Source organism: Macrobrachium rosenbergii, chromosome 14 (assembly GCF_040412425.1).
Source record: "Macrobrachium rosenbergii isolate ZJJX-2024 chromosome 14, ASM4041242v1, whole genome shotgun sequence".
Taxonomy (NCBI): domain Eukaryota; kingdom Metazoa; phylum Arthropoda; class Malacostraca; order Decapoda; family Palaemonidae; genus Macrobrachium; species Macrobrachium rosenbergii.
The window spans coordinates 40,168,961-40,457,318 of record NC_089754.1 but is presented as its reverse complement, the minus strand read 5'-3'; the positions used below and the strand labels follow the sequence as shown (position 1 = coordinate 40,457,318).

The following is a 288,358-nucleotide window of genomic DNA, read 5'->3' as shown; positions in this document are numbered from 1 at the left end:
TTTGTGGTTGGGGTTGTTAAAAATTTGCTTTCTTACGCTGTTGCTTTCGAGAAGTCATTCATATTGTTAGTTGTATACTTGATGAGATATCGCCAGCATTATTATTATCATTATTAACCTTTTTCCATATGAGGAAGACGTGTTTAATAATAATAGTGGCAGTGGTAATAATAAATACTATTATTATTACCATTATTGTGTCCTAAATCTTACCCTTATAAGAAAGTGAGGGACCCCTTACGTTATCACTTGACCTGAACATATATATGACCTTGACATGTTTTTCAAGGTCAGTGTCTATTTTATTGAAGATTACTAAAAAAATTTCCCGTTAATTAATAATTTATAAATTCGTTTGAAAACAACTTCCGCATCATTAATCCCCTACCTCATACTTCCCAACCCCCGTAACCCCCATTCCCGTCTTCCCTTGATTTTTTTTTTTTTTTTTTTTATACGACGTTCTCTTGGAAGGAGTGAATCCAGGTGCCAACCATTTGGTTCTTAACGAGTGTTTTGGGATGGGGTTGCTGACCCCAGGCTTTCTCATCTTTGGTTCCGACCGGCTACAGTCAATACTACTAAACACATACTTACTGCTTAAATCAATAGAGTCGTTATGGACTTTAATTGCATTTGCTTAAAGCGTTCCTAATCACTCGAGAGTCGAAACCGAAACATTTAGCCAGTTAGGAGAACTTCTTAACCATTGGACCATGGTATCCAATATAATTATCATTATTATCATTATTACTAATCAAAATGTACGGATCTTCGTCCGGAATAAGCCAAAATATGCCGTCTGTCAAATTACTAAGCCATTTTCCTGTTATGCAGAAAGCACTAGTGGAAAAAGGAGAAAAAATCTGAATTTCATGTGTGTGTGTGCGTGCACTTTTTATGTCCGAGTGCTTTCTGCATATTAGGAAAATGGTTTATCAGTTTGACAGACAGCGTTTTTTTTTTTGCTTGTTCCGCATGAAGATCTGCACATTTTAATCAATAATAATAATAATAATAATAATAATAATAATAATAATAATAATGGATGCTATGATAGCAGTCGACGGTGGTTGGTCGTAACTAATACTAAGAAAGACAGGGGTCAGCAACCTCATATGTGTGTGTGATTGTGAATGCGTTTGTGTGTATGTGTATGTGTGTGTGTGCACACAGACAGTGGTTGAGAAAAAATTGGAACGATCTATGCAAGGAATACATAAAGCTACATAATGGCCGTTCCTAATGATTGTGGTATAACAATACTGACCATTTTCTTTTTATTGTCTACATTTCCATAGAAAACAAACACATAATGGAGGTTTTATTTTCTCAGAAATTTGAATATACACGAAAGTATATCGATTATGTCAACAATAATGTGCGGATGTTATTGTTTAGTTAACAATGGAGTGAATTAAACCTGGTTACCGATCTCTTAATCGTATTGAGGGTAAGAGCTTTTATAGAATTACAAATTGTACATAGCGGTACTGATATTATTATTATTATTATTATTATTATTATTATTATTATTTCTTTAGTTGTTGCTGGTTTGTTGTCAATGATAATGATAAAGTTGTTACTATGACCATTTTAAAATTATCAGTAGTAGTATTTTTTTCATGGTAATGGTTCTGTTGCAACTTAATTTGAAAATTATTATCACCAACAGCATGCTAATAGTATCAGTAAGAATATTCTGAAAATAATAGTTGAAGAGAGGAAGGGAGGGGAAGAGAATAATAATTAGTGGTAATAGCATTAGTAGTAACAGTGGTAAATTAGAAAACAACAATAAATATCAGTCAGCTATGGAACTTGACCCAGAATTACAGCTTCTCTGTAAAACGACCATGATATTGACCTTTAACCGCAGGGAATAGGTTGAGGTCTGTCTCTCACTCTCTCTATTTCTGTGTGTGTGTGTGTGTGTGTGTGTGTGTGTGGGATACTTGAAATATTTGGTGATTAGTTCCAATTTTACTATATTTTGTCCAATAAAAAAACACTAATTTTTTGAAGATTTATTTCCATTTTTTCAATGGCATCTCCTTTTTCTATTATTTTATTTCTACTCTTTAACTATCCTCTGGGAAAAGAGATCCAGAAACCTAGCACGGCCAAATCCAGATGCCTGACTGTGTGTATGATAGCATGTATATACATGGACAGTGTGTGGGATCTTGTGTGTGTCCGTGTACCTAGGACATAAATATCACGATCGTCAACTTCGATCCTCTTCGGCTTTTCCTTTTAATGAAACTGACTGTTTTAAAAGCAAAGAACCCCAACTAAGCCCTCATGACATTTTGTGTTTTCAAGATAATAATAATAATAATAATAATAATAATAATTAGAAATTATCAAACTTAAAATTTTATGATAATCCTTGTCATCAACGTATGAATCCTGCAAACATTACTACCATAATAATTGTATACACATCAACAACCACTTCTGTAATAATATGATGCAATAATAATGATGATAATGACAATAAGTAAAACATGAAGAAAAAATTAGTAAATAAAACAAGAGGAAAATGAATTATTCGCAATCAAGGCCACAGAAGTAACCATGCGAAACATCATAGCGTGAACGATGATGCTCTGCTGCTTATTCCAGAAGTACGTGACCCTAATCGCCCGATTCCAGACGAGGAACAGCCTATAGTCCCCTTCAAAAAGAGGCAACAGACATGAGGTCCACCTGCCAGCACTGGGAGCGAACCCCACCCCTAATTGTGAAATACCGTCCCTTGAACTTCTCATTCTCTCCACCTACTCTTTTCTCCTCCTTTCTTCTTCTGTTTTTTCTCGCCTGAAGGAGGGACGACGACGTCGCTCTGGAACGGAGCCATGAATGCTTCGCCTCCCTCAGGCGTTGACACATCCTTGACTCGCTTATCAGCTCTGAGTTGAGCGGGTAGTGGTACTAGATAAGCTATATGCACCTAACCTCTCTATCTCTATCTCTCTATCTACGAAAACCTGTCAAAAACTCTTTATATTTCCATGTATCCCTCCGTCGACTCCTTCATTTCGACCTCCTTGCCCCGGCAAGGTGATGGAAATGAGGGGAACGGGGAGTAGAATGGCTTATTTCCTAATGAGGGTTAGAGCACAGTCACTTAAAAGGGGTAAAGGGGGGCTGAAATGAGAGCCGGAAGGGCTGCTGTTCCATTACTTACTCGGGAGTTCGACATTTCCAGTAGCCTACTTGATGAGGGCGTTGAGACTAGTGTGTGTCACACTGGTTAGCTCGTCCTGACATTTCTCTGGCGTTTATCGGTATGGAGGGATCGGTTGTTTACTTTTTTGGCAACTTTTCCTGCTTTCACGATGGTACAGAAGCACTAAAAAGCTAGGCACTGGGGCACTACACAACGAACAGACAGACCAGAGCACTGATTCACCTATATTTTGCACGTGCAGGGGCTAAGGCAGCCAAGCCAAGGCCCCGGTGTGAGAGACCTCCCAAACACTGATGCCTGCTCACCCAACAACAGCGACCCGCGCCATGTTCTGCCACTCTCTCTCTCTCTCTCTCTCTCTCTCTCTCTCTCTCTCTCTCTCTCTCTCTCTCTCTCTCTCTCTCTCACTTCCTCTTTCTCTCTTTCACTCTCCCTAACTCACTCTCACTCATTCCCCCTCCCACACCCTCCCATCATTTTAGCTCTCCCTCGCCCTATTCTTGCCCCTCTTAACTCTCTTCTCTTTCTCTCTAACGCGCTCTTTTTCTCATTCTTTTCCTTGTCTCTCTCTCTCTTTCTCTCTCTCTCACTCTCTCCCTCGCTCTCTCTCTCTTTCTCTCTCTCCTTCTATTGATTTCTTTCCCGCGCGCCACGGCTGACAAGTGAGGGGAGAGAAGCGCAAGGCAGAATTCCTCCATTTCTCCCCTCCCGCGACCCCTCCGCTCCCCTCCCTCCCACACATCGACTACGAAAACCCGTTCATCGGTCACACACGCCCTCAGGACCTCGGCAATCGAAAGCACAGGTACTCCGGCTCTTTAAAAGGAAGGTCATCACATGCTCCGGCACCCGCTGCTAACGACAGGAACCGGGGACGATCCTCAACAGCACGTTTGGGGTCTGTGAGCCTGTTGCGGATCGTTTCAGCTCCTGAACATCTAATTGAGCGATTTGCTCAATCCGTTTGAGATGAGGGCATGTGTTATTTCAGTATACCTTGATCGATGGCCTTTTTAGGGCATTATTAAGGGCATCAATCAGTATGCAAGTCGGGTTAATTTCACGTACCGAAATTATTGTTTTCGTTGTAATGGTAATCAATAGGAAATTACAGAATGTGAACATGAGTTTTGATATAATACAGTGTAAAGAACGTTACGCTGTCTTTGTAAACAATATTTGCATAAAGCTGGACGGTGTAATGCTACAAATTCGTTAAAGCTAAGAAATAAAAAAAAAATTCAAAGGAACGACAAAATCGAATAGTAAATAAAGAGAGAGAGAGAGAGAGAAGGTGGGATTAGACGAGAGAGAGAGAGAGAGAGAGAGAGAGAGGTGGGATTAGACGACGGAGAGAGAGAGAGAAGGTGGGATTAGACAGAGAGAGGAGAGAGAGAGGGAGGGGGAGAGAGAAACGTACAATCGACTTTTTTCCCCACCTTCCTTCTCTGGCTTCTTCGTTCCTGACATACCTGAAGTGTGAAACAAAGTCTCGTGACAGAACGGGATTTTTCTACAGCATTACTCCTTGATTCACAACTCTCTCTCTCTCTCTCTCTCTCTCTCTCTCTCTCTCTCTCTCTCTCTCTCTCTCTCTCTCTCTCTCTCTCTTTATATATACCTAAAGATATTTTGTAAATCCATTTCAAGGAAGAGTTTACAATTACACACGCACACATATATATACAGTATATGTGTGTGTGAGTGAGTGGGAGAGTGTACTAATATATACACTTCCCAGATGTCTCATTAGTGTCACATCGAGACCCTCCAACACATTTCACACTACTCACTTCGATCTTTCACAGTCTCTTGTTTCCTTAATGTTGAGGCCCCTCAATCCAAATACCTCTTTCATGTCATTTATCCATCCTTTCCTAAGTCTTCCTCGCCTCTTCCCTTTCCGTATTTCCAGATTGTACGTTCTTCGTCAACTATCATGTTCCATTCCTCCCACAAGAACAAAACACCTCAAAACACTCTGATTCATCCTTAAACTTACGTTACATTTACCTTTTATATCACGTCTGCGTTTCCCAACATTTCTGACCATCTCAATTCTTAAATATATCACACAAATAGTTCATCAATTGATCGTCAATATTTTCTTTATATGAATTCAATATTCACCCTCTATATCCATAAAGGAGAGTTGGCTCAACAACCCCTTCATACATTCCAACCTTTACTACCATAGACACTCCAAGTTTCTTCCAAATCTTTTGCGCACACCCTGCTACTTTCCTTGTTACACCCATCCCTGGACATACCTACTTTCTCATCCTATCGACATTCGAAATCTTTACTCCCAAATTCTTATATTAATCTGCTGTCTCCATTCTTTCACTATCCACACTAACATTCTTCCTGGTTTACAAATTTTGCCCTCCTAACCTAACTCTTGTAAAAAGTTAACGCTCAGCTTTGTCCTGTTGCAAGCACTTTCAGACCCACTGCCATTTCATGAAGTTTCTCTTCACTATCCTTATCAACATTATATTATTTGCAGTTATCTGACTGTCCTGACTTCTTACACGATCCATTTTCCTATCTCACAATATTCCATTTACTTCTATTACTTTTCCTCTCATGTCTCACTCCACTTATTCAGTCAAGATATTAAACAAACATGGTGACATAACAAACCCCTGTAGTCCCATTCTGACCCCAACCCAGTCACTCTCATTTGCTTCTTGTGTTCTGAGATCCATTTGCTCGTTAACCTTTCTCTCAGCATTCACCTCCTTGTAAAACAAGTTCTTATTCCCCATAAAGTCCTTGCTCACCTTCTCCCCTTTTATGATAACATGCTTTCTTTTCCCTCTCTCACTTTCCGCTTGACAGCCTTATCCATCCTCCCGTATTCCTGTACACGATCTTCCCTTCTATCTTATAATTGTGTCTCGTATAATATGTTTTTCTTTCAATAACCTCATTTTCTTCACTCCAACGCTCACTGTTTCGTTCCCTCTTCCCATCTTCCTAAAACCATGAACTCTCCCAGCCATATCTGTGGCCCCATCTCGGGATTTTTCACATCCTTCAAATACTTCTTTAATTTCCGTCTCCTTAACTCTATACCATTGTTCGTCCATTTTCTACCTGTTATGTTGTAGCTTCCTAGTTTTAAACCTCATTTGTCTTAATTACCCTTTCAGCCACGTTATCCTCACTTCTTTTCCATCTTAAACTTCCTTCTTCCTTCACTTTTGCTTTCACCAAATAATGATTAATTATATCAAAAGTCATCCTCGTCTCACTATGCTATCCATCAGTTTCCTCTTCCATTTAACCTGCACAAATGCAAAATGTAACTAACTCTTTTCCTGTAATTTTCTATTTCTCAAGCGTATTCCCAAATGATTGTCTTCGTATTTCCACTTTGTTTCGTTGAAAAGCGCATCAGTTCTACAATCTTATATTTTCTGTTTATTAGTTCGACAGCTTATATTTTCTGTTTGTTCTCTTTACGTTCCATAAGATTTGTACACTAGTATTTCATTTTTATTGAAACCAAGACGGGCAGAACAGGTTTCAAAACTAAAGAAGCACAGAGTTTGCTTTCTTTATGTGACGCCAGATCTCCCGCGCACTCAAAGAAGATTGAACTGGACATAACTTTAGGCCAAGGACATGAATACTTCCCGGACGAGTGTATTATTGGTGTACACCAATAATACTTATCTTCCTACTGCAGGTCTTTGTAATCTGCGCAGGTGGATTTTGATGTTATGGCTTGAGGGTTAGTCATTTATACCATACTGAGACTGAATGCTTTCAGGGTGGACCCTAGACGTTGAGAAATTCGACTTTTGCAGTAGAATCTTTGTAGAGAAGTTTTTTTTTTCATCTTATCACATGATATTCTAACTGGCAAGACCATGTAACCATATTTCAGACTGACAGCTACCTCTGGCGAGAGAATGACGCAGAACGAGAGAGAGAGAGAGAGAGAGAGTTAGGTCGACCATCGATAATATAATGGAATTATCCTTATCAGCAGTTTTGCAATAGTAACGTAATTATATCAATCATTGGCGACGCTGAACCAATTATCCCAACCCCTCTAGACGTCTGTTGTCTGCAAAACTTATTTAACATGGTGAGTTTTATATATATATATATATATATATATATATATATATATATATATATATATATATATATATATATATATATATATATATATATATATATATATATATATATATATATTTGTTGGATCACCTGTCTGTATTTGTAAGTTTCGTTTGTGTTTTATTTTTATTCTTTTCTTTTGTCGTGACCTTGTTAGCGAAGAGGGATTTTAAATATAAACCAAAAATAACTTCATATCATATCATTAACTTCTTATTATACAAATATAAGACAAAAAAAATTTTAGTTTATATACCTCGTCCATAACAAACACAACAAATTGATTCATTTTACCATTCAGAATCATTTTACAGAAAAGGTAAAATTGTCAGCCGCCTACTTTGTTCTTCCTTAACTATTCCATTGACCCTTTGACATTTTTCTTGAAACTCTGCTTAAATATACTGCATTGCCGTTTATTCTTCTCAGAAAATTAAATTTTCTCTATCACTCACTTACCTATTATGCTATTCAGTTTTAACGTACAATTATATACGCTTGAAACCTTTCTTCCTTAAAGAGGCAGGCTTCGTTTTCTTTGGGCCTAGACTACAAAAGTGCATTAGGTTTCCCGCCCCACTGGCCTTTGCCCTTGAAGAAATATGAAGAGGACTGCGTTTCGAGCGCCACTTTGCTTGAAAGTCGCTTAAACTTCTTTTTGCACCGCTTCGTTGAAAGGTCCCTGACAGCTTGGCGCTGTGAGAGAATAATTATGGTCGGTACCTCATGTATTTACTTTCTGCTGAATACTATTCGATGCTTCCAAACCGGTGATGAAAAGGGGCTTAACGCCGCTGCTTTGCTGCCTTGCAGAAGGAAAATATGAAACCTGAACCCTGTAGCAGACCTTAGAAGTCAGGTAGGGTCAAAATGGGTCTCCGAGAAACCCAGAGAGACGAACTTGGTGAGTGAGGAGGACCACAACCTCACGCATTCACAGAATACGCTCCGAATCGACGTCGCTGGACGTCTCCTCTTCAATGACTTGCGTTATGAGGTGGCCCAGTGCCCCCGTACTCGCAATGTACCTCATCCTTGAGGGTGGCAGATCGTGAACGTAGCTTTCATTAACGTGTGACAAGAGAGTTTGTCCCGTCTTTCTTTTGTCCTTTCGAGCGTTTTTGCTGTCTGTGACGTCTGTTGCTGCCGTCGCTCCTCTCGTCTCCGTCTCCCGTTCGTTACGTGAAGAAGATTCGTGTATTTTGCGGCGATCGAGAGCGATTGCAGCCACCATGGCGGACGACGAAACGATGGCTGATGGAGTCGCTAGAGACCTTGGGCACATTTTGTGACGAAGCTTTGACCTGTTCCTGGGGAGAGAATTTAAAATAGTTGTTATTGAAGCAGATAAGTTTGACACTTTAAATCTAAACATTATTTTAAGACGCGCGGACACACACACAAATAACCTTTCATTTCAGATTTAAAGGATATTTTTATAGATGTGCAGAGACACATACAGACGTACATTCAAGGAAAATGTCCTTTAATAAACGTAAAATTATCTTGAGGCCTTTACAGTGGAAAAGGTAGATTGGCATGCAGCTGGAATGCAGAGAGAGAGAGAGAGAGAGAGAGAGAGAGAGAGAGAATACTGACTAGGCGACTGACTGCCAGAAACTTTGGGTGAAAGATTAAAGGACAGACTTCTCATCTGTAATAAAAAAAATCCTGAATACTTATTCTTGCAAATGATTAATGAGAAACCCTTTCTTTTATTGAAACGTAATCGCCATACTGCATACAACTTTCAGCATCTAGATGAACAACAAACAGCGAACAGGAACTTAAGTTTTATCATCTAGCGGGCTGGGGACAGTGACTTCATTATTAATATTATGATTCAGACTTTGGGAGTGAATTTTTTCACCGTGACGGCCGCACGCGTATACACAATATAATCATTATAAAGCTTTCCTAGGAAGCCATTAACACAATGAGTACTTTAAAGAAGATAAGTAGAAGGTTTTTCTTATCACATTACAAGTAAGCTGCCAAAGGCTTCTTGACCTGATTACCCTGAAGGGTGGGATTAACAGCTTTACAAAACCTTTTGGAAAGACCTGTCAATTATAAAAGATTTCTATTGTTGTTTGTGTTATTATGCCTCTGAATGAAGGACAGGATAGATATCTCGGATTTAAAATTTAGGATTTTCTATTCTAAGCAGGGAGAGGGGTCATGCCCATTGGATAGACGCCAAATGTTGTCACACCATAAAAATCCATAGAAGAATCGATATGTCACCTTCACAATCTAGGTTTTATACTCTAAGTACGGACAGATGCCGCGCCCACTAGAGATGATGAAAATGCAAAATTGTAAGATCACAGAAATGCCTGGCAGTTTTCTTTCTGTAAACATCTGATAAGATCGCGTTCAGATGAGCTGTCTTTGTCCCAGAATGAATAATTAAACCTCTCGGACGAAATCATTGCAGTTCGTGAGCTCATCTCACGAAGATCTTTTCTAAACAGCGCGGATATCGGTTATGCATTTCCAGAATAAAAAGAAGTCTCGAAAAATTAATTAAAGCCTGGCCATAAAATTATCGTTATTGGCAAAAAACGAAATAGAGAAGAGCATTACGAAAAAATAGTAGACAGATAATCTAACTCAGTAGTCAAAACAGAAATTGGGGAAGGATATTCCCTACCCAAGAAATGCTTCCTGGTTGAGTGTTTGTTCATAAAGGCTAATTAGCACTTCTTTTGGATTCATTTCTAGCTTACCTTTCTTCACTAAGAAAAGTCTTCAGGATATACAAACTGTTAAGATACTGAAATGATGTTTTATAATGATCATCTTTGGAAAGAATGGACACAGCCTTTTTAAATTTACTTCATCCTTTAACCATTTCAAGCTATGGCAAACAAACAGCCAGCAATCATAACAATAATGAAAATGATAATAGCAACTCTGTTATGAGAGTTTGTGCACTCAGGCCGGACCCAAACCCGAATAAAAGTGGCAATGTGGGTTAATGAGGTCATAGAGCCAACTGAGTAACAACAACAACATTAATAATGATAATGACAATAAGAATTTTTCATAGTCAGTCCACTTCATGTGTCCCAGACGAATCTGAGGAGGAAGAATGTAGTTCACCGGGACGCGGCTCGCACAAAAGAACCCTCAGCGACTTCTCGAACGTAAGCGAAAACAACGGAAAAATTCATAATTAAAAACGCCTCTTAATTTAAACTCTGCAAGATCTCTCTCTCTCTCTCTCTCTCTCTCTCTCTCTCTCTCTCTCTCTCTCTTTGTATGTGTATCTCTCTCTCTCTCTCTCACACACAGACATCTTTATCTATCTCTCTATATATATATATATTGTATGTGTATTCTCTTTGAAATCACAAACATACTATATACACATAGATATAAATATATATATATATATATATATATATATATATATATATATATATATATATATATATATATTGTGTGTATATATATATATATCTACTATATTATATACAGTAAGTGCATATGGCCTGACACAAATTCGAATTTCTGCCTTTTAAGGTTAAGATATGAATGACAGTGACTTGTCCAATCACCCATCAAGAGATAAACAAGTTGATTTCGACTTTGGTGTACATATTACATTTGAATTCAGGTTCTTAATTAGAATACCTAGCCCCATCTTTACCATGATAACCAAGTGGTAAGTTTGTTAAAAGTGTCTGTTTGTGACAATTTTATAGTCTTAAATATAACACCACAAACACCTCTTCATATCTGTTTGCTGTTTCTTGGGATAGCTAACATCCGAAGAAAATTACGTACGACTGTTGCATCTGCCATGGTGAAGATAAGTCGATTTCTTTTCTAATTACAGAACCTAATTCGACGGGAATATGTACCGCAAAGTTTAAATCAATGAGTATCACTATCATCCAGATGTTAAACTCAAAAAGCATGAGTACGAATCCTATGTACATAAGTTTTTCCCAAAGTATAGTGGATTCGATATTAAGGGGGTATTTTGGGTCTAATATTTGAGCATACGAAAAAAGCTACGTGTGAATTAGTGACATAACAGTGAGTGAGTTAGTATGTATATAAATACTCAATAACTGCACATATACATAGAAGTTCAAACGTATGCAGTCATAATTTTCCGTTGTATTTGCCTATATATATATATATATATATATATATATATATATATATATATATATATATATATATATATATATATATGTGTGTGTGTGTGTGTGTGTGTGTGTGTATGTATGTATGTAGTATATATATTCATATATATATATACATACATATACATACTCTATCAGTATACGTTATGTTAATGTTTAAATATTTACACCTATAATTTCTCTGCCTGCCTGTGCGATTCTCTCTCTCTCACTCTCTCTCTCTCTCTCTCTCTCTCTCTCTCTCTCTCTCTCTCTCTCTCCTTACCTCAAGTTGGCCTCCAGATTCTGTCCATAAGCGGCACTTGTGGTCGACTTCATCGACCAGACGTAGCGCTGATGCCCTTGGCCCCTCATTAGCACGAACGGAGACTAAAAAAAAGATAAATAAAAAATAAAACAAAGAAAAATAAAAATAAAACAAATTTAAAATTCAATTCTCGTAATTGGACACCTAATGAGAACAACTTTTCTGTATGTTTTCAGCAAATTTTACTGTACTTTTTCTCAAACCAGTTCAGCCACGTTTTTAACAGCCTAGATTTTTATTTTAGTGAAATGCCTTTATCAGACCAAAATTCTAAAGCCATGTTTCATGACAGAAATCCTTGGAATGATGTATTTCCTGAGAGGAATTTTTTGGAACGGCACAATTCCAGACAGGAATTCTTGGGATACTGTATTTCTTGACAGAAGTGCTTAGTGGCATCCAGTACTTTATAAATTTTAACATGCTCCTGAAACAGATCTTTACCTTTTTATTGAAGAAGCAAGAGAAGGTGATCCTGAACGCTCTTCTGAACGTGTTATGCATCAAGCCATACACAATCGGGTTGAAAGCCGGGTTGACGTACAACAAGTATTGCGATATGGTTGTGAAAATATCATATGTCTGGAAAAGAGAAATTCCAAATCAGCTCATGCTACCCATCCGTTTTCAAATTGGGATGGTATTATTAGCCCACGCCCTGCCCATGCATGTTGAGGGAGCACATGTGCCTACGACGTTTCGCATTCACCCAAATACTGACGAAGTCTTACTTTACTCTAATTATAATTGAGGTCTGAAAACCGTAATAATATGATTTGATACTTTGCAGCTTCGTTTTGTTCCAAACATTATCCTAGCAAAATATGCTCTAGATCGATAAATGGCAATGCATATGGTCGTCATGGTTCTCGAAACGATGTGTATTGTCCAATAACTGAATTATGTAAGTTTTCCACTAAAATAAACTAATCTTCAAGATTTTTTATCAACTTTAGAGCCGCCGAAATTAGATCTAAAAGTTCATTGTATTTTCATTCAATAATTCTACACTTATCCGTTGTTTTATTTGTGTGTATATGAGCGTAAGTGTGTGAAGAAAATCCATGTTGCTATAAAGCATCTATCACAGTTTCTTTTAAACGTATGGAAGTCCTTTCATTTCTCTCAGAAATGAAAGGACGCATTATAAACAACTACCCCGACTAGTGATTAAGCGGGGAAGAAGAAATAGCGGGGACATTGCAGAATTTGAAAGTTCTTTCAAGAGTTTGTCTAACCAACAGAGGGATATATTATCTCCAAAATTGTAAACGCTGTATTTTGTGCCGTGTCCATAATTTAGCTGTAGTGAACGAAAAGCTGGCCCTCTCAGAGAAGAAAGGCAGTAAAAGGTTTTATCAAATACCTTGTGAATGTGCCTTAATCTATAGGACCAGCTTCTTCGGTTTTATGTAACATTCATCAGGCCACTGGAGGGACGAAAAAGGACAACAGAAGTAAGTGTGTGTGTGTGTGTGTGTATATATATATATATATATTCTATATGTAAACTGGTTACTTCTGTGTGTGTGTGTGTATATATATATGTTATATATATATATATATATATATATATATATATATATATATATATATATATATATATATATATATACTGTATATATAAAGGAGTGTTTTATGTATGTGACTTTAATTTGTTTGGTGGTGATTACTGTCATTATGTCATAACTTATCAGAGCTAGCCCTCTAAAATTATCATAGCTTATATCTGTAGTTTGAAAACTTTCAAAGAAGCAGAATATTTCCTGAAATGAGTTCTTCCTTAAGTTATTTATTCGACGAAGAACTTTGGTTGTTGTCAGACTCTTATAAGCCTTCTGATTCTATCTTAGGGCAGTCATAGAGAAAAAACATTGTGAGTAACGTTTAATCAAAACTCATTATCGAACTGCGGTGCCTATAACAAAAGCCCCAGCTCGGTAATTGGACGATAATTTGAGGTGATGGAATCGAAACTGTTCTTAAATTGTACATAAATTTCACGGCCTATAAATCTAGTTATATTCTGCATCGTTTTTCTCTAGTGTCAGCTATTTTGATCTTGGGGGAAACGTTGACTACGAACCTCCCTTTCCATATACCCGTGATAATAAAGTGCCAATAATATCCTAATTGGTGTTACGTTCAGTGGCGTCGCTATGGGGGGCCAGGGGGGCCCGGCCCCCCCAGTCCGATGCATGGCCCCCCACTGGCCCCCTCAGTTGAAATTCTCTTTGTAGCTAAACTTTAACCCATACAGTATTTGATACATTTGCATATAGTAAGAGTTGAAAATTAATTGAAAGTCGAGCTCTATAATTTCAAATACAAATTTACTAGTTACTCATATTATTATTTTCCTTCATTTGCATAGATAAATACATTCGAGAATAGTATATTTTACTAATTACAGAACTGGTACATCTTGTGTAATTTTCTTTGGCCCCCCCAAAAAAAATATCTTGGTTCCATCTAGGTCCCCCGTCACTGATGTAATGCTAGTAGCTATTAATGGTGAACTTTTCTCATAGCCTCACTTGTCCAATAGTCGGATCCTTGAAGCGCCCGTCTTTTATGTTGAGGAAATAGAAAATGCGGTTGGCCTGGAAGGGACCCCAGCAGGCGATGAATCCTACCACCACGACGAACATCATCCTTATCACGCGCTTCTTCAGGTGAATGATTGCAGGATGCTCTGAAGGAGATAAAAGCTAAGATACTTCTACTACTCTGGTTATTACTAACAAAAATATGTACACATTCATTTATCCACAAACAGCTTTGGTTCATGGATGTATGTGCGGGTGCATCGAACAAATAAATAAATAAATAAATATATATATATATATATATATATATATATATATATATATATATATATATATATATATATATATATATATATATATATATACATACACACATGCATATATGTGCGTCTGCGTTTGCAATATATTTAAGAGATTTCACACCGCATGTCGAACTCTAGGATTCTCCTTGTATTTTAATGATTTGCTTACATATTTATCTATTTATATATTAATTTGTTATTTTATTTTTTCTTTTTTAATAACTGATCTCTTCTTTCTGTATTTCCAATTACCCTCTGTTACTACTTTCCAGTGAACACCATATTCTTTGGAAGCTTGAATTTTCGGTCAATGGCCCATGTGGGCTTGTTCCATATCGATAAGGTTCATCTTCTGAATAATAAAAATAACAATAATAATTTGGTACCATCAATCACAGGAAGAGCTCACGATGAAGCGAAACATTAATTTCAAAGTGCAAATAAGGTTTGCTTTGGCGCTACAACCAAAATAGAAATCAGTTACCTTATTATTTTTGCTATTGTTGTTCAGGACCCCAGAATACCATCGCAATGAAACTAGCTTGATAAGGGGGTTAAATGCACAATTAGGGGACAGCAGAAGTACTTTGTTTTTGCAGCACCCAAATACCATTTACCAGTCTTGTGTCGAACGTCATTACATTAACGTACAACTAGTGCTGGATTTATCAATTTATGTATATCTTTCACTGCGCAGGAAGTTATTGCTTCATCTCTAGATCTTCTTGTTACTCCAAAGAGGAACACCGTGAGCAAATAAAAGCTTCCTCACCTGTACGCCTGGGCCTCCACTTCGAACATTTCAGAACCACCAGAATAGAGGAATAGGAAATGACCATAGCAGCCATGGGAATCCAGATGAGTACAAGCGGAGTGAATATCCACCATATGCCCATCGTGGAGTTTTCCCCGCAGTTGGTCTCCGTCAAGTCTTTCCAGATACGAACCTGGAAAAAAAAAAGGCCTGAGTATGCTGCAGACATCTATATTAAAGGTCTGTTTTCTAAGTATGCATGGCTTACCTCACATTTATTATATTATTTCATTTTATAGTAGAAATCACTGACGTGAAAGTGCAGGTTTGTTGTGCATAAAGGTAAACAATACTCTCATTTACGAAAATGCGGAAACTCTATGAAAAAAATTAGACAACGATTAAATAAAAAAAATGATGTGTCATCAACTGTCACGTGTGGACAGCCCCACCAAAAACTGATAGGCTGCCTTTAAGATTAGACTCGATAGAACAGATGATAATCAGTACTGAATTTGCGGGAGAAAAATCTCGAAAACAAACTATAGGCATACCAATGAAAGTCTCTCAGATATTTATCAGGTTTCATTTCAGTACTCAGATCAGATCTTATAGAAGCTTTCATGTTTACTTTGATCCCATAGCCTCAGTGGCTAAGGAGCAACGTTCTTGTTGTAAGCGTGAATATGGTCCCGATTTTAGTCACAAACTTAAATAGCATCTACGTTACACAAATACTGAATTTTTCTTCGAACAAGAAAGTCATGTTAGTGTTCTTATGGGTACTTTATCTTTGCGGATCTAAAGTACGCCATTTGTTGGTGAAATCGAGACATTTTTCATTACAATCGTTCCCTTAGAGCATTCCTAATACTTTATAGTTGGTATATGAATGAAAAACATGTATCGAGTTTGTCATGAATTGTAGATTTTAATTTAACAAGTACATTTCTTTACTTTCATGATTTCCATAGTTAAATTGCTTCTCCTGCTTGACTGTAGGTATTACTTACCGTGTATACTCTGTAGAACATGAAAGGTAAGGCGAAAGCAGCAGACAGAATCCAAATGAGAACGATAATGACGTCATAATGCCACATCTTCAGTTGCTTGTGGAAGGGACGGACGATTCCCAGCATCCGGTCGTAGCTGATCACAGTTAGGCTCAGTGTGCTCACTAACATCACCAAGACTGCCAACAGACAGGAGGACAGTAAAGAACCAATAGTGCCGTAAGTGTTCTTTTAAACGCAGGCCTGAACACGAAGTAAACTACGTGCTGAAATGCTGAACAATAAACAGATCGGAGAATAATAAAGTATGAAGATATACTAGTCACCCTTATTAACGTTGAAACTGTGAACCAGACCCAAGTAAATGGATTAACCAGAAAACAGTTAAACAGATAAATGAATAATAAATCAGGAAATATACTCAGATTTGACAACAGTTATGCGGTTTGAGAAAAATGGGAAACCAATTATTTACCTACGTATCAAATCATGGGAACTGTAGTTACAAAAGACTTTACATTCCAGTATCAATAGATATCATAGAAATATATTATCATCTAAAAAAAAAGAGGACACTGCGAAAATTATCATATTTTTTCTTAAAAGGATGCGGAGCTTCTAGGCATAATCAATTTATTATATCCAAGTTATTCAAGTTTCGTAATATTTGCAAGTAGATGAATCTTGAATACGTTTATTTTACGTGAGAAACAACTATATAGCTCAATGGCCAAGACAGTTATCGTTGTAAATAATGACACTCCGGGTTTTGCTCGCGATCTGTCAAGTAGATGGATCAAAAGTAAATGTACCGTAAAAACTATTTATTCGTTCTCTACATATACTAATAAAAAGGACTTTCAAAAGAAACAGAATTATTAACTTGCAAGGCTTCACTGTGGAACGTCCGTTTATATACGGTTGGGCCTACAAGAAATAACGAATGTGACTAAGCCGATGAAAAAGAATTCTTATTCATCTGCTTAGCTCCAGGCAATAACGAGCGTAATTAGATACCGGGTCACTTCAGATTCACCGTCTGCATTAATGATGTTAAAATCGATTTTAAGTCTGAACGCTAACATGGCAAATCAGGTATCTCTGACTCTAATAAAAGAAATATAAGAAATAAAAATATATGTGTGTGAGTGTGTGTGTGTGTGTGTGTACAAACACACACACATATATGTGTATGTATATATATATATATATATATATATATATATATATATATATATATATATATATATATATGTGTGTGTGTGTGTATATGTATATGTGTGTGTGTGCTGTAAATTTAGTAAATATTTCTTCAATCCTATTAATGTCGAGGCAATAAAAACACAAAGGCCTTTATTCCTCCATCCCATAGAGCCATAACAAACTCCTCTTTATCCTCTGTGCCATAGAGTTCAACAAGATTCTTCGTAGAATTATTACACATTGTTTTAGGGACTGCTCCTCCTGTATCTTATCTCGAAAACTCAGTAGCCTTTTGATAGAGTAAACGACCCAGAGATTATGGTGATAACATATGCATGTTCACCTTCGATGATCCCTCCGCGTTATTTACCAACTTATTCTGTGTTGAATATCGGTCACGTACCCTAATCAGCATCATTTCAGACAGTTTTAAGAGAATTGTACTTATTCCTTCGGTAAAGATTCTCAGTATTTTCGAGATTTAAAAAAAAATGAGTTCTTTAGTTTTTATTTACATGTAATATATTCTCTTAATTAAATTGATTCTTCATATGTAATGACCTACGGTCTATAGCACAGGTACACCCATGGCATTCCAAGTGAGAAGTTTTCGTCAGAACTTCAGAGCAATATTTTCTGACGACGTGGAAACTACTATAATCGATCAAGTTTTTCAGCAGGGAGAAAAGAATAGAATTTGCCACTGAATACTTTTGTTGATAAATTCACAAGAACATAGAAGGCACTTGAATTTATACTTTTCCTTAATTCTGACAGAGTAAATAACCCCGTATAAGTTTCTTTAAGCTACTGCTATTCATTTTTTCTACACTTTGATAAAGTAAAAGTCGTTGTTTGAATTTAGTTATTTCCATAAGGAAACAAACGGCAAGCATTGTCATGGGTAATTGTTGAACCGATATAAAATACGTTATATGGTCTATGCTCGTTGCCCTTTCAGTTGATTAAACAATAGATAAATTAATTTTTCAATTATCCATTTTGCAAACATATAACTGCTCATTCCAGACGCTGTGGATGATGGATTCCAAACACATCAGATTAGTACCATACACTCCTCAGTTAGCATTATCTTTTTGTGTAATGTATCAAGGATGCGGTATGACAGAGAAATCACATTGCTCAGCACACTTGCAGGTCAGAGTGGAATAAGTGCTAATAAAAGCCCAGGGGGTTTTTCCCCTGGCGATCGACCGATATTTAAATTAACAGAAACCCCAAGCCTGCCTACTTGTCTGATAAGACTACCTATGAATGTTATGGCCACTTTTTCGTTGAGCCATCTGAAGGGCAAAGTGTACGCTGATCAGCGCAGATCGCCAGGAGAGTCAGTAAACAACGTAACCCGAGAGATAAAAAAGATGCCACGCCGTACTCTTACCAGAGAGCTAGATAATTAGGCGGTTCATCTCCCAAACAGGGCTTATTTGAAGGTAACCTAAGAGCAAGCACTTCATGGTGTCTAAGTACAGGGAGAATTCTCAAGGTATCGTCATGATATTATTATACTAAAGATAACAGTTAGCTTTCTGCCGAAGTTTCTAAAAAGTTAATATTCTAGTAAAAATAATAAATTCTTGTATGAAGATGACTTAGCTCCTTCATTATGCACTGAGTAGGTTAAAAGAAAAGATTTATTTCAGTAGTTAGGTGCAAGGGGCAGTGGGTCTTAACTAGGCGTGAGAGTAGATAGCCATGAAGTGCCTCTTGAAAAAACTTTCAACAATTCCACTCTCATTTACCTCAGAAAATCTGTACCTGCTTACTCTCTGTCACCCTCTTGGTATTTAAATCACAACTTCCTGTTGCCACCCATCCCTAGCTCTGCACATTTCACCAATGCTAGAAGCAATCATTCTCTGTCCTTCCCAGTTCTTTATTCCCTACTCATTCACATCCGCCTGACTGCCATAACAGCTTTATCTTACCAAAAAATCAGTTATCATACCTCTTTTATCTGTGATGTATCAACGCCCATTCTGAACCTCGAGATTTGATATATTTTTTTATTTTTCTTCTGTTTTTTGCAACTTAAGTATAGGGTTTTCAGATATTATATATATATATATATATATATATATATATATATATATATATACATATACATATATATATATATATATATATATATATATATATATATATATATATATATATATATATATATATATATAAAGAAAGAGAGAGAGAGAGAGAGAGAGAGAGAGAGAGATAATTTCTCAGTACATATACTTACTTTGGATATACCCTTCCCAATGACACCACACTTCCCCCAAAATGTAGAACTGGTGAGTGTCTGAAATGGTGAACTGTACGGGTCCCAAGCAGGACAGCATGAAGTCGGCGAATGCCATGTTCATGATGAAGCGGTTCACAGGTGTCCTCAAAAGGAGCCTGTTCCTGAAGAGGATGATGATGATGGACAGGTTCCCGAAGAAGCCCAGGACCGTTATGACGACAGTGAACGCCCATCTCACTCCCAACTCCCACGAATCCGTGTGCGTGAGGTTGCACTTGTCCGTGAAGTTATAATCACTGAAACACATCACTTGACCGTCCCCCCAAGAACAGCAGGTTTCGTTGCACTCCATGCTGACCGTCATTTTGAGTTGTAAAGATCAATGGCTGTCGTTGGAAGCATCTTTCAGCCACTCAGAGACACTGATTCCCAGTCTCTCTAGAATGGGAGACTGTAAATCTCACTTTATCCTCCCATTTCACTTCACTTTCACGAACTCGCTTGATGACTGCACTTGTTCGAGGTAAGGGACTCCACCGATTCCTTGCTTTCTACTCCAAACGGTCAAGCTTATCTTCTTTAAGATAAACTTCCACCTAGAACCACAACTATTATCAGAAACGTTTGTGCGTCGAGCAACGAAACTTATTACACGTTTTAAAAAACTGTCGCCTATTTTTCACTTCCTTCTGCTGTTGAACTCGAGAACAACATTAGCTGGACGCTTCCCGTTCTATGTTTCGGCCCGAGTTTGTCTGACTGACGATGATCAGTGTGGAGGCTTAAGCTTAATCTAATCTATGATGACAGAGTCACGGGCAACAAATATCGTCATTGATAAAGGAACCTCTCGGATAATTATTATGGACTTTATTGCAGGTTCCTTTGATTATTCTTCACCTCTCTTTTCTTTACTCAATTTTCTTTTGAAGCGATCCTTCGTTGATGTGTAATGGCAGGGGCCTATATGATGTCAGTATCGTAACATACGAACTAGTAGTACTGGACTGCGCAAGTTATTGACATTTTTCACTTATCTCTCTCCTTGACCGTATCTCAAAAGCAAGTTTTCTAACACTATTCAGCATCTTGCGGCCAAAATCAGTGCCAGTGGCAACAATGAAATCACTCAAGTTCGTGTTCGTGTGACCTCGCTTTAACAAGCCTGGACGGCTTCAAATTTTTTTTTTTTTTTTTTTTTTTAGCGTTATGAAAAATATAAGAGCTTCTGGATGCAATATTTGATAACTAAATGCTAAAACAGGTCAGTTAACTTCCTCTGTGTCCCGTGTGTTGGTGCCGTAATGCTGGTATAGTGCCACTGGTGAGAACAGTTTTACAAGTAATATTAACACTCTCTCTCTCTCTCTCTCTCTCTCTCTCTCTCTCTCTCTCTCTCTCTCTCTCTCTCTCTGCTTTCTTATTCGTTCCTCTTAAAGATTTTACGGACAATCCTTAAAAAAAAAATTCCAAATATATACTCCAGTTTCAGAAACATGCTCATAAAGTGATGCAAATGTGGTCATGCGTGTGTGTGTTTGGAGTAGGGGCTTTAATATCCCGTCCTATATGAAAGAAGATAAAATATAGTAAACCAAAAAAAAACAGATAGATTAGAGCGATTCAATTCTGAGATAATTATGACGGAAGGAAATACCATAGATAAAACTTATTCCGATACCTTGCCTAGTCATTGATGACAAAGCTGAGTATGTTTTAGTTTCGAAAAACGTATCTTGGCCTTAAAGATAAAGAAGATAGAAACCGATCGCCTACATATCTGTAGAGTGAGTGACTGTATACCGGAAAGAGGATAAATGCCAATAACCACCAACCACTACAATAATAATGATGATAATGATAATAATAACTGTAACGTTTTAATAGCAGTAATAGGCAAGTGTTCACCACATGTTCCGTTTCTCTTGGAGTCTGTTACTTATCAGCATCATCTTGTTATCATCCTTAACTTCATCATCGCGATATGGAATATATAAAACTTTGGATTTTTTTACAATTGTGTATTTGTCCTGTTACTCTTAGTTTCACGACAGGAATAGAAAATTTCGTAAGGTTGAGCGAGTTATTGGTAGTTTGGTCTGAAAAAAAAATGGGTTTATTCTAACAGTAAGAAGGTAAATCATAGCGAATTCAGATTTTGTACTACATAATTAAAGGGTCTAGGGCTTGGCACTCTCGCTCTGCAAACACAAATGCGCGCTCACACACAAACGAATACTTTATATATATATATATATATATATATATATATATATATATATATATATATATATATATATATATATATATATATATACATACACATATATACATATATATATATATATATATATATATATATATATACGTACATAAATAGATATGTATATTTAAAATGTCTGTAAACATACATACGTAATTATTATATATATATATATATATATATATATATATATATATATATATATATATATATATATATATTATATATTATATTGACATATATGTGTGTGCGCATGTATGCATGTACATGTATGTAGGCTATGTATACAGTGGGCATCATATCTCCCTCGACTGGCTATAGTAGCATCAGCAATGTTCTCACTGAACCAAATAGCATTTCGCACAATTATAGAGCATGTCTTGGAGGACCAATCAGCTCGGGAAGATCTCGCACGGTGTGGTCAAGGGTCAAGTGCTGCTCGAAGCCCCAAGATCTGCAGCTTCTTGATAGTCCTTTTTTTTTTTGTCTTGATTTTGTCTGTTTATCTTTATTTCTCTTTATTTTTTCTGAATGATTTTTTTACCTAAACGATAACTATACATAGCAACAGTTATCATGACAACTTTACGCCCCCTATATTTCTTCTTATCATCATTATCATTCATAGTTTGTGCCCATTCTTAATCACTATTTTTATGCATTTGTTGCATTATATGATGTGATTGCACCATTTTCCTCACATATGAGAGAGAGAGAGAGAGAGAGAGAGAGCGTTTAGATACTCCGCAGTCAATATAATAAAAGAGAAGCCACGGATTAACCTCCCGCCAAGATACCTGAATGGGGAAATGAACTGATACAAAAGCTCCGTCTTCTGATCAATGAAGTTATGCAACTTCGGGTCTGGTTAGGTCTCGGAAGGGTGGCCGCCTATAAATGCCAGGCAATATCAGTGAAACATGCGGTTATGGCTACGACTTCAGACCTTAGGATCTGATGTGAGCTGCATGAGTCAGAATGAGGCTCAAGGGAAGGTCTGATGAATCATGAGATTTGTTTCGTAAGGTTGAAGTGTTCCGGCAGTAGCCTATAAGGTCATTATTCCCCAGAAGTAAAGTACCCAAGCACTTTAAATATCATGTGTAAATGCTCATGTTATCGTGCTGAAACGCTTGAGTTATCGTACTATATTACTCAAGTCATCATACTAAAATGCTTCAGTTATTGCACTGAAATATTCAAGCTATTTTTGCTAAAATGCTAAAGTTATTATACCATTATGTTCGAATGGTCGTGCTAAAAGCTCAAGTTATCATGCTGAAATAAATAATTTACTCTTCCAGATATGAAAGAAGTGAGGAGCAACAGTATCAATTGTACTGCAGCAGCACAGCAACAGAAATATTAGTTATCTCCAGAGGCAATTTGGAGTCCCTAAGAATATTAGAATCATGTCGTAAATCTCAAACAAATTGCAAATTGATCTTTCAACAGCATAGATTATTATTTTACTGTTTGCATCATTTTGATGCTTACGTTGCGTCCTAAGTCATCAGTTTCAAATCTTGCAAACTTGCTGAAGGATTTCATAGATGTTCCGCGTGAGCAGAAATTGGTTACGATATGATCCGAGTAGTCAACAAGCGAGCGATCTGAGCAAGGCCTATAGAATTCATTGGACGTCAAGGCATGGAGGTGCTTAGCCAGATTTCTTAAAGAAATCAACACATTTGAAGACCTTGGGTACATCAGTGCACATTAGCCACATCAGGTAGGCAGTGACGAAATGTAATTGTCCCCACAGGGACGTTTGTCTCAGCCTCTCTCTCTCTCTCTCTCTCTCTCTCTCTCTCTCTCTCTCTCTCTCTCTCTCTCTCTCTCTCTCTCTCTCTCTCTGCAGGCTACCTAAGAACATAATCTGAGATAGGATTGGGAAACTGATATGGAAGAAATTCTATGTTAGTTGTTTTTTCTTAAAGTGAAACGTAAAGTATTCTTGATAAGGGACAAGGACGAACTTTACTGGGACAACAGAGATTGTGAGAATTGCAAGGACTGAAGTTTTCTCACTGCTGTTAACATTTTTTGTTTCAATTGCTACTACTAATACTACTACGCAGAATCTTATTATTTCATCTGGTGTGATAGAGAGTTCCATCTGTCAGTCTAGCCCCATCATTTCATTAAGGGTAATCATGTGGACGTCATTTAACATGTTCGGCCTCTTATTTATTTAAAAAAGCCATTTTCATTTCAGATAAATCAATAATAAGATGTATATGAATCTGTACTGAAATCGGCAACATAAAAAAAAGAGAGGTATTCATTACGCAAAATAAGTTAGAGTTCATGGTTAAACATACTTTACAAAAGGTGAGGAAAGAAATAAAGACTTGCTGGGCTCCAGCGAACTCAAGACTGCAAACATCTTTAAAAAACAAAACAAAAAAAGTTTCGCATTTTTTTGTAAACAACAAAGAGCTGCAGGCGATAACAGACCTGTATCTGATATTCGTGAGATATTTGACAAATGATAAGCAGCCATTATGAAACTATTAACGTAACAATATACCTTTCTCGATAAACCCTTGAGTCGCACGGACGCTCAACTGGTTCTGGGTCACGAAACTGCTAACAAGATCGTTTCAGTCGGAAACTTCTTCGTAAAAAAACTAAAAAATTTGCAAGTAAATATCTCTTGTGGTGGAAAATATGTGAATGTCACGCAGTGAAGTTTTTAAAGGATAAGAAAACTTGATTATGAGATCGGAGACATCCCTATAGTGTCCGTGCCGTGTAAATGAGCGTCCTCAGATGCTGTAGAACTAAAGTAAATGGTGATTTACAGCGTGAAACTGGCAAGTTTCAAAAAGAACAAAACAATGAAAACAGACTAATTTAATATATTCAGTGTTATTTAGAATCGTTACATAGAAAAAAGAGAAAACATAAAACAGAAAAATGTATTTCATTAACAGGTGAAGTGTTCATGTCAGCCTCCCTCTCGGCCACCATCATGAAGCATCCCTCGCGATTATTACCAGTTGGAGCCACTTGCAACCACTCCTGCTGCTCTTATGGCGACGGTCAGGTCATCTGTTACAGCGACTACAACTTCACGGACAGGGCAAATCTCACGTACCACGAGCCCTGGGATCTGGGCGTCCGGTGGACGTACGCGGTCCTGGTGACCATCGTTGCCCTCTTGGGTAATCTGTCAGTCATCCTCGTCCTCTCCAGGAACCGGCTGCTGTTGAGAGCCTCCGTCAACCTCTTCATCCTGAACGTGTCCTGCGCAGATCTCGTCCTCACGCTCGCCGGGCCCATCTTATTTACGATCCGAGACACGAACATGTTTTACGTGCTGGGTGAAACGTGGTGTCATCTGGATGGGTTTATACAAAGTACGTTTTAACTAAGACGAATTTCCTTTAGAAATTATTGTGCTAGTTGTTACATCAAACCATTTTAATGAAGGCTTGGTTAATCAAATGTTTGTGCGAACACCGAGTAGAGCCGGATTGAGTATCCTTATTGTTTTAAGTATTGTATATTATATACAGTATTTAGATGACTGTAATCGGTCGCAACCAGGCTGAAGAATGACATGGGGCTACCAGCCTTCTCCGAAAAGATTTACTAAAAACTGGACTGCTAAAATCTTTTAGAGCTAAACCGCTAATGGCAAAAAAGATGACTGGCGAAAAACAAATATGTTACTAATCTGATATTCAAAACAAAATCCATCATAATTGGATTTCATCCAAGAGGAAAACATTCTGATTGTCTTGTGTGGATAATATTTATTTTACAATCATTGCATATATATATATATATATATATATATATATATATATATATATATATATATATATATATATATATAATCATCATATTTGTTCACCACACACCTTTTTCCCTTTAGAAGGTAATGACGCCAGAAGGTTGCAACCTTCCGGCTTCTAAGTAAGCCTTTACGTCCTCTTTCTTAATTCCATCAGTCGCGGTAAGTCTTTCACACTGAAGAAAAAAACTTGGGTTGCACTTAGATTACATAAAAATTTTAGAGATATTGCTATGAAGTTCGCTAAAATGATGTCATCGTGGTATAATTGTCCTAACCCAGTCATACCTGGTAATCATGAATGGTGCTGCCCTCGCCAAGAAAGGGTATATTACTGTACTTCTCGTTTGGGCAACTGTGAATCACAAAAACCCAGGTGCATTGGTCACGCATCCTCAGCTCTTCAAAGATGTCCTTAGCGCCACAAGACTAGCTTTCGACAGCCAGAGACAAACTATTAAAGATATGATTTAAAACTACCCTAACTAAGAACCGACAGCCAATGATTACCGTACAGACATTTTACAAATGCATATTGACCTCAGTGAGTAGATATTACCTAGCAAATTGTACTATATCAAGTAATAATGATGAAGGAAACAACGGATGAGAGGACACAAGAACAATCATGAAAGGAAGACAGTTTCAACATTACCAAATATTTTTATGCACACAGTTTCGGTTTATTGCATTGCTTGCTAAATGATGCTCTAGATAAATATCCTATTTTCCGTCAGTATGACCAGGATACAATGTTCGACAATGTTCTTGAGAACAAGCTGTGTGTTAACAAGGAACAAAATGAATCTGCCCACCTATTTGGAGTTGTGAACATTCCTGTCAGGGAGCAAGGGACGAAATCCCTTTTTACTGAAACAGCTTTAATTTCAGACTTAAATCCTATAGCAAATCAGTTACCCTTTTTATTCTCCATTGTAGTTATTATTGGCATGGTAACATTTCCCAAAAATTTCCTTGTGATCCTCAAAAATCTCACTGTGAGTTTCGTTGATATTGAAAATAACACTTGTCATCATATGTGCAAAAAATGTGTTCCCTTTATTGTAAATTTTGCTCTCTCTCTCTCTCTCTCTCTCTCTCTCTCTCTCTCTCTCTCTCTCTCTAATGAAGGATGGAAGGAATACCTATTAACGTAAAGAAGTCAGAGAAAGAAGAACATTCCCATAGATATTTAGTTCAACCTGGTGGAATAGTTGACCAATATAATCAGTTGTATTGTAGCCGTGTATAAGCAATTAATTAACTACAGGAATATGTGAATTAGAGGCTATATACGTGTATAACAAGTAAGAAACTAAGGAAACTTATTCAGTCTTCTCAATAACGTAACTTACTTTCTTACTCGCATGTCCTTCAGGCCTCATCAAGACCCATTTTCACTTGCACCAGGTGGCTTATGTTTCTGAAAAGTTTGGAATAAGTTTACTTTTCTTACAAGGCCTTTGCCGGGCTTGGGACCGGCATGCGTGTATGAACGATCATGGCAGATTTAAGAATGAGTAACCCCAAGAAAAATCATGAAAAAAAGACGACGTAACTAACCTCTTCCTTTCCTTCCATAGTCATGGTGATGTTGGTAAGCGTGACGTCACTGGCTGTCATCAGCTTCGACCGCATGTTGGGGATAGTGCGTCCCTTCCACGTCCATCTCAAGCAGTGGCAGTCGCTGGCGATCATCTTCGTCATTTGGGTCTATTCCTTCGTCATTGCTGCCCCCTTTGGTATTCACAGAGTTTACACGGTGAGAAATGTTAATGCAGTTTGGTTATGAGTGCTTAGCATTGGGTATCTAGCGAGGCGTTGGAGAACCGCTTTAGTTTGTCCTTTTACTTCACCTCTCCTCTGTCAATGTTCCTATCATTAGCAACAGCAGCTGCAGTAGCAGTCATAAAAAAGTTAATAATATGTTTGCTTCCACCCGCGTCCATGCGTGTTTGTTCGTAGGATATCTGAAGAACGTATGAACTTCTTTTAATGTCATTCCTTAATAAAACATGACAGATAGTCATTAGCTGATCTCGAAAATATTAAAGTTTTTGAAAAATCAGCTGATATGTGAGAATTTTGTTGCCAAGGAGTCGATCGCAGTCATATAAAATAAAAGAATGGTATGTTTCCATACATCTCTCTTATGCTCTCTCGGTGCCATTCTGCTGCTGTTTCATCTGACCTTAACCATACCGACTTGCTTTTGAGAAATGCGTCCACCGTAACCAACAATAAAACTTGCGAGCCTTCAAAAAAATTAATAAATAAACAAATAAAAAGGAAAAGCTGGCGGCCTTCCTTGTATTAACCAATTTCCAATTAAATAAAGATTGAAGCTTAGAAAGGTAAACTGGCTTGATTTAGCCATAAGAAAGATCTATATTTTTTTATATTAAGATAATTTAACAATGGGCTAGCTAAGATTTTTGCCGATAAAGGTCTTTATTCTTAACCGAAACGTATCTCTATCCTTTAACAGTGATTAGGTTTCACTTTACTAACTTAAATTTTTAACATAAAAAACAATACGCTTGTTATTTTGGGCTATTTAACAAGGAATGAATGTCAGTTCACCTACTTAACTTGAAAACTATAAAAACCTGGAGCTTGAATTGGCCTCCTTTTCAGCTTTTAAAAAGTTTGCATGTTTCGCTAATTTGGTCAAAGTTTCACTATTCTAAGTCAGCTTGCGACTAGTAAGGATTCAGATGCGCGTCAGTACGATTCTTTAGACAATAAGAAGGTTTCACTGTAAAGCTAAACTTTGGAACAAAGCAAATGTTTATAAATCATTTGAAACTTTTTAAAACACGGATGAGCTTCTCTGACAGATCCACATCTGGAATGACCTGACGGAGACGATGTGCGGAGAAGACCTAACTAAACTTCAAGTCTGGTGGAACGTCGTGGTAGCCGCGTTGACGTGGATCCCTCAAGGGGTCATGATCGTATCGTATGCGGTCATCATCTTCTCCTTCAAGAGGCCTTATAGGAAAGCCATTAAACCAGGTGAACTGTAACTGTCAAAGTAAGACGAAGATTCTGTTCTGGGTAGCTCTATTCATGAAATTCAAAAAAAGAAAAAAAATTGAAATTTTTTCTTTTTCATGTTTCCTTTTTCTTGTGGGGATCAAGATTAAGTTATGTATTGTTATCATTATTATTATTATTATTATTATTATTATTATTAGTAGTAGTAGTAGTAGTAGTAGTAGTAGTAGTAGTAGTAGTAAAAATTCTTAACTGTTTTTATAAGCCATATTAGAACTGGAAAATATTTTCATCTTCAAACTTCTGATAAATACAGATCTGAGCATTTATTGACGTTTGACATGTAAATACACGCTTTTAAATAGTACGCCACATTAACTATCATTATTAAGTCATTATTAATCTCTATTGCATTTCATTGCTGTCGGATGGAAGATAATTCACGAATACGTGTCTAGAATCACACCTTGGTTCCCATTGAGTACCTTGGTAACACTGATGAAGTTAGGTTACTAAGAGCTTAATTCCCTTGATGATAAATCTTTTACTAGGTTTACATAACAACTCAAAAGAGAGAGAGAGAGAGAGAGATGGGGGCGGGGGAGATATCAGCATTTCTTTTACCATTACCCCCCTTTCAGCTTGTTAACTAATCAGCACTTCAAAATCACAAAGACTTTTCGATATGAAAATCATCATGGGAAGGACGCCACTTTAAAAAATCTGCCATTATGAAAATATTCCTGATAATGTTTATTGAATTATTCACTCCCTTATCAAATTGGTGTAGCATATCTCTTTGCCGTGATGACTCAACCCTTTACAATGACAGATACAGATTTGTTGGAGTAAAAGCATGTTTCGTAATCGTATGAGGATTATGTAATTACGTTTTAGCAATTGTTTTCTCACAGCCGGCGTCGCAATTACCAAAGTCATCGGTACTGAATATAGAATTCTACCAGATATTATTTCCATGAAAAATTTCTTGGGTAAAGTCATCTCACATTGACATTTCTACATGAATCTGTTCCATTCAGCCTATAAAACCCACAGACAATTCTTCAATGACAAGATCCAGTCAAAGCATGCTAAAAATTTTAAACACGTCTAATATTTTGGCAGCGTATAGGCCGCAGTATTTTAAGCAGTTGGGTGACGTTATGTTCATAATCTCTCCTTTCCCATTACAGAGCACAGTAGGGCAAAATGTAAACAAGCAGAAGGCAGTAGATTAATATTTTCATTGATGATATATAATCTGCTGTTCACTTGTTATATATTAAAATGTGTTTCTTTCCATATGCCAGAGCACCCAGCCATAGTCCACCTGAAGAGACGAGTCATCAGAATGATGTTCATCGTCGTCCTGGGTCTCGCCCTCTGCTGGTTGCCACTCCAGGCTCTCAAGGTGTTCTCCGATCTATTCATCGACGATAGCGGGAGATATATCGAAAATCGTAAGCATGTGAGTTTTCCATATCACCTTCAAACGTATTACATGCGCTTCGGTCCGGAAAGTTACGCCTGATATCGCGACGAAGTTAGTTTTTTTTTTAACAAACATCATAGCAATCATTTTTTGTATATTTCACAAAAAAAAGTGAAGTGCACAGAATATCCGGATAAACTAACTTTTTAAAGAAAAATGCAGCACTTTACAAGCAGCTGGAACCGAAGTACCTGAAAAGCTTGAGGCGGGACTTTTCGGTCTATTGCTGTGCTTATTTCTGCTACGTGACCAATCTTCAAAAGGGCTAAGATGGCAAAGATATATTTCTTTAAATCTGCCACAATTCATCGAGACGTGTTGCTTTAGGCTTTGAATAGGCTAGGAAAAATAAAAAAGGAGTCCCCGATGAATGTCCAAGCTGACTAGGGCTTGTCATATTGACTTGTTACCTAACCTATGCTTTCAAGTTCAAAGGCAGCCCCATACCATCGAATGGTGCTCGGGACATGTTTATGCGTGCTAGAACGTGGAATTATGAATTAGGTTAGCCGACTCCCTTTCCGTAAGCCTTGACTACAGGTAAAGCTCTGATACTTATTTCCAGTTAGGTGGATGAAGTTAGCCTCAGTTAGGAATCGAACCCCCAGACCTCATTACCACAAAGCCACGTTGGCTCCAATTTTAGCCCTTATGCACATGAAGATGAGCTCACTCTTGTGTCTTGTCAACAGTCTTTTCACTCCCAACTGAGTTCTAAGTTCCTCCAAGAGCTTGGTTTAGCTTCAGCTTGTTAGCGTACTATTCCTTAAAACTTGATTTCTAATTACAACCTTCATCTCGCGCTTCTTTGTTTTTGATGGCTGTAATACAGTCCTATAAGCAAAAAAAAAAAAAAAAAAAAAAGCCTTTCCTTATTTAGTGACGTCATTTTTGTGTTCCAGCAATATGAAGCCTTATTTTCGTTGTCCCACTACATGATCTACACCAACTGCGCATTCAACCCCATCGTCTATGCCCTGATGCATCAGACTTACCGGAGGGCTTTCAGGATAACCTTCTCTTGTTTCTTCAGTCGTAAGGTTTGTGAGCATTGACTGCCTTCCAAATCATTGTTAGTAGTGCGCAAGGGCCGTCAAAAATAAATAAAACAAATTAAAGCAATTTTGTAGTTACATCATACTATAATACATGAAGTAAATTTACTATTTTCTTTAAGATTTAGTGTTAGTTAAACGTGAAATTCACTGCCCGTAGACTACCTGCATTCTTCGCCAAAACCCAGTTACAGTATAAGCAGAATTTACTATTTTCTTTTTATTACTGGTGAGTTGAAAGTCACAACCGCTTGCTCGTAAGTCTGAAATGAATCTGATGCAGCTGAGAATTTTTGAAAGTCTGCACAGCTACGATCGTGAAGTTTTATTTCCCCATTGAATATTATTATTATTATTATTATTATTATTATTATTATTATTATTATTATTATTATTATTATTCTCGATGCGAAAAAATTCACATGAACAAGTCTAAAAGTCCATTATATTCAAAAGCAAGCTTCCATAAAATAGAATATCATTATAAAAAAAAAAGACCATAAGTGAAGAAAAAATGAAACAAGTAAAGATCACTCAACAAACAGCATCACAAATAAGGAAATATAATGCAATATAGCATGGCGAATTAATGTATAACAATCTCTTAAACGCAGAGCGTCTAGTTAAACATTACATTATAAAACGAAAATCCTGCTCCAGAACAGAACAAAATATTTTAGACGAAAAAGACAGTGAAAAGGATATTCCATTACATGGGTTTCCTAATTCTGATAATTTCTCCTGTTAGTCTGCTTTCGTGCTAAGGCCCGGAGTTGGACATCGATCCTACATATGGTCGCTGAAGTCCGAAAAATGCTCCTGTCAATCCAACATTGCTCAACAGTCAAGGTAACTCGGGTATCATCTTCGTGTTAGATTGAATTTCTCAGAAGTAAGCGTTGACTCTTGACCCTTATACTTAAATAAATGTTCATGAGCTCCTCCTTTTCTCTGACAAAACTCAGGAGCCTCTCATTTCCTTTCGCGCAAAGATGATAAGTTTCCGTCGCTTTCATTTCATAATTTTTTTTGTAGGTCATCACGGATTACTCACCTCATCAAGCCCAAAAAGGAGTTGACGCCCTCAGCTGTTGTGTCATCATCTACCACCATAGTTGCCATTGCTCTCGACCCAGCCAAGCTTAAAACCTGTCCAAGTCCAGAGAGAACACAGAGAAAGTCTTGTTGTGACGAAAATGAGGATAAAGTGAAATGAAACGCTAGGAAATGCTGAAGAGTGGAAGATGCAAAAGCACTCGGGCCTCTTTCGTCAACACGGGAGATATGAACTATAGCAAATTCTTTATAAAGTTCACATCGTATGGCCGTCGTATCTTCAAAGCCTAACAGAAAAAAAAACAGTAAATCTATACGAGTGCTCGTATAGATTTACTCGTATGTTTGCAAGAGAGCATTGAAATTATCTTTTAAAGTGACTCAAAAAAATAATAAAACGAGAACTACGCTTTACTATAATAGAAGTGGAAAGAACAACAAGTGAGTGACTAAATCCAGTTTTCGATGTGAAAATAAAATGTAGACAAACAGCAAGCGAAAAAGAAAACCAGTGTAGTGGGGAACAATCTTCTTCCAAATTTAGACAAAGACATTTTTGTGACGAAGATTTAATTACAGTGAAATCTTACACAGCTGTCATTTTCGAAGGCAGTGTCTGAACAAATGCACTTGCCGCTCTATATTCTGCGAGATAAGCGACGTACCCCCTCCCTCACTCTGGACAGGGCTTCCGGACCTCATAGTGAGCCATGTCTGCTTACATCAGGATTGAGTGCACTTTTTCCCATGGCAGATATTACAAGGTAACCCGAAGAGAAGTGACTAAAATCTGGCTAAAACTCAAGAACTCTTGGAACTCGATGAGTACCCGAACTCACACGATAAATTCGTGATTGGAGGGCTACTGTGCCTCTAAAATTATAACTAGAAAGTGACGCCTATTTTATTCCCAAGATATGTAAAAATCAGGATATTTTTTACCAGAGTTTCTTGTTTTTAGAAATACTGAGTAGTCTTGAATCATTTCGTGCATGAACATTGATGACTTTATAGTACATTTCTCTGCAACAAGGTTCGAGAAAAGGTTATAACAAATGATGCCTATGATGGCCATCAGAATTATTATTAGCAGAGAGTATATTTTATTAACACGTATATGATATTATTATTATTATTATTATTATTATTATTATTATTATTATTATTATTATTATTATTATTATTAATTTCAAAAGGTAGATTTAGTTATCTAGGCATTTCATCAGAAATTCTTATCACAAAGAAAAAATCACAAACTGTTACCTCAACTCCAGGTACTAAATCACGTCTTCATCATTTTATCTATTTTCCCACCTCACTATCAACAAATAACTGACAATCTCTACACGTGCGGTATGAAAAAACTCTTTGTACTAATTTGATTATTGCGTTTATCAGCAATTTGTTTGTCACAGAGAATCAAAATAAGTATGAAATAGATTACAGTGAGAACTAAACAAATGGTACTGGGTGCGTCATGCAAAGGGTATGATAAAGAACCCACTCAGTAATTAATTTCGTTCGGGGGTATTAACGTTTGTGTTCACCTTATTTCAAGCATGACATGAAGCAAGAATTGACGTCCCGTTAAGGCTTTCCGAGACTCCAGTTTTTGGCAGTAGCGCACTGCAGACAGTACTAAAGGTACTGGAAGTTACATGAGCTCTACTGAAAACATTTGCCAGGTTTTTATCAACACAACGGCCATGCAATAAATGCTTCCAGTTTTCTGCAGGGTCCATTGTGCCCTCAGATGCACGAGCTTCTACCTTATGCCTTTCATTTGATCCTTTTCGTCCCTTCTCACTGAGCTGTCCAAATTTTAAACTTTTTCTTGCCCGAATGTTTCATTATTGTGACCAGCTGGTTTGCCTGAACTACTCTTTGAAAATATATTCCAGATTTTACTATTAACAAATATTGTAAGGACCCCACCTATTTCTTTCTCCTCTCTCGATCATCATAGTTTCAGCAAGTTTTAATGTCCAGAATCACCCATTCCTTTATCTTTTAAGATCATCACTTCTATGTCTTCGCAGTTTTATCGAAAATGACCCCAGAAAAGTGTGAAACATCAAAACAAGGAGTTTTAAATGTTTCTTATCCTGAGATTTATCGCATCATTTAATGTTTTATAAAGTCCGTTTATCTTTTGGAGTTTTTAAGTTGTTACATCTTAATTTTTCATATTTGGCATTGTGGTAAGCAGAATTATAGTGAAATTGCACTTACTAACATTCCCAGTTTTCGCTATTATCAACATTAGCACTAGATGATTACTCTTGACGTCATGGCTGCTAATAAAAGAAACGTGATTGTTAAAACTTCAGTGTCGCGTGTCGCTGTCCCTTGTGCGTTAGGGTATTTTAGAAATTGCAAAAGAAGATGCACTGGCCGTTTCTTGCTAAGCTTGTTGTGCTCTTCCCACCAGTGCCCTGAAGTGTACAGAAAGGTTGAGGTACTTAAGTTCCAGCTTAATCTCCATGGTAAACATTCACTTGTTTATGAAATGAATGCTGATTTATCACAAGGTTTTGAACTGTAACATGAACATTAGCGATGATTAAGTGTGATATGTTGTTACGGTTTGTCGCGTCGTTGTGTGTGCGCGTATGATTGCATAATCCACCTCAAGGATAAAGTGTTTTTTCATTCTCTGAAGAGGATACAGTTTGTGTTTCTTGAAAGGAATATATATTAATCGGCATTTCTTTCAAAAGATTACGGTTGGTATTTCTGGAAATGGATGTACTTTGCATTATTAGAAAAGACCAAGCAATGTGCTTATCTTATTCTGTTTAAAAGAGACTCGTTTTGCATTCCTGAGCTAGATAAAATTTGTTGTTTCTTGATTAACTTATTCATTTATTTAAAAAAGAATCCTAACACAATGAAAGGCAGAAGAATAAACCATCATATTATGAAATAGGTTTTTCGTTAAAATTAAAGTTGTCCTTATGCCAGCAGAGGGACTTGCCCAAAGTCATCCTGTAAATGTGGCATGAGGCTTGATGTGGATCTGTGGACTATGACCAACCAGCATATTTTTAAAGAATGGGAGGTTGTTCGTTGGTTTTGATTGAGCTGGCGTATACCAGTATACGCCATAGTCCAAAACCGTCCAGTTAGTGTGGTAAGGTGTAATGAGGAGTAAGATATTGTTGTGGACCAATTCATTCTGACTATCCAAAAAAAAAAAAAAAAAAAAAATGGGTATTTTGATAAATAAAACTTTGGTGGTTTTTTCTAAATTTGGAATCTTCGAAAGAAGAATATATATATATATATATATATATATATATATATATATATATATATATATATATATATATATATATATATATATGTATATATATATATATATATGATAACTTAGCATTAATTATAATTGTTACCATCATTAAGCCACAAATATCGTTTAATATCCAATTCACTACCTTGGCAATAACTTGCACCAAAGGGGAATTGTAATTGCTAAGCGCTGTGATACTAGTGAGATTCGAACCGTTGCCTGATTTAAGGAACGATGTACAGTGCCTTTTGACCACGGAGCTATTGGTTGCGAAGCACTTATCAATTATAACTTCCTTGGATGTAAGTTATTCCCGAGGTACACTGAACTGGATATTAGACAATATTTGAACTGATATTAGACAACACACACACACACACACAGTATTCACAATACACACACACACACATATATATACATATATATATATATATATAAATATCAAAGTTTCAGTTTCAGACAATATGGAGAGCCCTTCATATGACAGCCATTAAGTTCATCCTACTCAGTTTTTATAAAAAACAATTGATAAACTTAAATTTATCCCTCATAAAATACTGATAAATCAATCTCGGTATTAGATTTAAGCCTCGGTATTAGTTTTGAGTAAGGCTACTTCAAATTAGAAACCTATCTCACAAAAACGATTTTGCTGTCAAGTTCCGTAGTCCACCTCCGCTAGAGCGTTTGAAAGACCATTCGGGCAGGTTTTTCAAACAGTATTCCATAAAGCAGAAGAACATCCTCATAGTAAGAAATCCCTGTCTTCTTATTGGCTGTATCATTCTCAGATGTGATTGGCTGTGGCTCATTTACTACGGAAGACATTGTTTACGAATTGAGCTGTTGACGTCATGAAACAGTTGCATTTTAATCTTAAAACACATTAAAAAATCAAGTGACGTTCTTTGTGTATATTTGATATCATTGTATTTTATTTCATTTCAAAATGATCAATCATACACATAAAGTATTTGACACAGAACAAGGCAATATATAAAAGAAATAAAACATCATATGTAAAACAAGTTGGAATTTTTTAATGATATGTTTATTTTATGAATGAACAAACTTAGTCAGAGTGGTTAAACATCCATATGAGTCTCACCTGGATTATCAGTATTAAAATATAATTATGTATCTTAAGGAATTATAATAGAATTATATTAAATACAAAATAGCCACGGGATCTCCAAAGAGAACGTTAACTAAGTAAAATTCAATAGTTTCAGAGGAATGCTGAATTTCAGTTTGGCTACAATGCAAGACGTCGTCTGCATAACCAAGAATGAAAATATTAGCTAGCACCTTAGTCAAACAAAAATATGTGACAATCATAGATAAAAATGTGAATTTCTCAATACTTTTTTCCATTTTTTATTGTTAGAAACATATCCTAAGGTATTCTGATAGGAGAAACAGATAATGTAAAGCATCATATTAATATAACCCTGGATTAAATCGAGAGATTAAATCCGTTGTGTGTTAGTGTTTTGTGGCAACGAGTATGTGATGTAAGCAGTCACCCTAGTCAAGGTGGACAGGCCATAGTATGACGTCACCAGTGTCAGTGACCAATCAGAGGTGTAATTGCTATTTGAAGATTTTTCCCAAATCGCGACTTTTGTAGTTCCAAACGCTCTAGCTGTAAGGGATCGAAACGCGAAAATGTTTTTTGTCACCGTTTTGGTTCCCATCACTTATTAATTTTTTGTTTTGCACTGATTTGTTACATTTATTCTTAATTAAAACCCTTGTAGCATAGAACCATTGCAATGGTAATATTTATTTCCGTTCTACCTTAATATTAATACTCTCTCTCTACAGAAATAAGGAAAAAATAGCAAAAATAAAGTTAACGAGGCTCGTCGTAAAATAGTGGCCTTTTTATTTAGATAAAGCGGGCCATCTAATCATTGTTGAAAGGTGTGAGTGGAAGTGAAATGCCTATTGTGGTCCTCTGGACTCTTCAATAAAAAAACAAAAAAGATTGCGAGTTAATTCAGAAATAAAACTTTTGTGGATTATTCTCAATTTGAAAATTTCGATAGGAGACGAATACATAAAATAACTCTGGGTAATATCCCAGTTAAAAAAGGAAAAACATTAAGACAAGCAAGGTCCCTTGAAACGACGGCATGCAAATGCAGAAGAACTCCGTTCTCTCCTGTGGCGAAAGGACTTCGTCATTAAAGTTTTCATCCTACACAGTATTGTATATAAAACTTTAATAATTAATTAAATTTAATTTACTTAAACATAAAATATTGTTATCGGAATCCCTGCATTATCTGCAAGTGAGATACGCCAAATTAACCATGGAAAACTCTCTTTATGACGGAACGATTTTAGTGAAAAAATTTATTCTGCCTTTGCTGAGCTTTGATGCCATTCGGGTAGGTTCTCAAATAACATTCCATAAACCAGAGGAGTTGATGCCATTCGGGTCATTGGCTTCTCCAAATAACCATTGATATTTAACCATCAAAGACGTTGTTAAAAAAAAAAAAAGGTCGAGCTGTGACGTCATGAGTTGCATTCTACTCTTAAAAAATATTTTAAAAATCAGGCTATGTTCTTTGTTTAGGTATAATATCCTAGGATTTTATTTCACTTTATAATATTCAGTCATACAGATAAATTATCTGACACAGAACAAAGCAGTATAACCGAAATAAAACAACATACATAAAACGAGGTGGAATTCTTAAGGTTGTTTAAGTGAATGAACACAACTTAGTAAAAGGGGTTCAACATCCATGTAAGTCGTAATTGAATCATAGCTATCAAAATATAATTCTATATAATAATGGATTATGATTGAACTTTATATAATTTTAATTAGCTACTAGATGCAGAAAAAGAAAACTAATGAAATTAAATATAATAGTTTCAAAAGAATGCTAGAGCTTACTTTGGCTACAATGCAAGATGTCGGCTGCATAACCAAAACTAAAATAGTAAATGGCACTTTTTCAGTAAGAACGTGATAATCGCAGCTAACAAAGGATATTTCATTATTTTATTTTCATCATTTATTCTTATCAATAAGTCCTAAAGTCTTCTGACAAAAATGATGCAAGACATCATATTAAAATAAAACAGTTGTCATGTGGTAACACTCCTGTGACGTAAGCAGGAGTCTACAACCATTGTATGACGTCACCACAAACAACGACCGATTAGGAGTGTAGACGATTGTTACAGTGAAGGTGTTCCTCAGCTTTATGGCTTGCTGTATGGAGATTTTCTCAAATCGCGACTTTTGTGGTTCCAAGCGCTCTAGCTGTAGGGGGACAGATAGAGAGAGAGCTATTTTTTGTGGGCGCGTTGATTCCCAATTGTTTATTGCTTATTTTTTGTTCCACTTATTTCTTACTTTCTGAAAAAATCCTTTTTTCAAAGAAAAACGTTATTTAAAATAAAATAAAATATTCATTATATATATATATATATATATATATATATATATATATATATATATATATATATATATATAATATTTAGAAGTTTATTTCTGTTACCCATGTGATTGTGTGTTGGTTACTTCCATATATATATGTGTGCTTGCCGATGTGGAAAAAGAATCTGATTTAATTAATGAATTTAGGTTGTCCAGCTCACCACTGGAACACTGGAACTTGAAGAAAGCCACACAACTGCAACAAGAAGCAACAGTAAGAGAGGCCGGACAGCAAGATTGAATAGGGTACGGGGGATAGGGGTAAAGCAAAAAGGCTTGTCGGTGCGTTGATGGCACTATCTCACTGCAGGAAGAAATTATCTGTTGGCTTCATGGAACGAGATGACAAAGCACAACTACGGTCTAGAATCGATAAAGCTGGCCCATTACCAAATTATCCCTGATACTACCCAGCGTTTGCCTTCAAGGCAGGTTTTCCTTTTAACGCTAGATTTAGCGCTTTCTGAGAATTTTCTTCTGGTACGAAAAATTTAGCGATTCACGCTGTCTATAGCTAATGAATTATCACTTTTTTAATCAATTGGCTCCAAATCTAGAACGTTATCAATAGTCAATAATGATAACTAAATAGTTCATAGAATTTAAGTTGTAAATTCATATTTCAATTAATAAATTATAGCTATCGTGTTGCAGAATTGCAACGTTGCGCCTTCATAGATACAAGGAATGCTATTTTCTAGTAATTTCTGTTCCCTTCACTGTCGGAAATTTCTGTTAGCAAGAAAAATACCTATACTACTGAAGAAACTGTTGAAAACTTTCACTAATAAGAATGGAAAACTGAGAAATATAAATCAAAGTAAACCAATAATATCTTTGACTTTGGAATGGAGGGGGAAGATGATATGGACATTCCCGAATTTAGCAACAAAACAGTAGTAAGTACATCAAGACACTTAACATCATTTATTTGTCAGTCATCATGTTTTTAATCTTATCTGATAATTTAGATGTACAGTAGCAAAAATAATAATAATAATTTACTTTGTCAGGTATTCCAAAAGTATCTAGCGCTTTGTCGTCGCGTACTTAGAGTTTTATGGAAATTAAATTGGCAACTCTGTTCGCTTGCTTCCCTTGGTCCGGTGGCAACTGTCCTCTGTCAAAGAAGTCAAGAGAATCTGGCTGCTAGTCGGTTTTCCGTTGATTGTCAGTTCACTTCAGTTGTCTCCAAGCAAAATGGTGTCTGCCGTGCTTTTGTTGGCCGAGGGTGCCGAGGAAATGGAAGCTGTCATCACTATTGACACACTGAGGAGAGGCGGAGTAAGTTGACCTTCAGCTGTGTTACCTCGGGGAAATAAAAACCGGGTTGCGGAATCTACTCAAGTACCGGAGTAACAAGATTGTTGTCAGGCTCGTGCATAAGTTGTAAATTATACCTTATGGTGTAAGGAATGTCCTTTTTGGGGTAGTAGATATAAATTGCATTTACTTTAGGGATGAGCACCTAAATGTAAGCTTGCCGGTACCTCAGGACTTTGTCAAAGCAAGCCAAGTTTGGTAGCCACACAAGCAAAACAGTTTATTGTATTTGCCCAAGAACTATTTTTTCCGATAGTTTTGTCGCCATTTTTGGATAATTTTGGTCTGGTTAACATTGAAACCCGAGTTTTTGTTGTTTTTCTACTACTTTGGACCCTTCCCTGACCGCACAGAATTGAACACTAGCATTCATAGGGTAGTCCTAAGCTGTTGTGTTTCCGAGAAAAAATCCAGACAAAAATTGGTAAAATAGAGTCATATTACACCGGAGATACCTCTTATTTTAAACTTGCCAAGGGCATTTAGTCCTACTGTGGTTAAAATTCCCCCCCCCCTTACCTAAAGCTAGGCTACTCATGGGCCTACAGATAGCCTAGGTAGCTTACACTGAAGTAGTTCCAGTTATTTTAAATTATAAATTCCTCAGCGTTGAGAGTGTAATCATTTGAGAAGATGGTGACAAAACTTTAAAGGGTAATTCTACATATAAGCTTTGCGCCTGTTTTTACCTTGGAAACTGGATTTTTCTATAGTTTTAGGGCTTCTGATACTGGCGATACATTTGTTTGTTGTTGGCCAAATGGAATGTCCCTTTGCCGTGTTTAGTACTGGCCCAGGGGGCGGGGGCGGTACCCATAAGTTAACAAGTTACTGTATTGCACTTGCTGGACGGGATATGAACTGTTTGAAACAGATGTACCTGTGATTTGTCTCGTGAAGATCGCGTATGGAAACCCCCTGTTGGATGGACTTCAGGGGTTAATTACAGGTTAATTACATTCGTGCGACAAAAATTTAAGGTAAATCCATAATTAGCAACCAAAAAACTGTAGAAAAAGTCAGGTTAGAAGGAAATCGCTGCCGTGGAGCTACTACTAAGATCTATCCTTTAAAGTCTCAGATTTCTTGTAGCCTACCACAAAATTTAATCTATTGTACCAGCCTAGGTCCCAGTACAGGTGGATGTAGGTGTAGAGGCCTAAATAGTTTGGCCTGACCAAGCTACCTAAGGCACATTTGAGTTTGGTGACTTAGAATCTGTTCTTCTATAGGCCTAGGTGAAGTAACAAGATGTGAAAGTGATATATCACTTCAGCAATAAGTATAGCCTAGCTTTTGTAGAGGAGGGTAGCAGCTGTGGTAGTCTGATTACCCTTGGAAACAGCAGCTTTAAGTATACCACTACTACCATCACCACCTTAACCCAAAATGTATGTTATAGACTGACCCTGAAAACTTTTTAACCATTTTCTCTGTGTAGATGATTAAATGGTAGGCTAGGCTAATTTAGTATGCATGACATCCCAGGAAAAGGATTTTCTATAGAGATGGCAGGTTTTATCTTCAAAACAGCATCTGAAGCTTCAAGGCCTGGTACTTTTATTATGTAAAGAAACTGAGGAAAAGCTGATCGCAATTTTTTTTAAGATCTTATCAAATATGCTGTTGAACAACTAAGAAGTACAATTGAAAGTATTTTTTTTATAGTCAGTTTTACATTTGATGTTACTGAGTTTTCATTAAAGTACCAGGACCAGTACATGAACGCTCAACCAGTAACGCACCCTAGCACTTAATTTTTAAGTGGTGCTATAGGAATGCTGTGCAAGTGTGACAGTTGTTTTTTACTTGGCATGTGCTCTGAAACTTTGTAAGCTACACTATACTACCATTTAATGAAGCTTATGGAAACATGATACTTGGTTTTGTAGAAACAGTTTTTCAGCATTTCATTTGTCAATTTGTTATGAGGCACTAATAAAAATTGATGACACTAATTATCAAGCAACATTGTAAGGAGAGTTTTAAGCAGTAGCTTGTTTGTTTTTTCCTGTTTTCAGACTTCAGGGATTTTTGGGGGGGTGTGTAGCAGTTTTGTAACGGCTCCTCACGTGAACAAGTCACTTTGGGCACAGTTCAGCTGGATTCAAATTAGTATCCTATAATTGAAGATAATGTTTAATAATGTGGTTACATTTCAAAGCCTTTGTTTTTTGGTAAAATGGGCATCATTCATTCTGTACAACACTGCAGAACTGAGCATATACTTTGTGCCTGGTGTTATTTACGAGACCGTTTGGGCTCCAGTGAAGGAAAGTAGCCAGAAACAAGATTTTTTTCATTCTAGACTTGAAAACATCAGGGTTTTTTTTATTCCTGACAGTGATGTCATCAGTTACTAACAAATCACGACACACTTTTCTACATAATCGTCTAAGAAAAAAACAGCATTTTACCTGAGGGCCATAAGGCTAGAGGTTGAATAGTTGAGCAACTGGCTCTCTCCCTTCTTCTTTCTCTGTGGGACAGCAGTCAGGCAGATTCCATGTTGAACAGACCATGGCAACAGGTAGATGTGACAATTGGGCATCAGATGTAGAGCTTCTGCTGACGGTACAACTCTCTTTGATGAGTTACGGTGGCGGTAGTTAAACTGTTATCTGAACCTATCAGTTGCCTTCCGACCTATGCTAGCCTTCTTTAGGGAAACATTTGGTTCTCTAAAAATCCCAGAGTGAGAGTTCAGATACACCTTACTCTGTTTCAGTCTTGCATCCTAATGCCAGGAGGTTGCAGGAGTCATTGCTCTGCTCACAATGTTACCAGGATCATTTCATTTTGGGATGTAGATTTAATATGCCAGTCAATAGAGACACTCTTCCCTCCAAAGGAGTGAGTCACCTACATGAAAGGTGATGGTTCACAAAATTCTTTAAATAATTTGTATTTTTACCAGGTAAAATATTAAACATTTTAATGTGGTGGTTATTCATGAATCATTGCTGATTTTCTCTTACTGTATGTACAGCTTTCTGAATGAAAACATCTTCCAGTGTTGTGGTTTATCAATTTAGAAAGAAATAGAAATCTTACATTTTCCAGAATTAGTATATTTACACAAGTATTACTAGTAATTTTATGACAAGTTTTTCATGCATCACAATTCCTCAAAGGAAAGTGTTAGTATGTGTCAACTAAAACCATACCTGCTCAACTTTCAGATAACAGTGACAGTTGCTGGTGTAGGTGGTGATGGACCCATGAAATGTAGCAGGGATGTCTATGTTAAACCAGACATGTCCCTTACAGCTGCAGTTGCCAAAGGCCCATATGATGCTGTTGTTATTCCTGGTGGAATGCAAGGATCTGAAAATGTTGCTGCGGTAAGTGTAGCAGAGTTAATATTTTTAATTTGAATTATCTGTATGTTTCAATTTTGTGTTTCAGCTATCAGTCATTAGCATCTGTTGCATGCAGTAAGTGTGAAAGCTTTCCGTTCACCAACTTTTCTTGTTATAAATATCGATTTTATGAGTGTCAGGGAAGAAAATGTCTTTGTACAATGGAAGTGGTCTTATTTTTACAACTGCTCTTTGTTTAGGGTTAAGTAAACTTATGTAAAGTTTAACAATTTTATATGATTTTCTCAAAAGTTGTAAAGCAAAACTGAAATTTTACTTTACAAAATTTTAGTACACTAACATCAGTTTGCTCCTTGATCTATTCCCAAGTCCATTTTTGATAACCAACAATTGTGCAGGTATAATTACACTTGACACAAATGGGGATTAAATGAAGATTCTGGCTGGGTGCTATTCATGATAACAATGTGCATTTTGGCATTTGTAATGTTTAGTGAGAAGTGTGTGAAATATAGAACTGTGTACTGATTAGCCAGCAGATTTCCAAGGTGGGCAAGAGACATAGACACATTGAATTAGTCCACCTCATCATCTTGATTACTATGCTTGTTTAGAGACTGTCCGTTTCCAGTTAGTATTCTTCAGCAGTAGCTCTTTATATGGTTTTACCTTGATGGTGACCCTGCCTTCCAGGAGGGCAAGAGTATACAACAAGGCTTAAGCAAGGGTGCCCCTGTGTATGTATTCACACCAAGATTGACCTTCCCAAGATAAGATAATTATATGACAAGCCTCAGGCATAGAGTCAGAATGATGACAACAAGAACATTGTATCACAGACAGTCGGCGTTCAGTTCAGCCAAGATTTTATTCTCATCCTCGAAATTGGACCACCTTATCAAGCACTTATTCAAAGTCTTGGAAGTTCTCAGCTTTCTCAACTGGGCAGTAGGAGCTCTTGTTCATAAATTGAAGGATTGCCCTCATATCCCGTAAGACTTTTCTTTGGATTTTTGGGGAGTCATCTGTTGCCTAGATAAGGGTATTAGAGACCGCTCATTTGAATTATCTTCGCTATTTGCGATGGGAATCCTTAAGAAAAGGGAGCTTTTGTGTTCCTACACTTGATAAAAAACACCTTTTCCCTCAAGCAACTGTGCTGCAGATTGCTTCTGATCTGCAGAAGTCTACGCAGGACCTCCTCGCACAATCAGCGAGACAACCTAGAGTGTCTCCGGCCTTCTCCTCCAGGACAGTTTCTCCTGTTCAACCCCAGCCCTTTCAGGGTAGAGGCAGACAAAGAGGCTTCCCCAAACTTCATGGAAATGCCCGTTTCACCCCCAGAGCAATCAAGAGGTCCTCCAACAAATCACCCACACGTAAGTGAAGATCTAGTCCTCCGCACACCTGTGGGGGCAAGACTCTTCCACTTTTGGGAGCATTGGGAAGCGAGAGGAATGGAGAGTTGGATTGTTCAAGTACTGAGAGAAGGCTGTTCAATCCCATTTCTGAAGAAACCTCCCTTAAGCAACAAGCCTGTATTATTGTCAAACTTCGAGAAGTTTTCAGCCCTCTCCCTAGAAGTGACAGCTCTCCTTGAAAAAGAAGCAGTCGAACTAGTTGAGGATACCTCCTCTCCAGGGTTCTACAATCGGTTGTTTGTAGTCCCCAAAGCCTCGGGGGGCTGGAGGCCAGTTCTGGATGTAAGTCCCCAGAACTTGTACGTGCAGAAAACAAAATTCAAGATTGAGATGTCCCAGTCCGCCCCTGTATCCATTCATCTGGAAGATTGGATGGTCTCGATAGACATGAAAGATGCCTACTTCCATGACCCAATTCATTGGGACTCGAAGTTTTGAAGGTTTGTGTTCGAGCACAAAGTGTACCAGTTCAGAGCCCTTTGCTTCGGTCTGTTGAGGGCCCCACAGGTATTCATGCGTGTTCTAGCCCTATTGGCGAAATGGTTACATCTAATGGGGGTCAACATTTCGTTGTATCTCAACAATTGGCTTATTTGCTCCCTGTCAAAGGAAAAATGTGTGGAGGACCTTCACAAGACCCTTCTTCTCCCCTAGGATTTGGGCCTCTTGATAAATTTCTCAAAATCTCAACTGACTCCTCAGGAGATAGCTTATTTGGGGATGAGGATAAACTCTCGGAGTTTTCGGGTTTTTCCTTTCCCCCCAAAGGATAAACCCTGCCTTCAGAAGACAAACAAATTTCTCGGCCATCAGTCCTGTTCTGCGAACAGTTGGATGAGCATGTTGGGGACTCTCGTCCATAGAGCAGTTCATGTCCCTGGGAAGGCTACACATGAGAAACTTAGTTCTTTCTGAAAATCGACTGGAACAGAAAGAAAACACCTGGATTCTTTCGTTTTTCTGATAACGAGGGAAATAAGAGGATCTTGCTTGGTGGAATTTGAAAGACAAGCTCTCTCAAGGGAAGTCACTCCTCCCTCTGAACCCCGATCTAGTGTTTTATTCAGACGCATCAGACCTAGGTTGGGGCACCCTCCTGGGAGACAAAGAAGTTTCAGGCCTGTGGACTTCAGAACAGAGGAAGTGGCACATCAGTGTGAAAGAATTGACGGCACTTCACTGGGGATTGCAAGTGTTTGCATCGGAGGTGTCCGGGAAGACAGTGTCCGTCCACTCGGACAACACCAAGGCTCTGTCTTATATCAGAAAATAAGGGGGAACTCGTTCTTTTTCCCTTTGCCAAGCAGCAAGAGCCCTGCTCATTTGGGCAGATCAGAATCAAACCCATATCCTCACCAGATTTATTCAGGGAAAATTCAGCGTATTAGTAGACGAACTCCACTGTCAAAAACAAGTTCTCCCCACAGGGTGGACTCTCAACCCTCTCATTTGCATAGAGTTGTGGAAACTGTGGGGAAGGCCAGTTCTAGATCTGTTTGCGATAGCAAAGAACCATCGTTTCCCCCCATATTGTTTGCCAGCACTAGATCCACAAGCTTGGGCAACGGACGCAATGCTTTTAGATTGGTCAGACATGGACCTTTATGCCTTCCGTCCATTCAAGATGGTGAGAGAACTATTAAACAAGTTCCGGAATCATCAGAATGTAAAGATGACGTTAGTAGCCCCATTCTGGCCAGCCCGGGAATGGCTCCTGGACTTGCTGGAACTTCTCATGGATTTTCCAAGGCTATTGCCTCAAAAACCCAGTCTACTCAGACAACCACATTTCAGAAGGTTCCATCAAGGACTTGTCCACTCTGGCTCTAACCACATCCAGACTATCTACAGATTGGCTCAAGTGAAAGGATTTTCAAAGACAGTTGCAGACACTATTGCTTGTTGTAGACAACATTCCTCAAGTAAAGTTTACCAAGCCAAGTGGACAGTCTTCTGTAACTGGTGCAGGAGAAACAACATCTCGTCTTCTAAGACATCTGTAGCAGAAATAGGTGATTTCATACTATATTTGAAGTCTACCAGGAGCCTTTGTACCTCAACCAATAAAGGCTGCAGAGCAATGTTGAGCTCTGTATTTAGGCATAGGGGTTTAGATCTCTCCACTAATAGGATCTTTCTGATTTCATCAAGTTGTTCGACATGACCAAACAGAAAGGAGATAAGCTAGTAGCCTGGAATTTAGACGTAGTACTGAAGTGGCTGTTGCAACCACGTTTTGAACCTATGCAATCTATCTCCTTGAGGGACCTTACTAGGAAGACTCTGTTCCTAGTAGCGTTGGCGACTGCCAATAGAGTAAGTGAGCTTCAAGCTTTTGATAAAAAGATTGGATTCTCTCAAGATAATGCAATTTGCTCATTTACCTTAGGATTCTTAGCTAAGAGTGAGTCCCCTGCCAGTCCCTGGCCTTGCTCATTCATTATTAAAATTTAATAGATATTCTAGGTCCAGAGGATGTAGAGAGAACTCTTTGCCCCGTAAGGGCATTGAAATACTATTTACTGAGAACAGAAAAGATCCGTGGGCCATTGAGCAACCTTTGGTGCTCAGTAAAGGATCCTTCTTGCCCTCTTTCGAAAAATGCCTTGGCATTTTTTATAAGGATCTAATTCTAGAGGTGGACTCGCAAATTGACGAGGATACGTTGCCCTTAGTGAAAGTTAAAGCAAGTGAGGTGAGGGCAGTTGCCACGTCCCTGGCTTTTAGGCATATTTTGTCTATTTCCTCTATTATACAAACAATGTTTTGGAAATGCAAATTGGTGTTTGCAGCTCATTATTTGCGTGACATTGAAACTATGAAAATTGTAGTACCTTGGGTCCTATTTCGATTGCTGGTATGGTGTTGGGAGAAGAGTGTAGGAAGTCTTCCTTGATCTTTCCTGTTTTTTCGCCTTGATTCATGGTGTCGAGTTGTAGGGGAGCCTGACGGTACTTAGTATTTGGAGTGCTCACCAGTTTTTCTTTTATCCGTAAATGGTTGGTTAATGGTATGCTGTAATGTTTGGCTATAGGCAGTTGTGTTTTTTATTCTCTTGTTTTGTTTTTTGGTACTGTGCCCAAGGCAGGGGCAACTTTGTTATTCTTTGTGTGCAGTCGGACACTCCTTTGCAACAAAGGAATCCCGCTAATGAAGCAGGTGACTCCTGGCTACACCACCATGCTGCTGTGCGTTAAGATGAGCACCATCCAGAGGCAGTACTTTCCTGTAGAAGCTCTCTTAGCAGGTAAGGAACCAGCAAGCATTTTAACAAATGCCAGCAATTCTTCTATTTCTTTTACATTACTAATCTTGATGTATTAGGATAGATACTTCATGCGTCCCACATCCTATATTGTGGGATTCAGCTATGTAATTACTTGGTAAGTAGCTTATATAAAAATGACAATTTTATCATAAAATAGTTTATATACTCGTATACTGTACTTACCAAGTAATTACATGATCAAAGCCCTCCCTCCTCCCCTCGCATGTATGGAAGGCATAAACATATTGAGTTTAATTGAATTGAATTGAATATAGAATTTAGGCCAATGGCCAAGCACTGGGGCCTATGAGGTCATTCAGTGCTGAAACGGAAATTGACAGTAAAAGGTTTGAAAGGTGTAACAGGAGGAAAACCTCAAAGCAGTTGCACTATGAATCAGTTGTTAGGAGAGGGTGGAAAGTAAGATGGAAGAGATTATGAAAGGAGGTACAGTAAAAGGAATGAAAGGGCTTGCAGCTAGGGGCTGAAGGCATGCTGCAAAGAAAGAACCTTAAGTAATGCCTACAGTGCACTGCATGAGGTGCACTGATGGCACTAACCCCCTACAGGGATAAACATATCGAGATCATCTGCTAAGCTGGTTCCTCTCCTCCCCTGAAAGTGGGCGGTGTCACTCGCCTAGCCAAAACAAAAGTAGCGTTACCGCGAACTTCAAAATTCTAGCTGCCAGTAATAGAAACTAATAGCTATGTAATTATTTGGTAAGTACATATAAAACTTTATTTTATTATAAAAATGCCATTTTTAGATCCCTGGCTATAGATTAAGCTGAGAAGTCATTAGTGTCAAGAATACAGTCGCCCAATTCATTAAGGCAGCTATTTTACTAAAGCATGGCACCAAACAAAATGGTCGCAAGAGTTTTTCTTTTGTACTTTTACTTGGTCTGTTATTTCAGTATTTAAAATTACAGTAATTGGAAATTTAGTATCTCTGACACCCAGTTTTATATATATCATTGTATGTGCAGTTCACATTCCAATACAACACATTAGTGTATGAAAAAATTTTCAGTATAAGAGTGATACAGTATATAGAAGAGACATTCCTGAGGTATACTGTATTTGAAAGATTTTTGTCTGAGTAGTGAGGAAATATTTGTGACAATAAGTAGAATTTGTGTTTGAAAAGCATTTTGTTATTGGGAACAGTTTTTTAATGAAATAAAGGATTTTGACAAAGGAAAAATCTATTTCTGGGGAGGGGCCCGTGTCACCTGGTGAAATAATCCATTCAGGACTTATTTCTAGGTAATTCTGTTGCTAGATACCAGAGAAAAGCTAAATGTAAAGCTGGGGTTACTACTCCCAGAGCGAGCTCCAAGAAATGGAGTCGTATATGGTAAAGGGTGAGATTGTCACAATCACGGGACCCTGCCCTATAAAGATTCCCAATGTCAAAAGTCCCAACGAGAGGTGCCGATACAAGCCCATGCACTACTCATGGACTGTACACAAGGCAACACTAGTCGCATTCCATGTTAGCACCCACCCCACTAGAATGATGTTTACCATGGGAGGGAGAGAATGAAAAACAGGGGTGGGTCACCGGGTGACACGGGCCCCTCCCAGAAATAGATTTTTCCTTTGTCAAAATCCTTTTTCTGGATCGGGACCCGTGTCAGCCGGTGAAATAATAACAGAGAAATAAATATCATTCTTATGCTATTAAAGACTTTAAATAGAGACGTTGAAAACTAGGGAGAATTCCACCCTGAACATTAGTAAGGTCCTCGAAATTCATGTAATGAAAATAATGTAAGTGGCCACCGTCTAAGATCATGAGCTTTGGAATTGAACCTGAATAGGCTTGTATTAAGAAAATACTTGCTGCCTAATAGCAGACACAATCAGTACCCCCCCCCCCCTTTTCAAATAAAGAGAGGACCTGACCAAATTGCAGAGGTCCTGTCTAAAAAAGCCTGTAAGGAGAAAACTGGGCACAGAGACAGACCTTGTGAAAGGGGAGTACTTCCCAAGGTGACCACCGAAAATGAGGACCTTCAACTGTAGATAGAAAGTTAGGGTGAGGAATTCGCAACACTACCCCTGATGTGGGGAAACCAAAATGGTTGGTTCCGCTAGACAGGGCAGACAGTACAGGAAAACCAGCACTAGAAGCTAAGCTGATTAAAAATTTGGGTCTTCCCCAACAAGGAAAGGTAAGAACAAGATGATTGTTGGTTACTGAAGCTAACTCCGATACATTACTCAAAGACCAGGAAACCGAATGTGGACGGAGTACTGGTCTCAGACGAACACAGACCCTAGGGTTGAAAGTTAAGGGCCTGTGAGTCTGGTTCCAACAAAACACTTTCCTCGGGACCAATGCGGCTGCATCATTACTGAAGCTTCAAAAACTATGTGAAGAGTGCTAGTTACTTAACTGCAGAATCATACTGCAGTAGAGTAGGATCCCTTGACTGATTTTAGGAAAACAGTAATAACAGGACCAATATCAGTTTCCTCCTAAACTGTAAAATTCACAAAGACCACAAAGCCAGGGCACCAGAACTTTGAGGAGGCTGACGCAGGCTGAGTTTATACCAGGCGTGGCAGCTTGATAGCTTGTGGCTGAATTGGGTTGCAAACAGACCTACTTCTAGGTCCAGGAAAAGATCACAAGACTACCTGAATGACGCTTCGTCTAAGGACTATTACGACACCAGGGGGGAGGCCCTGGATAGGGAAAATGTAGTGACCTTTTGGACTCCTACGAGAAGGGTGGCAGACAGAGGCACTTGTGTCTGTTGGTTATGGAGAAGAATGAACCATAACCTGAATGATGCAACTCGAGTTCGAACCCACTTGTTTACGCAGCGCACTATTGCTGCTTTGTTCAGAACCAGCGTAAAATGAATCCTCTTGGGAGGAAGAAGTTTCCCAAGGACAGGAAGACTGCCACAGCCCTCCAAAGCATTGAAATGAAACTGCTAGAACATGACCGACTAAGTTCCATGTACTTCATGGGGCCAAAACTATCCACCCCACCCGCCCAGAGAGGTGACGGTGTGGAATATTGAGGCCGGAGGGGAAAGCTGGAGAGGAACTGACTTCGATAAGCTCTTGACAGTTGTTCAAGGCCGGAGGCCATTATTCAAATAGGAGGAATCAGGGAGACACGTCCCTGACTCCGCCATACCCCGGTTAAAAACTCCAGCTTTGACTTCAGAAGGAGAACCGTCACTGAAGCAAACTGGAGAGAGCCCAAGACCTTTTCTTGGGCACGGCGAGAGGTATGCTTGTGTTGATGAAATGTTTGGTTGCCCTTGCTATCTCTTTCCGCTTCCACTGGATTCACAACTACTGAAGGCTACCCTCCAGAATCAGTTGGGATTCCTTCCTGTGTACTTAGAAGCCCAGAGACTCTAGAAAACCGATTATAATGACCGGCACCCTCAGGCAATTCCCGACGCTGGGTGCCCAAATGAGCCAGGCAACTAGATATGCGGCTAGCATAACCTTCTAATACCAGAGCTGTTGAGCTACGGTATTGTTCAAACTGGCAAATATTCTGGGGGCTGCACTGAGGAGGGCATGAACCTGAAGGGGTACGCCTGCTCCCCAAGTCTGAATCCCAAGAAGGGATAGAACCTTCCTGCAACTAAGATGTGAAAGGAAGCGCCGGAAAGGTCTATAGAGGTGGTTACGGCTCCACGGAGCAGTAGGATCCGAACCTACAAGACTGTAAGCAACCGAGACTTGCGCATTGAATGAGGAAAATAAACAGGACACGCCGGAAAAATTTTCCAGTGGAAGGGAACTTCCTGGCAGACTGAAAAAGCCTGACAGGCCATTCACAAAGTCCTCCAGATCCCGGCCGGTAACTGACCGAACCTGATTGGGGAGGGGACAACAGTCCAGCTCCACCCCGGGCCTTGATAACTATACTCTGGGCCCAGGACTGAAGTTCCAGTGGCCCCGAAAATGGTACAGCCTCCCACCCACGTGAGAAATACTACTGGGAGGAGGCTTGATTGCCTCCCTGAAGCGTATGCCTTCCCAATTTCTCGGAGAGGAGCAGGATGCTTCCCTGCTCCTATGATAACCCGAGGTTCAGTGCCTCTGGTAGAATATCTAGTGAAAATTCCTTCCTTGGGTTTTCGTATGAAGCAAAGAAAACTCCGGCGGAGGCACATGGGGGAGGCAGAGACACACGGGGGAGTTACAAGGGGCTGATGTGTTGGCTGAACCCGCACACATCAAGGTGGAGGCTGGGAGTGAGTGTCCAGGGGCAGGAACCTGAAGAGCCTGCACCACCGCCTGAGCAGGGGGGCGCATGAACTACATGAACTTTTTGCCGGACTTGGGATAGGGCCCGGCAAGATCAGATTGTTTCCGCTCGTAAGGTAGACACCCACGAGAACGGAGGCTCTGATTAACATTAGTAGCCCCGGACAGACCGTAACAACGCCCACCTGGGGAAAAGATTAATTCTCCAGATGAAACTGTTCATAAGACTTTTCGGCTCAAGGCGGAACGTGGCTGGCGAAAAATGTGTTTTCAGCTGTCCATCCGGACTGATGAAATAAAGCGGGACCTGCAGAAAACCTGACAAGAGAGATTTTATCAGGACTGGAAACAATGAACCGCCATTATATACCACAGACATTGTTTCTGTTAAAGTCAAAGAGTTCCAGGACCTGGCAAGCCTGTCTTTACACCCTGTTTCAGCTTCCGAATTGACTCCGAAGCTTAGGAGCTGTACGCTGAATAAATTAGAAGCGCAGTCCGGGGTTAGAAGATTCATTGTGAACGTATCTGTGATATGTCTCCCGGAAATGCGTCAGCGGTTGATTTTCGAAACAAGCCTGTTGATAAGAGGGGCTACATTCGGAGCACAAGGGGTAGGAAGCAGGTCTCTCAAAGAGAGCACGGTAAGACCCCATAGCTGGCGTGAACTTGGAATCCTCCGCCTGCCACTCCGTTAGAATTCACAACGGAGACGATGTGCCCAGCCCCTAGGGAAGATGAGGGCTCCCTTAGGGATCTTGCCAGACAGATACCATGCTCCTTCTGCCAGTCTGGTAAAACCCAGATAAGGGGATACCAGGCCGGAAGGGAAGAAATGCAATTCCACCAACCTCCGTGTGCCCACACCCTCGATAGGAGGGTGCCTACATGCTGGGAAGCATAAAGGGTTAGGCGCCAAAGGTTCCCCAGACCGAAGGGGAAAAGAGGTGGAGGTGTCCGGAACGATAGAATTCCGGAACGGAGCAGGATTTTACAGGTGATCCATTGATAATGAGTCCTGAGATTAATCTCTTTGGGATTTAAGCTCCTGGGAAAGGGAAGGCACGGACCATGAGGTAGATAGATAGTTAGATAGTTTGATAGGTTGTCAATGACCCTCATATCGAGCTCCTTATAAGGAGACCCGTAAAAGAGTCTGCAACAAAGGAAGGAGGGGGTAACCGCCTTGCTTTGCTTGGGCCGTGTCCCTTTCCAGAAGACGAGGCCTAACTCGTAGACGGCACCGGACTAGAGATCCGAGACGTCCTCGAGGGGGCCCCGGAGCGGGTCTTCTTGGGTTAAAAAGAGTCTTTCTTGACTGATTTCACCTCAGGGACGGTAGACCAGGAACCGTCGAAAAGGGATGAGGAGCTAACGAATCCCCTAAAGGAAAAGTTTGCCTCACTTAATTTCGAGCTAAGCGGAAAAGGTTTGCCTCACTTATTCCCGCACCTACTTATCGCTCCGGGACGATGTTCACAGGCTCGAGAACGAGACTGAAGGCCGCAACGTCTTCAGAAAACTCTCCGTAAACAGTTAATTTATTTTAAGAGGACCGGGTCAACTCTTGGACTTCGGTAAACAAAGGGGCAGCAACTTCTTCAGCAACTGACATTGAGAACTGGGCGCCAAGGAAAGGAACATTACAAATGTCCACCGAAAGGACATAGGAATTTCCCGACTCTACGTTTCGCCCGAAGCTGCTGACCCCGGACTAGAGGGTGTGAAGCGAAGAGTTACGAGACTTGCGGCCGGCCTCCAGGAGGGGGAAAATTAGGACCCCAAACACTGGAGGAGCAACTATTAATAAGTCATATGAGACGGAGTTTGGCGAAGGAAAACCGATAGGTGTATATGAAACCTACCGATTCATCAATCTCGCCGAGACGGAGTTTGGCGGAGGGAAATCGATAGGTGTATATGAAACCTACCGATTCACCGAGAATCTCGCCCGGAGAGAGCCCAAACACCGAAAGAGCGACTATTAATAAGCCATATGAGGCGGAGTTTGACGGAGGTAAAACCGACAGGTGTATATGAAACCTACGGATTCATCAGGTAGCCTGCTCGGAGAGACCATAGCGTACAACGCAACCTGCCGGGTGCCAAACGACTAATAATAAGCCATATGAGGCGGCGTTTGGCGGAGATAAAACCGACAGGCGTAAATAAAACCTACGGATTCATCAAGTAGCCTGCTCGGAGAAAGCATAGCGTACTTCACAACCTTCCGAGCCAAAAATAAGCCATATGAGGCGGAGTTTGACGGAGATAAAACCGACAGGTGCATATAAAACCCACGGGCTCATCAAATAGTCTGCTCGGGGAGAGCATAGCGTACTTCACAACCTTCCGCGCCAAACTATAAATTCTCCAACACAGACTGCGCACCGGAATGGGAACTATAGACTCCGTGACCGCTGGCTTGTTGCAGGATAGCGGAGCATTCCTGCACTCGACAAAACCAGCTGAAAACGTATGAGAAATGGGCATGCTGGAACGGATGCCGGAGCAGAGAACCGTAGCAGCGACCCAGCCTAGTCAGACCAGGAAAACCCCTGGAGAAAACCGAAGAGAAAACCGGGCTAACAGGACAAATCTCATAGACACAAAAACAGAGCCAACGGAACATTCCAGAGCGACCATGTTTTAATAATATGTGACGGATACAAACATAGTGGGAAGGTTATGAACTGTTCGGAAGTGGGCGCACTCAGAGCCAAGAGAGGAAAACCCCCGGAGGAGGATATCCTGAACGAAGTGATAGCGGTGGGGGGAATAAACGCCGACCGCTAAACACTATAACCGCCGGAGCAGTAAGCAAGGAGAGCGCCCAACAAGATAATGAAACACCAAACAGGTAGTAGCAAAATGGAGGGGGAACGCCGAAAGTAAACAAAACAGAAGACAGTTAGGTGGAAAACGCTAACTGGCCTTGTATAAGATCCCAACAGTGAGGTGCGAACATGTAGGAAGCACCACGAAGGGAAACAGTCGACGTAAAAGGAAGGGGAGGGAAGGATAGGCCAGGAGGTTGGTAACCCAAAGTAGCGACCAGGGGTGGGACAGCACTCCCCGGGCGCCCAGAGATCCTCATAGATCCCCTCGCTATGTGAGCTGTGTTGCACGACAAGAGCGAGAGAAAAGGAGAGGAAGGGCAAAAACCTCTACGGCCAGGAGAGCAAAGAAAGGTAAAAGGAGTGTGAACAGGAGTGGGGAGAGCACTCCCGGTCACCTCCAGGCCCAGGAGGGGTGCCAACCGATAAGATCAGACACACCGAGGGACAACCAATCAATGCAGAGGGAGGGGATGTAGGCTACAGCACAAAACAAGGATAAATTGCTCTCAAGCCTTGGAAAGTTAACAAACCTTGAAAACGAACCAAGGGGAGAGAGAGCAAAGGGTAAAAGGGGGAGAAGGGGATTCCCGATACAACAAAATAATATATATAGTCGGTAAAAGGAGTGTGAACAGGAGTGGGGAGAGCACTCCCGGTCACCTTTGGTAAGCAACCCAAAGAAGGAATGAACTAGGATAGGCTACGCAGGTAAACCCTCGCTATTCCAGCTTAACCTATTAGGAACATTAGCCTAAGTGAAAAGCCGAAACAGGGAGAGGGTGGACGTAGGCAATTCATCCAAGCCAAAACCAAACAAAGGGAAGCACCAGACAAAACACATATGTACAGAACGAGATCACAGACATGAAACTCATACGTACAGATCGAGATCGCCCCTCCCTTAACGATTTTTCCCCGAAGGGAAAAAGTGCTATAGCCAACCCCTAGGCTAACCTAACTGAGGCGATGCAAAGGAAGGAAGCCTAGGAGAGGGATAAAGGCTAACTAATAACCCAAATAATGCATAATTAAACAAAAATTTTTTATAAGGTACATGTAGGAGGATAGGCAGGCCCAACATGACATGAACGTGAAGGGAAATGGCTGACCTCCAATTAAATGAAAGTACCCAAAATAATCAACAAAATTCAAAAGCATCCGAGCACAAGGTCAAAACTTAAATGTACCAATGAAAATCATGTTCCCACAAGCTTAGAGAAGTGAGAGTCTAAAATAAGGCAAAATAAAGCCAAAATAATAAGTGAATAGGCCCGAGGGGGAACCACGTAGCCTAAACAGCAAGACAGCACTTGACCAGCAAGGGAACACAAAATTCACAAAATAAACAAAATTGTAAAAACAAAGTAAAAAACCGTAACAGTACCAATGAAAATAAGATTCCCAAAAGCTAAGAGAAGTGAGGGACAAAATTAAGGCATAATGAAGCCATGAAAATAAGCGAATGGGCCCGAGGGGGTAGCTCGTAGCCTAAACGCTAAACATCACTTCTCGTAGTAAAGGGGTACAGAACAAACATAAAATTAATCAAACCCACTAAAGTTAGGAATCATTAATTGGGAATATATCCCAAACAAAAAAGTATACAAATAAATAACACAAAACAAACATGCCGACCCAAGACCAAGAGAGGTCATGAGACGTCGTGAGAGGAGATCGAGACGGGCGTTATAAATCCCTTTAATTATTAAACTAAAGGAAAATAAGGAGCCTCAATCGCCTAAAAAACAATAAAACACTGGTACTCAAGTTGTTGAAGAAGAACCTTGCGAGGATGCCATAAAAAAAGCCAAAAAGAGCACAAAATAAGGAGCACAACGAAATTACGTGAACGAAATCGCGTGCTAAAATGGAATGCGACTAGTGTTGCCTTGTGTACAGTCCGCGAGTAGTGCACGGGCTTGTATCGGCACCTCTCTCGTTGGGACTTTTGACATGGGGAATCTTTATAGGGCAGGGTCCTGTGATTGTGACAATCTCACCCTTTACCATATACGACTCCATTTCTTGGAGCTCGCTCTGGAGGTAGTAACCCCAGCTTTACATTTAGCTTTTCTCTGGTATCTAGCAACGGAATTACCTAGAAATAAGTGCTGAATGGATTATTTCACCGGCTGACACGGGTCCCCGATCCAGAAATATTGTAGTACAAATTTAGATCTTAAAGATTTGAACAAAAAGTATTTCATGTAATATTTTCTTCAGAGTGACGAAGCAAAGGCGCTCTTGATGGAGCAAGAGAAGGCTGGCAGAGTGATTGCAGCTATTTGTGCAGGTAAGTGTTAAATTTTCATGTTTGACATGAGAATTCTCAATTATTATATGGCTGTAATTGTTATACCTTATCCAGTAGCTTTGTCATGAGGTTTTAGATTAAATTGTGAAGTTAACCTGTGCTTTTGAATGGTTCTGGCAAGTGGCAAGTTTAACTCTTGAGAACAACTTAATTTTGTACAAAATTATCTTGAATTCAAAGTTTGACACCCATGAGTCCTTAGTAAATTTACTGTGTAGTGAGTTTATTTGAACTTGTAGATTTTCAGGACCTAACTAGCTAGGGTAACTGAACTAGTTTATGTAGCTTGTTATATTATGCTACCTCATCATTTGCCACTATTTCTGGCCCAGTGGCAGGTGATGACTATGAATACATGGAAGGATCAAGGAAAATATGTTATTTAGATCCTGATAACAAAGGTATCATTGGCATTTTAATTAGTTGTTTAATAAATATAGCTGTTGTAAACAGCATTAGTTTGCAGTATCAAATTTTCCTGTGAATTAAGGTCAGTGAAAATTTATGGGTTTAATGTGGAGTTTTTATAAAGGTTAAAATTTTGGAGGGAATGGAAATGTAATGTCAATTATAGATTGTAGTTTTGTTAGATATTAGTATCATTTCATGCAGCTCATAAGGAATTTAGAAGTACTAGATTATTATATTTCATGAAGTTTAATATTTTGTCATTTTACAGGACTTGTTTTCCATGTTAAATTTGTATTTTGTTTTTATTCAGCACCTGCAATTTGCCTCCCAGCACATGGAGTTGGAGAGGGAAAGAAAGTGACTTGCTATCCATCTTTGGAAAAGAAATTTCCTCCTGGAAAGTACACATTCCAACCAGACAAGGTGGTGATTGATGGTAAGTAGCATATCTTATTTCTAGTTCTATTATCTGAAACCTTTCAAGAGTTGCACATGGTCACAATACAGTATTGTCATTTTAGCAATGATTCAAGATTTAAAAAATGGCACAGTTGCTGTCATTTGCCATGAAACTGGGATTGAAATTCAGGTTGTATGTCATCAGTTTTTCTCCTCAGAGTTGAGAATACAGTTTTTTTGAGCCAGCTTTCCTTCAAAATACTTCCGTATACAGGAATTGCAAAGTGTGTTTCAGATGCAGTGTTTATCATCATTCTGTATGTATTACATTGTAGCTAAATATTTTTTTGGTTGTTGGTATAGGAGTTTTGTTATTTGTGGTTGCAGAAAAATTATGCGAATATTTCTCAGCACTAGGAATCTCTCAGTTTCAGAATATTTTTGACAGTCAAATTACTTTGGATATAGCCATGACTAACAAGGAGCTGTACAGTGCCAAGTTCACACTAAAAAACTCAGAGATACTCAGAGATGCTTCTTCAGATTGGTACTGCTCCAGGTGAAGACTCTTTCTATTAGGATATTAAAACACTTTCCTGGAAGTGCCAAAGAATTTTTATTAAAGATCAACATTGCAATCTGGAAAACATTCAGCCTCAGAATTGGAAGGCAGCTTTGTCTATCAGCAAACCAAATATAAGGCTTTTCAAATTGTTTTTGTACTTTGAAGAGGAAAATTATTGACTTGAGCTTTGCCAAGCAGTCATAGTTTGTATTTTTCGTAGCATTAAGACATACAACACTAGTAGAGGATTTGTCATTAACTTTTCTAAATAGGTGCTAGTCTGTAGTAAGTTCATTAAAGTATGAGTTTGGAATAACATTTTTAGACAAAGTTATCTCACTTTGTAGTATCTTATTTTGATACTGTTTCAGCATCAAAGTTGTTGACAACTTGGCTCAATACTGGATTGCACATAACTATACCCATATATGCTAATAATTACAGGACTAATGTGATCAGAAATAGATTTTAGACAATGGATATAAATGTGCTGCATGTTGAACAATTGTCCTCAAGTTCACTCGGAGAAAAGTGGAAATCTCATTCCTATTATAAAAAGATACAGAATTTCAGCATGAAAGTAATGAATTTTATGGACAACTTTTCAACAAGAAATCACAATGGCCACTGAAATTAAGTGCTGCTTAAATCTTTTAAAGGTACCATTGGTTTTAGCATAGGAGACTGAAGTACCATTGGTTTTAGCATGGGAGACAAGAAGTCTCTACTTGGAATTGGAAGTCATTGTTGCTGTCATGGTGGTCTTGCCTCCAAGATAACTTGATCAATATTTCCAGAACTTTCTTTATCTTCATTATCATTGAGAGAGTCCTCTGATGGGAGCACATCTAGATATGATATTATATCAGTCAGAGCAGAGTCACTTCCATGCAGACATCATGATAAGAAAACAATGAAAATGAAATCTAGGGAACAGAGGTATTGGAATTAACGCTATCACGAGTAAAGGCCAGAAATGGTCACTGAACAAGCTAGATTCAGTCTCTGAACGAAGTTAGATGTCATAGTATCTACCTGTCAAAGCCACCAAATTGTTCACATCCTGTAATTTGTTAATTAGGAGGATTTGGGGTGTAAACTTACATGGAAATGTAGGATGTTTAATTAGAGAGCCGATAGAAAATGATGCTTAGTCCCACAGAAGGAATCTTAACTGTTTCGAGAGGAATACGAACCTATGCTTTCATAGATGAACGCAGCACCATGACATGCTATGGCTGTCGGCTAACATGAAACAGACAAATGCCTATCAGGCATATTAACCTTTCACTTGAGATGTGGGTAGCTCATTCATTTTGCTCTTAGCCATATGGCTAGTTGGTTGCCTTTTGAATTTTCGTGATGTGTAGTTGAGAGTGTGTGTGTGTGTGTCACGTTTCTTTGCATGACCCAACCAAAGGAGCGACATCCTTCGTCTGAACATGTGTGCTCCTTGTGGCCCACCACACCATGTGTGTTTATGGCTATGATGGAGGATACAAAACCAGATTATTATTTTTGTAGAGGTAAAGTCAGTCAAGCCCGTGAGTTAATTTATGTCCCTGATTGCAGTAGAACTGCATTCTTCGTGTTTCATGTCAGGGACGTGAGTGCATAAGAGAAGTCACGTATGAAGTGTGTGTCGGTTGGCTTTCTCCCCAGGAGTGCACAAGAGAAGCCACATATGAAGAGTGTCGGTTGGCTTTCTCCCCAGTGGTCCCTCTAGGAGAAACATCATTGGAAGAAGGGTAATATGCCAAGAGAGCATACCCAGAGCCATCCACCCTGTCCTCCTGGACTTCCCACATCTCCTAGGCCTCCCCCAGGAGCAACTTGTATGGTAGCAGCTTCACCTATGCCCATGGCAGATGAAGGTCTTAAGAGCTTCCTAGGAAGGTCATGAACATCTGATTGAAAGGCTGAGTCCCCTTTCAGCAGGTGGTTTTCGGAAGGCCCCAATCACCATCTTCCAACATGTGGAAAACAATGCCCCTCCACAAACATCAGGTCTGTTTTCCGGTTCAAATGAGGTAGGCCCCCAAGAGGAAGCTGTGAGCAGATTCTGCTGGGCCCTCTCCTCACCTTAGTACCAGGGGCTGAGAATGATGCTAGTGGCGCCCCTGTGACCGCAGGTTGAGTAGTACATGGATCTACCCCATTTCCTAATAGATGCCCCAAGGCAGATCTCTGAAGCCCCCAACCTACTTGTTCAGGAACACAAAGGGAGGTACTATCAAGCACAAGGCTTCCTCTGGCTTCACAGCTGAAGGCTATCCAGCAACTTATGTAACAGAGCAGCTTTTCAGAATGGGTCAGCTAAAGCAATTGCCGATACATGACGACCCTCATCTGTGGGTGTCTACCAGGGAAAATGGACAGTCTTTTGCAGTTGGTGCCATGAAAAGGTCTACCATCCACTCAAGAGCTCTGTAAGTGAAGTGGGGAACTTCCTACTGTACCACTGGAAGGAGAAGAGCCTCTTGTCCCAGCAGTGAAAGGGTGGAGAGCAGCCCTAGCCCACGTTTCAAGGGCTAGGGGTATAGACATGTCAAATGCCTGGGAACTGTTCACCACCATCAAGCACTACAAGAAGAGATGCCCTCTGAAAGACTTGAGGATTCCTGAGTGAGATATAACCAAGGTACTAGCCTTCCTGAGATAGGGACCTAATGTGGAAGACCGTCTTCCTCCTTGCCTTAGCATCAGGGAAAAGGTTTGGAGAACTACAGGCTCTGTCGTACGAGTCTCACACAGAAGGCTGGCGCCTTGTCTCATTGAAATATACCTCTGACTTCGTGGCCAAGTCTCAGAACCCTGCAGTCCCTGATTTAAATACTTTGTATGGGGAGACAAGAGAGAGAGAGTTCTATTCCCTGTCAGGGCCTTGAGACAATATTTGGAAAGGATTTCTCCTCGCCAATTGGCTTCCGGAAGAATTTTCATAAGCACCGATCAGGAGAAAAGGGAGATCTTCAAGGATAGCACCTCCTGGTTATGTGAAGTAACTCAGGGTATACTCTGAAAGACAGGTGGGAGTACTGCCCTCAGCCAGGATCAAGGCCCACATCATCAGAGGTATAGGCCCATTGATGGTGTACAAAAAGAACCAGTTTGTTTTAGCCTCTTCTCCTCCCATCATGTTTCTGGTCTCTCCCAAGCATGAAGATGGTCAAACTGCTAATGGCTTGATTAAAAAATGGATGATCTACCCTAATCTCCAGACAAAGGTTAATATGCCTGATGGGCATTTGCTGTTTTTAACTCGGTAGATAGCCTCAGCACATCATGGTACTGACTACCCTATCTATGAAAGCGTAGGTTCGTATCCCAGGAAAAATACAAATTACTTTGAATTTGGTATATCTTTTAGGAGTCTTTGTAAAAATTATTTATAAATTTTTGTTTGCAGGTCAACTTGTAACATCCCAGGGACCAGGAACAGCATTTGACTTTGCCCTTGCTTTGGTGGAGAAGCTTGTATCTGCTGAGAAACGCAATACAGTTGCCAGTGGATTGCTTCTTTAAGAGAAAAATTATTAGTTTTGTTCATGTGATATTGTGCAGTACAGTATTTCCATTCATTAATTAGTTATTATATGATGTACTGTACTTGCTTGTGGTCAGTAAACCAAAACTAAAATTATCTTCTGTACCTGCTTCAAGATTGATGTGTTCCTTTAGAAAAACAAGCTTCCTTATATAATTCTTTAAGGATAACCATGGATGTGTAACAGCTACAATTACCCTCTTGATGGTAAATGTGATACATTTGTACTGTCTTAGGATATAATATTCTTATAACTTTGCATATTAATTGTTGGCTAGGTAAAGAGAGCAAACCTCTAAATAATTGCATTACTTTTCTAGTTAGCCTGATGAATGATATTTCACTTTTATTATGGAAATTGAATGTCCATTATTAAACATCAAAGCTTTCTATATTGATTAGCAACAAATAACCTTTGGTAAGCAATTTGATTAAATGGATGCATGATAAAATTAACTGTGACAACAGCCAACATATCTGTCAAGACTGAATAAATCAAGAATCCTTTTTGTTTGTTTTGATTACAAGTTAAGCCAGAAAGCAGTTGCATACATCAATTTGAGTAAGTAAGAAATGTTTCAAGTCAAAATGACAGGTCAAAATAAATTTAAAATGTCACTACAAAATCAGATCCTTTTATATAGGATTATTCCTCAATGCAAGCTGGAAATAGTTAATTGTTTCTGATGTTCACTATATTCTCTGTAAGCCTGAATTTCAAGTCAATGGCCCCCGTGGGCTTGTTCCATACGAATAAGGTTCATTCTCTTGAATAATAATGTTATAAAGTAGGTAGGTGAATGGAAGAAACTTCCACTCCCCTACAGATAAGGTAGCACAAATCGGAGGCAGCTAGTATCTGGGTCAATCACTGAGAAGTTTAGATGATAGCTTTACAACAACAACCCCCAAGAAAAGGGAGAGTGGAGGGAGTCACACCTTATAAGACAAAACCCTAAGAAAGAACTTACAATTGTGTAGCAGACCTGCATCATGGCTGATTGGGTACATGACCAGCCTGACTGGTGCCGAGCAGAGGTGCTTTAGACAATATGCATTTAGTGTGAGGAGCTTACGTGCCTACACAACCTGTTGAACACCAAATATTCCAAGCACTTGTGGGCAATGTTCCCATGGTAACAGGAGATGAAGGTAAGACTGGTACCACCATACGCATGCCCTTATTACATGTAACACATAAGTTTCTCCGAAATTAGAGACATGGCAATGTCCCTGGCTTTGTGAGCTCTCACTAGGAGTAGATGACTGTCCTCATTGCAGGGCAAACTGTATGGCTATTATTAAACTTAAAAAGAAGGAACCAAAAAATTCTCAAATCTTCTCAGAAATTGATGGGTTCTGCGTTTTATCCACAAACTCTCATGAACAAGAACGTGATGGATCGCCAGCCCTTTGAGTACCAACCAAGATGTGAAGCCAAGTCTTGGAGAGATGCAACCAAAAAACTTTCTAAACTGGTCAGAAACTGACAGATTTCATAAACTCATGAACAATGAGAACACGAGGGATCTTGATCTGAGTCTCTTCAAGGGTTCTACGCTACCTGAATTAGTCTGCAAAGGATATGTCGCATCCTACTTCAAAAGTCAAAGCTCCTGAAGTGAGGAAGACTAAGTTCCTATGACCCTTGACAAACAGTCCACTTCCCAGATATGTTAATTTAGACTACCTTAAAATATGTGACTCATGGGGAAGAGTAGTCAATGAGAGAGACCTAGTGAAAAAGGCTTGGTGAATCAGACTGACAGAAGGAAAAGGAAAAGATGTCCATGTTATCCCAGGGGGCTATTGGATGACACCCTTCACGGCAGCCGAAGGCTCTAGAACAGAGAAGCAAAACACTAGGACTTTTCCTGTATAACTGTACAGAGGTCCCCCAAAGCATGTCAATCCACAGGCTGACACTTCAGCATAAAAGGGACTAGCCTGTATCCGCTGGCATGTCACTGGCAGAAAAAAAAAAAGAGATGGCTTGTTAGCTGGAGAGCAGGGAACCTTCTGAACTGCAGATCACTGTTAACCTGATCGATGAAAACAAGCAAGCAACAACCACAGTAGTCAAAATGATTGTCTCACCCCTGGAGTACACCGTAGAGAACACTCGGAAGGAAAATATTGGTTGCTTCCCAGAGATCATTAAGTTGACTGGTCTCTTGAAATAACTGTTCCAACTGTGCCTGAAGGGGTTGTGAAGGTTAAGAACCTCTGTTCCTAACTTATTCCCAAAAGCATAAGTTGCATCCTCTCCCAAAACAGAAGTTGAGCACCCAACTCATCCACCTGCAGGTAACTCCAAATAAGCCAACATTGTTACCAGTTTCAATGACTGTTTTCATAGGAACAAATATCTGTAGCTATAAATACAAATAAATAAACAACGAAATCCACAGAGCAGCCATTAGTTAACTGTAAAACTGAATAAGTAAAATGAACACCTAGTGTCATAGGCTGTAGAAAGCCATGATACAGAGACTTAACTATGCAAGGATATATGATTACTGCCTTTAGAAGAATTACCTTATACGACACAGCAGCCACCAAAAATAGCAAAAATAAAGTTATCATTGTATTAAAATTTTCCTGTGAGTGCTTGCCATCTTCTCTCAAATCCAAGTAGAATGTCTGCATTATCACTCAGAGTTTGATGATGGTCAACTAGTGAAGTTCCAGCACTAAAGCCTCAACATTATTATTGGGCCATTGTCATACATATTCTACAGCTAGATGTCCTCAAGACCAAAGCTCTTCAGCATTTTCTAGCTGCACCACATTTTCACTGTGCTTGTCAGGTATTTCTTCAGCATGCACATTTACATAAGACTTGAATATACTCATGCAGTTGAGACTTGTTACAATTATCGTGGTATTCAAACAAACCTGAAAAAGACCCAAGCAAATTTTAACAGTTAAAGACTTGCATTCGTTCATACAGTCTTGGAACCTCTACCCTAGTTAGGTTCACAAAAAAAATTACTTGATTCAATATCCACCTCAAAGATTATATTTGCAAAGGCTTTAAACATGAAAACTTAAAGCTATTAAAAAATTAATTGATACAGCCTAGAGGTACAATAATACTGTAGTCACTGAAACAGGCCAATATTCATGAAAAGGCTTAATTAGTCACACCTGACAAATACAGATAACTATTTAAGTAAAAACTGACAAGCAAAATTGTTTCAAAATACAGTGTTTTTCTTTACAGCACAATGTCTATCATGGCAATTTGAGATATACGTACACTAGTACAAGATAGTTACTGGTGTTAGAAATATTTACTGTACTTTATATGGATACCCTTTCTATATTTTATACAGCACCAAACCTGCAACATCCCTGTCATAATATGACTATAAATAAAATTAATAAATGGTCTTCTAAATCGTGGCTTTGATTCTCTTTCAAGAAAATTAAAGCCATCCTTTTCAGTATGCATGGTGAAAAACATGAGTGCTGTAGTTGATTTATAAAGGTATTTGGGAGTAAATTTAATGCATGATGACAGGATGTGAGAAGAGGGATCACTGATTAAGTTAAGGGGATCAGCCGACCAAAAAATCTGAAAAAATTTGTGACTTTTCTGAAAAAAATCTTGTAGCTTTGTATGGCATTCACAAATCTCTATATACAGTATTTCACCAAAACTCAGTTTTATATTTTGGGGGTATCTCCTAACCTTAATTCAAATGTCCTGAACCAGATGCTTATTAGGTTAGTGAGGTAAATTGTTTATTACAGTACAATGAAGTATATTTCTTTAAAAATAAACCCCAGTATAAATATGAAGAATGGCAACTCTTGTCATCATGGCTCTCATGAGTGAGCTTCAGTGTGTAGCAATACTGACAAAGTTGGCACAGGGTCTTCAGCTGACTATCAAAAAGATATATCTTTGTATTCATCCTGCCTATCAATGTTTATAGCAAATTTTTACCATGCTATGGAGAACCAGGAAATAAGACCACTGCAAATCAAGCTTAGAATGGATTTTATATGAAGCAAGAGAAGGGGGTTCTCTAAGAAGGGAGGGGTTAATACTCACCAGAAATACAATCTAAGAATGTTTTGGTCTCTTCAAAGTGGTCTGTGTGCTGCAAAAACACATACACGCAATAATAAATATAGAATAAATTATTTATACAGTAATGAGTGTAAATTGCATACACACAACAACAATAAAAAAAACGAATTTTATCCATTACATTACATAGCCTTATGCTTTGTCTCAAAGCATAACACTCTGAAAATTCATGGATAAACAATCTCAAACTGAAAGATCAGTACAAAATAAGGGTTAAGATACACTATTAATCATACCTAATGCTGTATGCTGTGCACATTGTGTTTTCTTTCTTTCTTTAAATCTTTACCTGAAAACCCTTCTGGAAAGAGTCCACAGACCACAAACCCAAGAGGGCTCCAAAGGGAAATCAGCCACAGAGAGAGAGAGAGAGAGTTACAGGAAAAGGTGATATATAAATAAATACAGGGAATACAAAATAGAAGTGACACACCTGAAATTCAGGATACATTAGCAGAGAGCAAGAATGAGTTTGCTCCTCGCTTAAATATCTGGAATTAAGGTGACTGCACTAGGCAAACTATTCCATGCATGTTAGTTATAGCCAAGAGAAAAGCCCTAGCAAACTGAGTACTGCTGTATTAAACCAGATACTAGAAAATGGCATACTAAAGAGATGACAAAATAAACTTGACTGATAACATAACTATCCAAGAGCATCAGATCAGTCAGCAATGGAAGATCACACTGGAAAACAGTACTCTAAACAAGAAAAAAGAAAAGTTAAAACACTTAGATATAACAGCTTCATCCCAAAACATTATACTGTAAAACATTTCCACAAGATAACTTTTTGAGAAACAGAGGAAGTAATATCATGTATATGCTTTTCAATAGTCAATTTCTTATGAAAAGTTATCTTCTCAATAGTCAATTTATCAAAAGTTACACTTAAACTCTTAAGAAAGTCACTGACATTTAAAACAGTGCCATTTAAATGTAAAACAAGATGCAAAGGCAAAAGTGTCCTGCATCTAGTATCATACTCTGAGTTTTAGAAGGTGTAGGCTTTGGGGCCCAAAGCCTACACCACTCATGAACACATGCCAGATCTCTATTCAAGGATTCCGCAACCACATACCTAAGTGCAGAAAAAGTTAAAGTTAAGTTTACCTTAGTTTTACCAGACCACTGAGCTGATTAACAGCTCTCCTAGGGCTGGCCCGAAGGATTAGAATTATTTTATGTGGCTAAGAACCAATTGGTTACTTAGCAACGGGACCTACAGCTTATTGTGGAATCTGAACCACATTATAGCGAGACATGAATTTCTATCACCAGAAATAAATTCCTCTAACTCTTCATCAGCCGGCCGGGGAATTGAACTCCGGCCCATCGAGTGACAGTCCAGAGAAGGAACAACAGCTACAAGAGCAGCACCATTAGCATTTGCAATCAGTTTGTTCCCGAGGCCTTGCACCATAAAAGGAAATGGTGCTATAACTTCAACTGGAGTTTAGATTAATTTAGGGCATAGTTTGCTCTGTGATAAAAATTAAATGCAGAAAATTAAACAGTTCCTGTATCTAAGGATTATGAGATGTTCTAAACTTTATAAGAAATGTAACAAACTGGAATCGGCTGATCATCTACTCTATTATTCTAGCATTTTACTGGTGCTTCCTTATTCTGTTGATGATCTTACTTGAGCTGAGGAGGAATTCTCATCCCTCAGGGGATCAGGATCTTACTGCATGCTGATGTCCACTCTGAACCAAAGTAGAAGGCTATGTAAAGCATTCGTTGCACTTATAAAGCATTTTTTTTTTATCATAGCAGCTTTACCACCACACATTTGATATTCGTTTCTCCTTTAACTATCCAGTTCTTTTATTCTATTTGATGAAAATAGCATTACACATTATTTTTTGGAAAACTTTTGGGAATTAATGTTACTTCATACTTGTCTCGCAAAGATCACATACTTATGAAAAATCAAGTGCTATCTTTTGATATTTTTATATCTCTTTACATAATATTTATAACTGTTTGCTATACCCACAAAAATATTTCTCTTATATTTATTTGTCTATTATAACTCAACAAATTTATTTCTCTTATTATAACTCAACTAGCTGCTATACATATAAATTTGTGTTCCATATAGTATGTAGTACCAAGTTCAGTTCTTCCGAAATACATTGCTACCTATTTCTCCACCAACTCTCCATTAAATTCTTCAATTACATTTGATAAAAATCCCAGTAGGGGGGTAGTGCCGTCACTGTACCTCATGCGATACACTGCAGGTATTACTTAAGGTTCTTTGTAGCGTGCCTTGGCCCCTAGCTGCAACCCCTTTTGTTTCTTTTACTGTACCTCTTTTCATATTCTCTATCTTCTATCTTACTTTCCACCCTCTCCTAACAATTGATTGATAGTGCAACCGCAAGGTCTTCCTCCTGTTATACCTTTCAAACCTTTTACTGTCAATTTCTGTTTCACTGCTGAATGACCTCATAGGTCCCAGTGCTTGGCTTTGGCCTAAATTCTTCATTCAATTTGATGAAAATGTAACCCATCATCGATTTTTACACAAAACTTCATACACGCCCGGGAAGATCACACAGACCAAATGACTGACTCTGTAAAAATACTTTGTTTTGATATAGCTGTATCTCTTCCTTCCAGTTACTTAAGCTTTAAATTTCCCTTCTCTACCTATATGGCCCAGTTTAAAATACTGTCCTCAAATCCAAGTAATATCTTTGTTTCCTATTTAACCGGACTGAATAAATCAATCTGTTTGTTGCAAGAGGGCCTCAATTTCCCTTTTTTGTTTTCTTTACTTTGGACACTTTCAAGGGGCTATGAAAAAGTCCAAATCAGATAATTTCGTAATACTCACCAGGTACCACTTCAGCATTAGTGAGCCATAACTTCGTTCCCATATACTGCCATACACTTTTCCACCATTCCAACAATCATTCAACTTTCAAGATGCAGTTTTATCCTTTCTATCATGTTTAAGCCTTATTCTTTTCCACTTTCGCATGAATTTGGAGAGATTCCACTTTTTAGTTATTCATGCTACCAGCTGTGACATAAAGACGAAAACTTTCAGTAAATGCAAAATATGCCCCATTCAGTTCCTACAACTGTGTGATGTATTTACTTGAGCAACCATGGTGTAATAACAAAGCCTTACAATTAAACTCCTGAGTTTAAAGCGTGTTGCAGAGCTCAAGAAGACTTATTTGATCTACCACAAAAATGGAACAAACTGTATACAGTATACAAGAAAAAATTACAGAAGAGATTACCACCATTTTTCATAGAAAATCTGATTTTGTGATAAACCACAAACCAATAGATGATCCTTGATATTTTCAATCATTGGCGGCGGACCACAAACAAAAGTCTGTAAGCCCGATGTATCCAGTGTCTTTAATGATGACCTTAAAACATCCTGAGTGATATGACCATCTGGAATAAAAACAATACACTGTATCAAAAAAATCTGCTTATGAAAGATCAAGAAAATCTACACTAAGATCACAGGCAACTATGACCACTTCTAACATAATATTAGTTTTATTTCCTATTTATATTTAATCTTTATGTCACAACAAACTCACAATTAGCTCACATGTGGCATTGGAGGCATGAGGTGGTGGTTCTCGAGTGGTAAAATACTTGACCTCTATCTCTGGATGAAAGCTTGAAATGGCATCTAGAAGAGGCTGTAAAAGTGGCATTCCTTGTAGAACAATGCGCTTAAATTTTTTTCCATGATATTTATTTATAAGACATAATGATGTGACATACAAACCAGTAACAAAATACTGTATGTATATAAATATTTTATTACAATGTATTTTATATTTTGTAGATATAAAACCATCACTGGTACAAAGAAAACCATTTGTCCCTTTTCAAAAATCTTCTGTTAAGGGATGTGATCAGTCAAGTAAAGTATACCCAAAAATCTCTAGTTCCACCTACTAAGTTTGGAACTTTACTCTCATTAGTATATCAGTAAGCAGTCATGGGGAATGAGGGGCTACAACAATGTGATGGCTTATGTCTATGAAACAAAAAATTTGTCTATGTATTTGTAATAAGTAAAAAAATGCATTAGAACAAAAAATTTGTCTATGTATTTGTAATAAGTAAAAAAATGCATTACTAGAGTAAAATATCCACTTAACTGAAGTAGAAAGCACCTCACACAGGGATGATCTGATTAGGTAGGAAAGTGTCTATATCAATTAGCTACTCAAAGATGTAGTGGATAAGAAACTAGTTTTATGGTACGATTTCCAGCTAAAGGTAAGAGAACTGTCTATCTTGCTGAGGAGAATATGGTAAAAGTTAAGATCCAGACACCCAAAACGGAGAGCCATATACTTAGTTGGGTAGCAATCCACAATGCACAGATGAAGTGATGTCATGGAGATGGTGAAGCAACACTTGAGAGTTAAATGACCAACTGTCCTGCCAGAACACTGTACTAAGGTGTTTGGAGGATGTCTGTCCAATTTATAAAAGAGCTCTTGTTTACCTAAAGCTGCTAAGTGCAATTTTACTACACTTGATGATGAGATAAACCCAACTCAGCAAGGGTGTGATCTCTACTTCTCCCACCTACCAAACTGAATCACATGGTTTTATGTGTCAATCACAACACATGACCAAAGTCGTACAATAGCTTCTCAGTGCCTGTAACAGTATGGGGATACAATATTACACCCATTCTCTTTCTTGCTTTATATGAAAAATCCACTTTGGGATCTTTTATGAGAGTTAGTTGTATGCACTACACTACTGTAGGAGAATTGTCTTATTCTTTAGTAAATTTAAGTATATGGTTGACAACTCATAGCTAGAATAATGATACATCAAGCAATAGTGCTGTAAAAAACAAAATTTGCTTTAAATAAAAAAAAGCAGCTCTTCTATTCCCTTTCTTCTTTGCTCTTGCACTGATAAAAAAATCTATGCTTACATAAAATGAATGAAAAAAAAAACATTAAAACAAGCACAAATTACATTACAGAAATATGCTTCATTATATGTTCTCTAAATTTATCATCAAGACCCATACCTTATAAAGAATATCCTTGTAAGTTTTTGCTGAATATAGCAACAATATTTTTCCCGGGCAGTATTCTTCTTTATTTTCTAGATAAAGCTTATGTAAAGTCCTTGCGTGAAAATACATAGAAGCCAAAGGATTTACTCCAACCCCACCTGCTACTAGGAGGAGGTCAAAGGGATCATCGCCCACTTCAGGGGCATAATAAAAATCACCACCGACTCTGAGAGCTACAGTAGAACCCACTTCACACTGTAAAAGTTAATGATAATTACCATAAAAAATAAATACAGTATTCAGATTATACAGTATTGTAAACCATTCTTAAAATATTCAAATAAGAGTGTACAAAATCTATATATTCCATAAATATCAATACATAAGCACATGCAGAGTACAACCACACAATTTACACTGAAGCAAAAGCACCCCATCAGCTTAGCATTTTACCTATGGTAATCTTATCTTGATAAATAATTTCCTGCTTTAGTACACTACAGAAGATATTGGAATACAACCCAACCAAAGGGACTGAGGGTTAGTCATTTTATTCCTTGAAAATCCCACTCATTCTTCCTCAATCATATATTTAGAGATAATAATACAATTTTCTAGTGATATCAAGTATTAGCTTACATGTCCAGGAAGTTGCTGGTCAGACATACAAGGAATTTATGACACATCAAAACAAATGCTCATCAGACTAGTTTGCCATGTAGATGAAATCATTGCAGCTGATACTCATGTCATAAGGGCTGATTTCAGCCAACTGCCTATCTCTGAAAGCAGACCTGTCTTCAATACCTCTCGATGTAAAGGAGGTAAATTGGTCCTTCTTCACTCCAACAGGCATGACCATTCAACAGATTGACCTGACATGGCCCAACAGCAAGCTAAGCGATAAATCAGGGTAAAGCCTATACAGGATCCATGCGAAATCAAAGCAAAACTTAGTGGTCTGCCTTAACAACTTTATAATAATAATAATAATAATAATAATAATAATAAAACTGATTCTTTGAACACTGATGATTCATAATGCATCATTTATATGTATACAGTACTGTATACGTACCTGAGTATGAATCCAAAATGCAGGAGGCCACTTAGAAAACTTAATGCCAAGATCTATTGTCCCTGTTTCTATTAACTGGCTTGGGGCCGAGTACATTGAGAACCCTCCAACTGTTTCCATACCTGGTATAAACATATCAACCCTGAAAAGAAAAAAAAAACTATTTTATTACAGAAATCAAGAAAAAATGTGACTAGTAGGCCTGAATAGTTATTAAAAAGGTATAGTTAATTAGAACTGTAATGAAAGATGTGTCTCCTTTGCCCACCTGCTATCAAAACATTGCATTACTCTCATTAGGAGTTTCTGAAAAATAATCAAATACTAACACATGGCTGAAAAACAGTAAAACCAGTCTAATTTACAGCTACTTTAAAAAATCCCCAACAATACTGTTATAGTTAGTCTAAGAGGATAAAAAAAAAAAAAAAACGGTATTCTTAAACTTCCTGAATTACTTCTTTTTCTCTGTTTTGTTTACAGAAGTCTATCCTTTCTCAAATGAGAAGGGTTTCAAGTAGAGAGGAAATCTCCAATTGGGATGAAACCATCAAGCAAGAAATTTACTGCATCTAAATTAGTTCAGGATGTCAGTCTAACTGAGCATAAATAATTTTTCAGGTTATGTGAACAAACTTGGTACGTCTTTCATCCAGATAAGGATAGTATGATGAAACTTAAAATCTAAATGCCCACCCAGAAAGGCTACTGAATGTTCTGATGGATGATCTGTAATGTATGAAATGATAAGTGGCATGAAGGTGAAATGACATGGGATACAGAGGTACCCAAGTTACTCTAAAAACCAATACACCACCAGGCAAAAATAACATATGTCAAGAAACCTATGGGTAATATTTTTTTCAAATACCAGAGCATGACAAATGTAAGGGTAAGTCAATGAAAACAAGATGAATGCCAAGCAAGCACAATACTGTATAACAGCCAAGTGAAAGGAAACACACCTAAAAAAAGAAAAGGATCATTAATAAGAGATAAAGTGTAAATGTACTGTAAATGTAAACAAACTAGTTGCTTTTATAAACTGAGTACTAACCAAATGAGAAGCATCACTTCAGAATTAAGATTCTAAACTCACTGGTTACTTTCTAGGCATTCCTCACTATTCCAAAATTACAATTTAATTTTGAGAGCACAGGTTTGTATTCCTGTCGAAACGAATGTCAAATTAACTTTTGACAGTAAATGTTAAAAAAAAAATGAGAAAAAATAAACCTACCATTGACCTGCTTTAAAGTTAAACTGGGGGTTATCAATCTGTAAAGTAACTCCCCTAACTGAAGGCGACTCCAGTCTCACATCTGTAACCACTGCTTTAGCTATGACTGGAAGACGAGAATGCTTGGCAGTGAATTGCAAATGTTTCCCAGCTCCCACACCTCCATTATGCAATCCACTTTGTGCTTCAAGTTTAGGAGGTGCTGTAGAAAGAAACCTGAATCCAAAAATATGCATGGTTACAATAAAAAATATACTCTGTATTTTCTGTCAACAATTTATACAGTTTAGAACAATGGCTAGTCATTCACAAAAATTCCTTTATCTTACAAAACTCTCAGGATAGTTATAAGCCATAAAAGACAAAATACGCTAGTAAAACTAAACACACATGGGTAGAGGTGCTGAAGAAAGTGTTGCTATACTATCAACACAATAATGTTACCATAGCAACATCTTATATGGGTTTCTAAAGCAAAAAATACACATTATAATATTAATTTTAGACATTTTGTTCAGCAAATCAAACAAACAATATTCCCATTTTTATAAAAAAAAAACTCTCAAAATTAAATAATTAGCCTGCTGTATATCATAAGATGGAAAAGAGAAAACAAAATATAATGTGCTTATAAAAAATCCATCATATACTGTACGAAGATTTCATGCAGATCCTAAAATGCTGTACTGTACTTAGATAATCAAAATCTACAAAAAAACTGACAAAACAACACAATAACCATATAAGATATCTGTACGATAAAAAATAATGACACCAAACAATATGGTATGGTACTATAACCATTTACTCAATGTATGTGCTACAGGTACCGTATTAATAATATACTAACAAGTTAGGATATTAAACTGCCCAAAATACTATTCCAACAATGATATAACATGGAAGGGCAAAGAGTACAAAACATCAGTTAAATGAATACCTAAATATAAAAGACATGCTGTAATGCAATATCAGATATGTATATTGATGCCAACTATGCTAGATGATGATAATGAGTGTAGTACTGACCTGAACACTGCAAATGCAAAAGATGCTTAAACAACATTAACATAAAAAATATATATCATGAATTAATAATAATAATAATAATAATAATAATAATAATAATAATAATAATAATAATAAACAGTATTTGGGAAGAGATCTTTTCTGAGAGCAGTTTTACTGAATTTGATAAATGTTTTTATGGTATTCAACTAGTATAGTCTTTTTTTATGTGTTTTATAACATTCCTTTAATCAGTGTGTAGCCAATATGTTAGGCCTCCTACTGAGGAATACAGGAGTGAATGTGTCAAGGTACTATACAAGGTACACACATATTTATACCAGAGGTGTGGATTACAATTAGCAGATGGACTGGTGTACTAAATTCAGATTAGGTGCAAGTTGATGCTGCTGTGCCCCATACCAAGTGTTGTAATCTTCTTAGCCTAGTGTATGGGGCTGGCTAATGTGTCCCCATTGGTGTGGTTGTATGACAGTATGCTCAGGTCAGTGACTAAGTTAAGAAGATCAAATCGCCTTTGGAACTGGGCCAAACAGCATTAACATGCTGCCAATCAGAATTCAATACACCAATACATTAGCTAACTGCAATCCACTTGCCTGCTATAAATACCTGTATACCTTGTACCTTAATTCATTCACTTCTGTAACTCTCAGTAGATGACCATAAGAATTGCAAGCTGAGCCACAGAGGAAATAAAACCATTACCTGAGAACATTTTTATATGACCTTACAAAACCTAATACTGTATATCAGCTGCATGTTGATGGCAAAAATTTTATGTGACCCACTGAGAAGACTAACAACAGAATGACGTAGAAACAGCTATCATATTCAATAATAATCCCTGAAATTTCCCAAGGGAATTCAAAGCTGATATTACATATGTGTTTCATGTGATAACTGGTCTTTCTTAAGGAACAATCATTCTCAAACTAAAATTCAATTGAAAAGTTAAGGAAATTCTGATAAAATATACAAACTGTAGATTTGAAATTTGAAATTTTTATCAGCTACAAATATGAAGAAATAGTAATTATATGACATATTTTCAAACCAAACATTTTCTGACTACTCATCATGTATTTTACATGTATAGTATGCATTTTGTACTATCATTGTTTATGTTTTCCTTATCTGTATATCTAACAGACAACAGTAGAAAAGCAAGGTTTTTAGGAGGACGAAAACAAAAAAAACGAGTGAACTGCACCAATGGTAACAGAATATAAAATATGCAACACTGCAACATAAGACGATGGAAAAATATAGTCCGTGTAACATTCAGCAACATTCACATATAAGTAACATAGTAGAAAATTTTAATGTAAGTAGAGCAACACATACGAGTATAGCCTACAGTAAGACAATGGGTCCTACTTGGCCAGAGGGAACTTTGTCCCCTTTGTGTGGTAGGGGTATTTACAGGACTGAACCCTAACCTGACCTAACCTAACCTAGGTCAGAGAAAGGAGGAGCAGTTTATAGGACTTAGCCAAAAAGTGGCAGCAGAATTTACACCTAGGATGCCAGGGTCCCACCTGGTCGGACTTGACAACTCCTTGAAAATTGCATATCCTTAATATTTTAATCACATATTTGAGTTTTGTAGATCACAGGTGTGATTTATCAGTAGGAGGGTCTCTACTATCCTTCTACAAATAGACTGTTTCGGTGCATATGGTTTGAAACCTGCTTGGAGAAAGTACAGTAATGCAGATATTTCTTCCTCTTGTGCCTTTTCCAAAACAATTCCCCTGAACATAGTCACAAAAGAACACAGACGGGATGTTTTGCATTTTCAGAGACCTTCATTGAATGATAGATAAAAGGCCACTGTTTCACTAAGGTCAGGCCTTTTATATGTGACTGTGTAGTTATCTTGTATCAATAATTTGGCATAGACCGTCCATAAATAAAAAACATCACAACCATCACCATTTGACCATTATAAAACACATATCTGTGGTTAAAAAGACAAATTGAACACTCACATGAAGCAACTGTAAGTGCTGCCAAGATAGACCACTAATGAACTAAAACTAGCCAGTGCCTCCTCCTCCTCCTCCTCCTCCTCCTCCTCCTCCTCCTCCTCCTCCTCCTCCTCCTCCTCCTCCTCCTCCTCCTCCTCCTCCTCCTCCTCCTCCTCCTCCTCCTCCTCCTCCTCCTCCTCCTCCTCCTCCTCCTCCTCCTCCTCCTCCTCCTCCTCCTCCTCCTCCTCCCCTCCTCCTCCTCCTCCTCCTCCTCCTCCTCCTCCTCCTCCTCCTCCTCCTCCTCCTCCTCCTCCTCCTCCTCCTCCTCCTCCTCCTCCTCCTCCAACTCCTCCTCCTCCTCCTCCTCCTCCTCCTCCTCCTCCTCCTCCTCCTCCTCCTCCTCCTCCTCCTCCTCCTCCTCCTCCTCCTCCTCCTCCTCCTCCTCCTCCTCCTCCTCCTCCTCCTCCTCCTCCTCCTCCTCCTCCTCCTCCTCCTCCTCCTCCTCCTCCTCCTCCTCCTCCCCTCCTCCTCCTCCTCCTCCATGATTTATACATCAATGACTCACACAATCCCAAATCCATACAGGAGGCTGCCACTGTCGAACCAACCTGGATGACTCAGGCATGTCAGTCTGCTCAATCACATCTGATTCACTCTTCACCTCATCAACTTCACAACCCCCACCAAATTCCTCATCACTGTCATCAAGATTCTTATGTATGTCTAATACATGATGAGGTACATCATCAAAATCTACACTATATTCTCTGGCGTTACCTTTGTCACACGACCCCTTCCCCATTTAGAAGTGCACTTTGCATTAGGAGGCTTCACGAAAGCTTCATCATCAACTTGTATGGAAGACTCAGCCACTCTATCAAACTTGTTCTGCACCTCTGGCTGTCTCCAAGTATATAGTTAAATAATATGTTACATGGAGCGCTCTCAGCACTAACCATTTTTTTCTGAAAGGTTATACCAAAACACTATCACCAAAGGGCCCTCATTACTTAGTGCTGCTAAAAACTTTATAGTGAGATGGTGGCGTTCAACAATCCCATTACCAGAAGCTTGATATGCAGCTTGATTACGCCTCTCAATGTTCCACGCCATGCATAACTTTTCAAATTGATGAGCTCTGACCACAGTACTGTTATCTAGAAGAATTTCATCAAGAGACCCTCCCTCTCCTGACATATCTGAAAAAATTTGAACAAATATCTCTGGCATTTTCTAATCAAATCTCTCCAGACAGTAAATCTACTTGGCCCACAGTCCACTACAATATTGTCAAATTGCTCCTTCCTTTGTAATGTGTCACATCCATTGCTAATCTACACCAATTTTTCTCTACAATTAACTCATCAGGATCATGCTTAACAGGGGCTGGATTACTTGACCTGCACTGCAAACACACACGAGCACATTTCTCAACATCATCTCTCATCACTTCAGGATCAACTAACTGTGCTAAATAAAATGATCTATCAACACCAAAATAATGCCTGTCATGCAACTTGCTCAAACTCACTGCACACGTGGGCACCTGAAACTCACAACAAAGCCACTCCTACATCACTCTGGTTGGTCCATCAGATTTTTTCTGACAAGATTTTACCAATGTCACAGTGACATCCAACTTAAACTCATCAATTATATCTTTTATCACAGACAATGGGCATTTCACCAGCATCTCTGACATACCAGAAACCTTCACCCTAAAATCTCCAGTAAAGATTCCATGCAACCAACTCGGTACAGTTGCTGAAACTATTATTATCTCAACAAACTCAAGATCCCATTTCACTGCTAAATTTATTCCTTCAATGTGAGTGGCATTGGCTGGCTTACGAAGCCATGCCCCATCCTCAACAATCACTCCATTTATCTCCAAAGCCACACCTAAAGCTAGGCTACTAACATCACACCAAATTTTGCCAACCATAACATCAGGAACAGACCCATACCTGTAAACAGGGTCATCATCATACACCCTCTTAACCAATCCCTCCACCAACGACTGAGCCTTACCTCCAAACCAGTCATCCCAAGCTTAACCTTCACATATTCTCTTCATGTAACTAAATGCCACACAAAGCCATCCATGACTGGATAATGCTCCACTAGCTTACCACAAATAAAAAACAAATTTCTGCATGACAATTTCTCACTGTTCACTGGAGGGATCAGACTGCCAAGTCTAAACTTTAGTTTTCCACTACTACCACAAAAAAAGAGACAATCCCAGCACACGTCCACCATCCAGTGACTCTGGAATCTCTGTTTCTAACCAAACTTTTGCAGATGAGAAATCACCTATTCCACATAAATATTTTTATTTACAATAACATCATCATCATCTATATAACTATCTGTACTTTCTCATCTCTTGACAGGACCGCCTTCAAGATCTTCGACATTATTTTAGGTGCACAATTTAACCCAAAGCCTAGTCTTGTCAAGTAATATAGCTTACCCTTATATGACACCTACTGATATGGCCATAAACTACTGTCAACTCTGATCTAAAGATAAATAGACTTCAGATCAACTAGCCGTAATGGCTCTGGAATCCAGTGCCAACGACGCATAGTATCATCACAGACTGCAACATCAACACCTGGGTGACATTCCACGTAATCATTAAGTCCTTGGAAATCTAATACTGGTCACACTTTGTTCTTATTAACCTGCTCTATGGCCATTATGGTATCAGATCCCCATGGGTAGTGTTTTTAGCTAGGTTAAGCCACACTTTTTCCATCCAACTTTCAATATCTTAATCAAACTTCTCTCTGATTGTAGGCAACGTAGTACATAATTGCATAACAACTAACCTCAATTTATAATTCTGGTGGAATTCCATTTTTTCAGTGCCACATTACTGTCCAACACTCACCATCAAAGTTTGCTAAAAGGTCATTATCTTCAACAATCATTCATTTTGGCAATGCAGTAAACCTTCCAGCACTAGCGAGATTCCGTTCACTTGGCTTCAATGTCTCCATCTCTTCGTCACTCTTCAAAAGCATCACCTGACCCTGGGTCACCACTAAACTGCCTAACCTCTTAATGCATCTGTACCTTGCATGACACCCACACCAGCAAATGTGCTACCCAACACAACACAAATCAAGAACAACTCTTCACTATCCACATGCACTGACAAAACTGACTCTCATCTTTACACAACCTCACGACCATCAGCTGCAACTACCACATGCGGCCTACCACTCAACCTCAAACCCACAGAGCAACAACAGTTCTACAGCACCCGGTATCTACCAAAGCCATTCACCACTTGACCCTTCACATTCACATTAATAACAGGGAGCGCTGTTAATGCTGACATTTTGAACAATTTCTAGCAATGTGACCACCCTCACCACAACTATAACAGGCATTATTGTGCTCAGAACAAAACCTAACCAAATGTGGTCCACCACATCGAAAACACTTTAACTGCCAATTCACAAACATATTCATATTACTCACCACTTTCCCTTGAGGATTAGCTGTACTTTTAGCAACTGCTATTATTGGCTTTTCAACCAGTTCAGACATCAACATCCTTACATGATCAACAATGCTGTCAAGGTTCATTTTATCAACTCTTGAAACTGCACAAAGTTCGTGTGACACAACTGCTGGCAACCCAACTACAAACACCCTCAACAACAGCACATCAGAAGAAACACCTCCTAATCTTGCTAACCTTTGCAAATCAGTCATATACACATCAATGGTTCATCACACCACACACGCTTAGCAAATTGTTCATAAGCCTGAAATGGTTTTAAAGCAAAAGCTTCAATTAATATCGACTTGATTGACTCTGATGCTTTTTTCTTGTCATCAATTAATTCATTATATACAGAACAAACACTTCCTTCTAAGAATAAAGGTATTACAATTTGTAGTTCTTTAATTTCCTTAAGCCTAACAACCATTTCAAGTTTTTCAAACCATTCTCCACCATCACTGGTTCCACCAAATGGTTATAATATGTCTGTCTTTTTAACAGATACCCCTGCTGCCAACATCATTCTGCCAAATGCCTAAATAGCTTGTGGTTAAAAAGACAAACTGTACACTCACCGCAAGCCACTGTGACTGCTGCCAAGATAGACCACTAATTAAAACCTGAGAACTTAGTACAACTAAACAAACTGAAACTGGCCAGTGCAACCACCTAACTCAGCCAGAAAGACTTTTTTTTTTTTTTTAACCATCCTCTTAAATCTCAACAACAGTTCCTCACGCACTCCATCTTCCTCCTACCTCTTCACCTCCTCCTCCTCCTCCTCCTTCTACTACTACTACTTCTTTCTCCAATCACAATATCACAAAATGGGTAAAGTAAAAATACTGGAAATAGCCCAGACCACATATGCACTAGAGAGCCTAGTCTCACAAGAAGTTCTTGAGCAATTAACATCTGAACAATGGAGTTAATTTCACTGCGTGAAAAAAAAATTAGGGTGTCCTGTTATACACTACAGTAACTGAAGTTTGTCCCCAAAATTATGATATATATAGCCTAATGCATAGTATAAACTACAACCTGGTCAGCAGCCTACACTAGGCTAGGTTAGGTTAGTGAGGTGAGGGAGTACTATTGTATGTGATTACTGAAAACTAGACTGTTAGATAAGACAGGACCAGGTAGCATACCTGGTTAGGTCAGCCTATTAGGATCAGATTAAGATATATCGCTGTCTCATTCTTCTTTGTTTCTCCTTACCCAAGCCTGGCGCAGCCCAACACCGCAACCAAGATCCCTACTGCAGTCCCACATTAGGCTATATTACGATAAAAGAGAAACGAGGTTCTGCTTTAAACAGCTTTAGCAGTTGCGACAGAAATAGCCTAAGTGTCAAGTCGGTAGGCCTAATGAAACTGAACATTTCGGAGTTTTAGTTCATGATGAACAACTTCTAGGCTATCCTGCTTAGACTGTCAATGTAGGCCTAGGCTAGACTCCTTCCCCTTAGGCTAGTTCCCAGTTGTTCGCAGAGTCCACTAAGTTAAGTCTATCACCTTTGTAGACAATATAGGCCTAACTATACACATTAATAGGCAAAAGAACAAAAGGTACGTTTAACAAACGGAAGGATAACATCTACACTGCACAGAGTGTGGGGCACGGACGGGATTGCGCCTAGGCCTGTCCCTCATACGGGAACAACCTAACTGATTTGTCTACCAAAGAATTAACATATATCAATTATATGTTATGTCTACCGGTACCTGATAAGTCCCGCATGCTTTAGCCTGAGCCCTCTGAGAGCTAGTTTAATTCCTGGTCCACCTAAGGTCAAAATTTCCATAGCTTCGAAATCGCAGTTTATGAAGAGTTTATGGCACTATGTTGAACTAGTTCACTGTGTTACGTCATGCGATAGGCGTCTTTCATTGACAAGTTCACAGGCTAATTTCTGACATAATTAACACTGTACCTGTAGAATTTGGAATACATTTCACAGAATTATATAAGTTCAATCAAATTTCATTTACTGATAAAAATTATTTCAGTGTCACATTTATGAAGTCAGCAAAACCATCACAAAGATACCAACTCCTAACGAAAGACGCCGGGAAAAAAATTGGCAATAATTGTTGTAGTAGTATTGAGAGAAGTCTCATTTGTAACTGCTCTTTACCTTCCTTTAGTTTGCCAATGAATGAGCCGGCTTCAGTTTAATTTCCCTGGGGTAACCTATTTTCGGTAATTTCTTTCAAAAATCCTCGGAATTTAAATATTAGGTGGAATTAAAATACTATTAATTCATCCCTATCGCCCTGATATTGCTTCTGCATGAAGTAATCTGCTCCTGATTTAACACTACACTGGGCAATTGATATCACACACGTGATGAAAATGGCCTCTGCGAAATTCTGACACTCCTGTCTTCCTGGGCTTTATCTCCCACAAGTATCCAGTCATACTCGGTATCATTGCTGACAGATCTCATCCAAATAGATCTGGTCTTCCAGCACTATCATGTACTATACTACCAAGGGTTGTACAGAGGCATAACCATCTCCATTTTCTCATCTACATATGGAACTTCCGTATTTTTACCTATGGTATCCATTCTAACATTGTTTTGCCATCTAACACCTAATATTCTTCTTAAAGCTTTATCTCCAAATCAACAAAATTTACTGTCATACCATGATTCAGGTGTGTATAAAAATAAAATGTTGTAGACCTTTGCATAAAGTTCCCTTTTCATGGTTTTAAATTAATTTTCAAATCGCGTTCAGCTTCCCTGTCATTGATTTGCCCTTTTCAGTTATTTTATTAATTCCAACTTAAGAGACCATGTACTGGATATCCTTGTTCCTAAATGTTCAAAAGTTTTCTCAATCATTCTTTCTCCATCTAATATTTTTTCATCACTTTGTGGAAAAATTGTCATTACTTTTGTTTTCCTTAAATTTATTTTGAGCCCCATCCCTCTAGGCATATGATGCACTCTATTTTAGCAAGTGTAGTAAAACTTGTAGCCTTTTGCAGATGAAAACATCATCTACATGTTCAACATCTGGCAAGTTTCTATTTTCACCCTAGCCTAAATATAATACTGGGTCTTAGATCCACCAACTGCCGTCTCATGATCAGCATCAGCCATTTTTGTTGCCATCACTCTTATCAACTTTTGCATTCACTTCATAGTTAACAATTTCAATATATTCTGGTGTTTCATCTCTAAAATTTTGTATTTCTGTATAAATTTCATCTTTTATTTTCTAGAGTTCATTCATTGGTGTGCAGCACATGATAATACTCTCATTGTACTTTTAGGTCTTGTCAGCCTTAATCTATTGTTTTCTGCTGTTTTAGCATCAAGATAATAGATCATGCCTACTCATCCTCTTACCAATGTCATTGGCGGCTCCTGAATAAATATACACATTACCTCTTTGTAGTCTCTCTTTTCCCATTCCTTTGCACCTGGAGTCATAAACAACTAAGATGTCCAGTCCATATTTCTTGAATTCATTTTCTTCCTATTCCATCAAGCTTGATTCAGGGCTCTTACATTCCAGTTCCCCTTTTCAATTTTTACTATTTATAAACCAGGATATTCTTAATGACACCATATGCCTGAGACCATCTAAAGGTCTTTAAAGGTCCTCTACCAGGTGTCCAGAGCTGAAGCCAAAGAGACGACACAATGTATGCCTTAACCATATGCAATATCCTGCTGCTACTGATTTCTGATGTTCATCCTAAGCAAGTTCAATCGTCATTTTGGGTCTAGCCTTTACCTAAATAGGTGTCAATCTACAAAGCATGTGCTCATGCCTTGAGCTAGGGACAATAATCCTGGTGATAAAGTCAAGGGGAATCTATCACTCTAAGAGTTGGAATGGCTGATAAAATCATACATGCTGGGTCCCTGTGTGCTGCTGGTTAAATACAAACTTCTTGAAGATATGAAAAACTATCCTAAGCCATAGAATGCACAGAGAGAGGTTTGTAAACTTTACCATATCAAATTACTTTGCAACAATAAATTCAGGTGAAAACACAATGTGGTCTAGATCCTCCAGATGACCCCAATATGTAAAGGTTAATAAGATTAAAACAAGGAATTGCCATTGATTATTTCCTGTTAAGTGATTTTTTGGAACATTACAAAATTTAAAACAGTGGACTATGTAACTTACTGAAAAATAGTTATTACGACTTCTCCCGCAATTTAACACAACTGTGGTTCACTGAAATAACAAAGAAAAATATATAACTGTAGAAAGCTCCTTAAAATGAAAATTCATTTTAATATAATAAACTTGAAGTGGGAGTTACAGTCCTTTTAATCTGTTGCTTGTAAATGTGGATATATTTATATACATATACAGTAATTGTATATTAACTATGCTCTTAACAGCACCATATGATAATCATCTCTATAAATACCAGTAACTCATATAAAATTTTACTTATAAAAAGACATAAAAATACTGATAAATGCTAAATCACATTTAAGTTCAAAGGAATGTACTCAGCATTAAGAATAAAACATACAAACCTAAAAACAAACTAATTTACAAAAAAAAATTATTGGTCATGTACATCAAAGCTTCCAACTTCCTATTTCCAGAACTAGCAAGGAAACTTCAGATTACTCGACATGCAAATGGATAAACTTGTACAATTATAGGCATTAAGTTTTTCTGGTAAAACAGAAAATTCTAAGGGAGTCTCACAAGATCATGGTAAGGGAACAAGAATTCAAAAGGATTCAAGATTATCTTACAAACCCTTTTATATTCACCTTGAAGTTCAAAGGCAATATGAAAAGCTAAAAATATTACATGGCAGTGCAGGTACAGTATTTAAAACTTAAACTGAATGACCAATATCCTTATAAGGCCTACTCCTCAGCACCTACATCTCATCCAGCATTAGCATTTTCATTCCAACATCAACTACCTCTTGTTCTCCATCAGCAAGCTGCTCGCCTTCACCTCCCTCTTCCTCCTCATCACTAGCACCTGGATTACCGTCACAAGAACTAATACTTGAAGCGTCACCATCATCAACTTCAGACATTCCACTTATGGGAGTAGTAGAAAAGTTAGGAACAGAAGGTATTCCACATGGGGTTATGCTTTCCTTTAATTTTTCTAGTTGCTTAAGCATAGCACCATACTGAAATTTTCCTCGCACCTCTCTGCTAATTGGATCCTGCAAGAAGCATATTTAAGAAAAACTTTCCATCAGCAAAACAGTAAACAAAATCTTCAAAGTGCAAGAAATTTTACTTACATACAGCACATTTGTGTGCATTAAGGACTTTTATGACACGATTCACCAAATATGCATGGAACCGGCTGAGCTATAATCAGACTGAACACTGGAATTACAAATAACCTTTTATTCAACTCTTGTATGCTGGCCTGGAGGGTGTTACCTTAATGAACATACTAAATCTTATTCAATAAATAGCAACTTTTTGAAAATATAATAACTGGCTAAATGTAAGGACTCTGACAAAATTTCTTTTGAGAATTTGTTTCCGATAATCGACACATTACTGGCTAAAAATTGGACAATCACTAAAACTGTTTGACTGTAAAAGATGTCCTGCATTCAGGGACTGGGTTGTACTGTATAAGTTATTTACCAAATACCTAAAGGTCAGACAAGTGAAACCAATTCAAAGACAGTATAAAATTACTTTGCTGCAATGTTCTCTTTGGAATGAACACCAAAATTCAGCAATTAGTTTAATCTGTTTTAATTTTTCATTGTAGTTTGTTATATAAAACTTTAAAAATTTAATAAATGTTTCATTTAAATCTTTAAGTGTGTGTGCATGGCTTATTATAGACATATTACAACAATACTGTTATTTATTTGGTACAGTATACAAAAATTTACAAAATCTTTACATCATTGAAAATATATACTGTACTGATATGCACAATTAAAAAAATGTTATTAAAAAATACAAACTTTAACACAATTTGCCATAAAATAATGATCTTCAACACAAGAGAGAAAGAGAGAACCAGACTGACATACAGACAGTCATTCTCTTTTTGTTTACAGAAGCTCCAAAATACTCATGTTCTACTACAGCATGTTCAGCAAAAATGTTCATCAAAATTGGCAGAAAAGCAAAACCATGTAACAATCAGTCTTACCTCCATTACTGCTCCATCTTGATGTAAATTACTCTTGCAGATATCCAAATAGTGATCATAATATTCTAGAAAAGAGGCCTTCATGAATTCTATCATTTCTTCTGGAGCTGCCGGATGAGTACAGTTAAGTTGTTCCAACACAGACACCCTTATAGTTTCATGTTCAATTATGGTATTGTAAGTCTTGCTAGCTCCTGGTTTACGTTCCTTTAATGTTTTATGGAGGAAATAATAAAAGGATTACTATGTGAAAACATGTAATATTCTAGAAATAAAGTAGTTTTTTCATAAACAAATGTTATTTTACATTTGCCTAGCCTGTGGTAGCAGCAATCTCCAGACACATCCCACAAGTGTCCTTTTTAAGCCAAGTAACCATCAGGGTCTCAAAGTAACCCAGAGATGAAAAATGGTCATTCTCTTCTTTCAATACGTGTCCATGTCTGAGATTGCCACTACCCAAGATCTAGCTAACTTAATGAGTTTGTGTTGAAATGAACAGTCTACAGATTATTAGTCTACATGGGTGACATATTTTTCAGCACTGTGGATCACCACTGTGGAATGCATAAGGAAGTCTGCAGCCAACAGATGGATTTCTAAGAACATACCATTTCTTAAGAAAATGTTTGTTTTACTGGTACATCATAACCTACAAATACCTTCAGAGAAAGATCAACCACTGAACACTGCTGCCTGACAACTGAGCTATGAGTTAATCAAAGGATATGCAAGATTTCCTTGTATTAAATCTTTGCTCTGCTAATAGACGGTAATATACATCATTAACAGGACACTCTTGTGAAAAGTTTCTGTTCCTGTAAATCAAACCTCTATTTACTTTTACTTTAAAATGAAACATACCCAATTCTCCAACAAAATCTTATTACTATACTGTCAATAAAAAACCAACATTTCATACTTCATAAGATGAAGTATGAAAAACACAAGTGAAGTCTGAATAGAATAAAAATTATTATAAATTTTTATCATGAAGTATGAAAAACACAAGTGAAGTCTGACAGGCCTCTTATATCAACTCAACTGCTAAACAGCTACTTACTGGGAGGCAACACAGTTCTATGGTCATTTCTGTCTGACTGAATATCCATACAGTTGGTCATGTGTTGCTATAACTTTTATAGACATCCATTCTCCTTGGAGGTGGTAACTTGGCTCGAGTTTATAAGTACACATTGTCCATCCTTGAGTAGTTCTTCACTTCATACATCTTGAAATACCAGTCAGCAATGTGTATGTGTAACTTCATTAGATACTTAATACTTTATCTCCAAAGGATACCTGTCTCCTTGACAAGTGTCCTCATGACTAGTTGTTAAATGCATAAAACTGGTGCATACCACAAATTACGAGGAATGATGTTGAGCCCTGAAAAAACTCAAGTGTGGTTTTCTAGGACAATGGATCCTTCACACTGACCTTTCCTTTGATAAAGTTTCTTTAACTACATGACTGCAAATTCAAAATGGAGAAACATCTGGTTCATCTCTTCTTCAATAGCAATAGTTTGGCATAATGACAGAATCTTTCAAAATTTTAGGAGACCTGTCTATTCAGCAGAAATGTATTTATCTTTAATTCTGTCATGGTTTGAATACCGCTCCCATTTGGTATTCAGCAACTGACTTGCGCCTCAAATGTTTACATTTGAGATACATTAAATTTCTTATCACAGATTTTAGTATTGATCTCTGGCACTGTTGATCAATTAGATTATCATGTATGCTAATAAGTTTTCTCATAATTTTTTTCGTAATTTGCATTCACATCTTCCCAGATAATACTCTCAAACATAAAAAGCTAGATGTTTTGCCTTTTCTTTAGTGAGGCTGAATACCACACACCCTTCTATAAGTTTTGTTCCAGTTGTGACCAAACTATGGAATACTCTTTGATATCACGTAGTTATAATAGCTGGAACTTCTAAAAGTTTGAGCTGGACGCAAGTAATTTTGTCTTGACCAAACTCACATGGGTCATTCATACTTCTCTAACTTGTTTTTCGTTGTGATTTTTTCCCACAGTTTACTTTTCCAAGACTATTTATTTTCTGTACTGGGTTGCTTTCCCTATTGGAGCCCTTCAGCTTCTAAGTAAGTAACTGGGTGTTGTTTGGTATCATGAGTGCCTCAGTCAATGATGCCAAACAGAAAAATGACAAACTTTTAAAGTAATTTGTATTTTTCCTAACATACAAACCTGAGGTCTTTACATAGGGGATTAACTTTCAGCAAGCTGGAAAACCAGCTGTTAAACTTTTGCAATGTGGTTGTGGTAATAGCTACTGATGGTAAGGGTGGAAGCACAGCCCACAAGTTGGTGCGCATTCTATTCTACACAGTTCACCGTTTGGCCCAGGTAAGAGAATGAGGGGTGGTAAGAGGTAGGCCCTTTATGTAAAAACCTCACGTATGTATGTTAGGAAAATACATATTACTTTAAAAATTATTTGTTCTTACACAAATACAAACCCTCGGTCTTTACATATGGGAGACTTGCTTTTGATGGGAGAATTCTGAGTAAATCTCTGAACTGAATGGTAGTTCGCCTCACCTGGGTACTCTCTTCCTGGTCGTGAAAGAGCAAAGGAAGGAGACTGTACCTCTGATCTATTGAACAAGAGATATGTTCAAGTGCCAGATTTCCGTGCATTTCGAATTAATGGAATGTAATATCCTTCATTCAAAAAGGTTGGATGAACTCACAGTGTTAGAGACAACACTGGCTGAAAAAAAAATCGTGTCTATTCTCACAGGAACACATAAAAATGGAACCAAATTTCAAACTTATTTATTACAGTTACATACCTTGTCAAAACCAGGCTCATTGTGGTAGGGATGTTCATTCATAAGGCTCTGGACTGACAATAAAACGCTTGACAAATTGGACGCCGGACTCCAAGCTGGACCAGACCAAGTACTGTAAATGAAATCTATTAGTTCTTGAAACTAATTTTACTTGCAGGCTCTTACATAATCAAACAATCTCTCAAATATTCAAAGAGCCTGACCATTGTACATAAAGTTGGCAAAGACTTTCAAGGAATATAACTTGGAAGAAACTTGCACACAGATAATGAAAACATAGAACAAATAAAAAAAATTCCTGTGAAAAGATATGCTCTTAGCAAAATTCAGATTTTTAAATTTATAAAATTTAACCACCACAGTACAATACTTCAAGAAAATTTAGAACACCAAAAATGCGTTAGACAGCAATTCAAGTACACGAAACGAGGAATCATGACAACACAAACTGAGTGATTCTAATAATGATGCATTTATATTTAGAATATCATCAGATTCCCTGTGATGTGCAAACAATCTAAAACTATCCAGAGTTCAACCAGACTGCATTTTTACTAGAGAAAATGAAAGTGTAATATTTATTCTAAAAATTATCCAAGAAAGTGTAATATTCATTCCAAAAATTATCCAGACACTCTTAACCATACATTTGTTCAAGCCAATCTTATCAATTTACATCTGTTCCCTGGACTCACAAAAGTAAAAACCCTCATCACGTCAGGTATCCCTATGGGAAGCGATTATTGTCTAAGTGGTACTTGGGTCATCCCATGTGTGTCTGTAAAGCAAGCAAAAATATAATGCCTTTACTCCAAGAACTCTAAATTTTACACTCTTTATATTTTCATACATTATTTTGACCCATTTTCTGTATATATTTAAATCTTTATCCAGTTTTACTGGTTGTGGAGCTGGCACTTCATACTAATTTGGTGAAGTGTCTATTATATTTCACATGAATTTATATCTTCCCAGTGAGAGGTATATCTTCTAATTATAAGGTTACAGCTAATACATTTATCAGTTTCAGTTCATTAAGTTTGGTATTCCCCTTAAAATTAAATTACCTTTCCTCATTTTGCTAATTGTTTAAGGTGTTTGTTGACCTTATTCTGCAAGATTTAATAGTTCTTATATTAGGTTGCACAATATTACATGATTATCATCATCAACATCATTAGCAGTTTGTCAATGGCCTTATACTTTTTAGCAAGGATATTATATTGTGACTTTTGTCTTGCTTAGTACTGGTAATAGTCATATAAGTGTTATGGACACGCTACTTTAATGTTTTATATGCAATATTTTATACACTCCATAGGACCTGTACTGTCATTAGCGTTCATAACTTTATTCCAAAACTTACTGTGGTGGCTCTAGCAACTAATACTTAGGACTCATCGCTGTGAAAGCATATTTCTGCTAAAATGACATTTTTATTATAAAATAGTTCTATATATACTTAACCAGTAATTACTTAGCTAGAGTTTCTAACTCGACAGCAGCTTCAATTTTGAAAATCATGGTAGCAATAGTCTTTTGTTCATGTAGGTGACTAACCCCGCCCACTTTTGGGATAAGTGAGAGAGAGGAAAAACTCAGCCAAGAGCTTCACTTTTGTTTATGCTCTAATGTCCTTGCGAGGGGAGGAAGGCAGGCTCCATCCGTAATTACTGGGCAAGTATATATAAAACTTTTATCATAAAAATGTCATTTCTATATAAGTACCTTACCCAGTAATTACTTAGCTGAATCCACATTGACAGGAGAGGGGGATTCATTTCATTAATATATTAATGAAATGAGAGCAGAATAAATAGGCTTAGCATTGAAAACAATGCTCGTTGTTCCTTACCTGGTGAGAGAGCTGTGCAGGTAGAGGCTGCCTCTGGTTAGCGCTCATCTCAACCAAGTAGTGGCGTGGCGGTAAAGCCAGGATCACCTCTACTGAAGTGAGGGACTTCACAGCAGAGGAGTACTCATATCGCTAACAAAGTATGATATAAACTTTGCAACGAAAGAGACATCCGATCATTAACAAAGCCAACTGCCCAGGGTGCAGTACAATAAAAAAAAAAAAAAAAAAAAAAACACAAAACCAGAGAATGTAGTCACCTACACCACACATTAAAAAAACATAGTACATCCTCAACTTACGGCGCCACCAACTTACAGAGATTCAATCTTATGGCACATTTTCAGTGCTGTTAACGGCGTTTTACAGCGCCGTAACCTGATGTTGCATCAAGTTATGGCGCCGTAAGCGCCACTGATGGCGCTAGCAGCAAGAATAGGCATTAAATTAACAGCACTATAACTTGATGCAACATCAAGTTACGGTGCTGTTAAAGCGCCGATAACAGAGAAAAATCGACTTATGGTGGAAATCAACTTACAGTGCCGCACTGGAACGGACCCCGTGACGTAAGTCGAGGACTCACTGTATATATATATAAAAAACCACCCTACACAGAAAAACCTGGTGGGCAATCTAGGTACCTTGTACCCTCCAGGCCCCCCATCAACTCAGTGCCCTGTGCCAAGGTGAAGAGACAGAGGAATGGAAGTGTTGCTTCCTAGGTTCCCTTCCTGAACACTATGCCAGCCATGGACAACTCTCCTAGTGTACTGCCGTCTTCGTAAGTCATCTCCAAGTCTCATATATAATGTATAACAAAAACTGACTTACATTTCCAGAATGTAGTCTGTAAGATTGAAGCAAGGGAAACATTATGGTTAAAAGCCAACTGATGTAGCAACTGCTCTATGTCATGGGCTCTAACCTTTAGCACAGGTAGGATATCTTCTCAAATTTGAGTGTGTGCTTCCAGAATAAGGTCTTGTACGAAAAAAGACAGAGCATTCTTAGACAGGGGTCTGGAAGGGTTCTTAACCAAACACCAAAGATTCCTTGCTGGGCCTCTAATCTTTTCTGTCCTCTTAACCCTTAAACGCCTACTGGACGTATCATACATCGACTAAAATTGTCTGTTGGGTGCCAAGTGGGCGTACCGTACGTCGACTACAAAAAATTTCAACCTTCGGTCAACTTTGACTCGACCGAAACGGTCGAAAAACGCAATTGTAAGCTAAACCTCTTACATTCTAGTAATATTCAATCATGTACCTTCATTTTGCAACAAATTGGAAGTCTCTAGCACAATATTTCGATTTATGATGAATTTTTGAAAAAAACTTTTTTCTTACGCCCGCGCGGTAACTCGGCCGAAAATGTCAGAAATTCTTTCGTCATTTTGTTGTCATTTTTGCACTGTTCTATATTAGCTGTTACATAAAGTTTTATATATGAAAATGTGCGCAATTTCATGTACAATACAACAGAAAATAACTCATGGTTGTAGCTTTTATCAGTTTTGAAATATTTTCATATAAATCACAAACACTGCCAAAATTTCAACCTTCAGTCAACTTTGACTCGACAGAAATGGTAAAAAAAACACAATTGTAAGCTAAAACTCTTACATTCTAGTAATATTCAATCATTTACCTTCATTTTGCAACCAATTGAAAGTCTCTAGCACAATATTTCGATTTATGGTGAGTTTTGAAAAAACTTTTTCCTTAAATCCGCGCCAGAAATTCTTTCAAATCACGTTGTCGTAATGTTCGCACTGTTTTATATTAGTCGTTACATAAAGTTTTATATATGGAAATGTGCGCAATTTCATGTAGAATACAACAGAAAATAACTCATGGTTGTAGCTTTTATCAGTTTGGAAATATTTTCATATAAATCACGATAACTGCCAAAATGTCAAGCTTCGGTCAACTTTAACTCGACCAAAATGGTAAAAAAACACAATTATAAGCTAAAACTCTTACATTCTAGTAATATTCAATCATGTACCTTCATTCTGCAACAAACTGGAAGTCTCTAGCACAATATTTCGATTTATGGTGAATTTCTGAAAAAAAAAAAAAAAAAAACTTTTTCCTTACGTCTGCTTGTGGTAACACGGCGAACATCTCAGAAATTCTTTCGTCATGTTGTCGTACTGTTTTGCATCGTTTTACCTTAGTCGTTACATAAACTTTTATATATGAAAATGTGCGCAATTTCATGTAGAATACAACAGAAGATAGCTCATGGTTGTAGCTTTTATCAGTTTTGAAATATTTTCACATAAATTACGATAACTGCAAAATTTCAACCTTGGTCAATTTTAACTCGACCCGAAATGGTAAAAAAACGCAATTGTAAGCTAAAACTCTTACATTCTAGTAATATTCAATCGTTTACCTTCATTTTGCAATAAATTGGAAGTCTCTAGCACAATATTTCGATTTATGGTGAATTTTTGAAAAAACATTTTCCTTACATCTGCGTGGTAACTCTGCGAACATCTCAGAAATTCTTTCGTCGTTGTCGTAATATTTGCACCGTTTTATGTTAGTCGTTACATAAAGTTTTATATATGAAAATGTGCGCAATTTCATGTACAATACAACAGAAAATAACTCATGGTTGTAGCTTTCATCGGATTTGAAATATTTTCATATAAATCACGATAAATAGAAAAAATTCGACTTTCGGTCAACTTTAACTCGACCGAAATGGTCGAAAACTGTAATTGTAAGCTAAAACACTTACAGTCTAGTAATATTCAATCAATTAGCTTCATTTTTCAACAAACGGGAAGTCTCTAGCACAATATTTCGATTTATGGTGAATTTTTGAAAAAAACATTTTTTACGTTCTGCGGCGTTACAATTCATGCATCATTTTGTGATAATATTTTCTCTGTGTTGCTTTGATCATTTTACAATTTGTTATACACCAAAATCATCGCAATTTAGTGTACAATACAACTAAAAAAAATTAACTCATTAGCTTTAACCGTTGTGGTTACAGCGCGATTTGTATACAATTATATAAGTTTTTTTTTCGCTGTCATATATTCCAATATTTATATATGATAATGATATTTTTTCTCATTTCTGATGGTTGCATACTAAACTTCAGGCAATGACAAAAAAAGGAGCCAAAAATGAACTCTTAATCTTAAAAACTAAGCGTGCTGTGATTTTTTGAAAAAACTTTTTTTCCGCTTCGGCGCTAACTCACCGAACGCTGCCGGCATATGGGAGACGTTTCTGTAAATAGAGGCTCGGCGTTTAAGGGTAAATGTAATATCTAGGAGCTGTTACTGGACACAGGATTCTCTCCTCTTCCTCTAGACCTAGGATATCCATTAAGCTTTTATAGTAAAGGAAAGAGGCCATGGCTGTGAAGGATTCTCATTCTCTGCTAAGAAGCCCAGAGTAAGGGAACAGATAGCATCTCCCTGGGAAAAACCAATTTTTCTGGCTATTGCGTGGAGCTCACTCCCTCTCCTCACAGTGCTAGAGCAACCAGAAAAACAGTCTTTTTTGCAAGATTCCTCAGCGAGGACGAACGGATGGGTTCAAAATGTGAACTCGACAGCCACTTATGGACGTCTAAGGACCAAGGAGATGCTTCCTCCTTATTAACCTTGGACATGTTGAAAGACCTAATATGATCTGAGAGATCCCTGGCTGGATGAAATATCTAACCTTCTGTGCCTGAAGACGGGGCTAAGCGCAGCTCTGTATCCTTTTATCGTTGAAGAAGAAAGGTCCCTGGTGGATCTCAAGTAGAGAAAAAAGTCTGCCACTTGAGTTATACTGGTTTTAGAAGAAGAGATGTTATCCTTCTTACATCAAAGTCTAAAGACTGCCCACTTTGCCTGGTAGACTTTGTTAGTAGGATGTCGTCTACATTTAGAAATCACTTCCAACACAGTTCTTGAAAAGCCCTTTGCTCACGAGAGTCTGAAGACAGTCGAAACCCTGTCAGGGCCAGGGTGAATGTGTCCTGATAAAACTTCCTGTGGGGTTGTCTGAGTAGAACTGGGATTTCCAGAAGTTGTGGGAAGCCTACTAGTAGCTCGAGTAGCTCCGGGAACGATTCTTTCCTCAGCCAAAAGGGAGCTATCAACATCATCTTGGTGCTCTGCTACCCATCAGCCTTTTGCATATGGTGATTTCAACCATACCCTGTGTATTGTATGCATAAAACTGTGTTTATCATTTCCCCAATCCAGTACTGTCCCTCATAGGGATCTGCTGGTATGCAACTCATCATACTGGAAATCCTTCTGCTGCCAAGAGGAACCATATGGTAGACTACCCGCCAACAATTAATTACCTTGTTAACAAGTGCCAGTGAACATTTCCATCTCAAGATGGCAATACTCATAGGGTATATACAAGGCAATGGTTTGTACTGAGTGAAGCAATATGTAAAAAAGTATGAAATTATAAAGTCCTAAATACATCATATTCAAAATTTAATAACTCAGTTCTGATGGCCATGAAAATAACTATATTTGTTTTAGCATAGAAATTCTAACTTTTGTTTATTAATAGCAGATAAGAGAAAAATGGTGCCTATAGTCTAAATGCAAATGAAGCTTCCAGCAAATCCAAAAAACTTACCCTAAGATACTGAGACAGACTTTGCCATTTTTATAAAGATTTGGATTAAATCTAACTTTTCCATGTCCTGTTGTCATGAGGCGAACTCGAGGTGGATGAAGAGGATACTGTGGTCCAAACCGAACAACAAAATGAAAGAAACCACCTTCATAGGGAGTATCAAAGGGTCCAATAATCAAACAGTGAACTGTGTACAAGTTTTCTTCATCAGGTACAATGAAAATGCCAGGTAATGGATCATTGAAGATACTTTTTAAATCTCTGAAAATGAGAAAGAATTCTTATTGTACACACTGTTTAAACACAACACACATCATATACTAAGACATGCAAATTTTGCACACTCATGAGCACAATACTGCACCAAATAAAAATGTATACTTATGAAAACAAGATACAAAGGTTAGAATTGAACAGATTTCATTTTAGTTCACTGTAATTAACAAATGAATTTGGCAACAAACATTTCTGAAATTTTAAGTGAAGCATTTCCTAATTTTAGAATTTGCTCATAGCATTTGAATTTTCCCACTGCAAGCATGTCACTTTAGTACAATACAGCAAAATATAATTAGTACAATACATACTTCATTCGTTTTATAATTCTTGAATATGGAACATTAAATGAAATTCTTACTAAGCGAGCACCGCTAAGTTTGTAAACACGCAATGACTGAACTATGATCCTATGGAGAACCAGTCCATTAACAATTGTAAACAAGATAAATGTGATTGTCAGTTGTCAGCCAGGAGCCCAGCAATCCAATTATTTGCCAAATTCTGTGGTGTAGTAATAATTTTATGTAGTGAATTAGTCCAACCACTGAACATTTTAACCTGACTTGGTATGTATTATGCATAATACACTGGCCTACCATCATGAAGAGATCAAACTCACAACAAAGCATTGCTAGCTTTTTCACTAAAAAATACAAAAGAACCTGACAAATATGACAAATTCAACAATAATTTGTATTTTTCCTGACACAAACCCACAACTGTTCGGCCACCTGAGTGTTCTGTAATTGTGAAAAACGTTCAGGACCCCAATTTGCTCTAAGGAGCAACTGGATGTAATGGATACTCCATCAACATCAGGGTTAGTCAGCAAGAGCATAATCAAGTCTTTTGATCTCGAGGAACTTGTAGATGATTTTGCTTATCTGAAGAAACTTCTTCGCTACCCTTTGCTCTAGATGGGCTACAAAGGTCAAACCATTTACTGAATTATCATATCTACGATATTTTTTACATTTGAGCGAGATTAAATTACCATAATTACACTTTTTATTTAGATTATGATGCAATTATAATTTCATTTTATGAATCTTTTTGTAACTGACGTTTTTCTTTTTGTTTAAATCGTTTCATAACTAAATAAAGTTGGATCTATCATTAATCATTATTGTGTAGGTACTTACTATATATTTCTATATTATCATGCAATAACATATGTCAGGAGTAAGGCTGAAGTACACTATCAAACTATATTTTAATTAGCCTCTGTGAATGGCAGAATGGATCAATTGATGATGGTAATGTCAATACCCAAACTCACTAACCACTAGTATTTCCCATAAAAGTGGCTACTGTGAGTAATGGGTGGATGTCAGAAAATATCACAATGCGTACGCCTGTAAGAAATAAGACTGTAAAGACAGTCACAATGAAAGAATCTTAGGTTATAATTTTTCTCTATTTCAAATGTTCATATTCAATTAAGTTTAATGTTTTGTGGTATACATTCACTACACTGCAGTAATAGTAATAATAACAAATACCTTTACAACAAAGAGGACCTCGGTAACAAGATGTACTTATGTTTTCTTTACAAATAGACAGTATGAACAATAATGCTGAGCTGAAGATGAGAATGGCTAAAATGGTATGAGTGATTTATTTGAGTGCTAGCTGTAAGAATTTATAACTATGAATATATAACATGAAAATGGACACACATATTTCTTTTTTCCTGGAATTATAGAAGTTTTTGGATGATTAAATATATATATATATATACATATATATATATATGTATATATATATATATATATATATATATATATATATATATATATATATATATATATATATATATATATATATATATATATATATATATATATATATATATATATATATATATATATATATAAAATATATATATATATATATATATATATATATATATATATATATATATATATATATATATATATATATATATATATATATATATATATATATATATATATATATATATATATATATATATATATATATTATGTACCTTTCCTTTGTTATTGCATCATTTGTTTCATTTTCTAATAAAAAATAAATTGTACACTTTCTATCCCCTGGGTATTAGAACCAGACTTCCTCTTTACTCCTATATTGTCATTCCTATTTCTAGTTTTATGATATATATATATATATTATATATATATATATATATATATACAGTATATACATACATATATATATATATATGTATATATATATATATATATATATATATATATATATATATATATATATATATATATATATATATATATATATATATATATATATATATAACATATATATCTGTTCCAGCCAGTGATTTACTATTATATACCTCTAAATCCCATGACCCTTAGTAAATAGCAGACATAGAAATAGTGAATCTGACAATGCAAAATTGAAACATTAAACCAACTGTCAAATTGAGTGTTCTTTCTAAAAACAAAACACTAAACTGTAGTTGGCAACATTACCTCTCCTTTAAATTGGTCACATTCATCTAACCCAAAAGAGTAAATGAAACCCTCTATAGCCTATACTTAAATGTAAAGAATTCAGAACATCCTTGTTAGAATTAATAGTTACATTATTAATTCTAATGATTTCCAATAATCTAAATAACATCTTACATATTCAGAAAGAAAAACACTTTGAACCAGTCCAATGAGTGCAAAGAATGTTAACCCCATGGGCATACTGCTATAAACAAACAAGTAAAAATGTTTCTAATGATCCCCAGGTTACAAAAAATCATACTATAAAGTAAAATTCAACACTTACTTTTTAACTCTATGAGTACACAGGATTCCTGGTGGTCCTGCCATATCCCAGTCTGGAGAACTCAGAGGGTCAAACAGGTTATGTATTGAGGATTCAGGAGGAATGGTTGATGTTGAGTTACTAGATGATGTCATTGTTGTCCCTGATAATAGCTGAGTAAGAGGATCTGTGGTGGGAGACTGAGAATTTGATTGAGATGATGATGCTGATGACTGAGTAGGAGACATCATCGTTGGTGTGCTATTGGAGGATGAAGACAGGCCTTGCGATGACAAATATGGTGGATTGTAAACCAATGATTGAGCAGAGGTAACATGTGGATTTGAATGTTGTGGCGACACAACCGGAGAGGATTCAGCACCTGCCCCTGAGCACTCCAGTTCCATTTTAGCCTTCCCAGTATTCTTGCAGATTTCCCTAAAGGCAAAATAAACCACAACATGAAAGTTATGGCTTAAAGGAATATCTAAAATTTAAATAATCTATATGCTTTATGTATTTTGCCTGAGAATATTAATGGAATAGCTATTTACAACCCAGTATTTTGTTTACTCAAATTACCATGATGATGTTATGACCTGCAATGCTTAAAGGGGAGAAAATCTTAGCAGTGTTATACCACACTTAAATACTTCAAACATTAAAAATTTCAGACTAAAGGCAAAAGAGTAGAAACAATTTTTGGACAACAATTCAATTATTGTATTAATATATGAAAGCATATGCAACTTAATCAAGTCCCTATCTGCTCTTCTTTAATTCTCTGTAACAATAAAGGACTTAGTGCTGACTGCCAATGGTCACAATAGCCTCAAATTGTCTGATGGTTCTGGGGTCTGGCCGTATGATGAACAACAAACAACCTATATTGGAGCCTACACTTGAAGATACAAGATATCCCACAGCTAACAGTAATTTCACATAATGTATAGTCTTAATTCTTATCTACATTTACCATTCATTTAAAAGAAATATATCTGCAAAATGCAGCAAGTCTAAACTGGTAACCTAGGACAAACCCACAATCATAATGTAGATGATAAGCAGAGAAGTCTGATAAGTTGAGGTTTGATAAATAGAGGGGTTACTATACTAATATCTACCTCTTCTTCAGATAGCCTATACCTGCCAGTGTCTTTGCTCTAGAAGTTGTGTTATGGGGGAGTAACATACCCAGCCTAATGAGTATTTTCAATAGCCTTTGCCTCCACAGAGACTATCTAATTGCCTGCATTACTACTCTACCTAACGACTTCTGAAGATGAAACATATATAGCCTATATGGAGTACAATCTCTTCCTATTTACATGCTACTTCCCATGCAGACGTGGCTTTCTATGAAATACAGTACAAACTGACAACTGTCACTTTCACAATTTTTTCCTTCCTCTTTCTTCCGCACCTTCCCATAATGTGCATACCTTGTCCCTTGCATATTAATGTTGTTAAACACCTAACCCATTTGTTATTCCTGATAGTTCAGAAGCCTGTCAACTTTTCATCTTTTCAAAGGGTTCTTACGCTCCTCTGACATCACGTTTTGATCCATTTGTCACATCATCCTTTAATTTAAGCTCTTATCCTTTCATTCAATAGCTTTTCAAAGTGCAGTACTGCCATCAATGTTCCACTAGTATTCCTTCTTTCTAAACTTCAAATTCTCCACTCCTATCATTAATCAACTATACCTCCTTTACATTGTTTCATCTCCCTCATCAATTTTCTTAAACATTTTCTTCTTTCTCCAATGCTGAGACTGATCTCATTCCTCCTTAACCAGCTCTGCCTTTGACATTTGCCCAATAACCTCCTGTATCTTGTCCCTGTTCAGCTCTTTATCCACTTTCCTGCCTAATCTTTACAAAAGATTCTTGGCTCTCATCTCCTCCTCTAGCTATTGGTACAGCTTGATCCCCTCAACATCTCCCTCTCCCTCTCTCCATACCTTATGCTATTTGACATTACATACAGTAATTTTTTTCTTGCTATTTATATGCATTCTTTCTATGGCTTCTGCCTTCATATATTTTAGTCATTTGACATTTACTGAAGATAAAAATCTATCCAAGGGATGGATACATGCATAGGCAATATTACTGTCTACCTACTTATTAGAATAAATTTACTTTTTCCTTTCAGAGCCTAGGCTATGCTAGGACTCAGCTTAATACCCATAACATCAATACAGTCCATCTATCAATAACCTCAATCAGGATAGCCTGAACTTGGTCAGTACAAGAAAAGATAGTATAAACTGACAATATTCAAGGTACAAACTGGGGGGGGGGGTCTAAAGATAAAACTAAATCCAGCTAGCCTTTAGCACAGCCTTGGAAAAATAGAGAGACAGATTGATTGACTGATTATAGATTTTAGGCAGACATGCCAAACACTGGGGCAACTAAGGCCATTCAGCGCTGAAACAGAAATTGACGGTGAAAAAGTCTGAAAGGTGTAACAGGAGGAAAACCTCGCAGTTGCACTATGAATCAACTGTTAGGATAGAATGGACAGTAAGATGGAAGAAAGACAATATGAACAGAGACACAGTAAAAGGAATGAAAGAGGTTGCACCTAGGGGCTGAAGGGACGCTGCAAAGAACCTTAAGTAATGCCTACATTGCACCGCATGAGGTGCACTGATGGCACCACCCCCCTACGGGATAGAGAGAAACAGAGATTTATGGCAGGTCTGGCTATAGTCTTTAAAGCACTCTAAGATCACTAGGGTGGGGTGAGTAAGGAATTCCTGTGGTGTCAAACATCTCATTGTTATGTTTAAAATTTTTTGCATCGTTAGAGCCTGCTCAAACGAAATGAAAAAATCTTATTCATTTAAAGGTAACAACGAAAACATATTTGACTTCACATATTTTACGTGCAAACCCCATTTATTTTCATAAAAACAAAGAATTGTGGCATAATTCTTGGCCGCCACTGCCAAACCTCAATTTCGCTGACACGTGGTTAGCAAGGGCATTTAAAAGACTAGCTCAATCAAAAACAGCAATGGTGGTCACCTCAAGCAGCCACTGTGTTACTGGACAGTATGAATACACAGAGGGATAGCCAAAGTGGAACAAACCTCCTCACCACCAGCATCTTCTCTCTCAGAAACAACAAGGGGGCCATGTAATTCATGATGCATTATTTTTCTCTCCTAAATGAACAGTTTATTTACCCTGCAGAGGCACTGAAAAAATCTAATCACGTAACCAATAAATAACTGCTAAAATAGAAAATGGACAATAATCAAGTGGCTTGATTTTGTTATTCCTACCGAACCACCCTCACGTGTCAATGCATTAAACAAATTATGTTATTATTATAAGAACTAAGATTATTATTTTATAAAGCACACAAAGAAAATTCCTTATTAAGAACCAAAACTTACTCAACACTGTTTCTTTACAAAAAACAAAGAACAGTATATAACAGATCTCAGGTAAAGCCATAAACAAGGGATTAACCTCAAGGGTGAGATTAAAAGGGAAAAATAGATATGGCAGCGCTGTATTCTTTTCCCGTCCCCACTCTAGTGATCTTAGAATGTTGGAAAGGCTAGCGTATAGTTACGTTCACCAGCCCAATTTATTTTGAAAGCTTCAAAATAGGTTTAGGCCTAATGACATCTTAAGACAGGCTTAAGAATAAGAGAACCTTTACTAATGGCGGTAAGGTCTTAAATAGGTTCCTTTGAAAATAACCTATTGTCAATGGATAGGCCTTGTACAGTCTAAGCCTAATCCCACCAAAGACTAACGCGACCTACCACAACACCAAATAACTTAAGACTGACAACTTAGCCATTAGGCAAGCATAGGCCTATGTTTACAATTACGTCCTAACTATTAGCCCTTACATAGCGTATGCAAAATAGCCAAGTTTACCCTAATTACCCTATACACCCACATTAACATAATCCATGTATGGCAGAGTTCTAGTGGGTGGCTTACTAAGCATTATCCTTTGTTATCCTAGGCCTATGTAACATTACAGTACAACACTTGTTTTTGTCAATCAGTTTTAGGCCTCCGTCATGTTTGCTGGAGGCACTGACTCCTTTAAATACACATTACTCCATATATTTCCCACAAACCTGACCTAGTTCAAGTCTAATTGTAGTAACGAATATTAGGCCTAGGCTTAGACTTGGCCCAAGAGCAGATATTTCCCAGATCAGGGAGGTTACGGTAGTCTAGATAGGATTTACTCATTACATACCTGCTATAACTACAACTATAGGGCAATGCAAAACCAAGGGTGTAATCCAGTAGGGAGTAATCACATCATATTTGAATTCCGCCGTGATTTCCTAACGATTAAAACAAAAATAACGAGTGTCACTTAATAAAACAATAAAACACCATTCTCGGAGAAGGATCAAACAGCCAATGTTGACATATCATCAAGGTAACCAAGGCCAACACCACCTAGATGTCGTTCGCTGGCAGGAAAGTTGTCGTACAAAAGATTATTTGTACTTCTTGATGAATTCCAAAGCAACGACTGACCATTGTATTGCACATGATATATCAATGGTTTCATATTCCTCCACAGATACTGTTAATAATGCCGGGAAGTTACCTGAACACGTTTAAATACCTGTTAACATGTCGCAACGCAGTGGTGCCAAATGTACAACAATGAAATACCCCAAACCAGCTGTGAAAATCCGCTTTTTGACCCACAATCCGCTAGATTTCTCATTCGATAAATCGTTATATTTCTTAATATACATAAAATATGTTTTAATCGCCTATTTGGATTGTCTTAGGTGTGCGCTCAGAGGCCTAACCGAATTAATTTTTAAAAATCATATCATCATAATCGTACGTTTCTGTTCCCTATTCAGCTGGAGATAAAGCAATGCTGGTCTGCTTGCTTCGCCAACAGAGTATTCAGCATGATGTCATATTCTTCCTATTTCTGTCACATTCCTGGGATATCGTAGGTACGAGTATGCCATTCTATCTTTTAGGCATTTTAACAATGAAAAGAGAATTAACCAGTTTTACGATGTTTCTAAGTTTAGTTGTTACTTTATTGGGTTACCTAATAGGTCTCTTCGTCCTAGACATTTGAAAGAGATAATGAAGTTGAAGTACTCTGATTACAAGATCATGGAGTTCTTAGATGAATTAATGCTGTATTCGCCTCGGTATTTTCCCACTCAAAAATTACAATTTTACAAATATGGTAATGCAGTAAGATACTTTTGAGTTTGTAGTTTAACAAGAGTTTGCTATAGAACAAATATTTCAAACTTTCAGACGAAACTCACTAAAAAAAAAAATCTGCCAAAATCACTAAAAATCCCGCCAGATTACGTTGTCCTCAATGTTTGAAATCCGCCAAGGTCTTCGAATCCGCTAGAACTAGCAGTTTTAATAGCTAAGTTGGCAATACTGGATGACATGTTCTGCCGTGTCGTATCTGCAGTGTTTTCGAGAATTCCATTAGCGAGCTCTTCGATATTTCAGTCAGCAGTCAAAACTCATATTCTCTTTAAGCCATAATTAGATCATTTCAAGAAATCACAAAGTCGATTAGTTACAAAACCATAGACTTAGACGTGACTATTGTACGGGTACGAGTAGGCTATATGGGTTATTTCTCATTTATGATTGGGATGATGAATGCGTCACCTCATTTTTTTTTTCTTATCTCAAAACACCGAGAGGAAATTTTAAATACATGTCGTTGTTTGTCCAAATTATGTAATGAACTGCTTGACCAAGAAACTTTTAAAAACTTCATTGATAAAGAAACTGCGACGATCATACTGTTAAAATAAGCGTTCCTAATTATTATTAGTAGTTAGATTGTTGTTATTTGATCTACACTTGACTTTCCGAATATATCAGCCAGGGAAAATGCAAAATATTAATGAATAGCGTTCCAAGATTAATTAAAAGTCCATCACCTTATGAAAATGTAATTCCTGTACTCATGGAATACTTACAAGACTAATATACAAGAATGTAGACTGCCGTTTCAAGATATTAAGAATGGAAATCCAAGAGATATATGGAAACTGATAAAGAATTTTCAGCAAAAAAAAAAAAAAAGGGGCAAAGAGTGACCTATACAGGATGGAGGCAAGTTTATGCAACTTGGAAATCTAGCCCCCAAGATTATTCAAAAACTTACAAGAAGAAGCTGAGTCTAGCGACATTATTATCATAAAATATATATTTAAGAGGAGACTAAAAACATTCCTAGTTAGCGACTGTTACACCAGTGAAAACAGAATTTAATACGTACAGAATAAACTTAAGTAAGCAGTTTTCTTTCGAAGCGAAGTCTAGCAGTCTTTGATGGAGTGGACCAACAATAAACAACAAAGTGAGTCGAACATGACGCAATCATGTCTACAGCGTCACATCACGCAACATTCTCTCGCCATTTTCCTCTAACCTTCCCTTGCGAACGATCTGGAATATTTTAACATCTTTCACAACATCGCTTAATAAATCGATTACCTACAAATAGTAATGAATTTATAAGTGAAATTTTACCTCTCGAGGTCGGGACGATAGATAAATGGGAATTGTGCATTCGATTTCTTGTAGTAGTTTATTGTAAGGTTTTTCCCATTGTAGCTGCAGTAAGGAGGCACAGAGAACTCTTTGCACATCGTGCGACTGCACAGTGCAAGATATTACACAAATTTTTATCAAAAAAGAAAAAAGATGGTGGTCAATAGTAAGCAAAAACGCCGAACTACAGTAGGTAGTATTCAACAGTCTGCCACAAAAAGACAAGGAGGCTATATCCTTCGTTCGACAAGAACAAAAACATATAGAATAACATTTTTTAACTGAGTACAATAGTGGGGTAGATGGAAATATAACTAGTCGATCTTGGGACATTACTGTCAATTTGCACGTTATAGCAATATTTGAAATGTTCCAATGACTTGAGCAAACATTATAGTAAACATGATATTAAATATAATACAACAAAATACAAAGCTAAAGTACATATTTGCACATTAAAACCAGTTACTAGTATTATCAATGCTTTATGAAAATTGACGTTAGTAAATTTCAGGGCTAGATAAAATATGACCCCAAGCCCCTGTGCCATTCGACTCAAATCTTTGTTACGTCCTTGGTTACGCCTGCAATGCTCTTGCTCATTATCGCGTATTTACCCTTATCTCTTTACATAACAACGAATCTCTTCTACACTGACCAGATACGACCACTAAATGAGCGTGAGCCAGCATCACTTATTTCAAGGTTTCAGACGAGCTCATCATCTCTCCCCAGTTGTGGCCTCGGGATGTGAACGTTAGTACGCTTTTGCTAATCAGTGTTGAACAACAAAGGAGTCCTGATAACCCTTGTCATTGTATAGGCCTAGTTCCAGAGCGAGAATCTGCTTAACTGTAAGTCGAACAAACGTTCATGTGATTTTCCGTAACAGCGTCCTCTGATGTTTGTGGTATTCGTGGTGGAATAAGTTTCAGCGCATCATGCGTTGATTTATCATTAATCAACTGTCTTGTTACCAATGTCTCCTCAGGCTTACGTGGCTGATTTATGATCAGCGGCCCCGCTATTTAGATATTCTGATTTATCTTGCCGCTGAGGGAAGGCGTTCCACCTTAGACCTTGGTCTGGGTAGTCAATGTCAAGTTGTCAACTACTGATCTATCAGGCCTATCTTGTGAAGGCGTGTGTGTGTTGCCAGCTCGTCATAAGCAGCAATGCTAGATGGAGCCGTAGTATTTTTCACGTGAAAGTAATGGCATAATGAGTTGTAATTTTGGGTTTTCCCCTTATGATTCGAAAAATTCCTTAAAGTGTGAAAACCATAATGACAGCACTGTCTACAGGAGTAACAACTCGGCAGTATCGACAGCTAAAGGGATCTTGGCTACAAACTGAAGAAAACTACTTACAAGGTTGTTGTTTACAAGGCGACTACAACATTCGTTTATTTATTTATTTATGTATTTAGATGGAACGATTACATTCGCGAATCTGTAAATTCATGTTCTATCCGTTTTTCTTTCTTCATTTATTCGTAGCAAAAGACATCAAAATTTAAACAATTCACAACTTGCAGACAATGAAGATGCCAAGAAATAATGAGTCAATAAAACTTATGGAATAAAAAAGAAATATGGGAGTGGTTGGACTATCAATGAATTTAGATATCCAGAAAGCAAGCTGACATCCAGGAATGTGATGGGAAGGTTAGATTGACACCATCAATCTTAGTTACAGTTCGTGTTGCTTTCTCCATGGACCATATCCAAAGTCAGACGCAGGTCCTGCCACCTTTACATACTGTGTGTAAATGATAATGAGATAGGGTGAAAAAAGAGATATGGAAAGTGAGAATGAAATAGGCGTGCTGGTTGACTACTGAGAGAATCTTTTCCCCGTAAATTTTTGAAAGAAAAGTAGAAAATGGCCAGTTCTTGACCGAAATTGCTGAAGTAGATAATACCTGAATATTGATTTAATCATAAAAGAGGCTGTCCAGTAACGGCATTCCAGGGAGAAGCATAAAATAAGAAAAAAAAGCCAAATGTATGGTTGGGAATGAATACTAAAATACAGTGAACTGTCGATGATTTAAAAGAACGGCTGATTTCAGAATTTCACGAAGGTCAGACTGTAAAACAAATCTGAACGAATTCAGTAAAATTCACTGGTTTTAGTAAGTTTATATTAAGAGGGCTTAATATCAGGAAATATTGTACAAGCGATGTGCAAACGGGGCAGAAGGTGGGGAAAGGTTACCTGCTACTGTTGAAACTTCTTGTGTGGTTGTGACGGGTGGTCGACTGTCAGCAAATTCAGTAACTGATAATTTATCGTAAAAAGTTAATAGTATTTTTTGGCTTGTTCCAAGTGAATGAGTGCACTTTGTGAATAATAATAATAATAATAATAATAATAATAATAATAATAATAATAATAATAATAACCTGAAACTCTGACGATGCTCCATTGAGAAATAGATGCGATTTTGACAAATACATGGGCCTGCCGGATTGACCAAAATAACGGCCTTTGAAAATAAACCGATTGGTAATAATGATGCCTGACGTTTTCAGAGAGGCCATGGCTCTGAGGTGGGGCATCGTAGGAGCGGGCATGGTCAGCGAGGACTTCACCAACGCCCTCAATTTCCTGCCCTCTTCATCGCACGTCGTGGCTGCCATAGCATCCAGGAGTCTGACTTCCGCAAAAGACTTCGCCGACCGATTTGCGATTCCCGTTGCTTACGGCGGTTACCAGGAGCTCGCCCGAGACCCTGATGTTGGTGAGTTTGTAGATAGCTTTTTTTTTTTTTTTGTTTTTATGATTTATGAACAGTTTCATTAAGAACGGTTAAGTGATGCCTGATTTTTGCTACGTTCTTCTTCAGATTCCTTTCCTTGGTGCTGGTATTCATAAGGAAGATAAAACGAATAGTAAGATACGAATAACCTGATAAAAAGTGTATTAACCAATGCGGGGATTTTTAAGTGGTAAATTTCCACATGAAAATTACTAAAATCTAAAGTCTTACTATGTAAATAGAGCAAATTCACACAAAATAGACCAAGTATAGTATTTTATGATTTAGTATGTGGACATTATAATTTGTTTTTCATATACAGAGTATTTTTTTTATTAATTTTAAAATACCAGAGGATGAAAATGCCAAGTGTTACTGAATTAATGTTCTGCAGTATACAAGAACGGGCGGCGAACTCTTCTCGCATCCGAAGTGGGGCCGATACGAGTCAATAAATTAGCAGTGTAGTTCCTAGAGTTCTCTTTCATAAAACTAACCAAGCAAGGTTCGCATTTACACCTAACACCTGTTATCGAATACATACCACATTCCCCCCCTTTTTTTAATCTTGCTACAAAACTTATGTACCGTTTCGTTTTGTACTTTCGAGGAATGAACAGAAAAAGAGGTTGATGGTTATTGGTGAGAATTCTATATCAGTGTTGATATGGAGCTATTAATAACAAGGAGGGAAACCCTTTGTACTTCACTCTGTGAGTACAGTCGTTTAGAATAAATAAATAATTAAGAAAATACTAAACAAATTAATGTATGGTAATAGAGGATAGTTAAAAAAAAGATGCTAAATGATTAAACGAGCATTTAAAAATCGACAAGTAAAAAACAATGAATAAAGAATTAAAGAAATACAAGAAAATAAAAAAAAGATATTAGCTATAGTTTATTAAATATATAAACAAATACTATCTCAAATGTATTAAGTCGGTAAACGAGTAAGGAAATACATAATACTTTAATATAATAAGGTTATTCTCGTCATCTACAGATGTCGTTTACATAGGCGTCATCCCGCCCCCTCACCTGGAGGTGATCAGCCTGATGCTTCGTTCAGGTAAAGCTGTTCTCTGCGAAAAACCGCTTTGCATGAACGCCAAGGAGACCAGGCAGGTGATCAACTTGGCCCGAGAGAAGGGCGTCTTTCTGATGGAGGTTCGTACGGTTGATTTTTCCATTTTTAAAGATTTCTCAGATCTGGATTGCTATAATAAAAATGTCGAAATGCAAATTTTGCCTAATGTTCTCTGTTGCTTTTAATGAAAGTAGATCCTCTGCTTGTCTGAATAAGACGATAATAAAGGTTTTTTAGTAGGAGACGTAATGGACGCTACCTGTCCTAGGTATATTACCAGCAAGTTGTAGGTCAGGACAAATGAGAAAAATAAATAAATGTAGTTGCAAGTTGGTGGTAGGAGTGGAGAGACTGCCATTCAGCGCTGAATGAATTAAGATATATACCGTCTTCCCTAGGAACAGCAAGTTAAATAATGAAAACAAATAACGGAGCTTATGCACAGTAAATGTTAATAAAAAAAAAACCCTTGCAGGGCTGGAAATGAACGACCACGAATGAATGTTTATGAGACTGGAACATGTAAAACTGAAAAGCAGACTGCATTGACCCAATAGTTCAAGCAGCGAAAATCGCATCATACCTAGCCTCTCATATGGCCGCCCGAAGGATTAAAATTTTGTTATGAAGGGATGAAAGTGAGGCAAGATGAAGCTGAAGAGACTGAACAACAGTACAGGAAGAGGCTAGAAGGGGAAGATTAAAAATACATGCAAGGTTCAAGGGCTTGAGAGATGTGGACGAGGGCGTGTAGCCTATAGAAAAAAAGGAAACATGGATCACTGTTATGGCATTTGTTTAGAGTTTTGAAGCCAATCTAGAGTTAGGAAGGATTCTTTTTGGAGGCAGAGGATGTTTGGCTCTTAAGAAAACGTTCATTCCTAAAGGAAATCTTTGAAACCCTGTAGTAAGGAAAAATATCAGCTCGTGAACAGAAACTGTTGTTTTGCATTATTTTAAACCATCTTTACCGCTTGAACCTCAGAAAACCTTCTTAGTGATTCGTCATTAAAAGGATTGCACTTCTTTCATTAATATTTTGTCGATTATTCTACCGCTCTTTAAGAAAAGTGTGCTGGATATGAAAATACTCTTGAATATTATTCGTCATTACGACCAAGTTGAAGAGAACTTGTAATCCTACTTTCAATGTGCTCGTCGCCTGACCTATTTCGGGCCTATATCGCTGTTTAAATATGTAAATTTATATTTGTTTCTGTTTGAAATATCCTTTTTTGTTTGTCATCTGTTTTTCCTCTAGGCTTGTTTTTCACGTTCTTAGCATTCTGCTCTTCAAGAAGGCTTAAAGACTTGCCATTAATAATAATAATAATACTTTTCTTCTCGATCAGGGAATTCAAGGCAGGAGTGCCCCCGTGTACCATCAGCTTCGTCAGCGACTTCAGGAAGGTGAAATCGGCGACGTCCGTCAGGTCATCGTGAATCAGGGCTGGCCTGCCCAACACCTTCCCAAGATCTCGTGAGTTCTCAGGCGTCTTCTGTTTCCAGGATTTAAATTATCTTATCATATTTCCCTCTAATCAATCTGCTCTTTAAGATCTCGCGAGTGCTGGCTCTTCTTCCGTTTCCAGGGTTTAAATAAATTTTTTTATATCATATTTTCCTCTAATAGATCTGCTCTTTAGTTTCAGGAATATGGATTTTACATTTTACCTGGAAGTGTTGAAATTAGGCTTTTTCCAAGGAATCGGTTCTTTATTAGGTACTGAAAAAGATGTAGCACGATATGATTTACAGTAACACTAGAATCGTATTCTTAACGTTAAAACTGATTTCCATTCAATTAATCTCTACATGTTTTCATAATTAGAACCAGAACAGTAGACCATCAGTTAACTTTAAGTACATATTAGTATTATTTAGTTTCTTCTAACATGAAACGCGATAGAATAAAAAAGTACGGGATTTAGATACCCGTGACTCCGTGAGTTCGATCAAGCGACGGGATTGATACACCGGCAAAAAAAAAAAAATGCGCGGGGTAGGCCAAAAGTCTGGTTCCACTAATTTTTGTATAAATTAAACTAGTTCTACCAGATTTTTGCAACATTTTTTGTAACCCTTTTGTCAAAGGTAGTGAATAGCTGTTGTTTGGTTATATGCAGATTTCATAATATATCTATAGCGAATGTTGGTATATCATGCTACAAATATGCCAGCAAACATGGAGAGTCTGTTATGAAAACGAAGCTCTCATCAGTAAAGGCAGTTATATAACCCATTTTTCAATTCAATGATTACCAGATGATATATTGTTAGACTTTGATTCTTTCTCTCTTAGCGTTTGACTAAGCAGTACAGTATCCGGACATGGCGTTTCATTTCAAATGAAGATAACCGAGTATGATACAACACGATAAGCAGCTCAGACCATGCAATGAATCTCCTGAAATTATAAAAAGTATATAAAAGATCAATAACTTTCTTGTTCCTCCCCAGAGAGAAGGGTCAAGGAGGAGGAATCACCCTGAAATACGGAACTCTCTCGGTCCAGCTGGTCTCCTTCGTCATGAACGGAGATAAACCAACGACAATATCAGCTGCCGGAATCGTTAATCAGAACGTAGGTGCAGATATGTTTCTTTGTAAACGTCCTTTTTGTCATGCTCTTAGCCTTTCTTCTCTCCTTTCTCACCAGGCTTTGGGTTACGTGAAAAACCTAAGTAATCTACCAGCCACAAGATCCCTCTGCACCTTTGCTGGTTCTTATGTGACACTTCTTACTCAGTGTGAATTAGGGTATGGTTTCTCCTCCTCGTAGCACTAACTAAATGTTCCTTCCAACTCTTCATGAGTTGCCTTCCTCGCGCTCTACTTCAGAGCTTCTTTCCCGACATAAAAACACTTCAATCAGAAGACTTCACGTTTATCAAACAAAGGTCTGGGTCAGTGGTTCCGTCTTAGAGTGCAATGTCCCATGGTTCTTGCGTTCTGTAACATCTGCAGGAAATTCGTTGCTCTTTTCTTCTCTTACCTTATGTCAAGACTCATTGCATCGTAATAGATGGCATTGGTGACTGAATCGAATGCCTCATCGAGGCTCACTCTTTACATACTGTTTTGCAACTGATTTGTCAAAGAATTTTATGATTGAAACATTTTTAATTGGGGGATATAAGTACTACTTATTATTAATTTATTAAGACTTGAAGCCTGTTATAAATACAGAATTTCATATGGCTAATGTAATGAATATTATCAGCGGAAATCGACGGCTTAATGGCCTTTTTTTATCCTTTCCTCAGGGAGTTGACATGGCGACCGGAGTTACTTTAGTCTACCCGGGAGAACGAATGGCGACCATTTGCATGTCAGCGACCTGCAAGCTGCCCTGCGATGCCCTCGTCGTCGGCACAAAGGGAACCATAAAGGTGAGAATGCCCTTCGGTTGCTAGACCGGACACTTTCGAAATTTGTGCTTGGTTTACTTTTAGACTGAACTCGACAGATGGTTACGAAAATGTATATTGTATTCTCTTCTCTTTATAGATAATGTGTGTGTGTGTGTGTGTGTGTGGAAGAGACCACGACAGGCACAAAAGCCCAAGTCATTCTCGGTTATTACTACAAGAGTGTTAATATACTTTTCTGTTTATCAAAAATTACCTGTAGACTAAGGCATTAAACTGCAGAATTTTTCTAACATTTATTTAAAGATAAGTTTGCATGAAAACAGGCAAATACAATCATATTCTGATTTGAATGAAAATCAAAAACATCACACTCGCTTACGCCGCTTGCTTTCCGATCATCGGATGTCAGCAATGTTTGGTCTGGTTACTATTTGAGTGAGTGGTCATGTGATGCAGAATGTGAGGGATATTTTCTTTGACGATTGTCTTGACATTACTTTATTAAGGGGCAGGTCTTCCAGAAGGAAACCATTTCTAACAAAAGGGCAATTGCACTGAACATCTCCATCTCTTTTATCATTAACTGAAGTAAAGCATCATTATTTTTACAACCAGAGTGATAATCATCAGTAGTTGATGACGTCATTATACTTTATATCTGGATGGTAACGAGGTCAATAATCAAATGGGTCTGCACTGAGCAGTGATCAAGAAGCTCTGAATTTTTTTGTGGTAACGATAAATAGAACATAGTTTATTCTTTCAAGGCGTGGCTTCATTATATTTCAAAGACTGAGTTACCTGAGACCCATTTTTAACAAGAGATGGTCGTTTAGTGCACATTATGTCCCCATGGATACGAAAGGGACATCAAGACCGCGGAGAACCAGACGAAAGATGGATGAGGACAGTGTCAAGGGAGTTAAGTGGTATCAGGTGACGAGACTGGAAAGGTTATTGTTTTCGTTATATCGAGTTGGCCCTCTGGCAGCACAGGCTCTTGATCTTACCGGGATCCTGTGACTTTATACCTTTTGGTGAGAGACTTTGGTCCGTTACTGAAACTTGAACACGAAAATGACATCTGACAGGGAGAGTCTGATAGCAGTGATTCTTGAAGTAATTCTAGATATGCCAGGAAGAAAAATAATGAGAGGTATTAGGTGGTAGAAAACGTATATGCTTGACTGAATGTATTCATGTAAGCTCGAAGAAGTTTGCCTAAAAGGGAGATTTTGCTGACAGTTTAGTGGACGAAGGCTCGAAATGTGCGTAAACTCAGGGGCTGCTGTAATTCCACAGTTACAGAGATAGCCATACCTAAGTATGTGGATGGACTTAAATGAAACTGTATAAGAGAAGAGACAATCGACGTGAGTTCACTGAGGTCCTTTGTACCCGCTGGATTCCTTAGGATCGCTGATCATGATATTAAAGACGGTAGTAATATTCACAAGTATAGACATTAACACTTATTTTTGGGGATGTTATTATTCTTGTTCCTGAGTAAGGCGACATAACGGAATAAACTATAACCTATCGGCCGTGAAAACTGATGCTCTCTAGAGCCCAAGTGTCAATTTAGTGAATTTGTCTCATATATTTTTGTTATTACCTTAAAACGGTTCAAACTTACCAGTTAGGTGGAAAGAGCTTGAAGAGAGCAGTTGAAAAGTAAACGTCAGGTCACGTTACTTGGATCCGAAGACACACTGAAAAAGAAATAAACAAACAAATTACGTAAAAAACACATACCAAACCCCCCAATCTGTCATTCCTCTCCCGCCCCTACTTCACCTTCACCTCGCTATACAGTACAAAGCAGCCCAAATTGTTGGCGGTATATTCCTACAGGGGCTGTTTGAATATATACGATGTCGCTGTTAAAATGAACACGAAGGCCATGACTAAACTTTTCATCCTCTAATGTGACTTTTCTTCTTCATTAAGTATTCACAGTCTGTTACCTTCGATCATCAAAACTTTGGGTATAAAATAAGAGTCGCATGGCTATATTTCTCAGCTGTCGTATATTTTCGATGTCTTTTGATTTGCCTTTGTCTATTTTCTATTTTCATTTGTTTTCCTTTATCAAGGTAATATCCTCTTAGCTCTGTAGTTTTTCCAGACTTCACCTAGGGAATGAATTGATGAGCTTGTTATTGGAATTTTGGTATACTAGACTAGAAAAAAAACGAAGTGTCTCTATAGTATTCCATACACGCGGCTCAACCTCCTGTTATTTCCTTATAATTACAGGAATGAAAAATGTTCAGTACATTTCTCATACAGAGCACTGATATTTGGTCTTCTTTGGCTAATAATAGTATGTATGTATGTATGTATGTATGTATGTATGTATGTATGTATGTATGTATGTATGTATGTATGTATTATTAAATAATGATCACGAACTCGGAAAGCAAGATTCAGCAGGGTAAAGTATCCATATGTGAAAAAGATTAAAGTAGAACCAATAGAATAAAAGGCGGTATATGTAAAAACACTTGATTGTGTACATACATAAAGAGCGATATAAGTCAGAAAGAATGAGACAATGGAATATGAAACTAAGCAGTAATCTTGCAGCCTCTCCCAAACTTGTATGCAATTCCGTCTCACATCACCACCAGGAAATCTATTCCAATATTTTGCACTTAAATAAATGATATACCTCCAGCACCTGGCAGCGTAACACGATGGCAAAATGACCTAATTATAATTTTCTTGCTTCTGATGCAGGTCAACGCTCCCATGTGGGCCCCGAAGAGCATGGAGATGCCATCCGGAAAATTCGAGGTTCCATACCCCGACCATGGGAAGCCCCTGAATTTCACCGGCACCCAGGGATTTGTCTACGAGGCAGAGGAAGTTCGCAGATGTTTAAGGAATGGTAGGATGAATGGATTATTATTATTATTATTATTATTATTATTATTATTATTATTATTATTATTATTATTATTATTATTATTATTAAGTTGAACAAAGTAAAACTCATGGAATAGAACTGATGAATAACAAAAATTATTTATTTTAAAGTTAACTGCTGGAATAAATAAATAAATAAAGAAATCAATTAATTAGATGAAAAGGAAAACATGCTTTAGTGAACCCTCAAGCAAGCAAAGGCCATATTTCATTCCTCAAAATAAGAATCAATCATTTATCTGTAATTCAACACTACTGCAGTGCCACGATTGTCACTCAAACTGAAGTCCACATAACGTACTGGGAATAATTAATAATTCCGAACTATTTTATCACTGCATAAGGTACATCCAGATACAATAACATCTTGCGTGCCTCAAACAGTAGCCTTACTTACAATTCTCTGTAACATATATCCCTGAGACATATTAAAATTGAGTTGATGCTGTCCGTATTATTATTTGCATAACTGTCTCTGCTTCAGGGTTACTGGAGAGCCCGAATGTCCCCTGGCAGGAGAGCATTACCATCGCTGAAATCATGGAGGAGATTAGGATGCAACTGGGCGTGACCTACGACCAAGACTGAGCTCCTTCGTCGGAACCTGAGAATGTTAAAGTCTCTTAAAAAGTGTCGCCGGCGTTGAGGGCAATAATTTGTAAACTATCTCTCAATCTGATACTGTAAAAGGCTGGCAGTATGCGGGATCATAAGTTACAAGGGATAGGCGAAATTTATTTACTACGATTTGTAAAATGAAGCGACTTGAAATTATTAACCTTAAAAATAATGGCAGTTCTTGTTGGAGCAAGTCTCCACAAAATGTAGAATCTGTGAAAAGAGAGTAAATGGCTGAAAACATTGACATTAATGTGAGGGCAATGCCATGAAAAGTATTGGGTCCATCTCTAGATATACAGATTCGGTTGTTTAGATTATTTGGAATGAATAATGCTTTCTTTCTTGAATGGCAGGGACTTATAAAATTCAGTCTTTCCATTACCATTCAGAACCTCTGATATTTCCATGTATTTAGAGCTGGGAAATTTGAGTGCTCTGCTCAAGCAACTTGTGTGAGTATCTAGTGCAAAAAAAAAAAACATTTATTCATGTGATAGACACTAATGACTCTTCATGCCTCATTCCAATTTTGTTTTCTAAATGATAAGAATAATAAATAATTGAGAAGCTCTGCAATGTTTGAAGAATTAAAATCACTTATAGAGACTTTTCAAAGCAATAATGAAATTATTAAACGTATTGTAATCCATTCAATCATTTAATTTATAAAGCCAACAGTTGACTAAGTCGTCGTTAATTTAATATAATAAAAATTTTATATAAAATACATATATATATATATATATATATATATATATATATATATATATATATATATATATATATATACATATATATATAATTTATGTACTTTTAGGGCACAGAATTCTCTTATACAATTTTCGTTAGAAGCAATTGCTTTAGTGGCATCAATAAGTTTCTTGCAGGTATCTTCATACCGACGGAGTTTTTTCGATTTTCGTTCGTCAATTTCTGGTGAAAAATACGCAGACTTCCTCCTTCCATTTATTGATTTTTGTCGCGACAGCTGTTTAGCCTTAATGGCTATAAAATATTATTTATTCTTGTACCTTATTTTATGTATTTGCAAACTAACATGTAAGATTATACTAAATTTTAAGGAAACACTAGTGCTTGGTATTATATTTTGAATATTTATTTAACCACACGTTTAAACTTTCACTTTTGTTGTGCCCAAAACAACACCCTGAAATGGTTAAGCTGTTAATCCCTTGACCAACCAGTACCCAGACCTCAAGATCGTTCTCCCCACAAGATGATATAAATAGGCCTAAAGGCCAGATTGTAAGTCAGTAGTCGCTTGATAATGCCATTAAGGCGAAACAGCTGTCGCGACAAAAATCATTAAATGGAAGAAGGAAGTCTGTGCATTTTTCACCAGAAATTGACGAACGAAAATCGGAAAAAACTCCGTCAGTATGAAGATACCTGCAAGAAACTTATTGATGCCACTAAAGCAATTGCTTTTAATATATATAAAATATATATATATATATATATATATATATATATATATATATATATATATATATATATATATATATATATATATATATATATATATATATATATATATATATATATATATATATATATATATATATAATATATATGTGTGTACAGAGAGAGAGAGAGAGAGAGAGAGAGAGAGAGAGAGCAGAGAGGCATTTAAAAAAATATACAACATGAAAATTATACAGAATGCTGCAGGGAATTCTGCATTCTTCAACTGATTTGTATGATACACTTATTCCTTACTAAATTTGAATTTTATTTTCAAAAAATTCTTCCTATATGAAGGATCACGTCATAACTTTATTTAGCATATTTAGAAACAATATTGAGAAATTGGGTAAACGTCTGATGTGAGGGCTCGTTATCTAATTTCTGTCTTAAGAAAACCGAAATATCTGAAGTTATCTGTAAGCGATAATGAAGATAATATGTTCCTGGTTCTTGGATGCTTTCTCCACAGCCCCAAATCGGGGAACATTATCTATAGCCTACCTTGATATCACTTCCTTTGTTACTCTATATATCTCTGATTTCCTTCGCCTTCATTATGACACATGCTACTTCTTTAATATGGCTTTATTGATTCTTCACCCTAATTTTGGAATGTCCACTATCCAAGGCTTTTGCAATCATAGTGTATTCTCTTTAATCCTCTTCTCCCTCGCATAAGTCACAGCTCATATCTTAATTTTCCCCTTATAGTTGCACTTTAGTTCCCACGTGTTTAGTCTGGTCTTCATCATTATTACTGGGTCTCTTGTACTGTAACTAATTCATTTACATATTTCTTTCTATCCTCTCATAAGGGAACCTCAGCTCAGTCGTTTTCGTGTTGATATTTATAGTTCTTTCAACTTCCTTTCATTCCCTTGTTGAGCTTTATTTCTGTAAACTGTTTTATTACTTCTACATTAATTCCGTACTTCTTGCATACATTTATTACTTTCTCCCATGCAGTCTTCGCGAGGTTTTCTTATTATATTTTTCTATTTCGCAACAAGCAATTGGCCCCCAGTAAGGCGGAGGTGATGTGTTCCAGCGCTCTACGAAATCCTTCATTGCAATTTCCTTTATTTTTCCTCAGATTTCCACATTGGCAAAGACAGTAAGAATGATCAATGTATCATATATTTTTATTCAAGAATCATATTTCCCGCTGTATCATAATTTCATACGCAACGAATTCCATTTTTCCTCCCTTTTTTCGTAAGTTTAGTTTACGATCACCATTCTCAGTGTTCCATTTTCCCAAAGTACTTGCATTCTGTGGTATTACACCATTTCTTTCTCTAACTTTCGCGTGTTACTCTGTTATTTTCCGTAACTTCTGACTTCTCTGTCTTTGAGCTGAAGGTATTTTTTTTAAGCCTTGTGAGTTTTGTTTTTCCACTTCTGTTTATGCCTTGTCAAAGACTACTGAGTATAGGGTCCAGATATTGTGCATTATATAAATCATCCTTGTATTTCTATTTCTTCTGTTTTCCCTACTGGAGTATTGACGACTGCCCTTCCCTTAATAATTCCTCAGCTGAAGAATCATAAAATCTAATCTGTTGTTATAAAAATGACCGAGGTTAACAATAAATGACAATACGACGTCAGTCTATGATTAGGAATTAGGATCTACGAAGTCATCTACAGCAGATTGCTAAGCAACCATCCAAAGTAGTTCCTCCTGAGTACGATACGAAACCAAGTTTGCCTTAGATATCTGTAAACAAATTTGCTTCGTAGAATTATAAAGAACTGATATTGATCCTTGTGCGCGCTGTTCTTCAGGGGTTGGAAACCGGAGCAAGGTTTGCAATCGTCACCATTTGTGGTTTGATCTAGTCTCGAGTAAGACGGGACTCTAACATCAGGAAGGCACAGCGAACGGACCTTCTGACCATCTGCATTGCTTGTCTGTAAAGGTACTGTACGACTCACCTGTGTCTTTTAACCTACTGGAATTTCCTTGTTTACTAATTTTAAAGGAACCAGCAGAAGTTTGAAAGGTAAATTTTTCTTGATTAGGTGTCTTGATTCGAGGGATAACGCGGAGCTCCTTATCATGGACGCTAAAGATAAGTCATTTTAATTTCAGTATTAAATTCATGTATAAGTTTATTTCGATTAGAACAAGTAAGAAAGCGAGCGCTGGATAATACGAGTTGCTTGATAAACAGTTTTTTTAATCTCCTGCTGAGATTAAAGTAATCACTGCTTTTGTGCTACTTGGTAGTATCTTCCCGAAATAGCTCCTTAATCGTCTATATGACAGAGCATATGCAGTTTAATACAACATATAAAGCGTTCTTATCAGAATGTATTTTTTATTAAAAAAAGGTCCTGATATAACAGCTCACGAAGGTGCAAAAGTTACAAGTGTTTGAGGTGACAAGCACGCTGGAACGAATGAAAATGGGTTGCATAATGAGATAGCTTGCGAGGCGACGGAACTGAAATGGAAATCCTCGGCAATGGCACCCTCTGTGATTACTCGACCCGGTATTCTAAATTACCCGCCAAACCACCTCTTCCCACATGAACATTGAGGAAAGCTGCAATCCTCCGACTGAACAGTTCACAGACCGTTTCTTTTATTCTGCCGCCAAACTTTGGAATTTCCTTTCTTCTTCCGTTCATTCTGATCGGACGTTATAGAAACGTCTGAGTACTTAAAAAATAAAAGATATATATAAATATCGTTTGTCAGGCTTCCACGTTTCGTCATCTTAGACGCCCAAATATGAAATATATTTGACTCTTCATTGTTGCTGCTGTTGATCAAGGAGTAATCGATTGGTGAGTATGGGTAATGGATATTGACAGTTTGGTATCTTCCTTTCATGTGAATTGTATTTTTCTCATGAAATTTTTTAAAAGTATGTCAAATTATTATTATTATTTTCATTATACAGAATGTGCGTACAATTACATTCAATACTAAAGCCGGTTAGCTTGATAAGGAATTTATGAGAAAAGGACAGTAAATATAAGTTTAAGTGAATTATGAAAATGTTATTTATGAAAATTTATATATTCATCGTAATGTCAGAGACACATAAGGATGAAATAGAAGATTAACTTTACAAGTGGGTAACGCTTCCAAACCTCACATGACTGGTCAAAAGGACTATATAGGCGTTCTTAAGTGAAGGCTACAAGTTAGAGCTGGCGTTGACCCTTTGGTACTAAAGAGGCCATGGAATTTTAACTCATTGACGCAATGCACTTTTATCCAGACCTTACACTCAACAATATAATGCAACTTGTGACAACTGTTCCAGCGAAATAAAATGGAATGGAATGGAATATAAAATTTAGGCCAAGCGCTGGGATTTTGAGGTCATTCAGCGCTGAAAGGGAAATTGAGAGTAGCAAAGTTTTAAAGGTATAACGAGAAGAAAACCTCATAGTTGCACTATGGAACAATTGTTAGGAGGGGGTGGAAATCAAGATGAAAGACAGAGAATATGAATGGAGGTACAGTAAATGGAATGAAAGGGGTTGCAGCTAGGGGCCGAAGGGACGCTGCAATGAACATCAAGTAATGCCTTCAGTGCACCGCGTAAGGTGCACTGACGACACTAACCCCCCCTACGGGGTCAACGAAATTAAACTCTAAATCAGGAGAAGCATTCAAATTCCACCGCCAAATCTCTATTTCACCAACAGAAAGTGAAAATTACTATTGTCTTTCGTAACAGTTAGAATTAGCAAAAACGGTAAAAATGTTAAATGCAGTCTATCAGAAGAAAAAAAGTACAACTTTGAGAATAAGAATTTATCAGCTGATATTATCTCTCTCTCTCTCTCTCTCTGGAATATAATATATAAACCTGTCATAGTCTTTCTCTCGTATCAACGACCACTTGTTTTGCGTCTCCAGGGAACATTAATCGCTCATAGCATGTTCCTCTTCTGAAAGACAATACATTAAAAATGAATGGAAATCAATACAGACATACTGGACAAGGCTAAAGCCCCAAAAATCGGGGATGAAGCCATGTTAAATTACTTGAAAGTAACTACGTGAAGTACAAGCGAACGACCAGAGACCTAAAAATATTATGTTCTAATAAAGAAAAAAGGTGGGGATATGAGTCAGGTCGAAGAGTACAACACGCAAGTATGGTTTTTATGACATAAAAAAAAGGCACAGATTGCTGCTCTGAATGAATTCGCTATGAAGGACAGAAAGACTGAAAAGAAATGGCAATTCTACTAGATTCACCTCAATCGCCTCATACTTTGAATGGCGGCCAGTTTGTCTTACAATGGAATGAAGATTTAACAACAGGCATTACCCAATAAATGCAAAGATGTAGCACCTAAGGATTTTGAGGCACCCTCCCTGCCCATAAACTAGCAAAAGCTTGCAGAATATTCCTAAATAAACAAGTGTTTAAAAAGCAATAAAAGAGTTTAGTAACGATCACTTATCATACAGCCGTAGCTTATGTTGAACAGCTGTATACAAACTGACATATGATTGAAAGTCTGTTTCTAACCTCAAAGGTATAGAATGAATAGTTACTTCTGACATTGTTTTTATGCAAGGTTTTTTTTTTTATTCTATCCCATAACGTGACTCACATATATGTATATTTATCTACTGTCCTGAACCTTGATCGTTATCATGATTATTCAGAGTCAGTTGTCAGTTAATTTGTCACCACTACTTGCAGAAAGTTTACGAGGAAAAGAGAAACTGAATATGATGAATATTACGAAAAATTTTTCAACACAGACCAGTTTGCTTTCTAAACGCAGGGGGAATAAAAAATACGGGAAAATGTGAAAAATGGCTTCGTTATTTTCGCGCGTCTTCGTAGATCAGACCAGCGAACCTCACATTTTTTATTCCTCTCTTTAGCGTGCGGATGCGACTGACAGGCTTTCGAGAAATACACGAACCAATTTTTACAGGAAATTCCATCCTATCATGTCAGTCTTAAACGTAAAGTTATTCTTTGCACGGCTCTCTCACGGCCTTGACAGACTGAAGCTTTATTTTAAACGCTGCCTGAAATATATTCGGTATTTATTTTTGGACTAGAGCAACAGTGGTTGAAATATGTTAAAGGATTAATGCATGATGATAAAAGTAATTACAGACTCAAGGACGTGAAGGAATAGTACCTACCACTCCATTCCCATGACATTCATATGAAGCTTTCGGGTCCAGACACTAATTAGCATTTATGTGCTATCATGCACTGAAATGTCCAAGATCTTTTAAACATATCTTCTATAGAAGGTTCGTAGACGGAATAGATTTAATATTCAAGGAAAATTTACATAGCAGACAATTTCATAATGGACCAAATTCTCAACAAACCAAAATAAAATTCATAAAAGAGAATAAAAATATGATCGAGAATATTCTCAGAGTACGGTTAAACCAAAAGCCGTGTTAATATGCACAACCGGCTGTGTACATATTCACACCTTCTAGCTCTGCACAGGTCAGTTTTGTTTATACAACTGTACCTGTTATGCTTAGTTGTTTTCTCGAATATTTTAGCACAGCAGTGTGCGTTTTGATTTTGCCTTATTTGAATCTTAATTCCTTCGTTCTCTTATTGCTTTATCTTTACGTCTGTATTCCTCTATCTAGACTCATTTTATCACTTGGATTATGTTGGTTTATTTCTTCCCGTGACTTGAAGTCTGAAACTCATAGATGCATAATATTGAGAATATAATATCCTTTTTATTCGCTATTTATTTGTCGCTTCAGGGTGAGTAAGGTTTTCCCAAGAAGTAAGAAAATTCCAAAGTAATGGGTAAGAGGAATTATTGTCTATTGCTAAAAGGGGAAAATAGTTAAAAATGACTATAAGATTAAAGGAAAATAACATTACACAGTGAGCCAGAAAGGATATGGTAGTATTCTAGTAGACAGAATGATTAGGAAGATAAAAGAAGCCTAGATAAAAAAAATAAGTTTCCTTTAACTGGAAAATCAGGCATACACTGTCATCTAATATTTCCAAAATGTTTAAAACATGAAGATTTGAAAAAATCTTATATTTTCAGCCAACTAACATCCTTTCCTACTGTCTAGTTTGAAAACAGACCTATGCCTAGAATCTGCATGCGCCGTCCCTCGAAATGGCACTACCAGAGTCTACACCTGGGCTTTTGCCTACTATGGTTGGCAGCAATAACAGCAACTGTGACCTGTGGTACCTTTGCAAGTTCCCATTGGAGGGCTGGTCGTCTCAACAGTGACGTCATTAAAAATACCACGGCAGACCACGGACCAGTTTCCTGCATAATGGCTTGCCATGACCACAACAACATAGAAAGTGAAACATGCAAGGGATTTAATTTTAATGTGAGTAATCGGTTTTCTTTTAAGTTTTCTTAATCATTTTCAGATTAGACGATATGTTAGTATAAAGAAAGTACGATCACGATATGATTAATATAAAGAAGATACAATCAACATGAGAAGGTACAATCAGCATAGCACGGTGGAAGTGGTAAGCATAGTGCAAGATGAGATAAAGCAATCACTAAATCAAAACTCTGACTGTATTTAATCATGGCTTAAAAAAAATAAATATACGAATACACTAAAGCTCACGGACTGACTCGAGTTCTTTTCCAAACTTTATGGCACACATAAAAAAATATTAAATTACGTGCAATTTTTGAGCGAAGGGTGAAAAATTCACTATTTCTTCAGAAATGCATCACTTATAAAATGAACGCTCGTTCCAATCGTTCTAAGCTAATGTGAGGGTCTTGATTTTCTTTACAGAAACTGGAAAAATCGTGTGAACTCCTTTCATCTTCCATATGTGAAGAAAACGACACATTGCAGCTAAACAGAAATGACACATCATGGCGATACTATGAAGTTTTGGATCTGGTAAGTCACAAGAACATAATTAGGAAATCAGGGTAGAAACAGAAACGTTAACTTGAAGTACAGATAAGTTTGCTACATGTATCTTATAAGGATTCGGTAAAACAGGCTCTGATGAATTTAACAATGCATTTCATCAAAGTTGTTAAACCTGTATATCATTGTTCATGTATCTTATAATGAATAATAAATTTTGATAAGATCTTTACAACAATTGCTGTTGCTTGATGTAAAGCACATGTTTAATTACAAATAACATTACCTGTGCATAATTCAGAATTAAAGATAAGTTCTCAAAATTAAAGAATCAAATATCTAATTATGTCAACAGCAGGAGGATAACTCCATTTTTCTGGACAAGGCCTCGTGTACTCAGGAAGGGAAGTGCGCTGCTAATTGTGGTGAGTTGTCCTTTCGGGATTATTAAGATTAGCCACTGTATTTTTCTATTCTACTGAAAATATTTTTACTAAATATAAATATAAATTTCTACAACCTTCAGTGGACATATGAAGGGGTTATTTTTATTGTAGAGACGTTCCTTTAACTTTTTAATCATGACTGTGATTGATAGTCACTTTCCTAATTTCATTATAGTATTCTGTAAAACCCTTCTTTCCATATTTCGTGTGCTGATTACATTAAGCAGTCAGATAGAGTACTAGGTTTAGTGGTGGGCAACAAGAAATTAAAATGGGTTCTTTTTCACCCAGTCTGTTTTCATATCTTATTTCCCATTTCTTTATTTTTCACTCTCATTTGTCGTAGTCTTTTCCAGCAAACATAATTAGGCCAATAATCAGTAGAACACATATCTGAAAACATACCAGCAAACTATTTCTTCCTAGACGAGCCAAAGTTGAATGCTTGCATTTTCAAACTATACCTGAACACTGCATTTCTTTCTAGATAAGCCATCATACACTTTGAAGGTAAACATGGGTTTTAGATTAGGTTAGGATACGTAAAGTTCAGACAGGGATTTTAACATCTTGCCTGTTTTTTGTGTACTCAAAATGGAAACGTGATTAAAAATGATTCATTTAGGATTCCATTGTAATTTTCAAATAATAAATAAACGCGGCAGATAAGATCAATAGAAATGTTTTGGAAAATTACGGTAAAGTCTTGAGCGTATATGGGAATTCTCTGTCATGAGAATACTGTAATGTAACTTGCAAATTATTTTTTTATATATAAAATTCGTCTTCTTTTCTCTTTCAGCACGTTCTTTGAATGGAAGTTGTACGAACGATGATCAGTGTCAGGTGAATGTCGATTACAGTTACTGTACAGCAAGCTCTTCAGCGTCTCCAGGAATCTGTAGCTGTATCTACAACCAGTCTTGGGCCTATAACTCTACACTGTGCATTCACAAGACAAGTATGTTATGCCTTTTTTTTCTGCCATTGAATAAAAAAAAATTACTAAGATATCATATGTATAGTCTTTCAATGTAACAAATTTTGCAGTCTTTCATATCAGGGTTTCCCCACAAATTTTGCACATTTGTCATTTCAGAATGTTTTGGATAATCTAAAAAGTATGTATTGATAAATTACCATCAAATTTAAGACCTACTAATCTACACATGCAGACTCCATAAATTTAAATTTAAAATATCAAAATATTTGGAATTTTAGTGTCAGGGGTACATGGGAACAAAAAAAGCCCAAGGGGTACCGAGGAACAAAAGTTTGGGAACCTACTTTTGATGATCTAATAAATTTTACTTGCAGTATCTATTTGGACAAAAGTACATACTTTTTTAACAGATTTTCTCGCTGTCTTTGTCTTATTTATAAATATCATAATTATGGTAATGGAGGATATCGACTTGATTTTTTTTACTATTACTGTGACATATTTGCTAATGAGCTCAGATCTGGCACGTCAAGTTTTTCACAGGGTAATATTCTGGAATCCAGGTTATTCTTATTTCTTAGAAATAACACGATTGTTAGCCTAAAAAATACGAAGTAAGTTATGCAGGTGATTCAACTCTTATTGTAGTTATTTACTGTAGTTTCCTTTGATGCAAAGTGAAGTAGCTAATGGTAACAGATAATCAATAAGCAGCTTAACTAGCTGGGTACGAGGGTGAACTATGGTAAAGTAAAACTTTTTTTGAATGGCCGATCTTGCATCATGGATCTAGTCCATTATTAGTTGAAAAACTTTACTAAATGACTCTTGGTTCGAGCATCCGATTCACTCTTCATTGTTTTGTACAACTTATAAAACACATCACGTAAGCTAGGTATTGTTAGTAAGATTTCTCATATATTTAGTTCTGATTTTCATGATTCATGTCTTGGGTTTCGTTAATGTTGTAATGTTACCTACTTGTTCTAACATCAGTTGTATCAGACCTTTGTGTTCTAGACATTCATAAACTTTCTTCAAATTATGACTCTAAATTAAAGTCTGTAGAGTCTATGCTCCTTAAGATTTTGTATTCTTCTCATCTCATATTACGTTTGATTCCTTATTCTGTGAGGTGCCTCATTGTCTCACCGATCAGTACCAGAGTCTTTTGTCCCTTAAAGCGCTGAAATGTGGAATATTTTTCCCGGTAGTGGAGTAGATGCGCATGCTGATAATCTGCAGAAGTGTTCAGCAATATCTTACCGATTTATTTCCTATATTCGATGTAGAGAAAACAAGTGTTGGAAAATAGCGGCACTCGACTTTAATTCAAAAACCGTAGTTCTTCCTGAAGCCAAAACTATTTTTAGTCTGGCTCAGTCAACATGAAACGCTTGCATTTTCCATTTGAGATTTTGGAAGGCATGTGCACTGACCACGAGGATTATAGTACGCCAGGTAATTTTGGGCATAGATCTTCAGTCTCGCAGCTCTTTGTAAATATTTCTAAGCACAAACATGCCTAATATAAGCTATCTTGTGTGTAACTTAGTCACAACCATGGACCACAGATAAAGGTAATTTTCATCATGTTAACAGGTTTCAGTGGTTTTACATGGACTGCATTGTACAAGAGGATTGTCAATGAAATGTGCGAGGTTAACATTACGGTAAATTCGAATCCTGACCTTTACATAAACCTCATTGACACCAATGATCATCGGCCGACTATGGCTTATTACCAGTTCCGTAAGTGTTCAAGGTAACTTTCTTACTGCATTATCTACCTGAAGTAGATACAGATGAAATTCACATACAACCAATTTTTTTCCGTTCATAGGCATTAAACTCATTCACTTTATCGCTGTTTCTAATCTGAATATTTCATCACTTAGATATTTGTGTGCTGAGTAACTAAGAAATGGTGATAACAAATACAAAGATCATTAGTAACTCATTACACGCTCCCTGAGAGGCGTCATCTAATATTTTCGGATGTGAGTAGAACCAAACGAAAATATCACAAAGGGATAATCATAATCTCTTCCATTTTAGGAGTTGGACACACCTCAAATACAACGACTACTCTTAAAAAAAATGGAGACATACTTGAAACTATTTCTTCTCCTGGGATTATCAATGGCAACTTCCAGAACTTCTCACTTGGGTGGTGCAACGGAACTATAACGTTCGTATTGATCTTGCTTTGATGTGAAAAACAGTGATGCTTTGTTTCCTAGTTATAGTTATCTTATTACAGTATGAACATTTCAATGGAATAATCATTCACACTTAGATTAATCAGCCCTATCGTATCTTTTGCCTAGGAAAGACTGCTTCTGAACCCCACACCAGACAGTGTTATTTTAAACGCAACCAGTAACTTGCCCAAATGTAAACATGCTTCCAGTCCCTTTTAACGGTTATTTATCAAATGAACTGATTGCCAGTTACACCTGGAAATCTATTATATATTGTCTTACTAGGGTGCCAGTTAATTAAGGATTTTTATGTATTTCTATTTAATCAACAGTTCATAATGTTTTCATCATCAGTGAAAATCTGAAGCCGAGAGATCCTTCAGAGCTAAATTTCAGTCTCTGGTAGTCCTTATTATGACATTGTTAGATTTATTAACTGATTTGCAGTCTCTGGTAGTCCTTATTATGACATTGTTAGGTTTATTAACTGAATTGCAGTCTCTGGTAGTCATTATGACATTGTGAGATTTGTTAACTGATTTGCAGTCTCTGGTATTCCTTATTATGACACTGTTGAACTGATTAATTTCTTTGTTCAATTATTACTAGGTTTGGTCACCAAGGAGAAGATCCACTTATATTCTGGAATGATTCAGCTCCCATACAAGTCAGAGGAATAGGATTCTACGCTCCATCAAATCCAGATAAGAAGGCAAATCACCTCTTCATCCCACACAACATAGTTGATCCGTATTTCCCTACGACCATAGCAACTGGTGGTAAGTTTGGACTCCTTTTGCAAAAAACGTTATATACAGTATGTATATATATATATATATATATATATATATATATATATATATATATATATATATATATATATAACAGGCGGAGGTATAAAACCAGTAATGATGAAGCACACCAACAGGTTTTATTTTTATTCAGTTGCAACGTTTCAGGGCCAACCAGCAGGCATATTTTCAAGACTAATAATACCTAATTAGTACAATAAAATTAAGTATTAAAACAACGATCATTAAAAATATGAATCAACGGTTGGTCCTTATTCATATTTTTAACTTTGCCTGTTTTAATGTAATTTATATCGTGTATTTTAATATTTGTCACTTCAATCATTGTAGATGATTACTACAAAAATGATTTCATAAATTTCTTTCTTGACCTGACATTAGATGAAGCGGTTTTCATTTCAACGAAAGTGCAACGATCATTGTCACATTACTACTTAAAGTGTTCAATCATAGATGATACAATTTTCATAGATTTCCACGACATTAGCCATTTCATGCCTGCATACGTAAGGCTCATTAACAGCACGCTAAACTCCGCTACACCCGGTGCGTCATATTCCTCTCTCTCTCTCAGCTATTCGCGTGAATGGATTGGACTGGCACACGGTAAAGATCCTGCCCGACTGCAGTGTAGCATCAAACATCGAGTTCGTCTTCGAGTACAAGGGACCGAACCCCATGCAAGTGCTGTTCGCCAAGCTGGACGACCACAGTTTCAAATATCAATTAGGTAAGGGGCCTCCTGGTCGGTTTCTACAGTGATAGGAGGAGTCTGGATTCCTGTCATGCATGATAGGTGATTGCATGCATATGGAAACACTTTGAAAGGAGGTTCTCCCCCCCCAAAAAAAAAAGAGGAAACAATAGTAATATTACGTGAACAATATTTTCTACAGAATAAATTTAAATTGACGGCGTCTGTTGACTTCCTACGATTTGATGCTTTTCGAACCTTTGTTTATTGACCTCTATGATTTAACTGAAAGAGACAAGAATTGACTCTTCTTCAGACAAATGCGTGCTGACTTCTATCAAGTGCTGTCCAAAATGACAAGCGTGTTTTTTCAGTTCCTTAATGCAAACGGTGTGAGGATGACACTAATAACCGAAGTGTTCTTTGAAAACACTTGTTCCCATACCACACACCTTTCAAGACAAAACTATACGAGAGACAGACAGAGCTTAAAACGTTTCTTTAGCATCTTTTTGTTACAGTAGACCATTCTCATCATTACTTCCATTGCAACAGCTTTCGGCAGAGCGAGCAACAATGAGACAGCGGTTTACAACAAACGTTTAAACCAGTGGTTCAGCACCGTCTCTACACCGGCAATCGTTTCTGGCGCTGCATTCAAATCCTACTGGATTAAGATCAGTGGAGCGACGGTCACGTAAGATCACTTCCTTTTTTTTTTTTTTGTCCTTTCAATTCGGTTTAATCAAGGAATCAGTTTCTTTCATACAAATACATTTGTACAGATATCTCTGGCATATATACCTGTGTTAATATATATAACAACGAACATTAACTGCCATTATTTACACATATATGAAGAGGCACCGATTTGCACCGTTAGTTGCAAGGAGACCCAATTCACTTACTGTATAACCGCTTAAAAAATTCATATTCATCATCATCATCGCCATCATCCTCACTTATTTTTGTAGGCCCTATTATCGATCCTCATTATCTGCAACAGGGAAGTCAGTTTCTCTGTCAGTGAGTCTGCAGTTTTCTTGAATATTCCTTTTGCTCCATAACCATTTTAAACAGACTTGCTCCGCTGAATCGGCTGAGACACACCCCATTAACGAATGAAAAAAGGAAATATGTAACATATTAGCAGAAAGATATAAGAGTGAATTTACACCTAGAATTGACAATGAAGATAATGATACAGAAATAAGAGATGAAAATACTGAATACTTATCAGATATAGATATTACAGAAGCCGATATTGTGCAGGCTATTAATTTAAAAATGGATCAGCAGCAGGACCAGATGGAGTACCTGCCATATTGTTAAAGAAAGTGGTTCATTCAATCGCAAAGCCGCTAGCAATATTATTAAGGCAAAGTATAGATACAGGCAAGATTTATGATGAGCATAAATTAGCATATATTACTCCTACTTTCAAAAGTGGTTCAAGACTAGAGGCAAGTAATTATAGGCCTGTGAGTCTGACATCTCTCATATATGAAAGTATATGAAAGGGTAATGAAAAAAATATAATGAAACATTTAATGAAAAATAGATTGTTCAATATAGGACAACATGGTTTTGTACCGGAAAAAGTACACAAACCCAACTGTTAGTCCACCATGAAAGCATATATAAAAATATGATAAATGAAAAAGATACAGATGTGGTTTACCTAGACTTTGCAAAAGCTTTTGACAAGGTAGATCATAATATATTAGCGAAAAAATTAGAAAACATAACATTGTTGACAAAGTAGGAAGATGGATAAAAGAATTTTTGCAAAATAGAAAACAGATAGTGATTGCAAACGATGAGAAATCGGATGAAGCTCTAATATCCGGTGTACCACAACGGTACGGTGTTAGCTGCATTGCTGTTTGTGATTATGATTGCAGACATAGACAGTAATGTTAAGGACTCAGTAGTAAGAAGTTTCGCAGATGACACAAGAATAAGTAGAGAAATTGCTTGTGATGAAGATAGGAACAAAATATATAAATGGGCAGAGATAAATAGGATGGTATTTAACTCTGATAAATTTGAATCAATGAACTATGGTGATAAAGTAGGAATGCTATACGCATATAAAGGACCTAATAATGAGACAATCACAAACAAGGTGTGATGTTGAATAGGAATATGTTATGCAATGATCAAATAGCAATTCTATTGGCAAAATGCAAAGCAAAAATGGGAATGTTGTTCCGGCACTTCAAAACTAGAAAAGCTGAACACATGATTATGCTTTATAAAACGTACTACGTAGTCCACTTGAATATTGCAATATAATATGGTACCCACACTACAAAAGGATATTGCACAAATAGAGAGTGTACAAAGGTCATTTACAGCTAGAATAGAAGAAGTTAAGGACCTTGACTACTGGGAAAGACTACAATTCTAAATTTATATAGTCTTGAAAGGAGAAGAGAACGCTACATGGTAATTCAAGCATGGAAACAGATAGGGAATTACCGAAAACATCATGGAACTAAAATTCAAAAAGAGCAAGCAGAGGTAGATTAATAGTGCCAAAAACTATACCAGGAAAATTAAGGAAAGCACACAGGACATTAATCCACCAGCACCAGCATCGATAATGCAGCGTCTATTCAATGCGCTACCAGCTCATCTGAGGAACATAACAGGAGTGAGCGTAGATGTGTTTTAAGAATAAGCTATCTAAGATGCATCCCAGACCATCCAAGACTGGAAGATGCAAAATATACCGGAAGATGCGTTAGCAACTCTGTAGACATCAAAGGTGCCTCACACTGAGGGACCTGGGGCAACCTGAACGTAAGGTCTGTAAGGTCTGTAGGGTGAAACTAAAATTAGATTAAATTGTTTTTGTTATTCTAACTGAGAGAGAGAGAGAGAGAGAGAGAGAGAGAGAGAGAGAGAGAGAGAGAGAGATGGCGGTGGTGCTGATAAAGACATTTGTAGGAACGGCGAGGAGACGTTTGGTGCCATCACAAGCAGCAACGCTTAGTGAAGCCATGGTCATAGCACGGTCTAGGTGCCCTGGCAAACGCAGGAACGAGTGCATTACCTTCACATATACATTAAGAGAAAGATATCTCCTCAGGGCGGGAGTAGGCAACGACCCAGCGCCCCTGGTGAACTACGCGGACGCAGAGAGCACACCCGAGTTCACTCACGTCAGCGTCAACAGCTGCTGTGGGAATGTGGGATACTTCAAGGTACACAGTCATCGGCAGTTTCACGAGCATCCGAATGGAGCCTACGTTGTCCAGGGTTGCAACTGATTGATAGCAAAGGTCGAGTACATGCTGGCTCACTTGAAGATCATTTCTTTATGGATGGAATTGACAAGGCTTTCGTCTATTTGGTTTTAAATCTTGTGGAAACCCTAATTAAGCAAAATATATTGGTCTAGAAAGTCATATTAGCGTTTACTTGATATTCACGAACATTTAAAAATGCTGGGTGAAATCAGCTGATGAAAAATTTATTCGCTTAATGAAGCTTCTGAAATCCCACGTGACTGAAAGGAAAAGAAAATGTTTACTTATTAGATAAAAGGTCTCATCACAGTAAAACATTTGTTACGTGAACCGTACGTTTCTCAGGCTATCCAAACGACAAACTCTTGGCACCTAGTAGTAGAATAGCAGTAGTAGCAGACAGGATTTACCTTTGAAACGGCTTCATCGTGTTAGAACAGTGAGGTACTTGCTCCATAAGCGAATGATACACGATCAGAGTCTTGATATCGGGTCTAATGAAGAAGAGCGATTGGCCTCTCCCTCTTTATTTTTGTCCAGGGGGCAGTTCCATCGGTTTCTTAGGCCTTCCTTTCCAGCCTCCTTTTTTTGTGCTGATTTTTTGTTTGTTCTTGGCTGGATAAGGTCTATGGAGTATCCATCCGATAAAACAAACTTATATAATAACAGACCGAATTTTCACCAAATAACGAGGATTTATGATAAAAAAAATTTGATGCAAGACCAATGGAATTACACAATTAATCATCACGCTTTGTAACTGTCAAAATAAGGAGCTCAAAATTAAACATGAATGTATGAATTTATGACCTCATAAGAAACAAACTTACGTTAGGTATTATTAGCATATAGCATTTCTGTCGTATTAACGTTAACAGTTTATACACGTTAGCACAGAACAACAAAAGGCTAGTAACTTATAAAAAAAAAAAAGATAAAACAGAGCCAAGGGGAATATGGCAAATTGTAGATAATTATAAACAAACTAACCAATATTTATAGAAAAACAACAAAACCACTTTTTTCTTCACTCATTTCTACTGATAATCTTATCATCTCATCATTACAGGACGAAAATTGTGAGTATCTTCAGCAATTACCCGGCGAGAGAGAGAGAGAGAGAGAGAGAGAGAGAGAGAGAGAGAGAGAGAGAGAGAGAGAGAGAGCATTTCATTTCGTTATTTACAAAGGAACAATAAGAACAAAATGTCTGGGTTAATTTTAAAGAAAAACATCCTTGTTTTCGTAAAGAGAGAGAGAGAGAGAGAGAGAGAGAGAGAGAGAGAGAGAGAGAGAGAGAGAGAGAGAGAGCGGCCCGAGCGAAAAATTATGGCATGCCATTAACCAGACTTATATAAGGGTTTGATGGCGAAAGAGACACCAAGGCAGCAACAAGAGTGTCGGATGAGACTAAGATGACGTTTCCCCTCGTAAAAACGAAGAAAAGTTCAACCCTTGGAGACACGGCAAGCAACTTCATTTACTTTTTGGCTTGTTTATCCTCAGGACGCCCTGTTACAAACGAATCTGTCTATATATATATATATATATATATATATATATATATATATATATATATATATATATATATATATATATATATATATTTAGTCCTGGTTCGTGGCCCATACCACCTGAACTCTTAAAAGAGCATCAAATGAGATATTCCATCGTTATTTCATACTGATAAGGGCTCGATGCGCTAATGTCTTATTTCCCAGGAACTACAGATATTCCAAGGAAGGGTTTTTTTGGGGGGAGGGTGGGGAAAGGGGACAGTCACTGAGAAAAAGTTTCCTGGAGGTCTTCCCCTAAACTCATATATATAAGTACAATAGCTGTGTGAGTTTTGTGACAGGCTTGTTCCGACTTGGGGAACACAAATCTTTATGAGAGGAAAGGAATCGCTACTCCGCTAAATTAACAAGATTATTGCCTAATTACAAAAGAATAGCATTTGAGAGTGAGACTAGACTCGTATTACATTATCAGACTGCGTTGAACAGAAGCAGCTTTACAGTGAAAGGATTTGCATACATTGGCGAGCAGTCTTAGCACCTATCTGTCGCGATGGACGTAGTTAAGGTGGACTGGATATACTATTAAGAAAATCATAAAATAGATAAAACCGATGCATAGCAGTCTACAGTATACTGTATAAGAATGGTGCAGCCTGTGAGCTTTGATGAAAACCTAGTGGCAAAGTCTTGATATTTTATGGAAACAAAGGATGAAATTTGATGAGACTAAAGTTTTGTTCCTTCACCGCACGGAATAATAATAATAATAATAATTACGTGACTTTTCTCTATAAGTCAAGAGGTTTAACCTCCAATTTGTTAAAAATAAAAAGTGGTGATATAAAATAAAAAAGTGAAGGGCGTCACCAGCCTTCTAGAAGGAACTGAAAGAACAGCAACGTATTAACTAACTGGGCTGCATTTACGAATTATCCTAGGTGGAATATTTAACTTCTATTTACGTTCTGAGAACTTATCTTGAGGCGTCTGAGAGGGGAGGAATGACCTCGGAATATAAAATAATTCCAACTAATAATAGAATGGTAGGTGTATCAGTAAAAAAAATTGACAAAAATACAAAGATAGAAAGCCTGCATAATCATTCAGCAGTTGTTGACACGTATATGCACCTTATGCTTTTTTTATGACTTGCTTGTAAATAAATGTCGGAAACTGATAAATCACAAAGCGGCGGCCGCTCACAACTGATAATGGTAGAAAAAGGTAACGTGAGTGTTTGAGCATTTATCAGTTGCCACTTATGTTTCTTATCTCCTAATTTTTCTTCACTAATAATTTTTATCATCTTCCATTAACGCTTGATTCTCGTCAGACTTATGAAATATCATACAATGCATGCGCTTTTACCCGTAGAGTTACAATTCCTTAGTGTAGATCATTTCTCTCTCTCTCTCTAGCAGGACATTTTTGTTCTGTGTGACCCTTGACAACGGAAGCAGAAAGTGACATTATATCTGTCCCTAACTCTAGTTTGATCTCATTATGACCACATTTCAGTATACGAGTATAATGTTTATTGTTCCCAGCAGCTGGTTTATCAAGAAGACTTGAAATCTTGTTCCTAATGCTCTCGACCCTCTGCAAATCTTAAGATTCTGGCAGTCAGGTTGCTTATGTGATCTTCCTTTGAGCCCTCTCTCGATATATTATATATCATGATTTTGGGTGACAGCTTCTTCACATTTTTTTATGATACTTACGTTGTAGCCACTAACAATCTTGCGCAATGCATCAATCTCACTCTCCCTCACTCTCAAAAATCATAATATTTTCATCTTGAATTCCCCCAAAGCCTCAACTGTCTTTCTTTATTTTCATTTCTTTAACATTCCCTTCTTTACCTGCAGACTCAACAATCTTGAGATTCTTCTTAACACTACTCTTGACCGCATCAAGATGTGTCAGAACTGCATACCTCTTCAGTTCACCCAGTGAACCCACTTTTCTTCATCCGACTTTACAGTAGCAAGATCAACTGTCTACATTAACTTCTGCCTTCAATTCCTTTCCAAGAATTCTAATTCGTTTCTCAAATTACCCTTTTCTGTTTTAAGCCCTCTCCAGCCGTCATACACAATTACAGATCTAATCTACATTTTTGTAGGCTTTCACTTATCTCTCTATCAAGATTGGCTCATTCTTCGTAGAGCCTTGTATCACAGATTGCATCCAACTCAGGCTATGCCGTACCCTTTACAGTCATGACACGATTAGTAAACTGTTATCGTGAGACGGTATTCATAACAATGTCAAGTTGGCCTCATTTGCCAATAAGTCACCACATAGTAAGATATTCCAAGGATCAAATCAAAAGATGGCAAAGGCTGAACGCCATTCACGAGCACTCAAACACGCACTCAATAATTGTTGTCTGTTTCCAGAGGGTTCGTTGCTACCATTTCTAAACGAGAGAGAGAGAGAGAGAGAGAGAGAGAGAGAGAGAGAGAGAGAGAGAGAGAGAGAGAGAGAGAGAGGTTATATATTTAGGCTGGTACATAACGACAATGCTTCTTATTTAGGTGTTTTTAAATATATATTTTCACATCACATTTCTATAAATCAGACATACAATAATTGCTTTGAGAGATATATAACCCTAAAAATGCAACAGAGGCAAAGGATGTATGAAAAAGAAGAAAAAAAATGTGTAGCTTTTTTTAACAATGGCCATTCTCGACATAAATTGCTTGATCAACTGGCGAAGGCAAACGAAGCGAAAGCCCAAATGGTTTGGTTGCTTGTCAGTCGAGAGGACGCATAATCAAGCATTCCACGTGGACTTCAGAAAAATGACAATATTACTGTAACGTCTTCATGCAAGTTGGCCGTGATACTTGCCTCAAACATTCTCCATTGTGCTTGTGATCCGAAGTTTGACAAAGAATTAAAGAGTAGTAATTTTCATTGTTTCCTGTTATCTACAGTTTAATATCATTTTCATTTACTTGTTCTAATAAGCACAAATTTCTAGTGCCTAGTGTCTAATATATGAAGATATTCACTGTAAGACAAGAATGAAATTGAAGAAGTAACTATCTCCTAATAGTTTCTGTTCTGTTTTTGTTAAAACGGTTTCAGATTAAGGTACATAATATAAAAATCAATGTTTCCATTCATTTTCAACCTAACGGTACTACAGCTGTTGTCTCTTCTGGAAAATATGCTTTTTTGTCTGTTTGTTTTCCTCTAAAAAAAAAAAAAAAACTGGCGTCGCAGTTGGGCTTGTCAGTAAACTTCGTAATGAATCTCTCCTCAAGTATATAGGCCGCTAGTCCATAGAATTTTGACTGTTAACCTCACTCTTTAGTTTCTCGAAGACTCCTTCTTCCTAACACTGGCATTTATCTGACCACTTTAATCCATCTAACTATTACCCCACTGAATAGAATAGAATATAGAATTTAGGCCAACTGCCAAGCGCTGGGACCTATGAGGTCATTCAGCGCTGAAAGGGAAACTGAGAGTAAAGAAGATTTTAAAGGTGTAACAGGAGGGAAACCTCACAGTTGCACATTGAACCAATTGTTAGGAGAGTATGGAAAGTAAGATGGAGGAAAAGAGTATATGAACGGAGGTGCAGTAAAAGGAAGGAAAGGGGTTGCAGCTAGGGGCCGCAGGCACACTGCAAAGACCCTTAACTAACGCCTACAGTGCACCACATGAGGCACACTGACTGCGCTACCCTCCCTACGGGATATTATCCCGCTGTTCCTGACTCTGCAGTAGCTTATACTTACCCAAATGCCCATCCTCTGAAACACTAAGAATCACACCACCCTATCCCTGTGAGATGAGGTCATCTGGTTATCTATTACTCTTATCGAACTGATAAATTTGTGTAGTAGTTGATAGGGCTACCTATGTTTATCGATTTCCCCATTGCTAGTGGCATTTCTTCTGCTCCTTTCTATCTTGTCATTTTTCCTTTTTCATATATCAGCCCTCTTCAGCCTATCTCACTCGAGGGTGCACAATGATTTCATTGGACTAACGACATGAACTGGTTTTACAAATGCTGGCATCTATATTCGGAGACTTTAACTTTCCTTTTGTAGAATGGAAAGAACGAATAGGAGACTGTGGTTGTATTTATACATATAAAAAGGAGAGTAATAGTAGCGCAGAAGATAAGAGGCAATTTGAAAAGCTATTAGATATGCTATTAGAACATAACATTCAGCAAATAAATCACCTACCAACAAGAAACGATAATATTTTAGACCTAGTATTTGTGAACGAGGTGAACTATGTTAAAGAAATAATAGTGTATAATACGAAAATATCAGAAAGAGCAAGCAGAGGTAGATTAATAGTGCCTAAAACAATACCAGGAAAACTAAGGAAAGCACACAGGACATTAATCCACCACGCACCAGCATCGATAATGCAGCGTCTATTCAATGCGCTACCAGCTCATCTGAGAAACATATCAGGAGTGAGCGTAGATGTGTTTAAGAATAAGCTCGACAAATATCTAAGATGCATCCCAGACCATCCAAGACTGGAAGATGCAAAATATACCGGAAGATGCATTAGCAATTCTCTGGTAGACATCAGAGGTGCCTCACACTGAGGGACCTGGGGCAACCCGAACGAACTGTAAGGTAAAGGTAATGCACCCTCCGCCAGCACAATAATGTTTGTCAATATGGATTTCTCTACCATCTTTGGTATTCCTTTGTTTCATTATCTAATGTGTGAAGTCCACTGACAGCGTGCTTTTAAGGTAAGGTAGCAATGTCCTTCTTGGTTTCTACATCATAATAAACTAAGAAACACATACTCAGCGGTTGTTTGGTGCTAGCTAAACATGGGTTGTTGTATGTGCAATCACTTAGCGAAGAAATGTGTAAGACAGCTTATCTAAACTGACTTAATTCCGAATGGTGGCTGTCACTCAAGAAAGAGACAGACAGAGAGAGAGAGAGAGACTTCGAGGCTTTGTATTTAGATTTATTTTTTTTCTGGCATACGGGTTTCAGTTTATGTATTTCTAAATACTGAATCATCGCGGTGAATATTTAAACATTTTCTCTCAGTATCAGTATCTAGCATAAATTTGCTAATAAAAGTCAGTAAAACCAACAATTAACGATACAGGTTCAAAATCATTAACTCAGCAAACGGTCTCCAATCCGCCAGTCACAATCAGCTTGTAACATAGGTTGCATACATTGACCGTCACACCAAACGAACAGATCATAATGGATTCATCAACTGCATCATACAAATCCTGCTACGTGCGTGTTTTTCTCCCCTGAATCAGTATCTTCCAATGAAATAAGTTATGACTAAAAAAAAGCCTCCTCGAGTTAAATTGCTCAAAATGCAACGCTTTCTTCGGTTGTCCTTTCGAGAGGGTCAAGAGACTTAATGTAAGATGGCATCTCCTCGTCACTTTTCAACTTTTCCATTGTTAGAGCAATTGCCAGAAACTAACTTATACAAAATATATCTGCTTTCAACCAGCTTCGGTCGTGGAGATGCCACTTTAAGGTCACACTGGATTTCGTAAGGCTTCGAAGGTTCTAGATTTGAGTTGTCGGAAATACGAGACATATTGGACGCGAACACCACAAACAGCGACGGAGCAACAGCAAAGATAGATATGAATGTGTCAAGGGTCAAGAAGGCCTCAGTGTCTTTTGTTTTTCGTAAACCCAGCCCGCAATATTAGTGAACTAGGCTGCTGCGAAGAGCATCGAGGCTTGCCGAAGGTACCTTTGTCTCGTCAAAAACCTTTTTAGACTTACAACAATAGCTATAAGCCTGACAGTTATGCCGACGATGCTTTCTGGGGTTCCTTTGTCGTGTCAAGACCCTTATTAGAATTGTATCCAGAGATGTAAGTCTTACAGTTATACCAACGTAGCAAGAAAAGTGGAGTAGGGATATAAAGTTATAAGATGTTTCAAGAAAATAACAAAATGATTTATTGAAAACTGCTGAAAACCAACTTTTACGTTTTGTACTTCATTAGCAAACCAAATGAATACATAAGATAAAAAAAAACTTCACTAAAGTCATAAAAATGCAGGATTGATCTTCTATAATTTTAGTGTATAGATGAGTAATATTCCATACTTTTACACATTTATGAAGAGTGATTGTAAGGGTTTTCAATACTGCTCTAGTCTCAATGTTTGTGGGATCTCCCGTGCGATTATGTCCATCAGAAACTGTACTTATAAACCATTATCATTTCAGTCTCGGTCTTCTCCGTTAATCATTGTTCCTGCTTCTTTGCCTGTACCGTACAAGAATCCTTCAGGTAAAATGCATTGGTTTTTTCTAATGAAAACCCTTCCACCTGCCTAAGAAGGATGGTCGTTTAGACAAAGTGATTCCTATACAACCATTAAAAAAAATAGAAATCGGAAATTTACTTTTAAAACCAGCAAAGATAAAAGCCTACGTGAACAAATAAGCAGACCAAATGGAAGATGTTTATAACCAAATTCCTCTGTGTTACCAAAACGCAGTTAAAGTTTGCAAGAAAATTTGGTTGCATTCATACTTCGTAGAATTTCTGATCTACTTGGTCTTTTCATTCTCTCCCCACAAGGTCGCGGAAGACGCTCTTTAGAGCCTCAGATTGGGGTCAGTTCATGTTAGCCTATTCGGCATGTGATCATTGTTAGTTGACGAATGGCGTCACAGTTGACTGTTGATATAAAGCTGGATACAGCTGGTAAAACTGGCTAAACGAAGTATTGCACTGGCCACTACCTGAGGTTGCTTTCTTTATCACAAAAAGAAATGGAGATATTTCACTGAGATGTATGCATTCCCTAGCCTAGGGTGCTGGAAAGATTGGCTGATTTCAGGTTCTCCAGCACAATCTTTCCACAACATCAAATGCATAGTATATCCCTTTGAGCACAATATCTTATGCAAAAAATATCAGAAAAGACTAAGAGGACTTGAATTAATGAGAAAAATAAATCCAACACTATTAATAAAATATAAAATTATTCAACACTAGAGCTCAAGAATATATTTACAATGTGATTCAAACCGAGTCCAGAGGTTCCCACCATTACATCTCGTATCCTTGTACACCCTGCTACAAAAAATGCAAGTAGATAGATATCTGACAGGCATATAAAAATGCATATGATAAAATGCACAGAATGGGAAAAACAGTCACTAGTCACAACACGCCAAAACCAGTTTTATTCCAGTGTATATTCTTTCAGAGATTCTCAGACAACATTCAAAACAAACACGCGTTGAAACTCATCAGAGATTGTCAAGCTCTCTCCCTCTCTCTTTCTCTCTGAAGTCTGAACTGTTCTTTTGTTTATTACAGTGACCACCATTTAACAGGGACACTAGGAGTTGAAAATCTCAAATGTAAACACTTTGAATGACCTCGGCATAGTAATCTTATGAACGGACAAACAATAAATATCGCCAGAAATCCTATATTGATTATAACATCCTGAATACATACCATAGGTCGAGATACACACAAATGCACACATCACCGCGGGCTGATGTAAGTTACATTTTCTAATATGTGCTACGGGTCTCATTGTGATTGGCTAATTGTAGTGATTCGCTACTGTATTCGAGTTTTATGGTCGGTTATTTGGAAAAATTTCGCCGTAAACGAATGCCTGCGACGCTTAATTAGTGATAAGTGTGGATGGGGAGAGGAGAGGAGGAGGGGATGATTAGGGTGAGGGAAGGTAGCGACAGTGTCGGGTGTGGGGATGTTCAGATTTGGGAGAGGCGTCACTAGACTGGACGGAAGCATTTTATTATTACTCAGGCACCATCGAAGGCTCTCTTCTTTTTTTCACATTTAAAATAGTTACCATTACACATAGGCTAACCATCAACACACCCGACCGCTTTGGAGATGAGAAAATAACTATGATAAATTACCATATTTTATAGCTAGGAATAACAGGGTAATTAATGTATTTGGATCCAGCTGTCTGTCGTTCACAAAGCAAGCAGCTGGTACCACATCACTGTCAACGACTTTCAATCGTCAAATCCTATGAACTATCTGCTGTGTTATATTGAAAACGAAATAGCTCTTAACAATGATAGCCAATGCCTACAAAAACTCTGAAAACTTGGAAGAAAGATGTGAGAAGGTAAATCCGCCCACCTATCAAGAATATATACTAAAATCTATTCCCTCAGAGATGACAGTAATCGATATAGCGACCATCTACCAAAATCAGGCCACTCTTCATGAAATAACCGTTGAAACCAATGGCTGAAATTAGTCTCCCGACCTTTGTTTTCGAGGTGTCGTGGACCAACCAATTTTGCTAAATTCTACGGTAACCACATTAAACGTTACACCTTCATCTCATGGGATTTGTTGATTTTATCGTTCTTATTCTTTCAAACAGGTTTCGAACCTTTTAGAACTCATGCTTTTATGTTTCCGACCATTTTAGAACTCATGTTTTTATATTCTATTATTAAAATGCCGTTCAACCTCTGACACACTTCCACAGTCAGAAAGATTCTATTTTTAAGGAACAACAGGATGCAGACCTCAGCTGAGAAAGAGGTTGGGTGGATAAGGGTCGGAGAAATAGTCAAATATTTTGCTTCTTAGTTAGTCATTTTGTAAGACTTCTGAAAAGATTGTTTTAAAAGCGTAAAACTGGAAAATTACCACTATGATAAATTTAGTTTTAAATAATTTTTTATGCAAATAGATTTTTCAAAACAAATAGAAAACTTCCAATTGCAAAAAATTAGACTATGCAATTATTGCCAGTTGATCACAGCAAGACTGATCTCTTGTAGGGACGAGATAAAAAACATAATAAATTTGTGCTAAGACCATCTAAAGCTGAAATTACGTACTGATCTTGGACAATCGTACCTTAAACAAACTTACAATACACTAAATCTGCTGATAGATATACTGTACATGCAGTAACTTTTTTTAGAATGGAAGATTATTTTTTTCTTTTCTCATTTTTTCGTGTGTACTACTGTAGTGCAAAAAAAAAATAATCGGGTGTTTATGAATAATCAGATTGAAAATAATCTTGTTTATGAAGCATGACACTCTACGGAACAATTACTACACATGCCGCACAAAACCCATTCTTCAAGACGGAACTGACCAAGCAATTATCAAGAGGGAACGTGTACATAATTTTACGTAACTGTTCACTCTACTTTTATTCTCCGTGGCTTCTTCCAGTAGACCAGACGACCCATCAGAATTTTTTTTCCTAATTTCGACTTCTCATTGAAAGACAATCTTGTCGAAATTGCCCTATCGCAGTTTACGAATGAGGCCCCAAAGTCATAAAAAAAATTACCATAATAATAATAATAATAATAATAATAATAATAATAATAATAATAATAATAATAATAATAATAATAATAATGCAACTTCTTGCCCTTTACAATAACCTGAATGTCTTGTTATGGGCTGCTCTAACAACAAGAGCCTGTGCCAGCACACATCTGGCTTATTCTACAATAAAAATCTTGATTGGCGAGCTCGAACACCATATTTATAAATATTTTCTCTTCTGAAACATCATAGCCTTGTATTTCAAGGTCTATAACATGGCAAGCAAAGAACTAAGTATCATTCGTTAGAAAGACATTCCGATAATGAGCGAGAAAATTTACTTGTCAGTGGAACAAGCAACCTTGTAGAATCCGTTTATGCTTAGGAAACCGAGAAAAGAAAAGATGGGGCTCGTTTCTATGGCCAAATCAGGAATTTAAAAAGATGAAATAAGAGAAATTAAAGGGTAAGAAATGCTCGGATGACTTCATGTTGATTTGCGACTGGGGCATCTGGGCAGAAACTCGATAGCACATTGCCCACAGTTCTCTTGCGCTGTTGGTGCTACTGTGCGTGCCACTGCAAAAAAACCAACGGCGTACCCAGAGTTGAAAAAGTAAGAATCTGACTTCTTCGTCTGTTAGCTTGTCTGTTCTAAAACGTTCAACCAAATTCTAAATTTTATTTAGTGATTTATTTTCTTGTTTGTTTATTTATTTATTTATTTATTCATGCATGTGTGTATTTACTTATTCATTTATTCGGTGTGGGTACGTTTTCCACCGATTTAAAGGCCCGATGTATGCATTGTGCAAACCTGAAGTAAGGAACTTTGGGTATATGAATTAAAACATGTCGCTGATCTCAGCATTATTAGAAAGCTGTACGTAAACTTTAAGATTGGTTACTTACATATCACATTTACAGGTAATCTATACGATCACGTCAGTGTTAATATAATGAGTCAACTTTAATTTGAACTAACTATATGAAAGACAAAATATTTCAATCTACACGTCAGTCCTTATGAGTATATTGGGTACGTAGTAGAAGGGGGGTCATCAAACCCAGTGTCGTGTTTAATCATTTAAATCACTTTTCTGATTCACGATCATATGTTAAAGCGGGATTGGTGTGATCAGGTACATTACGAACAATATTTCGAACTCTCAGGAGGTCCTGAGAAATTAAAATAATTTTCTTATCACAGAAATCGGTTGTAATCTCAGTTGTTAGCCATAGATGGGATCCCGTATGAGGAACAACTGAGTAGATTGCATTTCTCTGTTGACTTTCGAGTTTCACTGTACCGCAATACCACTTGCACTAGGTTACCAAATTGCCAGCAAGTTTCATTAAAGGTTATCTATTTGTTTCGAGACAGAAGTATCCAGCTACGCTCAGCCCATCCCTTTTGACGAGTTGAGACCAAATGAATATATAAATTTTAACATTAGTTTGGTGAATGGGATTAATTTAAGAAATAAGTCAAAGCTATCTCAAAAATAATTTCGCAATCGGTTCCGCCTGCTGATTTGTCTTCCACCTGATGAAATACATGAAGTCACAGTAGCAAAATGATGTCCTGTGGATGGGACTCAATTCCTTTCACTGTGGACACAACTAGTAGAACCTCTGATTATTCAGTAAGTTGCCCAAGAGCTAAAAGGATGTAATAAATTGAATATGTTCAAGAAAAGAAAGGCGTATTTCAAAAAATAGGTTTGACATTGAAGAGCAAGTTATTCAATCGTTGCCTGACCAAATGAGGGTTGGAAGGGAGACCTAAAAGTACACCGGATTATACTGTACTCACATTACTATCACCCAACGATTCTAAAATAGTTTGCTACAGTGCAGTGTAAAGATTACAGACTGCTATCCCCAGGGATTATAAAGCTTACCCAGTAATTCTCTCTGGGAGCCTTGACTGCTGTTGCCAAGTGATGGACGTACTACAGTTGAGAAATGTGAATAAATTATCTTGCTAGCTTGGACTCAGTTACTTCCAGAGTAAAACTATCAGAGTTGGGACTAATAATAAATCGACGGAGATGTAATGTCACCGAGAAAGTTTCCAATTTGGCTAGGGAAACTATAGTAATCATTTGAAAACCAAACAACAAGAATTAACTGGGCTCTATCATTGATGGAACAATTACTACTCCTCTTTTATTGCTAGTTGATGGAAAACTTATAAGCAATATGAACGACTTATATAACTGAATAGTAACCGAATTCACTTGGCGAAGATGACAGGGTGAAACAGGAGGTGAGACGAATGGAAGGTAGCAGTTCTATGCAAAAGATTTGGGAAAAGAAAGCAGTGTATATGTGAAAGCCAAAGAAGAGGTGACTAACAAAATAGTTGAAGCAAAGACAGCAGGTTATGTGCAAAAGATTAGGAGTGGAAACTTGGAATCTCTATGAAAGCCAAGGCTAGAATGTATGAATGTTTGTTGTGCCAACTCTCCTCCATGAAAGTGAAGTGTGGATGATGAACGAGAAAGAAAGAGAAAAGTTTGACATGCAGCATATGAAGAACTGAAAGGGTGAGAAAGTGGAGATACAAAGAAGTGGTAAAAAAACAGCTTAGGTAAAATGATCGTTTAGTGTTTTCAGAAGATTCAGTCATGTGAAGAACGGAGGATGATAGGTCCGTGAGGAGAGTACACAATCTGCAAGTCATAGGGAGAAGAAGGGAGTGCCTACGAGCCGCTAGGTAGGTGGTATGAAAGAGGAAATAGAAACGAAGGGCTTCGACATTCAGGAAGCAGGTAAGAAGTGAGTGGTGCAGTGTGTGTGTAAGAAGTTCGATGCACTGATACTGAGTATTCTCTGTAGGTGCATGAAATAGCTGATGTGGAAGTCTCCTTCGTAGGAGGATCATCCGCGATTCAGTAATTGAAAGTGAATATGGCACTGTTTGTTGTTTTGTCTACCTTATGAGCCACTCGTTGTTAAGGAAACAGTTTAGTGCTTAAAACACACACACACACACACACACACACACACACACACACACACACATATATATATATATATATATATATATATATATATATATATATATATATATATATATATATATATATGACAGATGTCTAAAACTCATCCCCAAGCGAAAACGAGCAAACGTAAAGACCGGAGATCAAGACTACTGCTATAGAAGAATTCCTCTACAATTGAAAGGTAAGCAGAGACGAAGTTGTTGCCCTAATAAGATTACTTCTACAGTACTCATAGCATTTTTCTGCATCATTACACACTCGAATCCCCTTACTGAGTGCCAAGGGCTACATCGGGATGATGAGGTTGATGAATCCGCTGTTGAATAGAATGTCTGGGCTTTGGGCAAAAATCACATTTATACAACTGAAGTACAATAGTGAGTCTGTATTCCCACCCTGCTATTCTTATGTTAAAGCCACTTTGCAGGTACTACGTTCTAATTTTGCTCAAACCCTTTCTTCAACAAGGTCCGACAATATCTTTCAGTGTCATGTAACACCCGTTGGCAATAAGTATCTGCACATGTCTCGATCTACTTGCAACTAGTCTTATCTGGGTATTTCGAAATCATGAATCAGATTTTAGTGTTGATAAGACTTATATATCCAAGGGTTTACACTGTTTAGTGGGCTCCGACAATGGGCTACTTAAAGTGTGAACAAAAATCCAATTATTGAATTGCTTTCTATTACCTTTTTCGAATAAAATAAAAAAAAAAAGCCTTGAGGTAGCATATTCAAGCAGATTTACCGTCACAAAAGAAAAGAAAGATTGAAAATCTGATTCCCGTTCTGATTCAGGTCCAGAAAGTAAACAATGCGTAATGTCAACTTAAAGAGCAGTAATTTGGACCCCCGCCATATAGAGGACCCAACGCCACCCACCCACCATCCTCACAGCGAGTCCCACCAGGCCGGTCCATCGATACCCACGATCCCCAAGAGACCCAAATCATACAATCGTCAGGGGCTTGGAGTCGTATAAAACGATGGCAGCCTCGTGAAGGCGCGCTCACTTGCAAGGGGTGTCTGTACCTGGGGAGAACAATTCACGCTGCGTCAGTACAAAGAGATGTTTTCCGTCATCTTGTCGCCGAGGGCACGACAGGTAAGCGAGCGAAATGTCTGGTCTGGTCATCATCCAGCCTGAAGTGTCAGGGTGTGCACGTTTTCATGCCTTATATTTGTTCATCTATGTTTCATGAAATACAAGAGCTTGTAGATGACCTGCCTTGGCTGTTATACGTGAACTGGGCAGATTGAGGAAGGACAATTTTGATCGTTTGTAGCCCCCTCACACTTTATGTAAGTGTTATAGTGTACACAAGCACGAAAACACGAACTGACATTGGCTTCGTCCACACAAGGATACAATTAGAGGCAATTTTCTTCGTCAAACGACCCCACCTTTGCTTCTCTCTGTCCTCCTTCCTGCTAGTTGTACCACCCATCAAGACCCCTCTTCTCAAATTTACGTCGTATTAACCTGTAATCCTTGAATAGCACAGTTCAGTGGCGATTTCCTTCCCTCCACTGTGTTCTGAAGTCATGGCAAGCAACAGACTTTTGAATGGCCACTCCACTGGCCAGTGGCTTTTACATCTAATACTCATGTATATATATACTAATTATATATATATATATATATATATATATTTATATATATATATATATATATATATATATATATATATATATATATATATATATATATATATTTACATCTAATATATATGTATATATATACTGTTTTATATATATATATATATATATATATATATATATATATATATATATATATATATATATATATATATATATATATATATATATATATATATATATATACACTTTTGGAAGGGTTGGCATTAGAAGGATACAGCTTTCCGGTTATCAGCAAATTTTTAATTGCTAACCCAAACGCCCCTTTTCTGTACCTTGTATATATATATATATATATATATATATATATATATATATATATATATATATATATATATATATATATATATATATATATATATATATATGTGTGTGTGTGTCGTGCACACACACGTGTGTATTTCACGCACGCTTATCAACAATCTCACCGACCATATACAGTATACCAACATCGAATTTCCTGTATCCGTCAAAAACAGGTGGAAGTGTTGTGCATAAAAGGTTAGCAAATATTTTGAAACGTATAATCAACCTTCAGAGAAAATTGCCTCTTAGAAACAACAGTACGCTTTGTGATGACTGGGGCCTTGTTATGCCTAGGCTATTGTAAGCATACTATATGAATACTAATGTACCTTATTGCGTCTGTATTAGATTTATATTGTTTTGCTGAGACCTCCCTCCTTTACTTTTGCGTATGTTGTTTAATGGCCTAGTCTCCTATTGCATGGCTTCAAACACGTGTCACCTGTGATACAAGGGTGTTTATTTTATCTTTTGTGTTCATAGCTAAACTATTTCCAAGCTCTCGTTACTAAAGTTACGAGAAAGGTGCTTGACATTTCAAGCTTATACTCATGCCTTGCTACAAGTAAAAGTCAAGACCATCGTCCTTTCGGAATTAATTCACAAATTTAATCATTCACGAGGTAAAGTAAATGAATTCGAACTCAAAAGATGTTTATAGTATAAGGGGGCATGGGTACACCATTGTTCTATTTTTATGTTTTGAGGGGCATTTCTGCAGATGCCAAACTCTACCTTTCATGTAAATATTCGCGGAACGACAGTTTTCTTTCTCTTTAGAAAATACATCCTAGAATTGAAACTGTTCTTTTTCTAATGCTAATTGGCGGGGCGTGTTGGGTTACAGAATTTATATGCACTGTTGCCTAATTCATTCATGGGAACAGAGGAGACGTTAACAATTTTATTTGCTTTTGGTTAAATTTTGCCGTTTCTCTCTATTTAATTCATTCTTTTTGTTTTTCATAACCGATAATCTAAGAACAGAGAATTTTCCTATTTCTTAATACCCGTGTTCCATAAGACATATATGCTGAACAAGAAAATATAGACAAATTTCTTGTCTAGTGGTCTAGTGTCGTGTACCTCTAAGTAAGTCCACTGATTTGTACTAACTCTGTTTCAATCTGTGTCAACAGAATTTGGCCTCAGTCACTGTCGGGTTACTATCATCAGCAATGATGGCTACGTGGGGTTACCCAGCAGCAGCTCTTCCTCAGTGGGAAAGTGAGGACTCTGTCATTCATCTCACTACTGAACAGGCAAGCTGGTTTGGTAAGTAAAAAGTTCTCTGGCTCCAGTGTTGTTCTGCAGTGCTGGAGAGCTCTGAAAAGTTGATGAATTTTGTTGACTAGTACCAAACATCTATTTACAATGCAGAACTGATAGGAATACTGTCTGGTTGACTTGAATTTAGACTTACGTTCTAGACGAAAGTAATGGAGCCTAGGCTGGGTTAGATTAGATCAGTTCTTTTTAGCCAATACACACTTTAAAATATTCATATTTTTTTTGTCATAAAGTTCTTTACTGTCATACTGATGTAATAGCCTAAAGTCAATTATCACTGTGAATTATTTTTCTAGCCAGTGTTACGCTGATGATGTGCATTCCTGGTTCGCTAATCAGCGCCTCCATCTATGAATGGCTGGGCCCAAGAAAGACGATGTTGGCTTTCACTCCCATTCTTGGTCTTTTCTTTATGGCCATGGCATTAGCTTCATGGGAAACTGTACAAGAAGCAGGCATGGCAGAGACAATTCTCTTAACTAGCCGGGTTATTCAGGTGAGTTTGGTTGAAAATGAATTTAATAATGAGAGATGCAGATTTTGTCATTCCAGAGATAAGCTGTATTAAGAGTATTTCACTACATTTAATTAACGACAAAACGTTTCTCTTTTACAGAGCATAATTGTAGCCCTGCTGATCCCTCCCGCCTGGGTGTACACCTATGAAATTTGTGACCAGAGTGTCAGAGGCATGATGTCCAGCTTCTTTGAGATATGGTCTACAGTCGGTTACTTACTCTCCTACTTGGCGGGGTGTTTTCTTTCTTGGGATTTGATTGCATTACTTCTGCCAATAGTTATACTAGTCCCTGCTTTTACTGGGTTGCTGTTTTCACCAGAATCTCCTCTATGGTTAGCCAGAGTAAACAGAGAAAATGAAGCTAAGGAAATATTAGAACGAGTACGCTGTACAGAAAATGAAGTCACGGCAGATTTGGAAGCCGTCCGGAGCAGCCAGAATGGAAAGGCATCTAGTGCGTGTTCAGAATCTCTCTCTACATTTACAAAGAAAAGCCATCTTAAGGCAACAATTGCCTCGTCGCTCATTTTCACAGCGAATCAGCTTACCGGACTTGCAACCATTGCTATATACGTTGTTCATATTTTTAATGAATCTGGGGTAGGGCTGAGCCCAAGCTGGAGCTCGGTGGTGACAGGGGTATTCCGGCTTGTTTTTAGTGTAATCGCTTCTTTCCTATTGCGCGGACAATCTCGTAGACGTATGCTTTTCGTGGGAAACACTTTAACCGCATTTGCATCTGCTATTATGGGGACTTTCTTTTACCTTCAAAGCTTAGGTCAAGATGTTTCATGGTTGAGCTGGTTGCCACTTTCCGGCCTCGCTCTGTATATGGTGGGATATGCAGGAGCAGTTGGACCAACTTGCTGGACTGCTGCGCTTGAAGTACTGCCGGGACCTGTCCGCTCCGTAGGTTTTGCGATAGCCACCACCTGTTATTCTATCACTGGTTTTACCTTATCCAGATTCTTCTTGGACATGAAGGATACGATAGGCCTACATGGAGTGTTTTGGTTTTTCTCATGTGGCTCTCTCGTTTTCATCATAATGGTCTTGTTCTACATTCCAGAAACTTATGGAAAATCCACGAAGGAGGTCGCAGCTTACTGGGAAAACACAAGCAAGCCAGAAACTGATAAGAATGCAAATGTTTCAGAAGGGCATTTTCAGAGTAATACCTGCGAGTTACAATACTAACGTGAATATTTTGAAATGAAGTGGTGGGAGGATGTTTAAAGAAAAAAAAACATGATTAGTTTTGTGTGTGTCTGTGCATGTGTGTGTGTGTGTGCGCGCGAATTGCTGTCATGAATTAGTGCAGCAATGATATCGCGTTGTACGTCACTGAAGGGATATTTTTTTTTGCCTAGTTTTTTCAGTCAAATTATCAGCCCAACATTTGATATATAAACATCTTGCACTACACAGAACTATCAAATATTTCCCAGCCAGGTTCTGTGACGCTTTGCATAAGCTTTTCAAACCACTGGTTTGTTTGCTTGTAATGTTTTATGTATAATGGGAAAATCAGGCTGTCAGTTTTACAATGATCTAAGCTACTTGATATATAAATCTCAATATATATATATATATATATATATATATATATATATATATATATATATATATATATATACACAAATATCACTTAATAACAGTTTCACTTTACCTTAGGAATAACTTACGTCAAAGGAGACTTATTATTCACAAGTACAACTGCCTCGACCTGGATTCGAACTTGTGCTTTCTGGTCTAGATGTAGTGATAAAAAGTCGATTTATCTATTCATTTATTAAGAATATTAGGTGGTTTCGGCTCTGCTGTACATATTCCCGTCGAAGTCATGCTCTGTATTTAAAATCGAAACCAACCCAAGTTGAACTGAATTCAACAGGAAGTGATATTTGTATCATGATGTCAGTGAGTATAAAAATAAAGTCATGAGGGTATCAGCTACATAACTTCATAATTTGCCAAGTGTTACATACTGAACACCTATCATAGTGGAGATGGGGTGACGTCAGTTCTAAGTAGCCTATGATCAGTGGATTTTTTTTTTTTTAGAAGTTTAGATTTTGAGTCATCTTTCCATATAGTATTTTTCATATGCTTACACTAGAACAGCTTTGCCAGGGTACTGTCTCAATTTCAGTGTCCTTGGCCAAGCGTATTTCGTGTCTGTTTTATAACCGTGTTTGAATAACAGGTAAAGGTAATCCGTCTAATGATTTTTCAAGTTTTCTGGTGCATTGTAAATACATCCTTTTCAGCTTAAAAATTCTGATATCAGAAATATATGCCGGGTTGTAGTCCCTACTAATTTAACGTATAGACTGCAATATTGTTTATATTTTTATCAATATATTTTTTTATTTTTACAAATAAAGGGTACAGTACTTTCCAGTGTTTATTTTAAGTGCATACCTAATAGTAAACATAAATACTAAGAACAGGCACTATTATAAAAGCTGAGAGGCATCCAACACCATTAATATATATATATATATATATATATATATATATATATATATATATATATATATATATATATACATATATATATATATATATATATGTGTGTGTGTGTATTTATATATATATATATATATGTATGTATGTATATACAATGTATATATATATAATATATAAAATGGAATTATTAGTTTTCAGTTTTAACATGGAATAGAGCTACAGTATGTGGGCTGCTGTTTTTTTAGCCGTATTTAGAGAAAGCTAATAAATGTCCTGTAAGCATCACACTCAATCAATAAACTTAATTACGAAAATGTTATTATTAAGTATCTTGGGAAAAACGCCCACTCAAATTTAATGCTTCTTGAACTAAGAAAAAAGTTTACGCTATAAAACGATTCGACCCAATTGACAGCATAGCGCTGTCATTCACTTTTTTTTTTGTGGGGTGGGGGGACATTTTGTGATGATATTTCTGTAAGAATGTCACCAAATGGTGCTGCAATTGGCATACGGCCCGAATGGAAACGTCTATCTTTCTTTCCGCAACGGGTTATAATGCACCTTGGCGCAATGCGCTTAATGTAACCACTTCCATTCATATAAGCTGATCATTTGGAACTGTAACAGAGGCAGTTGCTAGTTTTCTGTAGATACAACTAGAACAGGCTAGTCTACATGCCATAGACCTAACATATTTCTAAAGGCCTATTTAATTCATTACAGGAAAAGGCTGGTTCCTAGCGTAAATTACTTATAAATAATATTCAAGATGAATCATATATATATATATATATATATATATATATATATTATATAATATATATATATATATAATATATATATATATAATATATATATATATATATATAATATATATATATATATATATATATATATATATATATATATATATATATATATATATATATATATATATATATATATATATATATATATATATACGCACTTCTATTTTGTTGCTCCAATTTGTATTGCCGATATTTCTCCCGCGTCAACGCTGACGCCAACCTGTAACTGCCAGACGACTAACAAGCAAAGCTTAAGTTTTCCACAAACACAATCCCCTTTACATAAACGTTCGCACCCGGAGGGCAAGATGCCAATGGATACCGGAAAATGTGATCGTGAAACTGTAATTTATTGAGGCGCTGTCACAAGGATAATTTACTATTCGAGCTCTTGTGATGTTGTGTAGCCAGTAATTACACCAAATTGGGCTGTTGCTTTCACATATATAGGCTTTTATTTTTTTTTTTATTACTTCAGCGACTAGTCTATATTCTAAGAAATGTACTTAATACCACAATGAAATAGGATAAGTTACCGCGCAGGCTACCGAGGTCAAGGTCCAATCTTGAGCATCGATGTCACTTCGTACCAGTATTGGCGCTTCAATGAAAAATACTGCTTTGAAATCTCTCTCTCTCTCTCTCTCTCTCTCTCTCTCTCTGTCTTACTTCAACCAAATGGATAACCCCTCCCTTGGCGCCCCCAAAATAATAGGCCTATCTCATACGCATGAAAGCAATGTTAATAAAATTGACTCTTGCTCTGTCATGTGTTGACTAGCATTTTTCCCTTTGCTGTTAGCCTAACAAACACATAGGCCTCCTTTCTACCTTAATTAATGCATAAGCCTACTTCCAGTCTTAACACATAGACCTACTTCCAATCTTAACGAATACAGGCCTAATTCCAATTTTAACCAATGCATCGGCCTACTTCCAATCTTAACTAACACTTGGGCCTCCTACTAACCTTAATCAGTAACACATAGCTTTCTTGCATTAAAAATCGAATGAAAAATATTTTATTCATGCTCTGTAATTGATAGAAGCATCCAAATAAGCCCATGGTTCATTCAGTTAGCCCCAATGCAATATGGAACAGGTAAACCAAACTAAGGAAATAAAATGTTAGAGGCAGCCTACCTGAATCAACGGTAGCGGTATTATGTAGATGTAGACACTGGTTTGGTATGGCATTTTCTATCAGATTTCTTCCTTTTGCAGGGTGTCATTAGCCTAATTCAGTCATGACAGATTTTCTTGCCAAATTCGTTGTGCTGGAAATAAACCGAACATACTCTTGAGTTTTTGAGGTCAATAACTCTTCAGCATAAGTTCACTCACTCCCCATAAAAATTTGGGATCCTTTTCATCACCGGCATAGTTCTTTTGCGAGTTGGAGCAACCATAAATCACGCATATCACTATCACACGGTCACGTAATAACCGTGAAAGCATCAACACCTACCACTTCCAAGACTGAAAACAATACTGACTGCGTCTGACTTCCCAGCTGATCGGGTGTGTACCTCATGACGCCATGTGCAAAAAAGATTGAAAACGAAACCTTTGCGTAACTCACATTATCTTATTCCATCTTGCTTAATACTATCCATTTATCAATAAGTTTACGTCTGAGAATATCCTCGGAGAAAAATTGCAATCCTTTCGGAGATTGGGTTTTAAAAGACTTTAGCATACATGCCATAAATCTAGTCTATGCTAAACGTCTCCAATCATTGTTTTATAACGGTAATTAAAAGAATAACTCGTTCCTAGGTTATAATAGACAGTATAGCCCAAATAGCACTTGACAGTTACACTTCTATTGTACTGATTCAAGTTATACTGTTGGCGGTTGGGAACGAATTGGATAGAATTCCCGCGCATACACACTGTAGGTGCCACTGTTTGGCTGCAATATCACCAATATTTATATTTACTCTTTCCGCCACTATTTGCTGCTTCGGGTCAGCTATGGCATTAAGAAGCGGAGAGATGGCAAGAAATGTGCCCATGTGTAGACTACCGCTTGGGTGGTAGGATATCCCATTATGCAAAAAAAAAAAAAAAAAAACTCGACCATACGGCAGTGCTATATGAACGGCAGAGTGAGACCAAGCTATGCGGTTTGTCAAAGGAGGAGAATTTCTCCATCATTTAATTGTGAGTATTAGTGACATTATAATATAAAATTGACGAAAAAATTAGGTTAATTAATAATGATGAATAAATAAACAAAACCGAAAGAGAGTTCACAAAGTTCTGATGAAAGCCCTTTTCGACCTAGTATAGTTTATTAGTCGTCTGCTGGCATTTCTTGCTAAATCTAACTGTAAATAGTTTTATTGAAACGAACGTGCGAGAAGAGTTGAATCCATTTTGTTTTAAATTTTACCAGCACTATTAACTCTAAGAAAAAAAAATTATATTATAAATCTTATACTTGAAAACTAAAAGAAAACGATTATAGATTAAAATCAAAAGTTATACCAAAAATTCACACATAATCTGATTTATAACATACTGGCGAAGAAATGGAGTTACAAAACTGGATATTTAATTAAGTGTTGGATGTCGGCTTGTGCATGAAACATTACGTAACGTATTGGGTTGTTACTGAGCGAGTACTGTTTACCTGGCACCATATCCCCAGTGCCAGCAATGCTGCTATTACGCAACCGATGCTTCCCCCTATACCCTTGTTGGTGGGAAAGACGGTATGACCGATCTTTTGGCAGCTAAAATAATTTTTTTAAACTTTTCCTCACAATGAATTTATATGAAGCTCAGGAAGTTAATTCTATTCAGATAAAAACTCATGAACTCATACACGTTACTTGCAAAAATGAAAACCGAATTTGGTCTATTTTGAAACTCGAAAGCAGCCCTTGAAAATGGGTTACTTATACTTGTGCAGACTCCGGGCTAAGACCAGGACGAGCTCTGGGCGCAACGCAACCTCACTGTTGTAGCTGACTGCGTTGGCGCTCGGCGACCCATCAAGTCACCCATTTGTCAGCCTTCTGTTGCAAGCTGGAGTCGGTCTCGCTAAGCAGTTCTTAAAAATGCTGAGCCCAAGAGTGCGGCAGGTGAGGATTTCAGTTATTAGTGGAAAGAATTATGACGATATTCCTCAACTTTCTCTTTTTGTGTGTGTAATTGCCTGAAAAGGAGATGAAGACAGTTTGGAAAACGAGACAAATTAGTCAGGACAGTTTACAATTAACTAGGAACGTGTTCATTCTTTCGATACAGTGATGACCTATAAATTAACCATTTTCTTAGGATGAAGAAAGAAAGAAGAAATTCCAACCAGATCTTTTCGATGTCTGACCAACACGCACACTCCCACCCACCCATATACACACGCACACAATATGTGTGTATGTGCGTTTATATACAATTAGTGTACATAAACATCGGTATAAGTGGGTCCTGATAAACATACACATTCATGCTTCAATGTCGGCAAAAACAAATACAAAAGCAAAAAAACGAAAAAGACGTTAACAATGAATTGTGTCAGCAATAGAAAACGGAACCGTCCTTCCTTTAAGAAAAAACTAGAAAATAATGAACCAGCGTAAATTTGTTAGTAACTCAGCAGAATCGCACACATTGATGGAACTCATGGGTTCAATCCCTCTTTAAGAATAGGAAAGTTTTTTTTATTTCACTCTCTTTTGTTAATTTACTGTAGATGTCGTATAGAAGGCGCCCTTGGCCTGACATCAAAACTTTTGTCGTCGAGTGGAAAAAAACATGGTTTATATTCACGCTCTTCGTACATGTATTCAAGCTTATCAAAATTACAACTGACTGTCCTCAAGTGACAAGGTCTCCAAAGACTACTAATTTCTCTTTTGATATATTTTTGTCTTGTTTTAATCTTTGAGGCTCGATTTTAAAATTAAATTCATGTTGCTAGGCCAACCGTGTATGCTCGCACCTGCTGTGTTAGGTTAAGGCTTGTGTGGCCCAGAGTCAATATAGATAGGGTATGTTCACGCGTCGGAGCTTAAACCTTGCCCCGCCTCTTGTGAAACGTCATCGCAGTTACATTCGGCCAGACTGCCGCGTGACTCCATCTCATTGCCATGAGCTACAACTTCCAGCCTCCAAGCACACTAATTATTATGAACGATGTCCTGTTATTGCGCTTTCTTCGGTTGCTACAATGTCAGAAGAAACACAATATGTAAAGAAATAAGATATTTCAACTCTGAATAGGCATGCAAAATCATTTAAATGTGAATCCGGTGTTGTGGTAGAAGTTATATCATTGTTACGATAAAAAAAGTGACACTTTAAAAGACGTTGAAAAAATTGCTGTCCTATCATTTGACGAAATAAGTATGGCAAGTGAATGGAGCTATGGTAAAGGGAGTGACACTGCACAAACCATACAACAATGCCCAGGTAATAATGCTAAGAATTAAGTCAGATTTACACAATAAGTTGCTGAATATAATAGCTGAAATTGAAAATGCAGGTTATATCATTGTTGCTGTTGTTCATGACTTAGGACCTACTAATATGAGAATCTGGAAGCATTTTGGTATAGACCCAACTAACTCAAATAGAATTTCCTTCAAAAACCCATGTGCAGATAGAGAAATATCCGTTTTTGCAGATGCACCTCATATGCTTTAGTTATTAAGAAACCATTTAATTGACTCAGGATTTGTTTTAGCCACTGGTAAGTATGTATCAGCACGGTATATTCAAGAAATAATACAGAAAACTGAAGATGAACTTAAAAGCTCATAAGATCTCAGAAATAAATTTTAATGTGTCAGGATCTCAAAGACAGCACGTGTGTCTAGCAGCTTGACTTTTACCAAAATCTTGCGCTGCTTCAATTAGTTATTGAGGTGAGAATGGTATGTTAGAAGGTGATGACTGGGCACGTACCTCAGACTATTTTACTCGTTAATGACTGGTTCGATACCATGAACTCGTATGGAAAATACGGAGATGTCGAGTCATGTAATGCATTTGGAGTTAAAACTGATGCACAAACTTGAATACTTGATAGGATGAGTGAAATGATGAAAACAATGAAAGTGAAAAATGAAAAAAAAAACGAGAAGTCTTTACCCATCCAAAAAGGGCTAATATTATCCTGCGAACATTAAAAGGGCTGTTTGAGATGTTGCAAAACTGTTCAAGACAGAATACATAATAACAAGGCGTCTCAATCAGGACTGTATTGAATATTTTTTTTGGCTGCATCAGGCAAATGGCTGGGAGTCATGATCACCCAGACCCCGTCCAATTTAAATATAGACTCAGGAAATATCTGCTTGCCAAGAATGTCTCTCTGATGAGTGAAAAGAGTAATTCTAATAGGATTGTAGAAAATACCGAATGTGTTTCAAGTGGTAGTATTTCAGGTAGGCCTAATCCATGTACGTCATGTGATAGTTTCCCTCACAATTCGTGCATTACATCAAGCTCAACAGGACTATCAAATGACTCCAATCTTGTACTCGAATTACGTTTAGCGTCTATGCTACTCAGGAAATTCCCGACAATATGTGCCCAAATTTTTATAACTCAGTGTCGGATATAGGTGATAATACTGAAGAAAATCTTTAAGATACACTGGGGGAAATATGGCAAGAAAATTCATCGCCAAATACCCATATCTAGGAACAAAAGATGGCACAACTACTGATAGCAACACATGGGTTAAGAGTGTCAGCCGAGGGAATTTGTACTTTCCATCTGAACACTTCTGTTCCCAGCTGTTTATTATGAGAAAATTATTCAAAGCCATAAACGGCGAGACACTACAGGAGTGCAAAGACTGCCTCGTGAATTTGGTTTCGCAGCTAAAGAAATCTGATAAATTATCCTTGCCTGAAACCAAATTGTTATGTTATAAAAATGGACTTGAAGAGAATGGACCAAACCAGTATATAGGTAAGCAAATGAATAACTAAGGAATAAACATAAAGAAAGCTGAATTAGCTATGTGTGTTGAATCTGCTGTTTTAGGTGAAAATAAAACAAGGCTTGGTGACTAAATGAGAGAATGGGTATTAGAAAAACATCATGCATGCAACCTATTTAAAAAAATTTATCAAACACACCATGCAATGGATTAAATGTATAAAAACTAAAGGTCTCTTAATTCAATGGGTAAGCTCGGAAGTGTAACGCTTGTGACGTCACAGTATTAGCTCCGCCCCACCGCCTGAGTTGAACAGACCCTATTATAATGACTCGGGTGTGATCAACGAAAAAGCCCCCCACCGTTGGTCTAAGCGGGAGGAGCCGGGTGTGAGAGGCACTGGCCAGAGAAGCCAACAAAATAATCGAATTTATTACGTTTTTAAAGTAGTGAGTAACTTCGGAATGTACAGTATGTGTCCGACCTCTTGTCAAAGCCAAAATAATTATCTGCGTCCTTCGTGAAAGAAGAGACCTCATAAACAATGGATTTAGTTTCCTTGTTATCTTATTCTGTGTTGTTTATATATGACATTTCCTTATTCATTCCCTTTCTTGTCTCGTAGATCTTTGTGTATCAGTCATTTTCTCTGTGCCGTCTCACTTTATCAAAGACATTGTGATGGATAATGATTTACACACACATGTATATATATATATATATATATATATATATATATATATATATATATATATATATATATATATATATATATATATATATATAGAAAATGTCAGGAATGATACGATGAAACACGGTGTTTTTTTTTTACATCAAAACAACAAGATAAACAATATGCAATATTCAACAAAATTTGGATAATATAGGACAGATAATTTCTCGCCAAGACGAAATGAAATAGAGGCGGTGGGTGAGAAATAATAATTGTTACTTTGCTCTTTGTTGAAAAGGGTGAACTATGAGGGTCGAGCTGTTGCCGAGCGGAGTATTTTTAGCAGAGTATTTAAGATTTTATGCCGAGTATTTAAGATCAGGATTTGTAGGTTGCTTCTGGGTTTCATTGCTTATTCGCCACACAGGTATTCAATGTGACTTCTGCCAATTAGGAGACGATGAAAGGAGAAATTCGTCTTTTAAACTAGCGCTCGAAAAAGGACTGACATCGCCAACTTTACGCTGGCTCTTCGTGCGAGCAGGAGCTCGTGCTGGTATAGTAAGGCCATCTTAATTTAACAGTAACAGAAATCGAGACTAGAAGTTTACCTAAATATAAACGTTCAGTATATATATAATGCAGGCAATAGCGAGATTTGAGGTGGAATTCTGGAGATAATTTTACATTTTTTATAAGACAGGTAATTTTTTGTAGTTGTAAAAGCATTTTACGCCTAAAACATTGTAATAAGGAGATACGTTATTATTATTATTATTATTATTATTATTATTATTATTATTATTATTATTATTATTATTATTATTATTATTATTATTATTATTATTCAGAAGATGAACCTTTGTTATTCCATGCGGAGATCGTGCAAGGAAGGTCCAAATAGGAATTACTAGGCCAAGCATTTCCAAGAATGTTTCCAAACATCTTCCAGTCAGGGAGGTAGCAACGGGCGGGGGAAGGAAAATGCGCTTCAGTGGTCTGTCATCAAGCGAGGGAACTGCAGTTTGAAAGACCAGTCCATGTGCAGAGGCTGCTAAACAGCCCAAGACTCGGGAATTTGATTAATGTCACCACTAAGTATAAAACACCAGATAATAAAGATGTCACGTGAGATAACTCGGCAGCCGCAAATATCACTCCAGTACTCTAGTCTATTGGGCAGAACACAGCTGAAACGAGGGAATGCCGAGTGCTACCAGTTACATAGCAAAAGATGGGGTATATTATCGCTACTGGAATCAGAAATGATAAAAGTTACTGAGAGAATAGCGTTTGAGAGTCATAAGTTACAAAGACCTCGAGATAGTATAGGCAGTCAAAGTGAGCAGGAACTCACAAGTTCAAATTTCAAGAGATGACTGCAAGATAAATGCTCTTCACTTGCAGATCCTAAAGGACAACTTTGTTGATGTCTCTAATTATTCCAGAGGGTGTCCCCAAAAACGTGCACTAAAGAAATTCTATAGTTTCGGCTTGAAATGTGAAAGAACACTTTAGCATGCATAACTCCGGAACGAAGAACCAAGTCATACAACGTAACATAAACAAAAGTACTATCCTGTGACTTGCCCAGCACAATGTGGACGAACTGGACTGTCTTTCTTCACCCATTCCTCTTGCTAAAGATCTTCCCAGCCGGTGTCATATCCCAAGTCATCTTTGATTATCCCTCTCCCATTCTTTTTCCTTGCCCCTTACTCCCATTTTATTCATAATTTTGCGTCCTTTCAGAACCAAATACTGCTTATCAGTTCCTTTTGATTTACCAGTTATCCCCTCTCCAGAAGTAACCGGTTACAGCTTTCGAGGTAAGACTAACACTGATAAGATAAAGTAACTTGAGTTGTGTCGTGTGACAAGGCTTGGCCGATAGTCTTTATCTAAAGTTAAGGCCATTTTTTCTATTCTTAATCCATTTTTCTTGGTTGATGGTATGCGCTGACTTTAGGCCGTTCACTCATCTGCTCTAAAATTTAGCCTTAAAATTTTTATGCATCTTGCGTAATCTTTATATTTTCACCTTAATGTTTATATCTGATAATGAGAAGGAATCTGAAACATTTGACAAAAGGGAGGTGTAATGGTTACTCTTAATTTTTGTATTAAAAGCGTAAAACTGCCAATTCCTTGCAAGTTATGAATCTTTCTTTCTCCTTTTTTTTTTATCAGACCTGGGTTTCTCCATTTATTTTCTCCGTCCTCGATGCGACTGAATCAAATGCACTACGCCTAATTGTTGTCACTGGCCTTACCTTATATCTACGATGTGCAGGGTACCTCCTCTGACTCTGGTCGGGTAGTACTTCTTCCTACATTTCCTTCTACTGCTAAAGATTTGGAACTCATTCAGCCTCCATTCAGTTAAACTCCTTGTTATACCCTTCTTAACATTTCCTGTAAATACTTTTTCTTGAAAGAAGCTTTCCCTGCTGAGTTCTACGTTCCTCTGTAAAGACTAGTTTTTTTTCCCCTCGTGTCTTGTCCATGCTGCTGCCTAGACCTTAAGCAATAGTTTTCTTTTAGCGATGTTTCAGTTACTCCTTACTTCAGTTCTCCCAGGAATAGGACCCTTCTGTAAAACAACGACGTATTTTTATATTTAGTATAATATGAAAGCATTTTTTTTTTTTACAGTTTGAAGTGCATATTTTTCTGTTTTATTTTTTGCATTTATTGAGGATAAGTCCCCGCTAACGCTTCTATTCCCTGACCTGCATTTTGACTAAGCGGTTTGCTGTAGTGAAATGTTTACTTGAATGGTTTTTGTTATGATTATATAAGTTCATAATGATACGTTTATTTGAGTTTCAGTTGTTTCCGTAACTCCAGATTTTCTAACCAAGCAATTAATTAACAGAGCCTTTGTGTAGATGGAAGCCTTTAGTTCCGCTTTCAGTTGGCCTCTGTTAAAACACGCAGACACACACACACACACACTTAACACGCAGAAAAGAGAATGCACTGCTTTGTCGATCTCTGACAACCTGAATCAAGTAGCCCAGATAAAAGGCTCTGTCCGTAGGCGTTCCGACCGAAGAGAATGCAACGTCATGGTGGAGTCTTTAAGCTCCTGGTCTCTCGAGTCTTCGAAGAGACTCAGAGTGCTAAGCGTTATGTAACTGCATTAGTGCATCGTAGTAACAGCGTTGTGCAACACTCCTTGACCTGAGTCATCCCTATCTTCGTTGGGTTCATAATTGCTGTTAAACTATGGTATATGTAATTCTTTTCTTCAGATATTTGGGAGACGGGTAAGATGGGGGTAGAGACGAACAGAGGAAAAGGCAAAGGGAAAACAATGGTATATATTACATATGTACATTTGTGTTGTATACTCGTATTGATATTCGTGGTGAACTGTGATGGGCTTGTGTCATCTTATTATTTCCTGGAACACTTGTAGTTGACTGGAAATGGTAGATGCCACATGTATATAAGCATTTACCGAGAGTTGCCTACGAGAAAGTCTGTCAAAAATCATATATATATATATATATATATATATATATATATATATATATATACTATTTATATATATACTAAATATATATATATATATATATATATATATATATATATATATATATATATATATATATATATATATATATATATATATATATATATATATATATATATATATATATATATATTGGGATATATATATATATATATATATATATATATATATATATATATATGCATTGTCCAGTCCCACTGGCTGTCGCCCTAAGAAACAGGAGATCAGCGCCTGCCCTATGAGCCTACAGAGGCCCAGGAGGACTTTGATATATATATTTGCTCATAATCACTCTTACACATGATTGGATATATCAAAAACAACAGGGAAGAAATGAAACATGGTTTTAGATCTTGGCTAAGAAAGCAATAGAGCCTACAGTACACCGGTCAGGATCTACAATCGTGTTTCATTTCTACCGTGTGGTGTTTGAGTATATCTGAGTTGATTAACAGCTCTCCTAGAGAGGGCTGGCCCGAAGGATTAGACTTATTTTACGTGGCTAAGAACCGACTGGTTACCTAGCAACGGGCCCTACAGCTTATTGTGGAATCCGAACCATATTATACCGAGAAATGAATTTTCTATCACCAGAAATAAAATTCCTCTAATTTTTCATTGGCCGGTCGGAGAATCGAACGCGGGCCCAGCACAGAGCTAGCCAAGAACGATATCGACCAGTCCTATGAGAAACTGTGGTGTTTGATATATATATATATATATATATATATATATATATATATATATATATATATATATATATATATATATATTACACACTTTTGGCAAAGAATAAAAATACTTTATCTGGGCGTTTTATAAAATACCCAGGTGCTCTGTGTAATACATGCATTGGCCCAATCAAAGTATAATTATATAAACGATTTACTTTAAAAATTAAATGATAATGAAAATCAAAGAACCAGCTTCCAAAGTATACTCGAATATATCCGAATATTATTTAGGTTAGAGTATATTAAAAAAGGTAAATTTCGGATAGAGAAAAGGCGACTGTATGTGAAGCTGCAACACTGTGTTGATTTTTGTCCTGTGTGACACATTTTGAAAGAGGGAATCGGTATTCTGTAGAATTCATAGTAATGTGTATACTATCACATATATTTGCTTTTGTGTTTATGGGGGGCATTCTTTAGAAGTCTCAGCTATTCTATACAGTACCTTACTTTTCCACAATGTCTGCAATAAATGAATATATAGATAAATACACACATCACACACACATACATACATATATTACACACACTATATATATATGTGTGTGTGCGTGTGAGTGTTTGTCATTGTTTACACACAAGTATGCATAAACACGAAAAGATAGCATAAAAAAAACACTCCTTTAGAAGGCTAACTCGCTCAAAATATTACATTCTCCCTGAAGACGATATCTTGATCTCAAAAGGAGCCATTGCAATTGCTCTTACGTAAGAACGGACCAACAACGCTCCCGTAGCAACGCTTTTTCGGGGGGGCCTCAGAAGAGGTCTCCATCTGACTTGCGGAGGATCTCCTCCAGTACCTTGTTGCTGAGAAGCATTACCAATTCATCATGTTGGGGAACGTCATAACACCTCGAAGCCGACAGGTAGGCCTATGCTACTATTTTGAACACTGGAACTGAATAATCGGCATATAAGGATACTTGCAAAATGCTTCGTTTCAAAGCTTTAAAAACAATATTTATGAAAAGCCGACAGGTAGGCCTACTGTACGCTCCCAATTTGAATACTTGAACTGATTAATCGGTAAACAGAAATATTTGCAAACTGCTTCGTTTCAAAGCTTTAAAAACAAAATACTTGCAATATTTATGAAAAGAGGCCATTCGAAAGATAACCACTTTCCCGACGGTCAGAAGTTCAAGTCTTTATATATTCGCAACAGTTCTAATGCAATGATAATCAGAAGATAAGGTGATGTAAACATTCTTAAATTTTAATGGCTGATAAACGGTGTGAGTCTTAACTCGAAAGTGGCAATAAGATAAAAAATTTGAATTTACGCTCAAGCAAAATCCAGACAAAAATGCGAAGTGAAAGGACCTCTTGTCGATGTGTGTGCTGAGAGAATCTTGATTTGTGGAAAACATGGTAAGGTGTCAAATGATGTATGCACGCATGCGAACATTTGCCGTGTTTGCTATAGGACCCTGTCTATAACAAGGGAGACATCCAGTGGCCGGGAGAGTATAGCAATCTCTTTTCCGTTTCCCATTCCTCCTAATAAACTGCAACTCGCCAAGAGGTTTGTTTTCCTTACGTTGATTTTCAGTCATATGTATATGCAGGACTACAGTGGACGCATTAACCCACACGGCAAAACTTATTATCAACTAAAAAAATTCCCTTCGGTAACGTATATGAAAATATATTATTTCCGAGGTAGTGCGAATTGGATATTAAAGGACGTTTGTAGCTCACTGATTGTATATGAATCACGGTGATGTGATAAAAGTCATATATATATATATATATATATATATATATATATATATATATATATATATATATATATATATATATATATATATATATATATATATATATATATATATATATATATATATATATACACTGTATATATATATGTATGTATGTATAGATATGTTGTACTTGACAAAAATGTTGCTATCACTCTCGTTATTTTTATTTACAGTTTTCTACTTATTTGCATGAGGGAATCCATAAGACAGACAGACAGAGCGATATGGGGGTCTTATTTTGTGTCCCCCGATTCTAGAATTTCTCATGTAGAGTCACTGAGATGAATATGAGCTCAAAACGTAAGATATCATTTCTCCAGGCGCTGTGTGCGATGATTAGCATAATCGATAAAGACGACGATTATCTATAATTCGGCAGGTTCTAACATATTACAAACCGCTAAGCATTATCTCAACTCTAAGTGATAACGAAATCACTGTAGTGCTGAATTTCTTACGAAAATTGTATTCATAGTGTCCTTCCTTCATATGGCAATATCCTCAATCTGAATATATATATATATATATATATATATATATATATATATATATATATATATATATATATATATATATATATATATATATATATATATATATATATTTTTTTTTTTTTTTTTTGCTTGGTAACTGCATTTTCTAACGCATCCCCAACGACACCTCTTTACTCCCAAAAAGGCGTATGTTCAATTTGTCTCAAATAGCATTCTACAGCTTCAACAGCGCCACCGACCTTTTTTTGGGGAATGTTTGCTCTACATCAAAGCACTTTTTTTGTGTGATGATTTCATAGACTTACTTATTAGAATTAGTGTAAAACATTGTTGCTTGTCTGAGAAATAAGAGAACAGACTGAGCTCGGAATCTCCTCAAGTCGTGGCGCGAGGAGAGAGAGAGAGAGAGAGAGAGAGAGAGAGAGAGAGAGAGAGAGAGAGAGAGAGAGAGAGAGAGAGAGAAAGACGACCACATCCAAGCGAGCTCTAATCTCTGGACCTTGGAATAAATCTGATTTAATCAACCGAAATATCTTTGCTATACGTGTTTCTATATCTATAAAAGCACAAATATTCTGAAATGTAAAAGATAAACTTTAAAAGTTTGTGGTGAATTTTAGTGAAGAAATCGATGACAAAAGGAACACCAAATAAGACGGAAGAAATGACTGATGGCAAGTACATGCAGTTTGTCTGATGTTCATAATATAATTTCCATTTAATTCCTTGTGATAGAGGACGCCACGTACGAAAATCGTAAGAATTTTTGTTCTTTTCTTAAAATTAACTCCTGCAGATTTATATTAAAGTCAATTTTTTAGTTCGGATTTGAAGAACAAGGAAATATTCGGGTAGCGCATACCCCCGCCAACGTTAAAGAAGGCCTTTTTTGGATACCAAATGTGTAACGACCCTTAGTTGCCCATAACCCATTCCCTCTACAGATCCTTTAAATAATAAATCAGAAAATCAATCACTCTTTATATTTGATGGAGAGACAAGTAAACAACAACAAAGAAACTGCATCAAACGTGAATGATGTTTCTTTTAAAACGATAATAATCCCCTAAGAGCTGTGTCGTTTATGCACCGCCACTCAATTTTGTCTGTAATAACCTTGTTTATGCCCATTCCGAGAATAGTTCAGATGACGACGTGAATCAAGAGATGTTCTTAAAATATCGCCGCAAAATTAAAATGTTTTGCTATCGACAGAGAGAGAGAGAGAGAGAGAGAGAGAGAGAGAGAGAGAGAGAGAAAGGATGTCACCGAGTTTTTGATGACTGAAAATGTCATGAAGGACATCAATTGTTATGCTTCGTATGACATCGTGTTTTGCAAAAGAATTATTCTTTAAAGTATCTTCCTCACCCCGCTCCGCCCCCTACCGTTGAGATTGGACTTCAAGATGAGTAAACCCTTCTTCCCGTAACAAACACAAGACGACGATTACATCAAAACGGTATCGCTTGCTTAGCTGTCATGACAATCTGCGTTTTGTTTATATTTACTACCTATTACCTGCGCCCCTCCCCAAAGCAGATACCCACACACGCACACACTCTTGCACACACACACACATAGTCACACACCTTTATCTTTTATTCACAGCCGCAATTTCTGGACTTGTTCGCCCCAAATCTAGCCATCTTTTCCCGGTCTCCCGGTCCTCCTTCAACAAGTTTTTCAAAGCTTACCGTCTCCCATTCCCTCCTCATTACTGAAAAAAAATTACTCTGGTCCATCTTTTCCATCTACTCCTACGTTAAACTTTTCCTGAAGTTTTGTATCATTATAGTCCTTATTTTTTAGCCTTTCTTATGCACCATAGATTATGCAGAGAATTCATCTCAGCAGCTTCTGGCCATGTTTCATATTTATATTCAACATCCAAACTTCACTACCATAAAGGAAAGTTGGCTCAGACGTCCCTTCACATATCTACCAAATATCTTCCATTCTTCCATATACATCTTGACATTCAATTTTTCCATCTTCCCATTCACTGCAGTATTCACTATTGGCGCATTATGATTAATAATAATAATAATATGACGAACATATTTAACCGTCTGATACGATGATATCCCAAAATTCATTTCCTTATTTATTTTCCTGTTCCTTCGAAGGTTTTCGCAACCTCCTCCGCAGGAATGATCCTGGTGGGAATGATGATCTCCTGGGGATTCCCTTCAGCGTCCCTGCCACAGATGGAACAGCCCGATTCCGATATACACTTCACCGCTGAAGCGGCCAGCTGGTTCGGTAGAGTATTTGAGTTCTTCTCTTCCATTCTTTTTAGTCTTTCAGAGCAAGTCTCAACAATTCCCATTTTATAAGACTTACGTCTCATCATCTGCTCAGGAAAAAAAATCATTATACCCCACAAAATCATACTTAGCATTTTTTTATAACCAAATTCAGTCTTTTTTACATTTTCCTTCACTCAAATGTAACATTTTCAAGACCGGAATAGTTGAAATTACTTTTTTTTAACAAGAATTCAATTCACTTCTCACTTTAGCTCATTCTGAAATAGCGAAGAGAGAACTTAATAGAGCTGTTCTAAAATTCATCATAAAAGAAATAAATCATTCTAAATTGTCACATGTGACAACACATATCAAAGATGACACGACTATATTAAAATGGTCATATTAAACTTCGTCATGTCGAGCAATCGTAAGTAAAAAGGCATCGAGAAATCTTGCATTGGCCTAGGCTAAGAATTTGTTTTCTCTCGAAAGCAACGGTCCCGTTCCTCATGCTGATCCCTGGGTCCTTTATCGGATCATCTGCCTACGAATGGGCCGGCCCTCGAAGGACGTTCCTCCTCTTAAGTCTGATCCTCTGCTGCTCCATCATGTCCATGTCTCTGACAGGCTGGACTTTGGTTCAAGAGGCTGGAATGGCTGAGATTCTGCTGTTAGCGAGCAGGGTCGTACAGGTAGGAAGTGGTGAGGTTGATGGTTGGTGCTTCGAGGTAGAGTTCATTGAAGATTGTCTTCCCTTCCTTAGGTTTTATGCTTTTACTGAAGGGAGGCAGTTTCAAGAGATAAAAAGCTCTTCCCGTTATCCACCTTTTTTTCTATATTACTCGAAATGGCTGTAATGATAATAGAAGTAAATCTTCCTTTGCATAGTTTTTTTTTTTTTTTTTTTTTTTTTTTTACAAATTGTAAGACCTAATAGTATATGACGTAAATTTCTCTTGTTTGCAGAACTTTTATGAATACTTGAGACAGGTACTTTTATAAGAAGAAAATTTCCCTCTTTGTCGCAATTTTTTCGTTTGTTATTAGCGAGAGTATCATAAGAAGTAAATATCTCAACGCTGAGCATGTCTTGAATCTGGAAACATGGATAGTTTTATACGTGGTAAACTTCTCTCTATAGTCATAGTCATATCTATTTTTGGACCTCACTCTCAACTTACTTTAAATTTATTGCACATTGCTTTTCACCTCCTTTTTTCTGTAAATTGGAGGGGGCCGACTATGCATTAATCTTTAATAACCTTAAGTTTTCGAGCCCAATATGTATAAATAATCAAGTGCCAAACAATTTAATGTCAGCTTAATTAAATAGGAAATACTGAACAGGAAAGGTGAAGATATCCCAAAAGTAGGCATTTTGTGATTATGGCCACATATAATCAAAGAAAGGTTATAGTGTTTAAATGCAGAAATCGTTTTGGATGTTAATAGATGCAGAGTGACTAGCTAACTTTTCCAAATTATAAATAAACCTTAATGGAAGTATGTGTACTACCTCTAATAATGTTAAACCTCTTTACTGAAATGCTTAATTATTAACTTCATCCAGGTAGCGTAAGGTTTACAGTATAGTCAGTTATTTGTTTCATGACAAGGTATGTTTAATGCCTAAAGGTTTTACTTGGTATGTAAAAATCAGAGTTGTTATGAACTCTGACCGGCTAAACACTAATTTGAAATCTGTCTACTTTCAGGGATCCGCGGTGGCCTTTCTCATCCCTTTTGTATCTGTCTACACCTACGAGATCAGCGACCAGTATCTGAGAGGGACACTGACCAGCGTTACAGAGGCCTTTGCCACCAGTGGTTTCGTACTCTGCTATCTCGCCGGATGCTTCCTCTCCTGGAGAACCTCAGCCATAGTCCTTCCTCTGGTGACCCTAGTACCTGGGTTCATAGGCATTTTCTTTTCGCATGAATCACCCCTTTGGCTTGCCAGAATAGGCAAAGAGGAAAAAGCATCGGAAATATTGAGCGTCATGCGTTGCACCGAAGAGGAAGCGGCATCCGATCTGAAAACAGCTCGACGAGATGTTGGTAGAGCATGCAAATGGTCAGAATCCCTTCAGATGTTATTGAAGAAGTCAAATGCTTTAGCAGTGGTGTTATCTAGTTCCCTTATGGTAATGAAAGAAATTTCTGGATTCGCGGTCTTATCGATATACGTCGTGCAGATTTTCCAAGAGGCTGGCGTTGGGTTGGACCCAAAATGGAGTTCTGTCGTTGTTGGTATGGCAAGGCTAGCCTGCAATGTCCTTGGTTCTTTCATGCTGCACAACTTTCGTCGCAGGTTGATTTTCGTCGTCGGAAATACACTAACTGGGCTAGCCACTGCGGCCATTGGGACGTTCTTCTATCTGCAAAGTAGAGGTTGGGATATTTCCCATCTCACGTGGCTTCCACTGGCTGCTCTAGTCGTGCACATGGTAGGTTACGCAGGTGGGGTCGGACCCTGCACTTGGACAGCATCGGTCGAGGTGCTTCCTGGACCTGTTAGGTCCATAGGGACAGGGATTTTCTCCACCAGTTACGCCACTGCCGCCTTTGTCATCTCGAAATCCTACCCAAATATCAGAGATATGATTGGACTTCATGGCGTCTTCTGGATGTTCAGTGGGGGCTGCATAGGCTATATTCTTCTGGCAATTTTCTTCCTCCCAGAGACCAAAGGGAAGTCTCTGCAGGACATAGAAGACTATTGGGAAAATGTAACTAAAAAAAGAAATGCGCGCGTTTATGTATAAGTTTTTGTATATGGCTGATTAGGTTAGTATATAATCGATTTTGCTTGTATATTTTTCCATTTTTATATTCAGTTTGTGCTTAGTTTGGTAAATGTTTTTGATTAATAAATATCAGATATCCTAGTGTCTTAATTATGAAATGAATGTTATTGAATTCAAATTTATCTATCCTAGGATATTAAGAATATTAACAAACACTTTAGTTAACGCAGAAAACCACGAACAACCATTAGCCTCAGTCAGAAATAACGTGACACGTGTAACCTCTATTTTTACTTAGGCACGTTACCCCCTTCCTTATAGATTTTTAATCAATTCCGTTTTTCAGCGCTCTGAGCTCCACGAATGTCTGTTTGAGAAAAAAAGTTGCTGAATACTGTATGGTAAAATAAGTACATTTTGCCTGGCATCCAGCACACTGCAAAGGTCTCCACATTCCATCGTAGAATGAATAGCCAAATTACTATGAGATAGTGTACTAGATGGGAGGCCCGAATTGACGCAGGTAAGCTTCCTATCCAGTGGCGTAGCTAAGGGTGGGCATGGGCGGGCACGTACCCAGCCACGAGTATCCTGTGCCCACCCACGGGCCCACTAAGGCATCTCTATTGACGAAATACTTTCAAATATAATAAATATTTTCCCTCAGCTTGCAATCAACATCATATGTATCCCAATGAGTAAACCAGAGAGCTAAAGCGACTTTCAGATACCCGATGGGCTTGCAGGTATGATGCTTGCAAAGTAATCAGAGATAGGTTGTCTGCTGTGGTACGTGTTCTGGAAGATTTAGCAGATGACTTCAATGCAGATAGGGCTATTGATGCAAGAGGACTGATATGCCAAATAAATGCTCATTTTGTTATGAAGTCAGTTATCATGACATATTCTCGTTAAGATAAATCAATTATCAAATTTGCTACAGTCAGCTAACCTTGACTTGGCAAAAGCTGTAGAATTAATTGAAACTGTAACAGTTCAGCTTGAAGAGATGCGTTCAGATCCATCTTCTTTTGATCCTTTGTGAGATGAGGTGGAGAAGAATTCAACAGCTCATGGTTTTGATACTTCAGAGTGTAGACCATCAAGGAAACGTAGAATTTCTACAAAATTGCAGGAGTTTGTTGTTGTTGATTCTACTGGAAAACAGTCGGGAAGCACACACTTTGGCCTCAGTGTTAAGGATTCAGCACGAATTCACTTTTTTTTTTTTTTTACCCTTTTGTAGACCACATGTTGTCAGAAATGAAAAGGCGGTTCAGTAATGAAACCTGCACACTTATGAAAGCATTACAGTCACTTAACCCACAAAGTACGGAATTCTTATCTTTCGAGAAAATGTGTGGACTTATTCATGCCTATAATGCTAACACTGAAGATCTCAAACATGAGCTGTACTCTGCAAAACGCATGTTAGAAAGACGCTACAAGGACGTAAGTGACACTGAAAGGCCTAAATCATTGTTAGACTTACTGAAAATTCTTAATCCATATGAGGAGGCATTTCCTGAACTCTGCAGACTAGTCAAAATTTCTGTAGTGTTACCTGTGCCGTCAGCTTCTGCAGAGAGAAGCTTCTCTGCTCTGAAATTGATTAAGACTACTCTCAGAAATGCAATGGGCAATGACAGATTAAGTAATCTTGCTGTGTTATCAATTGAAAGTATGCGAGTTAAAAGATTAGATTTAGAGGAATTTGTAGATAGGTTTGCAGAAAATCACAAGAACGGGAGAATATTGTTAAAATGAGTCATGTCGCAGTAGTCTGCTGCTTCATCACATATAATGTATAGCAAGCAATTTTTTTCAAATTTTGTTACTTTCAATATATTTATATATATATATATATATATATATATATATATATATATATATATATATATATATATATATATATATTATTTCGTTCATCCATTTAATTTTTGATCAAGAGTACCTATTACATAACAGACTTACTGTAGGCTATAGAAAGTCTATTTTTTTTTTTCTTGTATTTCCATGCTTATGTTTTACAATTTCTATACGCACAGGAATTAATGTGTTTTGCATAGCTCACTTTGTTTTTCAGTTTCATATCTGTAATTCCTATTATAATGTACCTGATTTCTGTAAATCTCTATTTTACTTGATACAATATAACAGAATCACAGATACCTGTATAATGCCTGAATATCCACCGCTGGTCTCAGAATGTGACCTAATACCCTTCTCATATGGCTTCAGAATGCCTCTGAAATTGGTCACATTTCAAAATTTTCTTGGGGCTTACAGCTCCCCCCCCAACCCCCCAGTTGTATAGGCTCGCTCCGCTTGCCTAGTGCTTGGAGGAATAATATTCCTCCAAGGCCCAGTGCCCCTATATTCAGCTGTGCCCCCTAGGTGCCCACGCACTGACAGACTCCTAGTTACGCCACTGTTCCTATCTCAGGGAGATAGTTTGAGCATAACAGCTAAAGTAGCAAGTGACATCCTAGACATTCTGTAAAAAGGGCCATGTGCAGAATTAGTATGTCAATGGAATGACATTCATTTTCATTTTAATGAAGCTCATTCAGTCAACATATATGAAAATAGTCGCTCTGGACACAGAACTTATCTCAATTCCCACTTTTTTTGGGGTGGGGTGAGGAGGAGTGGAACAACGTACCATTGGTACAGTGTAGACATCTTCAAGGCTTCTAAAATAACCAAGGTCTCTGGTATACCTGCGGAGTCTCCTGACAAAAGATCAGAGAAAGGCAACAATAATCGAATATAAAAGCCTCAGTAATTTATTGATTATTTTAACATTATCTGGTCTCACAACAAAATGCGTCAATTAATGTTTCATCTTCCTTTTTGTTGTAGCTCACATTATAATTATTATTTATTAGTTTACAGGTTATCGTACTGTAGTTTGTTTGGATTACTTCATAACAGGTTTGAAAAATTTGCTAGCGCAGAAGTATAAACAAATGATGTGTGAGATCTCTGGTCATCAGAGATATCATACACACATAGCTTAAATTACTATAGCCTGAATGTACCGTCACCAGGGCATATTTTCTTATATTATTTGGATTATTTGGCAGTTGCCTTCCGAATTTGCACAAACTGGCACCGTTAGGAAAACTAAAATTGCTCATCTTAATCTTGGATACGAGAAGAATTGTGGAGAAAGGGTTTCAGATACCTTCCCATGATTGACAAAAATACAGTCAACATACTGTTGTTATGTTTAACTTTAAGTAGTGGTATTATATTACTATTATGATCTAGGGACTATGTTTTAAAAACTTGCTCGGCCTAATGACATTTAGGCTACTTAAGCAACCGCCTTTGGAACAAAATGTTAAAAAAAATAAACATAAATTCGATATAAATTTTATTAAGTAAATTCTTGGCAAATTGCATGCAAGTTCTGCATTTTGGGAAAGAACGGTGCCAGTTTGCTATAGAAACGACTTTGCCTTTGACACCAAGACCACCATAAGGTGCCATTATTGGCGGCGCGGTTTAAACGGCACCAATAAAATCTTCAACTTTAAGCTTTCTTTATGATTATTTCCATGCCATTTTATGGAAATAGTATATCTAATATAATGAAAATGTGTATTTCAAATAACTAAAAGGTCTCAGCAGAGAGCAGCTACGGAATGAAAAGAAAATTATACTACAAAAGCAAACTCCTTGCTGTAGTACGAAGTCATCTCGTACAACGTACTACGTAACCATGCACAGTCAGGACCAGCCTGAATGGATTTTTCTGTAGTGTGCCGACTTGCGTTTAGCAAGCAAAACTTATATAATTACTGATATCTTAGTGATTTGTTCTATACCAATATGCTTTGGCTTGGGAATGGCGACAGGAATATGGATCATGGTTATGTATCCCTCTCCCACAGGCTACTAATTTCATGGGAGTCAGCTTTCCAGCACATCTTTTTCAACTGATCGACTTTGATTTACTTATCAATGTCATGTAATGTGCCACACTGTTTTATTGTAAGCAGTCTCAATCCACCAATCTGAAAAGTGTCCCAGCAATGAGCTCATGAAATTAATGAATACATAAGTGGTTGAAGTGGACCAAATATTGAATATTCCATGACCAATTGTATCAGAGGCCGCTGCGCACTGCCTGTTGAATTATTGTACATTGCTTACTGAAAGCAGCCGAGTAACGGTGACTGTGGCTTTCCATTTACTGGCCTCCGCGAGTCCGACCTTGAGCTTCGGTATCGACAACGTGGCTCCTTATAATCAATTTGAGACAAGTTTGAAAAGCTCAGGAGACAGGAAGCCAGTTACTCAGTTAGACGGTGCCTATCTAGCCTGGTTGATAGAAGAGTCCTGGTGTGTAACAACTCTGCGCTGTAAGCGATTCTTTTTTCAGTAAGAAAACATAGAGACAACTGACGTTCAGGCTACAATTTGGCAAAAAGGTAAACTATAAATTTGGCCTTCGATACTTTTGACAGTTGCCAATTTAGTGTTAGGTAAGCTAAGTCAATTTTATCAAGATTTCACCACACGGGACCGTCTTCTGACTAGCCTAAATCTAGCTTCTCGGTCGCGTAGTGTGATTGACCTGCATCAGGTATAGATCCGCCCGTTTCATATGCAATTCCTGTTCCTAAAAGGGGGAAGGGTGCTCGGAGCTGAACCTCCGCTCGTAGGGGTGGATAGTTTTAATGCAGGCCATCATAGAGTATTATAAAGGTTGATTTTCATCCGTTTATCAAAATTCATAGTGACATGCTGCATTTGCCGGTCCTTTAAGCCTGTGATCCAAACACCTGTTAGAATACTCGCACGGTATTAGCCTAAGTGTCTATGTGACACTGGTGGCATCAGTTACAGAATTGTGAACCTCATATAGGTTGTGCAGCAAGTTTGTATTAGTTGAAGACTATCGAAAGGGAGCCAGCCAGTGACGTAACTAGCGTGACTTAGATCAGCCTAGGCTCAAGTGCTGGCAACTCGTAGATGTGACAGAGGAAGCATTATTATAGTCAAGTTTTAACCGTATCTATGGTTGTAGAGGATTGTCTGCATTTTGAGGGGAAGGAATAAGTAATGTATTGATACTAAGGCTACCAGGATATTAGGCCTAGGCTATGTATCCAAACCCATCCTAAGCAACCAGATGCTTCATGTAAATATGTGGTACATAGCCCCCTAAACACATATCATGAGTTGCTGTAGCCTAATACTCTTAGCATGCCCTACAAAATGCAGTAAACATAGGATAGCTTAGTTGTGATCTAGCAAGAATTTATGGCCAAGGCTGGAAATTGCTAGATGGAGCACCAGCAAATGCCTCAGGAGCCAGTTGGGAACGGCAGTAAAAAAGGAAATTAAATTTTTGTAGGCTGGGCCAAAAATAGTTAATTTCAAAAGTGCTTTGAAGTTCTAGGCACTGCTGATTTTGTATTAGAGGTACCAATGATATTAGAAAATCTTATAAATCAACACTTTGATTTTGTTTGTATTTCAATACTTCAAAAAAACAATGAAAAATGTATTGCATGATGTAGGCAAGTTTTTGGCATTGTAGGTATTTGGCAACTCAAACTAGGCTAGTTTGCAGTTCTTTCATGTGTAACAGTTCATGTCTCAATACTGTAATGTACAATGAATTATGGCAACTGAATAGCTCTCCCATAATGTTGGCCAGCAGTACTTTAAATTTGAATACTAATGGAAGTATCTCAAAATGAGTTTTGTATAAAGTTTATGACTTTGTTGCATTTTACATTGTAAAATTCCTGCCTTTACAGCAAGACTGTTTGCACACTAGAGAAACATTATCAGAATGAGAGAATGTTTCATACTATATTCTGTGAGGTTTTAGCTTAGCCTTCAGCAAGACTTCTTGGACTGTCCAGGATCATCCCATGACCTGGACTTAATCCTGGTATCATCCAGCAATAGAGAACAACAGTATGTTGAGAGAGGATCTTGGCAGGGGTGAAGAAGCACATACACTCTTAACCAACCACTTCTTTCTTGTCTTCTATGGTGTACTAGAGGACTTACCCTCCCTGGTTCTGATCGGCTGGGAAGTTATTTAGAGATCGAGTGAGTCTCTGCACTCCTCATTCATCTTCCAGGACAGTGAGCAGTGAAGTATGTATACAGTCTCTTCTGTCCTGGTTGGTTAAACCCATACGGCAACTACTGGATTTTTCTCTTGAAAGGGGTAGGTGTCTTTCTAGAGCGCTACCAGTCATCTGTGGATGATGATATTGCAACTTACTGACCTTGATGCCCCAGTTTCTAAATAGGTCCCCAGAACCTTCTTGAGAGTTTAGTTAGAATGATACAACAATGGGGATAAGGCATTTTCTGTCTCAAATTAGTTGTGCCAGACTTTATAGGAGATTATTGTACAGTAGCCAGCCTTTTCCTGCTAATACAAATACAACAGAAAAATGGACATTTGCAGGTGATGTTTGACAGTTTTTCATATTTTTTGCCATAGGCACAGACTTTTATGGTTGTGGCAGAGGTTCATAACCTCATGGTCTGATCATTTTAGAAAATTGTCAGTCTTGTGCCAGGAGACAAACCTCACTCCTGAGAAGACAAAAGCGATTTGCTTTTCCTTTTTGTACAAACCTGGCATCTTTTATCAATCCCACCTTTAACCTTTAGGCATTTGTACTGTACTTGTTTGCCAAAGGAAAGGGTCGACAGTCGGGTGTCTGGGCATTACAGTCACCCCACACTTACCTGCCAGTGGATAACTACAGGCAGTCCCGGTTCTGACGTTCCGGCTACGGCGTTCGAGGTTCTGGCGCTTTTCAAATATATTCATCAGAAATTATTTCCAGCTTTTACGGCGCATGTTCGGGTTCTTTTACGCGTCGCTGCCGATCCGATATGGCCCCAAAATGGCAGAATAATCATAATTTGAAGGTTCTTTTGATGTAAACTCAATAATAATGCAGTTTACATCGTTTTCAATGCACCCAGAGCATTAAAAAGTAAGGTTTTCTTATGATTTTTGAAATTTTCAGTGTTCCGACTTCATTTTTGGTTCTGACGCAGCGCAAGAACGGAACCCCGTCGTAAACCGGGACTATGTTACTATGTTACTAAGCATCAGTGACCAAACCAGCTTTTACCAAAGGTATACAGCTATATTTGTATAAAATTCTTTAGGGTCTTACATCTAAGAAAATGTTATCTTAAAAAATACAGTTTGCAGCTTTGTAGGCAAATTTGAAAATATCAAATATGAAAGTGTCAGATTGCAATCAGTATGTATCATTTTGTATGGAATGGTTCACAGCATTACACAAAAATTTTAGAAAATTAGCATTGAACCACTTTGATGCCATGATTGAGTTTTCAGTCGGCATTTTTAGGAGTTTTCCATTTTAGAGTTTTAGGCATTTGGTTGCCATAAAAACCTGCTGAGTTTCATGTCACACAGTTTTAAACATAATGAACACCCCTGCATAAGTCCTGCTTTGCTACAGCAATCAATCACCCACCTTTATTGCCCATATTCCTTCTCCATCGCCATATCAGTGGTTTGTACTGGGATATGAAGAAAAGGCTCCTTTTGGCTTTTGGTTTCTGTATTTGCAAATATAGCCAGAGCCATAGCCAGAGCCCCAGACTTTTTTTATAGATAAGTGAATTCAAGTCATATAATGTTGTTACTATAGTATTGTGATTTTTTGCACACTGTCCTTGTAATTATTGTATTGCTAATATTAAAATTTTTGTTTATTTGATTGTGTAAAGGTCAGTACTACCCTAAGTCAGTACTACCCTAAGACAAAGTAGAGACAACTGATTGCAACCAAGCTCTTTGAGTAGAAATATTGCTGTAATTATCTAGCAGTAAGAATTGCAAACATAGAAGAATTCCTGGAGCCTATCACCTGTTATAATATGCTGTTCATTATTTGCAGTTACAGGTTTGTTTCTTTTAAAGAAAATTACTAAAGTTTTTCAAAGCATTTTTCTTTCAGACAAAAAACCTGGTAGTGTATACAAAGTAGGTTCCTCCGAGCTCAGCTTGCTGAGTTATTATCTTTGGATTTTGCACAAATGAGATGCAAAATAAGATCTGTGGCAATTGGACAGGGGCTCCCTCTAACAAAGATGACTGTACCTGCAGCACTACCATTTTTACTTATTTTGAAATATACTTAAAACCTGATCTCTGCCTGAACCAGCCATAAATGTCATTTACCCAGGGATTTTGGTTATTTGTAAGGTACAGTATTTAATTTATATAATATGAATCAATTTGTGTGCATATTCCACCATTTTTCACAACCTTATCTTTTGTTTCAGGTGATAGTCAACATGGCTGGACGTCGTATTGCTGTTGTAAGTATTTTTCCTTGTTCAGATTTTTACAACAGCTTATGAATAATAACTGGAAGCTGGTTTTCAAATATGGTTAATATACCTTAAGATTTTCATAGTATGACTCTCATATATTGCTGAACATCAGTCCGTTTCTTTTACAAATCACTAAGGTTCAGATGTGGTATTTAGAGGAAGTTTCCTATTAAGGCCAGCCTCCCTCCCCCCCCTTTTTTTTTTAATAATCAAAAGTATCTCCATAAGGATTGCAGTACCTATGAATGCTCTTAATCAGTCCCCATATACATGTAAACTTATGAGGTGTTGATTGACAACATTGGAGTGTCCTGACATGGGGAAAGCTTCTCAAGCAGCCACACATCCTGAGGTTCTACACCAACCCAGAGATCCTTCTTGCATGGTTACCCAAAAGGGTCACTAGGAGTAGGATTTTTGTAGAATCTAACCAGATCTCGACTGTATACTATTACTAGGTCAGGTGGAGTCAGTTCTCCACTGTTTTTAGGGGAATAGAAAAAGAAGTGTTTGTTGTCCATCATCAAGAGCCTCAACAATCATAGACACTAACATCTTTTCCCAGAATTTTGGTAGTGTATGAATCCCACCTTGCAATGCGGTTCTCAAAATGCACACCAGTTTTGTTTGCTACCTCCTGCTTAACACTCTTGTAGATTATAGTCTTTTTGCCACAGGTACTGACATTAGTGCCAATTAAAGGTACAGGGTATTTCAGCCTCATTTAACCAGTTAAAGTCAATTAATGTCAGCATACTAATGTCAGATAGCCTAATCTACTTGCTGCTTCCTCAGGGATGCCACTCAAATACTAACACATTACTGTATAGATAGATTCTTTGGTGGCAACCTTTTAAAGTAATCCAGTAAGTGTCTAATCCCACAGATTACTAGGTAGTGCCATCAGTGCACCTCACACGGTGCACTGTAAGCATTACTTAGGGTTCTTTGCAGCATCCCTTTGGCCCCTAGCTGCCTTTGTGGCCTACAACAAAGCAAAAAGGAGAGGGATTGACTTCTGCAAACCCAACATCAAATGCAGGGAGGTGGGGGAGTAGCTCTTGAATCCCATATGTAAAGACCTCAGGTTGGATGTTAGGAAAAATACAAATTACCTTAAAAATTTGTAATTTTTACTCTACCTCTGTTCATATCTTTCTTCTGTCTTACTTTCCACCCTTCCTTAACATGTTATTTTTACACATTGTATTGCAACTGCAAGGTTTTCCTCCTGTTTCAAATTTAATACCTCCTTTACTCCCAATTTCCCTTTCAGCACTGAATGACCTCATAGGCCCCAAAGCTTTGCCTTTGGCCTAAATTTTACATACAAATTCAAATTCCAGTTTACTCACCATCATCTTGCCTCCCTCATATTAGCCACTTGGACCTGTCAGAGGTCATCAGTCACTACCGAGTAAGGGCCCTCCACGTGGTTATTCTTAACCCAGCCATGCAAAAGGAGTGAAGCTAGAGAAATGATTGAAGTCCTTGGTTGATAAAATATTTAAAAGATTTTGTTGAATGTGGAGGATAGCTAAGAGACACAAGGAGCATATACTTAAGCAAGGAAACTCAACTCATAAACGCCACGTCTTGCTATTGAGTCTTTAGTGCCGTAAGAGTTTAAGAAAATTACCTATGCTATGTTGCCACCACCTGATAAAAGACAACTAAGTATGGCATTTTATTTACCCTGCAAACAACAGTCCCATACTTCAGTCAGCTAAGCTGAATGTCATTGAATGGTAAGATTGGGATGTTGAATCTCCCAACAGACAACAGCTTAAGTGAGTTGGTGCATGATAATCTGAGCCAGTGTAATGGATCCTCCTGTGGTTTCACCAGATCTCATTTGATTATTGATGAAATTGTCATCTCTGGATGAATAGTATTGTTAATCAAGGAAACAGCCTCTAAATGCCTAATTTGGATATAACTTCTCACCTCTAGGAACTTGACGAAATTTCAGAAAATCATTGTATAGGAGATGCTAATTATGGAATTGACCAATAAAATACCATCATGTGTTGATCTGTGAATCATTTCTTATATTAATTCAGTGCTGCTAGCATTTCAGTTATACATTTTTCTTACTAGGTTACTGGTGCCAATAAAGGAATTGGTTTTGGCATCATGAAGGAGTTGTGTGCTAAGTTTGATGGTATTGTCTACCTGACCTCCAGGGATGAAAGTCGAGGATTGGCTGCTGTCAAGAATTTGAGTGAGGTAAGGGAATGAGCAGGCTTGAGCTGACTACTGTACATAAGAAAAACTGAGTGCATTGGCCATTTAGGATGGCCTCTGTGTCAGTTGAGTAATATGTTCCAGTGTAAAAACCCCATTACTTTAACATAATCTACAGTAGTAGAAACCTCCAAATGCATCCTAGAAGAAATTGATCCCTTTCCACCTCTCTGAGTATTCATCTTTGTTCCTTAGCTCTTCTCATTGGTGGAAACTGGTAATTTTCTTCATGTACTGTATGATGTTTGAATTACACCTTCAGTCTTGTTTCCCATGAAAATTATGCTATAGTCTTCATAAGTATTATTGAATACATTTTTAATTTAATTATTTTGGAATAATTTATTTTTCCTTTACTATAACCCTTGCACTATTCTTTCTTTTTAATCATTTTGTAGTATAAGTTACTGATAATTCACATAATTTTGCCCTTTTCATGTGCAGCTTGGATGCTTTGTTGGTGCATTACTGTCAGCAAAATTGTTAAATACACAATATTTTTGAACACACTACAATTTTGATGTCTTAATGTCTTTTAGTTATGTGAACGAATTTATTGTCTCCGTTAATTACAGTTTTTAGGGATGGTGTGTGCTAGCTTAACTTTCGTTACCAGTTATGAATGCCTGGCAAGCTCTGTTACTTTTTACTTCCTCAATTGTTTTTTCAATATTTGTTTGTGTTTAGCTTAGTATTCTTGTCATCAACCTTAAACAAGTTTTTCATGTTGCCTAATTCTTAAATTTCATGTAAGCAACTTACCAAGTAATTATATAGCTGTAGTTTCATCTCGCATGGCAGCCTTTTTTATTTGTATTAAAAAATCACGGTAGCACTTAGATAGTTTAGTGCAAGTGACATGCCCCGCCCACTAATGGGAGTACTGGAAACGACTTAGCAGAGATCTCATTCTGTTTCTTTCGGCTCTCGAGTGACATTGGGGGTTTGCTGCAGCTTTTGTTTACTGATTTTTGGTTGTATGGCTGGATTTCGGTGAAGTGTATTATTGCTTATTTTTAGTAGCCTTCAAGCATTGATAGCTTTCAGGATCAGTTCCCAATTTTTTTTTTGGTATTCTGTCTGATTCAAGTTCATCTAGTTTTTGCTACTGTAGCAAAGGTTGCAAAGAGGAGGTGGCTACTCGTCCCTTCAGTTCTCCTAAACCTGGGAGAAGACATATTGAAAGTCCAATGGAGGCCAATGGGGTTAGCCCACGGGTAGCTGCCCCCTCAGTCGAACCTGTTGCACGTTCCCGGGTATTGGCAGACAGCTATTGGAAAGGCGTCTTGACAGGAGAAAGTATTATGCAAGTGGAGGAGGTGGCTTCTCATCCCGCTGGCTCTCCTAGACGAAGGTCTCTGTCCTGCTCCCCTGAACCTGGGAGAAGACATGCTGGAAGTCCAAGGGAGACCGGTGGGGTTTTCCCACGGGTTGCTGCCCCCTTAGTCGAACCTGTTGCATGTATATCCCAGGTTTTGACAGACAGCTGCTGGAAAGGCATCTTGGATGTGCGCCAGTTGTCGTCCGACTCTCTAGACTCCAGCCCAGACTTGGAAGTGCCACAAGCACTTTCTAGATTTGTCTTGTCCATTGAAGAGGCTCGCAGGCGATGCTGGCCACTCTTCTCCGCTGCCCAGTTAGCAGTTTAAGGAGTAGGCACAGTCCTCAACCTTCCTGCTGCGCATGGGACAGCCGGAGTATTTCTCTCTTGAGTGTACTTCTGTTGGGCTCCAGTATTTGGCTCCCAAGCTCCCATCTCCTCATGAGTGCCCGATGCCAGCTCCTGAGCGCTCAGCACCTGCATCAAGCACCTGGCACCAGCTCCCACATGCCCGGCGCCAACTCTTCAGTATCATTCTCCTGTTTGGAGCACCAAGCACCCTTTACTGACTGCAGGTCTCCTAGCCTATGAAGCTCTCCTTCAATACTGTATTTGTGGCCGAGCTAACCTACCCTTTTTTGGCTCTAGCTAGCCCTGGTCTCGCCTTCCTCGACCTTCCTGATGAGGAGCCATCCAGATGACAGATCCAGGCTCCCCACAATGGTGCTTTCCTCGTCTTATAGGAAGGCACTCGAGGAGATCGAAGTTTGGTTTTCTGCTAAGAGGGAGCAAGGTAAGACTTCCTTTGTCTTTCCTCCCTCACGCTTAATCCATAGGGGTTTTCTTTCCTATGCCACCAGGGAAACTCCTTCCCGATGCTCGGCGTTTTCGTCGGTGAAAATTACGTTTTTCGTCGACAAAACTTGACCTCTTTGAGTTGCTTGAAGCTTTCAGTTTCTTGGAGTGCTAACCAAGAAGATTAAAGATGGCATGATTTAGTTGGAGACTTTGCCTCGGACTGGCTAGGAGTCCTCTGTCTCTTGCAGACAAGTTCATCAGGGATGGTTCTCTTGAACTTGCAGCTTTTTCATCTTTGGGGGTTTTGAAGAAGAGAGATTTATGCTACTCCCTTTCCACTAAAGAAGTTACTCAGGCCCAGAAGTCAGACCTCCAATAGAAGTCGACTTCTGGCACATTCTTTCAAATGACCCAAGGACTTGTCTGCATTTATTCCTAAGACGGTCTCTCCTCTCCAGCTACATCCCTTTTGTGGGAGTAAACCTAAGTCCAGTCTAGGACCTGCCCCAATGTCTGCTTCTCAGCCAGAACTATCTAGAGGAGTTCAAGTCCTTGCCCAAGAAATGAGGAAGAAGCCCTCCATGCACAAGAGGGCGCCAGTTGTCTTGAGTTTTGGGAAGTGGAGTATCAGAGAGACAGAACAGTGGATTGTCAAAGTTCTGAGGGAGGACTACTCCATTCTGTTCATGGAGAGCCCCCCCCCCCTTTAGTCCCTTCTCCCTTTGTTTTGACGGCCTACTCAAGAGGCTCGAAAAAACATTCGACCCTTTTGGAGGAGGTCTCCTCTCTCCTTAGAAAGAGAGCCATAGAAGAAGTCGAGGACGTCAACTCAGAGGGCTTCTACTTCCGTCAGTTTGTGGTCCCCAAATCATTGGGGTTTGGAGACCAGTCCTCACCATAAGCACCCTCAGTCTCTTCGTCCGGAAGACGAAGTTCAAGATGGAGACGAATCAGTCAGTCCTTTCACCCATTCACCAGGGAGATTGGATGATTGGGTGATAACCTTGGATATGCAGGACGCATACTTCCACTTCCCCATCCATCTGGACTACAGGAAGTATCTAAGGTTCGTCTTCCAGGACACACTCTCAGGGGCCCCACGTCAGCATCTAAATGCCAGTCCCCTCTTGGAGCACCCGGTGCCAGTTAAAATCTATCAGTTTCAGGCTCTTTGCTTTGGCCTCTCTACGGCACCTCAAGTATCCACTCAAGTCCTCGCTCCTCTGACAAATGACTTTATTTTATAAACATCCGTCTATATCTGGACGACGTGCCTCTTCAATCCCCTTCAAGGGAAAAGTGCCCGAAGGACTTGAATATCTCTCTCAGGAATTTGGAATTATCTACTTTAAGGAGTCCCGGTTGGTCCCGTTGCAAGAGTTTCCTCTATGTGGGGAGGAGTCTCAACTCTCGGACTTTTCAAACTTTTCCATCTGCCAAGAGAATCGCCAGCTGCCTTTAGACAGTCCACAAGTTTCTAGCCGTTTTGTCTTTCTCGGCCCATCAGTGGATGAGCCTAGTGGGGACTCTGTCGTCTATCAAGATGTTCGTCAAGTTAGGCAAACATCATATGAGAGTTTGGCAAATCTACTGCAAGGCCAACTGGAACAGGGAAACAACCTTACACCTACACGTTTCCCATAAACTCAGGGGTCAAGTCGGACCGGCAATGGTGGCGGTATGAACGTAGACTATCAGAAGAAAAGCCCTTCATTCTCTGAACCCAGACCTTATTCAAGTTCTTCATTGGAGGGGTGTGTAGAGCTCTCGGCTAGCACGCTGTTGGCCTAGCGTTCGACTCTCTGACCGGCCAATGAACAATTAGAGGAATTTATTTCTGGTGATAGAAATTCATTTCTCATCATAATGTGGTTCGGATTCCACAATAAGCTGTAGGTCCCATTGCTAGGTAACCAGTTAGTTCTTAGCCACGTAAAATAAATCTAATCCTTTGGGCCAGCTCTAGGAGAGCTGTTAATCAGCTCAGTAGTCTGATTAAACTAAGATTTTTTTTTTTTTTTTTTTTTTTTTTGGGAGCCAGGGGATACATTACACCTGGAGTACCCACCAGTCTCAGTGAATGGGTTTTGGTGTTTTCAGTGTAGGTGAAAGCATTGTCTGGTTGTTTTTTATATTGGTACTGCACCCAGGGCCAGGACACTTATATATGCTTTGCTAGCCATCAGTCCTATCCTTTGCTGCAAAGCTCCCACTTAAGTAGAGGTGCCCCATGGCTTTACTGCTACACCATTACAGGTTAAGATGAACACCAACCAGAGGCAATATTCACCTGAAGTAGCTCTCTTACCACGTAAGGAAATGACAAGCATTGTTTCAATGTCATTTCCTGGTAAGAGAGCTTTCTCTATTTCAAAGTCATTACCATGTCGTAATGTTTTGGAAGAGAATATGTCCATGTATCCCACCCCCCATTCAATGTGGGATTCAGCTATGTAACTACATGTTAAGTTAATTATATGAAAATTATATTTTCACAATAAAATTAAGTTTCACATATACTTACCAAGTGATCACGGAATCGGAACCCACCCTCCTCCCCTCATGGGCACAGACAGAATGAGATTTTCTGCTAAGTCATTTCCAGTACTCCCATTAGTGGGCGGGGCTTGTCACCTACACTAAACTATCAAAGTGCTACCATGATTTTTTAAGTAAAGGCTGCTGTGCGAGTTGAAACTGTAGCTATGTAATTACTTGGTAAGTATATACGAAACTCAATTTTACCATGAAAATATCATGTTTCCTCCTGTTAAGGAGCTGGTAGTTAAGTCTTCCAAGAAGACTAGGCATCTCAGACACACCTCAGCCATGGACAACTTTTCCTTACTCTTGTATCTGTCTCCTGTCTTATCCTGTCCCCCTTTTCATTGGACTGGAAGATTTTCCAAGACTGGCTCTCCTCTCTACTGACTTTCAAGATTACCTTGTGCCCAGTAGGTAATTTTAGTTTGGTCTGGTCTGTCTCAACATTGTACAACAAGATCATGCCGACATTGTACAACAAGATCTTTGGCATGAGATTACTGTCATTGCTGCAAATGAAAATCCTTCCTGACATTTATCCCCTGGGGACTGGAATTCTTATGTGCATGTGCTGAGAGACATAGTTGGTAGTCCTCCTCTTTCTTCTGCAAGAGAGATGTGTGAATAGCGTAGAGTGCATGAAGTGGATGACTTTTGATAAATCTGTGATAAAACGAAAGTAAACATGTTTTTTTTTAATTTCCTCCATTTATTATTTCAGTTGGGACTTCAAGCTCAATACCATCAGCTGGACATTGATAACATTGAAAGTATCAAGAAATTTGCAGAATATATCAAGACCAAATATGGAGGTTTTGATGTTCTTGTTAATAATGCTGCCATTGCATACAAGGTATGTGCTGTATGCTATCTCTTCTTATGTTCTGATGATTTCTATACTGGCACTGTATTTAATTTATGTTCATCTGTTATCAAGTATTTGATATTATTTGCTAAATATTAGTAAAGTGTATTCTTACTATAGAATGCTGCAACTGAACCATTTGGGGAGCAAGCTGAAAACACCATACGCGTTAATGTCATTGGGACATTGAATGCCTGCCGGGAATTGTTTCCACTTCTTCGTCCTGGAGCTAGAGTTGTCACTGTTTCAAGCTCCTGTGGGCATTTGCTAAGGATTAATGGAAGTGAACCTGCAGCATCAGCCTTAAGGGAGAAATTTGCATCCCCAACACTTACAGAAGATGAGATTGTTTCTCTAGTGAATCAGTTTGTTGAGTAAGTGCATGTTTCTCTAGTGAATCAGTTTGTTGAGTAAGTGCATGATGTTACTGAGTAACCTTCAGATATGAAAGTTTCTTTGTATTTACATATTGTTCCTACAAAAATACAATTTCTAAATCTTTTTTAGTGGGATTATTGTTGGGTGCAAACTTGTTTGGCCAGGGCAGCTTGTTAACAAAATAGTCTAAAGTATAGGTAGGTGTGTGAGCAGAGTACCAATCCACTCCTGTCTTCACTCTATTACTCTGTCTTTGGCCATTATAGCGTCAGCTATCTCCGTTACTGCTGTGGTACTTCTGACCTTGAATGCTGGAACTGCTCTGGACATAGTCTCTTTTTTGTATTTTTATGATATTAATTGTTGTTACATGTTTTATAATGGAGGGTAAGGTAGAACAGCATAGACATAGGCAAGGATGTGTTTAGTTTTTCATGTTACCCGTAGCTGTTGACCATCATAATTTCTGTCCTCTACACAAAGGCAAAGATTGTTTTGGATGTCTTCTCTCCAGCATTTTGTCAATTAACCACCTTCAGAGAGACAAGTACATGATAGTTAGAAGCAGAAGAGGATTGAGACAACTCAATGATGTGCCAATGTAACACTTCTTTGTCACCTATACCTCTTGTTGGTCTTTCTTGTGATGACTGGCTTCTGCAGTTGGGACAACTGTGCCTGGAGGAGGTTTATCAAGGCCTATGAATGAACAGTCTCTTCCGTCAGTTCTTGATGGCTTTCACTCTCAAGTGGTAAACATTCCACATAAACTCTTCAACTAACTACATGCTGCGCTGGACCTATTTTTAAGGGTCTTGTCCATTCCCAGGAGTAGATGAAGGTGCTCTGGCCAGCAGTGGGCCAGTTAGGAGAAGCTTCATTTGCTGCCTTTTTTGGAGGGTTTGCCTTCAGCCAAAGACACTTTTACAGTTGCTGCTGCTACCAGGGTCCTTGCTTTGGCAACAGGCACCTATGTGGCTGCTGTGTTTGTGATGATCCTTCTGCTGGTACTGTCAAGCCTTCAACAAAGAATTCTGCCTTAACTTTGGAGTCCTCTGTTGTGATGGAAGATATTGGTGAAATACTGTACATAGTATGAGTAGTGCAAGAGGTTCAGCCAACCTCTCCATCCTCATCCTCTATGTCCTCAGACTCTACCTCCACTAATATTTCTTTCTTAAAGCTTATTAAAAATAACTTGAGAGCAAAGTTTGTTTTGTAGTCAATAGAAAACACTTTTTAGGGTAAGAGAGTTACATATTCAGATGTTTATAGGTGTAAAGTATGTAAAGTAAAATATTTTAACTGGATTTATTTTATGCTGCATCCTGTATTGTTCCTACATTTATAGATTTTATAGGTTACAAGAGCTGAGTAAGGTTGAACTTGAATTTTGCTTTAGTCTACTGCATGCTTGAATATTTACTACATAATATCTACACTTAGAACATGTCTACACTCCCCTACCCCCAGCCTGTTAGTGTGTATGAGCTAGGATTACAGTATAAATAAAATGCATTAGTGCCAAATCGTACTGTACAGTAATATAGTGCAGGACAGGCAAATTATTCAGGCATGAAAATCTTCAAATGATAATTTATAGTGTTTTGGAATTGTTACTCTCATCTTGGCATTCTTTCCTGTCAGATGCGCCTCATAAACTTGCAGAAGAGTAGATTTTTCACTATTGTAAATATAAAACCTTAGTGAAAGGTTGGGGTACAACACAAAAATGTTCTGAGATTTTTCAAAATATAGTACAGTCATAATCCTAGCCACCATTTTATTCTTTCAATAACTCTGGTGCAAGTTTTACGTGATTTAGCATCGTTGTATTAATACGTATATCGTAACACGACCTGAATTTTTGTGTTAGGTGGACTATGGCTAACTGAATCTAAGCCCACTGTCCTAGCTGTAGCCTCAGCTGTAGCCTCATGCCTATGGTACTTTCTTTTTGTTCAACAAATCTGAGACATTGAATTAATGGTATGTGACCCCAGGAAAGGCTTTGGAACCAAGGGAGCTATAAATTTGGTGGTTTATGTGTAAAACAGAAAATAATATTGCATTGCTTCACTTGAATGGAAATTTTAGACCATACTTATGTTATTATTTTGAACTCCTGACATACAGTCTATATTGTATGTTTGCAAAGCTATTCCTAAAATAGTGAAAAAATTCTGCTAGATTTTGTATTGCTGTTATGCATTTTTTAAGTGATCACAGAAACATAATTAATATTTTTTTTTTATAGAGCTGCAAAGGCTGGAGATTGGAATGCTAAAGGATGGCCCAATAGCACTTACAATGTGAGTAAAGTAGCTGTGTCAGCACTCACACGAGTGCAGCAGAGGGCTTTTGATGCAGACCCCCGGAAGGATATTGTAGTAAATAACTGTCATCCAGGATATGTTGATACTGATATGACATCTCACAAGGTTAGTAGCATAAGTGAATGTTAATCTACGTCAGCTGATTGAATTCTTAAGTTTTTTGGTAAATCTTTGGTTTCATTCATGCTGTATTTGAAGTACAGTAAAACAAACAGTGTCAAACAAATTTTACACTCATTCATCTACATGCCTACAAGGATGTCAACTGTATTGCTTGGTGAAATTGTATTGCTTAATGGTGTGACAGAAAGTAGATTTTTAATTGTAATGGATCAAGATTGATAAGTGTAAGCATTAGGTAATACATACTTGAAGGCATGCATAACAATATTTTATTTACAGTAGCATAACGACAGACATGTAGAAACTCTTCTGTTTCTTTTGAGTATTTAAGAAAAATAAACAAGGCTGTATAATCTTCCTATTTCTACTCATGAACATAGTCATTCCAGTAACATCATGGAGAAGTGCATCCAGTTTTGCAGTATAAATATTAACAATAACTTCTTTACTTCTCTATATATTTGTAAAAAATATTTAATGCAAGTTAGTCATGGTTAAAATTTTTAAGATTAATTTTATGACACTACAGTACCCAAAAGCTAAAAAAATTATATGTGTACATGGCTGGGTACTTCAACCAAATATATATACAGATAATAATTTGTCATTAGTAAGTAGCCTAGTATATGTTACTTAAGCCTTAAGTAAAGTTTTTTTTTTTTTTCTCTCTGACAAAGTATGATCACATTCCAAGTGAGAATCTGTCCCACTTGCTAAATAAAATGGTTTTACATAAAACCAAGTCTATTTACAAAATGCATGATGAAACCTTTTTCCTTTCAGGGTCCTCTGACAATTGAGCAAGGTGCTGTTTGTCCTTCTTACTTAGCTTTGTTGCCTCCTGACACTGATCTTCGTGGTGCTTACTTATGGTATGACAAACAAGTGGTAGACTGGGTAAAGGGCCCAACACCTTCTGTTGTGTGATCTTCAACATCATCCTAGAATCAAAAAGTAAGCAAGACAAAGTCTCATCCAGTTAATGAGTATAAATATTGTACCTGCTTTGTGTAGAATGTTTTGTGAATCTCCCTGTTCCCATGATATATCAAATGAAATCACATATTCAGTACTTCCAGTTATTACCTGGAATAAAATTATCTACTTAATGGAATAACTATGGAATGTATTTGTAATATAGAAGATAGTGATTTAATTTTTTGTACCAAAGTATTTTAGTGGACATTTAAAACTTATAGACATTTATGAAAACCCAAGCTTTCTGAGTAGATTACATGAAGAGTAAAATATAACTTCATTACTGTATTTGAATACCCTTTCTTTGCATTCAGCGAAGTTCCTACAACAGATGAATAGGACTATATCAGCTGTAAATACACGTTGCATCATGAGTAGTTGATTGTTTTACTTGGTATTCAGGTACAACAACTTAAAGGTGTAATTCTTTAAATTGTTTTTTTATGCACTTCAACATCAGCTTTGTTTAAAGATGTAATTCTTTAATTTGTTTTTTCTCATGCACTTCAACATCAGCTTTGTTTAAAGATGTAATTCTTTAATTTGTTTTTTCTTATGCACTTAACATCAGCTTTGCTAGCATAATACCTCCCTTATCCATGTTTTCTATGTCTGCACTACTACTTTAAATTGTACAAGAAAAATACTGTGCAAATGATATGAACATCAGATGTTCTGGAATGGTGGCTAAACCATTCCAGTAGCCTCTGCTTAGCCAGACAAGCACGTTTCGTACTCAGTATGGACTGGCTGACTGCGTTATCTCAAAAGGGTAATACAGTACATCAGAGTGACTTCATGGTCCTGATAGAGTAACAACAGTCACTCTGCTCAGCCTCTGTCCTGCCAGGTTGACAGAGTATCATTGTCAATAAATGGTTAAACTAGACCATTGAGTTAACCTTCATTTTCGTAGGGTATGGCCGAAAGGGTTTTTCGCGATGATTATGTTAGATCTTCTTAATATATGGCACTTTCTTCAAATGTTGTAACTGGATAAATTGAAAGTGATGATTTTTACAAGATTTCATTCAAGGATTGGTTACCATACTTAGATGAAAGTTGGATAATTGCTAAAGATATGTAAGTGTAGTCCCACATTCCCTGCCTTCAGAAATTGGGTTGTGTGGGTTATTCATGAAATACCAATGGGTTAGATAAGTGTGACCAGTTCAAAGACAAGGTGATATTAATTCAAAGTGGTGGTCTGTTTTGAGTAAGCACCACAGTCCAGTGGTAAGTTTAATGTTGATATTTTGGCAAACTCACTATTCCATAGTGCCTGCCATTCACTGTAGATGATTGATTTTAATGATTACTGTATTTCCCGGTATCAAAGTCATTTTTTTTTTTTTCTTAATATAAGTCTCAGAAGTTTACTCTGCGTCTTAGAGGCCGAGGGTCCCATTTTTCATTGGCCCATCCTAATCCCAGAGAAGGGCTCTTTGCTAGACAGTAATCAGAATGCCTGTGCTGTATATGACCCCTGAATGAAGTATGTAATATTATTCTTAATCAAAACAGTAAATAAACAAAAGTATTATTAAAAAACAGAATATATATTTGCTACAGCTGGTTCCATACCCTGCTATCTCTCAGGATGTTTGCTTACCTGGAGAACCTCAGCCATAGCCCTGCCTGTAGCGAGTAATACCTGCTCCACAGGCTTTTTCTTGTCACATGACTCATCCCTCTGGCTGACCAGAATAGGCAAAGAGGAAAAAGCATTGGAAATCTTCAGCATCCTGTATTGTACTGAAGAGGAAGAAGCATCTGACGAACAGCTGGATGAGATGTTGATAAAGCACTCAAATATTCAGAATTCCTCCAGATGTTATTGAAGAGGTCAAATGCTTAAGCAGTGGAGTTACCAAGTTCCCTTATGGAAATGAAAGAAATTACTGGATTTCCAGTCTTATTGATGTATGTTGTGTAGATTTTCCAAGAGGCTGGCTTTGGGCTAGACCAAAGATGGCATTCTGTCACTTTTGAGATGGCATGACTAACCTAAAGTGACCTACGTTGTACATTTTTATACTTATAACAAAAATAAAACCATAGACTTTTAAATTTTTAACTTTTATATAAGTAACTTACCAAGTAATTACATAGCTATGGTTCCCTAACCTACGGCAGCTTAGAAATTCAAAATTCGCGTGGTGGCGCTGTTATCATTAATGTGTAGGTGACAACGTCCCGCCACCATCCGGGACTCGAGGAAACAAACCAGCGGATAGCTCAATTCGTTTTCTGCCGGCTTCCAGTTAACATCGGAAGTTTTCATGCAGCTGCTTCTTCGCCTTTTGGCTTTGTTTTGCATGAATTTTGGTGAAGTATTCAGAATTTGTTGCCTTGTGGCTTGCTGCCATTGTTTGAATTGTTGTTCGAGTTAACTTTAGTTTATTTAGTTAACGATGTTGGATTCCAGTTCATCTAGTATTCGCTTTTGTTCCGAGGGTTGTAGAACTAGGCTAATTTAGCTTTCAAACGATTCTCATGCAAAATGCACTAAATGTAGGGGGCAAGAATGTAGTAAGGATAATACTTGCATAGTGTCAGGATTGGGAGGATAAGAAATGGAAAACATTGAAATCTCATCTAGACAAATTAGAAAGGGATAAGAAGAGGAAAGCAGCCATTAGGGCTGAAAGTAGGGCTAATGCAGAGTCCATTCCTTTGGAAAATGTAGGGGATGACAGAACTATCTCTCCTCCAATTCCTCCTCCCTCTCTTATCCTAACTCCTCCTACTTTACCATCTGCTCCTGTTCCAGGTTTCCATGATTCTGCTCTTAGTGCATTGCCAGCCTCGAATCTAGGTTTGATCAGAAATTTACTGTATTATCTAGTACCATTATGGAAATGGGGTCAGCTATTAAATCTCTAATGGAAAAAAATGTAGTGTTGACAGTGCAGTGAGAAGTGATGGTGCTGTGAATATTGAGGAGGTGGCTGTCCGTCCCACCAGTGCTGCTAGACGAAGGTCACTGTCCCACTCCCCCGCACCAGGGAGAAGACATACCGGAGGTCCAAGGGAGGCTGGCGGGGTTTGCCCACGGGCAGTCGCCCCCTCCGTCAAGCCTGTCGTGCGCTCCCAGGCTTCGACTAAACACCATTGGAAAGGCGTTCCTGTGCATCGACTTTCTGATTGTGGGTCTTATGAAGAAATCTGCGTCTGCTCCAGAGTCCAAGGATAAATCATTGTCTCCTATCTCTTCGGAGGAAGAAGAGATTGTTCAGGATACGGTTCCCTCTTCTTCCTACTCGTCTCTCCTGTGTTTCCTCTTGGAGAATTACCCAGACTTCTTCAGGCCTGTTTCACCTACTTCTCCAGCTTCTACCTACCTCATGAAAAAGCATCTGTCAGAAAGTACCAGACTACCCAAGCTTGTTCTTTCCTCCTCCTCGAAGAAAGCTCTCAAAGAAGTTCATGCCCCCCTGACCGCTAAGAGAGAACAGGGCAAAGCGACTTTCACCTTTCCGCCCAGCAAATTGTTGAAGATGAGATACTCTTACTATGCCACCGGGGAAGCTCCTTCCTTGGGAGTTTCTGCCTCCTTCCAAGGGGACTTCTCTGGTCCGGTGGATTCATCCTGTAGAAAGGCTTTATTGTCGGCCAAGATAATATTTTCCTTAGCTGTACTAGACCACCTTATCAAGAATATTTTTAAGGTGTTTGAGATATTTAGTTTCCTAGATTGGGCCATCGGGGCACTAGGGAGTAAGACTGAAGACTGCCCGGATTTAGCTGAAGATCTTGCCTCCGACTGGCTCGGAGTTATTTCATGCTCAGACAGAGCAATTAGAGATGGCTCTTTGGAACTCGCCTCCCTTTTTTCTGTGGGTGTCCTTAAGGAGGGGGAGCTCTGGCATTCGTTCGCCTCGAAAGGAGTCTCACTGATGCAGAAGTCAGCTCTTCTCTTTGCTGCCTTAGACAAGTCTCATCTCTTTCCTCAAAACATAGTGAAGGATATTCTTTTAGAGTTACAGAGCAAGTCCACCTCTGACTTGTTGACTCAGTCCACTAGACGTCCTAAGGAGCCTGTGCCTTCCTCATCTAGATCATTCTCCCCTCTTCAGTCTCAACCCTTTCATGGAGGGAGAACTACGACCCAGCCTCGACCTAGATCAAACTTCCGACCTCCTACGAAGTCCATCAAGAGGTCTTCCTTCAAATCCAACCCCAAGAAGTAAGAAGTTAGTCCTCCGTGCCCAGGTAGGAGCCAGACTTATACTTTTCTGGAAGGGATGGGAGAACAGAGGAGCAGACCCCTGGGTGATCAAGGTTCTCAAGGAGGGCTACCCCATTTCCTTCATAAAGACTCCTCCCTTAACTACATCTCCTATCGCCTTGACAGCGTACTCAAAAGGTTCCACAAAGTTTTTGACCCTCTTTCAAGAAGTTGAACTCCTCCTTTCCAAACGAGTAGTGGAAGAAGTCCTAGAGCCCCACTCAGAAGGTTTCTACAATCGCCTTTTTGTGGCTACAAAGGCCTCGGGGGGCTGGAGGCCCGTTCTGGATCTAAGCGCTTTGAATGTGTTCGTACTGAAAACTAAGTTTCACATGGAGACTGTTCACTCTTTCATGTCCTCACTACAACAGGGGGACTGGATGGTCACCCTGGATATGCAGGATGCGTATTTTCACGTCCCTGTTCATCCAGACTCTCAGAAATTTTTACGCTTCGTTTTTCAGGACAGGATACTACAGGTCCGGGCCCTATGCTTCGGTTTATTGACGGCTCCTCGAGTTTTCACCCGAATCCTTGCTTCTCTGGGGAACTGGCTTCACCTTCTGGGAATCAACATCAACATATATCTAGACGATTGGCTTCTCAGCTCGTCGTCAAAGGAAAAGTGCGCTGAGGACTTTAAAAGAACTCTTCGCCTGACACAGGAGTTAGGCATCCTCATAAACAAAAAGAAATCCCTTCTGATTCCATCTGAGGAGATTCCCTATTTAGGGATGATACTGAACTCTCAGACTTTTCGGGCTTTTCTGTCGCCCAAAAGAGTCAAGAACTGCCTTCAGACTGTCAGTCAGTTCCTTGCTCTTCCTTCCTGCTCGGCAGTGCAGTGGATGAGTCTTCTGGGGACCCTTGCTTCAGTAGAGCAGTTTGTAAGTCTAGGCAAACTGCACATGAGACCACTTCAGTTTTTCCTCAAAGCAAATTGGTGCAGAAAAACCTAACCAGACTCTTTCATCTTTCAGATTACGTCGGAAATCAAAGAGGATCTCCAGTGATGGTAGTGCGGGAAAAGACTTTGGGAAGGGAAATCTCTTCTCCCAGTGCACCCAGACCTTCAATTTTATTCAGATGCCTCTGACCTAGGCTGGGGTGCGCATCTGGAAGGTCGGGAAGTCTCCAGAACTTGGACTACAGAACAACAGAATGCTCACATCAACATAAAGGAACTGAGAGCGATTCACCTGGTCCTTCTATACTTCTCGGATCTGATCCGCGGCAAGAAGTTTGTAGTACATGCGGACAACGCCACAGCTCATGCATATATTTGCAAACAGGGGGCACTTATTCCTTCTCCCTGTACAAGATGACGAAGGATCTCCCTCTGTGAGCGGAAGAGAACCAAGTCTCTCTTGTCACCCGGTTCATTCTAGGGAGGATGAACATGATTGCGGACGAATTAAGCCGCCTCAAACAGGTCCTGCCAACCAAATGGACCTTAAATCCAGTAGTCTGCGACAACCTTTGGAAACTGGGGCAAACCCACAGTGGATCTTTTCACGACGTCGAGAAACCACCGTCTGCCCCTCTTTTGCTCTCCGGTCCCGGATCCTCAAGCATGGAGCACGGACGCAATGCTTTTGGATTGGACAAGCTTAGATGTGTACTCCTTCCCTCCTTTCGGAATGATCAGGGAAGTAATCAACAAGTTGTCAACGCATCAGAACACCTCCATGACCCTTATAGCCCCATTTTGGCCAAACAAGGAATGGTTTCCAGACTTGATTCGCCTCCTGGTAGACTACCCAAGACTTCTTCCACAAAAACGGTCTCTGCTCAGACAACTCCACTCTCTCAGATTCTACCAGAGATTATCCGCTCTGGCTCTGACAGGCTTCAGACTGTCAAGCGCCTTGTCAGAGCAAAAGGGTTTTCGAGACAAGCTGCAGAGGCAATTTCAAAATGCAGACGAGCTTCTTGTACAAAGCTCTACCAATCAAAATGGACAGTCTTCAGAAGGTGGTGCAGCTGCCATAACGTCTCTTCTTCTGAGACATCTATAAGCCAAATAGCTGATTTTTTTATTTTTCTAAAGTCCATCAGGAAGCTATCAACCTCTACCATCAAAGGGTATAGGTCGATGTTCAGCTCAGTTTTTAAGCACAGAGGAATGGACCTGTCTTCTAATCAAGATATCACCGACGTGATCAAATCCTTCAATACGTCCAAGAAAAATAGTTCTTCCAACATCTCTTGGAACTTAGACGTTGTACTGAAGTGGCTCTCAGGTCCTCAATTCGAACCACTTTGTTCCGTTTCCCTCAGGAATCTCACGAAAAAGACTCTCTTTTTAACGGCTCTCGCTACTGCCAAACATGTTGGCGAATTACAAGCAATAGACAAAAGAATAGGCTTTGCACAAGAAGACGCAGTCTGCTCCCTTTCTCTGGGTTTCCTAGCAAAGAACGAGGGCCCTTCTAAACCCTGGCCTAGGTCCTTCGTCATCAAGAACCTTATGGATATATTAGGACCTGAGGAAGAAGAAAGACTCCTATTCCCAGTGAGGTCCCTCAGGTACTATCTTCAGAGGACGGAAAAGATTAGAGGACCTTCGAGCAACCTCTGGTGCTCCGTTAAAAACCCAATTCGCCCGCTCTCCAAAAATGCCATAGCCTTTTTCTGAGAGAATTAATATTAGAAGCCCACTCTCAGGTCCAGGAAGAAGCTTTTCCTCTACTTAAGGTCAAAGCTCACGAAATTAGGGCAGTAGCAACTTCCCTCGCCTTTAAACACAACTTGTCTTTTTCTTCAATCCTACAGTCGATGTTCTGGAGATGCAAGTCCATATTTGCCTCTCACTACCTCAAGGACAGAAACTGTTTTTGAAAATTGTAGCACTTTAGGACCTCTGTCTGTGGCTGGCATGGTGCTGGGAGAGGAAGCATGAGGAATCTATCTATTCTCCTTTGCTATCCACTCGCCTTGACTTGAGGTTTTGAGTCGTTGGGAAGCCTGGGGGTACATTGTACCTGGAGTACCCACCAGTTCGTACTTTATCTTTGATAATGGTTGGGTGTTATGGTTTTATTCTGTAGTGTAGGTGACAGTGTTTTCATTTTGTATTCTGGTCTTCGCCCAGGGCAAGGGCATCTTTTAAAACTTTGTCAGCATACGGTGTACTTCCTCCGCTGCAAAGTTTGCCACTAATGTAGTGGCGACTCTTGGCTGTAGTGCCACATCCACTACAAGTTGAGAGAAGTGCCGACCAGAGGCAGTACCTTCCTGCAGCAGCTCTCTCAACAGGTAAGGAAACAACAAACATTGATTCACTGTTAGCGACTTTTTTAGTCCAAGCTCATTACTTTCTTAATGTTTTGGAGTAGACTATGTCCATGCTTTTTCCCATCTCCTTACAATGTGGAATCAGCTATGTAATTACTTGGTAAGTTACTAATATATAAAAATGACATTTTTATGATAAAGTTTTATTATACTCACCAAGTAATTACATGATCGGAGCCCGCCCTCCTCCCCTTGCATGGACATAAGGGCATAAAACAAACTGAGCTATCCGCTGGTTTGTTTCCTCGAGTCCCGGATGGTGGCGGGACGTTGTCACCTACACACTAACGATAACAGCGCCACCGCGCAAATTTTGAATTTCTAAGCTGCCGTAGGTTAGGGAACCATAGCCATGTAATTACTTGGTAAAGGCCCACTCCCGAAAGGCTTCCAATTTCTTGGTCCCTGAACAAGGTGCTTAGACTTATATCAACCCCTCAATTCAGTGGACCCAATACAACCACAATGCAGAGGCTACAAAAGGTGATCTTGATTGCATTAGCATCAGGAGCTCGTACAGTATTAGTGAACTGGGCTCTCTTAGATGGGGACGATGCATCACGCAAGTAGCTGACCATCAATTATTATTGTCCCCTGGCCCATCATTCCTGGCCAAAAATATTGATCCTTTAAAAAGGAAATCCATTCTTATAAGAAAATTCAACTTAGCAGACAAGACATTATGCCTAGTTCAAGCACTTAAGGTTTACCTAGAAGTCACGGCAAACACCCCAGAAGGTCCTATTTTCCTACACCCTAACACAAACTAACCACTCTCCCTGCAAAGACTGAGAATGATTGTAGTGTTTTCTCATTAAAAAGGGAAATCCACACTCTTTCCATAGGTCACATGATGTTAGGAAAGTACGTCTTTGGCCTTCTTCAGAAATGTCTCTTTCAAAGAAGTCTCCAAATGTATAGGGTGGTCATCAGTTAAATCATTGCCACATGTTCGAACAAATTTGACTACACTTTGTGTCAGTAGGTGGCATAGTTAGTCTTAACCCCTTGGTGCTGCGGCAGAAAACCAGGGGTCATATTGACGGTGAGTATGCTAACTATCGCTGGGAGATGGGTGACAGTACTACAACAAAACCCAGCATGCTTAGGTAAGCCACTGTAGAACTACATCCTAAAATGTAAGTTCATGTATAGTTTCTTGTTCCTTGGTATCAAAACCTGAAAAGTATTTGGAATAAAGAATTGGACTTGAAATCTGTGGCTTGACCTTGGACCAGAAATGTTATTTCCTTTGGGGTGTTGGGATTAAAAAGAGAGCTTAAGCCTTTTTCGTCACCTGTCAATTTTCTTTTGTAAAGCTCCTTGAGGACGAAACAGCGACTATGCTATCAAAAAACAGGTTTTGATGTAGGAACAACCTATTTTTGGTAGTCGCTGTTGAGTCCTCAAAACCCTCCCACTTCCCTGACGAAAAGGCATGGGATTTGGGCAAAGGGATCAACCTGCATTGACCAACAGAGAGTAATGGCTCCTTGGTCTTTTAACGGCCCGGTTGTAAACGAGGGCGGATACGCATGCACAATAGTCACTTCTCTTTCTTGCAGGTTATTTGACGTTGGAAAAACTGGGTTCAGCTTCGCTGAAGATAAGGGAAAGTGACCTCTTATCTTTGAGTCCATTATATACTCCATCATGTGTTATAATGGTAATCATTACGACACAATACCTGGCCAAAAGACCAACTAGAAGAGAATTCTTTGATATTAGTTTGGTCACCATGGAGCTCTGGTAGACCATGGAAGGTAACTCCTTGAGGACGAAACAGCGACTACCAAAAATAGGTTTTTCTATGTCAAAACCTGTATATAAAACTTTAGTTTATCGTAAAAATGTCTTATTTATCTACATCCACCAGTACAAAAATATTGTGCAGAATTGACTTTAGCTGCCAGAATCTGGAAGCTAATCAACATTTGAATAATGATTCTAGTTCAGACCCCATACGCACACACACACACACATACACATCGTTTAATTGTTGGTCTAATTGTGCCATCACAAAGGGACCTTTTCTGATATTTGGCATTTTGCCTTCCAAATTTGCACAAAAAACTTACTGGCAGGAAAAGCAAATTTGAGCAGTTTGATCTTGTTCATGGGAAGTATTGGGGAGAAAGGCTTTTCAGATACCTTCCCATGATTGGCAAAAATACAAATTAAGTCAACATACTGTTGGTATAATTAGCTTTACTTAAAGGTATTATATTACATATGATATAGGGACAAGTTTTGTTTTAATGACTTAAAAACTATTAGTATCTTTTAAAAATATGCTTAGCTTATGACATTTAGGCTACTTTGCTCTAGCTGTAAATACAGACTTAAGTAACTACCCTTGGAATAAAATGTTCAAAATAAATACATACTAAATATGAAATGGATTTTATTAAGAATATATATATTACTTGACTAAATGCATACGAGTGTTGCGTTGGAGGAAAGAATGATGCCAGTTTGCGATAGGAATGATTTTGCCATTGACTGCATGAGCACCATTTGATGCCATCATTGGCAGCACAATTCAAAATATGCCCCCAAAAAAATAGTCACCTTTAAGCTTTCTATATCGTCATTTCCATGTCATTTTATGAAAATAGTAGATCATGAATCATATAGAGAAATTGCTTTGAATAATTAAAATGCCCCAGAACAGAATACTACAAAAAGAAGTCCCTTGCTGTAGCGGGAAGTCATTTGTAGTATTATAACATACTGTATTACATCACCAAGCTCAGTCAGGACCAAACTGGATTTTTTTTTATGCAGTGTGCCGACTTATGAGTAACATATAAAATAATTAATATCTTATGGATATGTTTGATACAGGTATACTGTACTTTGACTTAGGGATGACAACAGTAATGTGGATCATGGCTTTGTCTTTCTCATCTGCAAACTAAATTTAATGGTAGTAAGCTTTTCAACACCAGTCATTTTTGGCTATGGACTTATCAGTCTGTATTACTGATAATTGTGTGGTAAGAAGTTTCAACCAGCTTATCTGAAAACAGTGTCCCATTGATTTTCATAATGAAGTTGGTCATTCTTGCACTCAGTAAACTCATTAATACATAATTAGATCAAACATTGAATATTGCATCCCTCACTGTATCAACTGCCACTTCACCATACCTGTTGAATGACAATATGTTACTAACCCAAAGCAGCTGGGTAATGATGACTAGGTCTTATTATTTACTTGCCTTTGACCTTGAACTTTGGTCCCCACAACAGCCGGGTAATGATGACTAGGTCTTATCATGTGTTTGCTTCCAACCTTGAACTTTCGTCTCCATAACAATGCAGTGTTATTATCAGTTGGAGACTAGTTTGAAAAGCTCAGTAAGTCAGTGATTATTAGATATCCTCCTCTGCTGCATAAGGATTCTCCACTGTAAGTGTTTCTTTTGCAGGATACTTTGTTTAGATTTTTCAGTAACAACTTATAGAGATTGTTGATGTCCAGACGAAAAAGTAAACCACATTTGTTGTTTTTGCTAATTTTGACAACTTGTAGACCCAAGTAGTTTTAGGAATGCTAAGCCAACTTTGTCAAGGTTTCACGACAAGGGGATCTTAGGACTATGACTAGCTTCTGTGTTTCATAGAGCAGCTTAGTTTACGTGCATCAATTATAGATTTGCCCTTTTCATATGCAATTCCTGCCCTGAAAACGGGTCTCGGAGCTGAACCCCTGCTTAGGAACAAATCATAGGATAGACTAAGCCTCTAATACTAACAATTCCATCCAAGAGGTGTGGGTGGATAGTTGTAATAGAAGTTGATTTTCATACAATTGTTGAACTCCTGGGTGCCATGCTGCATTTGCCAGTGCCTTAAGCCTAGATTTCAAACACATTAGCGACTATTCAAACATAATTAAGTTGGTAGTAGTGATTTTTGTAATAGAATTGTGAACCTTTTATATGTTAGGGTAGGCAGCAAGTTTGTATTGGTTGAAGACTACCCAAAGACAGCTGGCCAGAGTGACCTAACTAGCATGACTTGGATGGGTCCTGTTCATTTTGGCCATAATTCATTTAGTCTGTAACATCCAAACTGGCAAACGGCTGAAATGTGTGTATATAATACTTTGATCCCTTAGGGGCTAGTACTAAACGTGGCGTCTCAAGAAGCTTCCCCACGTGTCTTACGGCCTAAACTTCATATGGCCTAAGGTTGTGACAGCTTAACAGGTTCACGGCTGAAAATATTGCAGCCTAATTGTCCCTAACTCACATGGATTAGGTTAAAGTGCTTGTAACTTGGAGGTGTAATGGAGAAAGCATAACCATAGTTAGATTTTAGCCTTTTTCTATAGTTGTAAAGAGGCTGAGAGGAATGTCAGCATTTTTGAGGGGTAGGACTAAATACATTGCATTATTGTAACCCAGGATACTACTACAAATTCTAGGCTACTATTAGTATCCTAACCCAACCTAAGCAACCTTAGGTCTGTCAGCCAGAAGCTTCATTAAACATATGGTACAAAAGCCTCCTATACCCATATTATGAGTTGCAGTAATACAGTTAGCATTTCCCACAAAATGCAGTCAATATGTATGGTTGTGATCCTGCAAGGCTTTATAGCCAGGGGTGGGCTGTAGCACCAGACAAGTTCCCAATGAAATGTTTTGGAAGCACTGTACTCTACTAAAAAAATTAGTTTTGTATTGTAATAGTAAATTTATACTGGACTTAGAAATGTTAGGCAGTGCTGATTTTTTATTAGAAGTGCACCAATGATATTGTAAAAACATTACAGTAAACCAATCTCATTTTTTATTTGTTATGCAACAATTAAGATAACAATAAAAACTGCATTACACCGTGTAGGTTAGTTTTTGACTGTATAGGATTTTGTTAACTAAAACAAGTTCTTGGTTTGTTCACATGTGATAGTGTGTGTGATGTGTGTAACTTTAATCTTTGTTAAGTTGTTGAAGTTTGGTGACAAAGTAGTTAACTGTCATAGGTAGGTGAGAGATGGGGAAGCCACTAACTCAGGTAATTGTCAACCCTCTATTTTCTTCTCCCAATGGTGTGGTCATCATGGAACTCAGCTTTGTTTTTAAAATTTGATATTCAAATACATTACAGTATTGTGTTTGTGGTTGCCCAGTATGTTGTGTCCTTGAATAGTGAAACAGTTTATGCTATTATTATTATTATTATTATTGAATATTATTGCTGCTTCAGCTGCATTTATTTTGTAGAAGACTTTTTCTATTTTCCTTATTGCGGAATTCTCTTCATTGGAGGTGCGTGCTAACAGCTCGCCTATATTTGTCATTTCATGGGGGAAAAGTAAAAAATCTGGATTCTGCTTCTTTATATGTTCTATACAATTAGTTCTATACAGTTGTTGCCGCGACGTTTCGACAGACTCTTCTGTCATTCTCCAGCGGGAGCTAGTAGAGGATGGGCAGATTGCATAGGTCCTTCTGAATTTATACACAGGCTTCAGCAGGGGGTCATGGACGGTGAATTCTGATTGGTTGCAGTTGGCGAACTTCAAGCCAAATTTCTGTGGCGAAGCTCGATCCTGACAGATCTTCGCAACCTGGGAATATCACTCATTCCAGCGTTCCCATTGGCCTGCCGTTGCGTGATGTCATGCCGACTGACATCATTGGTAGTTTGGCTGCTATTGGGCGGAGGATGAATGATGTCATTATTTACTCTTTCTGTCGTAGTCGGGGGGTTGTCTCGAAGGGCGCCTCGCTCACCAGGGGCGTCTCCATTCTCAGGGTTGTCATTTTCAGGTATTCGTTGGATTTGGTGGGTGTTCTGCATTAATCTTCTCAAATTTGTGGGTAGGAGTGTTGCCTCCTGCTTTGTATTCATTGTTGGTTTTCTCTCGGCAATGAGGAGCGCCTTTAGCAGGCGCAGACGTCAAGGGTCGGCAGCTCTCCCAATTATACTTATATTTTGTATAATACTGTCACGGGAGATGGAAATGTGGGTAGCATGGGCGTGGTTCTTGATGACACCCTCCTGGGCGTGGCAGGAGATCCTTTTTGACAGACGCATCGTGGTCATTCCAATATAAGCGCCGGGGCATCCTCGGACAGGACATACAAATTGGTAGACCACGTTCTGCTTGAGGGGTTCTCTTGCTGGCAGAGAGGGGTTATTCTTCATCACAAGATCATGGGTGCAGCGGTTCTTATAATAAGTTACAAGATTTATTTCTTACTGTCTTCGGTCGGGGTGACGTTTTCCATGACGAATTTCTTCATGGAGCTCTCATCCTCACAGTACTAGGGATGTATCCGGGCCTTATAATATATCTTGATGTCATCTTGGGGGCAGGTTGTGCGCTCTCACAGTTGTACCATTTTTCCAGGCCAGTTCAAATTTCTTTATTGATGAGTTTGTTGGTGAAACCATTATTCACCAACATTTGTGCTGCACAAATGTTGGTGAATAACGTCGCGGCAACAGTTGTGTAGAACTAACTGTATAGAGCATATAAAGAAGCAGAATCCAGATTTTTTACTTTTCCCCCATGAAATGACAAATACTGTATAGGCGGGCTGTTAGCACGCACCTCCAATGAAGAGAAGTCCGCAATAAGGAAAATAGAAAAAGTCTTCTACAAAATAAATGCAGCTGAAGCAGCAATAATATTCAATGGAACCTGTTTAAAAGAGGGTCTGCTGCCAAATTTTATATTATTATTATTATTATTATTATTATTATTGAAGGTGATAGCTGCATCAGTTGCATTCAGTTTATATGGAGTTTTGTGTGCCTTTCTGATCACTGATTTTTCAGGGTTACTGCATTTTACCAGTAACTTGCCAATGTTTGTCATTCTTGGAGAGGACAGCAGTAGCAAACTTGGCTAGTTTTATTTTGGACAAATACATGGAGTAACAATGATGGTAACTGAAATCTAGAGTTCATCCTCCGTGGACTTGTCCTTCTTCAGGAGAAAATCTTCCTCAGTGTTGATCTTGGCCATGTTTCACTCAGGCTCCACTGAGCATGATCACACTGAAAGACAGGAGTAGGCTGTCATTTGTGGTGAGTTATATACTAGATGGTCAGCAGGGGGTCGAATGTATGCTGATCGCTAATTGGCTGATGAGGAATGTGCTCAGTTGATTGGTGGGCAAGATTTCCTCTAAGCCAAAAACAGTTGACAGCCTCGCTGCTACAGCCTTGCAGAAAAACAGTGCTGTGTGTGACATCATCTGGAATGTTGCTTGTTGCAGTGTCTGGTGCAAATCTATTAGTTGTGTGAGCAATAGGCCACCTAATGCAGATAAGCAGGAGGAGCTGCCCAGGGACTGCATCTCCACATAGAAGACAAAAGTCATTTGCATTTTTCTTACTTTTACAAAAGGCGCATCTTTCATCATAATCTTGCATCTTAACAGCCATACTTTTGTTCCAGTTTGCCAAAGTAAAGGGTTGGCAGTCAGGTGAGTGGGCAGTGCGATCACCCCACACTTACCTGCCAACAGTTAATTACATTGCTTATAGGCATCAGTGGTCAAACCAGCTTGTAGCAAAGTTTTTTGTTTTATTTGGATAGGTAAGTGAATTCAAGTCAGAGACTTACTAAGTTATGATGATATTGTGAGTTTTTACTTGCAGATATTGTATTGTGAATTCAAACATTTTTATTTGCTGGTGTAAAGGTTAGTGCTACCCTAAGACTAAGAGATGATTGAGTGCTTCCTCTTTGGGTAGAAATATCAATTGTTTAGCAGCAAGAATTGCAAACACAAAAGAATTACTGGGGTTCATCATCTTTCATAATGTGCTGCTCAGCATTTGCAGTAGTAGGTTTGTTTCTTTTAAAGAAAAAAGTTTTTCAAAGCATTTTGGTTTCATATAATAAACCTGATAGTGTATACAAAGTAGGTTCCTCTGAGCTCAGCTGGCTGATTCATTGTCTTTGGATTTTACACAGTACGCTGCAAAATAAGATGTGCAGCAGGTGAACAGGGACTCCCTCTAACAAAGATGGTTGTACTACAGTACTACCACTTACTTAATCTAAAATTGGCACTCAAAATCTGATCTCTGTGCCTGAATCTATCATGAAGGTAATTTATTCAGAGCTGCAACAAAGGTTGTTTGTATGGCATGTATTTTTGTATCTATGAACCAGTTTAGGTTTGACCATAAATTTTTCCAGCCTGAGAAGAACCCTGGTTAAACAAATCATTTATAACTAACTTGACCATAGATTGTATGCATATTCCCCCTTTTTTCACAACCTTTTCTCATGTTTCAGGTGATAGTCAACATGCCTGGTCGAATTGCTGTTGTAAGTATTCTTTGTTATTCAGATTTCACAAACAGGTTGAAGCTTATAGTATTTTTTATTCAAATTTGGTTAATATATCTTGAAATTTTCATTTTACATCTCTCATTTATTGCTGAATATCAGTCAGTTTCTCGTAAAAAGCTTTGAGGTTCAGTTGTGGTGTTCAGAGGAAAAGTATCCTAGTAAGACAAGCCTTTTTTTTTTAATTCAGGAGTATCTCCATAAGTTTTGGTAGTATATAAATGTGCGTAATCAGTCCCATGTATGCTTTTGGATGTTGATCAACAACATGGGAGTACAGTATCCTGAGTTGGGGAAAACTTCTCAAGCTGCCCCACATCCTAAGGTTCCCCTTATTAGATAACCTCTGGTATGGAGGTTATCTAATAAGGTCACTGAGTTGAGGATTTTTCCAGAATCTGGCCGGTTTTCAATTGAAAACTTTTGCCAGATCAGTGGGAGTAAGTTCTCTGCCCTTCTTAGGAGAGTGAAAGTGTTTGTTCCCATCAGGGATTATATGTATTTACTTATTTGGTAAGGGCCTCACCTATCACAGACACTAACATCTTTTCCCAGAATTTTGGTAGTGTATGAATCCCAACTTATGGTAAGGCTCCCAAGTTGCACATCAGTTTTATTTGCTATCTCCTGCCCAACACTTGTAGAATATAGTCTTTTTGCCACAGGCACTGACATTTGTGCCAGTGGGTAGCATTTTATCTCTTGAGAGTGCACCAATTAAAGGTACAGGGTATTTCAGCTGTATTTAAGCAGTGAAAGTAAGTTAATGTAAGCATACTAATGTCAGATCATCCACTTCCTGTTGCCTCAGGGTTGCCACTCAAATACTACAACACATTTTTAATAGTTTCTTTGTTGCAAGCTTTTAAAGTAGTCCAGTAAGTGCCTAACCCCACAGATTACTCAGATTATCCCTTAGCGGGGTAGTGCCATCAGTGTACCTCACACGGTGCAAGGTAGTCATTACTTAAGTTTCAGTGGGGCGTCCCTTCGGCCCCTAGCTGCAACCCCTTTTATTCCTTTTCGAGTAAGTAAACCCCCGTATTCGTGCTCTCACGATTCATGGGATTTTGTGTGGAACATATCTATAGATTATTCGCGAAAAATTCAGCAATTCATGGGCTTTTTCATCCTAATTAGTGTATTTTGATGTTATTTTCATGACTGAGTATATTTTTTATGATAAAAAATAATTTACTAATTTTCAAATATTATTAAGATTAATAATAATAATAATAATAATAATAATAATAATAATAATAATAATAATAATAATAATAGGTCTTATTAAAAAGGATGGCTCTATTATGCAAATTTATCTTATATAGTGTCTTTTCTATCTTCCTTATGAATCGCTTTTCAGGCTCAGCGATGTTAGTCAGCAACTGGCTGATATTCATGTTGGAAAAGGATAGTGTGCAGAATATGGGAAGTCTTTTATTAAAATATCCAATCAGAAATCGCCCGTCTGGATTCAGGTTCTATTTTAGGTACCGTCGACATGTTTCGACCAGCTCGTTGGTCATCCTCTGGACGTGGTTGCAGAAGGTCTGAAGAAACGAGGTGCTCGGGTTGGTATTTATAGGGGGGGTCTTGATCGGTGCTGAATTATGATTGGCTGTCCCGGGGCATGTACCCTCGGGCGGAGCCTACTCTCCCAAGTTGATGTTCGGGACTCGTCTTGCGTGTGAGCGGCATTGTAGTGCTGGGGATGAATAGAAGAATTTCGATCCTCAGATGCCGAATTTTGATTCACTCGTTCGCTATGGGGATCGCTCGGTGCATGTCTCCTGGCTGCCGTGGGGAGGAGAAAGATTTCCTGCATAATGTTGAGGGTTGGTTTCTCCTTCCCAATGTGCAATGCTTCCAAGAGGCGTAGGCGGCAGTGGTCGGTAGTTCGGTCAATTATTTCGATATTCGTGATTATGAAAAGCGAATCGTAAAGAAGATAGAAATGACACTATATAAGATAAATTCGCATAATACAGCCATCCTTTTTAATAAGACCTGTTTAAAAGAGGGTCTACTCCCTTCATAATGATAATAATAATAATAATAATAATACTGTAAGATTAAAATTCAGACCTCAAAGACAGAGAAAAACAGATGGTAAAACACTGGTTTCCTCCCCTCCATTCAGGGGACCCATATATCTCTCTCTCTCCCCTCCCATCTTAGTTCTCTCTCTCTCTCTCTCTCTCTCTCTCTCTCTCTCTCTCTTACTGAGATGAGAGAATTATTATGGTTTGTGTATTTGTTTTTTATGATAAATAAATGGTTTACCTAATAAGTACTAATTTTCAAATAATAATAATAATAATGATGATAATCTTAATAATAATAATAATGATTATAATAATAATATACTGTAATTACAACATTTATGCATTTCTATAGTAAGTTATAAAAAATTTTAAACAAACAAATTTCAACCCTGATCTTTTCCTGAGCCTTGGAGCTCGGGAGAGGGTAAACCTGTTAAATATGTCAAATTACTCAACTTTTCTGACCAAGGGTAGATAGATGTTGCCACAAATTGATCAAATCAATTTCTCTTGTTTTCTTCCTTTCTCTCTCTTCCCAAAGGGTAGAATGAGAAATAAATAGATAGCTAAATAGATACTTAGTTCAGCCCCCCCCTCTCTCTCTCTCTCTCTCTCTCTCTCTCTCTCTCTCTCTCTCTCTCTCTCTCTCTCTCTCTCTCTCTCTCTCTCTTTTGCCCGTGCCAGCACCGCTGGCTGAATATAAATTGGTGGTAACACTCTCTCTCTCTCTTTCTGATTTGGCTGGAAGGGTTAGAGGTATATATGTATATATTTTAAGGTTACTTATGTTTAAGATGACTTTGAAATGATATTAATAATATAATTTCAAAGATTAATACAGTAATAGACTAAATGTAGCAGTTCTCTCTACCTGACAGTGCCTCAGTATTTACAGCTGAGCTATGTGCAAAAGCAACAACCATAAAAATAATTAAAGAAGCCTCCTTTAATAATTTTGTGATTTATAGCGACTCCAGAACCGCTATAGAAACCATTCAAAGTTACAATCCAAAAAATAATATTGTACAGCAGATTAAGTTTTCATCCCATAAATTGTGTAATAATGAAAAAATATTGAAGTATGTTGGATCCCTGCCCATGTAGAGATTAAAAGACATGAAGAGACTGATAAAACAGCTAAAAAAGTGGTCCACATGACACAAGCTAATGTAAACATTCCAGTTAGTGACTATATAAGATATATAAAAACAATCATTGTAAGTAAATGGCAAAATATATGGAATGAAGAACCAGAAAAAAATAAATTAAAACATAAAATCCAGTATTGGAAAATGGAGTTCAACATGTCAGAGAGAGAGACACACAAGTAATTCTGACTCATCTTATAAGTAAATCTTTAATAAAAATAGGAAAACCCTTAGGCATCTAATGAATTTTAAAACAACTAAATTTTAAAATTTTGCTTAATTTATTATGAATTTTAATATACTGTACCTTTTTAGTGAGTATATATGGAAACATGAATATAATTGTATTTATTGTGTGATTGTGTTTCAGTGTGAGAGTGTATGCCTTTGAATTTCATTTTCATTCATCCTGTCATTTCATTCAAATCCTTCAGGCAAGCCATGTGAGAGCTGATAGTCAGCTCAGTGGTTTGGTTAAACTGTTTTAATAATAATGATACAGTACAGTAATATGATAATAGTTTATGGTGTATTTGATGTAGGATGATACTTTAAGTATGCATTTGGTACTTGAAGTTTCAAGATAGGCAGTTACTGTATAAGCATTTTTAGAGTGAGGTTTTAAGTATTCCCCACGATATTAACTGTTTATGTACATCCATTCATGTGGTCTGAAACGCATCCCCCACTTTTCACCCTCCCATAATAATTTTTACATAGTGCACCTGCAAGGTTTTTCTCCTGTTAACCTTTAACACCTCCTTTACTCCCAATTTCCCTTTCAGCAATGACTGACCTTATAGGTCCCAGTGCTTGGCCTTTAGCCTAAATTTTGTATACAAATTCCAATTACAGTTTACTTGCCTCCCTCATATTAGTCACTTCGACCTGTCGGAGGTCATCAGTCACTACTGAGTAAGGCCCTTCACATGGGTATTCAGATCTTAACCCATCCATGCAAAAAGAGCGGAGCTATGAGAAATGACTGAAGTCCTTGATTGATAGATTATTTAAAAGATTTGTGGAATGTGGAGGATAGATAAGACACACAAGAAGTGAATACTTAAGTAAGGAGACTACTCAGAACTGGCATGTCTTGGTTTAGAACCTTTAGCACAGATCAGTGTTTAAGAAAATTGCCAATGTTGTATTGCCACCATCAGATGAAAGGCAATTAATTGTTGCATTTGATATAACCCTGCAGATAACAGACATGTACCACAGTCAGCTAAGCTCAATGCCGTGAATAGAAAGAATGGGATGTCAAATCTCCCAACAGGCAACAGGTTAAGCGAGTCAGTACATGATTTTAGCCGTTGTAATGGATCCTCCTGTGGTTTCACCAGATCCCATCTGATTATTCATGAAATTGTCATCTTTGGATGAATAGTAATGTCAGTCAAGGAAATAACCTCTAAATCTCTAATCTGAACATATCTTCTCACATCTAGGACTTGAGTAAATTTCAAAAAATAATTTTATATGAGAGATGTAAGTTATGGAAAATGACCTATAAAATGCCATCATGTGATGAACTGTGAATAATTTCTTATATTAATTCAATGCTGCTCTGATAGCGGGTATATATTTTTCTTACCAGGTTACTGGTGCCAATAAAGGAATTGGTTTTGGCATCATGAAGGAGTTATGTACAAAATTTGATGGCCTTGTCTACCTGACCTCCAGGGATGAAAGCCGAGGATTAGCTGCTGTCAAGAATTTGAGTGAGGTAAGGGAATGAACAGTCTTGAGCTGAATACTGTATCTAAGAAAAACTGAGTGCATTGGCCATTTAGGATTGCCTCCATGTTAGTCAAGTACTGTAATATGTTCCAACATAAAAACCTGTTACTGTACTATACTTTAGCCTAATCTGTGGTATTAGAAATCTCCAGGTGCTTTCCAGAAGAAAATTAGTCCCTTTCCACCTCTCTTGAGTATTCATCATGGTTCCTTAGCACTTCTCATTGGTGGAAACTCATAATTTTTTGTATGTATGGTGTTTGAATTACATTTTCAGTCTTGTTTCTTTGGAAAATTTTGCTATAGTCCTCATAATTATTTTTTAATAATTTTTAATACTCATATAGTTCATTTTGAATAATTTATTTTTCCCTTGCTATAACCCTTGCATTATTTTTTTCATTTCTAATCATTTTATAGTGGTAATTACCCTTAATTTACATACTTTTGCCTTTCTTTTGTATGTTCATATGTGGCCTGTATGCTTTGTAGGTGCATTGGCTGTTCTCCTGTTTTACAGGTTAGAAGTATTCTTTTTGTCTTTTAGTTATATATAAATGCATTCATTTTCTCCTTCAGTTAGATTTTTGGGATGGTAGGTACTAGCTTGCCTTTTGTCACCAATTACAAATGCCAAGGAAGCTCAGTTGCTTTTTTCTTGCTCAAGTTTACTCTTTCAGTAGTTATGTATGTTTAGCTTAGTACAGTGAACCCCCTGTATTTGATGGGTTAAACACAAAAAAAACCTGTAAAAATGCTTATACCTGAGTACTTTAATAGTTTTATCACAAAAAGTGCATTTATTCTTGAAAATTATATGAAAATACAGTAATTAGTGAATATTTCTCAGTGAAAAATACTGCGAATGGGCGAATTTTCTGCTAACAATGGGTAGATATGTTCCACAGAGAAACCCGCGAATGCATGAGTCCGTGAATTGTGAGAACGCGAATATGGGGGGTTTACTGTACACTTGTCAGCAAGCTCAAACAAGTTTTCTCTGTTGTCTAAATCTTAGAGGTTCCTCCTTTTGAGGGGCTGGCAATCAATTCATCCAAGAAGACTACTCATTTCAGGCATCTCAGCTACACTTCTGCTATGGGAAACTTTTCCCTACTCTTCCCTCCCGATCTGGCCCACTCCTTTGACATAGAATTGTAAGATTTTCCAAGAATGCCTCTCCTCTACTGACTTTTGAGCTTACCTTCTGTCCAGTAGGTATTTTAGTTTGATCCGGTCTGTCTCATCGTTGCATAACGTGATCTTTGGCACATGATCACTGCCCTTGCTTTACATTAGTGCAAGTCCCTTTGTTATGGTACCTCCAAGCAAGGCATACCCTACATGGTCCCCTATCCTGGATATCAATCCTCGGCTAGAGGCAAGAACTGCCAGCAGGATTACCTGGAGTAAGAGTCATCCATTTGTTTACTTTTAAAACCTGTTGTTTTTATGGGACAGATTTACCATCCTTAGCTATGACATCCTTTGTCAAGATGGAATTAAGTATGTGACATTTAAGAGATAGTCCCATCCTTTGTTCAGAGTGTCTTAAACAGGAAAATGTGTGTTGAAGGAGGGACAAAAGGGACCCTTACTCTGAAATTTCTGAACTTCTTGCCACCAGTGAAAATCTTTTCAGACATCTATCCATTGGGGACTTTGTCATTCATATATGTGTGTGTGTATGCTGAGCTACTGGCAGCTGCCAGCCCTCCTTTTTCTTCTACAAAATAGATTTGTGTGGAATTGCATGGCGCAGATGAAAACGATTACTTTTTAATAAGTTTGTGATGAAACAAAAATAGATATTATACAGTAGTGGATTTTTGTACTTATTTCCCTCATTTTATTATTTTTCCTCATTTTATTATTTCAGTTGGGACTTCAAGCTCAATACCATCAGCTGGACATTGATAACATTGGAAGTATCAAGAAATTTGCAGAATATATCAAGACAAAATATGGAGGTTTTGATGTCCTTGTTAATAATGCTGCTTTTGCATACAGCGTATGTGCATTATACTATCTCTTCTTATATTCTGATAATTTCTATACAGGCACTTTATTTAATTTGTCTTCAAATATCTGGTATTAAATATATGTTTTATATTATGAGCCAAAAATTTATTGTTAACGTATATCCTTACTGTAGAGAGATGCAACTGAACCACTTGGGGAGCAAGCTGAAAACACGATTCGTGTTAATTTCACTGGAACATTGAATGTCTGCCGGGAATTGTTTCCACTTCTTCGTCCTGGAGCTAGAGTTGTCAATGTTTCAAGCTGTGTTGGGCATTTGCTAAAGATAGATGGAAGTGAACCTGCAGCGTCAGCCTTAAGGGAGAAATTTGCATCACCAACACTTACAGAAGATGAAATTGTTTCTCTAATGAATCAGTTTGTTAAGTAAGTGTGTGATGTTATTAGGTATCTCTCAGATTGAGTGTTTCTTTTCTTTACATATTATTCTTATTCTAGTATAAATCTGATGTATTTGTGTAGGAGTATTACTGGACACAAACTGGTTTGGTCAGTGCAGCTTGTTAACATAATAGTTAAGGTGTAAGTAGATGAATTAGCAGAGTACCTATCCACTCATGTCTTCATTCCATTACTTCATCTTTGGCCACTGGTGTGTTAATACATCTCCCTACAGCTGTGGAACTAAGGATCTTGTTTGTATGATATTAAATGTATTTGTCTGATGTTAATGGTTTTTACATGTTTTATATTGGAAGGTAAGGTAGAATACCATAGATGTGTGCAAGAATGTGTATGGGTGCTTTATGTTTGCTGTGGCATTTGATCCTCTTTCTTTCTGTTCTTTACTCCAGGGCTAAGTTTGTTCTGAGTATCTTTTCTGCCAACATTTGTGGATTAGCCACCTTCTCAGTGACAGAAGTATGTATAACTATTGTATAAGCAGAAGAGGGCTACGTCTCCTTTTGTGTCATTGTAGTGTGAAACTCCTCCCTTGTCATCTATGCCTCTTACTGGCCTTTCTTGCGATGACTGTGGTTTTTAAACTGGGACTGCTTCTTGCTGTATTTCCCTTGCTGCTGAGTCGGTGGAGGTTTATCAGGTCCCATGAATGACCAGTCTCTTTTCTTAGTACTTGATGGATCTCACTCACTGATGGTGAGCATCCCACATAAACTCTTCAACTAGCACTGCTGGATCTTTCATTAAGAACCTTGTCAAAGTGTACAGGTGTTGCTGAAGGTGTTCTGGCTGACCCTGGGCCTGATTGGAGAGGCTTCATTAGTTACTTTTTGGAGCATTTGTTGTTAGCCAAATGCTCTTCTTTGGCAGCAGACCCCTGTGATGCTGCTTTTTTTTTTTTTTCCTTCTGTTGATACTGTCAGACCTTCAACAAGGAACTATTCCTTGACTTTGAAGTCCTCTGCTGTGATGGAAGACATGGGTTAGGAGCAGTTCAAGAATGACAGCCATACTTCTCTATCCTCCTCCTCCTCTGTCCACAGACTGTACCACTGTTAATATTTGTTTCTTAAAGTTAAAAAAAATAACTTTAGAGAGCCAAAGTAACATGTTTAGGATTTATGATTATATTTCAGTTTTTACTGAACATATTTTATACTACAGTGTTGTATTGTATGCTTTTAATGTTTCATTGACTTAGTGTGTGTTGGAATAGGCTCTCAAATTATCATTCAATGCATCCGTGTGGCCATGGGGTTCTTTGAGATTTAAAATAATTATTTTTTATTATTTCTTAATTCTCATGAATAGTGTTATTGTTACTATTGTTTATTTTACAAATGTTCATAATTTACTAAGTATGTATCCTAATTTTTGTTTGTTAGATAATAGAATCACTTCATACAGAGAGTTATGTATTAAAGTATTTATAGGTGTGTATCAGAAGTAAAATGTTTTAACTGGATTTATTTTATGTTGCAGCCTAGTTACTAAAGTAACTTTTGTAGGTTTTTGGTGCAAGGTTACTTAAGCTAAGCAAGGTTGAGCTTGGAGTTTGCACTAGCCTAGGATACGCTTGAATGTTTACTACATAATGTCTGCACTGAATATGTGTCTGCACTCCCCTACCCCAAACCTATTTGTTTGAATGAGCTAGGATTACAGTGTTTAGATAAAATACTTTAGTGCAAAGTCCTATTTTACAATAATACAGTTCAGGACAACAAAATGATTCTGATATGAAAATCTTGAAATAATAGCACATTGTTTTGGGGATTTTTACTATCACCTTGGCATTCATTCCTGACAAAAGTACCTTATAAACATGCAGAATAGTAAATTTTATATAAGTAACTTACCAAATAATTACATAGCTATAGTTTCTACTTTCGCGACAGCTCAAAATTCGAAATTCGCGGTAGCGCTCTTTTGTTTTGAGTGTAGGTATGTTGCCCCGCCCACTTTCTGGGAAGAATAGGTACAACTTAGCTAAGGAGCTCAATTCGTTTCTGCCGGTTAATGACTGAAAACCAGTTATTAGCAGCTCTCGTTTTTGTTTTCACCGAATGTTCGGAGATCGTCTTTGGTGAAGTACTCTATTTGTTGGTAGCGCAGCTATTAAGCTTAGCTAGTTTTTTAATAATTCAATTGGGACTTATTCATTTGGAATTCTTGACCATTATGTCTGACTCTAGTTTATTCAGCATTAGGTACTGCAGCAAAGGCTGCAAAACTAGACTCACGTTTGTAAAATACGACCAACATACAATTTGTTGTACTTGTAGGGAACAAATTTGTTCTCCTGAATTGACTTGTGACGAATGTAAAGACTGGGATCAGGGTAAATGGAAAACTTTACAGTCTCATTTAGATAAATTGAAAAGGGACCGAATTAGGAAAGCCACAGTTAGGGCCAAAGCAAAGGCTTCTGCTAGTATGGGCCATTTTTCAAGGGAAGATATTGATGTTTTGCCTATCCCTTCGACACCTGTTGCAGCCTTTTCTCCCACTTCCAGCTTTTCCCGTCACTCCTGTACCTAATTCTTAGTCTGCTGAACCCAATGCCATTGCCAGCTTAGCACCACGGGTAGACCAGAAATTTAATTGACTTGTAAATACGGTGTCCCAAATTGGGAATTCTGTGAAGGTCCTAATGGACAAATTTAATAGTGTTGTGTCAAGTGATGTGTCAGTGGAGGGGGCAGCTGTTCGTCCCACCGATACTCCTAGACCAAGGTCCCTGCTAAACTCCCCTTGCAAACATGGGAGGAAGCAAACTGACAGTCCAAGGGAGGTCGGTGGGGTTTGCCCACAAGCAGTCGTCGCCTCATCCGAACCTGTTGTCCACCGATCCCAGGCCGCGGATGAATACCGTTGGAAAGGTATTAGAATAGATACCCACACTCTTTCTTCAAGTGGATCAGACTCGCCCACATCTAAGAGACGCAATGACCGTTTTACTCGTGTCTAGACCACTGAAAAGGCTAGGCGCTTCTATGGACTCCGATTCTCCCCGCCTCGTGGCGAGCAGTTGAGAGAGATCATAGCCCTCTCCCGTCTTGTAGTTTCTGGGTTTCATGGACAAGGGATTCTCGCTCTCTTTCCCGCGCAAGAAAGCGCCCAGGCAATGTACATAAATGCCAGTTCACAGCTTGTTCGGGATCCGACCTTTCACCTCCAGAGCGCCCAAAGTCCGAACGCCCAAGACCCGAGCGCCCATCATCGTATGAGCACCCACCTTCGTCTGAGCGCCCATCACCTGAGCGCACTGCTCTCACCTTACCTGTACGGGAGCACCCAGATTCCAAGACAGAAGAGCCCATGTTGGACCACTCGGAGCGGGAACGGCAGTCTTCAGAGCGCCCATCCTTGGCGGACCAAGCGTCCACGGACAGGGCAGTTGCTTCAAAGGAATCTCTGTCTGCTTCAACAGCGGGTGGGCGCATATCATCCATGCGCCCAGTCGCTGGTGGCGCATCTTCAATCAACCTCTCTTCTAATGTTGTCGTGACCTCGCATCAAGAATTTCCATCAGTCCCTCTAGACCCTTCTTTGGTGCCGCTTCAACTCCGGCTTGACAAAGTGTTGAGCCTTCTTTAGAAACCAACTCCAGCGGTACAGGACACCGCACAGGACTCCGTAGAACCTCCAGGATCTCCCGTTTTGTCCGCCGAAGAACCTGTAGAAGAGGAACAGCCCACCTCTCATTACTCGGCTTTACTCAGGTTTTTCCTGGTCTGCTACCCGTCGTCCTTCTCCCCAGTCGTTCCTTTATCGCCGGGTTCAGCCTACCTCGGCATGCGTCAACCTCCAGGTACCACCAGACTTCCGCAAGACGGTGTTGTCTTCATCTTCGAAGAAAGCTTTCAGCCGTACGGATGCCTGGCTAGCAGAGAAGAGGAAAGTCAGGAAGGCGGTTTTCTGTTCACCTCCTTCGCGCTTAGTAAGACAGAAGTATCTGTCTTATGCAATGGGAGAAGCTCCGTCCTTGGGAGTTGCTGCCCTCTCTCAAGGAGACTTCTCCAGTATAATCGATGCTTCTCGTCGTTCGGCCTTCTCTTCGGCCAGAATTCTTTTTACATCCTCAGAATTGGACCACCTTCGCAAAGATATTTTTAAAGTCTTTGAGATTTTTAGTTTCCTAGACTGAGATTTTTAGTTTCCTAGACTGGACTATAGGAGCCTTGGCTAAGAAAATAGAAGACTGTGTGTCCCTACAAGAAAACTTCGCTTCGGACTGGCTGGGTGTACTGGGTGCGCAGATAGAGCTGTAAGAGATGGAGCAGTAGAGCTAGCTACCATCTACACAACGGGAGTCCTCAAGAAGCGAGATTTGTGGTGCTCGTTTACAGCTAAAGGTGTCACTCCATCAGAACGTTCCTCGCTTCTGTTTGCTCCTTTAGTCAAAGGTAGTCTATTTCCGTAAGACATCATAGATTGGATTTCCGTCGATCTTCAGAAGAGATCAACCCAAGACCTCATCACCCAATCCACCAAGAGAACGAATTTTCCTGCAAGAATGTCAACTGCAACTACTAGGATGTCATCACCCCTGCAGCAACATCCCTTTCGAGGAGGTAGAGGCCGTCTCCAGTCCCGACCGGGAACCAACCTCCGAACCTCCAAACCATCTAGAAAACCATTCATGAAGTCCAACACTAGAAAATGAGACTTCTGTCCTCCGTGTCCCAGTGGGAGCAAGACTGTCACATTTCTGGCCAGCATGGGAGAAGAGAAATGCGGAACCGCGGGTGCTGAAGGTTTTAAGAGAAGGCTATGCAATCCCCTTCGAGAAAAAACCTCCATTAGTAACCTCAACTTAGCATCCTACTCAGTAGACTCAGAGAGGTTTTCAGCCCCATCTCGGGAAGTTTCAGCTCTTCTGGAAAAGAGAGCAGTGGAAATAGTAGGAAATGTAAACTCAAGGGGATTTTACAACCGTCTCTTCATGGTTCCCAAATCATTGGGAGGATGGAGACCTGTCCTGGACGTCAGTGCCTTGAACCGCTTCGTTCAAACAACGAAATTCAGAATGGAGATGAATCAGTCAGTTTTGTTGGCCATCCATCAGGGAGACTGGATGGTCACGATCGACATGCAAGATGCGTATTTCCATATTCCAATTCATCCAGACTCCAGGAAGTATCGTAAGATTCGTGTTCCAGGACAGAGTCTTCCAGTTTCGGGCACTCTGCTTCGGACTATCCATGACCCCTCAAGTTTTCACCCAGGTACTCGCGCCCCTTACGAAGTGGCTTCTTCTTTTGGGGATAAACATTTTTCTGTACCTGGACGACTGGCTCCTATGCTCCCCCTCAAATTATCAATGCACAGAGGACTTACGGAAAACGCTTCGTCTCACGCAAGAATTAGAACTTTTGATAAATTTCAAGAAGTCGCAATTAGTCCCCACTCAGTCTATTCTCTATTTGGGGATAGTGATAGACACCCGGAGTTTTCGGGCTTTTCCATCCCAACAAAGAATACTTTCTTGCCGAAGGAAAGTCCAGGACTTCGTGACTCGCAACTCCTGCTCAGCCAACGCATGGATGAGTCTTCTCGGAACTCTCTCATCCATCGAGAAGTTCATTCCATTGGGCAGGCTGCATTCAAGAGCACTTCAATTCTACCTCAAAGCCAATTGGAACAGGAAGTCGTTCCCGGACTCCTTCAGTTTCAGCATCACTCCCCAGATAAAAGAGGACCTCAGATCGTGGCTAGCAAAGACAGATTTTTGGCAGGAAGGTCTCTAGCTCCAACGAACCCCGACCTAACGTTATTCTCCGACGCTTCAAATCTGGGTTGGGGAGCCCTTCTCAACAACATGGAAGTACCAGGAACTTGGTCTCCTTCCGAGAGAAACCTCCATATCAACGTGAAGGAACTAGAGCAATTCATCTTGCACTTCTACATTTTGCAACGCTAACCTACCACAAAACAGTAGCAGTTCATTCAGACAGCATGACCGCCCTAGCGTATATCAAAAACCAAGGAGGGACCCATTCTTTTACACTCAACGAAGCGACGAAGGAGCTTCTTCTTTGGGCAAAGAGCAACGAAACTCAATTAGTGACTCGCTTCATTCACGGCAAAATGAACGTCCTGGCGGACGAATTGAGTCGAGGAAAACAGGTCCTACCGACAGAATGGACACTCAATCCACAGGTATGCACCGACCTGTGGAAGCTGTGGGGAAAGCCGTTGATAGACCTGTTCGCGACGTCGAGGAACAATCGTCTTCCGTTGTATTGCTCCCCAGGCCCGGACCCACAAGCATGGGCAACAGATGCCATGTTGCAGGACTGGTTGAACTCGACCTTTACGCCTTCCCTCCCTTCAGCATGGTGAGGGAAGTGTTGAGGAAGTTCAGTTCACACGCCAATGTGTCAATGACACTAGTCACTCCCTTTTGGCCACACAAAGAGTGGTTCCCTGATCTTTTGAGCCTTTTGACAGACTTCCCAAGGCTGCTTCCTCAGAGGAGAAATCTTCTCAGACAGCCACACTTCCTCCGGCACCATCAAGGATTATCCACTCTCATTCTGACAGGCTTCAGACTGTCAGGAAACTTGTCAGAGCGAAAGGATTTTCAAGAAACACTGCAGAGGCTATTGCTAAGTGCAGACGACAATCTTCCTCTGCAGTTTACCAATCCAAGTGGGCAGTTTTTAGGAAGTGGTGCCAAGAACACAGAATTTCCTCTTCTCAAACTTCTGTAACTCAAATCGCAGATTTTCTTTTATGCCTCAGAACATCGAAAGGATTCTCAACATCGACCATCAAGGGTTACAGAGCGATGTTGAGTTCAGTATTTAAACATAGAGGATTAGACCTGTCTTCCAACCAAGACATCAGTGATTTAATCAAACATTTCAACACCAGTAAGCAAGCTAAACCCTCAGGAGTCGCTTGGAACTTGGACGTGGTCTTCAACTGGCTTTCAGGCCCACTGTTTGAACCGATGGAGTCGTCGTCTCTTCGCAATCTTACGAAGAAGACATTATTCTTGGTGGCACTTGCTACAGCCAAAAGAGCCAGCGAACTTCATCCCATTGACAAAAGGATAGGCTTCTCACAAAGCAATGTAGTATACTCGTTAATTTTAGAGTTTTTGGCCAAAAATGAGGATCCGGCTAACCCTTGGCCTTGCTCCTTTTCTCTCAAGAGCCTCTCAGAAGTACTAGGCCCAGACGATCAAGAAAATGTCCTCTGCCCAGTAAGAGCTCTAAGAGTATACCGCGAGAGAACCAAAAACCTTAGAGGATCGGCCCCTAATCTTTGGTGTTCCGTTAAAAACCCCAGCCGTCCTTTGTCCAAGAATGCACTATCATTCTTTTTAAGATCCGTGATTTCGGAAGCACATTCGGGAGTTCAAGACGAATTACTACCCTTGTGCAAAGTAATGGCTCATGAAATAAGAGCTGTGGCAACGTCTTTGGCTTTTAAACGTAACCTGTCTCTTTCTTCGATTTTACAAACAACTTTTTGGAGGTGCAAGTCAGTGTTTGCCATGTTTTATTTACGGGACGTTGAAACAGTGTACGAAAAATGCAGTACTTTAGGTCCGTTCCTCACAGCTGGCATGGTATTGGGGGTGAAGGATAGGAGGAACGCCTTCCCTTTTCCTCTATCCACTCTCCTTGAATAAGGGCAGTCGTACTTCTTGGGAAGTTTGGTGTACACTGAATCTTGAGTGTCATCAATTGGTTTTTATAGTTTTCGCTAAAATGTCGTATGGTGTAGGTTAATTTTATCTGGTCCTTGTTATTCTACTGTACTGCGCCCAGGGCAAGGGCAATCCACATATCATTATGTGACCCATTGGATTTATTAGCTTTGGCAACCTGCGATTGACCTCCTACGTTGCAAAGCACCCACTCAGTAGAGGTGATCCTTGGCTCTACCGCCACACCGCTACAGGTCGAGAGGAGCCACGACCAGAGGCAGTACCCGTCTGCTGTTGCTCCCTCACCAGGTAAGGTTACAACAAGCATTCCAAGATGCTAGCTAATTTGCTATCCCAAATTACCCCCATATCAAGTAGTTTTTTGGGTAGTATATGTCCATTCATCCCACCTCCACTCAATGTGGGATTCAGCTGTGTAATTATTTGGTAAGTTACTTATATGAAAATGACATTTTTATAATAAAATAAAGTTTTATATATACTTACCAAATAATTATATGATCGGAGCCCTCCCTCCTCCCCTCTCATGGACATAGAGCATAAACGAATTGAGCTCCTTAGCTAAGTTGTACCTGTTCTTCCCCGAAAGTGGGCGTTGCAACATACCTACACTCAAAACAAAAGAGCGCTACCGCGAATTTTGAATTTTGAAATGCCGCGTAAAGTAGAAACTATAGCTATGTAATTATTTGGTAAGTATATATAAAACTTTATTTTATTATAAAAATGTCATTTTCATACTTTTGTAAGTGTGAAACTTACAAAGTACAATACTGTACAAGCTAGTTCCTATGCGAGGGGTGGGTACGACACAAAAATTGTACCAATGTATGATGGCTGTCTGGAGGAGGTGTGCCAAATTGTTCTGAGGTTTTTAAAAAACAGTCATAAGCCTAGCCATCATTTGATGTCTTCAATAATTCTGGTGCAGGTTTTATAATTCCACTGTCTTATATATAACTTCGTGCCTATGGTATTTTTTCTTTGTTCAATGACACCCCTAGTGCATACCGACACTGTTATGGTGAGCGATCCGGGGGTGGTAACCCCAGCATTCTGGATAGCTTTTTTCTCTGGTATATTTAGAAATAGTTATACCTATAGAAATGAGTGCTATTGGAACCATTTCACTGGGTGACACAGGTCTTCCCCCAGAAATAGATTTTTCCTTTGTCAAAATTCCTTTTTTTGTTGAATTAATAGTATGTGACCCCCGGCAAGGATTTGGAACCAAGTGTGCCACAGTTGTGGTGATTTACCAGTAAAATAATAGCAATAATGCATTGCATCACTTCAGTCAAAATTGTATGCCATGTTTATTGTATTATTTTGAGCTCTTGACATTCCTAAAATAATGAAAACATATTACAGTATTACAGTTTGTATTGCTGTTATGCATTTCTAAAGTGGCCACAGTAACATAATTAATATTTGTTTTAATAGAGCTGCAAAGGCAGGAGATTGTAATGCTAAAGGATGGCCTAGTAGCACCTATGCTGTGAGTAAAGTAGCAGTGTCAGCACTTACACGAGTACAGCAAAGGGCTTTTGATGCAGACCCCCGGAAGGATATTGTAGTTAATAACTGCCATCCAGGATATGTTGATACTGATATGACATCTCACAAGGTTAGTAGCAGAAATGAATGTTATATCTATAGTCAGCTATAGATAAGTTGGTGATGTCTATTCAACTTAATGCTCTTCCACCATATACAGTTGCACTTGATCAAAACTGTTGTTTGGGTTTTTCATTAATTAGTTTTGTTTTTCTTAATATGACTGGAAATTTCCAACTTTCTAAGCTTTTCAGTTGTGTATATTTCACAAATGAAAACTAATCCCATCCAGGACTGTACATATCAGATCAGATTTTTTTACATCAATGTACTACTAGTGTTATAGTTCAAGATATAGTATATATAAATGTATGAGCTAGTTAATACATATTTGAGGACATGCATAACAATATTTTATTTATAGAAGTATAAAAACGGAGGTACAGTATGAGGACAATTTTCTGCTTCTTTTGAGCACTGAAGAAAAATAAGTTTTATAACCTTCCTGTTTTTGTTCATGAATATTGTCGCCCAATAACATCTTGGAAAAGAGCATCCATTTTTGCAGTATAAATACTGTATTAATAATAATTTTTTCTTGTATATTTGCAAAAAATATGTAATACAAGGTAGACAAACAGTTAAAATCTCTAGATAAACTACATCACCCAAAAACTAACAAAGTTACATGTGTACATGGAAATAAAGATAATAATTTGTCATAAGTGAGGAAGCATGTATGTACCTTAAGCCTCAAGTAAAGTGTTTATTTATTTTATTTCTCTGCCAAAGTATGGTTGCATTCCAAGTGAGAATCTCCTATTTGCTAAAAAAAAAAATGGTTTTACTTAAACTGGAACTAAGCCTCACAATAATAGTCATGATGAAAACCTTTTTCCTCTCAGGGTCCACTGACAATTGAGCAAGGTGCTGTTAGTCCTTCTTACCTAGCCTTGTTGCCTCCTGACACTGATCTTCGTGGTGCTTACGTATGGTATGACAAGCAAGTGGTAGACTGGGTGAATGGCCCAACACCTTCTCTTTACTGATCAGTTAATGACTATAATTATTGTACGTACTGTATGAATAACTTTTGCAGTTACCATAATATATCAGATGAAATCACATAGCAAATGTATTTGTAATGAGAAAAGTATTTGTTCAATTTTTTGCACCAAAGTATTATAGTGGACACTTAAAGCCAATTAGTATATAGACATTTATGAAAAGCCAAGTTTTCTAAAAAATATGATTTCATTACTATTTTTGAAAACCCCTTTTCTCTATTTATAGTTCTTACAACAGATGAATTTTCATAGGGCTGGCCCACAGGGTTTCTCCTTGATGATTATTTTAGACATTAAAATATGGTATTTTCTTCAAAACTTAATAATTGGATAGATTGAAAATGAGGATTTTTACAAAAATACCTTTAAAGGATTGGTACTGATATTTGGATGAAAGTTAGATAATGCCTGTATGACCTCTGAATGAAATTTATAAATTATTCTTAATTAAATAAGCAAAAAATATAGTTAAGAAACAAACAAATATATGTAGACAAGGATTTCTTCCCATATACTGTACATAAGTATGGTAGAAAAGTTAAAGGAACTACTGTGCATTTCAGGGCCGTGTCTAATTGGTTTTCGTTGATAAAATCTTTCCAAAGCATTGGATATGGATCGTATTTTGGAAATAGCTATTTGAAGCCACGGCCTAATTGGCAAAAATATGCACTGATGTCTGTTGTTGGTAATTAAGGCACTTATCGGAGTAAATCAGAAATTTCAAGGGAAACTTAGCTAAATTTAGTAAGCACCCAGAGGGAGGATAGTGAAACGTCATTATTGAAGGCCCTCCCACTCATTTATACTGTAGTATGACGTACTTTACTAGACACCCTCTATACTTTATGAATGAAGACTCAGATGTTGGTGGTAGTAGTAATAGTAGTAGTATATTCTCTCTCTCTCTCTCTCTCTCATCTTTTCAGTGAATCCTGTCTCTTAAGTACAATAAAGGAATGGGCATCAAATGAGAATATTAATTCTGTAATACAGTTCCTTGGCGCAATTCACGTTTCCTTTAACTTGAAATATGCACCAAGGCTTACACACTCCCTGTGAAAACCATTGTTACCCTGGAGTTTCTGTTGCTTCATATTGTCTCCTCAAAAGTTCCGTTGACATGTACCTGCTTAGTCCTGCTAAATGAATGCAACATAACGCAAGTGTTGTAACCTTAACTTCCTTAATGCATGATCAATCCCATAATAAATCCAAAGTATTTAGTATATCACACAACTCCCCATATAATATTGTGTGTCTGTGTCAGTTTCGTTGTTTCTATACACCTGATTTATTTACTTGAAACTGACACTAGTGTTGTTGTAGGGTTGTTGAGTGGTTATCAGTGAGCCTATGTATTCCCAGTTTTATCTGTTTATTTTTTATGAATTTGAAGTTACCCATTCTTTCAATTTTCAATTATTTTTAGTATTTCACTTACATTGTTTATTATATAGATATTTCATTTAATCATAACTACATTGTAGTGCTGAAGGATACTCGTAACTCATAGTCCAAGCGCTTGGTCTATGCCCTAATTTTTATAATCCACTACTGTAATCCATTGATTCTACTGAACTTTATTGAAATTGAAGGAAATATGAAATAAAAAAAAAAATCTTGTAATATATAATTGTGTAAAAGGATATGCTGTTTGTTTAAGCTGGGATTAAGACACCTTTGCGTGAATCAGGGTCTTACGCTTTGAGCAGACCAGAAGTGAAGAACTTTCGATTTCAGTATGATTGTGTTTCACCAGTTCCAAAAGTTTTGTATAACTGATCAAGAAAAGTAAATAGCAATTGGGTTGTAATTGCTATGTATTCCTATAGTCAGTGTAAAATTGTACAATGAAAATAGTAATGTTGCCATATGTATATTTACCAAATTCCTTTATTATAATGTCATATTTATACAGTATACCAAATTCTTATTCATTACCCATGGTATCACCAATAGAAACCGTAATATTATCGTAATTCTCAACATTTCTGTCAAATATTTGTGTTTCTACGATCATTATCACACTACTGGGAATACTGCTATTAAGCCTGATGTCATACTTTATATCACAACTAGCCTCCCTGTGGGTGCTTATTAAATTTAGCTAAGTTTCCCTTGGAAATTTCTGTGATTTACTCCGATAAGTGCCTTAATTATCAACATTAGACACCAGCGCATATTTTTGCCAATTAGGCCGTGGCTTCAAATAGTTATTTCCAAAATACGATCCAGAGACACGGCCCTGAAATGCGCAGCAGTAGCAATTTAGTTGTTGTACAGGTATGTTAGTATTACTGTTAAGTATTTTTGGTGTTCTCAATCATCCGACATAAAGGGAACATGATTAGCTATCAAATTTTCATCCGACATAAAGGGAACATGATTAGCTATCAAATTGAGTGTTTTTCAAAAAATCACTCCTTTCTCCTTTTTATACTTTGTAACATTGTGGAAAATATTTTGAGGTTTGGAAGATTCAAGTTCTTTCTTGTATTATCTGTATTGTTAGGATTGTATTTGCCAATATTTTGTTCTATTTGAGATGTTCACGCCATGTTTTAAACAATGTAGCTGTAATAAAAGTTATTCCTTATTTCTATTTCTCATTTTTGGTGTTTAGTTTTTCTTGTCTGAGATTTAAAAACTGCCTTGTGGGCATACTGTCAAATTCTTTCAAGTACTGCTAACGCTGTAGGCCCCATCTGTTGGGATGCAATGAATATCTTTTTATAATGTTCCAATTTTTTCAGTTTGCTGGTATGTCAATCTCCAGAAAAGCTTATTTATTCAATGAACTTGAAAGTGTTTAGTATTAAATAAACTGAAATGCTGTAGTAAACACTACTTCAGTGCATATTGACATTTGAATATACACAGTTCACCAATCAAAACAAAATCAACTTGTGTGTGTTTTTACAAAACTGTGCTGGCCAAAATTGTAGTGTACCTTCATGGTCAGAACTTCAACACTAATAAGTATGGTATTGTTGAGTTAAATGTTTCAGGTTTTTATAGATTTTTTTTTGTAGCAGGTCATTATCACATGAACTTGTGTGAACCATGAAATTTATATACTATATGCAGTATTGATAGATTTGGCTTACTGAATTTTTTTAGCAGCAAGGCATTAACATGAACTCGTCAGTCATGAAATTTAGGCTATAATGCCAATCACTGAGGAGTTGGAGTGGTTGGACAGCAGGAAGAGATACAGAAAATAAGTGAGGTGGATGTCCAAGGTTACAAGATGAAACTTTTACCAATAAGGAATACACCTTGTAAAAAAAAATAACAAAACCAGCAATTTGTAAAAAAGAAGTAACATTCATGGGCAATCGATGGCTGAAAGCACCAGTATGTAGGCTTGACAGCTTAAATGTCATAATACCAGTCTTCATAAAGGATGAATCATGTTAATAATGGCAAAGACAGAGCAATTTATTTATTGTGTAAGAAAAGTTACATTTTTCCACATTTACACATGGGATAGAATATACACACCACATGTACTTCTGCACACAGTTTCTTAACACAAGTTAGGTTTAACATAATCCATGTTCTTCCTCTTTATCAAAAAAAATTTTGCAATAAATTAACAAAATTTCTTCATTAGAAACTAACATATAAAAAACTAAGATTAGACATAACCTTACAGGAAAAAAAAACCCTCCCAATTGAACTTTCCTCTCTCTCTCTCTTACTTAAATTCATTCATTGTGATCTAAGATAAAAGTGTAATATTCAGCTATCAAGTATTCATTCATTTCACAGTGACAGTCCAAAATGTGCTCTCACGACTAACACACACTGTAAATGAAGTGCATCGAAATTAAAAAAAAAAAAAATGCAAGCCCATTCTTGAGAGGGGAAACACCCTACTTTACAGTGCATGGAAAAAGGCGGCCCTTGTTTTTAGAGGGAAGTGCCTATTCAACATCACTTTCAAAATTAAATATACATATATATATCTGTTTTCCTTCCCCAAAAACCCACTAGTGCCTAAGAGTAAAGATCATCATCATCACCATCCGCTCCAAAGTTACCACCTTCACCACTTCCGCCTCCTCGGCCTTGCTGATCAGGGAATCTGAAGTTTGAGCCAAAGCCTCTGCTCTGCTGAAGTGTTTGTGAGAACATCTCATATTTGCGGATATCATTATCCGATACTGAACGCCTGGCAAATTTCATGGCCTCTTCAAAGTGGTCTCTGGTAATCTCTGGAACTGGATCTTCTTCCTCCATCTGCAAAAGGAAAATTCCCATATCCTTACTTACAACTGCTTTACCCTACCACCCTTTTCAATATTTTAATGGACAGAGCTAGTCAACTTACATTACATTCTCCCTCTACACTTCCAACATTAGCTCTATCCAGTAATAAGTGCTGGGTGGCAAATGATGCTGGTTCCTTTAGTGTCCATATCTTGGTATCAGAAGAGAAAGGAGAATTTTAAGCATTTCTAACGCCGACTGGACGTATTTTATGTAAAAAAAAAATTGTCTGTCGGGTGCCGAGTGGACATGAAATACGTTGACTACGAAAAGTTTTTTAAGTATTCGCGGAAAAGTACTTATAGGCCTAGTTTGCGAGAAATTTTAAATCATGCGCCTTGAGGGATGCTGGGAGTTCACGGATCACGCTGTTGTTTTGTTTACAAGCGTGACCCAGCTGCGCATGCGTGCATTTCTTTCTTCTCCCACTAGAAAGCATCAGCGACGCATTGTCAGAGAGCAATTTCTTGACGCGTTCGTGTTTTGCCGAACTTGTGCAAGTGTTAGTGTGTTTGTGACGCAATAGGATGTACGCAGAGATGTCCCAACGTCGTCAGGACTCTGAAAGGCACGTATTGCCTGTCGGTAGTGAGCGTGTGAGACGCGTTTTAGACTTGGATGCTGGAGAAGGACCCAGCACCCAAGGTGGTCCATCTTATGAGCGACGGGCTGTACGGCTTTGACTCGACCGAAATGGTCGAAAAATGCCATTGTAAGCTAAAACTCTTACATTCTAGTAATATTCAATCATTTACCTTCATTTTGCAACAAACGAGAAGTCTTTAGCACAATATTTCGATTTATGGTGAATTTTTGAAAAAACTTTTTCCTTACGTCCGAGCATGCTAACTGCTGAAAATCTCAGAAATTCTTTAGTCACTTTGTCGTAATTTTTGCACCATTTTCTATTAGCCGTTACATAAAGTTTTATATATGAAAATGTGTGCAATTTCATATAGAATACAACAAAAAATAACTCATGGTTGTAGCTTTTATCAGGTTTGAAATATTTTCATATAAATCACGATAAATAGAAAAAATTCTACCTTCGGTCAACTTTAACTCGACCAAAATGGTCGAAAACTACAATTGTAAGCTAAAACTCTTACATTCTAGTAATATTCAATCATTTACCTTCATTTTGCAACAAACGGGAAGTCTCTAGCACAATATTTCGATTTATGGTGAATTTTGGGAAAAAAAAAAAAAAAAAAATTATGTCCGCGCGCTACGAATTCATGCATCATTTTGTGATAATATTTCTCTGTGTTGCTTTGATCATTTTACAACTTGTTATATACCAAAATCATCGCAATTTAGTGTACAATACAACAACGAAAAAAAAATAACTCAGCACGATTTGTATACAATTATATATGAAAATTTTTTTCACGCTGTCATATATTCCAATATTTATGTATGATAATTATATTTTTTTTTTTATTTCTGATGGTTGCTTACTAAACTTCAGGCAATGAGAAAAAAAGGAGCCAAAAATGAACTCTTAATCTTGAAAACTAAGCGTGCTGTGATTTTTAAAAAAAAACTTTCTCCGCTTCGGCGCTAAATAGACGCTCGGCGTTTAAGGGTTATAGCTTACTGTCATGGTCTACATGATTAATTTTTTTTTTTTTTTCCACAACATATTCAGGTAACTGCTCATGACTAGTTCAAGTAAAGCTGAGCTTTCACAGAAGCATTTTTAGGCACTTCCAGCTTACAGGAACTATATTTTCCTTATATTTTTATTCAAAATTCTCCTTACATTTTTATTGAAAACTCTGAGTGCAGGCTGAGTTATGAAATATATTTTTAAAAGACCACCAATTCAATATTTCTATACAGTATCTTAACCCTTAAACGCCGAAGCCCTATTTACAAAAACGTCTCCCGTATGCTGGCGGCGTTCGGGAGCTAGCGCCGAAGCGGAAAAAAAGTTTTTTTCAAAAAATCACAGCACGCTTAGTTTTTAAGATTAAGAGTTCATTTTTGGCTCCTTTTTTTCTCATTGCCTCAAGTTTAGTATGCAACCATCAGAAATGAAAAAAAATATCATTATCATATATGAATATTAGAATATATGACAGCAAAAAAAAAACTCTTATATAATTGTTTACAAATCGTGCTGTAAGCAAAACGGTTAAAGCTAATGAGTTAATTTTTTTTAGTTGTATTGTACACTAAATTGCGATGATTTTGGTACATAACAGATTGTAAAACGATTAAAGCAACAGAGAAAATATTATCACAAAATGATGCATGAATTCGTAACGCACGGACGTAAAAAAGTTTTTTTCAAAAATTCACAAATCGAAATATTGTGCTAGAGACTTTCCAATTGTTTCAAAATGAAGGAAATTGATTGAATATTACTAGACTAAGTTTTTTTTAGCTTACAATTGCATTTTTTTACCATTTTGATCGAGTTAAAGTTGATCGAAGGTTGATTTTTTTCTATTTATCCTTATTTATATGAAAATATTTCAAAAATGGTAAAAGCTAAAAGCATGATTTATTTTTTTTGTTATATTCTACATGAAATTGCGCACATTTTGATGTATAACACTTTATGTTACGAATAATATAAATCGGCAAAAAAATTACGACAAGGTGACTCAAGAAATGCTAGGATTTTTAGCGGAGTTCGCGCGCGCGGATGGAAGGAAAAAGTTTTTTTTCAAAAATTCACCATAATTCGAAATATTGTGCCAGAGACTTTCCGTTTGTTGCAAAATGAAGGTAAAGGATTGATTGTTACTAGAATGTAAGAATTTTGGCTTACGATTGCGTTTTTCGAGCATTTCGATCGAGTTGAAGTTGACTGAAGGTCGATTTTTTTCTATTTATCGTTATTTATATGAAAATAATTCAAAAATGGTAAAAGCTAAAAGCATGATTTATTTTTTGTTGTATTCTACAAGAAATTGTGCACATTTTGATGTATAACACTTTATGTAACGAATAAAATAAAATGGCAAAAAAATTACGACAATGTGACTCAAGAAATGCTGAGATTTTTTGCGGAGCGAAGGAAAAAGTTTTTTTCAAAAATTCACCATAAATCGAAATATTGTGCTGGAGACTTTCCGTTTATTGCAGAATAAAGGTAAATGGTTGATTGTTACTAGAATGTAAGAATTTTGGCTTCTACGATTGCGTTTTTTAGAGCATTTTGGTCAAGTCAAAATTGACCGAATGTTAAAATTTTGTCAGTTATTGTGATTTAAATGAAAATATTTCAAAACTGTTAAAAGCTAAAAGAATGATTTATTTTTTGTTGTATTCTACATGAAATTGCGCACTGTTAAAAACTAAAAGAATGATTTATTTTTTGTTGTATTCTACATGAAATTGCGCACATTTTGATGTATAACACTTTATGTAACGAATAATATAAAATGGCGAAAAAATTACGACAAGGTGACTCAAGAAATGCCAGGATTTTCAGCGAAGGAAAAAGTTTTTTTAAAAAATTTACGGATGCCCCTCAGGACACCCCGATGCTTCCTAGGGGTCGTAAAAGGCACGGGATGTGGTCCTTGGTCGCCTTCGGTCACACGTGGGCAAACAACACGGCGCTGAGAAGCTGGGTCACTTTGGCTGCTGGGCCCTTCTCCAGCATCCCAGTCTAAAACTCGTTTCACACGCTCACTACCGACAGGCAGTATGCGCCTTTCACGGTCCTGATGGCTTTGAGACATCTCTGCAAAACACGGATGCGTCAAAATATCGCTCTCGCACGGTCCGACGCTGATGCTGTCTGGTACGAGAAGGAGGGAATTCGCTCATGCGCGTCTGGGTGACGCTCATAAACAAAACAACAGCTTGATCCGTGAACTCCCAGCATCCCTCAAGGTACGTGATTTGAAACCTTCTGCAAACTAGGCCTATAATTATTTTTCCGCGAATATTTAAAAAAAGCAGTTTTAGTCGATGTATGGTACGTCCACTTGACATCCAACAGACAATTTTCGTCGACGTATGGTACGTCCATTAGGCGTTTAAGGGTTAAATGGCACTAAAATTTACCTAATGCAAAAAAATTACTGCTAAAAGAATCTGAGGGTCTGGATTATAAAACTGATTGAAGGAATTGTTTCCAATACTTCCTGTTCACTGCTGATTGAAATCATGGGGCACACTATATTTTTTTAATTGATGCTGTACTGCATTTTCTACCAATGAGTGATAGTGCAAGTGCATTATTCCTGCACTTGTTAGTTAAGCAAACCAGCCGATACCAATGTTAGATCAAAATGTCTCACTCCATAAGAAAAGCTGCTGGTCCAAAACTTTTTGCTGGTACCTCAAAATACATCCAAGAGTGATGCATTTTGTAATAATTTATTTATCTAATGATGTTAGTCATAAGAGAATACCCTAATATATTCTATTAACCCAGCAGCTGTGTAATTATCTTTAAGCAGCGTGGTATTATCTATAAGATTTAACAAACAATACATTGGCACTGCATTGGGATTATCTTTAAGATATAAACAATACAATGGCATTGCATTGCACAGATTATCTGTTTATAATCTACTGCGGTAAAAAATGCTTTGGACACTAGCAAGCAAAACACAGACATATCTGATCTATGTACACATGCCAGTGTGTAACACAATACTGTAATAATATTAAAATTAATATACAACACTCACGTAAAATGTTACCCTTTCTTCATCCTTATTTATTACAAATCCATTGATTAAAAACAGCCTTACTTCCAAGCAACAGGTCTTCAGATGCACCAAGTTTTAGATCCTGAAAGTCAGACCTTAGTTTGTGTGCCCATGCCACTGGTCAGGTGCCTCCACAGATCCTCGGTCTTTAGGTGACTAATGAGCTGCTTTCCCAAGATTTAGCATTTTTGCATTGTGTGATATGCCATTCATTTACATTCATTCACTTAATACTTATTCTTTGTAATGATGGATGTTTGTAATGTTTTGTGAACTTTAGTTTTTACTTGAATGTTTACCTTTCCGCCTAGTGGGGTCCCTTGGCACCAAGTATTGTGGGTACTGCTTTTCCCTGTTTTGGTTTGGTAAGTGAATAATTTACATCACATACTCCACTTTTGTGTACAGGCAGTCCCTGGTTATCGGTGATCCGGTTTTATGGCACTTGTCTAGTGATGATGATAGCCAGGGATCGGTGCAATTATTGCCAACTTTCAGTTGGTGATTTTCGGTTATCGTCATGCTGTCAAGAATGGAACCCCCACCGATAACCGGGGACTGCCTGTACTCATCTCCTGCACTGCCTCTGCTGACATAGTTGTGGCTGAGCTTCATACTGCTCCCAAAGCATTCTTTAACGCCACAATGCTGACAGGTCTTCGTCTCCTGGACCCACAAGAAAGGAGACCAGTTGATGAGACCTTGCCAGTTATCTTGTGATACTCCCGCATGTTACATCCATACTTTCACATTATTTAAATGAGTATTTTAACTAGGTCACTGCTGCTAATCTAACAGGCATGGCAAGGTTTTGGTTTGCAATAACACAGCTTGTCACGATTGTTCCCAGACAAAGTAACCCTCAAATTTTAAATTGAGAGTAAATGTCTTCCAGCACACACAACAATCAATAGAACTGAATAAACACTATACTACAACAGAAAACTCATTTCACTTACATCCATATTATCGCCAGATTCTCTCTCTCTTTCCCGCTTTATGTCTGCCTCAATAGCCTGGCGAATAGCTAATTTACATGCTCGCTGACAAATTTCTGTTAGATCAGCGCCCGAGAATCCATGAGAAACCTTGGCAAGATAGTTCAAATCGACACGCTAAAGGTTGGAAAAAAAAAAAAAGTTTTAGTTAAAAATGAACACAATAATAGGTAATCTAACTATGGAAGTGTACAGTATTCAACAGAAGTAGGGAAACAGCAAAAGACACTGTGTTACCTTGGAAACTGGTGACTTTCGTAAACAAGCCTTTAAAATCTGTACTCGAGACTTTTCATCAGGGAGAGGGATGTAAATCAACTGGTCAAGACGACCAGGACGTAAAATTGCAGGGTCAATGATGTCTGGTCGATTTGTGGCTCCAATGATGAAAACGTTCTTCTTTGCTCCCATTCCATCCATTTCAGTTAGAACCTGATAAAGACATTTCACTTAAAATACAAACACAACTAACATTGGCTTATGGAACTGACAAAAAAATTAAAAGAATTAAAAAGAAAATTTTAACTTTTGATATAACATAACCATGATACACAGCTAATAAAAATTGTGTAGCTATAACACAGGAAAACCTAAACTATCATAGCTGACCATGATATCAGCCATGCAGATGAATAAAAACTGTGCAGCTAGCTGACCATGCTATCAGTCATGCAGATTAAAACTTCTTTTGAACATGATTCTTATCAGAATCATGTGGCTTTCTGATATTAACAATGTAACTTCAACATACTGTATAGGAGTTTTCACTATAACTTACGTACTTAAGAACGTTGCATAAAAACCAATAAAATTAAGTCTCCAACTGCATCCCCACTTTCACTCCCTATGTTACTTACCTGATTGATGACACGATCTGCAGCACCGCCTGCGTCACCCAGAGATCCTCCTCGAGCCTTTGCAATACTGTCCAACTCATCAAAGAACAAAACACAAGGGGCAGCTGCTCTTGCCTGAAAAAAAGAAATAAAAAATATCTCTGAGGCTATATTACCTGGTAGAGGGCAAATCATTAGATATATTCATCAGCAATCCTAACTGAAATGGAAAGACACTAGGCAGTTTCACTTACAGAAACTTGTAAAAGGACATAAAAGTCATTATCACTAACTTAGTATGGTCAGTGGCATTGGAGGTGCTAAAGAACGAAAAGAGAAGGTCTTTCACTAAACCTCAGACTTAGCAGGACTGAACACAAACGATAAGGAGGCTATGGACAGATTTATAAAATAGTTTACAAACATATCTGAATACAGTAAAGTCCCCGTATTCGTGGGAAATGCGTACCACACCCCTACCCCCTGGAATAGCTAAAATCCACAAATACAGGCAGTCCCCGGTTTACGACGGTTCCGTCTTACGACGTTCCGAGGTTACGACGCTTTTCAAATATGCTCATCAGAAATTATTTCCTGGCTTACGACGCATGTTCCGGGGTTACGACGCGTTGTACGCCGATCCGACGGAAGAAATATGGCCCCAAAACAGCAGAATAATCATAATTTGAAGGTTTTTTGATGTAAAACTCAATAATAATGCAGTTTACATCGTTTTCAATGCACCCAGAGCATTTAAAGTAAGGTTTTCTTATGATTTTTGACGATTTTCGACGATTTTCCGGCTTACGACGATTTTCGGGTTACGACGCGGCGCAAGAACGGAACCCCCGTCGTAAACTGGGGACCGCCTGTACTTAAAACCCCTCAAAAAACACTTAGAACTGCTTATTTTGATAGTTCAAATAAAAGAAAAAAAAAAAATTCTATCCTATGACAAAAAGTGCATTTAGTCATGAAAATGATATGCAAATACAGTAATTAGTGAATATTTCTCAGTGAAAAATACCGTGAATGGGTGAATTTTCCGTGAATGTGTAAATGTATTTCATAGGGAAATCCGCGAATCATGAGAACACTAATACGGGGGGTTTACTGTATTTCTAAAGGAATATTTCCACTGGGGGAGGGGGAGACTGAAGGTTACGAAAGAAAGGGCAACAGGGTACTCGACCTGGCCCAGGATACAAGTCTTCTTAACCTGTTACACCCACGTAATAATACGTTTACTGCGATCTACTCGGTAGCGCCTTCAACGGGATATTACGTTCAAGACTTTAACTCTGCTTTTCAAGCTGTCAGCCCCGTAATAATACGTTTTCGTATGGAAAATGTTGGAACATCATTTGGTAACACTCTCAGAACACGTAAGCTGTAATTGATGACTTATTTCCTCCTGGCAACTCTTTTCAGTTGGTCGCTTTTGATGCCTAGATGACTATTTTTTTTTTTGGGCGTTTTCAGAGACAACATGGCTTTGACGTCGTTCTCAATGAATGTCACAAAGAGGAGGCGTATGTCTTCAGGTGAGATAAATCAAATCCTAGACGAGGTGTCTGATACTGAAGACATATTTGATGATTTCTGAATCCTCCATGATGAGGATATTGAAGAAACAAACTTTTCTTCCAATAGCGGAAGTGAAGATGACTTCTCATTGCAGAGAGAGAGAGAGAGAGAGAGAGAGAGAGAGAGAGAGAGAGAGAGAGAGAGAGAGAGAGAGAGAGAGATCCCTTTACTTTTGTTGCTGATCCCGGCGTGAAATTTTCAGTTGAGGATAAAGAGAATCCATTAGAATTTTTGAGAAATAATTTTATGATGAAATCACTGATTACCTAAGTGAAAGAAACAAACAGATTTGCAAATCAGTTTCTAGATGAGAATGTAGAACATTTGTCTCCACAATCACGAGTACATAGATGGATTGTGTGTAGCCCCCTGCTTTAGAGATTGGCATACGAAAGAATAATAGTGCATGTATGTACAACACTTTTCATTCAGTATTTTGTAGTCTTATGAAATAAAATAATAGTAGTAGTAATAGTTTTTATCCTATCACTTAATAAAATTCCTACTCTTAACTACAGTACGAATTATAAGCATAAAAATCAATATTAACTTTGAAAACTATCATCAGTGATATGACCGCTAATTGCAAGAAAAAAAAGTATTAGCGAAGTACTCATCCGGGGGACGCTAACTTAAATATGTTAGCTTGGGTAATTCATAAGTATCTTGATTCAGTGGTCTACATAAACTGCTTGATAACACTAGTACTAATAATAATAATGTGTATTTCACCCAACTAGGAATGCTCTGGGAGTCTCAGCAGGATCGAGAGAGAGAGAGAGAGAGACTAAAAATTTTATAATCAGACACACTTGTATTCAAAAATACTACAAGCAAATGAAATGTCAATGCAGGCATTTCAGTTTTACAACACTTGGCTAACAACGTCATCAACAGATTTTCGGCTCCAATAAGTGGTTTACTGGCGTCGGTATGCAATTTTCGGAACCGTTAGGCAGTTTATCAGCGTTGGTAAGCGCTTTATCGGCACTTAAGGCATCATACACACCATTTACTACCATAATTACTGTGATGTTCCATATAACGACGATTTTCGGTTATCGGCACTCGGCCAGGAACGGAAACCCCATTCGTTAACCAGGGACTGCCTTTACAAGGTTAAAAAATAAGAAAAACTTGTACCAGGAAAGGGATTGGAAAGTCAATGGCAATGGGCAAGTATAAAGAAAAAAAAATATTAGTGACATACTGAAAATATTTTCAGATAAAACATCACAAGGGAAAACGAACAAGTTTCAAGAGAGACTAGGTACACTAAGTTTTAGAAAGCGAATCTTCCCCCTTTTAAAGCACAAGTTTTCATAGAGGAATGACAAGGTTAGGGGATACATAGCGCCCAACAGCAGGAAGATAAAAATCAACACCAAAAATATTTAAGTGTAAAATGTGCTAATTTTATGGACAGCCTCCTGGAATGGATTAAGTCCATTAATCTAGATATGACTTATCAGAAGACAGCTGAAAGGTAAATAAAAGAGATAGGTTGAAACATTCAAAGCATGGATAAGGGGTATGCTGCTGTACTGTAAATGCTTTTACCATGCCCAGCCCAACTCTGTCAACACAAATGAGTCCTTAAAATTAATAGACAGAAATGAGAGGAAGTTTGAAAGATAAGCAATTATGATGTGGCATCTTACCTTATCGAATACATCCCTCACATTGGCTTCTGATTCACCAAACCACATAGTCAGAAGTTCAGGTCCCTTAATGGATATGAAATTGGCTTGACATTCATTTGCAATGGCCTTGGCTAACAGTGTCTTACCTATAAACAATATCAAGTTTCCAGTCAACTTCAGTGGCATATATAAACTAGACTACAACTTTCATATCTCTAATTCCATTAAAACAAAACATGGAACTAATGGAATAAAATGCAAAATCTTTAGATTCCCATCTGAAGGGCTAAAAATACTGTACTTCCATTACTAATTCAATATAATCTGTTTCTTTCACAAGCATTATATATAAAATATTAAGACCCCATCAAACTTACCACATCCAGGGGGACCATAAAACAGTACACCTTTGCTGGGGGTCATACCAAACTTCAGGAACTTCTCAGGATGCTCCACAGGGTACTGCACCAACTCCTGCAAAGGTAAATAATTGTGAAGGACATGATTACTACCTTTACCTCAAGTTCCTTTCTAAAATCAGGTGAATATATAACTCATGATTTCTGGGAGAGAGACTTAAAAGACCACAATTTTATACTGAACTGGTCATTTACCAGCACCATCACAATTATTTATCCAGAAAGATGCTGTAACTTGCAATTCATGAATTAAATTATTTCTGATATTCAATTTACAGCGAGAGGGAAAAATTCAACATATAATAAAAAGGATCCAACTGTACCAGACAGCTCATGAGGAATTTATGGCAGATTAAATAATGCAGGGAGTAAGGGGGAGGATATATCCAAATTCTGAAGGACTATGAAACTGGATTTGTTTTTTTTTCCTTGTAGCTCCAATTTCATGGATTATTAAGGACAATAAGGAAAATCATACAAATTCTGTGCTCTCTTCATGTTACTCTAAACACACCACGTCATTTATATGACTGTCACCAATATATTTGCAAGAACTAGTCTCTTAACTGGTCTAATATATTTCCTTAACACACACATTGTATGAATACCTCTTGAAAAACTTTCTCAAAGTACCCATATGCTGTTCACTAATACCAAACTGATGTTAGTTGTCCCATATGTTCAAGTTGCCAATATTCCAAACCTGTAGGTTTTTCAATCAGGTTTTGAGTTCACTTTGATCACAGAGATATTCTACACCTTACAGAAATATAAATCCAACTCAAAATGTACATGTGAAATCAACCTCCAGTAAAATTACTGCCCTCTTTAGTTAATTTACAGCAAAGCATACTGTCAACTCTTGTCAACGGGTCTACTGAAGTGAGGATACAATGTTTAGTCCATCAAGTTTACAGTTGTCTTATAGATCCTCTATTCTAGACATGAGATGGTTTGGGTACATGTAAGGGTAGGCAGTGCATTTAGAATACAGCATGGAAGCCCATTACAAAGGCCTAAAAAATCATGGTTGAAGTGCAGAGTTTAAGATCTGGACTAGATAGAAATTCAGTAAGTGCACATGATCCCAAAAAGTGGAGAGAAAACTTCATCATTAAACACTGTAAAAAAAAAATTCTGATGTACAAAATATCAATGACAATGACTTGATACTTCTGATTAAGGTTTTGGTGTAAAGCATACAACATACAAGTAACCAGTGTGACAACTTTTAATATTTGGAAGCTTTAATACTAAATTCACCAGGACTAAGTAGAAAAAAGAAAAGTCCACCTCCAAAGACAATTCAATCTCAATTTCCAGTGAAAAATAATCTGTTCACTAAATTATAAATGCACTGGAAAAACACGTACCTGCAACTCTCTCTTGACGTTGTCTAAACCACCAATATCATCCCAGGTAATGTTGGGAACCTCCACCACAGTTTCACGCAAGGCAGATGGTGAGCTCTTACCCATGGCAAATCTGAAGTTCTCCATGGTAACTGCTAAGGAATTCAATACCTGGAAATACAAGTTCCATTCAATTCCTTGACACCAAAATGTAATCAATTAACTCAATAGACATGTAATCAATATTCAAATATACTAATTACCTAAATTTCATCATTTCACCTATTTTGCCTAGTACACTGGATTAATAATTAACAATCACTGCAATATTAACTTTCTTTGTTGGAATGCAATATACTATATAGGTGGAAAAACAAGGGAATGGATAAAAAGTAAAATGAATGTGGCAGCCCATTTACATGATGGGCAAAAAGACTTTGGCTCTTTTTAAAAAGATTTCCCAACCTGATATGAAATAAGACAAATCTGGTCACTATTTTACCTCTGCATCAATCTGGTCATCATCAAGATCAATGAGATCCATTTTCTCACGGATCTGTTGGAGTGCAGCTTCCGAGCACAGAGCAGCTAAATCGGCACCAACGTGACCATGAGTTTCTGCTGCAATCTGTTCCAAATCCACATCATCAGACAACTTCATATTCTTTGTATGGATTCGTAGAACTTCAAGGCGGCCTAAAAACCAGAATAGGTTCATAATTACTTCTTTACAGGATAATCTCGTATACAGAATTTTAGGCTACAATATATTTGGTATATATATAATGGCATTAAACTGTAAGAATTCATTAGGTGCACATACCTGTAGTATCAGGAATGCCAATATCAACCTCTCTGTCAAAACGACCAAATCGCCTGAGGGCAGGGTCAATGGAATTAGGTCTGTTGGTAGCAGCTATGACAATGACATGGGCTCGCTGTTTTAAACCATCCATGAGTGTCAGTAACTGTGACACAATACGTCTCTCCACCTCACCATGAGTCTGTAAATTAAAGTAAATTATATACCCTATAACAAGGAGGAAGACAAATTTTAACCAGTTCTTCGTACAATACAGTACATATAAAAAAAGTATGGAAAAAAATGTTCAGTACCTTCTCTCTCTTAGGAGCAATGGCATCCAATTCATCGATGAAGATGATGGCAGGAGAATTCTTCTCAGCCTCTTCAAAAGCCTTTCGAAGATTGCTTTCAGATTCACCTGCAGACATTGGACATTTTCAATTCACAGGCATCAAAGGATTAAAAATTTTACAAAGTTATGAACAACACCTAAAATAATCTCACCCCTCCCATACTTTTTGTCTCTATGTACATAGAACAGTGTTCCTTCTTAAATCAGGTAATGAGAAATTATTCAATCACTCGTCTGCTGCACAACCTACCCACTCTTCACCCACATTAATCAAGTACTGTACTATACTAGATAAACAGTTAACTCAATCTTTCATCTTCTTTTGAAAGGTTCCTCTATCAGATTTCTACCAGTAATGCAATACTCTGATACTATATGTAAAATGGTAATACTAATGGCAATGACAGGTTCTTCAATGCAAGCTTTTCTTACTAACCTGCCAATTTGGACATAATTTCTGGTCCATTTATTAGGAAAAAGAATGCTCCTGTCTCATTAGCAACAGCCCTTGCAATTAATGTTTTTCCTGTACCTGGAGGTCCATACAAGAGAATACCTGCAAATATCAATTGCATTAGTGTTTGCATTATCCAAGTCTGAAATATGATATACAGATATCAAACTTGAGAATGTGTGACAACAGACTGACACAAGATGTAAGGCACTGTATGTATAACAAATTTTGCAATGCATGAGTCACCTCTTGGTGGTTTGACACCAATAGCTTTGAATAGGGAAGGATGACGGAGTGGAAGCTCAACCATTTCTTTGATTTGTGCTAACTGCTTTCTGCAACCTCCAATGTCATCATAACCAACCTCATTTAGTTGTTCTTCTTCCTCCTGAAGTAAAATATGACACATTTCAAAATAAGCCTTAATATTTACCTCAAAAGCTATTTCTGGTTCAGGAAAATTCATTATCATCAAGTAATAACAATGGATTCCTAGAGAGCATTTCTTAAATGATGGGAAAACTAAAGAAGTCATGCAAGGGAAAGTTGAAGAGGCAAAGGAGAGTGGATGAAAAGTAAAATTAATTGCAGCTGGGGGCCAGAGAGAAACTGCTTAGAGCTTCCAGTATTTTATAAATTATGCAAACACACATACTTTCTCTACGCATCACACACTAATAAGATTTTACAATTTTTGCTAACTTTCAAACAATTCCTAGTTACTGGGTTATACAGCTCAAATTGATTTAATATGAGATGTAATAGTGGGAGCAATTGTACAAAAAGCAGGAAGGTGGTGGAAATGCTGAGAGGAAGAAATGTGGCTGTTCGCTGCATTCACAAGGTAAGGTATAAAGAGGGCACAAAATCAACTGGTACTGGTAATGGGACAGAAAAATATAAATTCTGGTAGAATGCTGAAGACCAGACAGAGTAGAGTATGCATACTGGTCAGACAGAGTAGAGTATGCATACTGGTCAAAGACAAAATGGGTGCAAGGTGATAGAGGCCAAATAAATGAGTGTTGGGAGGAATAATAAGAAAAGTAACAGCTGTTTTTGGATTATTCCCCAGAATCACAAAGACCAGAGGAAAAGCAAGAATTTTGGGAAAGACTATGATATGAAGCCTTCTCTAGTGCAACGAATATCTGCATATAAAATAAAAAAAAGTGATTCAAAATTGGCAACTTTAAAATTGCACTTTTGCATTAGTGTATATTCTTGGACATTTTTTCTTAAAGCCCAGTGTGTCTGCTTGACATATATCTCTGTCAGTTAACCTAATCTCGCATAACCTAGCCTAATTCTGATGACATGCACAACTCATAATCCAAAAAATTGTGGCAATATGCTGCTGTTCTAGCAAAGGCCTCATATACATTAAGGAAAATGCTGCAGTCAGACAGATACTGATAAGACCTAAAAAGTATAAAACTTGGGAAAAAGGAGGGAGTAGTAGTCCATACACTGGAATTTTACTAAAGACAATGATTGAAATTGGTAAATGCAAATATTCAAGAATCCTGAAGAGAAACTGATAGGATGCAAGAGGGAAGAAGCCATATCAGAATTATAAGAGTACAGGCAGCAACAAATTGAAGGACTGCGCTGTTATAAAGAATGAGGCTCGCTCAACTCCACATAGATTGCTGCAAGTTAATTTAATAATGAGAGGTCAACTCTGCTAAGGACCAGATGCAGCAGATTTTGTCACATGAAGTGCTAAGCATTATAAAATATAGGAAGTACAGATTTTTAATGCCCGAGATTTATTTAGGGAGCAAATGGGGAAAAGAAGGGAATTTAGAACTCTCTTGTAATGGATAGGCAGGTCTTGGAAGTAGTGCAGCACTTCTAACTCCTAATACGTTGGGGACACACTTGACTGTGTGAAGCAAAACTTGAGAGGGCAGTAAGAAGAGCAGCAAGGATAAAAATGACTGGCTAAAGTACTATTAATAACAATGTCTCCTAATTAGATAGCGCAAAGATTTACAAAAGGGCATATAAGGCTTGTACAGTGTCCCTGATTTTACAAGTTCCATATTTCCGTGTTTCATTTTGTTGCAGATTTTTGTAGAACACATCATTCACTTGTCCACGGGGAGAAATTTTACTAATTTGTGGATCCTTCTTTGAGCCACTGGCCCGTATCTCTAAAATTATCACTATTTCACTTATTTTTGTAGAGCAACACTGTGTATTCACTAATTACTGTATTTTTCATTAAAATATATGTACACAGAGAGAGAGAGAGAGAGAGAGAGAGAGAGAGAGAGAGAGAGAGAGAGAGAGAGAGAGAGAGAGAGAGAGAGCTTGAATATTACTAGATCGTAAGAGTTTTAGCTTAAAATTGCGTTTTTTTACCATTTCGGTCGAGTCAAAGTTGACCGAAGGTTGAAATTTTGGCAGTTATCGTGGTTTATATGAAAATATTTCCAAACTGATAAAAGCTACAACCATGGGTTGTATTTTGCTGTATTGTACATGAAATTGCACACATTTTCATATATAAAACTTTATGTAACGGCTAATATAGAACAGTGCAAAAATTACAACAAAATGACGAAAGAATTTATGAAATTTTCGGCTGAGTTACCGCCCGTCCGTAAGAAAAAAGTTTTTTTCAAAAATTCACCATAAATTGAAATATTGTGCTAGAGACTTCCAATTTGTTGCAAAATGAAGGTACATGATTGAATATTACTAGAATGTTAGAGTTTTAGCTTACAATTGCATTTTTTTACCATTTCGGTCAAGTCAAAGTTGACCGAAGGTTGAAATTTTTTGTAGTCGACGTTTGCTACGTCCACTCGGCACCCAACAGACAATTTTAGTCGACGTATGATACGCCCAATAGGCGTTTATGGGTTAAGAGTAACAGTAGTAGGAGAGTACTGGAATGTAAGGTTACTTTGGGTGTTTTGGGATGATGATTTGGGGTGTATTTTTGTTTGAAATAAATTGTTTTAGTATGATAAATTAAGGTATATTTTTGTTTGAGCTATCAAATTCAGCAGTAAATGTTAAAATAGGCAGTTATAAGCCAAATACCATGTACCCTTAGGGTATAAGGTATTTGGCAATCATAAGCCTGTTATAAGCATTTTTAGAGGGGATTTTGCATTTCCCATGGTAGGTTCTGGAACCTATTCCCACGTAAAAATGAGGGAGCACTGTATTACTCCATGCTGCAGAAACATGGGCATTTGCAAGGAAAATGAAGATATTTAAAAGGTAACAACATATTGAGTTGATTCATGGCTAAAGTAAAGTGGGAAAATCAAACTAGGATTGAGGGACTGTTGACAAAAATTGGTAACAAGTGCCTGGAAAAAAAGATGGCAATCTAAGAGACTGAGAAGGTTTGTATGAGACAGGACAAGGAATAGTTGATCAAAGTAGCAGTAGACAGGGTGGTAGTAGGATGAAGACCTGCCCGAAGGCCCACAAAACGATGGAAAACGGGTCAGATAAGGACCTAGACCTACAAAGAAATTAATGCATTTGTCAGAAGTAGAGAATTATTTCACCTCTAACCCCAAGAAAGGAAAAGTCGATATAAAATTATCATAAATTCAAGAAAACATTTCAAACAGCCTGAAATTCTCTTGGGCTTGAAGATCAAAGATCATTTGAAAGACAATAAACAAAAAATATATTTACCTCGCGTTTCACAGGTTCACCTTCACAATATATAACCGTGTCCTGGGATACAATACAGTAAGGAGCTGGGTCTGTCTCTACAACCTTAAATTCAACTGCTCTCATACCACCACGGACCAAGAACAAATCTCCCTTGTGAATGGGGCGATAAGCCTCTAAGAAGTATGGCTTCAAGAAAACCTGAAATGAAAATTAATGCATATAATCCACAATTAAATAGTTGCATTCCATGCTTCATTTTAATGCTATGGGTCAGAAAAATGACAAATGGAGAAAAAAAAAAAATAATTTTCACATAATGCTCAAGTTTCCCACAAGTCTATCAATGCTTAGAGAATGGGACATTTCAAAAGTTAAAAGTTACTGCAAATGAAAGCTCATTTTCATAAAGCACATGAACACTACTGCATTACTAAAACACTAAAAAAATCCACTTACTTCAAATATGTTGCCCGTTAGACCCTCAACTGTATCATCAACAGGTAGTACGTGAATGCGTTTGCCATACTTGACATCTGGACACTGTTGAATCGCAACAATATCTCCCAGCCTAATGCGCAGATTATTTCTTACCTGGAAGCAAATTGGTTACTTTACAAAACCAAACCTACTTTTTTTTTGGTTCAAGATGATATGACTTCACATTATAGCACTAATCCACAATCTATGGATAAAAAATTTACCAACACAATTAGGTATTCCACATTCATGCCAGCAAAAAAAAAAAAAAAAAAAAAAATAATCTTCACAAGCTAAGACGTAAGATAAATCTAACATGAACAAGCATAAATATGACCAATTAAAAGTACAGTATAGTGAGACAAAAAAACAAAAAACAAATCTTAAATACAGTTTTGAACTTACAACACGGTTCATACGAATCTTGTCGTCTGACATTGTCTCATCTGACAGAACAATGCACACAGTTTGTTTCCTTTTCTTTCCCTTCAGTAAGACTGTGTCGCCTCTGAATAACTGCAGTTCATCCATCTTTGCTTGTGACAAAGCAACGACAGAATTGTCATCATTGACTGCATCTTCTACAATAAGGCGGTTGGGCTTCTTCTTCTCCTTCAAAATAGCAGTAGCTAAATCATCCCTGTAACGAAAGCATTAGGTAAAAACTTATAATCACAATTTTCAAAAAGGAACTTGTATCATTATCACCTGTTTTGACAGACTCCATCAACTGCTGCTGACATAAAATTTCCTGTCATTCATTGTTGCAAATACATTTTCTCCACTTGGTTTTCAGATCTGACAGAATTTGACTTTTATTTAATATTCAGTATTTTAGCCCTTATTTTGGAGCACAGTTTTAGCTCAGCCCAAACTATCTCAGAACTACCATTTTTTTTTTTTTATGAAAAATCTTGCAAGTCTCTGAAGATTATTTACATAGTTTGTCCTGAGTGGCAGACTTTTATAAACCTATATTAGGACACCATTATCTACCATTCTGTAAACTTTTGGTGTAATGAGTGAGGGATTTCAGCCTGGAATTGGTCTTTCAATATTTCTGCCCAATCAATCAATGACAGTTTGTCCTAACTGGGGGATTCTTATATCTGTGATAGAATGTATAATGCTTTGCAAACTTTTGATGCAATAATTTTTAAAAAATCCAGTGTTTGATGTGTTTCTTGGTAATTCAGCCAAAATGCAAACTAGCAGGGGCTTACAGATGAGCACACAGAGCACTGTGCACATGCACACTGGAGTCTTGGACTAACCAGGAATACATTACCCATAGTATTTGCACAATCACAAACACACAGATCACCACAATACCCATTAATGTCATGGTGGTGACCTGTTACACACAAACTCTGTCAGTACATGCAAAGGAAGGAATGAAGTAGAGCCAATTAGCCTACTCTATGAATACCAAGGCCAAAGTCCAAGCAAGAAAATTGTCTGGGACAGTAATGTATCTCAGAAGACTGAGAGATGCTGGTCTTTGAACACAAAGAACCCATTATCAACAGTGGCACACATTCCATCCACATGTAAGCGAACACTGCCAACCACCATATGAGGCAGGCACCCAATAAAAAGTAAAACTGGAGGTCATTTTAAACAGCTCCAGTGACCTCCTCCTGCTTTCTATAAAAAAAAAGGGGGGGTCAGAAGATGAGGAAGAGGTCGAAAACGAGATGCAGAAAGATTTGTGCTTGCTTTCTTCACCTTACCACATCCAAGAGTCTCACACTCCTAAGGTATAGCAGAAGACATAGTTAATGCAGGTAACTGCATTGGACTAGTACTGTACAGGCAAGAACACCACTGCAGGAGGCTCAACAGCATTGAGCTTCTTAGCAAGAACATCAGCACAAGAAGGAACAGGAGATCCCACTGCCAGAGGTAAAGGGCTCCAAATAATGCAGTGAATGTTGGATTGTTTAGAATACCAAGGAGCAGCAATATCTGCAGGTCCTCCATTAACCCTTAATGGCGGGAATCCTCATACGAGTACCTATAACAGGTTTTGGGTGAAGGACGGGAATCCTCATATTAGTATTAATATTACACGCCACTCATTTTGGATGAATTTAGCGGGAAAAATTTTCATAGCACCTCAGTGGGCCATAAATGACTTATGGCAACTATTTAGCTCAGCTCTGAGAGTCATCAATAAGCATGCCTTGAGATTTCAGTGGGGATGTACTGCCTCTCTGCCTCCCCAGGACATCTTTTTATTTATTTGCTCATAAATATACCCCGGGGATTGCTGTTGGTTTTAGTTCTTATCTTTTATGATAGTATGTCAGCTATAATTGTAATTTTGTAAAAAGTGTGAAGAAATATTAGAAAAAAATGTATACCTCACAAAAAGTTACTGCACCTCCCAATCTCAGTAAATCTTGTAAACATTTTTAAACAAATTAAACTCACAATGTTTTACTGATTTTAGTTCTTAGCTGTTATGATATTCATCCCATCCACTAAGGGTTAAGGGATGGGTTAAATACATATTAAACACATTCCCAGACTGGGCAAACTTTTGAGTTGGCCAATTTAAGAAAAAACACATCAATGGAAAGAGGAAGATATGCAAAGGCACATGGTTTAAGAAGAAAATTATAAAAATTTTTCCCTACCTTCCACGGGAAGTTGAAAGACACTCATAAAAACATACTAATTTTACAAATTTATACACGTTTTTTCTAACAATTTATTCTATTTTTTGTAAAATTATAATTAAATCCCACACAATATCATAACAGATAAGAACTTTTGTTATCAGTAACAAATCTGAGTGTATTTGTTGTGAAATATTTATGAGGTTTACTGAGACAAGCTCAGGGAGATGCAGTAACTTTTTGTGAGGTATACATGTTTTTACTGAGATGGGGAGATTCAGTAACTTTTTGTTTTTCCTAATCTTTCTTCGCACTTTTCTATGCAAAATTACAATTATAGCTGACATACTATCATAAAAGATAAGAACTAAAACCAACAGCAGCAATCCCTGGGTATATTTATGAGCAAAATCAAAAAGACATCATGGGATAGAAAGGGGCAATACATTCCTCCAACAATTCTCAAGGCACACTGATCCCCCCCCCTTGTCCTGTGCTGAACCTACTACAGTTGCCTGAAGTCATTTATGGACTACTGAAGTGCTATGAACAACTTTCCTGCTAAATTCATCCAAACCGTATGGCGCGTAATATTAATACTCATATGAGTTAGCCGGTCTATCACTCAAAACCTTTTATAGATCATCATATGATGGTGCCCGTCCGTTAAGAGTTAAAGGCTGTGGTGACTCTAAGCATGACTTACTGTCTCACCTGGGTAAACCTTGGCACACACACCTGGTCAGTACTGTCAGAGTGAATACTGGTTGTCTACCTTCACAAATCTAACAACCCAAAACTAACCAAGCCAGAGGAGAACAAGCAGAAGGGGCAGGGAGATAGGGAGAACAGTCTGCGAAGAAGGAAACATAAAAATTCAGTTGTACCAAAAAACTTCCACATCCCACAATTGCTGAACCAAAGTGCTAGCTTACAGCATGTGATTGGGGGTTTCTCCCTACTCAATCACCCATTGACCACCTTATTACTGCAATTCAACAACCATTTCCAGTTTACACTATGTAATACTACTACACAAAAGGAGACTGTATTTCATAAGGAACAAACAGTGATTTTTATTTTTAACCCTTAACCCTTGATGGACGGATCCCCTCAATAGAGGATCTAAAACAGGTTTTGGGTGGTAGACATATCCCCTCGGAGGGGTATTAATATTATGCGCCATACAATTTGGCTGTACCGAGCGGGAAAGAGTTTCCAATACTTCAATGGCCCATAATTGAATTGTGGCAACTAAAGAATTCTGCTCACCTCAGTCGTGGGCATCTCATGGAATTTAGTATTGTTCTTGCCTTGAAGGGGGAATGTCTCGCACCTTTCTCTCACATGACATCTTTTTACTTATTTGCTCATAAATATACTGAGGGATTGCTGTTGGTTTTAGTTCTTATCTTTTACGATATGATGTCAGGTATAATTGTAATTTTGCACAGAAATATCAGAAAAAATATGATAAAAAAAAAAAAAGTTACTGCATTTTCCGATCTCAGTAAATTTACGTAAATATTTTACAACAAATATGCTCTGAATTTGTTGCTGATTTTATATCTTATCTGTTATGATATTGTGTGAGCTGCAACTATAATTTTACAAAATGAAATAAAATAAATTAGAAAAAAAAATTTAAAACTTGGTAAAATTTACGAGTGTTTTGTGAAAGAGGCCCCACACACGGTTGTAAATGGTCATTTTCAACTTCAAGTGGAGGGTAGGGAAAATTTTTTTAAATTTTTTTCCGACACCAAGTGCATTTGCATATCTTCCACTTTCCATTCATGCATTTTTTTAAAAATTGGCCAACCTTAATGGACAGGAATCCTCATATGAGTATCTATAACAGGTTTTGGGTGATGGACAGAAATCCTCATGAGTATTAATATTACACGCCATACAATTTGGCTGTATCAAGTGGGAAAGAGTTTCCATCACTTCAATGGCCCAAAAATGCATGGTGGCAACTTCAGACTCTGCTCATCTCAGAAAGTGTGCACCTCAGGGTGATCAGTTTTGTTCTTGACTTGATGGGGGGGATATCTTGCTCCTCTCTCTCCCATGACGTCTCTTCAATTATTTGCTCATAAATATACCCAGGGATTGCTGTTGGTTTTAGTTCTTATCTTTTATGATATGATGTCAGTTATTATTGCAATTTTGCAAAGCAAAGTGCAAAGAAATATTAGAAAAAACATGTATACCTCCAAAAAAGTTACTGCATCTGACAGCAGGGTTGGGAGATCAGGGAACCGTTCCTCTGGGTACATATGAGAGCAACTAGGGTCGTTCTGGGGTTCTGAGAGGCCATCACCCTGTTCAGAACTTGATGGATTAGGTAAAATGGAGGGAAGGCATAGACCTCCAGATTGTCCCAGAGGTGCTGCAGGGCGTCCTCTGCTCTGCAAATGGATCTCGAACCAAGGAACAGAAGACCTCTAGTTTCCTGTTGAACCTCGTTGTGAACAGGTCTACTGAGGGTCTTCCCCACAGATGAAAGAGCCTGTTTGCAATGTCCTGGTGCAGAGTCCACTCTGTCCCTATGACCTGACTCTGACAACTCAGATTGTCCGCCACTACGTTCCTCCTGCCCAGGGTATACCTGGCAGAGAGCGCTACTGAATAATATATCACCCATTCATGAAGGAGCATCGTCAGAGAGTGTAGTTGGCGTGACACTCAGAATTTGTTACTGATTTAATTCTTATGTCATGATATTGTGAGTTGTAATTATAATTTTACAAAATAAAATTAGAAAAAACATGTATAACTTTGTAAAATTAGCAAATTTTTATGAGTGTGTTGGAAAAGAGGCCCAAAACAGGGTTGTATATATTCACTTTCAACTTCCCATGAAAAGTACAGAAAATTTTTAAAGATTTTTCTCCTTAAACCATGTGCATTTGCACATCTTCCTCTTTCCATCGATGTTTTTTTCTTAAATTGGCCAACTTTAAAGTTTGCCCAGTCTGGAGGTGTGCTTGATATATATTTAGCCCATCCTGTAAGGGTTAAATAAAAATTATCTGACATTTTTACCCAATTAAAGCTTCAAAAGTTACTAGCCTAGGGTACCAGTCTTCGTGAGTTTCTTCAATTTAACAATGACTTGCTCTGGTGTTAGAAGTGTTGTCAAAATCAAGTGTTATAAATTTTTATATTATAAATATATCTATCTGGAAGGGGGTAACCCTTACAACTGTATCCCTCTCCACTGTAAAATAAAAAACAACTTAGCTGAAGAATTCAATTTCCAAGACTGAGAATGGGAAAAGACAAAATGGGTGCCTCCCAGCTGTACCTCCCAACCTCATGGTTAGGAATATGCTCTGTGCAAATGCTAAGATGGAGATTAAGGGTGGGGAGGTAGTGGGAGGGGGGAGCTTCACCTGTTGGGACCCACCAGGAAAGATTAGGTTAAAATTTAATTGCTGCATTTCACTTTGGTGCTCTTGAACTTGAATGAATGAATATAAAAAAAAAAATAGGCTATAAAGCCATGCACTGAGGCACTTTCATCCATCCAGGTCTTAAGGCAGAGAAAATGGAGTTGGAGTGGTTGCACAGTAATATAAATGGGTCTAGAAAATAAAGGCGATGATGTACAAGAATCTTAAACATGAAAATGGGAAAAAACCTACACATTGCACTTAAAATTAATAGTTAAAAAGGTTGTACAGCAAGTTGGAAGAGAGGACAGGAATGAAGTAAAGTACAATGCTAAAAGGTGGCTTTGGTAATGCCTAGTGTGTGTGTTCCTGTTAAGATTAGGGTCCTTGATCCTGTGGCCAAGTAAGGATACGGAGCCCTAGGTTAGGTAGGGTGCATCCCTGCATATGTTCCTCATAGATTTCATATATAATCTTTTTATGAATGTTAATATCATTACATATTAACTATTTACTTTGACAATTTATTACTGTGATTTAGGCTATTAAATCTTGTTTCTGATTGATACATTACAGTAATTTTGTTTTCCTCCCTCAGTAAAACTTTTTTTTTTTTTTACTGGGTTTCCCAATAATTCTTGACAGGGAATGAGAGAAAACAGATAATGATTAGAAATCCCTAAGCACATGATACCCACTTAGAAAAATACACAATCAATGTATATATCTGATAAGAAATTAATATATCACAGTATTCCCAAAAACTTTTTCAACATGTACAGGACTACATATGCTTATGGCAACGAAGTATATTCTATTTTATTCACTATTTAATCATCCATACTTACAATAAAAACAAGCCTAAAGATAGAAAAACTCAAGTACGTGTCTACATGCCAACAGTAACAGCTTTGTTTTCATTCTTAACCCTTTTGATTAAGTAACGTATGCACAATTACTTAAATTTTTCATGGTGACTTGGAATACAATGATCTACGTACAACTAGCTAGGTGACTAAGTAACTAGCCATGTTCAATACATGACATGGAGATGACTTAGTCATGAGGAGTACTTGACCATCCATCTTAAACACATTCTGGTGAAAATCTCATTAATTGCAATTAAATTTATTAAATAATGACTACATGTATCATAAACGATCACCAATTTCACTCTATATAGGGAAAAAAGTGGGAATTTACAATATACGTTTGAATCGCGTTAACTTCTATCAGGATCAGCTGATGACTTCCGTTTTCTTTGTCGCCTTTGTGTGGTGTAAACATTCCAATTTTATTTCAATCCTTACTTATGACGGGCAAGAATGCAGTCCCCCTAGCTCATGAACCTCAAATAAACGCTTCACATACCAGGCTGTTTGTTACATGGATAAAAGTACAAAGTTTTGTCCTTAAATCTTTGCTCATAGTAACGAGATTAGGACCCGCTGCGGTGACAGAGCAAAATTGAAGGTTGATGATGGACGCTAACAGTCGACTTCGGAGTAAATACTTCACAATTTACCAAATTTTTCCTGACAATACTCTTTCATACTGCTAAGAAAGCACCGTCTCGGAATGAATGTGGCGATACAAGCTCTAAACAAAACCAAGATAACACAAAATGCCGTCATGCCACACATGATGCGCTGCGGCCTAAGGAAGGCTATAACGCTAACCGGTGTTAAAACGGTACTAAGCTTTATTTTTTCCCTTTCAAATCTAACCTCAATAACCAACACACCAAAACCTGGTTCTTTTACTTACTGATCGGCCATAGTGTAGTCTTCAAAAAATCACAAGAAAAAAACAAACTCTCTGGCAGAATGTCTACGACTCAACTCGAAACACTGGCCAGGGTTCACTCACTGAGCCTTCACTGAGCTGAGGCAATACGAATGACTCGTTTTCCTGCACACTCGGCCACTGTCAGAATTCTTATTGGTTCACTTTAAACTGGCGGTAGTTTCAAAATAATTATCATTTATAAAAATAAACAACTACTGGGGTTCTATCTGGATCGTCTACGAATCATGTGAAGATATTTATTGAGTAATTCATTAAAAGAGGTCAATAGCTAATATAGTTTGTTGCTAAAGTGACTGCTGCAACCAACAATTGCTCGACATTTTTCGTCATTTCATTCGAGAATATTCTAGAATTTATATTATAGTCATAATTAAACTTATAAAACATTCCAAGCTATTGCAACGCAACGTTAAAACATCCTCAACTGTAAACTTTTTTAATAAAATGGATTCCGGATATGTAAATCTGACTGCATGACTTGCATAATTTCATAGCAACAGCGCTCATGTAGTGTCAAACGCTTTGACATTCTCATTTCACGAAGTTGACAGAGTATCCTAAAGTCACTCTCAATTTAATTTGCTTATATCATTACAACAACCAGATACATTACTTTGATCACATTCACGCTTTGGCTTAACTCTTTAAAGTTATATAACATACTAGCGCATTCATGTCGTCAAAGGTGACGGTAATATAATGCATGGATACGCGTTTCGTTTTTATACAGCGATACTGTATGATTATTCTAAATTGGGGACCGAATACCAGACGTGGACGATGATAATACTAACATCAAGTTTCCTCACGTTTGGGCTATTATTATTATTATTAGTCCCCAAGTAAAATACCTACGTATGGAAAAGGTGAAAGCAGATCTCAGATAAGAGTATAATAGTAAAATGAAGAGGAAGTATTTTAACCAAACAATATAATCGGTAGACATATAAATAGATAGCAGATACACTAGCGGAAAGTCAAAGCATTCACGTGCATTCCGGGTTTTTTTTCTGTAGAAAACGAACGACCTCTGGCGATGAGCATCGTAGTGATAATACCCCAGCAGAAGAGGAGTTCAGTAATAAAAATGGTAAAAATAACGACAGATATGGCACAGGCTTAGGAGCACTCAGGCGCCAGAGAAGGTTTGTTTACATAAATCACGAAATTTATTGATCTTTGCTGCTAGGGCTTAGGGAGCAAGAGGAAAATTTTCCCTACTGGGAAATTTTTTGGGAAAATGAGAAACTCACTTTACACAATACTGAATTTTTACGAATTTCCTAAGAAATTCATCTTATCTTTAAGCAATGTATGATATTCACTTCTTCTAGAAAATTTATCATGAAATTTAGAGTTCTCTTTCACTGAAAGTTTATTTCTTGACTAGGATTTTACTTTCTGCGGCATGTAACTTTGTTCAGTATGATGAATCGAAGAGCAAGCATCCATCTTTTGCTAGGTTTGTACAGCAAAATTCAGCAATTCGCCAACAATCACTGGTACTTACTTTTCCCAGTAATTTCACTAACGCTGACATTATGTTTTTAAGCTGCTCAGCAGCTTTAACTAATGTAACCCCGTTCTTCTTCCTCTTCTTTTTAGTTCCAATTTGTCTACATAATCTATTTTTAGAATTGTATTTCCTTATTTTTTGTAACTTATGGCCTCTATTTTTCATTCATCTTAGAGGAATTTTCTCTGTGAACTTTATGGTGTTGAGCTTAGTCATCACTCTTACGAGAAAAACTGCAGTCTTTGATTTTTATAATTTGCTGTCCATTCTTGTGCCACCAATGTTACAATTCACATTCAACCACATTTCATCCTTTAATGTCCCACAAACACAACTAAGAATAGTTTTTTTGTCTGTATTTCAAATTATATGTTAGCATATTATCTTCACTATCTACTCGCCTTTTTGTAAAATCTTCAATCTGATTGTTCTTTGTTCTTGTTTTCCCCCCTTTGGATGTCATCATTCTCCCTTTTTCAAAACTGAACTAATTTTTCATGTGATTTACCAAATCAAGAGTTGGTGGCATAAACAATGGTGAAGTGAAATACGGAGAAAATATAACAATTATTATTGTGAATAGAAACGTTTCTAAGCTATGAAATAAGATTTAGATGCACAAAAAGTAAAATGATTTCATATAAACTGACAGGACAAGCGGTGGCGATAGTAGGACTTATTCTTCCAGAGCAACTAGAAATTTGTTTGAAAATTAAAAAAGCTAGAAAATAATAGATACCTATCTCAAATCATCTACTGATTAGATAGGACAAATTCTAATGTGGAGTGTCATATAAAATTTTCATGGGGAGCCTGAAAACTCAAATAGAAAAGCATATTAGAAATATACGGAAGACGCATGAACTTCAATCAGGTTTTACTACACAAAGAAGAGGAACTGACATTTGTAAACCTTAGAAGTTGCATCCAAGAAGCATACAGAAGAAAAGACCCGTTATTTGTGGTATCAATAGACTTCCAAAAAGCAATTTTGATTCCGTTAGCAGAAAAAAGCTCATAGAGGTCATGATGAAATATAGGCTACATGCAGTGGTAATAAGTGCAGTAGCAAAGATATATACAAATGACATAACAAGTCTGTCTATGCCTCAACAATGTAGAACAAAAAGAGCTAAATGTAACAAATGGCATGAGGCAGGAGGCAATGGCTCAACCATACTCTTTCTGCTAATAACTTACCTGATAATTGAAAAATTGTAAAGTACAACGAAAGGTTTCAGGAATGAAGTCATAAGGATTGTGGCACTATTGAAAGCAGACGATAGATTAATCGTAGGACACACCCTTGAAGAAATGACAAGAACAATAAAAACTCTTCTGGAAATAGCAAGCGAATGTGGCTTAAATATAAATACAGACAAAAGCAATAAATTAATATTCAACGACTGGTATAGTACTGATGATGTAGAAAATATGCAGTACATAGAAGGAATAAAACAGATAAGCAGATAACAATCAGCAACGTGAAAGACTGCTTCGGAGGACAAATAAAAAGGGCTCAAATTAAAGCAATATGGCTAATGCAGTCATCAGTAAAAGCTGCAGCAGGGTGAAAATAGGAAAACTGTGTTGGAAAGGATTAATGATGCCATCCCTCATGTATGCCATGGAAGTCATGAAACTCGACAAGAAAGACATAACTGAACTGTAAAGTAGATAACCAAGTGTACAGCACAATTCTGAAAGTACCAAAGTACACAGCAAGTTGTGCTTTAAGATTCGACATAGGGACCACTCTCCCTGCCATTTAGGGGATATGAAGGATAACCTATTCTATCTGAAACATACACTTGAGAGTGGTGGAAATAGGCTCCTATACGAGATAACCATAGGCCAATATGAAAATATGAAAACCCCTTGGATTCTGCAAATAAAGGGATCTGAAAGAATTAAACATAAATTTAAGTAAAACTGAATCACTTAAAGGCAAGCAATTAAAAGAAATTATAAATAACTGGGACAAAAAGGATAGCAGAGATAAATGAGGAAAACATAGGAGAAGAAACCTGGTATGATAACACTAAAAAAACATCGCTGATCAGTAGGGCTACACCAGGCACACTAGAATTAAACGATAGGAATAGGTTAAAAGGGGACGATACAAAATGTACTGTGAAGAAATAACTGAAAACCTGGAACATTTCTTACTCTATTGCCCAGCATATAGTGACATTAGAAATAGATATAGATTTGTGCAGCAGCCATATCAAGAAAATAAAGAGGAATTGATGGCTAATATCCTTCTATTTGCAGATCTGTAGAAAGAAGAAATTGAAAATAGGAAGGAATTAAAAAAAAAAACTGTGGTATTAATATTAGAGGCAATGAACTTAAACAGAGAAAGGCGGAAAAGAACGAGCATTGGAGCCGTTTCAAAGGAAATCGTGCCAATACTACTATTCTACTACTACCGCATGTTGTGTTTTACTGACCGTGTGGCAGAAATCTGAAATTTCTCGGTCGCTATAGTTCTTTTAGTTACTTTCCTGTAAATATCCTTATTTATATCGCGTAGTTGTACATAGAAGCATTATGGCGAAGGGAATAAGAGGAAGAGCTGCACCGGCCAAGAAGAACGAAGAAAATGAAGAGAAAACTTCCGAAGCCAAAGACACCAAGCCTAAGGAAGAGGATGACGTGGGAGAAGAGGAAGATGGGGATGGGGAGGAGGAGGAGGAGGAGGAAGTCCTCTTTCCCCAAATGGGTCCATGTTACGGAATCAAAAACAAATTTCTGAGGATGAAAAAGATGCGAGAAGTCAAGGCTGAAAGAGTAAAGGTAAACAGCATGGCCTAGCCTAACTGAAGCTCTTACTGTAGGCTAGCCTAACCTAGCTGAATCATAATGGAAATCCCACATGGAAGTTAGGACTAGAATACCCTATCATGTCTAATAAACGAAAGTAGTTCTAGTTCTTCCCAAGTTTATTGGAAAGATTTTAAAATTGTAAAGTTTTTATGGTAAATCTAAGCTACAGCTCTGCACGGACTAGCCTATTACCTTGGAAATAGATTTTTCCTATAATTTTAGTGTTGCTGATGAAGGAGGTGGTGGGCTTATTGTCGGTAAGTTATTAACCTCATATCTACCCAACATGGTTGGGAACCCTTTGGGAATGCAGGGTTTCGGCTGCGGGAAAATGTTGGGACAGGCCAAACTGCTATGTTATGGAATGGTTCCACACATGCACAAGTCATGAGGGAGCCATATGCTTAAGAAGGGACTGACTAAGGAAACCTATTATAAAACGAACTATACTAACCTACTAACCTAACCTATCCTAGCAGGCCGTGATACTTAGCAGGGGGCTGGACCCCCCCGAGGTGAAGGAAGACTTCACTTTTTACCAAAGGTTCTACTATAACACTGCACACGTGCAATAGCATTCCAGGATGGCCACTATGTAACTTCTGAAGTTAATTATAGTGGACCGACAAAAAAATAATGGTAAGTTCTTGATAAGCAACCAAAATACTATAGGAAAAATCAATTTCAAAAGTAATACCACATGCAGAGCTATTACTTAGTTCTGCCGTTTTGATAAATTGGCAACAGGTAAAAAAATTGTCTGATCTGCCAGTAAACCTTAGGCTAGTTCAACCTGGTGAGGGTTGGAGTGATGAGGCAACTGAGAGGTTGTAATTGAGATTCATGTTTAAGACAAGGCAGCAGCTAGTCCAGTAGCATATTGGTATCTTTCCTAGATAGTGACCCCCAAGAGTTTTTAGGGTCATCATCTAAGACAAATATTTCTAGGGGATCATTTGCTTTATATTTACTGTCTTATGTTCATGTTTTTATGGTATTCCCTAATTGGCTTTTACTAAACACGCCACAAAGGTGGATACTTACTGGATTAAAACCCTTGTGGGGGTCACTATCTAGGAAAGATCCACATACTGTATATGCATCTACATTATAAGAAAAACTGTAGGCTACAGTAGTACCAGCCAATGTGATTTTTGTTAACTCAAAAGATATTTTGCTTCATAATTTCATCTCTGGGAAATACCGACTGCAGTTCAATAAGAAACCTGAAATGGACCAAAGAAATCCAAATTGACCTCAAAAATAAATTCAAGTTTATTGTCAGTCCTACTTAAAAGTAAGTAAAATTTTTACTTCACTCTTAGTTTTGGATGTGGAGGTAGGCCTAGTGTGATCTTTGATGTGATTCCTTACAGTTCAGTTCAATTTGACTTTCTAGTTTAAATGCAGTCATTTTCTTCATTACATTTCCAACAAATCTTAACTCATCTTGAAGCCCCCTTCATAAAAGCTAGTTCTCATCCAAATAGTTCCGAGTGCTACAAGGTCCTAGTTTAAAACAATTAGCCAAGGCATAGACTATTCATGGTTATAATGTTAGGCCATAGAGAAAAACGGAGCAACATTCAGCTTTAGATATGTGTACATGCTGAGTACGAGGTGCAAAATAAATCGGTTTCAACATTGACTCCTTTTTAGTGACCCCAGAACAGTTAGTTTAATAAAGACAAGAATGTCTGCTAACTTAAAACCTGTTCCAAAGAGTGGCATATCTACAGACTACAGTAATACAGGCCAATCTCTATTCTCCCTGTGCTCTCCAGAGTTGCTGAAAAACTTATTTCTAAGCCACTATACATGTGGAATCTAAAGGATTGTTAGCTGTTAGTCAGTATGCATACAGGAAGCAGTTGGGTACCTACGATGCTCTTTTAGACTTGACATGCCATTTGCAAGGGAACCTTGATAAGGGTTTTGAGTGAGTGCAGAGTAATTCAAATAGATTTTAGTACTGCTTTCAATTTAGTAAATCACAAGGCACTTAATTATAAACTTCAGAATCTTGGAGTGGGTGGATATGTTTTAGGATTACTTCAGGCGGCCAGTTGCTGTGGACAGGACCTGACCTGTAGTGAACCACGACTTATTTTGTCTGGAGTTCCACAGGGCGGTGTTCTTGGTCCAATGGTATTTTTAGTGTATACAAGTGATATGTTGTTCGCCTAGAAAAAAGTTTTGTTCAGCATGCTGGTGATACAACACTTGTAGATGTAGTAAATTCTCCACTTATGAGAAATGAAACTGCCCTCAACCTTAATTGGGACTTGGACTGGATCAGGGAATGGTTTAGTTGGTGAGTATGAGGCTGAACTCCAGTAAAATGAAAACACTATTGATTATATACTAGATCTCGTACAGATTTCCCACTCCATCCTCCCCTTCAGGTGGATGGAACTTTACTGAATGTGCCTGGAGCTTTAACTATTCTAGGTGTAACTTTTGACTCACATCTAACTTTTGTGAAACATCTAATAAAAGTTTCAGCAAATGCACAAAAGTTGGGTAATGTTCATAACACCTCATATATTTATAACGTAGATAAAATCTGTGCAACCTGTTTTAGGTTATTTGTACTTCTTTTACTGGAATACTGCTCTCCAGTGTGGTTGTCTGCTTCTGCCAGAGATTTATGTCTTTTAGATACAGTGGTTCGTGGTGGTAGGTTTCTATGTCCTAATATAGTAGCAGTAGTAGTAGTACTAATGACTTGGATCATCATAAGTTTTATTCAGAGATCTGCCACATTCACAACTGATCCCTGATCCCCTTTATCTGCCGAGAGCAACTTCTCAGTTCCAGAGGTCCTTTATTCCTTACACTGCTGTGGAACAGCCTCCCAGAGGATGTCATGCAATTGGAACTTCAGAAGTTCAAGCGAAGATGTAATGCATTACTACCCTAATGCTATTCTCCTTGCATATTAATACATTTTTATCTACTTATTAATTTATTTTTTCCTTTTTAATAAGTGGGATCTCTTCTTTTTGTATTTCCCTTTACTTCCTCTTACTTCTTCCTAATGAGCATACTCTTTGGGAGCTTGCATTTCAGGTCAATGGCCCCTGTGGGCTTGTTCCATATGAATAGGTTTCATCTACTGAATAGTATAATAATAAAATAATAACCTGCATAAGTTTTATTAATGATTATTGATAGATTATTATACAGCCTTAGGAAACTTAAAATCTAATTATTGTGGCAATTAGTTTTCCAGATTTCATTTTCAAGATGGGATTAGTAGATATTCATTAGTTACCAATAATTCTTAATAAATGCCAGGCACCCAACTCAATAGCTCATTAGTCATCCTACATCAAAACCCTCTGCACCAATGCTAGTCTTTGATCTAATTTAGGAAGTAACCTTGTGTTCTTACAGCTATATCCAGGTTTTCCTTCAGTCTTAATTTTTCCGTCTAACAGGTCTTCTTCCCTCAGATTTACAATCAATTGTTGGTTATTTTTGACTGAATTGATCTTGTTTGGTAACTTCTTATTTTCTTTTGCCAGGCAAACATTGAAAGAGCAAAAGAAAGAGTCAGAGCAAGAAAGGCTTGGAAAAAAGCTGGTAATAAAGGCAAACCTCCAGTGGTGAAGAAAGAACCCACTAAACTTCCTCATACCATTGAGAGCTTGCGAGAACCAGATGTCACTTATGTGGATAGCGGTGATCAAGAAATAGAATTTGATGAGGCCACAGACAAATATGCAAGTTATTACGCCAAAACCTATGAACCAAAAGTGCTTTTAACCAACAGTGTCAATGCACATCCAGTAAGTATCATTGTTTTTTATTGTTTTGGTTTAATTTCATAAGATAATTTATATCTTTTGAACTGTTTAACCCTTACTGGACAGGCTAGATATATATTAAGCACACCTCCGGACCGAGCAACTTTAAGGTTGGCCAATTTAAGAAAAAAACATTAACTGAAAGAGGAAGTTATGCAAATGCACAAGGTATAAGCAAAAAAAATTCTAAAAAATTCTAAAAAAAATCAGCAACAAACTGTGAACTGTACGTTTATTGTAAAATATTTATGAGATTAATTGACATGGGGAGATGCAGTATCTTTTTATGAGGTATACTTGTTTTCTCTAATATTTCTTTAAACTTTTCTTTGCAAAATTACAATTATAGCTGACATACTTTGATAAAAGATAAGAACTAAAACCAACAGCAATCTCTGGGTATATTTGTGAGCAAATAAATAAAAAGACATCCTGAGATAGAGGGGGCAGTACATTCTCCCTCAAAGTCTCAAGGCACACTAATCCACCTCTGTCCCCTATTTGGACCTGTATTGAGCCAGCTAGAGTTGGCTAAGTTCTTTATGACCATTTGAAGTGATATAAACATTTTTCCCGCTAAATTCATCCAACCAAGTGGCACACAATATTGATACTCATAAGAGTTAGCCCGGCATTCACTCAAAACCAGTTATAGTTCCTCATATGATCATGCCCATCCAGTAAGGGTTAATAGATATATCAAGTGTTCTATGAACATTTTTGAGAATGGTTTTTATATTTTAGTTTTTACTTCAATGTATCATTTATATATTGTGTTTTAAATATGAGATATTAACATAATAAAATAAAAATTACTTTGGTAGCTTATACTTTTGAAAGGCTGCTTTGCACTGTTGAATTAATTGGTCTCCCAATGGATATTTTGGGCTGTTGAGTATACAGGTCGCTAATTACCATTTTAAATTTCCAGAGAACACAATCCTTTATGAAAGAATTACGCAGGATAATACCAGGCTCAGTAAGAAAGTTTCGACGTAAATCATCCATTAAGAAAATGGTTTCAGGAGCCAAAGCACATGAGTTTACTGATATAATTGTTATAAACGAAGACAAGAGATCTCCAAGTAAGTTAACTTTTCATTCAAGTCCAAGTGATTTCTCTTGATTAGTTATCATAGACAATAAGGTCTTGAAAAGTATTGCTGTAATGTTTTTACAAGAATACAAACTTTGTCTTGTACTGTATACAATAGACCCAGGTGGGAGCTGGTTTGGTCATTGAAGTTTATTAACTATGTACTGTAGTTATTTTGTGGCAGTTTTGGGGAGTACCCATCCCCTAACCCGTCTTCATGCTCTTACTTTTCTATGGCGCTGTCATGTCAACATGGCACTACGGCAGCTGAGGAACTCTTGACTGGTTGCTTGAGCATTTTGATATTGTGTTTTATCTGTTGTATTTGTATGGTATTTGATGTGGTGTGTTTTTTGTACTATGGAGATTCTGGGGCAAGATTATGCGTGGCCACTTCTTGTCTTTGGTCTCATGTCACCACTCATACTTTTTGTCCCAGGAAGTTTCCCTGCAGGAAGTGTGGAGATTCTCACTTACCCAGTGGTTGAAGCACTTCAGTTATCAGAAGGCCAAAGAGACTTGAAGCATTGTCTGGAAGTAATAAACTTCCTTCACTTCTGTATCTCTTGTTGGCATTATCTCTACTGCAACTCTGGTTTTCTCCTTTGGAACTACTGTACTTAACTCCACTTGCAGCAGTTGATCCCCCTCTCCATTTGTGATGAGGCCTCACTCATTGGCAGTGGATATCCTTCAGCTTTCATCAACCAGATACCAGCCCCTGACACTACTGCTCTTTGTGGCCTTTTCTCAAAGCAATTGCAACTGGTAGCATTCTCTCACTGCAGAAGGCTTCTTGCTCCTTTTGCAGAATAAGGTATTGGTATGGGTCGAAAAGAGGCTGACTGACACCCATGACATCCTTTTCCTGGGGTCAGTTTCCCTTAATACTACATCAGGGCATTGTAAAAGGATCCTCAGGGATCTCAGCCAAGCCTTCACTGACATTGGGGTTAGGGAAAGGTCAGACCTCTTCCAGTCTAGTTAAGAGCCCAACTTTCTTCCTTCTGTGGAAAGGGCCAGGAGTCAGGTGAGGGAAAGAAGGGAAGGGGACACTGTGATGGGCAGTTCCCCTCTTGGTGCCAGGAGTTGGGTGATACCTGTCATCAGTGTCTAGGAGCTGAGGCCTTTTGTAGTCTCAGCTCTTTTGAAATGGGGGCAGATTACCCTTCAAAGAATTTCCTTCCATAGTAATGCCCTTAATGATCTCATTTTAGGTTTACCCTCCTGAATTGTCCTTAGCTTTGGCGAGGGTCATGTTGGAGAAAGGTGTGCTGGGAGTCTTAGATGACCACTTCTGGTTTCTTCAGTTGCCTTTCTTGGTGGAAAAGGCAACCAGAGGCTGGAGACAGGTCAGCAGACTTGGTTCAGAATGGGAATACTTAGTTATGTGTTAGTCTCCATCAGAGAGAGTGTGACTTCATACTTTCTGTAGACTTGGAGTATGCATGCTTCCAGGACATTTTATTAGATGCAGTGGCAGGATGTCTGTCCCATAGACTGAGTCAACATGCTGAAGGAGCAATACCACAGCTTTGGTCTCCATAGAAACAGCCAGCTCATTATTACAAATTATTATTGAGATTTTTTTAGATCATGCTGCAAAACATATTGTATAATATGCAGTAATATCTATAGATACTGATGTGCACGAATGGTTTAGTGTACCATTGCCAAAGTTACATCATCTTTCAGCACATTGTTTCAGTACCATACTCAATGCAGTTCTTCACCTAATCATCATATAAAGATGCAGTCATAAAATGTTTAAGTTATTATTCATTAAATAAGGTATATCTTTGCGGAGAACAAACCCTGTGTGCCATTCCCATGAAAGTTTAGAATGTCAATTCTGCAGTCTGGTAAAACAATTTAATAATAATCCATCGATGTTTGTTGCTTTCAGGCACTGATTTATATCCACTGTAACAAATCAAACAGGATTTTATCATTCAGAGTTTATACTGTCTAATGTAACAAACACCTTCATTATATCCTTCACTCTTAAAGTTGCCATTTGTGTTCCAGCTATGAACAGGGCATAACATATTGACATCTTTATAAATAAAAGAAATTATTAAGTAGTCAGTATCAGCTCCTTGTTATAAACTTAAGTTACGGAAATTTAATAAACTGAAATACTTGCATAATTATGTTTATTTTTTACAGATGGCCTTTTGCTGATTCACCTGCCCGATGGACCAACTGCTTATTTCAGGCTTAGCAACCCAAGACTATGCAAAGATATCCGCAGGAAATATACAGAAATCACTGCTCACAGGTAAAGAATACACATAAACTTCAAAAATGCTCTCTGTCACCAAGTTTTGTTTGTTCTTTATTAGTTTTGAGTCTTTCACGACGTGTCATTAAAGATTAAATATATTTGATTATTCTTAAGAAATCCATTGTAAATCAGAGTAACCCAGTAGTTGTTTTTATATATAAAATGGTCTTAAAAGGAGATTGAAAGTGATCTCTTCACATTCAAGTCAGTATTGGACTATTATTAAATAGTTTAACCAGACCGCTTGGCTAAATCATGTAGCTCTCACAGGGCTGGTCGCTGTATTGACTTTATTAATGATAAAGTTTATATTTTGTTTATTAAATACAGCTCCTTAAAAATTTTATAATTGGGTTTATCAAAAATGATGGAGAATCTGACAGCTATTCATCAAATTTTCATAGGTCATACTAGTGACCAGTTCTGTGACAAGCCAAAATTACTTGCTTGCATCATTCCTTTTGATATGATGATTTCCTTATTTCAGCATGAGGCTTAATCCATTTTCATTTGCTACTGCCAGGTTCATTATCCATATACTGTACAGTATACTGCTCAGACTGTGCTCCATTATCTTGCAAGGCTTCTTTTCTCTTTGTGGCACAGTTGTGTGCAGACACATTCTGAGTTATTCTTTTAGGTTTAGCATCTTTTTTGAGTGATATAATCAAAAGTGGAAGTTTATTTCTATACAGAAATTCTGATGCAAAATCATGAATTTCAGGCCTCACAAACCACATTTAAGTTTTAATTTGAACAACGTTTTGTTTTAAATTTTCTTTTTGATTCGTTCACATCCTTTTTTTGTCGTTCTGACAGTGTTTTGTGATTTATAAAATTTGACTAGCTTTTTTTCAGGGCTGGTGTTGTCACTTCCCACTGTACCTAAAAAGTAATTATTTATGTGGCCACCCCTGTTAGTGTTACAATTGAAATTCTACCCGAGAGGTTTAGTTAAACTGTTTGCCATAATTGACTAATTCTAGAATGTAATGCCTTCATATCCAAGGAGTTGCATTAACTGCTGGTGCTTACCAGTGTTTTCACTAATTTTTATATCTAACATTGCTTTTATTTTAGAGGATTTTTACTGTACATAATTTATCAGTAAGTATTAATTTGTTTGTTTTTGACAGGCCAGAGGTAATGTTAGAGCTTTTATTTTAGAGGATTTTTACTGTACATAATTTATCAGTAAGTATTAATTTGTTTGTTTTTGACAGGCCAGAGGTAATTTTAAACAACTTCCGGACACGACTTGGACAGATGATTGGCCGTATGTTGGGGGCTCTTTTCCACTATGATCCAGAATTTAAAGGTCGTAGGGTCTGCACTTTTCATAATCAAAGAGATTACATTTTCTTCAGACACCACAGGTGAGATATGATTATTTTTTTTGAAGTGTGTGCTGCTTTCATGATTATTTTATTTTTTTGAAGTGTGCTGCTTTCATGAATTTTAACATAACTTGTTTCCAGTGGTGTTATGCTCAAAATAAGTAAAAGGCCAAGCAACAGTTTGGTAGCAGTTGAGGGCCTTCTTATTAGTTTAGAAAAGTAGATTTTTTAATGTTTCTTACATATATGTTAATGTATATCATTTAACCCTGAGATCATTACAGTATTTAATAATATACTATGTCCAGTTTCCAGATTCATTTTCTTATGGCAATATTAATGCTGTGCTCAACGCATACAAATCCTTTGCAACTTTGTTTTGTTTTACACCTGAGCTATCTCAGTCTCTAACAGAAGGGGTTCTTTGTGTCATTTCTCTGGAGAGAGAGAGTTTTTCATTAATAGGGACACAACCCACTGGTGGGCATACAGTGCTTTGTGCTGAATAATGTCCTTATGACACATTTTAGGTTGGGTTAGAAAGTAATAAGAAAGCATGAATGTCTTGTTGTAAGATCAGGTTTTACTGTACAGGAATTATTTTCAGAGAGGTTTACTTGATACAGTAAAAAATAAGGCTTTTATGGAGTATGTGTGAATCATTATTATTATATTACAGTACTGTAAATGAAACTCAACAGCATTACTATGTACTGTATAATTAGTTTTTAAAATTTTAATAGTGATGCACAAGGTTAACAAAGAGAACATTGGGTACTGAAAATTTCTGTTCTAAGGATATTCCATACCTATTGTTCTGTAAACTTGGCCATGAATTGTTTCAGGTATGAATTCCAGAACACTGAAAAGGTACATTTAAGAGAGCTCGGTCCAAGGTTTACACTACGCCTGCAGTGGTTACAAGATGGTGCATTTGATGGCGACTATGAGTGGCTGTTAAAGAGACATGAGATGGAACCATCCAGGAGAAGATTTGTCCTTTGAAACTTTTCATGTGTATTCATTATTTTTGAAGTAAAACACTTACTGTTCTAGTAATAATGGTTTGTATTTCCTCTGAGTCATTGATGGCTAAAAGTTCAAGATCAAAAGTCAGATAAGACTACACATTTTTTGTCACTATCCAAAATCCCTCCAAAGATTTGTCCCTTGATATTTGACCAATATCTGAATACAGCACTGTATTCATGCTTGTTTAAAAAGTCGATTCCAAGTCTACAGAGAAAAGAACTAGGGCTACGTTAAATAAACTGCATAAAATGCTCATTATTTAATCCTACTAAATATGTGCTACAAAAGACTGGCCAGAAGGTTCTTTCTTAACTCTTAATGGACGGGAATCTTCATATGAATATCTACAAGAGGTTTTGGGTGATGGACAGGAATCCTCATATGAGTGTTAATATTAAGCACCATTTGGTTTGGATGAATTTAGTAGGAAAAATGTTCATAGTACTTCAATGGGCCACAAATGACTTATGGCAACAATTTAGCTCAGCTCGGGAGAGATGTCGATCAGTATGCCTTGAGATTTCAGAGGGGAATGTACTGCCCCTGCTGCTCCAGGACATCATTTATTTATTTGCTCATAAATATACCCAGGGATTGATGATGGCTTTAGTTATCTTTCATGATAGTATGTCAGCTATAATTGTGATTTTGCAAAGAAATACTAGAAAAAATGTATACCTCACAAACAGTTACTGCATCTCCCCATCTCAGTAAATCTCGTAAATATTTTACAAATATACTCAGAATTTGTTACTGATTTTAATTCTTATCTGTTCTGATACTTAGCACATGTCAAGGACATCAAATTAAATTATTGTTTCATTATCCTTCAACTTTTAATTCTTCAAACACTAGGCAATTTTCCTCCACTAAAAGTTATTAGCTATTTCAGGTATGGGTAAAGCTTTATAGTTCCTTATCATTAAAAAAGTCTCTTCAACTTCTGTAATTTTTCATATTCTTCCAGACTTCTGACATCAATATCTCCCTCACTCATGAGTAGATTAACATCCCGCCTAAAGCATGAGTCTCCTATGTTACTGTCCTCAGCAAAAAAAATCAAAACCTTACTCAAGAAACCAGTTACAGCAAGTCTGGTAAAACTTCAGTGTTCCTATATGTCCTGTCGAACTGGTTCAAGGAGCCTTCAATCATACCTGCTTTGGGGATCATCAACACGAAGAGAAAAAAGACAGCGCAATACTGTCCCATGAAAAACCCTCCCTAAATATTCACTGAAGCCTCAGTGCCATACTGGGTTGTCAGTCCATCAACATGAAACTTTGCACTGGGGACCATGTCAGGCAATCTAGTTCTAAGAGTTATGAAGTAAGGTATCCAACACTATCTTCCTTTAAATCTAATGGACTCGACAAAATACTGTCCAATTCCTCACCCCAAACCCACATAAAAAAGACAGAAGGTCCAGGGGAAATATACCAGACATGCAAAATAAATTAGCAGGGCATCTAGCTACTGAAACAACACAAATCATTTCAGAAAAAATAAACAACACAATATGAAGTCTGAAACGGCAGTCTAGGAAGAACCTCGTTCCTTAGAAAGGAAAAAATAATTCTTAGTTCCTTAGAAAGGAAAAAATAATTCTTGGAGTTGAAAATCACTAAAACACTAACAAATACCTCAACAAGGGAGAGAGACATAAACAGTGTAGTAGGCAAAATTCACTATGCACAAAACATGGAATGACAAAGTGCTTTCAAGAACTTGGATCTAGCTTCAATTAAAATTCAAAGACATCAGCAAAGTGACATAACCTACACTTCCTTCTTCACAAAACGTCCTCTGCAAGAGGAATAAAATTATGTTCAGCTCAGAATGATTATTAGAGCATTACCAACAATGTCACCCTTCAAGTTAGTAATGCCACACTAACCATTTAATTTATGTCTGCTCTTTATGCTCCCAATCACAAACTTACAACTTACAGACTGGAGCATTAACCTCTCCACTGGAATAAGTAATGCAGAGAAGCTATACTCAAAGATAGTTTGTTCTGACTGGTACATCTGGCACTAGTAAAGATGAGGAATAATTAATGACATGGGGTTTACGGAGGCAAAATGGCTTTTTTTTTTTTTTTTTTTTAAGACATCTCTCCCAACTAACACATTCATACTTCAACTGCTGAATCTTGGATGAAACCATGTGCAGAACATTTCAATAATGGCTGCTCCATACTCCCACACAGAACACTCATCAGATCTGCAGACGTCCATCAAGACTCCATAAACACACTGCAGCATTCCCTTCTATCCTGAACACTCTCCTAATTCCTGGATATCAAGGCACCTCCCAGATAATACTTTTTTGTGCCATTTATCCAGTTCTATCTAACTCTTCCTTTTCCTCTTATTCTTAACACTTCTAAATTACTGACAAACATGTTTGAATAACTAACACTCACAGTAAGCAATGAAACATCCATTTACAGGTCTTACATGCACAAAAATAAACTTGGTTCTACATTATTCCCATTTACAGGTCTTACATGCACAAAATAAACTTGGTTCTACATTATTCAAGTACAGAGGCCCATGCAACAAGCAATGTCTTGTCCTTTTGAAGACCAGACCTGAAGAAATGGTATATATAAGGGCATGGATTTACCATTTAGTGATCGACTGCCCATTACAACAAACAAAATTATAAATTAAGAAAAACAGATGCAGGAACAGAGTCCCAATGCTTGCTGGAAAATGCAGTCCAAGAAACAGTGATTTCCAAAGAGTGATTGTAGAAAGAGGAGTCTTGATGGATGTTCCAAGGTCTCAAGTAAGGCAGAGGAATATATGACATTGTAATCTGCCTTTTCGTTTCACAAGCACAGTTTTATGGGGTATTTTCATGATTCCCCACACTGCTTCAGCCATGACAATAATAACTAAAGGTAAGTTTAAGCCATAATACTTCCTAACTTCCTCCATCAACTTCATTCCAGGGACAGAACCTTCACTTTTAAAATGAAGTTTGCCTTCACCTACTGCAAAAGCCCTTTCCAAATTTACAAGTTATTCTCTCTTAGCAAAAAGTGTGCGTTGAAATTGATAGAACCAGTTGTGACCTTGCAATACAGTTGGTAGCATACACTCATGCAAATACTAAGAAACCGAAGACTGTGCTAGTCATGATAGAAAGGCTATACTAATGATTATTTAATAAAACTAGCAACTTGTGCTAGTCATGATAGAAAGGCTATACTAATGATTATTTAATAAAACTAGCAACTTGGTCTCCAGCTGGTATCAGACAAGTAATTCTGGCGCATCAAATGACCCATATAGTGTCGTGACTCACAATACTAAATGAATTTCACAATTTATATATTTTATCACCTACTAAGTTATTGTTAACTTCAAATAAATACAACATACAGGCCTTAACAATACAGTTTCCACAATATTTCAGCCAACTGCATAAGTACAGGCCATGGTTTAATAACCTAACCTAACACTACTGTTGAGAACATTTACAATTTCTCAGACACTGGTACGGTTATGTAATCATGTTTTTCTTTTTTAACTAATTAGCCAAAGTTAAGACTACCAATATTTATACAAGCTTTACAAAGCATATCTAAGGAAAAATCTACAGCGACTTCCAAGGCTGAAAGTTGGAACTATATATGGTACCATTGTGATATCGCACCAGGATGTGCCCTTGTAGACAGTTTTTTTTTTACCATGACCTCTAACAGCTTCTTATGTACCGGTATTTTGTACACAGATGCCACACAACCCTCATGGCTTTGTATTCAGTATGCGGTCAGGCAGTTGTACTAAAAACATGGGCACAATCCTACAACCATTATAACTATGCTAGTAAGGTATAAAAACAGCAAAATTTGTTTCAAAATCTGAAGCCTGATTTTGGAAAGAATTCACTCATGGACCATATCATTTTCTGACAGTCTTTATAAATATTATTCTTTTTTATTTACCTGCACTTTAATACTCTGAACCAGGTCTTACCCCATAGGCTGAACTATTACTTAAACTGGGATATTTACCATTGGACTGATGGAGTTTGTGACCAAATTAACTGACAAGGCAACAAAACGCCAATACAGTAAAAGTTTCAGTCATCATAGTTCTGTGACTTTGCAGCCTTCATGTTTTGGGGTGGAGTCACAGCCTAGGTACAATATGTTGCCAAAAATGCCAAAATACACGTGGCTCGGTAGGAAAGTTGCCGTAATTGCCCTACTGGGCTAAATGTCACAGACGTTCAAATCACACATTATAACATGAAAAAATTATAATTTCAAGTTGAAAATGTGATGGTTTAAAGTAAAATTTTACCCATTTTTTACCTACATGAACTATTCACATGGCATTTCCTCGGCAATATTCAATTCTTACCCAACACACCTTAACTGTGACTATTCACTGGCAGTCTAGTGAAAAATTGACTGAAATCAGACAAATTAACAAAACGCCTGTACACCTTAATAATATGCGTGTACAACAACAACAACAATAATAATAATAATGACTTGACAACTTACGGGTAGGCTACTGGCATGGAAGTTAAGCCGAGGACACATACATATAGACGTCATGTTCTATACCTTTTGTGCTTTTGAAAACAGAGCAAATGACGAGGTGACAGTAAGCCAGTTAACCCACAATTAACATACCTTCAGGTGAACACCTTCGCCAAGGAATTGACGTGTTGAAATTATCCTGAGTGTGGCCATCTCGGGTGTCCTCAACCTTTGGGAGTGACCTAAAACGAAAGGGAAACTAATGATAGGAGTTGGTTATTAATATTCTCTGCAGAAAGCTATCACAATAAAGATGATTATATATGAGCATAATACAATGATCATCGGTTCGTATCCATTTACAAGCATTTATTACATAGTCAAAACTGCCTTCGAAATAAAAAAACAATCTGCCCGCACATAATGATTGATTTGACGGTTTACCTGGCGGAAAAGAACAACTGAGAGTTGATCATTTAGCTTTGCTTAAGGCCGAGGGATATCAATATTGTGGGACATCAACACCAGTTGAATGTCAACTGAGGGCTAAAGAGAGAGACCGGGGCATGTAACTCACGTTCCCCTGATTGCTGTATCGTACATAATGATGAGAACTATCTTATAAGATACAGTTATCATGACTTCACTTGCGAATATATTCTAATATGTAAAAGTATATGGAAAGATATCTTACGATTACGTAACATCTATAGACAATATGGAGTGTACATAGAGGAAATAAAAAGAACGTTGTATCCTAAAGTTTCATTTTGTCGGGTAGTGAGCTGTACACTACATCGAGAAAATCAAGGTGATTATTTAGGAGATTAGTTATGGGAGCGGTGGTGGAAGTTACCTTCGGGCGGTATGTGGTCAGGCTAGCTAACCCAGCCTTTGTATTCATGAAGATGCGGCAAGGTCAGGTCTGGTTGCGGGGGAGAGAGAGAGAGAGAGAGAGAGAGAGAGAGAGAGAGAGAGAGAGAGAGAGAGAGAGAGAGACGTCAACGTTCAGTTCTGTCAAAATGCATACCTTCAAAACTGGAGGGCCTCGACTGGGAGAACCATTCGTCAGATACTCATTACAGATTCCATTTATCTGTCGCGGATTTTTTTTTTCTTAATAAACTGTTAGAAACATTACTGGTGTCGGTCAGAGTACACGTTGAAGAACACTGCTGAAAAATAATGGCAAAAACAAGTGAATGAATAATAATAATAATAATAATAATAATAATAATAATAATAATAATAATAATAATAATAATAATAATAATAATAGACCTAATTTCTTCTTCATTATCAGAATGAATAGAAGATATAATCCAACGCCAAAACCTGGCGTCAAGCTCCGAGGAGAGAGAGAGAGAGAGAGAGAGAGAGAGAAAGGAAAGCAATTCAGCTTCTTCTTCTTCTTCTTCTTCTTCTTCTTCTTCTTATTATTATTATTATTATTATTATTATTATTATTATTATTATTATTATTATTATTATTATCTGCCTTTTCATGTTTTCTTATCACCCCTCTTTTGAGTAGTTATCTTATATTGAAAGGTACTTATTCCATAGGCTATTGACAAATGTTGTAAGTTCATTTTTTTACTCACGTAGTAGGACAGGCAAAAATAAATCACAAGCAGATACAAGCACAGAGGACTGTCACTGGTGGACGTTTCACGATTATTCCAAGTATATGGCTTGAGCCCTACTGCTTTCGTTGGGTAAGTACTGAATTGGAATGATGTTGATACTGTTACTGGAGAGTACGTTGGCCTTATGCCAGCACGGAGTATTACTTTGCGCTACTGGTAAGCGAAATTTAACCCTGCAGAAGAGAAGACGCCGGTGATTAGAAAGAATAAATGTTGGACAAGAGACCGAATCTTCTTACGAAATAAAAATTAAGAAAGTCTACGGTAATACCCCATCATGTTTAAGTTAATAGGTCAACTGGCAGTAAGAGTGGTTGGGTACTTTCAGTCTTGCAGTCCTACAAGACTTAAAAGGCAAGTTGATTAAGAAAAGAGCAACTTGTGGACGAAAAGCATTAATTTAATGGAAACGTTATTATATAAGAATTGTTATATGGAAGTTCAATTTCTTTAAATTTTCTTATCCTTGGCGTCTTTGCTTCTTAAATAAGCGCACAGTATTCGTTTCGTAATGTTGCGGAAATCATCTGACGAATTTTCCTTATATTAGTATTTTCATTATGTAACTGAATATAGAAGAAGCCCCATGCTTATGTACTTTGTTGTTTTTAATTTAAATTTACTAACTACATCTTCGTAGTGAAGTGACCACGACTGGGATGCCTACCAAATCAAGCATAGTCATGGAAAATGAATTATCAATATTATAAGTTATCTATAAGTAGTTAACATGTGATATAAACACCTTTAAAAGACTCAACTTCAAGAAAAGTCTCCACAGATATTTAGAATAATACTCAAAACGGAAGGACAAGCCAAAAGGAAAGTCCAGGAGACGGCTGAAGAGGAGACCCAACTTCATACAAGCGGAATTAGAATTGCAGACAAACCAGTGGTTGGTTCTGCGCCCCGAAATACGTAAACAAGCAAGGGGGTTATATTTCCAAAGCATTATTCCAGAGGTTGCGTGAGTAACAGAGGAGGAGGCGAGAACAGTTATCAACATACATCAATGTGTGAGATTCCGAAGACGGGAGGAAAGGATACGACGATGATTCGTTTCGCTTAATTTATATTTCATATTTCTCTTGGTAATACAGAATAAAGTTCTTTGTTTTTTAAATATAAGTATTCAATCAACTTGTGGCAATAATGCTTTAAGAAAATGTCATTTCAAATGTTGTTGTGGTTTCGTTCTGTAATAAATGAAACTTTGGTTATATTTGACTTTAAAGGCGATGCTGAAATGATCTGAAAGCTTCAGAGTTCTACCTGAAAGCATTCCGGAATACTTCCGTCTCCAGTTCCCGGAAGGACGAGAGAAAGGCCATTCGCAATTTCGCCCATGCGTCTAATGCTGTAGCTCAGTAAAACACAAAAGCCTCCAGAAACAAGATCGGAGATCCTTGTTGTTTACTGGAAAATCTTATTCAAATCAAGGTGAAAAGAGATTACAAATTATTTCAGTGAAAAATTCTATACTCATGAAAATATGGATTAAATCGCGATGCATGGAGTTGACGTTCCAGGCTTCGGCGACTTATAAAGAGGCAATACTTTTAACATTATCGCATTTGGAAGGCCAGTTCTCCTCTCGAGATAAGCACGGAAGGGAGTCAAAAAAAAAAAAAAAAAAAAAAAAACAGGAGAAGCTTGGAATGGAGACTTTCAAGAATTTTTACGAGAAGAAAGCAGAGCGAGAAAGGAGATTTTGGATTGCCAGAATTCCATTTGAATCAACAGATCGGTGAAATCTCATCAAAATCCAAAGGACTTTTCCAGTTCCTGGAAGCTCGAGGGAAAGACCATTCGGGCAAGTTCCGAGATCCTTCAAATCGTCTTCAGAAACAGGAAAGGAAAAGAAATGAATGGTTGAGGCGATGACGAAATTATCTAAAATCTTCGGGGTTTTCCCGATAAGTGTTTCGGAATCCTTCGGTCTCCAGTTCCTGGAAGAAGGTGAGAGAAGCCATTCATGCATGCGTCCAACGCTATAGCTCAGTAAAACTCCAACTTCAGAGTCTCTAGAAACAAAATCAGAGATCCTTCAAATTGTCTTCAAGCCTTCTGAGAGGGGATGTGTCTTATTCTAAAAGCAGGGTAAAGGAATACTGCTATGCTACCATAGTCAGGGACGAGAGCTCAGGAAAACCATATGTTCAGTCTCCAGAAACAAGCTCCGAGATCCGTCAAATTTTCTTCAAACCTTCGGAAGTGCTATGTGTCTTATTCGAAAAACAGGGTAAAGGAATGTTTGCTGTATTATCATAGTTAGGACGCGAGTTCTCTCCAAAACGGGACGAAATGAAACCAAGACAAGAGGAAACAACAAGCATCAAGGCCCCAAAGGCGTCCAAAGGAAGCCTTCCCTTGAGGACCCCCTTGACAGGGAAAGATCCTCCTCAGAGGCTGCTTTCCTGAGGGGAGGCAGGTTTCCTGCCAGGCTAGGGAAGTGGGCCTGGAGAGGACCTGAACCACAAGGCTGAGGGACCCCAAGGTGCCCGAGAGAAGCCATCCCTTGAGGCCACCCTTGACAGGGGAAGTCCTTCTTCAGAGGCTGCTTCCCTGGAGGAAGGCAGGTTTCCTGCCAGGCTAGGGAAGCGGGCCTGGAGAGGGCCTGAACAACAAGGCTGAGGGACCCTACGGCACCCAAGGGAAGCCATCCCTTGAGGCCAGCCTTGACAGGGGAAGACCCTCTTCAGGGGCTGCTTCCATGGAGGAAGGCAGGTTTCCTGCCAGGCTAGGGAAGCGGGCCTGGAGAGGGCCTGAACCATAAGGCTGAGGGACCTAAGGTGCCCAAGGGAAGCCATCCCTTGAGCCCACCCTTGACAGGGGAAGACCCTCTTCAGAGGCTGCTTCCCTGGAGGAAGGCAGGTTTCCTGCCAGGCTAGGGAAGCGGGCCTGGAGAGGGCCTGAACCACAAGGCTGAGGGACCCTACGGAGCCCAAGGGAAGCCATCCCTTGATTCCACCCTTGACAGGGGAAGTCCTTCTTTCAGAGGCTGCTTCCTGGAGGAAGGCAGGTTTCCTGCCAGGCTAGGGAAGCGGGCCTGGAGAGGGCCTGAACCACAAGGCTGAGGGACCCCAAAGGTGCCCAAGGGAAGCCATCCCTTGAGGCCACCCTTGACAGGGGAAGACCCTCTTCAGAGGCTGCTTCCCTGGAGGAAGGCAGGTTTCCTGCCAGGCTAAGGAAGCGGGCCTGGAGAGGGCCTGAACCACAAGGCTGAGGGGACCCTACGGTGCCCAAGGAAGCCATCCCTTGAGGCCAGCCTTGACAGGGGAAGTCCTTCTTCAGAGGCTGCTTCCTGGAGGAAGGCAGGTTTCCTGCCAGGCTAGGGAAGCGGGCCTGGAGAGGTCCTGAACCACAAGGCTGAGGGACCCTAAGGTGCCCAAGGAAGCCATCCCTTGAGGCCACCCTTGACAGGGGAAGACCCTCTTCAGAGGCTGCTTCCCTGGAGGAAGGCAGGTTTCCTGCCAGGCTAAGGAAGCGGGCCTGGAGAAGGCCTGAACCACAAGGTTGAGGGACCCTAAGGTGCCCAGGGAAGCCATCCCTTGAAGCCACCTTGACAGGGAAGACCCTCTTCAGAGGCTGCTTCCCTGGAGGAAGGCAGGTTTCCTGCCAGGCTAGGGAAGCGGGCCTGGAGATGGTCTGAACCACAAGGCTGAGGACCTAAGGTGCCCAAGGAAGCCATCCCTTGAGCCACCCTTGACAGGGGAAGACCCTCTTCAGAGGCTGCTTCCCTGGAGGAAGGCAGGTTTCCTGCCAGGCTAGGGAAGCGGGCCTGGAGAGGGCCTGAACCACAAGGCTGAGGACCCTAAGGTGCCCAAGGGAAGCCATCCCATGAGCCACCCTTGACAGGAAGACCCTCTTCAGAGGCTGCTTCCCTGGAGGAAGGCAGGTTTCCTGCCAGGCTAGGGAAGCGGGCCTGGAGAGGGCCTGAACCACAAGGCTGAGGGACCCTAAGGTGCCCAAGGGAAGCCATCCCTTGAGGCCACCCTTGACAGGGGAAGACCCTCTTCAGAGGCTGCTTCCCTGGAGGAAGGCAGGTTTCCTGCCAGGCTAGGGAAGCGGGCCTGGAGAGGGCCTGAACCACAAGGTTGAGGGACCCTAGGGTGCCCAAGGGAAGCCATCACTTGAGGCCACCCTTGACAGGGGAAGACCCTCTTCAGAGGCTGCTTCCCTGGAGGAAGGCAGGTTTCCTGCCAGGCTAGGGAAGCGGGCCTGGAGATGGTCTGAACCACAAGGCTGAGGGACCCTAAGGCGCCCAAGGGAAGCCATCCCTTGAAGCCACCCTTGACAGGGGAAGACCCTCTTCAGAGGCTGCTTCCCTGGAGGAAGGCAGGTTTCCTGCCAGGCTAGGGAAGCGGGCCTGGAGAGGGCCTGAACCACAAGGCTGAGGGACTCTACGGCGCCCAAGGGAAGCCATCCCTTGAGGCCACCCTTGACAGGGGAAGACCCTCTTCAGAGGCTGCTTCCCTGGAGGAATGCAGGTTTTCTGCCAGGCTAGGGAAGCGGGCCTGGAGAGGGCCTGAACCACAAGGCTGAGGGACCCTAAGGCGCCCAAAGGAAGCCATCCCTTGAGGCCACCCTTGACAGGGGAAGACCCTCTTCAGAGGCTGCTTCCCTGGAGGAAGGCAGGTTACCTGCCAGGCTAGGGAAGCGGGCCTGGAGAGGGCCTGAACCACAAGGCTGAGGGACTCTAAGGCGCCCAAGGGAAGCCATCCCTTGAGCCCACCATTGACAGGGGAAGACCCTCTTCAGAGGCTGCTTCCCTGGAGGAAGGCAGGTTACCTGCCAGGCTAGGGAAGCGGGCCTGGAGAGGGACTGAACCACAAGGCTGAGGGACCCTACGGCGCCCAAAGGAAGCCATCCCGTGAGCCCACCCTTGACAGGGGAAGACCCTCTTCAGTGGCTGCTTCCCTGGAGGAAGGCAGGTTTCCCGCCAGGCTAGGGAAGCAGGCCTGGAGAAGGACTGAACCACAAGGCTGAGGGACCCTACGGCGCCCAGGGAAGCCATCCCTGAGCCCACCCTTGACAGGGGAAGGCCTTCTTCAGTGGCTGCTTCCCTGGAGGAAGGCAGGTTTCCCGCCAGGCTAGGGAAGCAGGCCTGGAGAAGGACTGAACCACAAGGCTGAGGGACCCTACGGCGCCCAAGGGAAGCCATCCCTTGAGCCCACCCTTGACAGGGGAAGACCCTCTTCAGTGGCTGCTTCCCTGGAGGAAGGCAGGTTTCCCGCCAGGCTAGGGAAGCGGACCTGGAGAGGGCCTGAACCACAAGGCTGAGGGGACCCTAAGGCGCCCAAGGGAAGCCATCCCTTGAGGCCACCCTTGACAGGGGAAGACCCTCTTCAGAGGCTGCTTCCCTGGAGGAAGGCAGGTTTCCTGCCAGGCTAGGGAAACGGGCCCGGAGAGGGCCTGAACTACAAGGCTGAGGGACCCTACGGGGCCCAAGGGAAGCCATCCCTTGAGGCCACCCTTGACAGGGGAAGTCCTTCTTCAGAGGCTGCTTCCCTGGAGGAAGGCAGGTTTCCTGCCAGGCTAGGGAAGCGGGCCTGGAGAGGGCCTGAACCACAAGGCTGAGGGACCCTACGGCGCCCAAGGGAAGCCATCCTTGAGGCCCCCTTGACAGGGAAGACCCTCTTCAGTGGCTGCTTCCTGGAGGAAGGCAGGTTACCTGCCAGGCTAGGGAAGCGGGCCTGGAGAGGGCCTGAACCACAAGGCTGAGGGACCCTACGGCGCCCAAGGGAAGCCATCCCTTGAGACCACCCTGACAGGGAAGACCAGAGGCTGCTTCCCTGGAGGAAGGCAGGTTTCCTGCCAGGCTAGGGAAGACCTGGAGAGGGCCTGAACCACAAGGCTGAGGGACACTACGGCGCCCAAGGGAAGCCATCCCTTGAGCCCACCCTTGACAGGGGAAGACCCTCTTCAGTGGCTACTTCCCTGGAGGAAGGCAGGTTTCCTGCCAGGCTAGGGAAGTGGGCCTGGAGAGGGCCTGAACCACAAAGCTGAGGGACCCTAAGGCGCCCAAGGGAAGCCATCCCTTGAGGCCACCCTTGACAGGGGAAGACCCTCGGCGCCCAAGGGAAGCCATCCCTTGAGGCCACCCTTGACAGGGGAAGACCCTCTTCAGTGGCTGCTTCCCTGGAGGAAGGCAGGTTTCCTGCCAGGCTAGGGAAGCGGGCCTGGAGAGGGCCTGAACCACAAGGCTGAGGGACCCTAAGGCGCCCAAGGGAAGCCATCCCTTGAGGCCACCCTTGACAGGGGAAGACCCTCGGCAAGGGAAGCCATCCTGAGGCCACCCTGACAGGGGAAGACCCTCTTCAGTGGCTGCTTCCTGGAGGAAAGCAGGTTTCCTGCCAGGCTAGGGAAGCGGGCCTGGAGAGGGCCTGAACCACAAGGCTGAGGGACCCTAAGGCGCCCAAGGGAAGCCACCCCTTGAGGCCATCCTTAACAGGGGAAGACCCTCTTCAGAGGCTGCTGGCCTGGAGGGAGGCAGGTTTCATGAACCCTCAATCGAAAGACCGGGGTTCAGTCCCATGGTGAGTCAAAAATTTATATATATATATATATATATATATATATATATATATATATATATATATATATATATATATATATATATAATGTGTTTGTGTGTATGTGTCATGAAACTAAGGCAAAACAGTATTGTCTTTGTCACTGTATATTCATGGTACCGTAATAAAACCAAGAGTGTAATTCGCAGTAATAGAATATCTTTTTGAAATAATTATACTATGAAATGCATATGCAGCCAATAATGATAATCGCCTTTAGGACGAATGCTTTAAGCATACACGCAAAAATTTGATCGAAAATGACTGACATAACATCATCTGCATACTCCTACACATTTTTAGTCAGTTGAGGAAGTACCTGAATTTATGTTCATCCTATCCGATGAATATATGGAAAATAATCTGCATATTAACAATATGGTTTGTTATTCTTAAAGAATATTATGTATGTGAACAAAGACGCGTATGTTTATGTTCATTTTCATGTCATTTCCCACTGAAATAAAAAAAAATTCAGTTGTTTCCCGTAGATATCTGGCCTGAGACTTTTACTTCCATAAACTGGAACTGCAGGGTTGTCGGAACTTCCAATCCATACGGTTTTTGAAGTTGATGAATTAAAGATAGTTTATTATTTCAAGTAAACTCCAGTTAGTTCCAAAAGCCAGGATAAGTATACAGGCTTCGGGTCCAGCAGTTTGCGCCTCGATTCTCTGGTTAGGGAACTGCAGGATCCAGAGAAGACTGGATCCTGGGGTGACCGACACACCTGGTCTGCCATTACTGACCCGCCACCCTAGGTAAGGACGGCAAAAGAAGAATGAGATCGAGTGGTACAATTCAAAGATGTGAAAGGGGCGAAGGAGAGCGGATGTGAAGTTTCCGCTTCTCTCTGAAGATCCAAGTCTTTTTTACGTATTTTATACACAGTGGTTCTTAACCCCAAGGCATCGACCCAAAGTTGGGTCGCCAAACCATTTCAATGGGTCCCCAAGGGATATAACTTTATGGGCCTATTATTTCTCGAATACTTTTATTATAATTATTATTAGAGAAAACACTGTATTAAGAATACATAATTAATTAATATCTAAGCAGAACATCATACAGACATAGAACATTTAATTGAGGTCAATTCTTCCCAACATAGACATATATTATATATATATATATATATATATATATATATATATATATATATATATATATATATATATATATATATATATATATATATATATATATATATATATATATATATATATTTGTTCAATTATTCATTTACCTATTCATTTATCTATTTATTTCTTAGTTTCTTTATTAATACATATATAAATTTTTCATTCATTTATGAATTACTTCCTTTATTTATTCTTCTATTTCTTAATTTCTTCATTAATTCATTTATTAATTTTTTCATTCATCTATAAATTAATTCCTTTATCTATTCATTTATTTATTCATTTATTTATTTACTTATTTATTAATTCATTTTATTCATATATTTATTCATTTATTTATGTATTCATTATTTATTCGTTTAATTGTTTATTTACTTATTCGTTCATTTATTCGTTTATCCATTTATTGGTTTATTCATTTATTCATTTATTTCTTTAAACTGAAAAAAGTGGTTTTTCTCTACAACCTAGAATCATATTTCACTTTTGCCTCCTGAAACGTCCTAGTGACGTGTAGGTTCTTGTAATGCTTACTGCTGCGTTATACATGCGTAGGCCTTCAATTATATGCTCTTAGGAATATTTGCTTTGGTACTACTTGAGGAACCTGTAAACATAGTACTTAGATCATTTTTCAGGCCCATAAACTTCATCGGGCACTAGCAGATGGCGGTGTTAGTACTTCCAGAAAGTACCCATCGTACCCACCACATTAATCACATGTGACCTCTGGCTACAGGCAACGTAGGTCTGTTTGTACCTTTCAGTCTAGGGGTCCGTGCAGAAGTACTGTGACATTGTTCTGTTTGTCGAGGCTGTAAGTGTTTACATCATTAGCAGACCACTGGACTACAGTAGATCATAACTCATCGTGCATAAACACGTCTTGTCACCTAACTAGGAACTAGATTAGTCTCTCGTAACTTGAAGCAATTAGACCAAGCATCAAAGAACATTTTGGCTATTTAAATAAACGATTGCTAGCCACTTCAGACGGTGACTTCTTCAGGCACAAGGAATAGTCTCCATCACTTCTCAGAACGTGAGTTTTCATAAATATATTTTTGTTATGCTTTGTTTTCATACACGTAGCCTGAAGGAAACGTTGCCGTAATATATAACAGATTTTGCAATACCCTTCTTGTGAAGCTCGATTGATCTTGGTTATTTCTGTTGCATTTAAATACTTTCCGCCTATTTTATGGGAGAGTGATATTTGAGATCAAACAATGAGGAATATTCGTAATGATAAACGGCATCCCAAATAATAATAATAATAATAATAATAATAATAATAATAATAATAATAATAATAATAATAATAATAATAATATTTACGAAATCGTGAAAAATAAATCTGCTCTTCAGACCAAACATTTCCCCGTGGGGGGGTAGTGACGTCAGTGCACCTCACTCGGTGCAGTACAGGCATTAAGTACGTAAGGTTCTTTGCAGCGTCCCTACGGCCCCTAGCTGCAACCCCTTTCATTCCTTTTGCTGTACATCCGTTCATATTCTCTCTTCCACCTTACTTTCTACCCTCTCCTAATAATTACTTCATCGTTCCCCTGCGAGTTTTTCCTCCTGTTACGTCTTTGTAACCTTTTTACTCTCAATTTCCCTTTCAGCGCTGAATGACCTCATAGGGCCCAGCACTTGCCCTCTGCCCTAAGTTTTTTATTCTGTTCTTTTCGTATTAAACAGGTTTGTGCGCAACGAATGTCACTCGAACTTCGGGTGGGATAGAATGGAATAGAATATAGAGTTTAGGCCAGAGGTCAAGCACTGGGACCTATGAGGTCATTCATTGCTGAAAGGGAAACTGAAAGGCGTAACAAGAGGAAAACCTCGCAGTTGTACTATGAAGCAATCGTTAGAGAGGGTGGAAAGTCAGATGGAAGAAAGAGAATATGAACGGAGGTAAAGAAAACGGAATGAAAGAGGTTGCAGCCATTCATCTATAAGTAATGCCTACAGTGCACCACGTGTGATGCACTGATGGCGCTACCTCCCTACAGGGGCGGGTGAGATAGAAAACGAGTAAAAAATGCGCCGAAGTTTCTTCAGCGCAATCGAGTTTTCTGTACAGCCGCTACAGCGTATAATCAAAGCCACCGAAAGCAGATATATCTTTCGGTGGTCTCTGTATAATGCTGTATGAGCAGCGGCCCATGAAACTTTAACCACGGCCTGGTGGTGGCCTATCCTATATCGTTGCCAGAAGCACGATTACGGCCAACTTTAACCTTAAATAAAATAAAAACTACTGAGGCTAGAGGGCTGCAATTTGGTATGTTTGATGATTGGAGGGTGGATGATCAAAAGACCAATTTGCAGCCCTCCACCCTCGTAGCTTTTAAGGTCTGAGGGCGGACAGAAACAGCGCGGACAGAAAAAAGTGCTGACGGACAGACAAAGCCGGTACAATAGTTTTCTTGTGCAGAAAACGAAAAGGCAGTTGCCTCAGTTGGAGAGAGGGAGGATGCTTAAAGTGACTTGCTACACTCGGCTTCCTCTGAATGACCTTGACTGAGGCTATATCATGACAAGCATTTCGTTTTTTCTCTCTCTTTTATTGCAGGTCGTGGGAAAGGCAACGTTCTGTCAGTAACTATTGAGGTGTGCGTATTTACGCTTCTTGTTAGTCATTTGTTAATTCGTCTCTCTGTATTTGTTTACTTGTGTATTTCGCTGTTGCTTGTTTGTTGCCGCGTTGTCTTTGCTGCTTTTTCTTTACACAGATATAAATATGCTGTTCTTTGGAGACTTGCTTGGCAAGTTAATAACTTTTAAACGTAATATTAACGAATGATTGCTCAGTAATAATAATAATAATAATAATAATAATAATAATAATAATAATAATAATAATAATAATAGTAATAATAATAATAATATTATGTTCACTCGGCGTTATTTACGAATGATTGCTCAGAAATAATAATAAAAATAATAATAATAATAACGATAATAACAATAATAATAATAATTTCAAGTGTTCACTCGGCGTCGGTTCGTTATTTACAAATAACGGGTGAGAAATGAGACATTAAAAGTTCTTCTGTGTGGAAAAGACATAAAAAGAGATATACCCTTGTTGCTAAACTGTACTTTCTTCCCAACAAGGAAAGTAAATAGAAGGAAAACTTAACATGTAAATGCGAGGAGGAAAAATGGCGATATTAAGACTAAACAAAAAACGAGCACCGGTTACGGAAGGAACGCAAAGAAAAATTAAACTCGAGAAAAAGAAGAAAACTGTGCACAGTATGATAGTCAATGATTGAACTGAATTGAATTTAGAATTTAGACCAAAGGCCAAATACTGGGACCTATGAGGTCATTCAGCGCTGAAACGGAAATTGACAGTACAAGGTTTGAAAGGCGCAACAGGAGGAAAACCTCGCAGTTGCACTATGAATCAAATGTTAGGAGAGGGTGGAGAGTAAGATGAAAGAAAGAGAATATGAAAGGAGGTGCAGTAAAAGGAACGAAAGGGGTTGCAGCCAGGGGCCGAAGGCACGCTGCAAAGAACCTCAAATAATGCCTACAGTGCGCCACATGAGGTGCACTGATGACACTACCCCCCCACTATCTTTGCATTCAGACCACTTAATACAACCACCTTTTCTCGACTTCCGAACAAACGGATTTTGCATTTTACTTTATTTTTCCCCCCATTTCTGAGTCATACACACTATTCCTCCTACAAGTAATTTCACCCAAACATTCCTCGAACTATCCTATTAGTGTCCTTTCACTCATTCTCAGTCTTTCAGATACTCTAAGCACTCTCCCTTTCAGTACTGAATAAACTTTTGTCACCCTGAGTGCCTTAATTAACATCAAACTTTCACAATTTAGCTAAATCATTATACATTTCTTCTGTTCTGTGGCGCATCCACAAAACTTCAAAACTCTCAGAATGAATGTTTTGCTTTTCCTCTACTCGCAAATAACATGCCCTCAGCCATTTGGGGACTTTCTCACTTCCCAGAGCAACGAGAATGCATAGAGGTGTGATTTTTGTTGGTGGCCTAGAGAAGGTGCTTAGTCACTATTTAAGGGATATTTCTTGGTGCCAATGGATTCACAACCCTCTACTAAGCACTGCCCTGCCTTCGGTTAGGCCGGGTACATTGAGACTTCACTATTTTAAATGTAAGCGCGTTGTCAGGCAGGACAGCACAGCGCAGGGGGCGGACCTGCTTCGGCCTGCGTCACGCAGTGTTTGAAACGCAGTTTTCTGCGCACATGCGGCACAGGAAGTAACTCGCTCAGTAATCCACCAAATTATTATATGATGTGAAAGTCATATGTCTGATGATTTTGTTAATTTCTGATAAATCTCTCGGAAAGACCTGTGTGCTTTATCAACACTGTTTTCCCTGTTATTTTTCCTTTTTACAATTATCCATTATAATGACATTATGGAGGCAGTATTAACAGGTCAAAAGAAAAGGGAATTGCTCATCAGATGATTTTTTCCTCCGTTCCTATATTGCTGAAAGACAGCTGTGAAGGAAAATAAAACTTATCTTAAAAACACAGCCAGTTTTTCTCTACCCCCGATTGGTTTTTTGGGCGTTGCAACCTTCAGATGATATGTCACTTTGTATCATGTTATGCACCTCATCAAATTGTTCTCTGCTTAATCTGAAATAATTCTTGAATTTTTCATCACTCAACTCAGATGTTAAACCAAATGCACCATGGGTATTCCTCTTGAATGTACTCACTCCACAGTGATCTCTTTCCCTACAAATGTCATATAATAAAGTATTCTCGAATTCATTTTCCGAGTCAGATTCTGAGATGAGGTTTCTCAGGTAATCATGAGCGGCAGCCATGATCACAGGGCCTGCATAGGACGACAGACTGCTTCCCATTGTGCGCACCACACCTATGCTGACCTGCCCTGCCCTGTCCTGCCCTGCCCTGAGTCTGCCCTGCTCTGCACTGTCCTGCGTCTCAATGTGCGCCCGGCCTTAGGTGTGGTATCTTTTCTTAGTACCACTGTGGTAGTAGAATGGGTTTCATATTATATATACATATATATACTAATATATATATATATATATATATATATATATATATATATATATATATATATATATATCGTGTGAATCTACGTTTATGTATGAAAGTAAGTGCGTGGCGGGCCAGTGATATATCAGACCCAAGCGAGTGAGGGTTTGTGTCG

At 38.0% G+C, this 288,358-nt stretch overlaps 14 protein-coding genes across 29 annotated transcripts in view; 10 read left to right on the top strand and 4 right to left on the bottom strand.

Moving 5' to 3' along the window:
* LOC136846001 (serine/arginine repetitive matrix protein 1) overlaps positions 1 to 3,554 on the bottom strand; it is a 166,528-nt gene extending 162,974 nt beyond the window's left edge. For all 3 annotated transcript variants that reach the window (XM_067116585.1, XM_067116586.1, XM_067116587.1), the window contains exon 1: positions 3,194 to 3,554. The gene's annotated coding sequence lies outside the window, so the exon portion shown is untranslated. The remainder of the gene's footprint in view (positions 1 to 3,193) is intronic.
* The window catches only part of LOC136846005 (substance-K receptor-like), a 289,880-nt gene extending 256,215 nt beyond the window's left edge, over positions 1 to 33,665 (top strand). The window contains exons 4-12 of one of the 3 annotated variants that reach the window (XM_067116593.1): positions 14,335 to 14,478; positions 15,352 to 15,648; positions 25,087 to 25,512; positions 27,536 to 27,714; positions 28,793 to 28,970; positions 30,263 to 30,420; positions 31,347 to 31,484; positions 32,248 to 32,348; positions 32,535 to 33,665. In XM_067116593.1, the coding sequence (XP_066972694.1) occupies positions 15,486 to 15,648; positions 25,087 to 25,512; positions 27,536 to 27,714; positions 28,793 to 28,970; positions 30,263 to 30,420; positions 31,347 to 31,484; positions 32,248 to 32,348; positions 32,535 to 32,715 (1,524 nt within the window). In that variant the 5' untranslated portion in view covers positions 14,335 to 14,478; positions 15,352 to 15,485 and the 3' untranslated portion in view covers positions 32,716 to 33,665. Of the gene's footprint in view, positions 1 to 14,334; positions 14,479 to 15,351; positions 15,649 to 23,745; positions 23,880 to 25,086; positions 25,513 to 27,535; positions 27,715 to 28,792; positions 28,971 to 30,262; positions 30,421 to 31,346; positions 31,485 to 31,621; positions 31,745 to 32,247; positions 32,349 to 32,534 lie in introns of those variants that run through there. The other 2 variants (XM_067116595.1, XM_067116594.1) reach the window with 2 other exon arrangements.
* A 6,030-nt stretch (positions 33,666 to 39,695) lies between these two features.
* LOC136845999 (Parkinson disease protein 7 homolog) lies at positions 39,696 to 63,481 on the top strand. Its single transcript, XM_067116582.1, has 6 exons — positions 39,696 to 40,209; positions 40,324 to 40,594; positions 43,816 to 43,977; positions 57,962 to 58,031; positions 58,774 to 58,899; positions 62,837 to 63,481. Exons 2-6 carry the CDS (start codon positions 40,511 to 40,513, stop codon positions 62,950 to 62,952), a joined length of 558 nt encoding a protein of 185 aa, XP_066972683.1. The 5' UTR covers positions 39,696 to 40,209; positions 40,324 to 40,510; the 3' UTR covers positions 62,953 to 63,481.
* Positions 59,460 to 82,885, bottom strand: LOC136845998 (oxidoreductase NAD-binding domain-containing protein 1-like). 2 transcript variants are annotated; one of them, XM_067116579.1, is made up of 7 exons: positions 82,682 to 82,885; positions 74,430 to 74,645; positions 73,190 to 73,331; positions 72,124 to 72,366; positions 70,666 to 70,759; positions 67,038 to 70,502; positions 59,460 to 65,872 (listed from the first exon to the last, which is right to left on the bottom strand). In XM_067116579.1, exons 1-6 carry the CDS (start codon positions 82,759 to 82,761, stop codon positions 70,336 to 70,338), a joined length of 942 nt encoding a protein of 313 aa, XP_066972680.1. In that variant the 5' UTR covers positions 82,762 to 82,885; the 3' UTR covers positions 59,460 to 65,872; positions 67,038 to 70,335. The 2 variants fall into 2 exon arrangements, with proteins under 2 accessions (XP_066972680.1, XP_066972681.1); XM_067116580.1 differs by lacking the exons at positions 59,460 to 65,872; positions 72,124 to 72,366 and having other exon boundaries at positions 69,496 to 70,502; positions 82,682 to 82,868.
* Positions 82,886 to 85,036: 2,151 nt separating this feature from the next.
* LOC136845995 (ubiquitin-conjugating enzyme E2 Z-like) lies at positions 85,037 to 155,938 on the bottom strand. 5 transcript variants are annotated; one of them, XM_067116575.1, is made up of 9 exons: positions 155,531 to 155,938; positions 114,875 to 114,950; positions 105,736 to 105,905; positions 99,469 to 99,885; positions 96,403 to 96,663; positions 89,923 to 90,034; positions 87,095 to 87,301; positions 85,837 to 86,132; positions 85,037 to 85,162 (listed from the first exon to the last, which is right to left on the bottom strand). In XM_067116575.1, exons 4-9 carry the CDS (start codon positions 99,852 to 99,854, stop codon positions 85,144 to 85,146), a joined length of 1,281 nt encoding a protein of 426 aa, XP_066972676.1. In that variant the 5' UTR covers positions 99,855 to 99,885; positions 105,736 to 105,905; positions 114,875 to 114,950; positions 155,531 to 155,938; the 3' UTR covers positions 85,037 to 85,143. The 5 variants fall into 5 exon arrangements, with proteins under 5 accessions (XP_066972676.1, XP_066972678.1, XP_066972675.1 ...); XM_067116577.1 differs by lacking the exons at positions 105,736 to 105,905; positions 114,875 to 114,950; positions 155,531 to 155,938 and adding an exon at positions 103,693 to 103,909 and having other exon boundaries at positions 85,878 to 86,132; XM_067116574.1 differs by lacking the exons at positions 105,736 to 105,905; positions 114,875 to 114,950; positions 155,531 to 155,938 and adding an exon at positions 103,693 to 103,877.
* LOC136845997 (trans-1,2-dihydrobenzene-1,2-diol dehydrogenase-like) lies at positions 106,659 to 117,439 on the top strand. Its single transcript, XM_067116578.1, has 8 exons — positions 106,659 to 106,864; positions 108,548 to 108,756; positions 109,781 to 109,944; positions 111,217 to 111,344; positions 112,325 to 112,448; positions 113,131 to 113,256; positions 115,981 to 116,131; positions 116,654 to 117,439. The coding sequence occupies exons 2-8, from the start codon at positions 108,555 to 108,557 to the stop codon at positions 116,755 to 116,757; spliced, it is 999 nt and encodes a 332-aa protein (XP_066972679.1). The 5' UTR covers positions 106,659 to 106,864; positions 108,548 to 108,554; the 3' UTR covers positions 116,758 to 117,439.
* On the top strand, positions 118,558 to 133,505 carry LOC136845537 (uncharacterized). The gene is made up of 11 exons (XM_067115717.1): positions 118,558 to 120,200; positions 124,343 to 124,615; positions 125,045 to 125,155; positions 125,484 to 125,553; positions 126,377 to 126,535; positions 128,120 to 128,269; positions 128,576 to 128,708; positions 129,331 to 129,500; positions 130,108 to 130,263; positions 130,783 to 130,924; positions 133,325 to 133,505. The coding sequence occupies exons 2-11, from the start codon at positions 124,358 to 124,360 to the stop codon at positions 133,503 to 133,505; spliced, it is 1,530 nt and encodes a 509-aa protein (XP_066971818.1). The 5' UTR covers positions 118,558 to 120,200; positions 124,343 to 124,357.
* LOC136845989 (facilitated trehalose transporter Tret1-like) lies at positions 147,421 to 153,502 on the top strand. 2 transcript variants are annotated; one of them, XM_067116561.1, is made up of 5 exons: positions 147,421 to 147,506; positions 148,127 to 148,433; positions 150,433 to 150,568; positions 150,880 to 151,079; positions 151,200 to 153,502. In XM_067116561.1, exons 2-5 carry the CDS (start codon positions 148,398 to 148,400, stop codon positions 152,298 to 152,300), a joined length of 1,473 nt encoding a protein of 490 aa, XP_066972662.1. In that variant the 5' UTR covers positions 147,421 to 147,506; positions 148,127 to 148,397; the 3' UTR covers positions 152,301 to 153,502. The 2 variants fall into 2 exon arrangements, with proteins under 2 accessions (XP_066972662.1, XP_066972663.1); XM_067116562.1 differs by lacking the exon at positions 148,127 to 148,433.
* A 1,220-nt stretch (positions 155,939 to 157,158) lies between the features above and the next one.
* LOC136845994 (facilitated trehalose transporter Tret1-like) lies at positions 157,159 to 172,657 on the top strand. 2 transcript variants are annotated; one of them, XM_067116572.1, is made up of 4 exons: positions 157,159 to 157,479; positions 169,627 to 169,762; positions 170,245 to 170,444; positions 171,468 to 172,657. In XM_067116572.1, exons 1-4 carry the CDS (start codon positions 157,456 to 157,458, stop codon positions 172,515 to 172,517), a joined length of 1,410 nt encoding a protein of 469 aa, XP_066972673.1. In that variant the 5' UTR covers positions 157,159 to 157,455; the 3' UTR covers positions 172,518 to 172,657. The 2 variants fall into 2 exon arrangements, with proteins under 2 accessions (XP_066972673.1, XP_066972672.1); XM_067116571.1 differs by lacking the exon at positions 157,159 to 157,479 and adding an exon at positions 158,194 to 158,809.
* Positions 172,658 to 173,855: 1,198 nt separating this feature from the next.
* LOC136845535 (52 kDa repressor of the inhibitor of the protein kinase-like) lies at positions 173,856 to 174,266 on the top strand. Its single transcript, XM_067115716.1, has one exon. The coding sequence runs from the start codon at positions 173,856 to 173,858 to the stop codon at positions 174,264 to 174,266; it is 411 nt and encodes a 136-aa protein (XP_066971817.1).
* A 1,925-nt stretch (positions 174,267 to 176,191) lies between these two features.
* Positions 176,192 to 192,736, top strand: LOC136845992 (carbonyl reductase [NADPH] 1-like). 4 transcript variants are annotated; one of them, XM_067116564.1, is made up of 7 exons: positions 176,192 to 176,941; positions 180,816 to 180,851; positions 182,967 to 183,095; positions 188,498 to 188,629; positions 188,762 to 189,015; positions 191,277 to 191,460; positions 192,262 to 192,736. In XM_067116564.1, exons 2-7 carry the CDS (start codon positions 180,828 to 180,830, stop codon positions 192,403 to 192,405), a joined length of 867 nt encoding a protein of 288 aa, XP_066972665.1. In that variant the 5' UTR covers positions 176,192 to 176,941; positions 180,816 to 180,827; the 3' UTR covers positions 192,406 to 192,736. The 4 variants fall into 4 exon arrangements, with proteins under 4 accessions (XP_066972665.1, XP_066972668.1, XP_066972666.1 ...); XM_067116567.1 differs by lacking the exon at positions 176,192 to 176,941 and adding an exon at positions 177,050 to 177,096; XM_067116565.1 differs by lacking the exon at positions 176,192 to 176,941 and adding an exon at positions 177,196 to 177,218.
* Positions 192,737 to 203,241: 10,505 nt separating this feature from the next.
* LOC136845993 (carbonyl reductase [NADPH] 3-like) lies at positions 203,242 to 228,604 on the top strand. Of its 2 annotated transcripts, XM_067116570.1 has the most exons (8): positions 203,276 to 203,399; positions 208,260 to 208,292; positions 213,107 to 213,235; positions 215,129 to 215,260; positions 215,405 to 215,658; positions 224,825 to 225,008; positions 225,844 to 226,018; positions 226,296 to 228,604. In XM_067116570.1, exons 2-7 carry the CDS (start codon positions 208,272 to 208,274, stop codon positions 225,985 to 225,987), a joined length of 864 nt encoding a protein of 287 aa, XP_066972671.1. In that variant the 5' UTR covers positions 203,276 to 203,399; positions 208,260 to 208,271; the 3' UTR covers positions 225,988 to 226,018; positions 226,296 to 228,604. The 2 variants fall into 2 exon arrangements, with proteins under 2 accessions (XP_066972670.1, XP_066972671.1); XM_067116569.1 differs by having other exon boundaries at positions 203,242 to 203,399; positions 225,844 to 228,604.
* An 834-nt stretch (positions 228,605 to 229,438) lies between these two features.
* Positions 229,439 to 255,649, bottom strand: TER94 (Transitional endoplasmic reticulum ATPase TER94). Its single transcript, XM_067116563.1, has 16 exons — positions 255,332 to 255,649; positions 247,945 to 248,179; positions 247,519 to 247,653; positions 247,081 to 247,260; positions 243,658 to 243,799; positions 243,394 to 243,513; positions 242,917 to 243,023; positions 242,624 to 242,804; positions 242,303 to 242,496; positions 241,822 to 241,971; positions 240,407 to 240,503; positions 240,048 to 240,175; positions 236,821 to 236,934; positions 236,201 to 236,395; positions 235,925 to 236,080; positions 229,439 to 230,253 (listed from the first exon to the last, which is right to left on the bottom strand). The coding sequence occupies exons 1-16, from the start codon at positions 255,340 to 255,342 to the stop codon at positions 230,011 to 230,013; spliced, it is 2,388 nt and encodes a 795-aa protein (XP_066972664.1). The 5' UTR covers positions 255,343 to 255,649; the 3' UTR covers positions 229,439 to 230,010.
* A 3,650-nt stretch (positions 255,650 to 259,299) lies between these two features.
* LOC136845988 (probable ribosome production factor 1) lies at positions 259,300 to 269,312 on the top strand. The gene is made up of 6 exons (XM_067116560.1): positions 259,300 to 259,688; positions 263,249 to 263,512; positions 264,462 to 264,615; positions 266,796 to 266,907; positions 268,137 to 268,289; positions 269,096 to 269,312. Exons 1-6 carry the CDS (start codon positions 259,443 to 259,445, stop codon positions 269,253 to 269,255), a joined length of 1,089 nt encoding a protein of 362 aa, XP_066972661.1. The 5' UTR covers positions 259,300 to 259,442; the 3' UTR covers positions 269,256 to 269,312.
* The last annotated feature ends 19,046 nt before the right edge of the window (positions 269,313 to 288,358 follow it).

What these genes read in the sequence shown, in the direction of transcription:
- LOC136845537 (XM_067115717.1), top strand. Translation starts at nt 124,358, where the DNA reads ATGCCTAGAATCTGCATGCGCCGTCCCTCGAAATGGCACTACCAGAGT. An exon ending in GCAAGGGATTTAATTTTAAT is followed by an intron (nt 124,616 to 125,044) that starts GTGAGTAATCGG and finishes TTTTCTTTACAG; the next exon opens with AAACTGGAAAAATCGTGTGA. An exon ending in ATCAGTGGAGCGACGGTCAC is followed by an intron (nt 130,925 to 133,324) that starts GTAAGATCACTT and finishes ATATCTCCTCAG; the next exon opens with GGCGGGAGTAGGCAACGACC.
- LOC136845997 (XM_067116578.1), top strand. Translation starts at nt 108,555, where the DNA reads ATGGCTCTGAGGTGGGGCATCGTAGGAGCGGGCATGGTCAGCGAGGAC. An exon ending in CAACACCTTCCCAAGATCTC is followed by an intron (nt 111,345 to 112,324) that starts GTGAGTTCTCAG and finishes GTTCCTCCCCAG; the next exon opens with AGAGAAGGGTCAAGGAGGAG. An exon ending in GCACAAAGGGAACCATAAAG is followed by an intron (nt 113,257 to 115,980) that starts GTGAGAATGCCC and finishes CTTCTGATGCAG; the next exon opens with GTCAACGCTCCCATGTGGGC.
- LOC136845535 (XM_067115716.1), top strand. Translation starts at nt 173,856, where the DNA reads ATGTGTGGACTTATTCATGCCTATAATGCTAACACTGAAGATCTCAAA.
- LOC136845995 (XM_067116573.1), bottom strand. An exon ending in GTCTGTCTCAGTATCTTAGG is followed by an intron (nt 90,035 to 96,402) that starts GTAAGTTTTTTG and finishes TTTCATTTACAG; the next exon opens with TACTTGGTCTGGTCCAGCTT. An exon ending in ATGAGCCTGGTTTTGACAAG is followed by an intron (nt 87,302 to 89,922) that starts GTATGTAACTGT and finishes AAAACATTAAAG; the next exon opens with GAACGTAAACCAGGAGCTAG.
- TER94 (XM_067116563.1), bottom strand. An exon ending in GTGAACCTGTGAAACGCGAG is followed by an intron (nt 243,800 to 247,080) that starts GTAAATATATTT and finishes ATTTTACTTCAG; the next exon opens with GAGGAAGAAGAACAACTAAA. An exon ending in TGGCATTCCTGATACTACAG is followed by an intron (nt 242,497 to 242,623) that starts GTATGTGCACCT and finishes TCTGGTTTTTAG; the next exon opens with GCCGCCTTGAAGTTCTACGA.
- LOC136845989 (XM_067116561.1), top strand. Translation starts at nt 148,398, where the DNA reads ATGTTTTCCGTCATCTTGTCGCCGAGGGCACGACAG. An exon ending in TGTCGCCGAGGGCACGACAG is followed by an intron (nt 148,434 to 150,432) that starts GTAAGCGAGCGA and finishes CTGTGTCAACAG; the next exon opens with AATTTGGCCTCAGTCACTGT. An exon ending in TAACTAGCCGGGTTATTCAG is followed by an intron (nt 151,080 to 151,199) that starts GTGAGTTTGGTT and finishes TCTCTTTTACAG; the next exon opens with AGCATAATTGTAGCCCTGCT.
- LOC136845993 (XM_067116569.1), top strand. Translation starts at nt 208,272, where the DNA reads ATGCCTGGTCGAATTGCTGTT. An exon ending in TGCCTGGTCGAATTGCTGTT is followed by an intron (nt 208,293 to 213,106) that starts GTAAGTATTCTT and finishes TTTTCTTACCAG; the next exon opens with GTTACTGGTGCCAATAAAGG. An exon ending in CTGATATGACATCTCACAAG is followed by an intron (nt 225,009 to 225,843) that starts GTTAGTAGCAGA and finishes TTTTCCTCTCAG; the next exon opens with GGTCCACTGACAATTGAGCA.
- LOC136845994 (XM_067116571.1), top strand. Translation starts at nt 158,765, where the DNA reads ATGGTAAAGGGAGTGACACTGCACAAACCATACAACAATGCCCAG. An exon ending in TGAAGCGGCCAGCTGGTTCG is followed by an intron (nt 169,763 to 170,244) that starts GTAGAGTATTTG and finishes TTCTCTCGAAAG; the next exon opens with CAACGGTCCCGTTCCTCATG. An exon ending in TAGCGAGCAGGGTCGTACAG is followed by an intron (nt 170,445 to 171,467) that starts GTAGGAAGTGGT and finishes GTCTACTTTCAG; the next exon opens with GGATCCGCGGTGGCCTTTCT.
- LOC136845988 (XM_067116560.1), top strand. Translation starts at nt 259,443, where the DNA reads ATGGCGAAGGGAATAAGAGGAAGAGCTGCACCGGCCAAGAAGAACGAA. An exon ending in TCAAGGCTGAAAGAGTAAAG is followed by an intron (nt 259,689 to 263,248) that starts GTAAACAGCATG and finishes TTCTTTTGCCAG; the next exon opens with GCAAACATTGAAAGAGCAAA. An exon ending in ACAGAAATCACTGCTCACAG is followed by an intron (nt 266,908 to 268,136) that starts GTAAAGAATACA and finishes TGTTTTTGACAG; the next exon opens with GCCAGAGGTAATTTTAAACA.
- LOC136845999 (XM_067116582.1), top strand. Translation starts at nt 40,511, where the DNA reads ATGGTGTCTGCCGTGCTTTTGTTGGCCGAGGGTGCCGAGGAAATGGAA. An exon ending in ACACACTGAGGAGAGGCGGA is followed by an intron (nt 40,595 to 43,815) that starts GTAAGTTGACCT and finishes CTCAACTTTCAG; the next exon opens with ATAACAGTGACAGTTGCTGG. An exon ending in GATTGCAGCTATTTGTGCAG is followed by an intron (nt 58,032 to 58,773) that starts GTAAGTGTTAAA and finishes GTTTTTATTCAG; the next exon opens with CACCTGCAATTTGCCTCCCA.
- LOC136845992 (XM_067116564.1), top strand. Translation starts at nt 180,828, where the DNA reads ATGGCTGGACGTCGTATTGCTGTT. An exon ending in ATGCTGCCATTGCATACAAG is followed by an intron (nt 188,630 to 188,761) that starts GTATGTGCTGTA and finishes TTCTTACTATAG; the next exon opens with AATGCTGCAACTGAACCATT. An exon ending in CTGATATGACATCTCACAAG is followed by an intron (nt 191,461 to 192,261) that starts GTTAGTAGCATA and finishes TTTTCCTTTCAG; the next exon opens with GGTCCTCTGACAATTGAGCA.
- LOC136845998 (XM_067116579.1), bottom strand. Translation starts at nt 82,761, where the DNA reads ATGGAAATTTTGACCTTAGGTGGACCAGGAATTAAACTAGCTCTCAGA. An exon ending in AACTTTAAAGCAGGTCAATG is followed by an intron (nt 73,332 to 74,429) that starts GTAGGTTTATTT and finishes TTTTCTTTTCAG; the next exon opens with GGTTGATATGTTTATACCAG. An exon ending in TCATGCCTCCAATGCCACAT is followed by an intron (nt 70,503 to 70,665) that starts GTGAGCTAATTG and finishes TTTTTATTCCAG; the next exon opens with ATGGTCATATCACTCAGGAT.